The 270,960-nt window shown below is 43.8% G+C and overlaps 6 protein-coding genes, 3 long non-coding RNA genes and 2 pseudogenes across 18 annotated transcripts in view; 7 read left to right on the top strand and 4 right to left on the bottom strand.

The window, feature by feature from the left end:
• The window catches only part of ERGIC1 (endoplasmic reticulum-golgi intermediate compartment 1), a 105,466-nt gene extending 85,170 nt beyond the window's left edge, over positions 1-20,296 (top strand). The window contains exons 6-9 of the mRNA XM_082456642.1: positions 422-544; positions 4,738-4,838; positions 7,358-7,480; positions 18,387-20,296. Coding sequence (XP_082312768.1) covers positions 422-544; positions 4,738-4,838; positions 7,358-7,480; positions 18,387-18,494 — 455 coding nt within the window. The 3' untranslated portion in view covers positions 18,495-20,296. The remainder of the gene's footprint in view (positions 1-421; positions 545-4,737; positions 4,839-7,357; positions 7,481-18,386) is intronic.
• Positions 20,297-27,518: 7,222 nt separating this feature from the next.
• Positions 27,519-35,985, top strand: RPL26L1 (ribosomal protein L26 like 1). Of its 2 annotated transcripts, none has more exons than XM_082456348.1 (4): positions 27,519-27,620; positions 27,950-28,126; positions 34,742-34,882; positions 35,672-35,985. In XM_082456348.1, the coding sequence occupies exons 1-4, from the start codon at positions 27,531-27,533 to the stop codon at positions 35,798-35,800; spliced, it is 537 nt and encodes a 178-aa protein (XP_082312474.1). In that variant the 5' UTR covers positions 27,519-27,530; the 3' UTR covers positions 35,801-35,985. The 2 variants fall into 2 exon arrangements, with proteins under 2 accessions (XP_082312474.1, XP_082312475.1); XM_082456349.1 differs by having other exon boundaries at positions 27,557-27,624.
• Positions 35,986-41,173: 5,188 nt separating this feature from the next.
• On the bottom strand, positions 41,174-256,841 carry LOC309658258. Its single transcript, XR_014262149.1, has 2 exons — positions 256,659-256,841; positions 41,174-41,292 (listed from the first exon to the last, which is right to left on the bottom strand). It is a non-coding gene; the product is annotated as an uncharacterized lncRNA (long non-coding RNA).
• Positions 42,829-78,691, top strand: ATP6V0E1 (ATPase H+ transporting V0 subunit e1). 2 transcript variants are annotated; one of them, XR_014262115.1, is made up of 5 exons: positions 42,829-43,019; positions 47,991-48,038; positions 69,167-69,296; positions 77,598-77,794; positions 78,197-78,691. XR_014262115.1 is itself a non-coding variant. In XM_082456639.1 (4 exons), exons 1-3 carry the CDS (start codon positions 42,916-42,918, stop codon positions 69,258-69,260), a joined length of 246 nt encoding a protein of 81 aa, XP_082312765.1. In that variant the 5' UTR covers positions 42,831-42,915; the 3' UTR covers positions 69,261-69,296; positions 78,197-78,691. The 2 variants fall into 2 exon arrangements, 1 of the variants encoding a protein (XP_082312765.1); XM_082456639.1 differs by lacking the exon at positions 77,598-77,794 and having other exon boundaries at positions 42,831-43,019.
• Positions 72,483-77,591, bottom strand: LOC309658273. The gene is made up of 2 exons (XR_014262164.1): positions 77,260-77,591; positions 72,483-77,198 (listed from the first exon to the last, which is right to left on the bottom strand). It is a non-coding gene; the product is annotated as an uncharacterized lncRNA (long non-coding RNA).
• On the top strand, positions 91,105-154,588 carry CREBRF (CREB3 regulatory factor). 6 transcript variants are annotated; one of them, XM_082456437.1, is made up of 10 exons: positions 91,105-91,231; positions 116,568-116,764; positions 118,792-118,917; positions 120,418-121,504; positions 129,003-129,197; positions 130,845-131,034; positions 132,250-132,323; positions 142,795-142,917; positions 148,903-149,038; positions 154,121-154,588. In XM_082456437.1, the coding sequence occupies exons 2-9, from the start codon at positions 116,756-116,758 to the stop codon at positions 149,016-149,018; spliced, it is 1,920 nt and encodes a 639-aa protein (XP_082312563.1). In that variant the 5' UTR covers positions 91,105-91,231; positions 116,568-116,755; the 3' UTR covers positions 149,019-149,038; positions 154,121-154,588. The 6 variants fall into 6 exon arrangements, with proteins under 6 accessions (XP_082312563.1, XP_082312560.1, XP_082312564.1 ...); XM_082456434.1 differs by having other exon boundaries at positions 148,903-154,588; XM_082456436.1 differs by lacking the exon at positions 91,105-91,231 and adding an exon at positions 92,074-92,427 and having other exon boundaries at positions 148,903-154,588.
• Positions 151,694-161,404, bottom strand: LOC309658250. The gene is made up of 2 exons (XR_014262139.1): positions 159,103-161,404; positions 151,694-158,762 (listed from the first exon to the last, which is right to left on the bottom strand). It is a non-coding gene; the product is annotated as an uncharacterized lncRNA (long non-coding RNA).
• Positions 158,467-177,589, top strand: BNIP1 (BCL2 interacting protein 1; the record flags this gene model as incomplete). The annotated part of the gene is made up of 6 exons (XM_082456540.1): positions 158,467-158,814; positions 161,555-161,647; positions 165,756-165,847; positions 169,344-169,445; positions 170,255-170,373; positions 176,961-177,589. 6 exons carry the CDS (start codon positions 158,467-158,469, stop codon positions 177,155-177,157), a joined length of 951 nt encoding a protein of 316 aa, XP_082312666.1. The 3' UTR covers positions 177,158-177,589.
• On the top strand, positions 202,332-206,274 carry LOC309658229 (small ribosomal subunit protein eS27 pseudogene; annotated as a pseudogene). The gene has a single exon. The product of its transcript is annotated as a small ribosomal subunit protein eS27 pseudogene (transcript).
• Positions 223,739-230,387, bottom strand: NKX2-5 (NK2 homeobox 5). Its single transcript, XM_082455296.1, has 2 exons — positions 228,167-230,387; positions 223,739-226,593 (listed from the first exon to the last, which is right to left on the bottom strand). Exons 1-2 carry the CDS (start codon positions 228,495-228,497, stop codon positions 225,953-225,955), a joined length of 972 nt encoding a protein of 323 aa, XP_082311422.1. The 5' UTR covers positions 228,498-230,387; the 3' UTR covers positions 223,739-225,952.
• Positions 232,198-255,885, top strand: LOC309656990 (annotated as a pseudogene). The gene is made up of 5 exons: positions 232,198-232,427; positions 237,670-237,786; positions 237,976-238,138; positions 246,361-246,377; positions 248,174-255,885. The product of its transcript is annotated as an uncharacterized misc_RNA (transcript).
• Positions 256,842-270,960: the final 14,119 nt, after the last annotated feature.

The raw sequence follows: 270,960 nt of genomic DNA, 5'->3' as shown, positions 1-270,960 counted from the left end.
ATCATGCTGGGACCCAGCTCTGCCTTTGCTTGAGTTTTCTGTGTGCCTTAATGGAAAGAGCCATTCCATGTAGGCTTGAGGTCAGACAAACCTGAATTCAGAGTTCAATTCAGCCACTTACCAGTTGTGGGATGCTGGACAAATTTTGGTGCTTCTCCAAGCTTTGGTTTGCTCTTCTGTAAAATGGGCCCATGGTCCATCATTAGGGGCATTAAATGAGATGACGCTAAGTATCCAGGACTGAGTGTCTCATAGTAAGTGCTCAAGACGGGAAGCAAACTAGTGCCTACCATGTGTCAGGCCTCTGCCGCGTCTGTATCTTGCTCCCCACAACGTCTCTACGAGACAGACCATGCGGTCTCCCCGTTTTACACACGGGTAAGGTCCCTAGACCAGGTTGCACCTGGCCATTCTCCCACAGCCAGGACCAAGCCTAGAGGTGGTAGCGTCCTGGGATCAGTCCCTCACTGTGCTTCTCCACAGGTCCAGAACGTCCACGGAGCTTTCAACGCTCTCGGGGGAGCAGACAGACTCACCTCCAACCGTATGTACCCCATACCCACACTGGGAACAGCTTTCTGCCCCAAGATTCCCAGTGCAGCAGGGAGGGAACGGGGCGGAGAAGGAGGGAACGTTTACCAAGCCCTCGCTGTAAGCCAAGCTGTTAATGCTTCATTCCCACAGCTAGCCTGTGAGGAAGTGGAACTATCCCCACCTCACAGAGGAGGGAAGAAAAGTGACTTGTCGTGGCAGTCCTAGGCACATCATCACTGCTCCATGAATACCGGATGTTATCATTACTATTATCATTACTGCCACATAATTGTAGTCAGTTGAGATAATCACCCTAGATCCCACAGGGAGTGGTGACAGAGCCAGAATTCATCCTGGCTCCAAGTGGCACCGTGAGAACAGGGCTGTGGGTGGCTCAGTCAGATCTGGCCACCTGGGCTGCCCCCCACCCCACCCCCTCCTCCTGCTTCAGCCCCTCCCACCCACGAATGGCCCCTCCCTGAGCCTCCTCCCTGCTGGGCTCCCTGGCACCTTGGCCCAGATTAAAGAGCGTGCCACGTCTTTACAGACCTGCAGAAGAGCACACATACCTACACACCTGTGCAGACGCACGTGGGGCCTTGCACAGAACGGGCCTGGGAGGTCTGTCTGATCAAGCGGATCTACCCACTGGGTCCTGTAGGACAGGTTACCAAGACTTTTCTTATTTCCTCACCTGAGCTCACCTTTTCACCCATATGTCCTTAGTCATTTCTTAAAATACATTCACAGGCAGACCTCGGAGACATTATGGGATCAGTTCCAGGCCACCTCAGTGAAGTGAATATTGCAATAAAACAAATCACATGAATTTTTTGGTTTCCCAGTACATAGGAAATTTATGTTTACACTACACTGAAGTCTATTTAGTGTGCAGTAGCATTATGTCTTTAAAAACAATGTAAATACCTTAATTTAAAAATACTTTATTGCTAAAAAATGCTAACCATCATCTGACAACACAGGGTTACCACAAACCTTCAATTTGTAAAAAAAAAAAAACAAAAACAAAACACAGTGTCTTTGATGGGCAATAAAGTGAAGCAATGAAACGAGGTGTGCCTGTACTCTCTACCAGCCTAAGCATGGAATGGAATTGGGATAATCCAAGCAAAAGAGAACTACCCTCCATGACCTGCCCCAACAAATCAAGCTTCTCATTTCTCCGTGTCCCTGGGAATCCTTGCCTGTGAGCAGAAGTCATTTTTTCCAAGCAGCTTACCTTCTGATTCTTGTGCCTGGTGTTATATCATAACCACAATTCGTGTACAGTTTTTCCACTGGTAATGGAGGCACGGTTGCCCATCTAGCAGCTCTGCTGTGCTTTAAGGCACTGTCTTTTCATGGAAAACGTCTGTGGTTTCTACCTTTTCACCATTGCAGTAACGCCTCTGATATTTACAAGACTTGCTTTACATTTACCGTATTGCTTCCCAGCTGGGACCGTACCCATTCATGCTGCTTCCCACAGCATGTCAGTGTGTAACTGCGCCCCCTGGTTTTCACGCAGATGTCTGATTATACTGGAGGGAGACGATTCTTCGTATGGTGGGGTGTTCATCGTGGTTCTACGTGCGGGCAGCGTGTTGTCCCAAGGGGCCTGTCCCCACCTGCTTGCAGTTTAGCCTGGACCTCTCAGCTGCCTGATATTGGAAGAAAATCAAGCTAGGAAGGCCCCAGGGTGTGCAAGCTGATGGAGGGTGTGGGCAGAAAACCTTTCCTGCTCCCGGACTACTGACGAAAGCCATCTCAGGCTGGCTTCAGTAGAAAGAGAGTTGCATGAGATGCACCAGACAGCCGGGATAGAGTGGGCTCTCATTTCCTCAGCTCTCAAGCCCGGTACCACCCCCCGTCCCCATCCCCGCCGCTTGTCCCTCTGCTTCCAGGTCCCCCATGGGGGGCTGCTTCTTGTCATTCAGGTCTCAGCTCAAATGCCACCACCTCAGAGAGACCCTCCCTGACCACCTTTTGTACAGTAACCCCCATGCCTAGCAACACACCTGTTTTTCTTCCAGGCACAGACCACTCTGTTTGAAGATACTGGCAGTGACTCTATTGTACCAAAGGCCTTAAAATTGGTCATTGCCTTTGAGTCATCAATTCTACTTAGAGGAGAGTAAGCTAAGGAAACAAATAAGAGAGTGTGCAAGGATTTAGGGAAATAATGGTCATTTAGGTCATTGTTTATAAGAGTGAAAATGAGCCACAGCGTCAGTGTCTGGCCCCAGGAGCCTGGTTGAGCACACTGTGCATGGCCTTTCTGGGGGATGAGTGCAGTGACCGTGATGTGTCAGAACCTCACTGGTGTTCAGGCAGCAAGCACCTATTGAGCACCTGCTATGTGCCAGGCGCTGTGCAAGGGGATATGGCGATGGATAAAACCAATGCCGTAGACCTTACACTGTATCTTAGACCTGAAACAGTGTCCGTGGTGTTCAGTTCTCAGAAGAAGGTTCAGTATGATCCAATTTTATATTTATGTTTAGGGAAATAGAAATATAAGTATAAATAGAAGTCTAGCAGTGTATACATGAGAATGCGAATCTCCGATTTTCTGTGGAGGGTGGCTTTGTGGGTGATATTTTTTTTCTTTACGATCATCTGTGTGTTTTACAAATTTGAACAGAACTATTACAGGTGTGATTTTCATAAGGCATTCACTCTCTCGTTCCTTCAGGTTTTTAACGCGGGGCCATGGGCATTTGGAACTCCGTATTTCAAGTGTGGTCTTTGCGCTCCTGGCTTAAAATGCAGATTCTGAGCCCCACCCCAGACCCACTGAGCAGAACCCTTGGGGTGAGGCCCAGGTGTCTGCCTTTTAAATCCTGGGTGGCCCTAGTGCTCCTGACAATCTGAGCACCGGCGGGGTTGAGCGGAGGGATGTTGGGGTCTTCATGGGCTTAGCCCTGAGGCTGCAGGACTTTCCCCAGGTTTTTAGAGGAGTCAGGTCACAAGAGGGTTCAAGAAACACCGCCCTTTCCTTACCAAGACGCAGTGTTGGCAGGAAGAGGCTGTGAACACCATCTACATCCCCTACCCTTTCACAGAAGATGAGTCCAAGGACTCGGGACTGACTCAGCCAGGAGACCGGGATTAGAGCCCACAAGCCTGAATTTCTGTGTTGTTTTAGCTGCGTGGTCCCTGACCCGAGATTCTAGAAGGCAGCAATAGAGGGGTCTGTGAGCTGCTCCCAGCATCCCAGAAGGCCCAAAGGAATATCACCTTTTCCCGGGATGCTATTCAGCAACTTTGGGCCAGCATTCTATCAGCCTAGTGTTTGATTCCGGTTACCTCATGCTTATCAGAAGCTGATTCATCTGTTCTTCTATTCATGCCTCTGTCCAGTCAGCCCTCCATCCATTCATTCATTCAATAAGCATTTGCCACTGTCCACTTTGTACCAGGCCTTGTGCAGGGTTCTAGGGACACAGAGATGAGTAAGGCTCAGTCCCTGCCCTCCGCAGTCTCCCCTATCCAGTGGGGAAGGGGTAAGAGTTACAGTGGAATATGACAGGAGCAGGTGGAGGAAGAACTTATCTCCCATTAATTGAAAATGGGGAAAGAAATTAATCAGTCATTATAGATAGGTGCAGTTTTTCTGGTGGGTGGATTCTTTTTTAAAACTTGAACCCAGTTTTTTTTCCAAAAGTAACAATATTCAAACAGGAGGAGAGGGTGCACAGTAAAATGTGACCTTTATCAAGTCCTGCCTCCTATCCCGCCCCCCACCAGAGGCTAAAGCTGCTAATAGTTTCTTGGGCATCTTTTCAGAAAATTCTTCTCTACATTCTTCACGCATGTAGAGGAGTGAGTCTTCCCTGCCCCCAATACATGGAAACATGTTATTCACCCTGGTCCATAACTTAGTTCTTTTCACTCAGTGATACCCACTTGGAGAGTGGCCTCTTCCACACCCCCTCCTCAACAGCTGCCCTGTTGATGGACATTAGGGTTGTTACTAGAATTTAACATTATATACAGTGCAGGAGTAAAGGTCCTGACCGATGGAGTCTTTCAATTCCTGGTGCCCAAAGGGAGAAATGAAGAGGGGTCGTTTGGTGGTGAAATTGTGCAGACTGAGTACCTCTCCACCCCCCGCAATGGCAAGCAGGTTTAGGGTTGAAACGAGCTGCCGGCCGGGCAGTACCCGTCCCCCTGCCTCATGCTGCTGTGTCCTTCCCACAGCCCTCGCCTCCCACGACTACATCTTGAAGATCGTGCCCACGGTTTACGAGGACAAGAGTGGCAAGCAGCGGTACTCTTATCAGTACACGGTGGCCAACAAGGTACACGGGTGGCAGCTGCGTGCAATCGCGCCCTCTGCTGGCTGAGAGCCGAGGTGACAAGTGTCTGGGCGTGATCTCCTCTGATTCCCTTCAATGGGCCTTTCCTGGAAGGGTGATCTACCCTGGGTAAAGATGGGAGGCCAGTCTCAGAGTCAAGGGGACGAAATCGAACCGGGACATAGGGTGTGATCTGTTGGAGAAAGAGCAGGCAGGTGGCCTGTCCCAAAGGTCTAGGGCTTGCAGACATCTCCACCGCCCTGTATCTGGCCCTGGTCATTCAGGCACGGGACCCTGATTGGTTAGCACACAACAGATGCTCTGGTTCGTGGGGCACAAGCTCGTTATCCAGAATCATGAGGCTCTGGAATTACACCAGATGGCTGTTGGTTAACAGGTATGTCCCAGGACCCCAGTACTCAAATTCACGGAGAAGCAGGCAGGCCTTGGTGGGAAGCAAAGCACAGTCAGAGCCAGCAGAATGGGGTGACCGACAGTGGTTTCAAGCCAAGACAGCCTCAGTCTCCCCGGAGATGACCCTGCCATGGGACATGAATGCTTGAAGCCCATTGGTTGAGGCACCCCCAGTAGACCCCTTTACACCAGGACTCTCCTTCTTTTTCTGTTCCAGGACCGCCCAGACCCCTTAAGGTGATATATTGTTTGGCTCTAATAATAATAATAGTAAGAATAGTAGCTATCATTTATGGGTTACTTACCATGGGCTGCACATTATGCTAAGCTCTCTACCTCCACCATCTTCTTCAGTCATCAAGACAGCTCTGACGTTGGGACTATTATTGTCCGCATTTTACAGATTTGGCCACTGAGGCACTGAGAGGTGGTCCTGGAGCTATAACATGGCTGAATGGGGATTAGAACCAGCTTCTCCTCCAGCTCCAAAACCTGGTCTCTTGATCACATCACCTATTCAGTCTGAACCAGGGGCCTCTGAGTCTGCCAGGCTGGGAGCTACTCTCTCTTGGGTGACTTGGGGTCCCTCTACTCTGCTCCACCTGCACTGATGCTCTGGTGTAACTCTCCGAGGCAGAGGGGTCCTGTTTCTTGGAGGGCATCTCACTGGAACCTCAAGTGCTGACAGCATCTGACAGATGGGAAAAGGCGGAAGCAGTGTGAACAGAAAGAGTGTGGGCTGTGGAGCAAACTTCCGTTTCAAACCTGGCTCGGTCACTCACTAGCTGTGTCACCTGGGACGAGTCACATAACCGCTCTGTGCCTCAGTTTACTCATTTGTAAAACGGGGATGGTGCCCACCTCATAAGGTCGCTGTCAAATGAGGCAGTGTTTTTAAAACCACCGAACCCACAAAGAAGGCTTTGGCAAGTGGTACCTACTGCTGCTATTTTTTTATTATTTTCCTCTGTCCCTCAGCTCTGGGCTGTGACCCAGACAGTCACCCTGCCCCATGAGCTCTCCCTGGAGAAAGCTGATCTTGTTTTGCCCAAGGCTCCTTCCCTTGAGGCTTTGGCAAAGGCCCAGCAGCCAGGACAGCTTGCTCAGCTCTCTCTGCGGCCTCAGCCCCGACCTGCCCTGTGAGCGCGTGAGGCTGCGCCCGTCGGGGTCGGTGGCAATCCAACAGAGGAGGCAAGTTTCAGGGTTGTCCTTAGAGAAGCTGCAGCGCTTGGGCCTTAGTATTTGGGGTTGGGGCTAAAGTTTGGTCTCCAGTTGCTGAGGACAAATGAGACTAACCGAGAGGTTTTCAGCATCCTGACGTGGATGCACTGTTAATTCAGCCCCTTGGCATCCTTGGAGTCCCGGCCGGTGCCTTCTGAGGAAGGCTTGTGGTGGGGCTGTGCCCTCTGACTTTCCAGTTCCGTGTGTTCCTTCTTTGAAGAAGCTTACTCCCCACATCTCTCTCTCTCTCACACACACACCCTCCTCAGGATGTCATGAGGACTGTCCCCTCCTTGCCAAGCTGTCCAGACACCCCTGGGGAGATTGGGCCATTCGTTCATGGTGCTGCAGTATTGCACATATTTTTACATGCCTCCTTCTCCAGACTGTGGGTCCCTCTGGGGATGGGGCGGGGCGTACTCCCCTCAGGGTCCCCAGCAACCAGCAAGGGGCCAGCACACAGGAGAAGTGCTCAGTGAACTATCACTGAGTAAACAAATGGATTCTGCATGGCCCAGGAGTTGAAGGGAGAAATAGGCCTTTACTCAAACTGAGCCCACTCACGCTTGTCCTTTGACAGCTCTGCTCTCCTATTTTGATTCTGGTGCTGCTTCTGAGGTCATGCAGTCCATTTCCAAGCAGCCCAAAGGGTCCAAAATGCTCCCAGTGAATGGTGGCCATCCAGGTGCTGGTGGCAGAGCTACTGGGGGGAAGGGTGTGAGAGGAGGGGTCCGTGGAGCCTGGCTCTGCAGGGGGAGGGAGGGAGAAGAGCCTGTTCTTGTGGGTTTCCGGGGACCCTCTGCCACCCACCCCCCCATCCCCCATGCGACACGGTTTGAGCCTGAGTCTCACATCCCCAACCCCTGTTCGCTCTTCTTCTACCCCAGGAGTACGTCGCCTACAGCCACACTGGCCGCATCATCCCCGCCATCTGGTTCCGCTATGACCTAAGCCCCATCACGGTCAAGTACACGGAGAGACGGCAGCCTCTGTACAGGTTCATCACCACGGTGAGTGGGCGGGGTGCCTGCTGTGAGCTCCTTCTCCTGGCACCCCAACCGGTTCTCCAAGAAGCAGGATGCAGCCCACAGGGCTAGGGGCTCAGCCTGTCCACACAAGGCTGGGACCTCTAGGATGTTTAGAAATGTCATCAGAAGCACATCAATATCGATGGCATTTCATCAAGAAAATCTTTTCCAGAGGGGAATGCCACTCAATCACTTCATTCCTTAAGCAATTCCATCTTTATATGGCTCAGTTAGATGTTCCTGATTTTCTCCAGTTTTTTATTTTTATGGAAATTATTCTTAGCAGGGCTTATCCTTTTCTGTGTAAGTTTTACAGTGAAGATTTCACTCATTTTTTTCCATGTCTATTTTCTAACTCTAGCTGCTGATATTGTCAGGTTTTTTTCTTTCTTTCCTTCCTGTCTGTTCTCTTTTTTCTTTTTTGCCATTGTCTCCACCAAGTCCAATCTTCTGTGAGGCAGCTTCAAGCTGATGTCAGTTTTCTTTGATGCTGACTATTTCTATCAAGTACTATCCTGGCTTCCCATTGAAAATGTCCTTGGGGTCAGAACAGCCAGGTCACAGTGCCCTGCTCCAACCAAGAGGCCTGGAGAAATTCGGTAAGCCAGAGTCAGCGAAGGTGGAAGAGATGAGGTGATTTTCCCTCCCTCTTAGATTTAGAAACTGCTTTTCTACCTCTTCATACTTTTAATAATGATTCAGAATTAGGTGTCCAGTCTTGGCTCTTTCATTTCCTGTTCTGACTAGGTCTGTATTAAGACTCTGTTACAGAAGAGACAGGACCCCATATCAAGCTGGCTTGAAGGATAAGTGGGCTTCAGGTATGGCTAGATCCAGGTACAAATGTCTGGAATAGGTCTCTCTTCATCCTGCTCTCCTCTGTACTGGCTTCATTTTCACATAAAATTTACCAGTAGAAAGTACCTCTTTCTCAGTAATCCTACCCCAAGTTATGGATAGAATGGCACTGTCATTGGCCTGGCTCAGGTCCCAAGCTATCCTTGTGGCCTGTAGAATGAATGGTGTGCTCCAGTTGGCCAGCCCCACCCAGACTGCAAGGACAGAAATTACGAGGGGGTGGGGTTCCCCAAGAGAAAAATCAGAGACCAGTTACCAGAAGAGGAAAGACTGGATGCTAGGCGGCCAAAAGGCCAGATGTCCACTACAAGGTCTCCATCTTATAATTGATGAGATAGGAATAACAGTCCCCACTTTTCCTACCTCCCAGGGCCTCGTGGGACTCAAAGCAGATTACGAAAGGGAAGCTCTGAAATTATAGAAAGCCATGTGGATACAAAGGGTGTCAAAATTTGGTGCTTATATGAGCCTCAAAATGGCCTTTTACTGTTCTCTGACTCCATAAAAATTTGAAACTTCTGATCGACCAAGGGCACCTAACATAAAGCTAAAACACCAGACACAGATTGGGAGAAGATATTTGCCACACATATAAGGAAGAAGTATGCTTCAGAATTTATACATTAAAAAAAAAAAAAATTTTCTACAAATCAGTAAGAAAAAGTGACCAAAAAGAAAATAGGTAAGGACTTGACCATTGACAGAAGAGACCACACTGGCAGTGGAAAGACGCCCAAGTTTACTAGGAATTGGAGGAATGAGATTCAAAACAACCCAATTCAATCCTATCAGATTGGCAGAACTTAAAGACCTGCCACTGTAAAGATTGGGAGGATGCAAAGCAAGGGGACCTGTGTATACTATCTGGTGTAAATGGGGTCAGCCACTTTGGAGGGATACATACTAACCCTTTGGCTCCAAATCAGGGAATCTGTGAGCAAGTGATTCTACCCAAGGCCCCACAGGGTAGCACACTAAGTGGGTCTTGGCGCTGATTCTCAGCCAGTACTCTTACTGCATACCCAAAATTGGACAGAAGCGAAGACACAAGGAGGCACCCCTGTGTGGGCGTGGTCTGCATCTCAGAGGCCCTGGGGTCTGCGGCCTTGATGGTGGCAGAGAAACCCCTGTGCCCACACCTCACTGTAGGGTCGGGAAGGATCTTCATGGCCCCCTTCCTGTTTCCCCTGTGTTCCAGACAGCTGAGGCGCTGAGTGTTGAGATCCCTTGGCAAGTGGCTGAGAAATGAAGCGACTTCATTTATTTGCTAAATGTTTGCTAAACTTTACCATGCGCCAGGCCCTGTGCTTTGCAGCAGGGATAGCAAGTTAGATGCAATCCCTGCTCTTAAGCTGCTCCGCAGCCGGTGGGGGAGATGGGCGAGCACACAGAACTGCAGTCCCATCCAGCAGGGGCTCCGATGGAGCTGTGCACCAGGTACCCCAGTGGCAGACTCCCTTCTGTTTGGAAGGTTCAGAGAAGGAAACCCCAAGGTGGGTCTTGAAGGGTGAGGAGACGTTTTTTAGACTGGTGAGTGAGGGAGAGAGGGTCTTAGCAAAGGGAATAGTACATGCCAGGGTGCCCAACATAGCGTGTCTTGTGAAGGCCATGTGGCTTCTTTCAATGCGGAAAGAATTCTGAGAGCTGGAGGTCCCAAAAATCCCAGGGGAAGAGCCCATCCTGCATCACCCAGAGGCCTTCTCCTCCTCCCTTTGGCCACCAGCCCCTCCTCCACCCCGGCCCTGCCCACCTCCACCTGAGTGGGGGCCATGCTGCAGGGAACCTCCTGACATCATTAGCCTGGTGGTTTTTCTGAAGGCCCCATGCTGCCATTTTGGTTGCCACGACAACCGTGGGGTCAGCCCAGAGTGAGCCAGCCGGCTGTCCCTGGCAGATGGCGTCATTGTGGAGCTTCAGAGGCCTCTGTCACAGGGCGGCAGATGTGGGGATGACGCTTGCACGCAGACACACAAGCACAAAGACCCCCGGGAGCCCTCGCCGGGCAGGGTGGAGGTGGGATGGAAGTGGAGGCACCTGCTGTGACTTCTCTTTCTCTCTTTATGAAATCAAACACTCGTGTGCATTGGGGGCCTCTGCAAATAGCTTCTCAGAGGGGCTGCTGGAGAGGGGGCTTAGGCCAGGATGTCGTCATGTGGCGGCCGCAGGGCTGCGCGGCAGCTGTGGGTGGGCTGGAATGAGGGGTGGGTGCAGCCAGGGGTGGGGGAGTGGGTGTGGAGGGGAGAGGCATTCTAAGTAACAAGCACCTGGCTTAGTCAGGGTTGCCCCTTCCAGGCTCTTATGGTCTGGAAAGGACCTTTTTTTCATGCCCTGCCTGAACAGAGGGGACGCCCTCCTCCTGGAAGCCTCCAGCAGGCTGCCCGGGCTCCTGTCTCTGGATAACCAGGGCACCTTGCTCAGACCTCCACTTTGTGCTGTTCCAGAAAATTCCACCACTGAGAGAATAAAACAGATGGTGTTTAACACCATGAAAGGGATCCCTTTCAAAGTGCCCCCTCCCACACATGCACATTTGTCCCCTACCCCTGCCACTTGCTGAAGCCCCTTTTTGGAGATGGCCTTCAAGTGGGTGGTGGTGACAGATCGGGTGGCTTTAGAGGTGTCACATCACTTTCCTTGTGTGTGTTTTATTCTATTTGTGGGGAGCAACCAGAAGTCACCAAGTACCAAACTGGGTCAGTATGGCCATGACAGTTTTTGTCCACAAAAAAGTAGCACCTGGTTATGATGACATGCCCTCGTTGGATAACAGGGTTAGCTGAGTTAGACATCATCCCTGCCCTCAAGGTGCTCCTTGCCAGTGAAATAATCCCCCAAAGTTTAGATTGCATCTCATAGTTGCCAGGCCTGATTATGATGAGCTCCAGGCCTGACTCACCTCTGTGTCCCTAGCATCTGGCACAGGACTTGGCCTGGATGTAGGTGCTTAGAAATATACAAGGGATAGCTGCTTAAAGAAGTGATCATATAGCTGCACTTATTAAGCATCTACTAGGTGCCAGGTAATTTTACAGTCCTCTCCTTTAACCCTCCCAGGAACCCTCCAAGGTAGATGATATCATTCCTGTTTTAGATATGAATTAACTGAGGCCCAGAGAGGTAAAGAAACTCTTCCAGGATCTCACAGCCAATAAAGTCAAGGCTGGGACTTGACGCCCAGACTTGCCTCTGCCATATCCTCCCATCACCAGCTTGGGAGCCTTCATTTTCCAAAACAAAGGCTCTCAAGGATGTTCCAACAACAGAGCCCCCAGAAGCCATGGAGCCCTTGATAGGACACCAGGATCATTTGATACAGTGACTTCTGTCCTGGGAATCAAGAAGAAATATTATAGCAGGAAACAAGGCAATATTATGAGTATGTGTGATAACATCACAGTCATGCCCATGCAAGCCATAAAAAAAGCAAACTGTCCATCTAAGACTGGTTGGCTGGTGGTGCGCAGGTTTTCCTGCCCTTATCTGATTACCTTTCACTCATCTGTTTGGGACACCTGCAAAGATTTTCCATTGACAAAAGGCAGCAGGTGTGTGGAGTGGGGGGCACATAGGATGGTTAAAAACAAAAACAAAAAACTGAGAGGAGACAAACTTAAAACTGAGAAGGTTTTACGTCTGAGACTGTGTGAGTTGGGAAAAGACCAGCTTGGTAGCCGGACTGATACAACAGCCGCTTCAGACCCTCCATTCTCTCCTACTTGGGCTTTCCTCGGTGTGTCTCTCTTCCCAGGACTGAGAGCTCCAGGAAGGAGAGCTGGCTCTCAGTCACCTCTGCTCTCCAGACCTGGCATAGCCCGGGCAGGTGATAAGTGGGTGTGAAACAGTGAGCAGACACGTGGAGGGTGTACACCTTGGTCCGGTCCCCAAAAGACAATGTCTATTATTATCTGAGGAGCAGAACAGAACCCAAATTAGCAGCCCTGTTATTCAGGCCTGGAAATGTGTATGTAAAAAAAACACTTCTGTTCTGGTCCTTCTGGACGTTTGAGCAAAGCTAGTTCTTTCAGAAGGTTGTGTACCAGGGACTGATTGCTCCAACTGAGTCTGAACACCGATATCACAGTTGGAACAGGAACTCCTGGTACTTGCTTTTCTAGGGCAGGTTCTGAGACGAATAAGGAATATTAGAAAGGCATGGGCTCCATTTTATAAACTACACTTATTTTTGCAGCCACACAGCGTCTTAATTCATAAACTTCCCTGAGGGAGACCCCTTACCTTTAGGACATTTGATATGTAAGACTTAACAGAGCCGAGAAAACAAAGTATAAAGAAGCCCTCCAGGCATGCAGATGGGAACTGAGGGGAGCCTTCAGGTGGGGGAGAAGCAGGGTGAAGGAACAGGAAAAAACAGGCCCTTTGCAGCCTCCCAGACCTGGATGCTCATCACCCTTGCCTACTTGGTAGCTGTGTGACCTTCGACAAGTGGGTCCCTCTCTGAGCCTGTTTTCCTCACCTGTGAAATGGAGCGCACCCCATTTGCCCTACTACTTGCAAAGAATGAATGAGGAGGCAGAAGAAAGTGCCATCTCAGGCCTGGCACGTAGTAGGTGCTGCACTGAGGTGGTTTTTTCAGAGGGAGCGGTGGGTATTTTGCAGCTGCAGCCACTGTAAAAATGGCAGGGAAAAGCCTCCACTCTCCCCACCTCCCAGGCTCCTGGACTAAAGGGTGCAAGTGGGCAGTCTGGCAGGCGTGACAGCACTGACTGGAGACCACCACACCCTCTCCCCCCCACCTCCCCACCTCTCCCAGGCCCAGTCATCAGCTTCCCTTCCATGACAGCCTCCACCTCTGCCCAGCCACAGCCCTGGTGTTCTCATCTGCGGCTCCAGCCTGTCTGCCGCCACCGGCATCTGATGGGACTCCGATTCATTATTTTTTTCCTCACGCTGTGCCTTTTGCACAAGCTTTTCAAGCAAGGCTGACTGGACAAGGAAAGTGAGCGAGCAGCGCCCGGACACTTAACGGTGGTACATCAGGTAGCTAGACAGGGCCTCACAGTGAACCCCATTTCACAGATGAGAGAAACTGAGGCTCTGAGAGGTCAACTGGTTTTCCCAGCCAGGGTTGCAGAGCTGGTATCCGCCCCCAGGAATGTTTACTCCAGAGCCTGGTGGAACACAGAGGGATTCAGCCCTCCAGCTGGTGTGGTTGGAACTTGTCCTCGCCATATTATAAGGAATCAAGAGCCGTGATTAAAATGTCAGGGGAACACACACACACCTTCCTTTCAAGGTAGACGAGCTGACTTCATTCTCCCCACGGTGGAAGGTCGGGAAGCTGGGGGAGCCGCGGGGAGGAAGCCTCGCCGTAAGAACAGAGGGGCATTATTGATGACTTCTGATGAAAGCAAAGTAATGTGCTTAGCCCCGACTCACTGGGGCCCGCATATTGAATGGTCCTTGTCTTCATTTCCGGAGCTGGGGCTGCTGACCAGAGTAGGGTTGCAGGTCCCGGCTGTGGTGGCCCCTCCTGGCTCAGCGGCCATGCTCTCCCGTCCTCCACCCTCTCCGCCGGAAGTTGTCCCCCTGCCTCAAAGCTGAGAGATGCAAGAGCATAGCAGCAGCAAGGGACCAAGGGAACAGGCATTCAAGGATGTATGTGTAACACGGGCAATCCCAGGGCAGTCCTGAGGGGTGAGGATTAGCCTTCCCGTTTGTAAAAGTTAGGAAACTGAGGCTCAGGGAGCCATGGAAGTGGGTCCAACATCCTGAGTCTCCTCCACACCCCCAGCTCCTGGGCTGACACCCCTTGTGTGAGTCACCTTTGCCCCCTGCCTGGGGCATGGAATTCTTCTACTCCTTTTCTAAGACGTTCGTTCATTCATTCACTCCCTCACTCCCTCACCGACTCTTTTATCGGTTCTTTCCCACTCACTCACGCACACACACACTCCTTTACTCAGTGAACATGTCCTGAGCCTGCTGTGGGTCGAGCTCTTCTGCTTTCTTCTCTCCCTGGGGCAGTCGGGAAAGCGAGCTTTAAGCAGTAGGGTTGGGGTAGGGGACTGGGGGTGAGGGGTCGCTCCCTGCCTGGCCGAAGACTGGAAACAACCTCTGGCCTGAGGTGCTTTGCCCCCAGGGATGTTCTTCATGACAAACCCACCTGTCTGGCACTCAGCTACTCCCTCTGTAGAATGGGCCCTCGGAGGGCTTGGGACCTGAGCAGCTGTAAAGAATCTGCCTGTGATGCCTGGGACACCCTTGCCATCCTGTCCTTCCATGAATGGCTTGTCCTCTGCTTAAAGAGCCAGGTAGAGAATGGAAATTGAGACCCAGAGGCCTGCTCTGGGGAATAAGTGATATTTTACCCATTGTTCTTCTTAGAGTGGGTCTCAGAGAGGTTTAGAAAATCTCAGATCTTAGCAAGAAGGTTGGAGCCTTCCAGTCACCTGGAAGATGAGATTAGGTACCATTTACTGAGCACCTACTAAGTGCTAGGCACTCCAGAGGCATTGCCTGCAGTATGACAGTTGGCAAAGTAGGGACAGTTCTCCCATTTTGCAGATCAAATAACTGAGGCCCAGGAAGGCTCTCCCAAGTCCAGAGTTAGAAAGCGACAGCCACGACTCGGCTTCTGAATTCCAAGCTCTTTCTGCTGCCACAGCCTGGAAGGCCACTGTGGGCTCCCCAGTCCTCACACCCGACCTTGGCCGTGTACCCTGAGGAGGTTCACGCCTCCCGGCCTCTGCACACCATGGAGGCCCGGTTCTCCTAGCTCTTCTGCATGCAGAGCAGCACGCAAGGGAAGTAAGTGTCGTGGGTATGATTTGCTTCGTTTTCCTTTTTGTTCATTTATATTCATCTTGGGCCCTATCTTCCCAGGCCAGGGAGATGCCAAGTCACCATCCTCCCTTCCACCAGGCCTCTCTTTATCTCTTCTCAAGATCCCTATCAGCCTCCTAGCATCTGCGGTTGGTCATTTCCCCCCGCCCCCCCCCCCCATCAGCCAAATAATGGTGAAGCCTGTGATCTTGCCACCACCAAGGTAGAGCCTGAGTCCAAAGACAGAGACATACCCTCTGGTGCAACCTCGTGGCTACATTTATTTCCCTGCGTTTCAGAATGTAGAAACCGTGACCTTCTCGGGATAAGGGATGGCCACGACTGACCACGTGGGATGAGTCCAGATGTGGCAGCCTCCTGGTGCTGGGGGTTTCTGTGGCTACCATCTGTCAAAATCCAGGGCACGCCACAGCCTGGGAGCAGCCCAGGACCCTCTCCTCACGAGCCCTGCTTCACCTCACCCCAGTCACCACCTGCGGATGTGAGCAGGTCAGGCAGGCCAAAGGCAAAATAATGAAAGCAGGGGGCCGTGGCAGCATCAGGCGGGCTGCTCGATTTCTCTCAGCTTTTGAGCAGTCCCCCGCTGCCCCACTGAATGTGCCAGAATTCCTCCTCCTCCATGGACCGGTGACCAGCACCTTGAATAGACGTAGAATAATGGGGGACATGCAGCTGCACTGGGTGATGTCAGTAGACACACACAGTAGCTTCCTGAAGAGCCCCTTAGCCTTAGGCACCCTGTAAGTAACTCAGACAGGGTCAGCTGCCTGGCAGCTTGCATGCTCCCAGGGCCTCAGTTTCCCCACAGCTCTGTGTTTTCTCATGTACCTCAATGAATGTGTTGTGTCTCCTTCTGTTCCAGGCGTGCCCGGTGAACGGAGGCTTCAGTTTGGGTGCCAGGTGTATGTGAATCATAGGCACACGCAGGTTCCAAAGCGTGTAGATGAATATAGATATGTGTGTGTGTGGTTATTTTTTATTTTTTTATTATTTGCTCCATTGCACTTAAGTCACATTTTCCTATCCTCTGATCCAAGCTCTAAAAGCATTTTGCGGTATAAAATCGCCCATCATCTGATCCACTCTACCAAAATAACCCGGCTCCCCTGCCGTCATCCTCCTTGAAAAGTGGCCCTGCGTCATGCTCTGAGGCTGGCGGGGAGAGGCCTTGCCCACTGAAAACACTTCATAATAATCCCCCCAGTGCCCCCTATCCTCCTCTCTCCCTGGGGGGTCGCTCCGGTTTCTTGGGCTGTTATTACTGGCATGCCAGCTGCTCTACTTACAGCCTATCTGTACAGACCTGCTCTGTCTGTCTGGGGCCTCACAGGCCTCCGCTTAGCTCATCTCTTGGAAATATAATTTTAAAAATAAACGCCGGTTCGATTCACACTTCCCTCTTGCCTCTGCTGTGTCTCCTGGCCTGTTCCGCTTGGCACCAGAGGACCCAGTATGGCACTGTTGTCTCCCAGAGTCCTCCGATGGGACCTCCAGGGCGGCCTCAGGGGCCCTCCGGGGCTGCCCAGATTGGCTTCTTCTGAGACCTGTGGTCATTTAAGTGCTCCTTAAATGTGGCAAGGGAGAAAGAGTGAGAGCTCTGGGGGCAGACAGACTTGGCTCTGCCCCACACTTGCTGTGTGACCTTGGACAGACTACTTCCCTCTCTGGGCCCATGGGTACATGAGAGAAGAGGTGCCTTCCTCCGGTGGGTGGTATTGGTATTTATGAACGACATAAAGTGTGTCTTTAGGGGAAAAGTACATTTAAAGTTTCCTTGCAAACCTTTTATGCACTTTAGTTCTTTGATGGTACCAGAAAGCAACTCATAGGTAGGCCAGAAAATTTTGAGGAAAACATAGCATTATGTTGACGCATCACAAGTGGAGTGCTGACAACTTCAAAACAAAGTAAATAATTCGTTAGGTGGGCTGTTTCATGCCTGGGAAGCAGCAAAGGGCCCTGCTGAGAGTTTTGAACTCCAGTTCAGCCACTAATTACCGTGGCGTTGGACGAGTGACTGAGTGTCCCTGTGCCTCAGTTTCCCTGGATGTAATATAGTTATAAGAATAGTACCTCCCTCCTAGGGTTGGCCTGGGGATTCAGTGAGGTGGGAGGCATGAGCATTTCAAAGCGTGCCTGGCACAGAAAGGTGCTGTGTAAGTGCTGTCTCTTTTGTTGTAGTTCTTATTTTATTATGTGGCAGGAAGTGAGGAAGTACAGGCATACAGGTGACATTCATGACCATCCCCGTACGACAGCAGTTCTTAATCGGGCAGTTTTGACCTCCAGGGGACATCTGACAGTGTTTGGAGACAATGTGACATTTTGGTTGTCACAGCAGGGAAGAGAAGGTAGTACTGGCATCTCACGGGTGGGGGCCCAGGGTGCTGCTCACCGTCCTTCAAAGTACAGGACAGTCCCGACAACAAAGAATTATCTGGTCCCAAAAGTAAATAGTGCCGTAAGAAACTGTGCCCCGATACAAGATTTCTGGTAGCAACATAGGCCCCTCTCTCCTCTGTAGCACTTGCCTTGGTTGTCATTTTGCATTTATCGGTAAGATGATTTGATTACTACCCGTCCCACCGATATAGTACAAGCTTCTGAGGGTGAGAGGAGATTGGTTTCTCACTCCGGCCCATCCAGGCCAGTGCTGCCTGTTCAGCCCACCCCAGATGTTACTCAGTCACTGGCAGCACTGGGCCTGGACCTGTCAGACCCAGGTTCAAGTCCCCAGTTTTGCCACTTCTTGACTGTATGACCTTGGGCCAGCGGCCCTGCCTTTCTAAACTTCCGTTCCTTCATCTGCAAATGGGATTGTAAATATCTGATAAATTTAGAGTAGAAGTTAAGACCACAGGCTCCAGAATCAAAGACATGCCCAAGTTCAAGTCACAGCTCTGCTACTTATTATGTGAACGTAGTTACCTATTTAAGCCTCAGTTTCCTCACCTCTGAAATGGGTCTAATAATCCCCCTCCTTTCAGAAGGTTAATATGGGAATGAAAGGAGCTGATAATGGTTACTTTTATTATTATTTCATTCATCAACCAACAAGTGGAGTTTTTGAGCCCCGAGTATGTTCCAGCCCCCGTTGGTTACCACGTGGTGGGCCTAATGGGGCAGAGCGTCTGCACTTGCTGAGCTCATCATCTCGTGATTTGGGAGGGCTCTGGCCTGGTGCTCCCTCCAGTGCTGACCTCTGACCTCCCCTCACCCCTTTCAGATCTGTGCCATCATCGGCGGGACCTTCACTGTTGCCGGCATTCTGGACTCGTGTATCTTCACAGCCTCGGAGGCCTGGAAGAAGATCCAGCTGGGCAAGATGCATTGACGACCCGCCCGGCCCGATGGCCGAGGACCCAGGGAGACCGCCAGCCCTGTCTCCAGCGCCCCGTCTCCTGCTGCCTTCTACCTGGCCCAGGATCTGGCTGCGTCCCAAAGTGGGGGTGAGGGGAGGGAGGGGGTGGCTCACGGGTTCGCAGCTACCTCTTTTCCCCATGTTTAACTGTAGACGACTTACACTGCCTGAAGTCTGGGTGCCCCTTCCTTTCCCTGAGGAGCCCCAAGACCAGAGTCAGGCAGGGAAGGTTCGGGGATGCTGGAGACCACTCCCGGGAAAACTGCAGTCCTTTCCCTGTTGGGCGAGCAGCTCAGAATCCATCTTGACCAGTTCTCAGCCAGGCTTTGACAATCTCTCAGAGCTCCCCACCGTTTGGTCCCACTAAGCACTTGGTTTCTCCCCTGGGCAGCCAGCCTGCAGACCTGGGCTCTGGGCTTTGGACCGGGCTGCCCAAAGGTACCTCCCACCTGGTGCCTTCAACAAAGAATGGTACTTCCCAGGCAAGCCCCTGACACGTGGCCCTGTAGATGGAGTCCTTGTTTCTCCATCCCTTCCTGCCCGACCTAGAGCCCGGGCCTCAAGGCCCTCACCCCCACCCCTTTCTTTTCTTCCCCAGAAGCAGATGCCCAGTTGTTGGGCAGCAGCTGTGTAGACTCAAGTCTGCCCACTGGTCCCTGGGTGCGTGGCGAGTTCCCCTTCCTCTCTCTCTTCATTGTTCCTCTGAACCCCCTGCCAATGTGCCTCAGCCCCCGTGCTGTGTGGCCACAGCGTGGCTTGGTGGAGGGGCTGGCTGTGACTGGGAAGTCATCCTTGGAGAGCCAGACATGGTTTGTGCACTTATGTCCAGATGGGAAGCATCCTTTTCCGCGACCCTAAAATAATCATGTCTCAGCCTCTCCCAGGCGGCTTGCTGTCGGTCCCAAGGCCTTAGGTGGGGGAAGCAAAGCAGACCAGCCCTTCTCCCATCTTAGCATGTCCACCCTCGGGGCTCCCAAGGGTGCATAGCGCTTGGACCTCTCTGCAACCCAGTTGTGGCCCACTTGCCCCACCAAGCTCCCCACTGGCTGGCCACACACTAACTCTGTCCTGTTCCTGGGGCGGCTCCACTGTTTCCTCACTTGCTCTTGGGTGGGTCCCTACCCCACTTCTTCCCCCCATCCTTCCCCCTTAGTCCTGAAAGGGAGAGGCAATGGTCCAGGCATGAATTACACCCAGGGAATTTTAGGTATGCTCCCCCCTTTCCAGGGAGAGAGTCGCCCACCTGTTTTCCATTTATATCAAGATTGTTTGCATACTTTTGTAATTAAGGGGAGTGTAATTAAGGGGAGTGGAAGGCGTTTTTAAATTATCTCTGTGGATGGTTCAAGTCTCTGCCGTTTGTAATTTTTGACTCTAGATTCCAATTAGAAAAGCTTCCCCTTTTGCATACGAGTTGAGTGTAAACTGCATTTGGTTATTTCTGGTATCTGTGGCCACTCAGATGGATTTTTTTTTTTTTTTTTGCATTCTCTTCCCCAGTTACAGAAAGGAGCCTCTTGGGTGTGTGAATACGTGTGCCTGTAAAGGGTGGGCAGGGCAGGGTGGGGAAATGTGTGGCATGCAAGTGAATTGAAATCCCACATTTATGCATTTAAAAAAAAACCAACTCTTGAGGACAGAGGGGATGTCAGTTTCCTATGGAAGAGACACCTCTGACCCATTATTCTTATAAACAAAATCTCAAGGGAAAAAAATGTTTTAGTTCTTTCTCCACTCATTGGGTTCAAATAGATTAAAAGGCTGATTTTCAGAAATATTGCTGTGTGTTGCTTTCGACTTGATTGTGTCTGGGTAGCCCGGAGGCTGGGATCACAGAACAGAATTTCATTCTAGAGAAGAGAAACTGGGAAATGTGGAGAAGATCTGTGAGCATGATCAGAAAGTCAGGAGCCCTTGGATTCAGTCCTTCCTTTATTGAATCCCTACAGAATGTCCCCTGATCTGCTACTTGCTTTTTTCTTTTTAATTTAATTTATTTTATTGAAGTATAGTTGATTTACAACCTTGTGTTAACTTGATGTGCTCGCTTTCCAGTTGTGTAGCCTCAGGCCAGGTCCTTAACCTCATGGTGCTGTTGCAGAAATTAAATCTATAATGGGTGCCAGTAAGTTATACTGGATCAGAACAAGCTCATGTATGCAGGAAAGTGGTACGTAGTAAATTTTCAAACATGGTAGTTGTTCCGTATAGGTATTCCCAAATACAATAAGGGAGATCCACCATCAGCTGTGAGAAAGGGACTTCCATGGACATTTGCCCTCCTGCTGCCCAGTCCTCCAAGGCCTTCACTGGAACAGCACGGACGTGGATAAACACGTCAGAGATGAATGTGAGAGCGATCCAGTCTGCGAGAAACTCTTCACTGACCCTCCCCGTTCTCTCTGTAACATTCTGTGCGATACTTGAATTACTGTGACACTCAAAGCTAGAGATCGAGAGCATATGCCCACCGGTAGTCAATGAGGTATGCTCCCAAACCTGTTTGTACCAGCTGTGCTTTATGCTGTAGTGATGTGACGTGACTTAGTTAACCAATGACGTATGACTGAAAAATGGAAGAGTCTAGTAAAACTAAGTTGAATACTTTGGAGAGACCTGATAAAGGTGAGTTGCCACCCCCTCCTCAAAATGCTACCGAATTCAGGGAATTCCCTGGCAGTCCAGTGGTTAGGACTCTGTGCTTCCACTGCAGGGGGTACTCAGCCCGTACCCACCCAAAAAAACCCCCCCACGAATTCAATGTGAATAAGGCAACTGAAAAGAGTTGGGGTGGGGGAGTCCTTGAGGATTCTGCATTCACACTGAAAGTAAGTTCTCACTCCACGTTAAAGAAAACGAAACCTGGAGCCCTGCGGTTGGTTTATGTAAGGACATAGTTTACATAAGGAAAATGAACTCCAGCAGAGGTTTCTCCATGAAAAGCCTTGCTCAGGGTCAAAAGATGGGCTAATGTGGGTTTTTTGGGGGTTTTTTTTTCATTTTCTTTTTTTAAATATTTATTTATTTACATGGCTGCACCAGTCTTCATTGCGGCACGAGGGATCTTTGTTGCTGCATGCGGGATCTTTAGTTGCGGCATGCGGGATCTTTAGTTGCAGCATGCGGGCTCTAGTTCCCTGACCAGGGATAGAACCTGGGCCCCCTGCATTGGTGTTACCGAGTCCAAGCTCGCTCTGCTCCCCGCACGACAGGCCAATAAATAGACAATGTGTTGAGGCAAGGAATACAACTTTATTCAGAAAGCCAGCAGACGGAGAAGATGGTGGACTAGAGTCCCCCAAAAAACCGTCTTATTGGGGTCTGGTTGCCAGTTTCTTTTATAGAATCAGAGAGGGATGTAAAGTAAAAAGGCAGCATAGAGAGGGAGAGGCGAGGAGGAAGTAAAGTAAAAAGGGCCATCAGTCTTGCAAAACATCTCCTGGAGTGGCCAGCCTCCAGGAGGGTATGTGTTAATTTCTTTCTTGCAGCCATTCACAGGTGGGTAGGGTTCCCTGAGGCAGGCCATTATGTATGATTATAATAAAAGCAACGAAAAGCAAAGGCTAAAGTCAAAGAAACAGATCCAACATGGAGTCAAAATTGGCTCTTCCCTGTTACACTGGGAGCGCAGTCTTGACCGCTGGACCACCAGGGAAGTCCCGGGCCAATGTGTTTTAAGTTGATGTAAAACCTTTAAGGTATATGTGTGTCATTTTTATGATTTCTCCCTTGAACCAGTTCTTTCAGTTACCTAACCAAGGGCAGACTATAGTGTTTTCGTGCAAGAGGATTTCTCAATCAGGGCTTATGGTGCAAACCCAGAGAGGTGTAGGTGACGGGTTGGGGGCTGTGGTGGTTCAGGAAGAAAAGGCTTCTCCTGGGGAGGTGTTACAGCTGCAGAAGAGGTGAAGTCGTAGAGGTGCTTCGGTGAGGAGCGACCCTCACATGCTGAGCTCACACTGCTTGGGGTCGAGGTGGGGCTGTGAACCTTGGGAAGAAGTGGGGTGTGGCAGTGCGGCTCATGAGTGGCAGCTGTATAGTTTTTTTTTTTTTTTTTTTTAAGGAAGGCACTTTTTTTTTTTTTTAAGCCATTTTATTTATTTATTTATTCATTTATGGCTGTGTTGGGTCTTCGTTTCTGTGCGAGGGCTTTCTCCAGTTATGGCAAGTGGGGACCACTCTTCATCGCAGTGCGCCGGCCTCTCACTATCGCGGCCTCTCGTTGCGGAGCACAAGCTCCAGATGCGCAGGCTCAGCAATTGTGGCTCACGGGCCTAGCCGCTCCGCGGCATGTGGGATCTTCCCAGACCAGGGCTCGAACCCGCACCCCCTGCATTGGCAGGCAGACTCTCAACCACTGCGCCACCAGGGAAGCCCAGCTGTATAGTTTTTATAACTAAAAGTCACAGATTTGATTTTGGTTCTTGCCCGAAACAAAGGTACACATTTTCTCAATGTGCCAGGGCACTGGCGGTCCTAATCCCTTTTTAGGAAGCTGGTTCCTTAGCTGCTCCAGCAGATAGATGTCGCGGTCCAGGAATGTGTGGGGCCCTGTGTGGAGAACATTCACCCAAGACTCTCCCCTCCCCTGCCCCCCAGCAGTTGTCTTCTGTCAGTTATGTGGTGATGAGGTCATGCACTTTATTCTGACCAAAATAACTTATTTTTATCTCAACTCTCGTAGTAATAGCTACCAATGGTTAGGCATTCTCCACGTGCCAGGCAAGGAGTGCTTGTTCAGGTCTTGTCTTTTTTAATCCTCACAGCAATCCTACAAGGTGGCTGTTACCTCGTTTTTAGGAAGAAGAAAACAGAGATTTAAGTAACTTAGTCACAGAGCTAGCACGTGGTGAAGCTGGAATTCAAACGCACATCCGCCTGACTCCAGGGTTATGAAGAATTGTATGGTTCTGGCTTACTCGCCACAGTCATCTCTGTCAAAAGGCTAAACCGATCCCCCTTACCCCCCCTAAAAAAGGGGGTGGGTGGGAATTGAAAGTAGCGAGGGTACTTTTGGTTTCTGTTTTCTTCCTTTTAAACAGCCTGCAGGACTTCCCTGGTGGTGCTGTGGTTAAGAATCCGCTGGCCAATGCAGGGGACACGGGTTCGAGCCCTGGTCCGGGAAGATCCCACATGCCGTGGAGCAACTAAGGCCGTGCACCACAACTACTGAGCCCGCGAGCCACAACTGCTGAGCCCATGTGCCGCAACTGCTGAAGCCCACGTGCCTAGAACCCGTGCTCCGCAACAAGAGAAGCCACTGCAATGAGAAGCCCGCGCACCGCAATGAACAGTAACCCCCGCTCGCCGCAACTAGAGAAAGCCCGCGCACAGCAACAAAGACCCAACACAGCAAAAAAATAAATAAATTAAATAAAAATAAATAAATAAAATAAACAACCTACAAAGGAAAGCCAAGTTGAACACTGGACATCTTCTTAAGCAAAAAGTTAAAACCCTTACAACATGATTTTAATTACACAAATAATACATGCTCATAGCTCCACTGAAGGAAAAGCAGAAAAGAGCAAAAAGGAAAAAAAGGAAAATTAAAGTCACCCATAATCCCACTAATCAGGGATCATCATGGTTAATGTTTTAGTGATATTCTTCTGTAAACAAAATCGGATCATGCTGTTAACATTATTTTGTAGTTTACTTTTTTCCTCACATAATGGACACCTTCCAATGTTAATAACAGTGGATCTCCTCATTATCTTATTGGCTGCCAGATAACAATAATCATATTGAATATCTCATGGTGGGTTGCATTCAGCCTCTGCTCCCATCTCATTCAGAATCTGTTTTCTCACCTGTAAAAGGGACAATTTAAAGGGTTGTTTACCAGAATAAATAAGGTAATGTTCGTAAAGCTGTTAGCACAATGTGTGACAGTAAAATGCTCAGCCTAATACAACTAGCCATTATTATTCACTCATTTAAGAAATAATAATTTCTGGGAATTCCCTGGTGATCCAGCGGTTAAGACTCCATGCTTTCATTGCCGAGGGCCCGGGGTTCAATCCCTGGTCAGGGAACTGAGATCCCACAAGCCGCGCAGCGTGGCTTAAATAAATAAATAAACTTTTTCTTTTTTAAAGAAATAATTTCTACCATGTATTAAGTGCTTACTTTGTGCCAGACGTTGTGCTGAGGGTTCATTGAATCCTGACACCAAACTGATGGGGTGGGTACTCTCATTATTCCCATTTCACAGATGAGGAAAGTGAGTGACCAAGAGGCTAAATATCCAAAAGCTCCAGAGCCAGGAAGTGGTGAATATCCAAACCCAGGCAGCCAGAATCCAGGGCTCTCACACTTTCCCACCACATCACCCTCTGCCTTGGAGACATAAAAATGTTCTCCTGGCCTATCCTCTGAGCCAGGCACTGTGTTAGGCCCCGGGGCTTCTACACCAGTCCCTGTGCATGTTTCCAAGGTAGGCATGAAGCAGGATAGTAGCCAATTCTACTAAATCCTTATTAAAATGACAGAAACCCTGGCTAAGGTTCTCTCACCATCTTATCTGGCGATGTCCTTGTAGCTCTCTTAATTCTGTTGAGCCACAGTGGGCAGAGAGTGGGGGTAACGAAAAGCCTTGCCGCCCTGGTTGAGAGTGAACACATCTTGATAATCTTGGGTTGTAATGATCTACCCTCACATGGCTGCCCCTCACCAGTGAGGCCCTGCACTCCTTGGGAGCAGGGACAGGACTTCACTCCTCCCCAAATCTCTTTGATCTAGCCCTGTACATGTGGCTCCATGTAGGTACCAAATAAATGGTGAATAAATTAATGAGCAAATGAATGAATGTGTGGGTAAATGACTTAGTGAATGTGATAGGGAAGTAATGAGTGAGCAGAGAAGGAGCCAGTGAGCAGGTGAATGAATGCATGAATGAATGAATTCATCAGGGGGCTTTGGTCTGATGAACACTGTAAGGGCTGCTCTGAGAAGCCCTCTATGACGATCTATGTGCACTCGGTCATAATGGCGTCTGCCCCTGCCATGCCCATGAGAAGTGACTTCCTTTTTCCCCCCCCAGGTTTACTGAGATATAACTGACCTATAATATTCTGTAAGTTTAAGGTGTGCAACGTGTTGATTTGATACACTTACATACTGCATCATGATTACCACAGCATTAGTTATCACTCCCAGCACCTCACATAATTACCATTTCTTTTGTGTGTGTGTGTGTGTGGTGAGGACATTTAAGACCTTTCTTTCTCATGACCCTTCCCCCACATCCTTACTCTTGGAGCCTGTAATGGGTGGTCTTTCAGTTGCTATTGCCTCAACAAATTTCACCCCGCTTACTGCTGCTACCCTGGCTTCTGCAGACAGCCCAGGTGTAGCCATCCTCCCTGAGTCTGAAGGCCAGAGGGCTCCAACACTGACCTCAGGGGATCTGGAATTAAACCTTAAACAGCACCCAGCAAGTCTAGAGATCAAGCCAGATGCCATTGTTGATCATGAGTATGAGTAAATGCTGGTATTTCATAATTTCATCACCATATGTTAGGGAACACCCATAAACTGGGAGAGAACAGGGGACCTGCCTGAGTCGGGCAAGTCTTCTTTCTTTTTTTTTTTTTTTTTTTTTTGGCTCCACCGCGGGCATGCGGGAACTTAGTTCCCCCACCAGGGATCATCGAACCCGTGTCCCCTGCAGTGGAAGCACGGTGTCTTAACCACTGGACCGCCAGAGAAGTCCCATCTCTTCTATCTTTCTATCTGGCGTCTGGCACAAAGTAGGCGCTCAATAGATATGAATTGAATGAATCAATCCATTCAATGAATGAATCAACCAATCACTGAGAGCCTCCCGCACAGCGGAGCCGGAATTGGAGGCCTTTCATTCCCAGAGGCCGCGCAGAGGGACTCTCAGTCTGACGAGAGGGGTGGTGCCCGCGACACTGGGTTGCCTACCCCGGGCGGGAGGCGGAGCTCGGGCACCACCAGGCGGGGCGAGGCGGGGACAAGGTGGGCAGGGCGGGGTGGGCGGGGCCGGAATGAGTGGGGCGGGGCAATGGCTACAAACCCGCAGGCGCGCTAGTCCGCAGAATCCCGGCTGCCCCTAGCCGGCTTTTAAAGAAGACTGTCAACGGATTTAAAAGGGGAGAGAGAGCACAGCTTCAGTTAGCATGGCGCATTGCACGTGTTTACATCAAACACGGAAAGCTTACAGTTTGCGTCATTGGGAGTTAATGGCAAAAGTCTGACTCTGGTGAGGCCTGTCCTTAGGGCTGTCCTGGAGCAAGGCCTCCGCTCTCTTTAGGAATAATAGCTGGCTGTAATTGAGCGCTTTGCGCCAGACACTGTTCTAAACACATAAAACGGGGGAACTCATTTAGTCCTCATAACAACTCTATGAGTCATCTACTTAAGATCATCCCCATTTCACAGATAAGGAGCCAAGGTCCAGCAATGTGAAGAGGCACTTGGGTTCAGGTCTCACTACAACTCCAGCTCTTCTAAAAAGGGCTAAAAGACTGGGGTGAAGTTTTGCAAAGCCAAGTGGTTGGTTTGTAATGACGCTCAAACATGGGTGCGCCTCAAAATCTTTGGTGAGGGGAAGTGCTTGCTCTAAATTCAGAGCCCCTGACCCCGACCTAACGCTGTCTGATTTCGCAGGGCTGTTGGTGGAACACAAAAATCTGCATTTTGAACAGGCTCCTCGGTGATTTTGAAGAAGCAAGTTAGCCGATTGCATTTACAGCAATGTTAAATCATGATGTTAAATCCCCCCTACCATACGCCTAGACGACCTCTGCGGAGGGTAACAGGGCAAAGAGTTTGGGGTAGGAGAGAGACTACTGAAAATGTACCTATTAAAAGAACATCAACAAGCCTTTATTGCTGGCCCCTTCTCCTCAGCGGCACCAAGTCACCGGGTTCCAGGCATGACCCCCGGAGCCGCCTAGCGCTCCCATGGCCCCCGAAAACGAGGCGCTGCGATCCCACCCCAAGCCTGAGGGGGCGCTATTCAGTTTCGTTCCGATAGGAATGGAGCATTGCTTTCTTTCTGCGCTTGCGCGGCAAGGAAGCCTCACTTCCGGCCTTGCGCGCCCAGGGTCTAAACCCTGCGGTCGCCAGGTAGGTGAGTGCAGGGGTTGCATGCCTCCCTAGACATCTCTCTGCGTGACCCCCAACCGTGCAGTCCGAGCCGTCCTCCCTCAGTCAGCCTCAAGATCCCAGTGCCACCTTCGCCCCACATCCGTTTAGTCAAGCATGTGCTCCCCACGTACGCCTTGCTCTGTGTAACACCCAGAGCCCTCATATCCTTCATTTTCCTTCAGTCGCCTTCTTCCGAGGCCACCTCCCTAGAGCCCTTGCGCGGGGATGGGAGAAGTGTCCTGGGTGGAGAGAATGTCCCGGTACCCCATTGAGCGTCCCTTCGCTCTCTCCCTTGCCTTTCTTTGCAGACCGTCACCATGAAGTTCAACCCCTTCGTGACCTCGGACCGCAGCAAAAACCGCAAACGTCACTTCAATGCCCCCTCCCACGTGCGCAGGAAGATCATGTCGTCTCCGCTCTCCAAGGAGCTGCGGCAGAAGTACAACGTTCGCTCCATGCCCATCCGCAAGGACGACGAGGTCCAGGTACGTGTCCTCCGGGCTCTAGTTACCCAGCTGCGTGGCGCTCGGGCGCCGCCTCTGCCTGAGAACGTCGAGTGTGCTTGGACGTGGAGGACTGGCAGGTAATGTGACCCTGCAGATGTGTTAGACCGGAGATGGGGCCCAGAGTCACCAGAGAGGCCCTGTCCAGCCTAATTTAGAGCATTCCAACTCAATTCTTTAATAATAATAATTTGAGAAATATACTGTCCCAGCCAAGCAAAACTCTTTGTTTTCTTACTTTGTCTGCGAGGCTGCTAGTTTGCCAGACATTGCCCAGGGTGGCTATTTGAACCAGACTTTGCAGGGGAATGTTTTGCGATAAGAGTAGGGTTTTGGTATCATGGAGTTTAGTGGAAGCTGGGCATTTGATGGTGCTGGACTTGGCGGGGAGAATGGAGAAGCAGCAGCAAGTCAGAGGCCTGAAATTGTGAGAGTACGGCCCATGTGAGAAAGTATATGCCCTCTGTTCTCTGTGACTGGAGCTTAGGATTAGGATGTATAGTAGGGAGGGGAAGTGAGGGTGAGTAAAATAGACAGGGGCTGTGTTCATTCCTTGAGGGAATATTTATTGAGCACTTCCCAGGCAGTGTTCCCTAGAACACTAACAGTGCACAAGACCTACAGGCCCCTCTTAAAACCTCAGCACTATTGACTTCTCGGGCTGGATTATTCTTTGTTGTGCTGAGCTCTCCTGGGCACTGTAGGATGTTTAGCAGCACCCCTGGTCTCTCCCCACCAGATGCCAGTAGCACCTCCTCACAGTTATGGCAAGCAGCAATTTTTCCAGGTATTGCCCAGTGTCTCTGGGGAGCAAAATCCACCCCTGCCACCCTCCCCCAGTTGAGAACCATTGTTTTAGAGAATGAAGTAAGGGATTTGGTGGATCACCTAAGGCACTGGGACTCTGAAGCTTTGAGGAGGAAAAGAGTGGAAGCAGGGGATAAGTTAGGCTGAGACTGTGACAGGAATAGCGTAGAAAAAATTAATTCAGAAGTATGGTTCAACCTCTTCTCTCCTGGATCCTTCCCATCAGACATGTTCTAGAATGGGGGGATTGCAAATGCCTCTAGGGTCTAGTTAGGCAAATTAAAGGAAGTGGGCTCTTTTAAGAGAGATAGTCATATACCCTCAGCCCATTGCTGCGATAGGCAAATGAAGACTCTTCAGTTACATTCAGTTGTTGTCAGATTCTTCAGTTTTGCAAGAGACCTGGAAAATCTGGATTCTTTACTTTACAGAAACTGCTTTTGGCTGAGATCACCAATAACCTCTTATTTATTTATTTATGTATTTATGTATGTATGTATTTATTTATGGCTGCATTGGGTCTTTGTTGCTGCGCGGGGCTTTCTCTTTGTTGCAGTGTGCGGGCTTCTCATTGCAGGGCACGGGCTCTAGGTGCATGGGCTTCGGTAGTTGTGGCACATGGGCTCACTAGTTGTGGCTCGCGGGTTGTAGAGTGCAGGCTCAGTAGTTGTGGCGCATGGGCTTAGTTGTTCCACAGCATGTGGAATCTTCCCGGACCAGGGCTTGAACCCGTGTCCCCTGAATTGGTAGGCAGATTCTTAACCACTGTGCCACCAGGGAAGTCCCCACCAACCTCTTTATGACTAAATTCAGTGGTCACATCTTGGTCTCACTGTCCTTGACTTTTGTTTTTGTTTTTTTTCTGGCTGCGTTGAGTCCTTGTTGCTGCGCGTGGGCTTTCTCTAGTTGTGGCGAGCGGGGGCTACTCTTCATTGCGGTGCGCGGGCTTCTCATTGCAGTGGCTTCTCTTGTTGCGGAGCACGGGTTCTAGGCACGTGGGCTTCAGCAGTTGCGGCACATGGGCTCAGCAGTTGTGGCTCGCGGGCTCAGTAGTTGTGGCTCATGGGCCCTAGAGCGCAGGCTCAGCAGTTGTGGTGCACGGGCTTAGTTGCTCTGCGGCATGTGGGATCTTCCCAGACCAGGGCTCAAACCCGTGTCCCCTGCATTGGCAGGCAGATTCTTAACCACTGGGCCACCAGGGAAGCCCCGTCCTTGACTTTTTCAGCAGCATTTGGCATAGGTTGCACCACCTTACTTCTTGAAATAGTTTCTCTTTTTAGCTTCTGTGACACTTCAGGTTCACAATTTACTTGCAACTTCTCAGACTCCTTTGCTGGCTATTTCTCCTCTGTCTGGTCCCTAAATGCTGGAGTTTGTCAGGGCCTGCACCTGGTCTTCCATTGGCTGGCCTACGTGGTCTACCTAGGTGGTAATATTTATTCCTAAAGTTTTAAATGTCTGCTCTGTGCTAACACCTTCCTCTTTTACATCCCAGTCCAAACTACTTTTCTGACCACAGAGCTGTAGATCTAACTGCCTGCTGAACATCTGTATTTGGATATCTCACAGACATCTCAAGCTTCTTATGCATGAGATCCTGATATTCCCACTGCCTCTAAGATCGGATTCTCCTCCCATCTTTCACACCTCAATAAGTGACACTTCTATCTCCCCACTTAGGTATACCATAAACCTTTAAATTATTAACTTTCCCTAACCCCTGTCTTCTAATCTATCACTAAGTCTTGTTGATTTTACCTCCAAAATAAGTCTTGAATCTGACCACTTCTTTATATTTCCATTTTAGTTCAAAGCATCTGTAGCTTCCACTGTTACTCTAGTCCATTCTCCACAGAGTGGCATTGTTTGCAAATCAGATCCTGCTTAACACCTATCAGTGGTGCTTGATGTGCTTCCTGTAAAATCTAAGTCATTGACAAGGCCCTGTGTGAGCCAGTCCAGGTCTAATTCTCTGACCTCATCTCATTATCCCCCACATGCTCTGTACTTCAAACACATTGGTCTTTTCAGGTCCTTAGATGCACCTAAATCTTTTCTCCCTCTGCGTCTTTGTCCAGAACGCTCCCTCTGCCTGGAGTGCTCTTCTCCCCTTTACCTGGCTAACTCCTCCTTTTGCAGCTCTTATATTAATGTCAGTTCCTCAGAAAAGCCTTTCCAGATACTACTCAGTATTTTAGTATAGCATCCTTTATTCTTTTTTCATAGCAATGAACACAATTTGAGATCATTTTTTTAAAAAAACTGAGGCATAATTTACATACAGTGAAATGCACAGGTGAGTTTTGGCAGATGTAAAACCATGTAGCATCACCTTAATATGACATAGACCATTTTTTATCATCTCAGTATCTTCCCATGTGCCCTGTTCCAGTTAGGATTATATATTTGCATGTTTACCTGTTAACTGCCTACTACCCATCAGACTAAGCTCCGTGAGGCCAGAGAACTTTTCTTTTTTGTTACCTGACCTCAGTGCAGAGCCTGGCGCACAACAGGGGCACAGTCAATATTTATTGAATGGATGAAAACTGTTGACTGGATGGAATTGGAAGGTGAGATAAAGAAAAGGAGGGCAGGGGCTTCCCTGGTGGTGCAGTGGTTAAGAATCTGTCTGCCAACACAGGGGACATGGGTTCGAGCCCTGGTCCGGGAAGATTCCACATGCCACGGAGCAACTAAGCCCATGCGCCACAACTACTGAGTGTGCGCTCTAGAGCCTGCGAGCCACATCTACTGAAGTCCGTGAGCCTAGAGCCTGTACTCCGAAACAAGAGAGGCCACTACAACGGGAAGCCCGCACACCACAACAAAGAGTAGCTCCCGCTCACCGTAACTAGAGAAAGCCCGTGCGCAGCAACGAAGGCCCAACACAGCCAAAAATAAATAAATAAAATAAATAAATTTTTTTTTAAATGTGTAAAAAAAAAGAAAAGGAGGGCAGGGGAGAAGGAGCTGCCATTTTTTTAATGCCTGTGGGGTTATGAATGGTTTCCTTTTTAGATATGAAGAAAATGAAACTCAGGTAAAGTAATAAAGAATAATATAGAAAATGAGTGTCTGAGCCAGGAATCCAGGTCTCTTAACTCCAAAGGCCATACTGAGTAAGCACTTCCCTGACCAGGAGAATAAAATCGTCCCAATTAGGTTTGTTAAAACTGCCTTTTCTCTCTTGGGATCTTCTAAATCTCACCTACCTCTTTCTCTGAGCAGTTGACTATGCCTCCTATTTTACAGAGGAAATTAGAACTATTGTCCAGGATCTTGCAGAACTCCCGGCTCCACACCCTCTGACTTACCTGCAGTTGCACCCCTCCCGTCTTCATTCTCTCCTGTTACAGTGAAAGAGAAATCCCTGTTTCTGTGTAAGCTATCCTGCTGCCACTGCATGTGACATCCACCACTCTCTTCTCCCCTCTTGAGATCCTTCTATCTGTTATCCCCTTTCTCTACAGTTTCCTTTACCTCTTCCTCCATACTTGTTCCTTCTCATCAGCATTTAAACATATTCATGTTTCCCCCTCTTTAAAAATAGAAAATTATCCTTTAACTTCACATCCACGTTGAACATGTGTCCTCTCTCATCCTCTTCAGATCCAAGCTCCTTGGGTCAGTCTTTTTTCACCTTCGTCTTCTCACCTCCGGTGAACTCATTGCCTTATCGTAACGGTTTCCATCCCACCACTCCATCGAAAGCACTGTAGCCATGACCACCAGTGACCAGCTTGTTGTCAGCTGTTACTTTATCCTTCCAGTAGCTGACCATCCTAGGGCATTTGACCTTCTTGTCTTGGCTACTCTAACACCACACTTCCTGGTTTGCCATTCTTCCTGGCCACTTCAGTCTCTTTTGTAAGCTCTTCCAAAATGTTGGCTTTTCTCAGATTTCTACATTCTTGTACCACCAGCTCCCTAAGTAAAATCAGGCTTTGAGTTGCCATCTCTGTGGATGACTCGCAGGTCTTTGTCACCAGCCCAGTTGGCCTTCCCGCTGTGTATGGAATTTTCATGTTCCATGCCTCCGGGAAAGGCACATCCATCCATCCAGTTGCCCAGCCAGACTCTGGATGTCATCCTCGCCTCTTCTCCCTCACCTTTCCACAGTCGATTGAGTCTTATCCTGTCTCCCTCCTCGCTGGGTCTAGCGTTTGTCCACTTCTCTTTATCACAGGTGTTCCTTTGACTCCTTTTATTAACATCTTTCTTCAATCAGGATGGTAGTTAATAGGGGCTTTTTCACCTACTTTTTCCATGTGAGGGTCTCTGGTCACGTAGACTGTGGTGGATTTTCAGTGAGGCATGCATAGCTGTTGTCTTTTCAACCTGAAAATCACCCTGGTGAGTAAGCTGAACAATGTGGGTAGACATTTTAGGAGTATTGAGATTTGCCAGTTCTTTACATGTAGTATTTCCTCTGTGCTTATATGGCTACTGCTCAATAGGCTCCTGCCTTTAGGGAAACCATAATCTAGTTGGTGTTTGAACAGAATTGGAGTATGAGCTGACTTTTAGTTGCAAAAATAGCCCACAAGATTTTAATTTAACGTTTTATTTTTTTTCTGACTATAAAATATTTGTATTAATTGTAGAAATCTTGAAATTTAGAAGAACATAAATTAAAAAATAGTCATTAGTAATTCTCCTTCCTTCCTAATGGCAACCATTATTGACATCTGGATATGTCTTCATCTCATGTTATATGCCATATATATATATGAAGCATATACACGTAAGATTCAGGCTATATATATAGCCTTGTATTCTTTTTTCTCTAAAGGTCATATCTTGAGCATTTTCCTTGGTCATAAATTGTTTTTTGAAAACATGGGTTTTAGATGGTTGCCTGAGAATCTCAATATAATTTTTTTTTTAATTGAAGTATAGTTGATTTACAATGTTGTGTTAGTTTCTGGTGTACAGCAAAGTGATTCAGTTACTAAGTATAATTTCTTTAACCATTCTCTGTTTAGATCTTGAGAGTGATTATATATATTTTTTATTTTACTTTTTGTAAAAAATTGAGCTATAATTGACATATAACACGTATTAGTTTTATTTATTTTTTAATATTTATTTTTGGCTGCGCTGGATCTTCATAGCTGCGTGTGGGCTTTCTCTAGTTGCGGCGAGCGGGGTCTACTCTTCGTTGCAGTGCACGGGCTTCTCATTGTGTTGGCTTAGTAGAGCTACTTAGTAGAGCTACTTAGTAGTAGTAGCTCTCTTGTTGTGGAGCACGGACTCTAGACGCATGGGCTTCAGTAGTTGCGGCACATGGGCCCTAGAGCGCAGGGACTTCAGCAGTTGTGGCATGTGGGCTTAGTAGTTATGGTGCACGGGCTTAGTTGCTCCACGGCATGTGGGATCTTCCTGGACCAGGGATCGAACCCGTGTCCCCTGCATTGGCAGGTGGATTCTTAACCACTGGACCACCAGGGAAGTCCCTAACATGTATTAGTTTTAGATGTACAGCGATTATATTCTTTTACTCTCAGGACTAGTCATGTGATGACCATCTTAGTTCAAGGAATGTTTTGTTCAGGTAAGAGAAGAAAAAAATACAGGCAAAGAATTTCCACCTGACTAAGAATAATACAAAGCAGATTTATACCAAAAAAAAAAAAAACCCAGCTGATTTTGATTGAATCAAAATTCAAAATTTGCCTGAATACAAAAAGTTCTATTTTTAGCCTGTGTGTTCCTGATAATTTGTTTCCTCACTATGATGTTCAAGCATTAGAAATGGGGAGAATTCTCTTTTGTATTTTCTCTCAGGTGGTTCGAGGACACTATAAAGGTCAGCAAATTGGCAAGGTAGTCCAGGTGTACAGAAAGAAATATGTCATCTACATCGAGCGGGTGCAGCGTGAGAAGGCTAATGGCACAACTGTCCACGTGGGCATTCACCCAAGCAAGGTATGGCCTGGGACTGCGCAGTGGTAGTGGGCGTGTAGTATAGCATTCCTGCTAGAGTTGTTGGCTGTTGGTACTGTCTGCACAGGCGGCCATGGTAAGGACTTCCTTGGGAGGAAGGCTTGGTTGGTTCACTGGTTTAGTGATATCGTAAGAGATCCAGTTCCTTTCCCTATCTGTTTTGTCATCCTTGGTGAAGGCCCCATCTGCAAGCTGGTAGCAAGAGTGTTCCAGGCATTCCAGGCATCACTTTCCCACTAGAGAGTGTCCAGAGGGACAAGAGAGAACACCTCTTCCTTCGGCCCTCACACCCACCTGGTGGAATATGCTGTTCCTCCTTTAACCTCCCATTTTATACGTTGTATTGTAGGGTCTCTCCTCCAGAGTTTCAGATCCTTAAGGGCAGAATGGTTGGGTCTCACTCATCTTTATGATCTCTGTATTGCCCAGTAGCTGGTGGGAATGCAGGTATTTTTAAAACAATGCATTTTGCCAGCCAAGGGCATTTTGCCAGCCAAGGGCAAATTATATTGCCAACATGGATAGACAAGCCATCCATGTCGGTAGTATAATGTTTCACAAGCTAAATGACACTTCGTACCACTAAATTATCTAAATGGTCTTCTAGATCCTCAAGAGTTAGGAGCTGGGCATTGGGTAGCAGAAGAAGGAACCCAAGCTGCTGTTGTCGAGGGAAGATCTGCTATATAAGATTAATTGTGGTTATAAGTCCTTTCTCCTTAAAAAAAAAAAAAAAAATTCAATATCTTGTTTATTCTCTCATGCTAACAGGTGGTTATTACCAGGCTAAAACTGGACAAAGATCGGAAAAAAATTCTTGAACGAAAAGCCAAATCTCGACAAGTTGGAAAAGAGAAAGGCAAATATAAGGAAGAACTTATTGAGAAAATGCAGGAATGAATATTACCTTTTGTGCAACCACGGTTTATCTGTAGATTCTTTTGCCTGGTGTGTATTCCTTTGAAACTTTTCGAGGTGTCTCTGGAACGTTTCATTTCCTTCCTGTTTCGTTATTGATATGTGGCTCTGTATATCTACTTTTGCTGTTTCGATTAATAATTTTATGAATAAAAATTGGACATGTTTTCTTGTTCCAAAACATATTTATTGCCTTTTATGGCTCTCTAGTAACACAGGGTTTATCTGACACTCTGGTGTTTCTTAATAAATGTTGATTGAATCAGTTATTTCCCATTTTGACTGGTGAAGAAAATGAGTTTAGGTTAATTGTCCAAATCCCAGAGAGCATGAGAGAGAGAGCTGGGATTTGAACCCAGGCTTCGGTGCATCAAAGGACATTCACCTCCCACAGCCATCTGCCTCTGGCGTTCCTCCTGCTCTTAGGTCAGCCCTTTCCTGGAGTCTGACAAGAGCCTACACATTTATATGGAACAGAGAAGAATTTACATATTTGTAGCAGTAAAAGCATTAGTGCTTAGTGGGAAAAGCACTGTCACCAGTCGTCAAGCTCCAATCCCAGCTCTACTACTGGACAGTCAAAGGCCTTTGAGCAAACAGCTCTTCTCTGAGCTTCCATTTTCTCAGTAGTAAAAAGATGGTAATACCTTCATTGCCTTCCTGTCTCATGGAAAATGCAGAAATAAAATGCCAGGATCAAATGGGCTATTTCTGAGCACACTTTGAAAGTGTGAGTGTATAAATTCTAATATCGCTATTATTGTTCAATTAACTTCTATTTCAAATTCTGACATTCACTTTGCACTCAAAGAAGGAATGATTTTTCACTGAAGATTGCTAAGATCACACACCACAGAACTCAGTATGCATGCTCTGACTGTGGCATTGATTTAAGAGTAGGCGGAATGATACTGGCTCTGTAGCCAGACGGATCTTGATTCAAGTCCTGCTCTGGTCTTCAGACAGCCGTTTTTATGACCTTCAGTTTCTCTAGTCTAGGTAAGAAGCTGGAAACGCTGATCTTCAAGGCTGAAAATTAAAGTAGCAGTCCACCAGATTCCCCTGATTTTAGGAGTCACATGGGTGGTTGCTAAAATAGTCTCCAACTCTTGTCTGGAGATTCTGTGATACAGTACGTCTGAAGAGAGAACTCGTCAGGTCCCATGTGCATCTGTATTTTTCATATGGCCCTTGTATGATGCTTATGACTAGGTAAATTTGGGAAATTGTGGATTAGGATGTATACACACAGCACATAAAATAGAGCAGGTGCCCAAAACATGGTGGCTATGTTAGCACACTGAACTGTATGTCTAGGGAGCATAACAAGTAGGTCAACCAGAGGGCTGTGCTTTATTTTTCTAATTTGCAGTTTTGTCTTCATTCTCGAACAACACATGTTTCAGGGCCCCAAATTTGCATAAAAGTCAGATTTCAAACTAGATTATTTTTGTAGTAGGATGACATCTTCTGATGGCTGGTCTGGGCCCTAGGCTCCAGCCATTACACTCACCATGAAACCTAAATTATATTTCCTAAGAGTTAGATTTGGTTTCTTTTCAGCAACTTTGTTCAGTACAAGTGTTAGATAGGAGCTCTGAGAGCTGTAATCTCCCCCAAGTCACACCAGGCTTTTTATCATCAGCCATGTGAATAATAGTGCATGATCAAGAGCAGGAATTTGACATCAATTGAGAGCTCTAATCCCAGCTCGGTCAGCTCCTAGCTGTGTGACCCTGGGCAAATGGCCTAACCTCTCTGGGCCTCAGGTTTGTCATTTATAAAATTGAGATGAAAAGAGTACCTACCTCTGGGACTTCCCTGGTGGTGCAGTGGTTAAGAATCTGCCTGCCAACGTAGGGGACACGGGTTTGAGCCCTGGTCTGGGAAGATCCCACATGCCGCGGCGCAACTAAGCCCGTGCGTCACAACTACTGAGCCTGCGCTCTAGAGCCCATGAGCCACAACTACTGAGCCCGTGTGCCACAACTACTGAAGCCTGCGCACCTAGAGCCCGTGCTCCGCAGCAAGAGAAGCCACCGCAATGAGAAGCCCGTGCACCGCAACGTAGAGTAGCCCCCGCTCGCCGCAACTAGAGAAAGAGCACACAGCAACGAAGACCCAATGCAGCCAAAAATAAAGTAAATAAATTTATTAAGAAGAAGGAAGGAAGGAAGGAGAAAGAAAGAAAGAAAAAAAGAAAAAGAGAAAGAAAAGAAAAAAAAAAGAAAAGAGAAGAGTACCTACTTCACAGAGTTGTCAGACTTACTACTTGAGATACTGCATGTAAAGCACAGAGAGCTCAGCAAATGTTAGCTATTGTCTTTCTGAGGAGATTGGCAGTGCGTTTGTCTGCAGGAGCAGAGGGGAAAGTTTTTCTCCAGGGAGTTTGGATAAATGCTGGTTCTTGAACAAAGGGGGAGGGTTTAAAGGCAGCAATGTTTGGGCTGCTGCAGGAAATGGAGACTGCAGAATGCCATCTGGGTGGGCCTGCTTATCAAGGTTTTGGCCTGGGGGTTTTTAGCATGTTTCCTGGAATGAGTTTGAATTAAGCAGTTTCCTACTGACCTTTTCATCAAATTTGCAGATGTCCATTTACTTGAGTGAGTCCCCTTGTGCTATTTTGGGAAGACTCCAAACTTTTAAACTTCACATAACTGCTTCTGAATGTCTGCTTTCATAGTGCACTTGGGTTGAGATGTTCAGCTACAGAGGTTTCCATGTGAGTTGGGTAGGCAAATAAGTAACCAAATCTTCTGGGAACCCGGCAGAACTGTACTAACCAAGAGTCCTTCATACTCTGCTGATGCTAGACTTTGAGCAGTTCCAATCTGGTAATGGCTTGGGTCTTTGTTCATTGTTCTTTTAAATTAGTTTTTTTTTTTTTTTAAGAAGTAATATATATATAGTACAACATAAAAAGGGACAAAAGGTATACAGTGAAAAGTAAGTTTCCTGGGAATTCCCTGGTGGTCCAGTGGTTAGGACTCCACACTTCCATTGCAGGGGCATGGGTTCAATCCTTGGTCGGGGATGGTTGGGGAACTAAGATCCCACAAGCCGCTCAGCATGGCCAAAAAAAAAAAAAAAAAAGGTAAGTTTCCTTGTCACGCTGACTCTCAGTCACTAAGTTCTCCCCACAAGCAGTCACTGTTTCCAGTCTTTTGTATCCTTCTAGAAATATTCTGTGCATATATGATTGGGTTTTTACTCAAAGTTTGATCTGTAAAGAAGTCTTCATGAGAACAGTAGGTCATCCAAATTTAAATAACTATATGAGATTGATGTATAGCCTGAACACCATAATTACAATATAAACATGCACCAGTAATAAATAAAATATTCTTTGTCCATCAGAAATAATTAAATCAACCACATCCTAGCCTATCCCTAGTAGGAGGGCAGCTAATTCTGCAACAGGTTTTTAAAGGTCTCATCTTAGGCCTTAGATGTCTCTATCTTGTTAAGTAGTGTATAATTTAAGGTTTATTTTGCTTTTGTTTTGTTTTGGTTGACTTACTATTTGAAATAGGAGAGGTAGCATGGCTTAGTGGGAAGAACAGGAGCTACAAAGACCTACATTCAGATGCCGGTTTTGTCGCTTAAAACAGCTAGACTTTGGGCAAGTTACGAATCTGAGCCTCTCTTTCTTAATATGTAAAATGGATTTAATAACATCTATATTAGGTGTTGTGAGCACTGACTGAGACAGGTAATTCAAAGTACCTTGTTTAATGACTGGCACGTGGCCATCGAGAAATGGTAGCTGCAATTATCAGTGGTGTCTGCCGGCAGTGCATGTTCCCTACATATGTGCAGAGCAAACAAGTAGTGAATTCTGCTGGAATTTCAGCTTCTCCACTAACTTCCAACGTTCTCAATCAACTTGGAAAGGAGCTTTATGACTCCGTGGCTTTGTAACCCTGCATGCCTGTTTAGGGGTTCCTTGGGGTTTGAGCTGTAGTGTTTTCTGGTCCACTCTTGTTTATTTCATCCTACTGAAGTTGCCTTCGAGAATTTTCCTCTAATTTAAAAATTATTGAGGGCCCAAAGACGTTATTTATGAGGGTTATATCTATCGATATAATTTACCATATTAGACATTAAAATTTTAAGATTTATTTTAAATTCATTAAAAAAATAATAATAAACCCAAAACATGTTAACAGAAATAACATTTTTAAGGAAAATATCTTTTCCAATACAAAACAAAAAAATGTTGCAAAAAGAGTGACATTGTGTTACATTTTTGCAAAATTCCTTCATGTCTGGTTTAGTAGAAGGCAAATGGATTCTTAACAATGCTTCTGCATTCAGTCTGTTGCAGTATGATGTTTTGGAAGAAAAGGAAGCAAAGGAAGAAAATTCAACCTCACACAGATTGGTAGTTAGAAAAGAGAGGACTTGGTGGACCCCCTGGGAGAGTCTCAGGGACTCCCCAGCAGTCCTGGGACCACGCTGCCCAAAGTCTGGTTTATTTCCCGCAGGAGACTTTAAATGCCTTGAAAGCAGATAATATTTCTTCATTCAGAGGGTCACTGAATCCTAGTTCCTGACCTTCTCCACAGTTTTCACTTGGAACATGTGATAAAATGTTTTGGACAGCCTGACTGATAGAGGGAGCTATTGGCCAATACTAGCCCACAAATATAATACCGAGATTAAATACTTTTCTCTCTCACAGAGGCTGAAACAGATTTCGACAGAACTGGTGTCTGAACAGCCACATCCCTGTGCTCCCCAACATCTGCCTCTCAGAGAGGCTGCCAAGAAGGCAAGGCAAAAGTTAGACTTACCAAGATCAACTTAAAAATATCTGCATTTATTTTAAAAAGGAGAAAAAAATTTACAATAGCCAAAAAAGTGGAAGCAACCCAACTATCCAGCCACGGATGAATGGAGAAACAAAATGTGGTACATACATACAGTTGAATATTATTCAGCCTTAAAAAGGATGGAAATTCTGATACATGCTACAACATGGATGAATCTAGAGGACATTATGCTGAGTGAAATAAGCCAGTCACAAAAAGACAAATGTTCTATGATTCCACTTATATCAGGTATCTTGAGTAGTCAAGCTTATAGAAACAGAAAGTAGGATGGTGGTTGCCAGGGGCGGGGGGAGGAGAGAATGGGGATTTGTTTAGTGGGTATGAAAATGTTCTGGAGATCAGGTGTACAACAGTGTGAATATACTTAACACTTTTGGACTGTACACTTAAAAATGATAAAGAAGGTAAGTTTTATGTTATGTATATTTATTTTGCCACGATTAGAAATAAGTTTTTAAAAAAAGAAATGGGAAGAAAGAGCAAACTTTTTTCTCTAATTTAGTTCTGGATGATTTCACCCTTTTTTAAAAAAATTTATTTATTTATTTATGGCTGTGTTGGGTCTTCGTTTCTGTGCGAGGGCTTTCTCTAGTTGCGGCAAGCGGGGGCCACTCTTCATCGCGGTGCGCGGGCCTCTCACTATCGCGGCCTCTCTTGTTGCGGAGCACAGGCTCCAGACGCGCAGGCTCAGTAATTGTGGCTCACGGGCCCAGTTGCTCCGCGGCATGTGGGATCTTCCCGGACCAGGGTTCGAACCCGTGTCCCCTGCATTAGCAGGCAGACTCTCAACCACTGCACCACCAGGGAGGCCCTTCACCCTTTCTTAACTATTCAATTCAGTTGTACAAGTGTTTATTGAGCACATTCTATGTATAAAGTGCTTCTAAGGAACAAAGATCAGTTAAACAGTGTCCATAATCAAGGAGCTTGCCCTCTAGTAGAGGGTTGGTTAATTTATGCACACAAACAAGTAGAAGGCCACAAGACATGCAATAACAGAATGAAAATAGGTCTTGGTGAAGGTGATGCCTGGACTGGAACTTATGGACAATAGAATTTCTGTTGAGACTGAGTTGTTGCGGGGGGCAGGATGAGCACAAAGGAGACCAACTAGTTTCCTGCCTTGTCCTTCAGGTGAAGGCTTGGAATCGTGTTTCAAGAGATATTAAAGATCTTTGGTCCAATTTCCCATTTAATCCAGGAATCCATTCTAGTTGAATGAAGAAAGAAATCAGGAGGCAATTCCAGGGAAGGAAATGTGACTACTGCAGGGAAACCATGGTCCAGGGTAAAGCACATTGGATTGGTTTATAGATTTGCTTTCCATCTTGCTTCTGCCTGAGAGCTCTGTCAACCTCTCTGAGACTGGGTTCCTCTGTTCCAAGGTTGTCACATACTACAACGAACATATGTGAAAATCCTTGGCAAGCATTTGAAACTCCATGTTACCTTCTCCTTACTATTCTGGCTAATTTCTACTCCTCTTTCAAGGCTTAGCTCAGGACTGGCTGGGATGGAAAAGTTGTGCACTATGGTCCACTCTACCTTCACACTGCATTGAGTGGCCTGCTCACAAGTCCATCTCACCAGCCTGTGAACTCCCTGAGGGGAGGCGGTGTCTGTTTGATTTCTGTAACCCCCAAACTTGGCACAGTGCACAAGTCATTCAGTAGGTAAGTAGCTAAGAGCACTGGCCTTGAAAATCACACCGTCAAAGGTTAAATCCTGGCTCTGCCACTTAGTAGCTATGTGACTCTGGCCAAGATCCTTAACGTCCTCCCTGGGCCTCAGTTTCTTCAACGGCAAAGTGGGGATAATAATGAAAACGACTTCATGGGCTGTCGTGAGGTGTTCAAAACAAACTCAAGCACTTAAAGCTCATGGCCCAGTGCCTGAACAGAAACTTACTATTAAGTTCTTTATATGTTTGTTGCATAAGAAGATAAAGCTGTAAATAACTACACTCTTTTCTTAAAAGGGTCACCTTCGTATCAGAAAACTTTGCTGAGCCCCTGGTGACTTACCCCTACCTCTGGGGCTCTGGGGTGACTGACGTCCCTCAAAGGAGCAGGAGTCCCAAGACCGGCCGGGGGAGGGCGGGGCTCTGTCTCCCGGTCCCCGGCGGGGCGGAGTCCGGCGCGAGGTCACGTGGGGTGCGGGAGGCGGGTCTTTGCGCGCGCAGGTCACGCGGCCGGTGTTGACACTTCCGGGTGGGACCGCAGGGAGGCGGCGGGGCAGGGGCTGGCACCTCCCGCAGCAGCCATGGCGTATACCGGCCTCACCGTGCCTCTCATCGTAATGAGCGTGTTCTGGGGCTTCGTCGGCTTCCTGGTGCCCTGGTTCATCCCTAAGGGTCCCAACCGGGGGTAAGTGGGCCAGGCCCGCCTGGGGAGGGACGCGCGGTGAGGACCCGCAGAGCCGGGAGGGGGAGGGGGCGACCCCGCACCGGTCGGAGACCTTGCCTGGGTGATCCTGCCCTCCAATCAGGCCCCGACCCCCGTGCAGCCCCCCGACTTCCTTATCGCAGCAGCCTCAGTGTCTCCCGGCCTGAGCGTGAGGAGGGTGACTTCCGGCGGACCCTCCTTGGGAAGGAGTTGTAGGGGAATTTTTTCTCATCACGTCTCTGTGTGGGGAGACTGCAGTCGGAAATGGGTTTATACCGACTCAAGGAGAAGTTGGGGTTCGTCCCTAGACGGCTGTGGCCCCTTTAGCCCTGCCGTCCACTCAAATGAGGCCTCGTTTGCCTAAACTTTAAAGGAACGGATCAAATAAATAAAACAGAAATTGATCTCTCTGCCTCACAGGCTGTCGCAGTTGCACAGGACAGCTTGTGCAACAACGTTGAGCCCAGGCCTTGCATCTAGTGGGCGCCAGGATCTAGCTGGGGCTTGATCTAGAGCGAGATTAATTACCAAAGAGTCGGAGGTATTGTTTAGAAACCCCTGCGTCATACCTTTCCAAGGGCTCTCCAGCCCTTGTATATGAGTGTAACAAGCTCTTAGAATAATTGGTTAAGAAAGACTTTTTTCCCCCAGACTTCTTTGTTAAATAGAGCTTTATCTGTTTTGTAAGTAAACTTTTTTTTTTATTGTAGTATGAAACAGAGTCTTATCTTCAAAGGGGCTTTGGAACACCCTCTTTCTAGTTCCTCTTTGCCTTTTAGTCATTTTTTCTCAGCGGCAAGATCATGTGGGGTGAAACTTAGACTGAAGTCACAGATTTGGGGGAACACCATCTCTTGTTTTATTCTTTGAAACGAATTGGTGGCTTCACAGTGCTCTGCGTGCATAGTAGGCATTCAATAAAGAGTTACTGAGTGGATAAGTCTATTGCCTTTATTAAAGGAAAGAAAATGCTATTACTTCCTTAATGTTTTGTGACCTGAACCCCTTTTGCTCTCTGGAATAAACTGTGTTAGACCTGTTACTTCCGTCGAGCTTACAAGTAAATCATAATTTGTTTAAAAAGGAAAAATGGTAGATGAATTTCTATTATTTCATTGTATTAGGTTCCTCCTCCCCACCCCACCCCTAGCATCAGTTGTATAGGGTCATCTTTCCAGCCTGTAATAGATGATTTAGAGTGTCAGAATTCTGGGGTTATTAAAACAATTTGTATTAACCAAATTTAATTCCTTGGACTTGTTTCTCCTACTGGAATTAGAGAACAACATAGTACTCCTTTGTTGTGTTTCTGTCTTCAGCTGTTTCATTACCCACTCTCTGCTTTTCCAGCCTTCATACTCAGAAAGCATTTATTAATGTTCTGGTAGTGTTGACCACTCCTTTCTTGAAGACCCCCATTTGGGGTCCACTATGCCCAGCCTTGGGTCTTGATGCCACTGCTGTTACCCAGGGTAATGAAACGCCTCCAGTGGTCCATGGGCTACTCAGTTTCTAGCCTTAGCGTCACTATTCAGGTTTGACCTGCTAGTGATATGTTATCTGGATCTAATTCATAGCCTCCACCTCAGTCCTTGTATTTCCTGCTCTTGGCAGGATTGAGCAGGTCTTAAAACACTAGGTGTCTCCTAGGAGTTACTGTATTACACTTTGAGAAACACTGCTCCCAGCTGGATGATCCCTATGACCTTGGATAGTTTAGTTAACTTTTCCATGTTCCCGTTTCCTCATTGTAAAATGGAAATATTAGTACTAAATTAGTATTAGTTCCCCTTTACCTTCTGAAAAGACTGCAAGTGATTTTTTTTTTTTTAAATACACGAAGGAGCTGAATTGATTCAAGGATTACAGTGAATTTTTAACGCGGGAGAGCATTTCTGATTTGAAGGATTAAAAACATCTTCATTAAGGAGATAAGTAAAGGTGCTGTGTGAGAAGGGAAGAAAGGAGACTTTTCTGTTAAATCCTCTTCTCTGAGACCCCTACACATCAGAATGCAGAAACCTGGGTGATTAGGAGGTTTTCAGGACCTCATGAAGCTGGGGGAAAAAGGGAGCAAAAGGGAAAAAACTCTTCTGAATCTATGTATAACATAAAGCAAGCCTCTTATTCTCATCTTTTCTACAACTGAAAAAGGGCTGGATAAAATGAAGTCTGTACCTGGAGTACTGGTTCCTGACCATTCCTATTTTTCATGATTTCCCATTCTCCTCTTTAGGAATCCACAGATTCTCTAAAAGCTTCAGATTTTTTCACAGTGGCTCCCTTAGCAGTAGTTGTGGGGGAGGGAATGGGGACAGAGTGCAGGGAATAGTGTTACAGTTCAGTCAGCTCCAATTTTTTCAGACATAACATTTTTGAACATTCAGAAAAATAGAGTAGTATAGGTGTTGTATAACACCACCTAGATTCAATAGTGCTAACATATTCATATTTGCTTTATATTTGCTTTGTCTATGAATCCAGGTGTGCATACATAAATACATAATTTTGCTAAATCATTTGAAGGTAAATTGCAGTCACTATGACACTTCACCCCTAAACTCTTCAGCAGGCAATAACTTAGAAGAAGCACATTAGGAACTGACATTTTAATGAAGCACATTAGGAACTGATATCTTAATTAAAATTTTTTTTTTCTTTTCTTTTTGGCTGCATTGCGCCACGCGGCTTGCGGGATCTTAGTTCCCTTACCAGGGATCGAACCCGCACAGTGGAAGCGCGGAGTCCTAGCCACTGGACCACCAGGGAATTCCCATGAGGGAGCTTTTGATATCGAACTATTAATCAAGTAGTACAAAGGGGCCTCAGCTGTTTCCGTTCTCTGAGATGGTCTTTTGGGGAAGAGAAAGACTGAGGGAGGGATTCCAGGTTGGGGCAGGGGAATGGAAGAAGATGAGCAGAAGCTTGGAATGGAGAATAATAAACAATAACCCCCAATACCTATTTATATATGTACTATAAGGTACATGTTTTGAAGAATGTGCCTTCAGGATATATCCAGAGTCTGACCAGTTCTCACTACAGGCACTGCTACCGCACTGGTCCATTGGTGCAATTCCCCACTAACTGGTTTTTCTGCTTTTCCTTTTGCTTTCTCTTCCCTAGTCTATTTCCACCCTGCGGAGAGATCCTATTAGAATTTGGGTCAGATTTTGTCAGTCCTCTCCCCAGATCCCTCCAAAATAGCTTCCCTTTTCCTTTCAGAGGCTACCAGATACCTCTGACCTCACTTCCTACCAGGCTGTCCTTGCTCAGCTCAGCCACACCGGCCTCTGTCCTCTTTGAAGGCCTGATGCCCTCTCACCAGGAACCTTTGCTTTGCTAAACTTCAGGGGTTTTCATCCCTTTTGTTCACTCCTCTCTCCCCAGAGCCTGGTGCATACAAGTCACTCTGAATCTGTTGAATGAATGAATGGACAAGCCAATGTATTAACTACAGAAAATATATGCACACACACAGAATTTCTAAAGGATGAGTTAAACATAATATATATAGGAGTTCAGATATTTGCTCCCTGCCTTCTAGGAAATAGTCTTTCTTACTCTATGGGGTGTGGAGACCCCCTCTTTGGAAATCACGCCTGTGGATGATGGGGGGGGCACTGAAAGGTGATAAGCTGCAGAGTGATGTAATGAAAGGAATATTTTAGAAAGGTTAACCCAAGGTGATGGTAGGAATGAATGAAAGATTGTATGGATAGAATGAAAGGGAAGGAAGAAAGTTTTGAATCTGCCAGCAGTTAGCCAGGCAAACCTGATGAATTTTGATTTTAACGATGGGAATAGAAAGGAAAAAAATCCACATAAGGAGAGCTGCTTCAAAGGAGTAATCCACAGCATTTGGTGACTGTGAAGGTGCAGGGGAGGCATGAGTAAAAAGATGACAGATTGGAGGGGTGGGTCAGATGGGTGGAAATGGCAGAGCTTCTCTGGAGTAGGAGATTTAGATTTGGAAAGAGAAATGGGAAATGAATATCTGAATTCAGTTTTTAAATGTTGAAATTCAGCTGATCAGAGATCCAGTTTTAACTGTTTTTCAGACAGGAATGGAGATGGGGAGAGGTCAAGGCTAGAAAGTCATACTTTTGTAACAGGGAAGAGCTAAGTCGGACTCCACGTTGGATCTGTTTCTTCGACTTTAACCTTTGCTTTTCATTGCTTTTGTTATTATAATCATACATAATGGCCTGCCTCAGGGAACCCTGTCCCTCTGCTAGCCCTGCTCACCTGTGAATGGCTGCAAAAAAGAAGAAACTAACACATCCCCTCACGGAGGCTGGTCATTCCAGGAGATGTTTTGCAAGACTGATGGCCCTTTTACTTTACTTCCTCACCGCCTCTCCCTCTCTGTTCTGCCTTTTTACTTTACTTCCTCACCGCCTCTCCCTCTCTGATTCTATAAAAGAAACTGGCATCCACATCCAGAGAAGATGGCTTTTCGGAGACACCAGTCTGCCATCTTCTCGGTCTGCTGGCTTTCCGAGTAAAGTCGTATCCCTTGCCTCAACACCTCGTCTCTGATTCATTGGCCTGTTGTGCGGCGAGCAGAGCGAGCTTGGACTCAGTAACATTTTTAGCAGTATAGTGTCATTTCATTGCAGAGAATACTACCAAATAGGGCAGTTACTTGGATGTCAAAGCTAATTACCACTGCAGCCTTTTGTGTTCAGCTTCAGATGGGTTTGGATTAGACCCCTAAACTGTGGCATCAGTACACATTCCCTTAAATACAAATGTTAATGACTTCCGTAGAATTCTGCCGTGTGCACCCCAGGGCACCCTGCTGTCTACTGGTGTTTGAACAGATTCAGATGCATTTTCCTGGTGTGCAATCCTTGCCAGGTTTGATCACCTGGGAAGGGAACTTAAACCTCCTGCAAAGTCTGCATAGTTTGCTAGTTATCTAATGCTTGCACTTTTTTTTTTCTCCAGAGTTATCATCACCATGTTGGTGACCTGTTCCGTTTGCTGCTATCTCTTGTAAGTAGTTTTTTCCTAAAACAGTAAGCCGTTATTCCTGGTATTATCATATGTGTGAATAAAAGTTAAATAAGTGGAGCATGATTGTCATGAAACTTAACATTTTTGTTTCACTGGGGCTTGTTCCTGGTGTAACATCTAGAAATAGTATCCTAAGGTTGAAAAGAACACTTTTCCTATGTTCAGTATATTTACCTAAGAACTGTACAGATGCTCAGTTCTTCTGGCAATACAAGTGTAATTTATTTGGTACAAATTTCAATCATACAATTAGCCAGAAATTGTCATTGTACTGCTTTATATTTTACTACTGTGAAGTATTTGAGCGTACTCATTTCACTTAAATATCTCACTATGAAGCCAATAAAGCCATTCTTTATTATTTATTTATTTATTTTTGTCTGCGTTGGGTCTTCATTGCTGTGCGTGGACTTTCTCTAGTTGTGGCGAGTCTAGTTGGGGCTTCTCTTGTTGCAGAGCACGGGCTCTAGGCACGTGGGCTTCCGTAGTTGTGGTACATGGGCTCAGTAGTTGTGGTTCATGGGCTGTAGAGCGCATGCTCAGTAGTTATGGCGCACGGGCTTAGTTGTTCCGCGGCATGTGGGATCTTCCTGGACCGGGGCTCAAACCCGTGTCCCCTGCATTGGCAGGCATATTCTTAACCACTGCGCCACCAGGGAAGTCCTGCCATTCTTTATTATAACTTTTGTTTATCTCATGAATAGACGTTGAGTTAGAATTGTGATTGAGTAGAGTAAGGGTAATTTTTTTAAGCAATTCATTATACACTGTATCAAAGTATGATAATAATTGGCATCTGTTCGAATAGATTATATAAACTTGAATGAAAGCTTTAGGATATGTGAGGTCATTTCTCAACATATATTTTTGGAATACTGTTAAAAATGGCAAAACTGCATTTGAACTATTATTTTTTTAAAATTAATTTATTTATTTTTGGCTGCATTGGGTCTTCATTACTGCACGGGCTTTCTCTAGTTGTGGTGAGCGGGGACTTCTCTTGTTGCAGAGCACGGGCTCTAGGCGTGCAGGCTTCAGTAGTTGTGGCTCGTGGGCTCTAGAGTACAGGCTCAGTAGTTGTGGCGCACAGGCTTAGTTGCTCCGTGGCATGTGGGATCTTCCTTGGATCAGGGCTCGAACCCGTGTCCCCTGCATTGGCAGGTGGATTCTTAACCACTGTGCTACCAAGGAAGTCCCAGTTGAACTATTCTTTCTTTTTTTTTTTAATTGAGATATATTTCACATACCATAGAATCTGTCCTTTTAGGGATTGCTTGTTAAGAGTTTAGAACCAGCAATTCTCTTTTCTTAAAGAGAGCTTGCTGGCTTCCTGAGACTTCCTTATATGGAAAGTATTGGTGATGGCCAGCTCTTGCTTAGTGCCCACATGTGGTAGGAAACAGCATTCTAATCCTGTGATGAAAGGCCGTGGCTCTGAATCTATAAATTTCTTGTATCCTGGGACTTTTGCAGTAAGGTTTTTCAAAGAGGTTTGTGGGTATGAGCCAATTCTGCTTGTTGGCATAGATCAAAATCTGCCCCTGACAAAGAGTTATTACCATGAATTTTGGCTATCTGGCCATTCGGTCACTTGCTTCAGTGCAACTTGAAGTGTTTAAAGCTGAATCATACATATAGCACTATAGAAGTTTAGCTAAATGATGATGATGTTGTTTGACTGCCTCGATACGAGTGCTTATGTGATGAGACTTTATATGCAGTTGGCTTGTTTAGTCTTTTCTTTTTAGTTAGAAAGGTAAAGAGGCTTTTTCAGGTCATAGCTCAGCCCCCAGAATGGAAGTCTGACAGGTAGCGAAGAGAGGGCATTTTTATCCTAGCTGTGTTTAGCTCTAAAGAGTAAATGAGAAGAAGTACATGCATCATCAAGAATTCCTCGTTTAAGTAGGGGTGACTGAGTACCAGCCTATCCTACCAAATCTCCTCTAGAAATTCCAGCAAGGGAGCTCTTAATCAATCCAGGAGCCAAGGAGTGGTCCTGTAATTGAAAAAGCCTTTGTTTTCATTCCTTTGATCTCTGCTGCATGAGCAGTAAGGTTAGTGGTGGGGTCTTAAAAAAAAAAAAGACAGAATTATTGCGCAGAGGAATGACTTGAGATTAAACCAAGATGAGGTTAAAATGTTTTGTGACTTTCTGGTCCTCCATCGTCTTTGAAATCTGGTTAACTTTCCTGTTATTCTCTTTTTTTTAAGTTTTCTTTTTTTTTTAAATAAATTTATTTATTTATTTATTTTTGGCTGTGTTGGGTCTTCGTTGCTGTGTGTGGGCTTTCTCTAGTTGTGGTGAGCGGGGGCCACTCTTCGTTGCGGTGCACGGGCTTCTCGTTGTCATGGCTTCTCTTGTTGCGGAGCACGGGCTCTAGGCACGCGGGCTTCAGTAGTTGTGGCACGTGGGCTCAGTAGTTGTGGCTTGTGGGCTCTAGAGCGCAGACTCAGGAATTGTGGCGCATGGGCTTAGTTGCTCCGCGGCATGTGGGATGTTCCCGGACCAGGGCTCGAACCCGTGTCCCCTGCATTGGCAGGCGGATTCTTAACCACTGCTCCACCAGGGAAACCCCTGATATTGTCTTTAAAACAGGCAGGAGACCTGTCAGCCTCACGCCTCCTATCTTCATTTTCAAGTATAAAATAAAATAATTGGACTTGGTTGGAAATTATGTCACTTTTGAGTCTTAGTAACTTAGTCGAGGACAGTCTGTGAGCCCTTACCTCTTGCTGTCTAGCTTTTTTCCTTTGTCCCAATGTGCTGGTGACTGCTCTATTGACAGTGGGTCAGTACTGTCATCAATGTATTAATAAAGTTAGTTAGTACGCAGTGTTCCAACATTAAATGCTTCTGGAGGCCATTTTATGGGGAAATGAGCTGGGTGGTGTAGACTTTATGCAATTGTTTTTTTCTTTTGTTTCTTTGAAACCTGATCATATATCCTATTTAGCAAAATATCTGCCTGAAGCATACAGGTGGAATTCAAATCCCAAGTATTTCACATACCTTATTCCACAAAGGGGTGGGATTCTGTAATAAATTTAATTTGAAATTCAAAGGACACTTTACTGTTTGGCACTAGTACATATAGTTTTTTGAAAATACCTCATTTGCAATAAGACACCCCCAAAGAAACTAGATTTCCTAAACAAAGTCATGTTTTGAAATACATTCATAGACTTTTGAATTGCCTTCTCTTTGTGGCATTTTTTCCCTCCTTCCAGTTTGTTCTAGTTCAAGGTTAGATTCCGCCAGCCGAACCTTGTTTGAGCTCTGAATAAATCAGGATCTCTGCCAGTACAACCAGCTTGTGTTGCTAGTTCAGCACAGTAAAGTCTGAATGCTCTACATCTGGTTTCCTTTCTAAGGCACAAGATCACTTTTGTTTCTTAAGCATACAGGCCTTTTAGTTACTATTCTATACTTTCTCTTGGTCTTTGGTTAGTTGTTAATGTCGGGTTATGTTGTAGCTTACCCAGAGTTACAAAACTCACATCCTAGGGGTAAATTAGAAATTTAGTGTTGTATTGTGAAGGTACAATTGCTTCTTGGAAAACATGCTGTATCTTTAGCACTTGACTAATTGTAAATCTTACCAGCAGAGTGATATAGGAAAAGAAATGTTGACTAGGAGACCAGGAGACCTTGGTTCTGCTAGGCTGAATAATATTTGGCCTGATTATGTTGTAGTGTGGTTTGGTAAATTTTTAAATAAGATGCTGTGTGTGAAAACTTATAACAAAGGATAAGAAAAATGTAGTATTATCAGTGATTTTTAAAAATAAATTATTTTAATTCAAAGAACTATATGTTACTTGTAAGCACTTTGCTTACATTGCCTTTGTAGCATTTATTTTATTGGGCCTTATTAGAGTTCATTCACTCAACTTATTTATTGTTAATAATAATATATACTAATAATACTATAATGAACCTACTGTGTACCAGGCACTGGATATATAGCAGAAATATTCTGCCTGCCCTCTTTTTTTTTTTTAATAAATTTATTTATATTTTTAATTTATTTTTGGCTGCATTGGATCTTCGCTGCTGCACGTGGGCTTTCTCTAGTTGTGGTGAGCAGGGGGCTACTCTTCTTTGCAGTGCGCAGGCTTCTCATTGCGGTGGTTTCTCTTGTGGCGGAGCACGGGCTCTAGGCACGCGGGCTTCGGTAGTTGCGGCACGCGGGCTCAGTAGTTGTGGCTCGTGGGCTCAGTAGTTGTGGTGCACGGGCTTAGTTGCTCTGCGGCATGTGGGATCTTCCCAGACCAGGGCTCGAACCCATGTCCCCTGCATTGGTAGGCGGATTCTTAACCACTGTGCCACCAGGGAAGTCCCCTCCCTGCCCTCTTTAGGGAGGGGAGACAGACAGCAAACAGAGAGCCAGTGAAGCCGCCAGTCACTTCCCAAAGAGGTTTCCTCATCTACGCATTCCCCCAAACCCCTACTCTGTGGCCCCCAAGCGAGTCCCCCTCACTCACTTCTCCAGCCCCCTAGTACTGCCCATCACACAGGACCTGCACAGCCTTCAGACACTTTCCCCTACGTGTCCAGGAATTTGCAGATCCACAGCTGAGCCCAGCCTTGCTTTGGTCCTGGCTCTAGAGCCAGTTTGGGGACAGGACATGATTACCTCCCAGGGCCAGGGTTCTTCACTTTGGTTTCCCACCAAGTACCCACAGATAGTCAGTTTCTAGAATGTTCTTTACTATAGCATGCTTTGTTTTGTTTTTTAAACTTTCTGTTTTTGGACTTTTAAAACTTACTGTATGCTCTCTACAAAAGTAGAATAATGTAATGAACGAACCTTCACATGCCTGTCATCCGTGTTGAAAAATTATCAACTTGTGGCCAATCTTGTTACATCCCTACACACTTTCCCGTTCCACCCCAGATTTTTTTGAAGCAAATCCCAGACATCAGTTGATCTGTAAATATTTCAATATATGTATATCTCTAAAAGGTAATCATTCTTTTTTCAAGTATAGTCCCAAACCATTATCACACAAAAAAAGTTAATTACTTTATATCATCAAATATCATTTAAATTTCTCTAGTTGTCTCATATACTTTATTTATATATTTATCTTACAGTTTGTTTGAATGAAGATGCTCATAAAGACCTTGCATTGCGATTAGTGGATGTGTCTTTCAAGTCTCTCTTTATTGGTTTCTTCTCCAAATCTCTTTTTTTCCTGGCATATTTTAATAGAAAAAAACCCAGATTGTTTGCCCCATAGTTTTCCAGAGTCTGTTCCTTATTAACTGCATACCCATGGTGTCATTTAACATAATCCTCTTTCTTCTGTATTTCCTGTAAGTTGGTAAGGATACTTAGGGGCTAGATCACATTCAGGTTCAATTTTTTGTTAAGTCTGTTTTGTAAATGGTGTTGATATTTTCATCAGGGGTACATAACGTCTGATTTTTCTTTGTGTTGTTGGCATCACTGATGATGTTCTATTTCTATAACTTCTTATTTATTCATTAGCTAGAATATGTCCATAAAGATTTACTTCATCAACTATTTTGTTATTCAAATAACTGAAAAACAGTTCACAAAGAAAAGCTAGGATATATGTGTGCTGTTCTCTCTGCTTACCTGTTTCAAAATAATAAATTGTTTCCTTAGCATCTTCCAGTGGTGAATAATGATTTTTGTTTTGTGTTAGTATCATTATGATCTGATACAATTAAACGTATTTGATGTATTTCAATCCAGTATAATTAATATCCCTTTGGTGTTCAAATTGTCTCACCTTTGGCCAGTAGAAGCACCTGTATATGACCTTCTGTCAGCTGGTTGGTGGACTCTGTCTTCACCTCCAGCTTTGAAGCTCCTTCAGACAGGAGATGTGTTTGGCATAGGTGAAATGTCTGTCTTGTCTCTCCATAGATTGGTAATTTTTGTGTGTCTCTCTCCTGTCTTGTTTGGTGATGTCTGCTAATAAAAGGAAATAGCGGCATCAGTCCTGGAAAACAGTGGGTAATTAAAATTCAGTTTGTTCCTGAGATATGAAGTCCTCCTGCCCTTGCTCCTTTCAGCTTGGAACTCCCAGGTGGATAGCCAGAGGAAGCCATGTTCTGTTTTAGCTAATTTGCTTGTTGCCTTCGTAGGTTTTTCTGTTTGTATCTCTCATTTATAGTTGTCTGTTTGTTCCACAGCTTTGTTACCCATCTTCCCCTAGAATTCAACCAGTAAGCATTTCGTAGATTACCTACTCTGTGCCAGTTCCTGGGTATATGATAGAGAACCACGTCCCTGCCCTCCTAGAGGTGACAGTCCAGCGAGGGGAGTCAGACAAGCAGGTTAACAACAGCAGCAGCAAAACTGTTCTTGATTTGTAATAGACAAAGTGAGAAGGTGCTTTAAGGAGCCAAACAGGGTGCTGTGATAGAGAACAGTGAAGGGGTGGGAGGGAGGGAGGGTTTATTGAGAGCGGTCACAGAAAGCCTGTTGGAGGAGGAGTCAGCCATGGGGGCAGCTGGAGGCAGGGTCTTCTGCAAACACGAAGGCACTGAGAGGTAAGGAGCTTGGAATGTTCTGGGAGGGTAGTGTGATGGGGTTTAATAGTGAGGCGAGGAGTGGTAGGTTTGGGATTTAGGTGAGGGCCAGGTCATGTAGGATTTTATGGGCTTGGGGTTTAGGTTTTATTTTAAGTGGATAGGAAATCTTTTCAGATTTTAAATAACGGAGTGATTTGGTCGGATGACCACTTTGGCTGCTCTGTGGAGAGCAGACTGCTTGGAGGCCAGAGTGGAAGCAGGGCCACAAGTTAGGAGGTTACGGCATTCATTCAGGTGAGGAATCTTTGTGGTTTGGTCTGAGGTGGTGATAATGAAGATAAAGGGGGTGCACAGATTTGAGAACTAATTTGGGAGTCGAATTTATTGGTCCTGCAGGTGGAGGAGGTGGGAGGAATCAGCGATGGGTCCTTGGTTTCTGGATTGGGCCATTTACCAAGATGGTGAAGACTTGGGACAGGACAAATTTCAAAACAAAACTTCAGTTGAGGACGTGCTAAGATTGAGATGCCTGTGAGCCTTCTAAGAGATACCAAATAGGAAACTGGATATAAGACGAGAGATTGGAGGCCATGCAAGTGCATGTAATTACCTAAGGCAGTGGTTTTCTATGGGGCTGGCATCCAGCAGGTGGAGGCCAGGGATGCTGCTGAACATCCTGCACTGCACAGTGGAGCCCTCCTCCCCCCAGTGCAGAATTATGCAGCCCCACATGTCAGCAGTGCTAAGGTGAGAAACCTGACCAAAGGGACGGGATGGCGAGAGAAGAGAAGAGAGGTTAGGGCCGAACCTGAGGAATGCCAACGTTTAGGTGTTGTAGAGATGAGGAAGAGCCAGCAAAGGGCAAACTCAAGCCTCCTCTGTCAGATAAGGAGGAGTGACTGGGACAAATGAGAGGGTAGTAAAGTCAGTAGGCACGCATACCCAAGCAGAAGGCAGTTCTTCATGAGAGTGGGAGAGAATTGTCTGCAGGCAGCAGAGGGAGCAAAGAAGTTATTGACGCCATTGCCAAAGCCTGAGCTATCTGTTGTAAGAATAAGCAGCCTTCTCAGCTTGAGAGAGCCTCAGGGGGGAGCCCGGCTTCAGTGATGCTGGAGTTGGGGAAGTGCGAGAATAGAAGGTGAGTGGCAGATCACTGACCAAGTTACAGAGAACACAGTGCAAGGATTTGGGAGAAACGAAAGGGAGCGAAGTTGGATCGAGTGTTGAGAAGAGCACAGCAGTCTGGGAATGGGATTTGGGTCATATTAGATGGTCCTGGGAGGTGTGGAAAATTTTTTTCCGGCAAAAATTGAGGTAAACAAAGATATGAGACCTGTTGGAACTTCTTATCATTTATCTTATTAAGCAAGGACTTGGACCTAAAGGCTTTCTGCTATAGCCTGACCTTGGAGAGGGTTTGGCAGTTAGGCAAGACTGCTTCCAAGGGCCACAGGCACTAAAGTGGTGGGGTCAAGCTTTGTTTTTGTTGCTGTTGTTTTCTTTTGTTTTCCCAATACAGATATCTAGTGGTCTGCTCCATTTGTTGAAAAGACTTTCCCTTCTCCATTAAATTGCTTTGGCATCTTTGTTCAAAATGGTTTGACCATATATGTGTGAGCCTATTTACAGACTGTCTCTTCTGTTCATTGATCTGTTTGTCCAGCCTTATGGTAATACCACACTCTTTTGATTACTATAGCTTTATATTGAAATCAGGAAATGTAAGTCCTCTGTTTGTTTTTCAAGTTTATTTTGCCTACTCTAAGATAGCCATATACATTTTAGAATCAACTTGTCAGTTTCAACAACAACAAAAAAGCCTGTTGAGATTTTAATTGGGGTTGTGTTGACTCTATAGATCAGTTTGGAGAGAGCAAACAATATTGAGTCTTCTGATAATGAACATGGTATATCTCTTCATTTATTTCAGTTCTCTTTTCTTTTTTTCCTTCTCCTTACTTTGGGTTTAATTTGCTCTTTTTTCTAGCCTGTTAAAGTGGAAACTAAGAACGTTGATTTAAACTTCCCTTTTTTTAAAAAAAAATTTTATTTATTTGGTTGTGCCTGGTCTTAGTTGTGGCAGGCAGGCTCCTTAGTTGCAGCTCGTGGGCTCCTTAGTTGTGTCATGGTAACACTTAGTTGTGGCATGTGAACTCTTAGTTGTGGCATGCATGTGGGATCTAGTTCCCTGACCAGGGATCGAACCCGGGCCCCCTGCATTGGGAGCGTGGAGTCTTAACCACTGTGCCACTAGGGCAGTCCCTCCTTCTTTTTATTATTTTTATTTTTATTTCATTTTTGTTTTATTTTTATTTTTTTAAAATTAAAGTAATTAATTTAATTTTTTGGCTGCATCGGGTCTTCATTGCAGTGTGTGGGCTTTTCTCTCTAGTTGTGGCAAGCGGGGGCTACTCTTCGTTGCGGTGCGGTGGCTTCTCTTGTTGCGGAGCACAGGCTCTAGGCGTATGGGCTTAAGTAGTTGCAGCACGTGGGCTCAGTAGTTGCGGCACATGGGCCCTAGAGCATGCAGGCTTCAGTAGTTGTGGCGTGTGGGCCCAGTAGTTGTGGCTCACGGGCTCTAGAGCACAGGCACAGTAGTTGTGGCGCATGGGCTTAGTTGCTCCACGTCATGTGAGATCTTCCCAGACCAGGGATTGAACCCATGTCCCCTGCATTGGCACGCAAATTCTTAACCACTGCCGCACCAGGGAAGTCCATCCCTCCTTCTTTTTAAATGTAAGTGTGTAATACCATAAAATTCCCTTTAAGCATCACTTTATCTAGACCCTACAAATTTTGATGATGCTGTATTTTCATTTTCAGAATTGTGGTGTTTAATTTCCACATATTTGGCACCTTTCTAGATATCTTATCAGAAGGTATATTATGTAAGATTTCAGTCTTTTGAAATTGGGACGTATTTTATGGCCCAGCATATGGTCTTATCTTGATAACCATTCCATGTGCACTTGAAAAGAATGTATATTCTCCAGCTGTTGGGTAGAGTGTTCTGTAAACATCAGGTCAAGGTAGTTCAAATCTTCTTTGTCCTTACTGATTTTTCTTGATCTGTTTTTATTAATTACTGAGAGAGTGTGTTAAAATCACCAGCTATGATTGTGGATTTTTCTATTTCTCTTTTTAAAGGAAAGATCCTTTTTTTGCTTCATATGTTTTGAAGCTATGTTATTAGGAGCATGCATATGATATGACTGTCATGTCTTCTTGATGAATTGACATTTCTGTCATTATATTAATAAGATATCAATCTTTATCCTTGGTAATACTCCTTAACTCAGTTTTTACTTTGTCTGATCAATAACCATACCACCTTTCCTATGCTCATTGTGTCTATGTCTTTATATTTAGAATGTGCCTTTTCGAAGACAGTAGGTGGCTTGTCTTTACTTTTTTATCCATTCTGACTGTCTTTGCCTTTTGGCAAATGGATATTCCTTATACAATTAATGTAACTATTGATATAGCTAGGTTTGGGTTCACTATTTTGTTAATTGTTTTCTGTTTGTCTCAACTCATTTTTGTTCCTCTGTCCTTCCTTTTATGCCCTTCTTTAGGTTAATTGACTATTTTGAGTATTCTGTTTTAATTCCTCCAATGGCATTTAGCTATACTTTTGTATTTTTCTTTTTTTTCCTTTATTTTTTGTATTTTTCTTTTTTAATGTTGCTCTAGAGATTACAACATGCATTCTTAACTTTTCACAATCTATTTAGAGTTAATATTGAACCATTTCAGGTAAAATGTAACAATCTTGCAACAATATGATTCCATTTACTCCCCATCCTTGTGCTATTATTATATATTTTACATCTTTATATGTTGTAAAACCCTTACTACAGTGTTACAGTTTTTTTTTTTTTTTTTTTTTAGTGTTACAGTTTTTAAAGAATCATATGTCTTATAAAGAAATTAAGAGAAAAAAGTCTTTTGTATTTGCCCGCATATTTATCATTTTTAAAATTGGTCATTTCTTTTTATAGATTGTAGTTTCTGTCTGGTATGTCTTCAGCCTGAAAAAAAGTCCTGTAGTATTTGTTACAGGACAGGTCTGACTACAGATTCCCTCAGTTTTGTTTATCTGAAAATGTCTTTATTTCACTTTCATTTTTGAAGGACTTTTTTCTGGGCTGAAAAGATTTTTTTTTTCTTTCTTTCAGACAACTTTAAAGGTGCTCTTCCATTATCTTCTGGCCTCCATTGTTTCTGTTGAGGACTCGGCTGTAATTTGCATAATTGTTCTTTATGCATTCTTTGTCCTCTGGATGTTATCAAGATTTTCACTTTATCTTTGCTTTTCAGCATAGTTTTACTGTGATGTGCATAGGTATGGTTTTCTTTGAATTTATTCTGATTGGGTTTGCTGAGCTATTGGATCTTTAAGTTAATGTTTTCCACCAAATTTGAGAAAATTTCAGCCTATAGTCTACTTTTTTTTCTTTTGCTCTATTCATTCTCCTTCTGAGACTGCAATTCCACCTTTGTTAGACTGTTTGATTTTTTTTTTTTTTCCAATATTTTTTCCCTGTTTCTTCAGATTGGATAGGTTCTGTTTTTCTCGTCAGGTTCAGTATTTCTATCATCTCCAATCTTCTGGTAAGCTCATCCAAGTATTTTTCTGTTCATATATTATACTTTTTAGTACTAGAATTTCCATTTGGTTCTTTTTTAAAGTCTTAACTTATTTTCTGAGATTCCCAATCTGTTCATTCTTTATAGCCAATTTTTCTTTTAAGTCCTTAAACATATTTATAATGCTGTTTTGTTTTGAGTTTGTTTTAGATCAATAAACACCTTTATTACATGAGCTAACATCGGAAGGAGGAGGATTTCTTTGCTTCTCTGGGCCTTGATTTTCCTCAGATAGAACTCCAGCTCCTTGCCCTCTAGTACATAGCCATTCTCAGGCCACACCTACTTTAGAGACATTACCTTTTAACTGCATCATCTGTGTCATTTTGGACTCAGCTTCTGTTGATTCCTTTGTCCTTGATTGTTGATTACATTTCTTGCGTTTTTTGCATGTGTGTTTTTTACTAAATGCTAGATATTGTAGATGATAGACATTCTGGATTCAACTTCGTTCCTCTGAAAAACGTTAAATTTTTTCTAACAAACAGTTAAATTAATTGATCACCTTAAACCTGTGGAGGGTTGGTTTTACACTTTGTTGGGGCAGATCTATTTCAGTTTTTGCCCTTAGAGTGAGTTCTCCGTTAAGATGTGGCCCTTCTGAGGTTTCAGTGGAAAGTCTGAGGTGTTTACCAAGTTCTCTTTCGCTGTTGTACGCAGCAGTGGAAATCTCTGCTCTGTTTTTTCGGCCTTCTGGGTGTTTTCCACCAGTCCTTGGCATTTGCATTCATGGTTCAGGGATGAGCCAAGGAGTTATGGGGAATTTATACACAGGTTTTGGAGCTCCCCTTTGTGACACATCTTTTTTTGTGGTTTCCCCTCTTAATTCCTAACTGCTCTGGCAGCTCTGAACTTCATCTGTTGATACCTCAAGCCAGTAAGACTGCAGGGTTTTGCTTGAGCTTCACACGGACTGGACAGTGTCCTCAGGGGAAATGCTGTATAAAGGTTCCTTCCTTCTTTCAAGGATTGAATCCCTTCTAGTCTCTACCTGCTTTGGACACGGTTTAGTACCATCAGTTAGTTGTTTTTCATATTTTGTTCAGAGTTTATAATTACTATCTATATAATGAGTCTGATATAAGCTACTCTGCTATTACCAGAACCAGAACTTTACCTGTTGACTTTTTATTTTCAGGTATTATATTTTTCATTTCTATATAAGTTCTTTTTGCTGCTTTTATAGTTTTGTTTTCCCTCCCTCCCTATCCCCTCCTTCCCCCTCTCCCTCCCTTTCCTCCTTCTTTCTTTCTCCCTGCACGTGTTTTAAGTGTATCTTATTTCTTAAAACATAGTAGACAGTTTATTTATAGTGCATATCTGATCATTCCATTATCTGAAGTCCCTTTAGGTTTGTGTCTGCTCTTTTCTGTCTCTCACTCATGGTGCCTTGTTTCCATATGCATTTAGTTATATTTGACTGCCATCTGTCCATTTTCCCTATAGTGTTTTTTTGGGTTTTTTTTTGACCGTGCCACATGGCTTGCAGGATCTTAGTTCCCTTACCAGGGATTGAAACTGGGCCCTCGGCAATGAAAGTGCAGAGTCCTAACCACCGGACCACCAGGGAATTCTCTGTTTTCCCTATAGTTTTATATGTGTGACTTCTTTGGGGCCTGGTATGAGGGTGGGCTCTTCCAGAAAGTATTTACATTGCTTCTGCCAGGCGCCTAAGGCCATCACGAGTGTAGCATTAAATTAAGTAAAATTCTTGGTATGTTCTTTTTTAAAACCATGTAGTTGGCTACATGAAGTTCATGAAGACCAGTTCTCAGTGACAGTGTTTTTCTCCTTCCTTCTTGGTGTTTGTATTTGAGACAGTTGGTTTTCCTAGCATTCCACTTAAGGGAGTTGTTTGATTTTTCCTTATCTTGAGACAGAACCCTTTGGGATCTTAGCTTTTTTGGGGTGTGTGGGTGAAACTTCCATTAGACTTTCTACCTTCAATGGGCCCTGGGCTTTGTCTGCCATTTTTCATGCCCTGTGATGTCTGAAAATAAAAACTCAAGTTAATCTGGTTTAGTGTACGCTCTCAAAAGTATGGAACGCACCCTGTAGTCACTTTATTTTCCTCTCTGAGTACTTGCCTTCACTTAGTTTTTCGGTCTGAGACTTGCTTACATTTCTCTCACGGATTCATGTAAAATATTTGGGTGTCTTGATTGTTGATAGTGGAAAGGAAATCTAGGTACCTGGCCCGGCATATTATTATCTACTATATTAAAAGGTTTATTTTTCTTACTCTGACCATATAATCTTTTCATTTATAATTTGGCAGATAAGAGAATTTGAACTGAAAGGCCTAGTATAGAAAGTATGGAGAAAAGAAAGGAAAAGATAATTCAAGTTTAGAGCTGCCAAAAATAGGGCATATTCCTATTTTTGTATTGTAGTAATGAAAGGGCCATAGCAGAGATAGAGTTGGCATCAGGTTAATGGAAAGTAAGTTTATGCCTTCTCATCTGGAGCTTGGGGTCCTCTTCCAAACTCCCATGGCTATGGCAGAATTAAGTTCCTTGTGGTTGTAGGACTGAGGTCCCATTTCCTTGGCTTGGGTATTAGTTGGGGGCTGCTCTCAGCTCCTAGATGACACTCACATTCCTTGACATGTAGCTCCTCCATCTTCAAAGCTAGCAAGAGAGACTCTTCCCTTGTGTCAAATCCCCTCATCCTGTAGCAGTCTGGGTCCAGTAAGGAGATAGCAACCACACAGTAGGTTAAACACAGGAAATTTAACATAATTATTCACTAGGGCAGAAGAGTAACTATAAGATAGAAGGAAACTCCATATGGTACCCTAGGGCTCCGGGAGAGTACCCAAGCAAGGACAAACTTGGAAAAAATTCAGACCTTGTTGGAGAAGGTGTAGTTCAGCCCACCAGATAGCAGAGAAGTTCATTAGTTTGGCTAGGCTGGAGTTGGTCTGGAGTTGCTGGGCAAGCAGTTGGCCACCCTCTGAGTACAGGCAGCAGAGCAGGCTGGAGAGATCAGTGGCCTGGGTGTGTAGTGGGAATTCTTGTGCCAGTGTGAGCAGGAGGACTTCAAAGCATGTAGGCCAAGCAGGGGCTCTGGTTTTCATGTCGAGAGGGCTGCAGAAAGGTTATTTCCAGGCCAAGTCTCTAGATCAAAGAGCAACCGTGTTCTGGGCCAGAGCCTGTGCAGATTCCACCAAATGTCCTCATGCCCACTCCCCCAACTTCTAGCCCATGCTATGTCCCTCCAGCTACCTCTACTGAGAAAGCTTAACATCGTGCTCACTTTAAAGGAGAAAAAGGGATTCAGTTTTTTATTACAGAGCACATATTAAAGGGTGCATTGCAAGATGATTGGCAATGAATCAATAAGTGATACATGCACTCTAAATGTCCTTCGTCAGGAAGAGTCCTGTCCCTTTTAGGAGCTCACCTGATTAGGTCATGCTCACTCAGGGTAATTTCTCTTTCTTTTTAATTGAAGTATAGTTGCTTTACAGTGTTTCAGGTGTACAGCAAAGTGATTCAGTTATACATATACATATATATATACACACACATATATATACTTTTTCAGATTCTTTTCCATTATAGGTTATTACAGGATATTGAATATAGTTCCCTGTACTGTACAGTACATCCTTGCTGGTTATCTATTTTATATATAGTAGTGTGTATCTGTTAATCTCAAGCTCCTAATTTATCCCTCCCCTTCCCCCTATGGTAACCATAAGTTTGTTTTCTATGTCTGTGAGTCTGTTTCTGTTTTATAAATAAGTTCCTTTGTATCATTTTTTTTAGGTTCCACATATGAGTGATATCATATGATATTTGTCTTTCTCTGTCTGACTTACTTCGTATGGTAATCTCTGGGTCCATCCATGTTGCTGCAAATGGCATTATTTCATTCTTTTTTATGGCAGAGTAATATTCCATTGTGTGTGTGTGTGTGTGTGTGTGTGTGTGTGTGTGTATGCACATCTTTTTTTTTTTTTAATTATTTAATCTATTTATTTACTTTTGGCTGTGCTGGGTCTTCGTTTCTGTGCGAGGGCTTTCTGTAGTTGCGGCAAGCGGGGGCCACTCTTCATTGTGGTGCGCGGGCCTCTCACTATCGCGGCCTCTTTTGTTGTGGAGCACAGGCTCCAGACACGCAGGCTCAGTAATTGTGGCTCACGGGCCTAGTCGCTCCGCGGCATGTGGGATCTTCCTAGACCAGGGCTCGAACCCGCGTCCCGTGCATTGGCAGGCAGATTCTCAACCACTGCGCCACCAGGGAAGCCCTGCACATCTTCTTTATCCATACGTCTGTTGATGGAAATTTCCCTTAAAGCCAGCTGTATCTTTTTTTTTTTTTTTAATTTATTTATTTATTTATTTTTGGCTGTGTTGTGTCTTCGTTTCTGTGCGAGGGCTTTCTCCAGCTGTGGCGAGCGGGGGCCACTCTTCATCGCGGTGCGCGGGCCTCTCACCATCGCGGCCTCTCCCGTTGCGGAGCACAGGCTCCAGACACGCAGGCTCAGCAGTTGTGGCTCACGGGCCAAGTCGCTCCGCGGCATGTGGGATCCTCCCAGACCAGGGCTCGGACCCGCGTCCCCTGCATTGGCAGGCAGACTCTTAACCACTGCGCCACCAGGGAAGCCCTGCACATCTTCTTTATCCATACATCTGTTGATGGAAATTTCCCTTAAAGCCAGCTGTATCTTTTTTTCTTTTTTTTTTTGAGGTATAGTTGATGTATGATATTATATAAGTTTCAGGTGTACAACATGGTGATTCACAATGTTTAAAGGTTATATTCCATTTATAGTTATTATAAAATATTGGCTATATTCCCTGTGTTGTACAGTACATCCTTGTAGCTAATTTTATACATAATAGTTTGTATCTCTTAATTCCCTACTCTTATATTGCCCCTCCCCCCTTCCTCTCCCCACTGGTAACCACTAGTTTGTTCTCTATATCTGTGAGTCTGTTTCTGTTTTGTTATATTCACTAGTTTGTTTTATTTTTTAAATTCCACATGTAAGCAGTATACAGTATTTGTCTTTCTCTGTCAAGCCAGCTGTATCTTATAATCTAATCACAGCAGTGACTGTCCCTGCATATCCACCATCCCCTGTTTATACAGGGTGTGTACGCAAGGGGATGGGAATTTTGGGCAACATCTTAGAATTTTGCCTACTGCAGAGCAGGTGGGGGCGGGAGAGGAGGTGGAGATGAGCATGACTCAGTGCAGCATGAGAAACTCCTTTGTAAAGTAAAATAGGTTGTATTTCATTCTGTGGCTTGAATGCATTTTTAGCTGTCTCACAGAGAAAGAGAAGGAATAACTAGTATTTATTGAACACCTATTTGTCAGCTACTACACGGAGCACTTTCATATATTATTCCTTTAATTCTTTTTTTTTTAATATAAATTTATTTATTTTTGGCTGTGTTGGGTCTTTGTTGCGGTGTGCAGGCTTTCTCTAGTTGTGGCGAGTGGGGGTACTCTTTGTTGTGGTGCACGGGCTTTTCAGTGTGGTGGCTTCTCTTGTTGCAGAGCATAGGATCTAGGCGCACAGGCTCAGTAGTTGTGGCGCACGGGCTTAGTTGCTCCGCAGCATGTGGGATCTTCCTGGACCAGGGCTCGAACCCGTGTGCCCTGCATTGGCAGGCGGATTCTTAACCACTGCGCCACCAGGGAAGGCCTTTTTTTTAAAAATCTATTTACTTATTTATTTGGCTGTGCCAGGTCTTAGTTGTGGCACGTGGGATCTTTGTTGCCACGTATGGGATCTTAGTTGCAGCATGCGGGATCTAGTTCCCTGACCAAGGATCAAACCCGGACCCCCGGCATTGGGAGTGTGGAGTCTTAACTGCTGGACCACCAGGGAGGTCCCTCCTTTAATTCTTAATATCTTGAGGCAGGGATTATTATCTTCATTTTACAAAAGGGGAAACTGAGGCTCGGGGTTGTAAGCTCACTTGCCTGGAGTCACTCCACTAATATTTGATGTAGTTAAAATTAAAATCCAACCCTATCTAATACTGAATCCCATATTTTCTAATAGTATATAATAACATTGCTGCCCTTGAAAGAATTTGCGTCATTGGATTGGGATAAGGATATTTGACAGAGGTCATCTCGGTAGAGACAGGGCAAGTCACTTCTCTGCTGTTTCTTAAGGAACCCACTGATAGAGGTTACTCCTGTCATGGCCGTCGCTGGAGGGACAGCAGATCAGAAGAGAAGTCCTAGCCGAACTTCCCTATTCCAGCAGGGAAGCTGAGCAGTTATCCGCTTGACCTGTGCATCACTGGGAAGTAACCATGCCTCTGTTCCCTGTTCTCATATCTGAATGTGGAACAAAAGAACAAAGCAGGATTTGAGAGAGCTCGGTATATAGCCTTTTCTGTGGGGAGGACGTATTTTGAGCTTGGAGAATTCTAATAACCAAGAGCTGAGCTCATAAGTGGCCAGGAGTGTTTGTAGATGAAGTACCCTCTGCCTTTCTCTTCCAAAGCATACTCTGCCACCACCCTTGGTTTGTCTCTCACAAGCTCATGAGCCCCTGGGGGCAGGGTGGGGGGGTTGGCCCCTCAGCTGATTCCTCTGGGCATCCTTAGGGCCTGACGTTGGAGCATGGCATTGGTAAATGATTGTGGAATAAAAGAGGAACTCCTAGGCTGCCTGATCTGTTTCATCCTTAATACCCTGTGGAAGCAGCCTGGTATCATGGGACTCAGAGGCCTGGGTTCCCTTTCCAGCTCTATCCCTGATTCGCTGTGGGAGTATTAAGCTCCCTAGGACATAGTTTCTTCGTAGTTAAAATGAGGAACGTGCACTTGACCTCTGGTGCATTCCAGCTCTTCAGTTCTCTGAAAGATGCTACCGTGCCATAGCTGCCTCGGTAGTTTGAATAAGCTCCTCTTATTAGGCTGGACTTCAGGTTGTGGAGACATGTGGAACAGTTTGGGCAAATATGAAGAGTACATTTAGTTCTATTTTCTTGGACACATGAAGTAATAGATTCATTGGAATATGATCTCTTTCTCCACCCACTTCCATCAATTCAGAGTGGATTTATTTTTTTTTCTCCTTCCAGTTCTCCCCGCTGTGTTTATCAGCTTTAAAGAAAAATCTGAAGTCAGGCAGTAATCAGAAGGGCAGACGCAGAGCTCAGCTGGTTAGAGGGGGGAATTTCCTCCAGGAAATTTCAAATGAACTGACCTGGGCTGTTTCCCAAGGAATTTTCTTGAACTTTGGTTTGTTGTTGTTGTTGTTTTAAGTAAGATGTTTTACTTGATTTGAAACATGAAAAATAGTACGTAAAATTAAATTCAAAAGAGTTTCCGAATACTGATCTGAGCAAGCAGAGTGGACTTCGTTCTTGCTTCTGGATATTTCTTCTTTACCTCAGGTACCAGAGGCTCATGATGGACTTCATTTATAGTTAGCAGATGGATTCTTTGTTTCTTTAACTCCCAGACAGTTTAGATTTAGCTAAACTGATTGATGCTTTCTGAACTGTTGTCAGTTAAAATATTTCAGAAGGTAACTTTTGTACAGAAGGTAACTTTTGTAAGAACCTTAGTCTGACCTGATTTGGGGTTCAGGAGCTGCTAACACCTAATTAGTATTGTGACCACAGGCAAATCATTTCACCTCTCGCTTCCTCAATTTCCTTAACCATGTTGTGGGAGAATTAAAAGAAAGATCATTTGTGAAGTATAACATCATTTTTTTTTTTTTTAAAGCTCCCTGGGTGATTATAATGTGAAGTCAGAATTCAGAAGCATCTCTATACCACATCGTACAAAGTACTGGGAGATGGTGTTTTTATTCAGTATTATACATTTTTGGTAAAGAGAGGAGACAGAGGCGAGGCTCTAACGTATTTTTTTATTTAGCATTTCTAAGCACTGGCCAGTATTTCAGTCTGTCCTGAAAGGACGAACCACTGTTTGTACTGTCTGCTTCCCTTGCCTGCTGGGATCGGGAAAGTCCTGGGTCTGTGTGGAATTTTCCATGACTCTCAGCTCTGCACCATCACTGTTCACTGCAGTCACAGCTCTTCAGTGTGTCTGCCTGTGCTACCCTCCTCTTTCTTCTTTTCAGGTAGATGTTAAACCTCAACTACAAGTATGGGTATTTTGTTTGCATCAAATATTGTAGTTCTAAGGACAGATCAGAGAGTCTCATCTGAATTTTTTGTTTATAAAGTGAGTCAACTTGAGGTAGCTGTCTTGGCCGGATGTCCTTAGGTGTCATGTTTCCTGTCACAGAACCACCTTCTGTTGGGCTGGGGTGGGGAGGGCGGGTACACTGTTTCTGGAGGGGAAGCTGCTGGCGCTGGTAGATTCTCCAGCAGTCTGATCATTGGTGATCAGAAGCAGCTTTTTGATCCTTTGATTGGAAGAGTTCTAAAAATTACAGCAAATGGAAGAAAAGAGATCCAGCCAGACAATGGTTGCATTTGGCTAGTTCCCCTCTTCTAGGGGAATTTAAAGCCCTAAAATTGTAGAAGGAGACTACAGGATAGCTGAGGCAGGATAGCTCCTTTCCCTTAGAAAGCAGTTCCCTGTATCCCATGCAGAGAGGACAGCGGTATCAGATTATGATGCTAAAATCCATCCTCCAAGATCAGTAGTGGATGGAGTCTGGGCCTATTTACCAGACCCCCTCCCCCCAGACGAGAGCAAGTCTAATTTCTAATTTAAATAAAAACTCATGTATTTTGAATAGGAATTAAAGGCACTGTGTGTTCTGCTTCATTCTGGGCTCGCCTGAAGCGGTAACTTCTTGGAAAGGCTTTCCTGACCACCCCATTGAAGGAGTACTACCTGCATCATTCTCTATTCCTTCACCTCACTTTATTTCCTTCCTGACATTACATTCCATAAGCTTTGTGAGGGCAGTAGCATTTCATTTTCTCCTTTGTATTGCTGGGGCCTGGAGCCTAGCAGGTGCTCATTAAATATTTGTTTAATAAAGTAAAACATGGAATGGTTTGAATAGCCAGCTGTTTATTTGTTGTCTTTCTGTTGAGTCGTACGAGTTCTTTATATATTTTGGATATTAGCCCCTTATCAGATATATGATTTGCAAATCTTTTGCTGTCTTTCTTTTTGTTCTTTGCTTTGGTCTTAGTTCAGTGATTCTCAAACTTCACGGAGTATATGAATTCCTATATCAGATACAAAACCATTTATTCAGAACTTTGTGAGCAGTAGAAGAAAACTTTAAAGACAGTTTTGGCTATGTGCTGTTTTGCACTTCCAACCCTGAGGTAAATATGTAACACCATCATACTTCCTCCATAATCAGTCTGTGATACAGAGGAATACCTTGTTACTTAGATCTGAAGTAAGCAGGGGGAGTTAGATGCCCATTTGGTCCAGCTCCACTACTGCCCAAAAGATACGTAACACGTTTTAGTGGTGATGGTGATGAGAGAAGGGGTGCTCAAGTGATATAGTCTAATTGGGAGACAGTGGGCTGAAATTTAACCTTGGCCATACCAGTAAAAATGGATGTGTCATATTGGTTGTGGGTCTTAGCATTTGGAGAATGGATAAAGTAAAGTAAACTGATCTTTCCTGAGCCCAGAAGTTGTGATGATGATAAACTGAGATTAGGCAAAAACACTCTGAGGTGACGATATCATATGAATTCAGGAAATCTTGACTGCTTGGAAAGGGAATTAAGAAAATGAGAGAAAAGACAGAGACATACTATGATGAAGCCTCACTGCTTTGTCAATAATGTATCAAATGAAGGGAGGGTGTGTTCTGTGAAGGCTTTTCTTACAAGACATGCTCCCATTAGCACAATGTGTTTTATGAACTTTAAGTGTATTGAAGGTTTGGTCTGAACAGAATAGATTTAAATTCTACTAAAGCACTTTTCTCATCCTAATTTAAAATGGTCCCGTTCCAACATGATTTCACCACTTTCTGTTGTCCTTCCTCCCCCATTATTTTTTTAGTTGGCTGATTGCAATTCTGGCCCAACTCAACCCTCTCTTTGGACCACAGTTGAAAAATGAAACCATCTGGTACCTCAAGCATCATTGGCCTTGAGTAAGAAGACCTGCTCTCCAGTGCTCAGTCATTGAGGTGACTATGCCCTTGACCTTTCACATCAGTGTTGTCAGTCGGTCAGCTAGAGTTTGCCTGGACTTTTCCTCATTTTAACACTTGGCAAGGGCAGGCTGCTGAAAGCAAACACAATCTGAATAGCAGAAATAGATTTGGAACTTAGGCCGTTCACTTTTACCAAAGGATTTATCCATAAGATTCTTTTAAATTGTATTCTTACCCAGCCAGTTAAGTAAATTATGTTTGCATGTGGTCTTTCGGACACAGATCAGGAATGTGACTATTTGTACTTGGTATTTTGAGATTTAGCAACTTTAAGTGGCTGATAGATTTTAGATGAAGGGCATCTGTGAATGCTTTGGACAGTGAGAGACAGATGCTTTTTGAAAATTGGTCTCAAAATTGCAGGTTTCGTTTGCTTCTGAGGATCAGAGAAGTAAGGAGTGGTGTAGTGGAATGATTTATCCACTGGCCAAGAGTCAGAAAGCCTGTCATTTCATTTGTTCTTCAGTCTCCATTATTATGTTAACTGGAGGTTAGCGCTAAACGTTTGACTAGATTCAGGTTCAGCTTTTTTGGCAAGGGTACTTAAGTGGTTCTGTGAACTTCATATTGCCTTATATCAGGAGAGACTTGATGTCTGGCTGTCTGGTCGTTAGTGATGCCAAGGTGATCAGTGGGTTCTGGTCCCTCCAGGTGTAAAGGTCTCTGTCAACCTTTATCCAGTGATTTTATCCATTGATGATCTTAGCCTGAATGAAACATTGCAGTAGAAATTGCAAAAATGGTGATTTTCTAGTTTTTGTTATTACTTCCATATTTGATTAGGTGAAATATTTCTATAAAAATGAACATTTCCTGGACTTCCCTGGTGGCGCAGTGGTTAAGAATCCTCCTGCCAATGCAAGGGACATGGGTTCCAGCCCTGGTCCGGGAAGATCCCACATGCCACGGAGCAGCTAAGCACGTGCTCCACAACTACTGAACCTGTGCTCTAGAGCCTGTGTGCCACAACTACTGAGCCCGTGTGCCGCAACTACTGAAGCCCACATGCCTAGAGCCCGTGCTCTGCAACAAGAGAAGCCATCGCAATGAGAAGCCCATGCACCACAATGAAGAGAGGCCCCCACTTGCCACAACTAGAGAAAGCCCGCACGTAGCAACAAAGACCCAACACAGCCATAAATGAATGAATGAATGAATGAATAAATAAATAAATAAATATTTTTTAAAAAATGAACTTTTCTATCAACTAGAGTTATTTACTAACCTTGAAATGTAGATCATATAAGAAAGGTGGGATACATAGTTTTTTCTTTTAATTTTTTTTCTTTCTTTTTTTCTTTATTTTGGCTGCGTTGGATCTTTGTTGCTGCATGTGGGCTTTCTTTAGTTGCGGCGAGGGGGGGCTACTCTTCGTTGCGGTGTGCGGGCTTCTCATTGCGGTGTCTTCTCTTGTTGCAGAGCATGGGCCCTAGAGCATGTGGGCTTCAGTAGTTGTGGCACATGGGCTCAGTAGTTGTGGTGCACGGGCTTTGTTGCTCCGCGGCATGTGGGATCTTCCCAGACCAGGGCTTGAACCCATGTCCCCTGCATTGGCAGGCGGATTCTTAACTACTGTGCCACCAGGGAAGTCCCTCTTTTAGTTTTCAAAGTGAGTAACTTGGTGCCCAAGTTACTTCTGGGGTATTAAATGAGGTTTTCTTTCTTTCCTTTTCAATTTTAATCAAGTAAATGTTTATTATCCTTTTTATGTTCAGTTGTTCTTTTTTTGGCCCTGTGGGCACCTGTCTAGACTGGCTTCTATGTCCCTTTGATATTAGTCTTTTTTTTTTATTAATTAATTTTTTTTTTTTTTAGTTTTTTTTTTTGGCTGTGTTGGATCTTCGTTTCTGTGCCAGGGCTTCCTCTAGTTGTGGCAGGCAAGGGCCACTCTTCATCGCGGTGCGCGGGCCTCTCACTAACGAGGCCTCTCTTGTTGCGGAGCACAGGCTCCAGACGCGCAGGCTCAGTAGTTGTGACTCACGGGCCTAGCTGCTCCGCGGCATGTGGGATCTTCCCAAACCGGGGCTCAAACCCATGTGCCCTGTATTGGCAGGCAGATTCTCAACCACTGCGCCACCAGGGAAGTCCTGATATTAGTCTTTGATAGTTTTCTTTCTGGCAACATCAAGGTGTCCCAGACCTCTCTTGTATGTTTCTTGACTTGGAATCAGCTGTTCCTCTAATAAATTTCCCACTGAAAGGATTCCCTGCTTCACTAGTCAGTCCTCAGCCCAGTTGGCCCTGTTTTTCTTTCAGTGGAAGTGGTATTTAAAAACCATGATCTGATTACTAGGTGCATTCATTTCTGTTGGGGTGTTGTTGCTTCTAAGCCTTTACAGTGGACAAAGCCAGGAAGTATGGATTTTTAAAAAGAAAAAAAAAATCACAGGTTCATGTCAGTATTTCTAATTCATATTTAACATTACAGGATTTTTATTTGACTTCTTTGGTTTTATACTTGAATATCATTCACATATGCTGAAAATCTTGGCTCCTAAAGAAGTAACTTAATTACTTAATTTGATTATCATATACTATATATTAAAATAGTTTCAAAATTACACCAATGTAACTACTAACCATAAGGTTTTTGAATGCAGTTTAGGATTTCTTTGCTGCTTTATTTGTTCTTAGAACAAATAAAGAACAACATGCTGTTTTCTGTGGTCACTTGAAATTATTTCCTCTGGTGGTTATCAATTTGTTATACAGTTAGATTAAGATGATTTATTTTGTGTTCAATTTATAGTAATTTTTTTTTTGGCTACATTTTTTGGAATATGTAAAACATTTCCAGAGTCAAAATTTATGTAAGATACATTCATAAAAATCTATATTCTTCCAGTGTTTCATTGTGCAAATATAAGCAAATACATTGTGTGTGTGTGTGTTTGTGTGTGTATATCCATCCTTCCCTGACACACACAGCTGTTACAGAAGAGATATCATATTACATATGCTATTCTGTACCTTGCTCTTTTTCGCTGAACAATATATCCTATCAGTGTATAGAGATCTTCCTTAATTCTTTTTATAGCCATTGATATCCTTTTGCATTATTTCCAGTCTTTTGTTCTGTTTTTTATTTTTTATAAATTTATTTATTTATTTTTGGCTGCATTGGGTCTTCATTGCTGCGCACGGGCTTTCTCTTGTTGCGGCGAGCAGGGGCTACTCTTCGTTGCGGTGTGCGGGCTTCTCTTTGCAGTGGCTTCTCTTGTTGCGGAGCACGGGCTCTAGGTGTGCGGGCTTCAGTAGTTGTGGCACTCAGGCTCAGTAGTTGTGGCTCTCGGGGTCTAGAGCGCAGGCTCAGTAGTTGTGGCACACGGGCTTAGTTGCTCCGCGGCATGTGGGATCTTCCCGGAGCAGGGCTCAAACCCCTGTCCCCTGCATTGGCAGGCGGATTCTTAACCACTGTGCCACCAGGAAAGTCCAGTCTTTTGTTATTATTGATAAAGCCACAGTGCCATCCTGTGCGTTGACATTTTGTATTTTTACCAGTTTTCTTTAGATTAGAGTCCTTGAAAAATAGAATCTCTGTGTTAAAGGTATAAATACTTTTTCCAGGTATTACTACATGCCCTTCTATAGGGATTGTACCATTTTTGCATTTCTACCAACAGTGTATGTGAATTTCTATTTCCTCACAGCCTGGATTTTTGCCAGCCTGATAGGTAGGCAGCCTTTTTTTTTCCTTAGAGTTCTGTCTACCTAAAGGGGTTTTGATTCCCTTTTATATAGATTTTTTAAAAAAAATCTGATTCATATATATATATATATATATATATATATATATATATATATATATAAAACCTCCCCCCCCATTTTTTCCCTATCAAGTTCTGTTTTCTGTCCTTCCTCTTAACTATAGTGAATGTTAGGTGGTGGTATTGATTGGGATTTAAAGCTGAGAACCTCAGGCCTCTCAGAGTGAGATCTTCATTCTAGCATTGCCTTTCACTTACCTTCTCTGAGCCTCATTTCCGTCTCTTACCATAAGTAAAGGGGGCCCACAGTGAATAACACTGTGTGTGTGGATCTGGTGTTATTTGCCCGTTCTTTTCAGTTTCATGTGTCTGTAACCTGAATGATGAATGCCTAATGTTTGCACTCTGGTCCACAGCACAAACTAGGACTGCTTGAAACCCTTATGTTAACAGTTGTTCCTTTAAAAGCAGAAGGGCAGGAAATAGAGCACAGCCAGGTGGCCCTAGTTATGAGCATCATGTCACAGTGATTCCATGTTTGAGGTAGTGATTGTGGTAGTACCGTACCTCTAGGCCTATGGAGTTACCACATCAGGAGATCTAATCTAATCTAATCCTAACATTGGAACAAACAGAACTCACTTTCTCTTTTTTTTTTTTTTTTAATTTATTTATTTATTTTTGGCTGTGTAGGGTCTTCGTTGCTGCGTGTGGGCTTTTCTCTAGTTGTGGCGAGTGGGGGCTACTCTTCATTGTGGTGCGCGGGCTTCTCATTGTGGTGGCTTCTCTTGTTGCAGAGCATGGGCTCTAGGCGTGCGGGCATCAGTAGTTGTGGCATGTGGGCGCAGTAGTTGTGGCTTGCGGGCTCTAGAGCGCAGGCTCAGTAGTTGTGGCGCACGGGCTTAGTTGCTCCGCGGCATGTGGGATCTTCCCGGACCAGGGCTCGAACCCATGTCCCCTGCATTGGCAGGCGGATTCTTAACCACTGCACCACCAGGGAAGCCCATAAACAGAACTCTTAAGACAGGACCTCACTTTTCTTGGTGGTAAAATTCAAAGAAGGAGCTAAATTCCCTTAGAACTTTGAACTTGTACACAACTGTGGGATGATAAAGGAGTGCAGAAACCAGATTTAGGCCTGTCCTCAGCTGGTAAGGAAAAGTGTTCAATTCTGTATGTGATTCTTTAAGAGGCCAGATTTGGAAAGTAGGAGGTGTAAGCCAGGCATGGTATTCAGCAGAGAAAAATGAGGAGCAGTCATGAAAGCTTTCAAACAATAATTCTATACAGATGAAATTGAATTGATCCTGAACAACACGGTTAAACAGCTAGCCGGTCCTTTGCTACTTTAAACACTTTAATTGCCATGATTTTCTTTCATATGTTGATAGGCTAAGTTATAGCACGTTATGTTTATTGGCTGGAAATCTTACCCAGTACTTCGAAGAACTATGTTCACTCCATCTCTGCCCCCTGTCAACCTTGGCTGCCTCTAGAGCCTCGATTTCTGAGATGCTTATGGAACTATCACATCAAGGTTGCTGTTTTTCCGATGTCCCATTTTCCTACAACTTTGGGGGTGTGATGCTTGTATAGAATCTCCTTGGAATGGCTTCAGACCAGTGTTCTGTAAATTAGTTGGTTAACCACATCATGGTGATATGTTTAGATAAGCCTGTACGGTTTACCGCAGTCCTAAAAGGGCAGGCATTCCATTTTATTACAAAATCTGGACCGGAGAGGAATAGACTATTGGTAATTAGGCCTCTGCCCTGAGGAAGCTGTTTTTCTATGCATTCCAAAAATATTTGAGTGTCACGAGGTACATAGTACTGAGTGGGGATTTCAGAGGAGGCTGTGGACTCTGAAGGGGTTCGTGATCTGTTGAGAGGTTGGAATTAAGCCATACTTGTGAAAAGTTAAAACAGTGCAAGGTGTTTTATGGTTAAAAAGCCTGTCACAGTGTTCCCTGTCACCTAGAACCCATTCGATCGCTTCTTTCTCCTCTTCCTTGAATCCAGTTGAGCCTGTAATGTCACTTGTGTCTGCCTCTGTACTCTGTTCCTCTGTCGGGGACCCTGCTATCTGACCCAGTCACTGCGGCTCTGAATTACTGCAGTGGCTCCTCATCACGTCTGCCTGCCTCTACACTCAAGGTATCTACAAACCACCACCCTGTTTATCTTCCTGACATAGCACTTCCTGAAACACATCCTGCTTGCCCCAGAAACTTTGAGTAGCTCTCCATGGGCTACAGCAGGGCTTTTTCTTAAACCCAAGGTCCCTGATTTTAATGGGTACATGCCGCTTGGAATGCTGTATGTAACGTGTTGTCAGCACAGCTTGTCAGGGTCACCAAAGGTCCCATGAGCCACAAAAGATAAGAATGACTAGTCTGCAGATTCTGTCCCACTTTCTAACTTGGTGGTCAAGGCCTGCCTTGTCTGCCTTCCAGCCACCTTCGCCGCTCTCTGCACAACTTTCCTCCGTGACCTACTAGTTCCAGCCATACCATTTTCATGCTCTTGACCTAATTAGCTTTACTTAGCTTTTCCTGCCTCACTCCCCTACCGCAGTCGTTAATGTAGAAAGCAGGTTAGTAAACGCACTATTCAGCGAACATTCTGGTTTCTTGTCTCCACTCGCCCATTCTCTCTTAATTCTTTCTGATGTTTTCTCTAAGTGTCCAGCTTGCAAATCCTTGCACTTCCTTTCCTGGCCACTTGGCTTCCCAGAGATCTCTTCTCTCCTAAATGTATTTAGCTCTGCTGTTTTTGCCTTGAATTGTGAAACACTCAGGCCTTTATAGGTTGCTTAAATACCTCTTGTAGTTAATCTCCTACAATAAATACATACCTTACCATGAGAGTAAAGAAGGAATTATTTTGCGAAGTTATCTGAAATGAAAAAATAAAGATAAAGATGAGACCTCTTCTTTTTTGTTTAAAAAGTATATATATTCACTCATCATCCTTCCCTGAACAGATTTCTTGATTCTAGCCTTAATATTTTTATGTTGTCTTCATTCTCAGTTTTATCTGAAAGTAGCCTTGTGATTCCTTTATTTTACAAAATGAGAACATGGACCCTTTGGTTGAGTTCCCCACCTCCACCCCAGAATGGCTCTTTCATATCAGAGAGATGATTAGAATATGTGCTTCTTTAATTCACTCCAGAATCAAACCACAAGTCTATGCCATAGAACATAATGCTCGTTCACATTAATCTTAAACTGGTATCACTGAGCTTGAGGGAAAATTATTCCCTCTTTCTGTGTGGTTTTTCACAAGTGAAGACCTGTTTTCCCCTTCTGTGATTGTTCATTCATCCAGAAAGGCCTAAACAGTGAGGAAGTCTGACCATATGCTGTTTTTTAAAAATTAATTTATTTATTATTTTTGGCTGCGTTGGGTCTTCACTGCTGCGCACAGGCTTTCTCTAGTTGCGACTAGCAGGGGCTACTCTTCAACGCAGTTTGCAGTCTTCTCATTGTGGTAGCTTCTCTTGTTGTGGAGCATGGGCTCTAGGTGCACAGGCTTCAGCAGTTGCAGCAGGTGGGCTCAGTAGTTGTGGCATGCGGGCCCTAGAGCGTTCAGGCTTCAGTAGTTGTGGCGTGCGGGCTCTAGAGCGCAGGCTCAGTAGTTGTGGCGCACGGGCTTAGTTGCTCCGTGACTTGTGGGATCTTCCCGGACCAGGGCTCAAACCCGTGTCCCTTGCATTAGCAGGCGGATTCATAGCCATTGCGCCACCAGGGAAGTCCCCTGACCATATGCTCTTCATAGGAACTTCACACATAAGACATTTGGATTCACTGCTTCACATATTCTCAAGTAAATTAATAATCTGCCTGGAACTCAGGTCTGTGCAGAGGGCTGTTCTGCTGGCCTAAGGAATAGAAGAGAAAATGATCATGAGATTAGAGGAAAGGTTTCATGAAGCCATGGAAGAAACCGGTAGCTCTGGTCATTGCCCCTACCTAGCCTGCTACGGTTATTTTCCTTAGTACGTGGTAAAAATGGTCCTCTAATTACATCTTCAGTTGACTGTTTGCACTGTCCTGCCCTAGTGGGTCCCCAGCAGTCCGGTGCTTTCCACCATGGAGGGCGGCTGGCCTGCCCAGCTTGCTCCAGTAAGATTTACCAGCAGTCTCATGTCTGCTTCTGGGCGGCTGGCCTCCCCAGCTTGCTCCAGTAAGATTTACCAGCAGTCTCATGTCTGCTTCTGGGCACCTTGGCCCCGGAGCCTTGGGAAACCCGCCATTTAATCACCCGGCACTGGGAATTCTCCAGGGTGTGTGCCCACTGGCTTGGGAAATCGCAAGGGCCCGTGTGGTCTCCCTGTGGGCTTTGCGACCTCCAGCCTTCCAGACCTGCCTGCTACAGCCATGCCTCATCCCCACTTAACTAGCCCCTCACTCCACCTGCACCTCCCTCAACACCCTGGCAAATGGTGGGCCACAACCAGCTTGTTTTCTTATCCACTAAATCGAGACTTGTGTGGAAATCACCTCTTAAAGACACTATTTAACTTTTATTTTCTCTTTATTTTTTCTCTTTAACTTCAAAAGTAGCACATGTGGCTTTATTTATAAAGACGTTTTACAGTAAGCTTTGCGTGAAGGAGTTACGCGACCGCTGGTAGCAGTCTGATGTGTGAAGATACCTATTTTAAATGTTTGCCAGCTCTGCAAAGGTGATGTTGCAGCATTAAGCTTCTAGAAGAAGAAATTCTCATTTGTTACCTACACTTGGGGTGGCAAGAACGGTGAGCCATCTCGAGTAGCAAGGGGCCTGCTCTTTAGGAGTCTGATGCAGGGACCGGTTTGCCCGCCTGTGGGAGCGGAAGTGCAAATACAGAGTCTTGAAGCCCAAGGGAACTTGTCAGGTCCCAGTGCAGCAGGTCTCAGTCAGCTCCACTCTTCCTGCTTTCTATGACACCGTCAAACCGGGACTTGGGATCCTCAGTTTAGCATTGTCCTTGGTAACTGGACTTATTGTCACAGCCCTGCAAAACCTGCCCGAACTTGCACGTTAACTGAGCCCACTTTCATTTAGGGAGCATCTGTGTATTTAAAATTATTGGCCTGGTTGACTTTCTCGGTGTTACCCTTTTGCCCTCCTGAGGTTGGTGGAAAGGCCCAGTTACTGGAACGGTTTTGTTTTGCAGGTCACGAAGAGAACTCCTCTAGATGCAAAATCACCTCCATACCCAGACCACCTTCCTTGACTCGCCCACTTTGGCTGTCAGCTGCCTTAAACGTTCCCACCACATTTGAATATCTTATTCTACAATGCAGTATTTTTTCCTGTCACCTTTTTTATACTTTGATGAATGATGTGCCTATTGAAACTAAACTGTGCTGCCCCTATAAAATGTTTATGTACTCTTCGGAGATAGAAAATGCTGTTGTTCTGAGAAATAACATTACTCTCCTTGGAAACTGTGGATTTGAAGATGGCTCCTGCCTGCTCACAACATGAGAATCAGCGAAGTGTTTAAAAACTGTTACATGATAGTAAGACTCCAGTGGGGCAGTCAGTAGGAGAACATGTTCAGAGGGAAAATCTGTCCCACCAGAATTATACCAAAGTATATTTTCGGGATGAATTTCTTATTTCTGCCCTCCTTTGGAATAAATTATTTTTCTGCTCTCTATGGAAATCTGGTTTCGGTGTTTGTTAAGCTCATTTCTGTAAGCTCTTCTGTCTCTGGATAATGCCTTTTTGAAAAATGATTTTGTAGTCCAAACGTAGCTTGGATGGATTAACCTGGCTGTGTAGTTTGAGATACCTGAGGAGTCTGGTAAGTACTGTTCTTAATCATCCGGTAAACACCTGAGTGCTTGCTGTAGCCACTGGAGGAATCAAAGATGTGGAAATTGGGTCCCTGCAAATTCAAGAGCTGGAATGCTATTTGGGGAGGTATATAATTCAAGGCCGCGTTTGACCATTGTCCATAAACACGTGGTCATGATGCTCAGCAGGTAGAGGGGCGGTGCCAGCCACAGGGACGAGCCGGAACCAGCGGTTCCTTGTACCACCTCACTATCAGAAATAGGACTGAAACATCAAGTGGTTAAAAAGCCTGGGACGGGAACAATAATTCTGTTTCAGTAGCAGGCGTCTCAATAATTCACTAACTTGGGGACTTTATTAGTTTTAAGAAATTTAAAATGAAAATGGATCTAAACTTTCACCAGCTCATGGCTCTTTGACAGCCAGCCAAGAATGGGTTTCCTGTTTTGCAGTTTGTACTTTTCTATTCCTCCCAAGCTATCTGAACTCATTGCTTTGCTATTCTTATGACCAAAGAGAGTTTCAAGTTGACCTAACTCTCCCACTTTCATTTCTTTCTTTTCCTTCTTTGCTTTCATTTTGAACTTAAAAGTTTTTCCTGAGAGGCAACTCGCTACTTTACTTTTCCAGCAAACAGGCTTCTTTAGCTAATTTCATGGAATCCAGAAAACACTGAAGATTTGATGTTGAGGGACCATAGTGATACATGCTAACCCCATCATTTTATAGATGAGGAATCTCAGCCCAGACAGGGAGAGTTACTTGCCCAGTTTAACATAGCTGGTCAGAGGCAGATGGGGGGGTAGGATCCATGTTTTCTAATTTCCACTCTAGAGCGCTTCTTCCTTGTACCCTGCCTGTCTCAGAGTTCCACTGGCCAGGAGCCAGCTCTGGGGCTCGGCTGGGAGGAAAGAATTATGCCTTTGTGGATGATCAAGCTCTCTCTCATCGGAGCAACTTACTTGATCCTTAATTGTTATTTGTCATCTAAGAAAGCAATGCTGGTGGTTACTGTGGGTACATGAAAGGATGCCACAGTCTTTGAGTCCTGACCGCGGTCGGGGCAGCGTGACTTGAGTGCAGCTGAGTACCCAGATTCTTCAAGTCAGGCCCTACTGCCCATCATCACTGGCGGTCAGTCTGAAACCTTTCCAACTCCCACCCTGGACTGCTTCCCAGCAGACCACCATGGGTTTGAAGCTGAGCCTCATGTCGTCCCTAGTGTGGTGCTTCCCTTGAGTGTTGCTTTTGCCTGTCCCGAGTTCAGCACGGCATGAGCTGATAGGGAGCCTACCTGGGTTCAGCACAGCAGACCTCGGCTGTGGCATGCTTGCAGCAGTGATGGAGGGCAGCTCTTGGGGGGGCTCTTCTCATTCACGATCATGGTTTGACACATTTCCGATTTAATGGCATGGTTGAAGGCAGAGGTCACAACCCTGGCTGATCCAGGTCCCTGAGTTCTGCCTTATTCTGTCACTTGGTACGGATCCATTTTCGTACTTCTTGTTCGCTCTAAGACATTAGGGGGTAAACTGGATTACATTGCTTTTTACATTCGGGCTTGCCTGCCACTTGGTGGGATCCGATTCTTACAGACGGGTGAGGAAGATTTATGTGTTGGCTGCACTAACAGCAGTGGGAGACACAGGGACATGAGCACTGAAGGGCCTGGTGATGTGCCAGGGAGGGTTTGAAAATCCTGCTCAGTAAACTTTCTAGGGAGATAAAAGGCAGACCAGGGCTGAATCTAGAGGGTTTTCTCCAAACCCTACTAGGACTCACTCCTAATGAGGCCTCAGTATAAAGCCTGTGAAGAAGAAAGGAGCTCATTTCCTAGCCAGATTGGAGATCAAAGACCACCCCTCCCTGCCCAAAGACTGATTGCAAGCTCCTATCGGCCAGGTAAACTCAGATATATGTTTTCTCCTCACCTCCTCCCTAATAATTGAACCATTTTGTTAAAACGACCCAGCATCTGAGATGGATGCCTGTGAGTCCTGTTTCCTTCGACAGTGCCCTTGCTCCAGTGCTTGTCAGGGCCCAGATTGGAAGGAGCACCTTCCAGCGCTTTAAAAGGATACTGGAAGTGTTTCTCTCCTCCAAAGCCCCGGTGAACATGGTGTGTCCTGGATGATCATCAGACTAGGAGAAGCCCTAGCTTTGCAATTACTCCATCACTTGCTAGTTATGTGACTTGGGTAAAATCATTTAATATCTGAGCCTCAGTTTTTTCATCTATAGAATGGGGATAATACCTGACCATTCTGCTATGTGAGGTTGTTACCAAATGTGGTGGTGAAGGTGATTTGTAAATTGTAATAATACACAAAGGGTATTTTTCAAAGAAATGGTAAAATCCCTAGGGCCCACTGACAGTACTTTTCTATGAAGATAGGCCCCAGAGGGGCAGCCAACTGATTTTTTTTTTTTTAAGCATATGGTTTCCCTTTTGTTTTAGTCATTTGTATTTGGGTTACAGAAAAATAAAAGGCACACACCAGGATCCAGGCCTGATCTCTGAGCAGGGAGATGGATCTCTTAGAAACAATCATAGCATAAGTGTCTAGACCACATCCTTCCTGCCCTTCCAGGCTCTACCAGCTCGTATACCAGAACGGGAGTATTTCTGGCATGCTTTTGAAGATGTAGTTCAAGGGTCATTGGTTTCTTTTAACATTGTTTTTGTTGTTTTCTTTAAACATATGATGTCTGTACCCTTATCACTGACCCAACAATTTTTTATTATATCTTCCTTTGGTGTTGCTTCAGAAGTGGCACCTTTTTATTTCTTCAGACCAGTTTTTTTTTTTTTTTAAGCACTGGTAGGTGTTCTGCCATGTGGAGGGAAATTTAGAATTGAGAAATTATTTTAAACTGTTGCTCGGACTCATGGAAGATTTGGCCCTGGATTTCATCTTCCAAAAATTTGAAGTCAGTTGCTCCTTTATCAACTATATTTAAATTACATTAAAAAACATCTATCTGGCATTTTAGAATGGTTTCGTCACCCCACCCCTCTATGCAAGAGCTCTCTTCTGTTTGGAGAACAAATGTATTTAAAATGGAGATGGACTCTGAAGTGAAAATTACGTATTACTTTTTCCCCTGTCCCTTTATTTCAGTTTTCTCTCAGGAATTGAATGTATGAAGTTAATTGTAGAAAATCCATAATTTTCTAAGGAAAAAAGCACAATGTAAAATGCTGTCGTGAAGGATATTTTTTGTAGCAGAATTGATGGAAAGCAGCCTTAATGTTCAACAAAAGGAGATTCTTACATAAGCCATACCGCATCCAAATAAAGGAATATCCTGGTGCATTTAATAATTTTTTCCCCAAAATATATGCCTGGAAAACGAGATTGAAAAGACAAACAGCAGAACTATTAACATTGCCTCTGGATGGTAATTGCAAATGATTTTAATTTTCTTTTTCCTTTTCAGCATTTTCTCCAATGAAGCTGTGATACTTGAGCAAAAAGAAGAAACAATAAGTTTCTTTAATAACAAAAGATAATAGGATATTATGTTAAGAGGGAAAAAAACCCCACAGGATTTCAAACTTACATGCACAGAAAAAAACCTGATAGGAAATGGACCAAAATGTTGATTGTGATTATGTCTTTTACAACTTTGTGTACTTCCAAATTTTCCACAAAGAGCATGTTATTTTATAATCGGGGAAAATGGTGTTTTGCAGGGGAACATTGTCAGAATAGTATTAGTACTTCCTTCAAAGAGTATATAACACACACACACACATTTTTTTTTTATTTTAAGAGTAATTCAGGGCCCAGGGAAATGAAGTCAGCTAGATTTATTAAAACACTGAAGCTATTCTGAATCAATGAAAATCCGCGAGTTCACACAGCAGTTCTGATTAACTGTTTGCACTGCGCAGGATGGAGTGCAGAGCGTTCAGCTTATAAAACGCCAGCCTCCCTCTGTATAGGTGCTCACAGTGACCGCGCGGTGAAATGAAAAGGGAGCATTGATTTTGATTCTGCCCACATAGAAAAGTGGAAGCCTGGGGTATGAATGTTCTGGGGTCCCACACGGGTAGAAAAAGCCCCACTGTTCTTCCACTCCCAACTGCTCCAAGCAAGTCTTTCATTCAGGCTATGTTGCTGTTTCAGTTCAAACCCCCTCCTTGTGAAATGTATTGGCCCTTTTTTCCCCACCTCCCACTACTTCTCCCCGGCCCTGCTTCCCAGGCCAACTCCAAAACAGGAGTATTCTAGCTGAGGATGCTCAACGACGAAGACTGCTACCCACGTGAATCCAGCCAAGCTTCTATTTAAGTTGCCATCAGGGTTTTGACATGGTTTCCATAGTTTCTTTCCACTGTCCAAAGTGTGGTACTGCTGTGGGCGCCACCCAAAAACGGAACGCAAGGAGCAGATGTTTTGTAAAAGTAAGTGCTGTGTCTGGGGAAGTGTCAGTTAAGAAGCTAAGTGTGACTTTGCAAGCCATGTAAGGTTTTCAGCAACATTCAACAAGTATTTCCAGCTCCTGTTCTTTGTCCTGATGTTACCTGCTTGAGACACTAGTAAGCGGAAGAAACTCAGCCTGTGATCTCCTCGAGCTGAGAGTTTAGCAATGGACCTCAGTGTAGGTGCAGTATCTTAGCAAGTACAGGTTGCTGGGTAAGAGCGCTAGGAACCCTCAACGAGTGGTGGAGGAACTCTTTTTAAAGGAAAAGACCTTTAAGGGGAAACCCAAAGGATGAATAAGAGCTAGGCAAACGGGAGTGAGTGAGGTGTTCTAGGCCGATGAGTGATGAAGTTGTGGGAATCTAGGAAAGGGGGAGGTGTCCTGGATTATGGGAATAGGAGTGAAATGAAGTCAGAGAAGTAGCTGCACTGGGGCCATATTTATTAGCACATACAGATGGCTGATGGATGTCACAGGTCGGGGGAGAGGTCAAGGATTACACCCAGGTTTCCTGCTGGCTGGACCATGGAAACTTTCACTGAGATACGGAGCCATGATGAGTTCAGTCATGGACAATGAGAGTTTGCAGGTGCCTGAGATATCCACATGGACATACCTAGTGGGCACTTTTTACATGGGCCTGGAGGTTGGGAAGGAGGACCAGGCTGGAGGTAGGGATGCTAGGCACCGGCATGGATATTACTGAAGCTATGGGTGTGGTTATGGGGGCTGAGAAGCAGTCTAGGCTGGAGACCTGAGAAGCACCCACTCTTAAGGGGTAGGCAGAGGAAGAGGATTCTGTCTATAAATGACATCATTAGTAAACCCTGTGGCTTAGACAATAGCACCACCTTCACCTCCAGCTTACCAAATATTTTCACATATGTTATCCAATGAAGTAAGTGGGACACATTATTCCTATTCCACAGTTGGATAGATTGAGGTCAACAAAGGTTACGTGACTTAGCCAATTCCACCCAGAGGTCTATCTTTATAATACATCAAAGGTCATCTCATTCCAAAGGTTTTTTTTGCCCCTTCAGCGGGTATGGTTACAGGGCCTCCAACCTTCCTACTCACCCACACCCAAGCCTCTTCCCATCTCTGAGATCCGGGAGCCCTTTTGCAACTGCTTTTTTTTTAGTTTGTGTTTTTTCCTTCATTGTTATCAGTCCTATTGCTAATGATAATAGCTAGCACTTATGTAGCAGTTGGGTAAGCAAGACGTTCTAAATGCTTCAAATATATTAACGTATTTAATCCCCATAACAACCCTGTTAGGTAAATACTACGATTATCCCTATTTTACAGATAAAAAAATTGAGGCCCAAGGCCACAAGCTGCTACATAGAGGTAAGAGGATTTAAACCCAGAGGAGTCTGATCGCAAGGTCCCGGGCTGCTGCTGAGCCTCCGTGGCATTTTGTCCCAGGGTAAATTTCCTCACGTGACCCTTCTGGGGTCTTGCAGTCTTGGCTGCTTCCCCATGGTTTGTTTCTATGGTACCTGCGGTAAAGGAGCAGGCCATACCTACACCTGCATGTCTGAGGGAGGGGGCATGCTTCCTGCTCTCCGCCGGCATTTCTGAAAAGCAGAATCACAAGTGGAATTTTCGGGCATAATGTAGCACATGCACAGAAAGTGCAGGTCTGGGCAAAGCATCGTCTCCTCTCTCACCTCCCTTTGCCTAGAACACCTCGCACCCTTCTCATCTTGCTGTGTTGACCCCCGAGTCAGGCCCTGGGGGCGCTTTCCTACCTCCTCCCTTCCTAAATTGTGCCCCCTCTGGATTCCCACAGCAACTGTGGCTGATTCCTGTCATCACAGCTGTGTAATTTACAGGTCTTTCCCCCCAGGCTGCAAAAGCTTTGCTGTGCAGGATCTCTGGCTTGTTCGTTTCAAGTGTTTGATCTCTACAACCTTGCCCTAAGTAGTTGCTCAATAAGAGTCCTATGGGTGGCCAGCTTTCAAATGCACATTTTGTAAATTCCATTCTTGGGATACTGAGTTTGCTTAAAGCAAAGGTACAGTGGTCTGACCTAGAGCTCTAAGGTCTTGGTGAGCCAGCTGCTTGGGTGTGGGACCTGCGCAGTCAAGCAGGACCCCATGCAGAGAAGGGTCCCACACCTGGTTTAATGTTCTGCTTTCGCTGTCATGAAATTCTTAATAATTTTTGAACAAGGGCTCCCTGCATTTTCATTTTGTAGTCGGACCTGCAAATTATGTAGCTGTTCTGTAGGCTGGAGTGTGTCCTGACCGCGGTGGGTCCTAATCAGAGTATTACACAAATATCTGCACATCCCCTGAAATCACCTGCAAAATTAGGTGTGTGTATACTTGTGCGCTTTTTTCTGGGGAGCAAGTCTATGGCTTTTATCAGACCCCCAGGGAAGTTAAGAGCCATTGTTATTAATAATAACAACAATAGCTAACCTTCACTTAGGCTTGTTGTGTGCCAGACTCTAAGGACTTTACCTGTGTTGCCTTACACCTCACCAGAGTGTAATTGGGTTGGGGCAGGGCAACGAGCAGTATTGTACATTTCCCTCCTTTCTAATACTCCCTACTCCTCTGTTCCCCAACCAGAGGAGAGAAGAAAACCACCAGCCTGGTCCTCCCTTCTTTTATGGAGTTGGCAGGAGCCTGAACCTTTGTTTGGAGGAAAGGAGAACCACCCCTTACTTTGTCCTGATTCACCCTTCGGTTCCCTCTGCTACTCCCAAGTTCCCCAAAGGCTACTTCCTCTTTTGCCAGACTGGGAAGAGGTGATTGGGTAAGTGGGCAAGGAGCCTCTTCATGTCAAGCTGACTGGTTATCAGGGCACCAAGAAGGAGCTGTAGCCAGCTCACCAGGACTCCTGCCGCCAGAATCCTGACGTAAGCCTGAGTGGCGGGTGCACCGCCCAGGTTGCAGGGAGCTGGTGCCCTTAGGATATGTATGGAAAGGCCAGCAGCCCTGCAGGAGCCTAGATGGGCACTGACTTATGGGGGTAGATTAATGAGGCTTCCTCCTAGTACTGCCCTCTTAACATAGGATAGAGTCCACAGCTGGCATTCAGGTTTGTTAATGTGCTCTATGTCTCACTGTGACTGGAGTGTGAATTCAGGTACATTGCACCCATTTATTTTATGCATCTCACTCTTGGGCTGGACCTTGTGAAAACAAGCTGAAAACTCAACACTGGTGAGCACCATCCCTGGTTTTGCTGTAGCATGAAGGAAATTTATGACCTTGTGAATTTATGGGGTGGGGGGACCTTGGATACACAGGACCCCCTAACTTCACCCTCAGTTCTCTGAACTTTTTATTATTATTTCTTTCCTTTAGTGACCTTTCTGGACTGTTTACTTCCTGTGTTTAGAAATCCAGCTTCACAGTTTTACACCAGATTGGGCCTTTTGGAATGTGCCTCTATTTGTAGTTCAACAAACTGTTATCTGGCTACAGGTCTTTGTTCCTACTTCTTATCAATCTGTTCCTCCGCTTTCTGTTTTTATTGTCCTATTTCTGGCCTCCCCAACAAGAAGGTCTTATTGTACCTGTCCTTTGGGAGTCTTTCCTACAACAAATACTAGATTGTTCTCACTCCCTGGCTTCCTGGTTAGCTCTCAGAGTGGCTGATACTAACAGTGTATCTTCAGCTCAGCGCTGACAAAAAACCAAAACCAAACCAAAAAACCAAAACCCCACAGGAACTACTAGATGTCCTGGAAATTTTCAGTCTTAGTGAAACAGACAAAACAAATTTTGACAGGAATGCTGCCTTGGAAGATAATGGCATCCCAAAACAGTCTGAGTTGCTTGCTGCCCTCTCTTGCCATGCCACTTTCCCTTCTCTGCTGCTGCTTCTCTTCCAAGAAACTTCCGGTCACATTCGTCCCTGGAAGGTAGAGGAGGGGAAGAGCAACACTGTTGAACACCCATTAGGCATCAGGCCATGCATTTCATCCTCAAAATCAACTTGTGAGGCAGGTGATGACAGAAATCAAGGGATAGACGGATTAGGAACTTGCCCAAGTCAGTTAGCAAGAAAGTGGCCCTGAAACACGTGTCATGTTCTTAACAACCAGGTCAGGGCTTCCCCTCTTATAAACTCTTGTATTGTCAGCTTCCCAAGTCAGTCTCCTTCACCAGGTTCTGAGTTCCTCCAGGGCAGAGGCTGTGTCTTCCTGTATACATTAGGCACTCAACAAATGTCAGTTTCTTTATTGCTTTCTCTTCCCTTATCTGTCACTAAGCAGGCTTGAATCTGCTGTCTAATGATGTGCCTGGCATTCTCCGTAATTCAAGGATGTATTAGTGTTTATGCCCCTTGATTTACTCGAGGAAATAATATCAACACACATGTTACGAATAATACAAAGCAGTAAGTACCTTAAGTGCTCAGTTGGGTGGAAGAAGGAAGGAGATTAATGAGGGCAGAAATAGATATGACAGAAATAAACTTCATAAAAGATATGGGGTCTTCAGCCATGGAGGATGAATAGGATTTGGAGGTTAATCTGTGCCTTCCGTCCACAAGCAGGTAACAAGCTCCTATCCTGTGGCAGACATGGTCTGGGTTTGGAGAACGAGGATTCAGGGGAAATAAGTAAATGATCGACTAGGGAAGTGCACTTGGGGCTGAACTTCGGTGCCTCCGGGGAGAAGTAAGAAACCGAAGCTCAGAGCTGTCACATAAAGAACACTGCATCCTATTGAGAGCTTGAGGCGATGGGAAGAACTGATCTTTTCTCTTCCCCCAAAGAATATTTTTTAGGAGGGATGAATGAGGGATGGGTGCCAAATGCCAAGCATCAATTAGTATCCCTTTTAGATTCACCCTCAGCAACGCTCCAGTTTTCTCAGGAAGAAAATTGGTTTTCAAAAGTGTCAGAAGGACACAGCTTTTCCTGGAGATCTTGATTAATCTTGAGTTAATTAATCTCACTTCTAAAGCTGTGAAATCTTAACATATCACACAGGTCCAGAGGGGTCTGGAAAGAAAACACAGATTCAAAAGGAAAACACTCATTTAGAAGATATGTGCGTGACCAGCAGGCAGGGCTCAGTCTGTGCTCCAATGAAAAACTACACACAGTGCAAACCTTAGGTCAAAAGGAAAGTTAGGACCTGTGGCAATTATTTTAATGCTTTCAGGAGAACTCAAAGTTAGAAGGACCATAGAGAACATCCAGTTCTAGTTCAGTTCCTCCTGGTGAAGAAACTGGAACCCAGAGAGGTCGAGCCCCTCACTCTGGGTCTCATAGTTGGTGGTAGAGCTCCAACTGGGGTCTTGGCGCCAAGAACAGTGTTTCAGATACATCAAGGTTTAAAGTGGGTGAAATGTCTGCATTTCCAATGTCTCTGGAAGGATACAGAGAGTGCGGGTAACCGTGGTTGGTTCTGCGAAGGAGAAATGAGTGGCCAGGGAACAGGGGTGGGAGAGAGATTTAATTTTCACTGAATACTTTTTGTACCTTTTGAATTTTGTACAGTGTAAACGTTACCTAATCAAGCAATAAAAATTATTTTTAAGAGTTCAGTGGAGTCCTAAGTATTACTTTTTTACCCCATTGACTCATATTTGGGTAAAACGTATTTTTCTGACTCAGGCTATCCCAGTATGTAAATGGTTCTGCAGTATCAAGGGTAAGCATTTTGGAAGTGGTCATGGCAGTTGGTTACTGCTTTGTGGCTAGAACAAGAAGAGCCTTCTGAAACTCAAAGCAGTGCTATTCCAGAGTCCTAACTCCCTGCCAACTTTGACTGTGGCACAATCTGGCAGGATAAAGCCCAGAGAAACAGAAATCAATTAGGAGTCAGTGATTTCATTCACTTCAGAGCAGGATATAGTCATTAATAAACCTTGATGGAAAGGTCTCTGTTAGCCAAAAGTCTGTCCTTTCCAAGACAACAGAAGATACAAAGGCGGGAATACAACGTAATTCACTAGTAAGTGCTTTCAATGGGCAGAGTCTTGTGCTGGGAGAAGAATCTGGGTGGTCCTTGAGCCCAAGAAACTGTTGCCCAGTAGAGGAGGTGAAAATACCTATGTTCAAAGGGCAGTAACAGTGGAAAAGCTAACCATCTGCTGGAGTTTTTCCAAATATAGTATTACGAGAGAGGATTATCTGTGACCTGCAGAGATTTAATGCATGAATCTCATGAATGAGTGAGAGGAACCTGGCTCAAACTTCCCAAGCTAGTTTTTCTGTTGGGGTTTCATTTTTAAATTCCAGTTGATGTGGAAAATTAGAAGGTGGTATGTTAGACTTAGGAAAATAATTATAGTCCTGCTACTTCCTGTGCAATAGGGAAAATACTCATTCCTTCATTGGGTATTGAGACCCTAAGGCATTTTGAAGGATACAGAGGTGAGATTTACTGTCCTCTTTGGTATCTACATATACTTATCTATTAATATGGTGTACAAAAGTATTATTTTAGTAGCTGTTTAACTGCTGAAGTCTAGAGTTATCCTTATTTGTATTTAGTCTGCTGTGGATCTTCTAAATAATGTCCTTGAAACAATCTAATCATACTATCATTCATTAAGTGCTCACTGTATTTGAAGCACTATGGTAAGTGCTTTATACGAATTATTTTCACTCAGTTCTCACATCAACCCCATGAGCTACTTACAGTGGAGCCTCACGAGGTTAAATAATTTGTGCTGATTCACACACGGTAGAGCAAGGTTTCAAATCCAGGTTGCTATTCAACCAGTATTTAATGACTATGTGGCAGGCATGAAAGGTAGAGGATAAACAGTAGAAGCTGGTCCTTGTCCTCTTGAAGCTTATGACCTATAAAACTCTCTGATTCAAAAGTCCATGGTTTTGACATTGACATTACTACTTCTCTATATGTGTGCAAAGAGAAGCCACCTTTTCAAAGGCAATTACTCCTAAGAGGAAAGTGGCATCCTAAAGGAATCTAGTCAAGCATTTCTGTTCCCCAATCCTCCTTTCCCTATGCTTACTAAAATTAGATTTCTGTGCTCAGAATATGAATTCTGTGCCCTTAAGGAGAAAAAAGAACAGTCTGCAAGTGCAGGCTGTGATGACGGAACTGGGTTCTCGTCCCAGCTGGGTCATTTACAAACTGCCTGATCTTGAGCAACTAACTTAACCTCTCTGAGCCTTAATTTCCCCGTCTGAAAAATTGGTATATTAGCACTGCGTGTTATTATTAATAGAATTAGGAAACACACACACTCAGGTCCATGTGTTATGAAGGCTTGTTTGTCGAGGCGCTTCTGGTAGCATTGTTTGTACGGTTGTGTACAGATCGCTGTCTGAGAGGTGCACGAAATCTGGTTGATTCCAGCGTCTGGAGCAAACGTGCGCAATAAATATTAGTTGAAAGAATGATCGAACGACTGAAGGCAAGGTCAGTTTCTCAGTGAATTGAGAGGTTCAGATGGGAAGGACATTCATAAAACAGAAAGTGGATGCAATCCCCCTCCTAAGTTAATGCCCTCTGTTTTCGTAGATTCCTTCAAGTTTCAGTGAACTTAAACTGTAAAATGGGCATACGGGCACTTCCGGCCTCACAGCGTAGTTCTAAGATTAGATAGAATGCAAGACGTGAAAGCATTTGTAAACGAACAGCGCCGAGAAACGTGAGGGTAGCTGGCTATCAGAGACGGCCCACGCCCACAATGCAGCTGCAGGCGCCGAGCCCCCGCTCCGCCCCCTCTTCCTGGTTTTTCCCGGCCACCCGCCCCTCCCGCGTCATGTGATAGGGGTGCTTCGCCGGGCCGAGCTCCTGATTGGCCGGGCTGCAGGGCGCCTCGCGATTGGCCCGAGGCCGGCGGGCCCCCGCCTCCCTCCTCCTCCTCGCCGCGGCCCACGTGAGGGGGGCGAGTCACGCGATTTCCGGGAACCCGTCAGGAAGGACATAAACAAAACAAACCCGAGGAAGCATGGAGAGGGGCCGCGGCCCCTGCAGCGGAACCGGACCCAGCCCCTGAGCCACCCCCATACCCGCAGGTGAGCTCCGCTGCCCGCCACCCGGAGCCCGCAGGGGCCAGGACTAGGTGACGAGCCGGGCGGGGGGCGGAGGAGGGCCGCTGGCCTAGGAGGTGGCAGCGCCGGGGCTTTGGGCCGGGCCGGCGCGGGGCGGGGGCCAGGACCAGGGCAGAGTCTAGGGGCGCGCGGGCCGCAGGCTGCCGCCTGCCGGTCACGGGGGTTCTGGCTCCCCTCCCCCACCCCCGGCCCGGGACGGTTATATAAAAGCGCGGGGCGGCGGTAGAGGGAGCTACGGGCGGGAGGCAGGCTAGGCCAGGGGTGGGCAGTGCCGGGCGTCCGCCCTACCAGGCCGCCCGGCCCTTCACCGCTGCCTCGGAGCCCGGGGCCGTGGCTGCCGGCAACCGGCCTGTCAGAGAAGCGAGCGGGTGGGAGGGGCCGGGAAAGGGAGGGGAGGCGAGGCTGGCGGGGGAGGACGAGTGAGAGGGGCGTGTGAGGAAGGGCCGGGGCCACGAAGGTTGGAACCAGGCTGACAGGAGACGAGGAGGCGCGGGCTGGGGGTTGGGGGGGCTCCAGGCAGGGGTGTCTCGAGGGTGGCCGCTCCCCCTTCCCGTCCCCGCCCCAGAGACTGGCGAGAGGGGGCCTCCCTCCCGGGATTTGTTTATATGTCTTCTCAAAGCAGCTTGAGGCGGCTTGGAGGCGGAGCTTTCTGCGCAGAGTGGCAGGCCCTGCTATCCAATGGAGCAGGCGGACGAAGGCTGCCAAGCCAATGAGAGTGGGGGAGGCGGTGCCGCAGGCCCCCAAATATTTAGGCTGTGCCGGGGTGGGCCGGGTGGGGCGGCCATGTTAGATGGGAGGGGACCGGTGGTGGTGGGTCACTGAGAGGGGAGGAGACAGGGCAAAGGGCAAGGGAGCCGGGCCGGGGGCGTTTCGGGTGTCCGAAGGCAAGTCATATCGGACGATGAAGTAGCTCAGGGGAGCCTGACCCCGACCCACCGCTCTCCCCACCTGAGCAGAGGAGGCAGGGAAGTACCGAGGGCAGTCTAGCCGCCCCTTGGGGGTGGTTCCTGGGAGTAGATGGAGCTCAATCTCTGGATTCGCCCTCTTTCTCGGCCTTTCGCTTCCTGACAAACCCGGCCGCCAAACCCTGTAATTGCCCTCCTTTAACCCAAGAAGGCAAACCTTTTTGCTGTTTCTGAGCGAGCTTGAGCTTTAAGAAGGTACTTGGATAACTAGCGGTCTAAATTTCTGCACCAGGCCTCAGATAGAAGCAGTGAGAAGGAAGTTATGTTTTTCTGGATTTTGCACAGAGGAAGCCAGGACTAGAAAAGCCGAGAAAGTTAAGGGCTGGGCGGGGTCTCCGTTTTTTCATCAGGATACCTTCTAAAGATCAGGCCCCTCGTGTTTGCCTTAGCTTAGTAGTAATTTGCCCCTCCTGCTTACATAAATTGGTAGCTCACTTAAATTAGCTTCATGAGAAAACTGAGCCATGAGAAAATTATTTAGGTTTGAAGGTTCTTTAGGACTGTGTCTTGCGAATGAATACCCTGCAGGTGAGAAATAGGATCAAGATCTGACTTATTTCTTTTAAAAAAAGCAAAAAATAAGACTTCTTTGTAAATCTTGTGATTTGTGGTAAACTGTTTGTCACTTGGTTGTACTTTTAAATATTTTTTCCCCATTTTCTTGTAATCCACAATAGCTAGGAGAAACACCAAAGATGAAAGAGGAAATGGTATGAGTGATTAGAAAATCACTTATTTTACTTTATTTGCTTCACGATTATTTTGGCATCTTGTCTGCCGTATTAGATGCTTAATTTAGTATTATGTTAACATCACCTTACAATCTGTGACTGCAGTGGTATTGTCAAGGGTACCAGGCTGTTGATGCATCTTTGGTTAAACACTTATGGTTAGGAACATGCCTTAGGTATATCGTGCAGGGGCTATTCAAGAGTTGACTGTTTTTATTTAGGAATTTGCATTATCTCCTATTTTGTTGATCGATTTCTGTATTAATTTGATATGATTGACTCACAGTTCTGTTAAGAATGATATATAAAAATATAATCCCTGATTATTTGATAGACTTCAGCTATTAAATATAATTTTTATGACAAAAATATCTTATTTTTTCTCTTATTCTAAGAATGGTAAATAGATCCAACAGGACTTATTTGGATGTAATTCTTTTATATGATTGATAAAGCATATTTGGAATTTTTAGACTAGTAAGCATAGAAGAGGCTAAATATATCCAGAAGAAGAGATTTGGGCTCCTCCACTTACTATCCCATTTTCTGTCTGTCATGACAGGGGGAAACAAACTTTTACAAAAACTATGTCTCATCTGGTTTACTAGTTTAACATGTGTGGGTTCTTGGATGCCAGTGTAAGGAATAAAAGAATAATTATGGCTCCTTGTGGTGGTTAACTAAATACAAGTGACAATGAAAATACAGTGAGTTTGCATATTGATTCTATTAATGTAGCACAGTTTTAAAAGATTAAGAGAACTAAATTCACTGTTCGCTTTTAAAGTTTAGTTTTTAGTCAAGATTGACAACTACGTGACTTTCAGTGATTCAGCAGAGGTTTGTTTCCATGTGGGTTTGTACTTGGATGTTTTGGGGACGAATCCTCTTTCACCGTATTCAGTAGTTTGTCTTTCAGGGTAGATAAACTCTTAGACTGGACATAAATTTGTCAGATCATTGGTGCTAATGATTCTAAGATAGGGTAACCTGTACAGACTTCCTGTACAGGGTCAAGTAGTAAATGTTTAGGCTTTGTGGGCCATGTAGTGTCTGTCACAGCTACTGAGGTCTGCAAATTGTAGCATGAAAACAGCCATAGACAATATGTTTGGGGCTATAATCCAGTAAAACGTTATTTATAAGAACAGGCTGTATTTGAAGGCTGTAATTTGTTTGTCAGCCCATGTTCCAAGACATCAGTCTCTGGGTTTTAAGTACTTAGATGTTAACTTATTGCAGCATATATAAACATGAACTTCGGGTAATATTTGAGCACTTGCAGAATGTACATATCTCCTGCCTTGAAGAATTTTTAGAGTAAGAGCACATGGCAACATTGTATTCTATATTTTTATTTTATTTGCAAATAGATGTTTTCCTGAAAAACCATTTAAAGCAAATGTTGGACTATTAAGTCCTATTTATTTTAGAGATGCATTTGATTGAAAAAAATTTTGGCTTTAAGATGTATCTAAGAACCTTAGTATATTCAAGGGTATGGTCCTATTGAGGTTTAAAAGTGCGTTTAACACATCATTCCTAACAAAACTGTACAGCTGTTTGAAGAGAAGTTGGTTAAGTGAATAGATAACACACTTAGCTCTTTTATATATATATATATATATATATATATATATATATATATATATATATATACACACATATATATATATATATACATATATACATACAGTTAATTTGGAAGCCACATTGATTGTGTTGTTGCCTGAGATGTTTCTAGAATTACCTAAATAAGGTGGGGTGCTTTTTCAAACAAGACCCCCAAAATTTTAGGTTGCCGCCCCTCCCCTTCCTTGGAAAATGTCAGGTGGTGCTACGTGCCCAATGAAGCGGAGATGCCGTAACTAAAAATATTACACAGGCAAATACTTTTTCATGTGTAGTTTTTTGTTTTGTTTTTATGTAATATTTCACCAGTCTTGTTGATTTGAACTGGATTTCAAGTGTGAGCATGAAAATTCAGGAAAGAGAATATATTGACCTCTTAAAGCTGAAAAGCGTCATGTGGCCTTCAATCTTGTTTCTAGTTCTAGTTAACCTATGTTTGCCTGGGTGACTATGAGTTATTCAATTTATTAATTTGTTAATAGTGGGGATGTTTTTCTATCTCACAGAGGGATATTGGGAAATTGTTAGTTATTGTGTTCTCAAACTCTTGTACTTTGAATATGCTAATGCTTCAGGCCGCTTGAAACCGCCTCCCAAATCTGGATTCAATTTTCTTTCTCTTAGTGATTGCCTCTCAGTTTCTCTTTATTAGGACTTTCCCCACCCTACAGCATTTCTCTACCCACTTAACAGCGAGCAACTTGAGGTCAGAGTCTGCCTCTTATTTCTGTATCTCCAGTGCCTCACACCTTTTAGTGCTTCTGAACTACTTAAATAAATGAGTGAATCGCTAAACACTGCTTATCTGGAAGGCAATGAAGTCAGTCTGCTATTAGTAGAGATGTTGGGCTTTCTGAGTTGGAAGGGAGTAATTAATCACCATCTGCTCATACAAAAAGTCTTCATGTTAAAATTGACCCTTTTTTGTAAGAAAGTTTATAGAGAAGCTATTTTGATGATGTCTAAAAACCCCTTGAATTCTTCTGTTAATTTTTTTCAGGTACATTCTGTTAGTTAGACTCATTGAATATTCCTTCCAGGTGCGCGCGCGCGCGCACACACACACACACACACACACACACACCAAAAAACAACAAAAAGACCTTGTGCTTTGTCCTTGGATTTGTCATTAGCTCTTGGCACACTTGGTCTTTGGGTGTTTGGCAAATGTGAGTGAAACCTCTTATTTCTTAGCTGTTTGGGATAATTATTCATCTATGTAGCAGGGTCCCTTTGGGGGAGAAGCACTGTAAAATCATTCTGGCTAATAAGTCTGATTTACCCCAATGGGGAAGGCTAGATGTGGAGGGAGTTTGATGCAGGGGACTGCAGTGGTACTTTGTGACTGCAATCCCATTCCATTGCCAACCAAGCCTTGTATGCCTTTTCATGACAGTATGCCCTTTTTTTTTTTTTTTTTTTTACAACTTAGAATTTTTATTAAAACAATCATTTAAATTACAACAATCCCCCAGAATAGAAAATAGCCTTCCCTGGTCTGGCCCTGATAGGAGGCCCCAAAGGAAGAAGGGTGGTTTGACATCTTTGAAAATGGATGGATGGAACTTCCCTTGAAGCCCAGAAGAGCCAGCCTGGCCCCAGGGCGGCTGGGAGAGGCCATCTCCCCGCCAAGGCCACCCCCTCCAGGGGCCTCCAGGCCCCAGCCCTGTCAGCGGGTGAAGCTTAGTCACTGTCGCAGGTTGTCAGTCTCAGGACTTGCGGTTTTGATTTGAAAGAGAAAAGAGAGGGAGGGAGAAAATGGTACTTTGTGACTGCAGTCCCATTCCATTGCCAGCCAAGCCTTGTGTGCCTTTTCATGACAGTATACCTTTTCAATGCCAGTTCCTGACATTCCTTCTAAAATCTATATTGGAACTCTCCTCCCCACTAATTCCCAGCAACTCTAATCATCCTGTCATTCTGTCCTTTTAACGCCAAAACCACTTTTACATTTTTTGTTACAAAGTCATGTTTTCAGTTATTTATCTTTGGGTATCGTTGACGTTGACAAGTTTCTGACAAAAGCGTCATGAGCTTGCTGATTTTTTGTCCTTCTTCAGTTTTCTTCAGATTCTTTGTTGAACACTTATTTTCTTCCGGATAATGTTTTGTCTTGGCGAATTTAAGCTGCCCCTTTTGTTTTGTAGAGGAAGTTCCTTTGACTGCTTGCTACACACCATTCCTGGTACAATTTGCCTTTTTCCCTATTATATGTTTGCCATTCACCAAGAAATTTAAAGCATTATGAAAACAAAACTTAACATGTCCTTGATGTTATAGGGAGAAACAAGGGGAAGGGTGGATGTACTCTTGTTTGAAAGATTCACTGTACTTGAAAAGATTCACTTTTTTTTTTCCTGGCCTCACTGCTCAGCTTGCAGGATCTTAGTTCCCCAACCAAGGATTGAACCTGGACCCTTGACAGTGAAAGCACCGAGTCCTAACCACTGGACCACCAGGGAATTCCCTCACTGTACCCTTTAAACAGCAAGGCTTCAAACATCCTACTTGTGTTGTAAAAGATGAGGTAGACTTTATAGCTTTTTGAACTGCTTTTTAGTAAGGGCTTACATCCTTACTGCTGAATCCTCTGCTGGAGTTGCCCATAGACGAGTAGAGGAGACAGATATTGTAGTTCAACATTATAGTATTTAGAACAACATGTCCTGAGAATATGGAAGCTGGACTACTAACTCTGCCTGGGCAAGTTGGAGAAGCTTCCCAGAAAAGACGGCATTTGAACTGGGTTTGAAGACTAGTGAAGGAAGTCAGGGAAGTCTAAAAGGTGTACAAGATGTGTAGGGTGGGGTTGGGTATGAGAAGGCTTCAACTAAGGCAGAGGTGGAGATGGAAGAGGAAGGGACTACTTTGTGAGATTTAGGAGGAAAGAACATTTTTGCTTTCCCTTGTCCTTTAATTCTCTTGGGCCTGCTTTGCACTGTCAGGTCTCTGTAGCTCTGACTTTGGTCTCTTTCCCCCTAGTTTTTTTTTTTTTTTTAAAGATTTATTGATTGATTGATTGATTGCTGTGTTGGGTCTTCGTTTCTGTGCTAGGGCTTTCTCTAGTTGTGGCAAGCGGGGGCCACTCTTCATCGCGGTGCGCGGGCCTCTCACTGTCGCGGCCTCTCTTGTTGCGGAGCACAGGCTCCAGACGCGCAGGCTCAGTAGTTGTGGCTCACGGGCCTAGTTGCTCCGCGGCATGTGGGATCTTCCCAGACCAGGGCTCGAACCCGTGTCCCCTGCATCGGCAGGCAGACTCTCAACCACTGCGCCACCAGGGAAGCCCCTCCCCCTAGTTTTTAGTTTTTCTTTTAGCCCCTCATCAAGGCCTGACATGCCTCCCTTCTTCTGTCTTCTCATCTGTGGTCACCAGGTACCTTTGATTCTGACCCAGTGTGTCTCTTACCTTTACTTCATCTCCTTGCCGCCATCCCTTCCTTTACTCCCTTTAGGTTTCCTTTCCCTTTTTTGAGTCTTACTTTTCATTTTGCTCTATTTAAAAAGAAAACAAAAATTCTTTCACATTACTGTTTATTTTGCATATGAACAGCAATATATGTCTGAGTTGATTCCCTCTTGGGAAATCTTGTGAGATCAGCTTGTCTTTGATACCTATCTAGGTACTAATTATCCATCTCTATGAATTTCCTTTTTCGAAGCCTTTTCCTTTGTATTCAGAGATGTCACTTCTCATAGGCTACAGTGCAGAATGTTACTAGTTATATCTTGTGTTTTTTACTTCTTATGTGCCTTAAACTTGTTCTGTGATGAGACCCAATTCAAATCTCACCTTTTCCTGAAACTTCCGCGACCTTCCCAGGTAGAGATGGCAGTACTCTTCTCTAGTTTTATAGCATTTTCTGAACACCTCTTTTTAGAACTAGCTTTACTGAGGTATAATTTACATAAATTTACACAATTTTTAGTTTTGACAAATGTATGCAATTATTTAACCTCCTCTGCAGTCATGATATAGAACGTTTTCATCACCACAAAAAGTTCCCTCATGCCCCTCTTCACCCCGGCCCCAATTACTGATTTACTTTCTATCACTGTAGTTTTTTCTTTTCCGGAATTTCATATAAATGCAATCATAGAATGTGTTGTCTTTCAAGTCTGACTGCTATTACTTAACATAATGCTTTTGAGATTCATGTTGTTTCGAGTTATCAATTGAGTACTTGTTATTATACGGATGTACCACGATTTGTCTATCCGTTTACCAATCGATGAATATTTGGGTTGCTTCCAGATTTTAGGCTACTGTGAATTAAGCTGCAATAGACATTCATGTACAGTTCTTTTAAATACCTGTTTTCACATTCCCTTTCATTTGGAGGTCGAGTTGCAAAATGGTTAAGTATGAAAGTCCTGGAGTTAGCTGTGTTCACAAACAAGCTTTTTGCTAGTTCTGTGGTTTTGAGAATGTTTAAGATTCCCTACTTGTAAAATGGGACTGGTTGGAGATTGGAGCAAGCTGGAAAGCACAGGCCCGTTTCAAGCGATAACTCTCACTTCAGTTCAAGTGATCTTCCTGAGAATATGTACCCAATGTTGTCAGGTCTGATTTTTTTCCCCCAAGGGAGTGGCATTTGATAACAGGATACAGAAGTTTTGTATGAAATTTCCAACTTAAGTGCTGGCAGTTAAAATTTAATTTTTTCAAAACACTAACGTGTGGGCTGAACAGAACTCACATGTAGGCATTGATTTGTGGCTGCAATCCAGTTTGAGATCTTTGCTTTAAATCTTCAGTTTTTTGGGAATTCCCTGGCGGTCCAGTGGTTAGGACTCGGTGCTTTCACTGCTGGGGCCAAGGTTCAATCCCTGGTTGGGGAACTAAAATCCTGCAAGCCGTGCAACATGGCCAAAAAAACAAAGCCTTCAGTTTTTTGTCTCTTGTTTTAAAATGTACATACTCTTGGTAGAGTGAACTTATTAGGACCTTGTTACATTCGTTTTATAGCTTAGAATAATAACTTGCTGATTTTCTATATCCCAAGTTAAAAACAAATGAATTACTGTAAATGAATTTTATTCTGTTTTCTGATTGTAGGGGGATATAAGAATTATGAGTGTCTAATGGAAGGGTGGGACCAGATTCTTTTTATTTACTCTTTGTATTTCTCTTCTGAGAGCTGCTGATTCTATTCAAAGCTATGTTTTCCCAGCAGTTGGGATAGTCTGCCTCCTTTGATTTATTCTGAACCCTGTTGAGACAAGTATGGTATAGATTAAACTGTGTTTGTATGTGTGTGTGTTCATTAGAAACTGTGTAAGGTATTATGAGTACAAAGATAAATTTTGTATAAATCCATTCCCTCGAGTTGCTCAGCCTCTTTGGTGAAGCCAGTATAAATACTATAAAAAAGAGATAAATTGTATGTAATTTTTTCAACAATAAGAGCAGTAATTTCTCTGAAGAAGCCTTTTCCCTTGTAATTTATCCACCAATTCTTTACTGTGTATAGAGATGACTAGTTTGCAACTTTATGAATTACTTTGTGACTCCAAAGATTCTTTTGCTGATTAAACCAGCATGTTGAACATTTCACCCTCATAAAGCTGGAGCGAGGGTGTTAAATGACCTGTGTTGCCTGCATATCCTTTATTCACCCTAGTTCCAGGCAGTTGGGTTTTTGTGATAATTAAGTGTGGAATTCAGACAATCTAGGATTCTGAGTTGAGTTTAGGTTTATACATTCAATAGCAGCCACATCCCAGGGACATCTTACACTGACGAAGGAATCAGGAAACAAAAAATAGCCACCATTTATTGTCTGTTTTGTGCCAGGGCTAGATTCCTTACATATTATCATGAATCACAATATCCCTGCAAAGTAAGAGGGGGAATTCTTGTATTTACAAATAAAAGAAGGCAAGTGAGAATCTGGAATGAAATTCCAAATACTCAATTTTAAAGCCGAGCCTTTTATCTTGAATCTAGAGTTTGTTTCTCAAAGAGCAAGTCTTTAGGAGTATTGGAGCCAAAGAGGCAGCCAGCCTTTCTCAGTTTTGAAAGAAATGACCGCAAAACTGTATTCACAACCTCTTTGTAGCCCTGGGCCACAACCTCTGTACCTCTATAGTCCTGAGCTGGTGGTTTATATAGCCCGTTTCACACTAGGAAGGAATTTGAAGGGAATTTCAAAATTGTCTCTAGTATACATTCATGCTACTTGTGAAAAGCATCAACTCTGAGAAGGGAGAGAGGAGACAATAAATTTTGAGGAAGGGTCCAGATCCCTGATAACAAGAGCACTGAAGTTGTTAGGGTATGTCCCCAGTGTCTTCTATGATGGATATTTCCCTGGAATCTTGCTGGACGGCTCAAGTGTGATCTCATGTGCACCGCTGTTTTTATGCTGCTACCTTTAATTGTACTGTTCCCTTTTTACATCTTGTAGATTTTTGCAGAACAGCTCAGAAAACAAAATGATTCTTTAAAACTCCAGTGTTTAACCTGGATAAAGTACTTTGTCTTAGTTAAAAATGTGTGTGTATGAGAGAGAGAGAGAGAGAGAGAGAGAGCGCGCGAAAGAGGAAGAGAATAGTACAACATGTATTAGTCCAGGGGCTTCCCTGGCAGTCCAGTGGTTAAGACTCCGTGCTCCCAATGCAGGGGATGTGGTTTGATCCTTGGTCAGGGAACTAAGATCCCGCATGCTGCGTGGCGTGGCCAAATAAAAAAAAAAAAGAAATGTATTAGTCCAGTGCCTGGATTCAGTTGGTTTAAATAAGTTTTAATCCTACTCTTTCCTCTACCCTCTCCTCCGTAGACAAAAACTATTTCAGGTGTTTAAAATTGACTGAAATTCAAACACTACTGTTCCTGGAAATTTAAAAGAAAATTCAGGAGTACAGTGTTAAATATTTTTACTATACGATACTACAGGGGTTCAAGACTCAAATTAACAAGCCTGTACAAGATACTTTGGAGCACTTAAAAGATACTTAATAAATATGTACTGAATGATTGACTTCTTTGTAATGTACTCTTTCTACATGAAGAACGTCGCACCTCTTGACTCCTTTTCCAGAATGACCTGTGGTCTTAGGAGATTTCCTCTTTGCTGTCAGTCAACTCTTGTCTGCATACCTGTGCTGGGCATAGCATTGCTTTTGGCACTGTAGTGAAACAGACATGAGATGTAATGGTCATTCTCAAAAATTTTACAGTCTCTGGTAGAAGAGGCAAGGGGTTGGGGAGGAGAAAGAGGAAAAATGTTATGGGCAAAGGCATGAAAAGCTGGAGTCTCACTGCTGGACATCTTTAGTAGAGTGAAGTGGGATTGTAAGTACTTCAAGGATTTGGGGGAAAATTGTAAGACCAAATACTAATGTTATATTTATCAAAGAGTAGTGGAAGATGGGGTTGGAAAGATAGTTTCCTTGTGTCTGAGTATTTTGAATATTATCCAAGAGATAACGGGAGTTGCTAAAAACTTATGAACATAGTGCTAATATGATGTGGTAGTTTAGGGAAAATAATTTTATAATGGGGCATAAGAACTGGAGAGAGGGAGAGGCTGGAAGCAAGAAGATATGCAGGGCAAATATTGGGATGGTAAATAGAAAATGATGAGGTCCAAGCAAGGGTTGAGAAGGTGGGAAAGGCAAAGTCAGACAGGTACATGCATGCTCTGTACAAGGTAAGTCGTCAGTGTATTTTTGATAAAGAGACTGGCATGATTTAATAACAAAGCAAGTGGGGAGGAGGAAGGAAAGAGTCAAGGCTGAGATCAGTGTTACATGCCTGGATGTCTGAGAGTGATGATACTATTGGCAGAATAGGAATGTTTGGGTGGGGAGGTGGCATGTTGTGTCCGAGGTCATGGGATGCAAGTGATCCAGGGAAATACCTGGATCTCAGATGGTAGGGATGGTGAACTGGTGTGTTTAGGATGAAGAGGTAGATTCGGGAGTCCTCTAGAGATGACTTTTGAGGCACTGAGAGTAGAGATGGTCTTTGTGATGATAGGTTTGCACAGAGGCATCCATTTACTGGATGACCTTGGACAACTCTCATCCTTGCTGAACTTCTTAAATTAACGTACAAGTGGTTAGACAGAGGGTGGGGGGTGCTAATAATGCTAATGCTAACCCTAATTACTTCACCAGGTTTTGTTAAATGACAAGGTATAGCAGTGTTTCTGTAAACAATTACATCAAATATAAACTGTGACTATTTGTTGCCAGGAGTAATCAAAGGTGGCTGGGGTTAGAAATGCATTCTTTGGTTTTATCTAAAACTGTCTCATGCTCTTATTCTTGTGCTTTGAACAACTTACTTGGCAGGTATCAAGGCTGCAGAAAGACCCTACTAGTATCTTAACCGTCAGTAGTTTTCAGAAATAAAAACTCTTCCCATTCACCTCATGCTGATCTAGAAACGTGCTTTAATGATCTTTCTTATTGGTTCCCAAAGTGGTTTAAATAAGCTCTTGTGTGTTGTCTCTGTAGCCCAAAGATTAACGTTTGGCCAAAGCCTTTGGAAAAGAATGGAATAAAATTCTCTGAGAGGGCTTGTGTCTTTATCTAAGACAGTGTTCCAAGGAGAGATCACTTTTGAGATTTAGTATATTTTCTTAGCTCCTCAGGATCCTCAGAAAAATATGGTTTTAATTATTTAATTAAAATATTGTGGCCAACCTAATTTACCCCCTTATTTTTTAAACTCTGAGTGTGAGGATAAAAGGAGACTATTGGGTTGACCCAGGGATAAAGAGTTCACAAGGTGTTATGGCAGAAGGATCCATATCCCGATTGTATTAACATCTAATTAGGATAACCATCTAGATTGAAATTTACTTGTTTTTCAAATTTTGGAGTCTAGAGAACTGCTGTTGAAGGGCAGAGAGTAGCGATTTGTCTGCAGTCATGTTCACAGGATGTATATTACATGATGAAGGGAGAACGCAGCCCCCGCCTTTTCTCTGATGAGTTCCTTGCATAGTCAGTCTCTTCCTCCTCAATGGTTTGGAGATTTGGGGATCTCTGATTTCTACTGTACCATGAAACAGGTAGTGGCTTGATTTAGTAAGCATCTGAAGGTTTGTTTTGTTCAACTCTTGCTGAGTAGTTTTCAGAAGGAAGGGAATTGTTGAGTGGGACATTTGAAGTATAGCAGTTTGGATGGAGTGTGTGGGGGTCCTTCCTCCTTCCCTCCCCCCTTCCCTTTCTTTCATCTTGGGGATTAAATCTCAGGAGAAATGACTGATTTAAATTAGGGGTCAGGACAATTACCACCTACAGAGAGAGAACCCAAGAATTCTGCCACCTGAAAGAAATGATGAACATGAACCAGCAGAGTTTAGGAAAGATCAAAATAAACCATGATATATAACAGTATAAATGTGTTGGCCTGTCGTACCACAAACTTTTTTTTTTTTTTTTTTTAATTTCCTTGTGGCGAATTCCTTGGTGGTCCAGTGGTTAGGACTCCGTGCTTCCACTGCAGGGGGCACGGGTTCAATTCCTGGTCAGGGAACAAAAACAAAGATCCTGCAAGCCATGCACGGCATAGCCAAAAAAAATAATAATAAAAATTTTCCTTGTGGTAAAATAAACATAAAATTTGCCATTTAAACCATATTGTGTACAATTCAGTGGCATTCAGTGCATTGACAGTTTTGTGTAACCATCACCACTGTTCTGAAATATCCAGAATATTTTCATCACCCCAAACAGAAACTGTACTCTCCCAGCCTCTGGTAACCTCTCTTCTCTTTCTGTTTCCATGAATTTGCCTATTCTGGTACTTCATATAAGTGGAATCGTATAATATTTGTCTTTTCTATCTGATTTATTTCATTTAGCATAATGTTTTCAAGGTTCATCCATGTTGTAGCATGTATCAGAATTTCATTCCTTTTTATTACTGGATAATGTTCCAATGTGTGTATATACCACATTTTGTTTATCTTTTCATCTGTCAGTGACCACTAGGGTTGTTTCCACCTTTTGGCTATTGTGAATAATGCTGCTGTGAACATGGGTGTACACGTATCTGTTTGAGTTCCTGCTTTCAATTCCTTTGGGTATATATCCAGAAGTGGAATTGCTAGATCATGTAGTAATTCTGTGTTTAACTTTTTGAGGAACTACTAAACTGTTTCTCAGCTGTATTGTTTTACATTCCCACCAGCAATGCACAAGGTTTCTGATTTTTCCATATCCTCACCAACACTTGTTATTTTCTCTTATTTGGATGATAGCCATCCTGATGGGTATGTCAAAAAATTTTAACATCTACTCTGATGATTCAGAAGTGCTGCTTACTATTGTGAGAAACCAGTTCCCTCAAGATAGTAAAAGGGAGCAGTGGCCTAAGGCAGTGACGTATAAAAGAGGAGCTTCAGGGATTCTAGCCATCATATGCAGTATCTGCTTTTGCATAGACATTTTTATTTATAAAGCGGTTTATATTTTTCTTGATGTCAACCTTTTTTTTGGTAAAATATGTGGACTCTTAGGGATCAGCTGAAACCCTCAGATTTGGAAGGGGCACAATTTAGGAGCCCTTGGATATGTGTGAGCTGCCTGGGCCACACCAGTCAGCTCTCGGATTTGGCTTTTAAAGTTTGGATTAGTGTTGTGAGCAGTCCCGGGGATGAACCTTTGTAAGAAGTCCTTTGACCTTTCCTATCATTTTACTTGATCTTTTGCCTTGCCTAATGTACATAGTAAGCCTCAACATATTTTCAAACGGAGAACCAAAAAAACATAGGGTAGGACCTGGTGGAAAGGGCTATGAAAGAGATTGAAGCTGTGGCTCTCTTCAGGTGGTACCACCGTTGCTGCTCATAAATAAATCATTTGCCCCATCTCATTGCTTTAGAGAGGTAGTTCTCTGTTACTTCAGTGTCTTCCTGCCCCTAGGAGCTGTTGTTGAATAGTTTTGAATGAGCCCAGGTACAGAAAATCTATTGGTAAATATTGTTTCTGGTGGACCACGGTTTTCTCTCCCTTGAAAGGCTCACAAAACTGTATTGGGACTGGTGAGCCAGAGCTGTGAATAAGAAAGTAGTAACTAGGGGAATTAATTTAGCCTTTCCCCTAGCTGTTGTCGTTGGGTTTTTGTTTTTTCGGAATAACTACCAGTCCTTGAGGTCAGTTTGAGGGCAGGGTGGAGGATTTTTTGATCAAATAAGTTTGAGAAATGAGATCTGCTCTGTTCACCTATTGGGGATTTATAATGCACATTAGCACCTAGCATCTTAAAGTTTCCAAGAAATTCTGCATAAAGGCAGTATAACAGTTTGGTTAACGTGGTGCTTTCCTAACCTCACAACCCTTTTGTTGAATAACCATGTAACATTCCTAGGGACAAGTATTTCTCAGGTCACACATTGGGAAATTAGATCATTAACTTTTTATGTACTTTAATATCAAAAACCTTGAATAAAATATGGATATTCTTGAGCCCACAGAAGTATGAAGGCATCCCCAAAAAGCATGTTGTTACACCTTCCTCCTCAGTGTCACTTGGCCATCTAAGTATTAATGTGCCTTTTGTATATGGCTCCCTGGTATAGGAGGTAGTTTTTTTTGTTTGTTTGTTTTAATTCATTTATTTATTTATTTTTGGCTGCGTTGGGTCTTCATTGCTGCACGCGGGCTTTCTCTGGTTGCGGTGAGCGAGGGCTACTCTTCATTGCGGTGCACGGGCTTCTCATTGCGGTGGCTTCTCTTGTTGCGGAGCACGGGCTCCAGGCGTGCGGGCTTCAGAAGTTGTGCCACGCTGGCTCTAGAGCACAGGCTCAGTAGCTCTGGCGCACGGGCTTAGTTGCTCTGCGGCATGTGGGATCTTCCCGGACCAGGGCTCGAACCCGTGTCCCCTGCATTGGCAGGCATATTCTTAACCACTGCACCACCAGGTAAGCCCTAGGAGGTAGTTTTGGAGCAGTGTGTCATTATGGAAGATTCTGTGTAATGGTAACTGCTGTAGAAGTCCTTATTCTTTTTCCCTTCCACTTTCGGGTGGGGAATTTTGCTCTTCTTGGTTGTTTCACAATAAATGTTTGCAACAGTACCAAGCATTTCTGGAAAATGGGTGCAAAATGTTGAGGATGAGGATAGTTGGTGTTGTGACCTTTAGTCATTAGTTTTAGAGACTGGGAGAGTTTATCACTGAAAGGAGGTTCTACTGCTTGGGGTAGAATTGGCCCTCCCCCATCCTGTTTGCTGCCACCTAAGAGACTAGGAGAAGCAACTAAGGACCTTTATCCCAGGAGAGCGAGCTCAACCCTCTATATGGTGGATACCCTCTTTTTGGGAATTGGTGTCTTTAAAATATACAGCTTTGGGGACTTCCCTGGTGGCTCAGTGGTTAAGAATCTGCCTGCCAATGCAGGGAACACAGGTTCGAGCCCTAGTCCGGGAAGATCCCACATGCCGCAGAGCAACTAAGCCCGTGTGCCACAACTGCTGAGCCCACATGCCACAACTACTGAAGCCCGTGCGCCTAGAGCCCATGCTCTGCAACAAGAGAAGCCACCGCAATGAGAAGACTGTGCACCGCAACGAAGAGTAGCCCCCGCTTGCCACAACTAGAGAAAGCCCGTGGGCAGCAATGAAGACCCAGTGCAGCCAAAAATTAATTAATTAAAAAAATAAAATAAAAAAAATAAAATAAAATATACAGCTTTGTTGCCAACAGCTGTCACAGATGTTGAGTTTTTGAGCTGGAATAGCTGTGGGAGAAAAGAATGTGTTGGCAAAATACACCTATTGATAATAATCACCTTTCAGATTTAGTTCATTGCTACATCCTAATTTAATATTTCATTCAATTCTCATAACACCTCTACTACATAGTTAAGGGATAATAATTGTAATTCCTCAGTCTGGGAGCTAAAGCATACATTTAACTAACTTGCTCTAATTCATAAGGCTGTTTAGTTTTTGGTTTTTTTTTTTTTTATTCAAGTATAGTTAATCTACAGTGTTGTGTTAGTTTCAAGTGTACAGCAGAGTGATTCAGTTATACATGTATATATAATACCCTTTTTCAGATTCTTTTCCCTTATAGGTTATTACAAGATATTGAGTATCGTTCCCTGTGCTATACAGTAGGTCCTTGTTGGTTATCTCCTTTATATATAATAGTGTATATGTTAATCCCAAACTGCTAATTCATCTACCCCACCCCCTGCTATCCCCTTTCATGACCATAAGTTTGTGTTCTATGTCTGAGTTTATTTCTGTTTTGTAAATAAGTTCATTTGTGTCATTTTTTTAGATTCCACAAATAAGTGATTATCATATGGTATTTTTTTTCTCTGTCTGACTTACTTCACTTAATATGATAATCTCTAGGTCCATCCATGATGCTGCAAATGGCATTATTTCATTCTTTTTTATGGCTGAGTAATACTCCATTGTGTGTGTGTGTGTGTGTGTGTGTGTGTGTATATCTATATATCTATATAGATATATATATATACTACATCTTTATCCATTCCTCTGTCAGTGTATATTTAGGTTGCCTTCATGTCTTGGCTACTGTAAATAGTGCTGCAGTGGACATTGGGGTGCATGTATGTTTTCAAATTAGAGTCTTCTCCAGATACATGCCCAGGAGTGGGACTGCTGGATCATATAGTAACTCTATTTTTAGTTTTTTAAGGAACCTCCATGCTGTTCTCCATAGTGGTTGCACCTATTTACACTCCCACCAACAGTGTAGGAGGGTTCCTTTTTCTCCACACCCTCTCCAGCATTTATTATTTGTAGACTTTTTAATGATAGTCATTCTGACTGGTGTGAGGTAACACCTTATTGTAGTTTTGATATGCATTTCTCTAATAATCAGTGATATTGAGCGTCTTTTCGTGTGCCTCTTGGCCATCTGTCTGTCCTCTTTGGAGAAATGTCTGTTTAGATCTTTTGCCTATTTTTTCACTGGGTTGTTTGTTTTTTGGATATTAAGCTGTATGAGCTGTTTGTATATTTTGGAAATTAATCCTTTGTCGATGGCATCATTTGCAAATATTTTCTCCCAGTTCATAGGTTGTCTTTTCGTTTTGTTTATGGTTTTCCTTTGCTGTGCAGAAGCTTCTAAATGTAATTAGGTCCCATTTGTTTATTTTTGTTTTCATTTCCATTACTCTAGGAGACAGATCCAAAAAAATATCACTGAAATTTATGTCAAACAGTGTTCTGCCTATGTTTTCCTCTAGGGGTTTTATAGTATCCAGTCTTACATTTAGGTCCTTAATCCATTTTGAGTTTATTTTTGTGCATGGCTTTTAGAGAATGTTCTAATTTCATTCTTTTACATGTAGCGGTCCAGTTTTCCCAGCACCACTTATTGAAGAGACTGTCTTTTTGTCCATTGTATATTCTTGCCTCCTTTGGCATAGATTAATTGACCATAAGTGCGTGGGTTTATTTCTGGGCTTTCTGTCCTGTTCCATTGATCTATGTACCTGGTTTTTTTTTTTTGCGAATACCAAACTGTTTGATGACTGTAGCTTTGTAGTGTAGTCTGAAGTCAGGGAGCGTGATTCCTCCAGCTCCATTCTTCTTTCTCAAGATTGTTTTGGCTATTTGGGGTATTCTGTGTGTCCATACAAATTAAAAAAAAATTTGTTCCAGTTCTCTGAAAAATGCCATTGGTAATTTGATAGGGACTGCATTGAATTCTGTAGATTGCTTTGGTACTATGGTCATTTTAACAATACTGATGCTTCCGATACAAGAACACTGTATATGTTTTCATCTCTTTGTATCATCTTCAATTTCTTTCATCAGCGTCTTATAGTTTTTGGAGTACAGGTCTTTTGCCTCCTTGGGTAGGTTTATTCCTAGGTATTTTATTCTTTTTGATGTGATGGTAAATGGGATTGTTTCCTTAATTTCTCTGATACTTCTTTGTTAGTGTATAGAAATGCAACAGATTTCTGTATATTAATTTTGTATCCAGCAACTTTTCCAAATTCACTGATGAGCTCTAGTAGTTTTCTGGTAGCATCTTTAGGATTTTCTATGTATCTGCATATGTATCTGTATCTTCATGTCATCTGCAGACAGTGAAAGTTTTACTTCTTTTCAATTTGGATTCCTTTTATTTCTTTTCTTTTTTTTTTTCTTCCTCATTGCTGTGGCTAGGGCTTCCAAAACTATGTTGAATAAAAGTGGTGAGAGTGGGCATCCTTGTCTTGTTCCTGATCTTAGAGGAAATGCTTTCAACTTTTCACCATTGAGTATGATGTTAGATGTGGGTTTGTCATATATGGCCTTTATTATGTTGAGGTTTGTTCCCACTATGCCCACTTTCTGAAGAGTTCTTATCATAAATGGATGTTGAATTTTATTAAAAGCTTTTTCTGCATCTACTGAGATGATCATATGGTTTTTATTCAGTTTGTTAATGTGGTGTATCACACTGAATTAATTTGTGGATATTGAAAAATCCTTGCATCCCTGGGATAAGTCCCACTTGATCATGGTGTATGATCCTTTTAATGTATTGTTGGACTTCGTTTGCTACTATTTTGTTGAGGATTTTTGCGTCTATGTTCATTGGTGATACTGGCCTGTAATTTTCTTTTTTTGTGATATCTTTGTCTGGTTTTGGTATCAGGGTAATAGTGGCCTCATAGAATGAGTTTGGAAGTGTTCCTTCCTCTGCAATTTTTGAATAGTTTCAGAAGGGTAAGTGTTAACTCTTCTCTTAATGTTTGGTAGAATTTGCTTGTGAAGCCATCTGGTCCTGGACTTTTGCTTGTTGGGAGTTTTTTAACTAGTGATTCAATTTCAGTACTGGTGATTAGTCTGTTCATATTTTCTATTTCTGTCTGGTTCAGTTTTAGGAGATTGTACCTTTCTAAGAATTTGTACATTTCTTCTAGGTTGTCCATTCTATTGGTGTACAGTTGCTCATGGTCGTCTCTTATCCTTTGTATTTCTGTGGTGTTGGTTGTAACTTTTCCTTTTTCATTTCTGACTTTATTGATTTGGGCCCTCTCCTTTTTTTCGTTTTCTTTTTAAAAATTAATTAATTTATGGCTGCTTTGGGTCTTTGTTGCTGCGTGTGGACTTGCTCTAGTTGCCTCGAGTGGGGTCTACTCTTTGTTGCAGTGCGTGGGCTTCTCAGTGTGGTAGCTTCTCTTGTTGCGGAGCATGGGGTCTAGGTGCGCGGCTTCAGTAGTTGTGGCACATGGGCTCAGTAGTTGTGGCTTGTGGGCTCTAGAGCACAGGCTCAGTAGTTGTGGCGCACGGGCTTAGTTGCTCCACGGTGTGTGGGATCTTCCCAGACCAGGGCTTGAACCCGTGTCCCCTGCGTTGGCAGGTGGATTCTTAACCACTGCGCTTCCAGGGAAGTCCCTCCCTTTTTTCTTGATGAGTCTGGCCAAAGGTTTATCAATTTTGTTCATCTTTTCAAAGAACCAGCTTTTAGTTTGTTGGTCTTTTCTATTGTTTTCTTAGTCTCTATTTCATTTACTTCTTCTGATCTTTATGCGTTCTTTCCTTCTACTAACTTTGAATTTTGTTTGTTCTTCTTTAGTTGCTTTAGGCATAAAGTTAGGTGGTTTATTTGAGATTTTTCTTGTTTCCTGAGGTAAGCTTTATTGCTATAAACTTCCCTCTTAGTATTACTTTTGCTGCATCTCATAGGTTTTGGATTGTTATGTTTTCATTTTCATTTGTCTCTAGGTATTTTTTTATTTCCTCTTTGATTTCTTCAGTGATCCATTGGTTGTTTAGTAGTGTATTATTTAACCTCCACATGTTTGTGTTTTTTGCAATTTTTTTCATGTAGTTGATTTCTGGCCTCATAGTGTTGTGGTCAGAAAAGATGGTTGATACAGTTTCAGTTTTCTTAAATTTACAGAGGCTTGCTTTTGTTGCCCAGCGTGTGATCTGTCCTGGAGAATGTTCCATGTGCACTTGAGAAGAATGTGTATTCTGCTGCTTTCAGATGGAATGCCCTATAAATATCAGCTAAGTCCATCTGGTCTAATGTGCCATTTAAGGCCTGTGTTTCCTTATTGCTTTTCTGTCTGGATGATCTATCCATTGATGTAAGTGGGGTGTTAAAAGTCCCCCACTGTTGTGTAACACTGTTGTGTAACATTTGCTTTATATATTGAGGTGCTCCTATGTAGGGTGCATATATATTTACAATTGTTATATCTTCTTCTTGGATTGATCCTTTGACCATTATGTAGTGTCCTTTTTTGTCTCTTATAACAGTCTTTATTTTAAAGTCTGTTTTGCCTGATGTAAGTATTGCAACTTTGGCTTTCTTTTGAGTTCCATTAGCATACAATACCTTTTTCCATCCCCTCACTTTCAGTCTGTATGTGTCTCTAGATCTGAAGTGAGTCTCTTGTAGGCAGCAAATATATGGGTCTTGTTTTTGTATCCATTCAGCCAGTATGTGTCTTTTGGTTGGAGCATTTAGTTCATTTACATTTAAGGTAGTTATCGATATGTATGTTCCTATTGCCATTTTGTTAATTGTTTTGGATTTGTTTTTGTAGGTTTTTTCCCCCCATTCTTTGTTTTCTTGTTGTGATTTGGTGACTAACTTTAGTGTTATGTTTGGATTTCTTTTTCTGTTTTGAATGTATATCGATTATGCATTTTTGTTTTGCGGTTACCATGAAGTTTTTGTATAGGAGTCTATATTTATATGTGCTTATTTTAAGTTGCTGATCTCTTAATTTCAAATGCATTTTAGATACCCTGAATTTGTATTCTCCTCCCCTGATGATTACTGTTTTTGATTTTATATTTTACATCTAGTTGTTTTGTGTATCCCTTAACTGCTTATTGTTGGATACAAATGATTTTACTATTTTTTAAAAAATTTGTTTATATATTTATTTATTTTGGGCTGCGTTGGGTCTTCGTTACTGTGCACGGGCTTTCTCTAGTTGTGGCGACCAGGGGCTACTCTTCTTTGCAGTGCACAGCCTTCTCACTGCGGTGGCTTCTCTTGTTGCAGAGCATGGGCTCTAGGTGCACAGGCTTCAGTAGTTGTGGAGCACGGGCTTAGTTGCTCCGCGGCACATGGGATCTTCCTGGACCAGGGCTCGAACCCATGTCCCCTGCATTGGCAGGTGGATTCTTAACCACTGCGCCACCAGGGAAGTCCAGATTTTACTACTTTTATCTTTAAACCTCCCTACTAGCTTTGTGTGTGGATGATTTCCTACCTTTATTGTATGTTTGCCTTTCTCAGTGAGATTTTCTGTTTTGTAATTTTCTTGTTTCTAGTTGTGGTCTTTTCTTTTCCACCTAGAGCAGTCCCTTTAGCATTTGTTGTAAAGCTGGTTTGGTGGTGCTGAAATCTTTTAGCTTTTGCTTGTCTGTAAAGCTTTTGACTTCTCTATCAAAATTGAAAGAGAGCCTTGCTAGGTAGAGTATTCTTGGTTGTAGGTTTTTCTCTTTCATCACTTTAAGTATATTGTGCCACTCCTTTCTGGCCTGCAGAGTTTCTGCTGAAAAATCAGCTGATAGCCTTATGGGAGTTCTCCTGTTTGTTATTTGTTGCTTTTCCCTTGTTGCTTTTAATATTCTCTCTTTATATTTAATTTTTGTCCTTTTGATTACAGTGTGTCGTGGTGTATTCCCCTGTGGGTTAATTCTGTATGGGACTCTGCACTTCCTGGACTTGGGCGACTATTTCCTTTCCCAGGTTAGGGAAGTTTTCAGCTATTATCTCTTGAGATATTTTCTCAGGTTCTTTCTCTCTTTCTTCTCCTTCTGGGACCCCTATAATGTGAATATTAGCATGCTTGACATTGTCCCAGAGGTTTCAAGCTGTCCTCATTTCTTTTCATTCTTTTTTCTTTTTTTGGTTTGGCAGCAGTGATTTCCACTATTCTGTATTCCAGCTCACGGATCCATTCTTCTCCTTCATTTAGTCTACTGTTGGTTCCTTTTAGTGTGTTTTTCATTTCAGTTATTGTATTCTTTAATTTTGTTTGTTTCCCTGGTGGGTGAGATTGGTCCAGGGGCTTGTGCAGGCTTCCTGGTGGGAGGGGCCCATGCCTGCCTCCTGGTAGGTGGAGCTGGGTCTTTGTATTCTGGTGGGCAGGGCCATGTTTAGGGCTGTGTTTAGAGGCAGCTGTGGACAGGAAGTCTTTAGGCAACCTGTCTGCTGACTGGTAGGGCTGTGTCCACACCCAGTTTGTTGCTTGGCCTGAGGTATCCCAGCACTGGAGCCTACAGGCTGTTGGGTGCGACCAGGTCTTGGTGCCAATATATTAGCCTCCCCCATGTATCTGCCACCAGTGTCTACGTCCCCAGGGTGGGCCACAGCTGCGCCCCACCTTCCCAGGAGACCCTGCAAGACCAACAGGTAGGTCTGGCCCAGGCTCCTGTGAAATTACTGCTTTTGTCTTTGGTCCTGGTGTGCGTGAGATTTTGTGTGCCCCCTTTAAGAATGAAGTCTTATTTCATCTTGTGGAGCTTCCGCAATCAAGCCCCGCTGGCCCTCAAAGCTAAATGCTCTAGGGGCTCCTGTTCCTGTTGCCACACCCCCAGACTGGGGGCCTTGATATGGGGCTCAGAACTCTTACTCCTGTGGGGAAACCTCTATAATATAATTATTCTCCAGTTTGGGGTTCACCTACCTGGGAGATATGGGATTTGATTATATTGTAAGTCCACACCTCCTACCAGTCTCATGGTTCTATCTTTATGTCTTTAGCTGTAGAGGATCTTTTCTGGTAGGTTTCAGTCTTTTTCAACAATGATTGTTCTGCAGATTGTTGTGATTTTGGTGTGCTTGTGAGAGTTGATGAGCTTAAGGTCCTTCTACTTTGCCATCTTGGCCACTCTCCTATTCAGTTTTAATTATGGAATCAAAACTGGAATCCAGGTCTCTTGTCCTCCAGACAAGTGCTCTTTTTGCTAACTGCATTGACAAATTTGTTTCGATGCCAAGTGTTTAAAATAATGTTTTACATAAATATTTGTATTTGTATGGAAGTTTTATGGCTTAGGAAATTTGGTAGCCAGGAGTAATATTATTTTCTTTACATAGATGAGAAAAATGAGTTTTAGAAAGATTGACCTACCCAATATTGTCGAGTTTGCAAGTGAGAGCAGTGACTAGAACTTAGCCCTTTTTTTGTCCAGTGTTTTCCTGATAAACCAAGCTGTTGGTACATGGTGTCTATAGTGGTTGCCAATAAATATATGCCAAAGTATATATGTAGAAGAGAACTCAATCTCTTCTTGATTCTTCAGCCCTGTTGCTAGAAAGGATAAGTTTCAGGTTTTAGAGAGTATCAAACTTTTCTCCTAGATCCAAGGTTATAGACCAGGATTATACTAGTCCACTTTGTTGAATGCATCACTTGAATAATTTGGTTTTTGGGGGGGGTCTAAGTAATAGGTCTGGAAAAGGCAACTGACCCTGTTTCTCACAGGAATCATGGGAAGAGTTAGGACTGAGAGTACGTGTCGGCAGTATGTCCAAGGAGGAATTGGGCCAGAACTAGCCTTTGGCACAAGCAGGCATCAGTCCATTTAAACTGTAGCACTGGATTGAGACACATAGTTAATTCTGTTTCTGGGCCCAGGTTGGGCACTTGAGGGTGTTTCCTAGCCTAGAACAGTGCACTGAGAATGACAGCCCACTAGAGGGAAGAGCCCAGCAAAGATCTAGGAAATGCAGATGATAGTCAATTTATTAATCTAATTGAGTAGAACAATTATTGCGTCCTTGTTAACTCTCTCTTATTCGTTCAGCAAGAGGTCTCTGAAATTGATGTAATGTATCACTTCACAGGTCTATGCCAGAGAATGTGTTAACTACAGAGGGCAGCGTAGCTTAAATTGGCTCTTTACATCAGTCTAAGAAATGATACTGCATCTAGAATGAATAAGAGCAAGGAGTTCAGTTTAAAGCAGAGGTTCTTAGATTTTAGAGAGGAGCAGAATCACCCTGAGCGCTTGTTAAAACACATTACTGGGCTCTACTCTCAGAATTTCTGCTTTAGTAGGTCTGGTCTGGAGCCCAAGAATTGCATTAGTAACAGATTTCCAGGTTGATGCTGATGCTGCTGGTCCTGGGATCACACTTTGAGGACCACTTATCTAGGAAGAGATGATGAAGTGGGTATAGCTGTTTAGTTCTTCTTGATTAAAGCCTTCACAGAGGAGGGAAAGGGGAACTAACCTGTCAGTTTCTACCACAGTCAAGACCCTGTGCCAGGTGACTTGCAGTCATTTAATTTAACCCTTGAAACCACTCTGCAAAGTAGTCCTTATCCCTGTTTCCCCTCTCAAGATACACATGTTCAGAGCTTACTGGAATAATTCTTACTTCAAGGACAGATTTCACTTATAACTCGAAGAATAATGTTGCATATACCGTTATGAACGTGATTTTATGTAATGTAGAGGATATGTTAAATTCTGTTATTGGTGATACATATTCATTGCTCTTCTTGTAGATTTATGAGAGATATAAAATGTAGGTTCACTTAGCGGTAATGATTATGCAGTAGATGGAATTGCTGAGACATTATGTTTTCTCATACAAAACATGAAGCGAATGGGAGGTTTATTTTAACATTAAGTAAAATACATTTTTAGATCACAGGAAGATGGGCATGTGTTAATTTTTTTTTTTTCCTTTTGGCTGTGCCACGGGGCATGTGGGATCTTAGTTCCCCAACCAGAGAATCGAACCTGCGCCCCCTGCATTGGAAGCATGGAGTCTTAACCACTGGACTGCCAGGGAAGTCCCAGGCCTATGTTAATTTTGTCAGCTTTTTTTTTTTTTTTTTTTATAGTGCCAGTTGGTTATTGACCAGTCCTATTGTAGAAACAAATAGAGGGAGGGATGGTGAATTTCAGAATAGTTGGTACTAAAAAATGGCCAAATTCTTGATAGTACAATCACAGTACTTATTCCTTTAAAGTGTTCTTTGTTAATGTTATTTTTGAAAGGTAAACTTGTTTTTAGTGGCTTTCAGTGAAGTTACTTTGTGTTGTGGACAGATTCGCACAGAATTATTAAAAAAACAACAACAGTGATCCAAGCAGTTGAATTGAAGGCATTCTGGGAAACCTGCTGTTTATTGTGAAAATCATCTTTGATCTTGAAATTAAAAGTAAAGCTGGAAAGGAATTTACAAACGAGAAAAAAAAGAAGTTTGGGATCGGACTCACAGGATCTGGGCTTGGAAATGCCTCAGGTAAGGTGCAGAGTTTTATATTTTCCCACTGCAGTTGGTTCAGTAAGTTCTCTGAATCTTAACACAACTTGCTATACTATCTTTTAAAGACATTTTGCTTCTGATCTCAACTGGTTTTGAATACATGTCCTTCCTTTGCTATAGCTTTGAAATTTAGTGAGGTTGACACAGGGAACAATGTGAAGAAAAAGGTGGTTAGAAGGTAGCAGAGGTGCTGGCTTTTATGGGGGCTAAACCAACTCCCCTGAAAATTAATCTGCCACAGAAAGCCTATTTCCATCCCCTCTATCTTCTTCTAGTTTCCCAATTGTTCCTTTCCCTTCATGCCCATTGAATTCAGTTAGGAGGAAATGGTGAGGGACTTCAGCCTTTCTCTCTTTCACACGCGTGCGCGCGCGCACACACACACACACACACATATACATATATACCTCTACCTCCCACAAAACGTGTCTAAGGATGACTGTATCTATTTATATTATGGTAACTATTTTGAATTGCTCAGTTCTGGTTTGAGGCAATCACTGGAACAATAAATGAAGTCCTGTTAGTCCCTAGTCTGCATATCCAAACTTCTTCCCTTCCCCATCCAGTGGTTAGGTCTTATCCCTCCCCTTTTTATGCTGCGGAGAAACCTAGAAATAATGAAAGGGCAGGGACTCTAAGGTGGCTTTATGTGGGGCCAGGCAGAACTGTGCCTCGAGCACGAGCACGGGAGATCAGCAACTTGCCGAGATGGTCCAGTGATTTGGAGGCAGGCAGCAGAGGCAAAGAAAGGGGGTTTGCTAGCTGGTAGTAAAAAGACCGGTGGCCTCCCTCCACCCCAACCACTATACCAAGTGGACTGCAGATACCCATTTTGAGTTCTTTCCCATTCAAAGTTTCATTCGCTGTTTATTGAATACTTGAATTTAGGTCTATAAAACACTTACTTTGAGCTTGCAACCTGGCAAGCTTGCAGAAAATTAGAGAAAGAAAAGAATGGGATGGGAAGTACCCATGAAGGAAAACGTGGTGAAAGAGTGTGTGAAAAGGGGTCAGTCTGTGGTAGGTAGAAGGTATATGAATAGAGAAATATAAGCAAGTAGACTAATATAATTTTTAAAGTTTTGCCAGAAACTTGCAAGAGAAGAACAAAAAGGCAAACAGGGAATTTGTATTCTTTCCCATCTTCTTCTTTTATCCAAGTTAGATTTCAAAGTGAGGACTTAGACTTGTTTGGGTCACTTTAGTAGTCCTAGCCCAAACTTCACTCTGAAGTGATTTGTTTAGACCTTGAAATGGTAAAGGGGGGATGAAGAGAAAAGAAGGAGCATCAACTCTGGGTGCCGAGTCTTTTTTTCTCCCTTTCTTATTTATCATAGAAATTGTACCCTTCTCAGGGATCAGGATTAAGGCTACTGAGTTCATGCCCCAGTTACTGGCCTCACTCAGCAGATTTTTTGATATTTGTCTGATCCTGTCTCCATCACGTTCCTGGAGGCATTTGTTGGACTAGAGATGCCCAAATGGTCTTCCACTTGTTTTGGGAAATAAGACATTGAACTCATTTAGGAGTATAGAGACTGTCTTGCTATCTCATTTAGGAGTATAGAGACTGTCTTGCTATACCTCTGCAGACCCCAAGAAATGGAAGGGGATTCTCCACTTTCTGGAGTTAGAACAGCGAGTGTTGTTAGAGATGGATTTGAAGAAATGTTACATAGCTAATAAATAAAAGTACTCATTAGGTACTACATGCTGACTCTGGTGGCTAAATAAGCTTTAGTTTTTAGAAGTTAGGTATAGTTAACAATTTCCAGTCTATTCCTTTTCCAATGTTTGATGCATCTTAGTTATTTTCCTAATATAAGTCCATAGTTTAATGTTAGTTAGATATTTCAAATGTACTAAAATTAAAAAGCAGGAAAAAATACAAAATAGTTTTGAAGATAATTATTTAGTAGGTGTGGGGGTAGGGCTTGTGTGTAATAAACTGGTCTTGAAGCAGTCATTAACTTTCCAAAATTAAAATCACTCTGTTGTAGCCTAGTGTAAGCGGAATGGATCCGCCTTTTGGGGATGCCTTTCGAAGCCACACCTTTTCAGAACAGACTCTGATGAGCACAGATCTCTTAGCAAACAGTTCAGATCCAGATTTCATGTATGAACTGGTAAGTAACATTTTCTTGGATTCTGCTTTAATCGATTTGAGGTAAAGGTGTTGTATACTTTTTTTATTTATAAATGTCTAAAAAGAAAAAATGATGTAATCAGGCCAAATTTTATTCTTGTCACTGTCAGTCTGGTATTTTATTTTATTTTTTTTTGTAGTCTGGTATTTTAGAAGGGTGTGTGAACCCATTGAAAATAGTGAGAGGAAAGGTTATCTAAATATCCTTAAGTTTAGTTTTTGACGATGAAGATAGAAGCCGTCTTTTTAATATGCCTAACTGCTAAAGGACTTTGCAGCTGGGATATTTAGGAATGATAACATTGAGCAAGGCAGATGACACAGAGAATGTGAGACAAAGGTAGCAATTCCAAGCAACATCTGAATATACTAATCATTTATTCTCGAGGTAAATAGACACTTAAGATTCTTAAGGAAAAGACTTTAAGAATAATTTAAATTACATGCAACTTAAGAAACACGGAGGTATATAAAAACTGGAAAACTAACACAAATCTGTTAATTTGCTAAAAATTATTGAGTTGTACACTAAAGAGAGGTGAATTTTGTGGTATGTAAACTATACTTCAATAAAGCTGTTAAAACACACAGAGACATACATGCAACCAAAAAAAAAAACAACCAAAACCCCACAAACAAATGGAGAAATCAAAACAGAACAAAAACAAACTGGAAAACTGAAAATTTCCTCATTTTCTTCCTGAGCCTCCACCCACCAAACCTTTTCCCCAGAGATAATTACCACTAACAGATTTTTTCTATGCATATATAAATATATGAATATTTAAAATTGGATGACATATCATTGATACAGTATTCTGTAACTTAACCCTTTTAAACATAAAAACGTGGTAAGTGGCCTTTCATCCTAGTACATTAGAGCTTAACTGCATTCCTTTTAATGGCTGCATAGTCTTACTGACATTTAAAAAATCATCTCTCTACTCATGAGGAGTATCATACTCATGGGAGTTAAAGTACTTTCCCATGCCCAAGAGTTGTTACCAGGTCTTACCAAAGATCTTATCTTTCTGTGGCTGAGTTGCACCTCTCTTTGGATTGCTCTTCACCTCTATGTTTAAATTCTCACTTAAGAAGACATATTCTGTGATGAAGGTAAGGCCTTCGTTATTTGCTTTATAACTGAAGCTTGTTTCTGAGAAGGTCCCAAAATCCTTCTAAGTTAAAGATCAGGAAATGTAAACTTTTTTTCGGGAAGAGTGTTTACAGTGAAGTTCAAGAGCCCTGAACCATACCTAAGTTTCTCAGGGGACATATTTTCCCTTTTTTTTTTTCCTTGCTCGAGGAAATGATATTAAATGGAATGGTAGAGTGTCATGTAAGTAGTCTTTATCGTAAAAGCAGACCAGAGGTTGAGTACTGATTTATCAATTTGATACATGAAAGTGAGTATGGAGGTAAATAACTCTTTCCTCAATTATGGTATGTGATTTTTTTTTTTTTTTAAAACCTTTCTCAGGATAGAGAGATGAACTACCAGCAAAATCCTAGAGACAACTTCCTTTCTTTGGAGGACTGCAAAGACATTGAAAATCTGGAGTCTTTCACAGATGTCCTGGATAACGAGGGTGCTTTAACCTCAAACTGGGAACAGTGGGATACATACTGTGAAGACTTAACGAAGTATACCAAACTAACCAGCTGTGACATCTGGGGAACAAAAGAAGTGGATTACTTGGGTCTTGATGACTTTTCTAGCCCTTACCAAGATGAAGAGGTCATAAGTAAAACTCCAACTTTGGCCCAGCTTAATAGTGAGGACTCTCAGTCTGTTTCTGATTCCCTTTATTACCCTGATTCACTTTTCAGTGTCAAACAAAATCCCTTGCCCTCATCATTCCCTGGTAAAAAGATCGCAAGCAGAGCAGCTGCTCCTGTGTGTTCTTCTAAGACTCTTCAGGCTGAGGTCCCTTTGTCAGACTGTGTCCAAAAAGCAAGTAAACCCACTTCAAGCACACAAATCATGGTGAAGACCAACATGTATCATAATGAAAAAGTGAACTTTCATGTTGAATGTAAAGACTATGTGAAAAAGGCAAAGGTAAAGATCAACCCAGTGCAGCAGAGCCGGCCTCTATTGAGCCAGGTTCATGCAGATTCAGCAAAGGAGAACACCTGCTACTGTGGAGCCGTAGCCAAAAGACCAGAGAAAAAAGGGACGGAGCCTCTGCAGGGCCATGCCACTCCAGCTTTGCCTTTTAAAGAAACCCAGGAACTATTACTCAGTCCCCTGCCCCAGGAGGGGCCTGTGTCGATTGCAGCAGGAGAGAGTAGCAGCCTTTCTGCCAGCACATCGGTCTCAGATTCATCCCAGAAAAAAGAAGAGCACAATTATTCCCTTTTTGTGTCCGACAACTTGGGTGAACAGCCAACCAAATGCAGTCCTGAAGAAGACGAGGAGGACGAGGAAGATGTTGACGATGAGGACCATGATGAAGGATTTGGCAGCGAGCACGAACTTTCTGAAAACGAGGAAGAGGAAGAAGAGGAAGAGGATTATGAAGATGACAAGGATGATGACATCAGTGACACTTTCTCTGAACCAGGTATTGTAGTGCTTGGAGGCTTACTGAATTGACTTTTTGCTACTCTCTTGAAATAGAAAGTTTTGCTGTGGATGCTTTCTTTGTCTTAGTCTGGGGATTAAATGACTTAGTATCTTGACTTGGATATGTAATTGCTTTTATCTATTCAAACAGCTCTAAAATAATCACTCTTGCTCATGTGTAGTTCATATGCTGATTCCTCGAGGGCTTCTTCTTAATTTATCTTATGTTAAGTGATCTGTCACTCTCTTGAGCAGCTGTGCAAAGATGCCAAAATTGATTGGTTTAAAAAATATTCCTATTTCTGCATGTGTCCCTCTGTTATAATTGAGGTGTGTTTGGAGTCCCTAGAATGGTGAACCAAGCAATGATGGTTTATATTACTCATCCCTAATAACCAACAAAGCCTACTTAATGAATAATGTAAAAGAGAGCTTTTTCTTTGTGTCTGCTGCATCTTTCATTTGCACAGTATTTTTCCACTGAAGAAAAATACATGCTATAATTTAATGAGCATGAAGGAGTCTCTGCTCTATTTATATACAGTGCATATAAAAAAAAGGGAGAAAGAAAATGAAACCTGTGGGGAACTGGTTCACTTCAGCATGTACATGGTTGGGCTCTTGCCACTGTTGGCTTGTGCAGTTTATTTATGAAAATGGTGTTGCCAAGTGGCACACAGTTAAATGCACAAAGAAGTGAAGATCTTCACATTTAAGCGAAAGTTATTTTCTTCAAAAATAATGTTGGTACTATAACTTCTACATAAAAGACCAAGTTATTAAGAAAAATATAAATTGTCAAAGAGAGCCCTTTCATTGTTGGAATTTCGGGCAGTATAAACATTGGTATTTAATTTTCAGAAAGGTTTTTCAGCCATAGTAGCTATATTGTAGCCAGTGAAGCATATTATTGCCCAGAGACTTTCCTCTTAGTGAAATCTTTCTATTGCACAAATGATTTATGCATTTGATACAATTAAGTTGTTTGACTTGAGTGGATTTTCAAGTAAGGAAAAGGTGGAGGAAAAGGGTTTATGCCTTTTCTTTGGTTTACCTTAGCACTCAGTATAGTCTAGACAGAACGATTGTCTTTTCTACTTAGCAGGAAAACTTTTCTCTCAACAAGTTAATGAAATCTGCTTTGAGGCGTTTCAAACTATCTTTGCAGTTAGCAGTAAGTTATATAGCTCCCTCCCATAGGGAGACCAGAGTGCTCTCCATGAGTGGTCCTTAAAACCTGACAGGTCAGTCCTATTGTTTTGAGTCCCATATTTAGAATTAGGGTAGGAGGGAAGGTAAGGGTTGAGACAAGGAGTGATAACTAGGGTGATAACTAGGAAGTGGAAAGTGTGGGGAAGAAAATGCCTTTACCAGCTGGTGCTAAAAGGAATATATAAATCTGAGGGAGTCGGTAAATCCCACTATCACCAAGCAAGGCAGGCAAGGACTATACTGTTTATTCCACTTCTGGTTGTAGTTTTGCTTTTTTTTGACTTTTTTTTTTTGGTGGGATCTTAGTTCCCTGACCATGGATTGAATCTGGGCCTCGACAATGAGAGCGTGGAGTCCTAACCACTGGATTGCCAGGGAATTCCTGCTTTTCCTTGACTTTTAACTCCAGTTTAAGTTCATCCTTGATCTTTTGACTTGATTTCACGTGGATAAATGTGTTGAGAGATGAGTAGGTCCATGAAGAGAAACCACTTGATAAGTTGACCCTCATTTCCATTTTCTCAGCCTTTTGACTCTCGTCGGGGGTGGGGGGGAGAGCCCTGATTTGTGAGTTTGTTGGTGTTAAGCAACCAACAGTGCTTTAAACAGAGATGTGTTAGCTGGCATTTGGCAGGGTGAAGCCCTCCTCTTGGCACTATTTAACAATGCTAAATGTTTGGATGGCATTTAATTCACTCACTTCCAGTTGACTTGAAGTAAAACCTCTTTGGTTAGTATTACTTGGACACTTCTCACAAATGTCAACGAATGACATGCTTTATCCACAAATCAATGATATTTTATGGTATTTTGGGGGCTTATTCACATTTGCTAATGAAAATTTCCCTTCTTCTTGGAAGAAAGAGCTAAACAAGTGACTTTAAGAATACAAATGTGAGTTATTGGTGAGAGGCAAGAAGAAATTCTTTGAAGCAGAAAAGTGGGATAGTTATAGTTTCTTCAGAGTGCTAGTTTTAGAGTGGGTTGATTGGTTTAATTTGCAGCAGTTTACAAAGGCCCTTTTGTGATGACTAGCTCCCTTGATGCTGTTTCTTGGCAGTTGGCTACAACAGTGCCTGAGCCTACAAAGCTCCAGGAAAGGTGTAAAATGGAGTTTCAGTCTCTACTGTGGACTTGCTCCCAAGTTTTAATAGAGCCTATTCTGTGGACAGGCTACAACTGTTTGGGGTCATGGAATTACATGGTTGTAAGGCTAAGAATTAGGCCCCCAGAATGAGAGTTTATTTTGTAATCCCTACTAAGGATTTTCATGATTGACTTTACCAGCTTAATGGTAGTAATCTGCACTAACCAAAGATGTGTGATCAGAATTTTAGGCCTTTTTGACTACGTTTTGGTAACTGTGTCAGGAAGGAATGAGTTAGATCAATACGGTGATCCATCAAATGAAAAGAAAATGGAAAAGGCTCCGTGGGAAATGTTACATTAAACAAATCACTTGTTTAAAAAAAATTGTGGGGAGGTGCCTAATTTTGTGTTAGGCACTGTGTGTACTAGATTTTTGGCTATGCAGAGATGAACAAGATAGACATGATCCTTATCTTCATGCAACTTAGAGTTGAGTGGGTTTATTTACTGTCATGATTTCTCGGTCTTCTGATCTTATGTGTACTGTGACTTGGCAAGAGAAAGATTCAGGACGAGAGTTTCTTAAAATTTATTTGACCACAGAACCCACTTGGGATTGAAGACATATTTTATAGTAATAGTGTTCCTCAGAACACACTTCGAGAAATATTTAATCACCTTAAATGCAAGACCGGTGATCTGGGAATATAATTTTCCTGCATTCTACTTGATCACAGTAGTCTCTGTATTGAAAGGCAGATGATTTTAACAAATCCATTGTGTGTGTGTATGTGTTATTGTGAGTTCATGGTGTATGCTATTAGAAAATACTAAAATATGAGGTCAAAGAAAACTGATAACCCTTAAATACTTTTTTTGGGAAAATGCTGAACATATGTAAGTAAATAAAACTGGTTATTAATTTGGGTGGGAGAGAAGAAATCCAAATCCTAATGACTCTTTGGATTTAACGTGGAATATATGTGGGGAAAAAAATCTGTTTAGACCATTTAACTAGGTAGGCACAGGCAAAGCGGGAAGTCCATTTGGAGCTGGAGTCATGGGGCCTGAGCCAGTCCCAGCTCTGCCAAATCACTTAAACCCTCCATGAGCATGTTTTCTTTTTGTAAATAGGGTTAATAACCTCTTCCTACCCAGTTCTTAGAAGCCTCAAATGAAACATCTGTGAGTGAAATACGTGAGTATGTTAAATGGAGAGAGACAGTGTTTTGCCAGAAATCTAGGCCACCTGAGGGAGCATATCAAATAAAGTGTCAGGGGATGGGTTGCCTGAGGAAGCTGTATGTGAAAATGTTTCCCTTATACTTTGGGCTGGGGTAGACTTAAATGTGGGACGCCAGTTCTTGACATTCATAGGAAGATGGGAGTGTTTTGGTTGGTGCTGCCTGTGTTGAGGTGTTCCCAGCCATACTAGGGTCGTCTTTGTGAGCCAGTAATTTTAGCTTGGCCTCATGGAGCAAAGGCCTTTTTAAAAAGGCCATTTCTGGCAGAAGCATGTAGCCCTTGCACCTTTTCCAAAGCTAGGTTGATAACTGGAATAAGATAAAATCCTTTAATTTAAAGTGATACATTAACACGAGTAAAGAAAAAATTATTTATGTATCTAACAGAATTTTCAAAAATCAGATTTCTGAAAATGATTGTCACTTAAGTTGTGCCTCATTTCTTTTTTATTTATTTATTTATTTAAATTTTATTTTTGGTTGCGTTGGGTCTTTGTTACTGCACGCAGGCTTTTCTTTAGTTGCGGCGAGCAGGGGCTACTCTTCGTTGTGGTGCGCGGGCTTCTCAGGCAGTGGCTTCTCTCGTTGTGGAGCACGGGCTCTAGGTGCGTGGGCTCAGCAGTTGCAGCATGCGGGCTCTAGGGTGCACGGGCTTCAGTAGTTGTGGCACGCAGGCTCAGTAGTTGTGGCTTGTGGGCTTAGTTGCTCCGTGGCATGTGGGATCTTCCTGGACCGGGGGTCAAACCCATGTCCCCTGCATTGGCAGGAGGATTCTCAACCACTGCGCCACCAGGGAAGTCTGTGCCTCATTTCTTAAGAAGAACTAAGGTTTTCTGTCACACTGCTTGCCATGTTGTTGTTTTGTTTGTTTGTGTTTTTTTACTTTGTTTTAAAGTACTACATGAGCATTATAATGCTGTTAAGCCAGCAGTGCTACAAAAGCGTGTCTTTACTGTTGCCTCGAAATCATTCTGCTCTCTGAATTGATTCTTTTTTCAAAGGTCATGTTTATCGAGGCATAACAGTAAAATTCACCCCTCTTTAAGTGTACACTTCTTTGAGTTTTGACGAATGCACATAATCATGAAACCACCACCACCACAATCAAGGTACGGAACAGTTTGATCACCCCCCAGATTTCCCTCCCATTCCTTTATAGTCAGCGTCTCCCTCCACCCCCAACTCCTGGCAACCACTTTGTCCCTGTACTTTTGCCTTTCCCACAATGTCAAATAAATAGAATCATGTTCCTAATTAATTCTTAATGTGAAGAAAACCTGGTAAAATTCTAAAATTCTATTTTATTTCCAAAATGTGCAGATGTCATCACTTTCTTAGTGTCAGTTCCAGAGGAGTCATGTTTTTAGGAGGGAAAGTGGTCATTTTGCTTGGCCATCGCCATCCAGTTTTTCCTTGCTACCTTAGTTTTAGGGCTGTACACACCCCGTGCACAGCCCATCTCCATTGCCCCATGTACCTAGTACTAATTAAGTGGAGTACCTCTAAGATGGGCATGCTCTGAGGGTATTTTAGATGTATAGGTTATTCTGTATTGGTTCTGACCAGTAGTTCTAGCAGCTCAGAATTAAGTATTTACTGAAACTTCCTATTAGTAGGGAAAATAACTTCTTAAAAAGTGAAGTAAATGCAAATTGCTTCCAATAAAATATTAGTTAGAATAGGCATATAAGTTTTTATTTGAATAGCCTGTGTGAGAACTGTCATTTTTGTACTTTTACAAAAAGGGTATTGTGGGAAGTAGGAAGAAGACCACTGCTGCCTTACGGAATTCTGCCTCATAGGATACCATCCCAGAAATGCACACAGCTTTCTGTCTGGGGATGTTTCAGATGCATAAATATTAGACGGAAGACATTAAAAATAATTGTATAGTGTCTAAGTACCGTTAACTAATGGTACTTTTAACATTCCTGTGGCTATATTTCTTTTTTTTTTTAATTGAAATATAGTTGATTTATACAGTGTTGTGTTAGTTTCTGGTGTACAGCAAAGTGATTCAGTTATACATACATATATTCTTTTTCATTATAGGTTATTACAAGATATTGTATATAGTTCCTTGTGCTATACAGTAGGACCTTGATGTTTATCTATTTTATATATAGTAGTTTGTATCTGCTAATCCCAAGCTCCTAATTTATCCCTCCCCCCACGTTCCCCTTTGGTAAGCATAGGTTTGTTTTCTATGTCTGTGAGTCTGTTTCTATTTTATAAATAACTTCATTTGTATCATATTTTAGACTCCACATATAAGTGATATCATATGATACTTATTTTTCTTTCTCTGTCTGATTTCACTTAATATGATAATCTCTAGGTCCATCCATGTTGTTGCAAATGGCATTATTTCATTCTTTTTTATGGCTGAGTAGTATTCTGTTTGTGTGTGTGTGTGTGTGTATGTGTGTTTGTGTGTGTGTGTGTGTATATATATATATATATATATATATATATATATATACACACACATACACATATACACCACATTTTCTTTATCCATTCATCTGTCCATGGACATTTAGGTTGCTTCCAAGTCTTGGCTATTGTAAATAGTGCTGCTGTGAACATTGGGGTGCATGTGTATTTTTGTTTTTGTTTTTGTTTTTTTTTACATCTTTATTGGAGTATAATTGCTTTACAGTGGTGTGTTAGTTTCTGCTTTATAACAAAGTGAATCAGTTATACATATACATATGTTCCCATATCTCTTCCCTCTTGCATCTCCCTCCCTCCCACCCTCCCTATCCCCCCCCAGGTGGTCACAAAGCACCGAGCTGATCTCCCTGTATTATGCGACTGCTTCCCACTAGCTAGCTATTTTACATTTGGTAGTGTATATATGTCCATGGCACTCTCTCACCCTGTCACATCTTACCCTTCCCCCTCCCCATATCCTCAAGTCCATTCACTAGTAGGTCTGTGTCTTTATTCCCGTCTTGCCACTAGGTTCTTCATGACCTTTTTTTTTTTTTTCCTTAGATTCCATATATATGTGTTAGCATACTGTATTTGTTTTTCTCTTTCTGACTTACTTCACTCTGTATGACAGACTCTAACTCCATCCACCTCACTACAAATACCTCCATTTCGTTTCTTTTTATGGCTGAGTAATATTCCATTGTATATATGTGCCACATCTTCTTTATCCATTCATCCGATGATGGACACTTAGGTTGCTTCCATGTCCTGGCTATTGTAAATAGAGCTGTGATGAACATTTTGGTACATGACTCTTTTTGAATTAGCGTTTCCTCCGGGTATATGCCCAGGAGTGGGATTGCTGGATCCTATGGCAACTCTATATTTAGCTTTTTAAGGAACCTCCATACTGTTCTCCATAGTGGCTGCACCAATTTACATTCCCACCAACAGTGTAGGAGGGTTCCCTTTTCTCCACACCCTCTCCAGTATTTATTGTTTGTGGACTTTTTAATGATGGCCATTGTGACCAGTGCGAGGTGATACCTCATTGTGGTTTTGATTTGCATTTCTCTGATAATTAGCGATATTGAGCATCTTTTCATGTGCCTGTTGGCCATCTGTATGTTTTCTTTGGAGAAATGTCTATTTAGGTCTTCTGCCCACTTTTTGATTGGGTTGTTTGTTTTCCTGTGGCTATATTTCATTATTCTCTCAATCTTATGTGAAGATACAAAAAAAGTGTCATATACTAACCAAGGAGAAACCTAAGGAAGATAAACAGTGTAGTTATCTCTGTTTATTAATCTCTAAATATTTTGAATTAGAGATTTCTACATTAAAAGTTATTTTATAGATTTGGTTTATTATCTTTGACATGTTAATACTGTTTTTTGATGAAAGGAAATGTGTCAAGTGGTAAATAGAGGGGATCTTTTTGTTTGTCCTGATTGGTTTATTGAAATTTATGGAACTTAAAAAATTCGGGGGGGGGTGCTTTCTTTTTTTAAGGCTATGAAAATGATTCTGTGGAAGACTTGAAGGAGATGACTTCAATTACCTCTCGGAAGAGAGGTAAAAGAAGGTACTTCTGGGAGTATAGTGAACAACTCACACCATCACAGCAAGAGAGGATGCTAAGGCCTTCTGAATGGAACAGAGATACCTTGCCAAGTAACATGTATCAGAAAAATGGCTTACATCATGGTAAGAGGGGATTGTGATCATATAGGTTCCCTCCCTCCCTCCCTTCCTTTCTCTTGTTATTGAAATATTGTTGATGTACAATATTCTATCAGTTTCAGGTGTATTACATAGTGATCTGACATTTGCATACACCATGATCACCATGATAAGTCTTGGTAACCATCAGTCCTGGATATTTCATGTCACTTTTAAATAGAGATAGTAAACCATAATGCTTAATCATTATACATTATATGTAGGTATTCAACCCTTCCTAGCAAATTGGAGAGTAGAACAGTAGAGCTGCTGTATTTGCTATGACTGCTCTTCTTCACAAATAGCTTTTACCAGTATTGAGAGCCATCACCTAAACAGGGAGGAAAGCTTGTGTAAAAATGATTTCTAGTCACTTCTTGTTCTATATATCCTACCCAGGAAATGACCCAACAGCCTGCTGATTCCTGACCTGTCACAGTTGCCATAAGCAAGAAGGGTTGGGAAAGAAGAGAATGGGCTCTAGCATCTCTGTCTTTCATTTTGTCCAATCTCCAGGCAAATGTAAATGTAAACAGGGAGATTGGAATCAAAACGGTGGTGGAGAGAAAAGAGGAGGGAAAGGAAAAGAAAGGAAGAACAATTGTTGAGAAAAGGAATGGAGCAGGAAGAATTGAATAGTAAGAGTCAGGAGAAGCTTATAATCTTAGGTAGGCCAGATTTTGAACTGTGAACCCAGGAGGATGTAATTGAGTAGAATTTCTTCTGCACAGATGTTTTTACCTTAATCCAAAGTCTGTACTGAGAAGGTGGGGGGCACTAGTAGGCTGGAGCTCAGTAAACAGTTTAGTAGTCGCTCATGCTACAGATGTAAGTTGCTAAGCATTTTTGACACAGAAGTTGTATCAGAAGTATATTTGTGCCTCATTTTCCCTTTCCACTGGCACCCAGGTCTGTACTCTATTATCTTTCAGTGAATAAAGGCCTAATTTTTGACTTCAGATCAATTTTCTACCAGAAATGAAAAGATGAGTCCAACAAATAGGTACAGGTAGCATGTAGTGAGTACTAGGAAAGTTGTTCAGGGTATTGTAGTTCAGAGGACAGAGCCATTCCTCTTGCCTGCAGTGGTAGGGAAAGTCTTCTTGAGTCTAATGTAATGTTATTTATCAAACTAACTGAAGACGTGATTTCTGAAAAGGCAATCATTTGTTGGACTTTTGGGTCCAACACAGGAATATATATGTCTGACAAATTTTCAGTCATAGCAGCCTAAATATCTTGGTTTGGGTAAAATTTCCAAATTCGTTCCTGACCATATACTGTACCCTAGCCCTGATTTTTGTGTGCAGGTGAACTTGGACTCCAGTCCTGAGGTTTGAGATGCTTATTACTTCCATGCAGATAATTAAGAATCCATCATACCAGGGCTAGAAACCTTAAGGTGGAGAAGAGTTGGGAAAAGGCTGGAGTTGTGCTGTATTACCCCCATTTCTTGCCATCACAAAGTGGGAAGGAGAAGAGGCCAGCCCTTCTAGCGTAGGTTGTTCACATGCTTAGGCCTCTGAAAAAAAAGGGGGGAGGGGAGAGATGGGTTTTTAAATATGGCTATATAAAATGTATCTCTTGTTAAATAAAATGATCTCACTTAAACGTCTTTTAAACCATCTATAGGCAAATATGCAGTAAAGAAATCACGGAGAACGGATGTGGAAGACCTGACTCCAAATCCTAAAAAACTACTCCAGATAGGCAATGAACTACGGAAACTGAATAAGGTGATTAGTGATCTGACTCCAGTCAGTGAGCTTCCCTTAACAGCCCGGCCAAGGTCAAGGAAGGAAAAAAATAAGCTGGCTTCCAGGTAAATGGTAATCATGTTTACTCATGTGATTGAAGTCTAGGAGGTGAGATTAGACTTCAGTGAGCTTTCATAGAGGAGATGGCCCTCGGCCCTTTTTTCAGAAATATACTTTTATAAATACTACAATGAGAGTATTATAATTTTTCCTTTGAAAGTAAATGATGGTATTTATGCTTCATGGAAGAAGTTTTTAGAGGGGAGAGGTGAATGAACTCAAGTGCCTTATAGTATAAAAATGAAAAATTTTATCATAGCTCTTTATTTTTTGTTTGTTTTGCAGTAAGGTTTTTTTATTGAGGTATAATTTACTTGATAAATTCTTCACTTTCAGTGTATCCTTCTGTGAGTTTTGACAAACATATCCAATTATGTAAACCACAACCACAGTCAAGATATTGAACATTTTTATCACCTTAAAAAATTTCCTTATGCCTCTTTGTAAAAGTGAACTCCCTCTCTCACCCCTAACTACTCACAACCACCGATCTGTTTTCTGTTCCTACAGTTGTGCCTTTTCTAGAATATAGATGGAATCGTATTATATGCAGCCTTTTGAGTCTGGCTCTGATATCACACAGGATGAACTGGAGATTCATCATGTTGTTGTGTGGAGGAGTATTGATAGTAGTAGTCCTTTGAAGTGATACACTACAGTGTATCTGTTCACCAGTTGAGGGATAGTTGAATGGTTTCTAATTTTGTGCAATTATGAATAAAGTCACCATAAACATTCATCTGCAGTTGTTTATGTGAACAGAAGTTTGCATTTCTCTTGGGTAAATTCCCGAGAGTGTGTGTTTAACTGTATAAGAAACTGCCAAAGTAGCTATTTCAAAAGTAATGAAGTAAATTAAAACAATATTTACTGTTTTCCGAAGTAGTTGTATGTACTGTTTTACATCCCCTCCAGCAACATACGAGGGTTCCACTTATTTCACATCTTCTACACCACTTGGTATTGTCCGTTTTTGTTTGTTTATTTTGGTATACTAACCATAGCTTTATTTTTGAATCTATGCTGAAACTTCAAAAAATCAGTTTGGATAAATGATGATATTGTATGTTTTGGGGTGATGATTGAGGCCCTTGATACAAATATCAGTAGGCAGTGATTTTTGGTTGCTATTAGAAAATGTCTGACAGCAGCAAAAAGAAGTATATTCTGAATGTTCCCTGTAAAAAAAAGAGTGAGCTAATTGCTCCTTCCTTTCACAGGGCTTGTCGGTTAAAGAAAAAAGCGCAGTATGAAGCTAATAAAGTGAAATTATGGGGCCTCAACACAGAATACGGTAAACCAACACTTTTAACAATTTGATTAACTTCCTTTTACCTTGCTGACCACTCTCTTTTTCTTTGGTTTTGTTATCTGCTTTCCCTGTATTCTGCCCAGCTTTAGGCCAGCCTCTTTTTTGTTCGTCCATTCAGTAAGCTATATACTCACTCTTACTCATTCACGTCCTTCTCTTAGTATCTCTACCTGTGGCTCACCAAGCCAAATCTCACCTCTATCCTAAAGAACTCACCTCTTGTGACCATGTTAACCTCTGACTTCCATTTTACAGTTGTGTGCTGGGTTAGCCAATTTTATTAACTAATATATATTTTAACCTTTGAGTGGATAGTTTAGAAACATGTTTTACAAATGTGATTGTTCATTAGAATCGTGTGTGTGTACATGTTAAACTGTAGATTTCTAGGCTTCTCCCAGATACTCTGAACTGTAAATCTATGCAAGTAGAACCCAGGAATCCGTATTTTTAACATTACCCCAGATTACTCTTTTTTTTTTTTTTTAATTTATTTATTTTTGGCTGCGTTTTGGGTCTTCGTTGCTGCACATGGGCTTTCTCTAGTTGCGGCGAGCAGGGGCCACTCTTTGCTGCGGTGTGCGGGCTTCTCATTGTGGTGGCTTCTCTTGTTGCGGAGCACAGGCTCTAGGTACGCAGGCTTCAGTAGCTGTAGCATGCAGGCACAGTAGTTGTGACTCACGGGCTGTAGCCCGCAGGCTCAGTATTTGTGGCGCACGGGCTTAGTTGCTCCACGGCATGTGGGATCTTCCCAGACCAGGGCTCGAACCCGTGTCCCCTGCATTGGCAGGTGGATTCTTAACCACTGCGCCACCGGGAAGCCCCTACCCCAGATTACTCTTATGCAACCATCCTAGTACATATTTGGGAACCGTTGGTTTAGATCAGTGCTTCCCAATCTTTCACATCATGGCACATGCAGAAAACTATCATCTCTAAGGCATCCTGGAGTATAACAGAGTAGGCTTCTGATGGGAGGAGGCCCTTTTGGGCTGAGACGATCATACACCTGGAACCCTTCTACAGCGAACTAGCGGGTTGGAAAGCTCTGCCTTTGATCTTGTTAATAAGATCTCTTAATAAGAAGATCTTCTTAATAAGAACCACCCCTTCTTTCCCCCTTGCTCTGTTACACTTCCTTAAGCCTGGTAGCATAAGAGCTCATATGTTCCTTTGCTTCTAAAATTGTCCTCTTCACTGTGTTGCTCTTGGGCTAAATTGTATCTGAAAGTGGAACAGTGGCTAAATGATCAATTATTATTTGTTTCCAGAGGTTTTCTTAAGTCCAGCATGATGGCTGGCACATAAGTGCTCAATAAATGTTGTGGAGTTTTTTCTTAATCCTTTATCTTGGTTATCTTGTTTCCATTTGTGAGGACAGAAAGAGGATTTCCAACTGTGATGCTTACAACTTGTGAAAGGAACTGATGGTTTTATTTATTAATGACCACACAGGAATTCTAATCAAGGTAGATGAGTTAGGTAAAACAATAGTTGGTTTGTTGGAATGGAGATCTGCCCATTTTCCTATTATTCGTTCTTGCTTATTGAAGCATTTTGACCTTGAGCTCTGTGAGTATATATTTGATTGCAATGTCATGGACATTCATACTTCATTTTAGAACCCAGCTGACTCACACTGCAGGGAAATGTGGTGGGCTCCTGGGAGCCTTCTGGTCTCTTTTTCTCTGGACACATGTAGGCATATATCTGTGTGTTGTTCAGTTAATAAATGTATCCATAATGATGTACATCTGTGTGGCCATGTATTTTTGCATTTGTATGTATGTACGTGCATGTGCACACACACATGCTTTCTGTCTGTGATGTAAATATATTCTGGGGTGTGGAACAATTGGGGAATTGGTAAGGGCCAGGAATATGTGTATTTCTGAATGTGTTGTTCTATCTCAAATTGAGTTTTTGATGGCCTTAAATGTTTCTTGTTTCCAAAGCTAGCTTAAAGCCTCTAGATATTTTCATGTAGGAAAAGGCCTGTCTTTATTTTTTATTTATTTATTTTTTAACATCTTTATTGGAGTATAATTGCTTCACAATGGTGTGTCAGTTTCTGCTTTACAACAAAGTGAATCAGCTATACACATACACACATCCCCATATCTCCTCCTCCCTCTTGCGTCTCCCTCCCACCCTCCCTATCCCACTCCTCTAGGTGGTCACAAAGTACCGAGCTGATCTCCCTGTGCTATGTGGCTGCTTCCCACTAGCTATCTGTTTTACATTTGAAGGCCTGTCTTTTAAAGGTAGCATTTTCTTCTCAATTAGCATGGAGGAAAAGGATCTTCTCATTCATTTATTTCTCTTCCACTTCTGTCTTACTAGCTTCTCTTCTCCAGTCTGGGGAAGAGCGGCTTCGACTATTGGTTTAGAAGACATCTCAGAAGCAATGAGATGCTCCTTTGTAGTTTGCCACATGTAGTTTGAAAGTTCTTCCCGGAGTTTCTGATACATCTCTCAAGGGAATGGTGCCCTTGATTCCTCTAAATATCTGGGAGTCACTCTGTGACTGCTTTGTGGAACACTTTTATCCGTTACCTATCTATTGACCCAATGGTTTCTAGAATTTGTGATTTACAAATCGGTGACATCAGAAAAAGATTTTGGGACTTGGGAACCATAGTGTTGCCAACTTTATATTTTGCCACATGAGGACATTAAAAGGAACATCATCTACAATTGCTGTCATTTCATACAAGGAAGAATATTTTAGCATTAGAAAATTGAGACAGGCATAATTTCAGAGTAAAGTTAGCTTTATGAAAAATGTACTCTGTTGTCCTTATCCTTTTAAATTTGTCATCAGCTAGCACCGTTCCAAGGACTAGCTTCAGGGCCCAGGACTGTGCTACTCATCCCGTCCTATCCTACCGAACCTCCTCCTCCTATTGATTCCTTCTACCAAAGCTCGCAAGAAGCTGCTCCGTGAGTCAAATGTAGATTTCTTGACTCAGAATGAAAAGTAAAGCTACTAAGAGGATTGACGTTCATCCTGATTGACATATTTTATACCTAAGCAAGCTACATGAGAAAATTAAAACTGGAAGATTCTTGGATGAACATGGAATCAAAACAGGAGGGATCTGTTAGAGATTTAAGGTTTGGCCTCACTTTCTGAGCCAGATGCCTCCGCTTCCTCACCCAGAAGTTTTTGATGTTGTTATAACCCTTCACCTCTGCCCTCCCTCCCCACAGTGGCCTGGCATGGACACTGCCCAGGTTGAGAAGAGCTGTTCTGCTCTGTTTCAGTTTTGATTTTACAGTGGGGTTTTTTTTTTTTTCTTTCTTTTTAAAAGTGACCTGATTTACTTTACCTGTTGAAGATGGGGGAACCTCATTGCTTCTCAGAAGTCCAGCCTGCATGTAAATGTCCTTACTTATATTTGAGTAAATGGTGTTCTCTCTCAGTTATTTGAGAAGAAGCATAAATTTCTTGTTTCATGTGATTTAGGGAGTCAGCTGTGCTTTCCTTGTTTAGTGACACGTTTTATATATACTGTCCCTGCATGTAGTTTTAAACTGCCTCCCCACCCCCCCACCCCCAGTTATTTCTGACTTCCCTCTTCAATATTAGTCTAGATTGGTCTCTTCTAAGTGTTACAAGGTTAGGAATAACACATCACTGATTTCAAATCAGTGTCTGAAGTAGTAGAGATTTATTTCAGACCATAGGAATCCTGTGTGTTGAAATTGGAGATGTGTTCCCCCCTGCAACTTTATTGAGGTATAATTGAAGTACAGTAACTCTACATATTTAAAGAGTATTATTTGGTTAGTTTGGACATATGTATATACATGCGAAACCAATCAAGATAATGAACACTTTGATCACCTCCAAAAGTTTCATAGTGCCCCTTTGTAAGCTAACCCTCCCTCCATTCCTATCCCTTAGTAGCCCCGATCTGCTTTCTGTCACTGTAGCTTAGTTTACATTTTCAAAATTTTATATTAATGGAATCCTACCATACATTCTCTTTTTTTGCCTGGCTACTTTCACTCTGAATAATTATTTTAAAATTTCTCCACATCATCTATATCAATAATTAAATCCTTTTCATTGCTGAGTAGTATTCCATTGTGTTAGATATATTGCAGTTTCTTTATCCATTCACCTATTGATGGATACTTGGGTTGTTTGCTTTTGCTGTAACAGAGCTGCTGTGAATATTTCTGTACAAGTGTTTGGGTGGACATATATTTTAATCTCTCTTGGTTAAATACCTACGAGTAACTGTATAGGAAACCGCCAAACTGTTTTCCAAGTAGCTGTACCATTTTACATTCTCAAAAACAGTGTATGAGGGTTCTAGTTGGTCCATATCCTTGCCAACGCTTGGCAAGGTCAATCTTCTTACTTTTAACCAACCTAATGGGTGGTATGTGGCAGTATCTCATTGTGGTCTTAATTTGTATTTCTTTGATTAATGATGTTGAACATCTTTACTGTACTTACTGGCTATTCATACACTTTGTGTGTATATGTGAAGTGTCTATTAAAATATTTTGCCATTTAAAAATTTTGTCTTCTAAAAGTTCTTTATTCTAGATACAGGCTCTTTGTCTGATATATGTATTGCAAATATTTTATACTAGTCTTTGGATTTCCTTTTTGTTTTCTCACTGACGTCTTCCAAAGAGCAAAAATGTTCAATTTTGTTGAAGTCCAATTTGTCAGTCTTTCCTTTTATATTTTACATTTTTGTGTGTTCTAATTAGAAACTTTGCCAACTCCAAAAATTGTATTTTCTTGTATATTTTCTCCTAGGATTTATATAGTTTTAGGTTTTACAGTTAAGTTTATGAGATCTTTTTCAGGTTAATTTTTATGTATGGTGTAGGCTAAGAGTTGAATTTTTCCCCATATGAATATCCAGTTGATCAAGCACCAGTCATTGAAAGAACTTTCCTTTCCCCATTGAATTGTTTTTGCACCTTTATCAGATCAGTTGATCCTATATGTATGGGTCTACTTCTGGACCCTGTATTCTGTTCCATTGATCTATTTGTCTATCTTTATGTGAATATGCAGTGTCTTCCTGTAGTTGTATAGTAGACTATGAAAGTCAGGCAGTGTTAGTCCTTGTTAGTCTTCTAATTTTGTTCTTTCAAAGTTGTTTTGGCTATTCTAGGTCCTTTGCATGACCATATAAATTTTGGAATCAGTTTATCACTTTTTACAAAAAAAGTTTCTTGAAATTTTGATTGGAATTGCTTTGAATCTGTAGATCAATTTGGAGAGAATTATCATCTTAACAAAATGGAGGCTTCCTATCCATGAACTTGGTTTCTCTTTCCATCTAGTTAGGTCTTCTTTAATATCTCTCTGAATTGTTTTATAGTTTTCAATGTAGAGTGCTTGAACATCTTTTGTTAGATTTATTTCTAAGTATTTTATATTTTTTGGTGCTGTTGTAAATGGACTCATTTTTGAAATTTCAAATTCTTTCTTGGTAGTATATAAAATGAATTTTTGTGTATTACTCTTATACCTTATTTTCTTGCTAAATTTATTAGTTCCAGTAGTAGATACTCCATTAGATGCCCTGGAATTTTCTATTTAAGCAGTCATCATCTGCAAATAGAAATGGCTTTATTTATTCCCTTCTGATCTTTATGCCTTTTAACTCTTTTTCTTGCCTTGTTGCAATGTCTAAGACATTTGAATAGAAGTGGTGACTGCCTTGTTTGCAGGGGAAACTTTGACCTTTAAGTTGATATCAGCTGTAGGCTTTTTTGTAGATGAGATGCTCTCTATTATTTTGAGTAAGTTTCCTTCTTTTCCTAGTTTCATTTATCATGAATAGATATTGAATACTGTCATTTTCTTTCCTTTTTTTTTTTTTGCATTTATTGGAACAATCACATTGTTCTCCTTTATTCTGGTAATGTATCACATATTCCCCTGTTAATATGGTGAATTATATTAACTAATTTTTTATTAAACCAACCTTGCATTCTTGGAATAAACTCTATTTGGTTATGATGTATATTCCTTTTTATATTAGAGTCTATTGAAAATATTTTTTTTTTTTCACACACACACACTGTATTTTATTTTTACAAGAGATAAATAGACTGACACCAAGCATTGTACATGGATGACCACAACAAAAGCAACAGTGATTGCCATTACCAAACATGAAACACACTCATACTATGTCATAATATTGACATTCTGTCCAGTAATCCTCCACTGTAACAGCTCCTTTACTTTGCAGTGAAAATTGATTTGTATATTCTTTGCCTCTGAGTCCTTGTGGGATTTTTTTTTTTTTTAATTCAGACAGAAAGTCACAAAAATTATACTCATCCTCATCAGTTCACTCAGTCCCATGTAATTAATTGTTTTTTTTCATCTTGATCTTTTGTTAGCACTTTTATGAGTTCATCAGTTTTTCATCAGAGTTCTGAAAATGCTTATTCATTCAGTTCAGCAGTACAGTCAGTTACCAGAAACCTGTACTTGTCAGAGTCTTTTCCATGAATTTCTTGAAGATGAAACCCTTTTATAGGAACATATTTGCAAAATCATCAGAGTACACTCAGAACTGTCTGTAAATGACAAAAGACTTAAAAATGACCACGGTAAAAGATTTGATGAAAGTTCATAATAATGCAGTTGACAAGAAAATTAGTTATTTCTGAGCTATACATTTTAAAGTAATAACTAGGATTATTACTTATAACATTATACCAGAACATATAAGATTTGTAGAAATTTCATGTAATGTCTGAAACATTTATATTAACATATTTCCATACATATTTCCATACAAATACAAATATAGGATTTTTAGAAATTTCATGTAATGTCTGAAACATTTATATTAACATATTTCCATACATATTTCCATACAAATACAAATATAAGATTTTTAGAAATTTCATGTAATGTCTGAAACATTTATATTAACATATTTCCATACAAATAACCCAATGAAAGTTTAGTATTAGTTGTTTTGTTTGCTTTTTTATACTGCAGGTTCTTATTAGGCATCAATTTTATACACATCAGTGTATACATGTCAATCCCAATCGCCCAATTCAGCACACCACCATCCCCACCTCACCACAGTTTTCCCCCCTTGGTGTCCATATGTCCGTTCTCTACATCTGTGTCTCAACTTCTGCCCTGCAAACTGGCTCATCTGTACCATTTTTCTAGGTTCCACATACATGCATTAATATATGATATTTGTTTTTCTCTTTCTGACTTACTTCACTCTGTATGACAGTCTCTAGATCCATCCACGTCTCAACAAATGACTCAATTTCGTCCCTTTTTATGGCTGAGTAATATTCCATTGTATATATGTACCACAACTTCTTTATCCATTTGTCTGTTGATGGGCATTTAGGTTGCTTCCATGACCTGGCTATTGTAAATAGTGCTGCAATGAACATTCGGGTGCATGTGTCTTTTTGAATTACGGTTTTCTCTGGGTATATGCCCAGTAGTGGGATTGCTGGGTCATATGGTAATTCTATTTTTAGTTTTTTAAGGAACCTCCATATTGTTCTCCAGAGTGGCTGTATCAATTTACATTCCCACCAACAGTGCAAGAGGGTTCCCTTTTCTCCACACCCTTTCCAGCATTTGTTGTTTGTAGATTTTCTGATGATGCCCATTCTAACAGGAGTGAGGTGATACCTCATTGTAGTTTTGATTTGCATTTCTCTAATAATTAGTGATGTTGAGCAGCTTTTCATGTGCTTCGTGGCCGTCTGTATGTCTTCTTTGGAGAAATGTCTATTTAGGTCTTCTGCCCATTTTTGGATTGGGGTGTTTGTTTCTTTGATATTGAGCTGAATGAGCTGTTTATATATTTTGGAGATTAATCCTTTGTCCGTTGATTCATTTGCAAATATTTTCTCCCATTTTGAGGGTTGTCTTTTCGTCTTGTTTATGGTTTCCTTTGTTGTGCAAAAGCTTTGAAGTTTCATTAGGTCCCACTTGTTTATTTTTGTTTTTATTTCCATTACTCTAGGAGGTGGATCAAAAAAGATCTTGCTCTGATTTATGTCAAAGAGTGTTCTTCCTATGTTTTCCTCTAAGAGTTTTATAGTGTCCAGTCTTATATTTAGGTCTCTAATCCATTTTGAGTTTATTTTTGTGTATGGTGTTAGGGAGTATTCTAATTTCATTCTTTTACATGTAGCTGTCCAGTTTTCCCAGCACCACTTATTGAAGAGACTGTCTTTTCTCCATTGTATATCTTTGCCTCCTTTGTCATAGATTAGTTGACCATAGGTGCGTGGGTTAATCTCTGGGCTTTCTATCTTGTTCCATTGATCTATGTTTCTGTTTTTGTGCCAGTACCATATTGTCTTGATTACTGTAGCTTTGTAGTATAGTCTGAAGTCAGGGAGTCTGATTCCTCCAGCTCCATTTTTTTGCCTCAAGACTGCTTTGGCTATTCGGGGTCTTTTGTGTCTCCATACAAATTTTAAGATGATTTGTTCTAGCTCCATAAAAAAATGCCATTGGTAATTTGATAGGGATTGCATTGAATCTGTAGATTGCTTTGGGTAGTATACTCATTTTCACAATGTTGATTCTTCCAATCCAAGAACATGGTATATCTCTCCATCTGTTGGTTATCATCTTTAATTTCTTTCATCAGTGTCTTATAGTTTTCTGCATACAGGTCTTTTGTCTCCCTAGGTAGGTTTATTTTCTTTTTTATTTTCCTTTTTCCTTTTTATATTAGAGTCTATTGAAAATATTTTGTAAGATTCTATTCTGATATTTTAAGTTGGATTCTGTTGTTAATATTTTGTCAAGGATTTTTATATTTATATTCAAGAGGGATATTAGTCTGTGATTTTCTTTTTTTGTAATGTCTTTGTCAGGTTTTGGTATTTGAGGATACTAGCCTTAGAGAATGAATTCAGCCATGATCTTTCTTCCTTTTTTTTGAAAGTTTGATGAAATTAATTTTATTTCTTCATTGTGCATTTGATAGAATTTTCCATTAAAGCCCTCTGTGTTTTCTTTGGGGAATACTTTTTGATAAATTCAATTCCTTTATTAGAAGTGAGCTGTTCAGATTTTCCATTTCTTCTTGTTAAGTGGTATTTTCAATAAATTTGTCCATTTCATCCAAGTTTTTGAATTTGTTAGCATAGCATTTTCTTATTATCCTTTTAATGGCTGTATTCTGAAGTGATAACCCCTTTTTCATTCTAGGTGGAGGTGATCAAGCAGTCTAGCTGGGGATGGGGATGAGGGTGGGAGTGGGTATCAATTTTGTTGATATTTTCAAAGAACCAGCTTTTGGCTTTGTTAACTTTCTCTGTTGTGTGTTTGTGTTCTGTTTTATTGATTTCTGCTCTTTATTATTTCCCTCCTTATTTACTTTTGGTTAACTTTGCTCTTTTTTTTTTAAAGCTTCTTAAGGTGGGGAAATTTGTTGTTGTTGTTTTTTAAATTTATTTATTTTATTTATTTTATTTTTGGCTGCGTTGGGTCTTTGTTGCTGTGCACGGGCTTTCTCTAGTTGCGGTGAGGGGGGCTACACTTCGTTTGCGGTGCGCAGGCTTCTCATTGTGGTGGCTTCTCTTGTTGTGGAGCGCGGGCTCTAGGCACGCGGGCTGTAGAGCGCAGGCTCAGTAGTTGCGGCGCGTGGGCTTAGTTGCTCCGCGGCATGTGGGATCTTCCCGGACCAGGGCTCGAACCCGTGTCCCCTGCATTGGCAGGAGGATTCTTAACCACTGCGCCACTGGGGAAGCCCGGGAAATTTGTTTTTAAAGCTTTGTCTTTGAAGGGCTTTGTTCGATTTATTTAATAAACATTTACTAAGACCCTATGAGTCAATATACCAGGCACTGTCATAGCTGTGAAGACAAGTAGGGCAAATTGCTTACAAGATAGTGGACACTGATACATGTCTACAATCTGTTATCAGAAGTGGCACATCATTTGATTATTAGTCTCTTTGGATAAGAAAGCTTACAACCATCACTGCTTAATGTTTTCTTCTATGTTCTTCATTTTTTTTTTTTTAAATCATCAACAATTTTTATTTTATTTATTTTTTAACAGGCAGTCTTTTTTTTTTTTTTTTTTAATTTATGGCTGTGTTGGGTCTTAGTTTCTGTGCGAGGGCTTTCTCTAGTTGTGGCAAGTGGGGGCCACTCTTCATCGCGGTGCGCGGGCCTCTCACTATCGCAGCCTCTCTTGTTGCGGAGCACAGGCTCCAGACGCACAGGCTCAGTAATTGTGGCTCACGGGCTCAGCTGCTCCGCGGCATGTGGGATCTTCCCAGACCAGGGCTCGAACCCGTGTCCCCTGCATTGGCAGGCAGATTCTTAACCACTGCGCCACCAGGGAAGCCCTGTTCTTCATTTTTAATTGAGTATCTGTTATTACATAATTAAAAGTAAATTCTTCCATGTTAATGACATGCTCCAACTGTCCTGTTCTATCTTACAGATAATTTATTGTTTGTAATCAACTCCATCAAGCAAGAGATTGTAAACCGAGTACAGAATCCAAGAGAGGAGAGAGGACCCAACATGGGACAGAAGCTTGAAATCCTCATTAAAGATACTCTTGGTAAGAAGAATACTGGATAAACTAATAACAAATAATAACGTACAGTGTAAGGTATATGATTCAAGGGAATATTCAAAATTCTTTTAAGAAAAAACTCAAGTGCTCTCATTGTAGTTACCTCCCTTTATGAGAAGATTTGTCTTTTGAGAGTTAACATTCATAAACATGTTCTCCTGGTTACCACGATTGATTGATTGATTGATAGACAAGAAATGATTTATTAGGACGCTTACTAGGCTTACAAGTGGGCAGGTGAGCGTTGTGCTGCCCCCCAATTTATTATTTAGACTTCATCACTGAACTATTTTAACACTTAGGAAAGGTAAACTTTTAGCAACTTTAACCTTCTGTGGGGAAAATAAAGATCCCTGACCTTGTCAAGCCTGCGGTATATACTTCAGTAGAGGTTCTTACCTATTTGTTTTACTCTTTCACAGGATTCTAACAGACTTGATTATCTGGTTTTCCATCCCTGAACAGATTATACCACGTGGGGAGGAAGAGAGAGGCGGGCATCCAGAAGTCAGGCAGAGTGATACCTGACAGGGAGGGTAGAGGTAGCTAATGTAGACAAAGACATGCAAACTCTAGAGGCCCCAGGAGCTTGGCTGCCATAGGAGCAAATCACCCTATGATCAGTAGCATCCCAAGGGTATTACAGCATAACACAAGCCGTGAAAACCCTGAAGCATCATAAAATTGTTTCAGCTATATTATATGTTCTTTGTTTAACAGTTTTTATTCTAGGACTGTCTCTTAAAAACTGGTTCTTACATAGTCGTTGCGTAGAGTAGTAAATTTCACTTACCTGAGAATTTTCTTCCAGTTCATTTTTCCCCAGGATGCTGACTGTATATTGAATCAGGTCACTTAAAAGAATTAGAGCTTACTTTTCAATCATTAATTAGTTATTTACCTGAATTTTAGAGTGCCAAACACTATACTTTAAAAAAATTTTTTAATTGTAAATATCTTAGAATTTGTTAAGACAGTTTTTCTGACTTCCACTTATTATAAATTCATTCATTCCACAAAATTTTTTCAATGCCTACTATGTTGCCAGGTGTTGGGGGATACAGGGGTTAAGTAGAGACTTGGTTACTACTCTTCTTAGATGCTTGTAGTCTAAAAATGGAAAGCAAAGAATAGAAAACCAAAAATAATAATAATAACATTGTGGTAATTGCTATGAAGAAATCAAGATGCTTAGATGCAGTAGAGAGAGCAAGAATATTTTATTTTTACTTATACAGAAATGCGCCTGTATACCAAATCTGCTACCCAAATCATTGCATTTTCTTTAATTGAAAATAAATACACATTTAATGCTTCCATGCACTTAGTAAGTTTCTTATGGTTTTTGAAATGACTTATTAATTTCTCTTGTCAGCGTTGTGTTCATACTGAATGTAAAATATACTAGTGTTTCTGTAGGGCAATTTGGAATCATTAGTAAAATTAGCAATGCATATAGATTTTAACCCAACAATTTCATGAAATTTGACAACTTTCATGTTTAAAGGCCAAAGGAGAAGATCTAAAAGAGAGATTAAGAGATGAGAAAAAAGAATTCCTTAGTCTAGGAAGGGATAAACAGCTGGCATTTATATAGTACTTACTATGATCCAGGATCTGTCTACTCAGGTTGTTTAGTGATTTACTTCCACAGTTCTGTGAAGGAGGTATTATTATCCTGGTTTTACAGATGAGGAATTGGAAGCCCAACAAGGTATTAAGTAACTTGCCACAAGTCCTACAGCCAGCGAGTGGCAGGACTAGGAGCTAGAAGTAAGTTCTCCTAGTTGCAAGTGCTTGCACTATACCCGTGTATCATCACTTGGCCCTGTCATCTGACACTCATCTCTAGATAGTTTCTGAACTGTATAGTTCCCAAGTGGCCCACTAATTGCCTCATCCAGTAGACTTACTTGAGAATTTATTTTTCTTGACATTCTGTGTAACATTTGATTCTTTTGAGCATTTATCTTCATTCTTAAAACATTTTCTTTATCTTAAGGTACTTTAGGTTCCGCATGCCTTGTTTCCTATCTTTTTACATACAAAATGCTAGTGGTTTCTCTGTGGCTCTAGCAATACCCACTGGTCATGTGCAGAAATTAAGATATGTTTTCAAAAAACAAAAGCTCATTTAGCATAATGGTTAAAATCAGAATATTTGAAATCAGTTCTAGATTCAAGTCCTGGCCCTGCCACTTACTACCTGAGGACCCTAGGGGAGTAACTTCACTTCCTCAACCTAATTTTATTCATCTATAATATAAAATGTGGACAGTTGTGTGGATTAAATGGAAAGAGTGCGTGTAAAGCACTTAGCATAGTGCTGAACACAAATGCTCAATACTTAGTAAGTATTAGTTGTTGATGTTACCATATTACGTCGTAAACATTTGAATTTTTTTCCTTAAAAGAATTTTATTTCTACATTGTCTTCCTTTGTTAGGTAGAGAGAGGAATTTAATGTTATAAGAAAGAATTCTTCCTGCCTTTTTATTTTTTAACTTAAAGGTCTTATATATTGGTAAGTTTGTGTTTTCCCTTTGTGCCTGATTGTCAGTTTTACCAGATACAATCCTTGACTCACATTTTCCTGCCTTGAGTATTTTAAATATGTTTCTCCATTTTTATTCTGGCATAAAGTGTTGCTGTTGAAAAGCTAATAATTGCCTAATTTTTTTCCCTTATGCCGTTTGCTATTTTTGCCCAGATGTCAACAGGATTTTTTTCTTTTTCTTTAAATCCTAGTAATTTTACTAGACCATGTCTTGGAGTTGGCCATTTTAGGTTTATATTCTCATATACACTCTGTGCTCTTTCAGTAAGTAGCTTCAGATCTTTTTATTTTATTTTTATTTATTTATTTATTTTTAAAATTTCTTTAATTGATTTATTTCTGGCTGCGTTGGGTCTTTGCTGCTGTGTGCAGGCTTTCTCTAGTTGCAGCGAGCGGGGGCTACTCTTTGTTGCGGTGCACGGGCTTCTCATCGCGGTAGCTTCTCTTGTTGCAGAGCACAGGCTTTAGGCGCCTGGGCTTCAGGAGTTGTGGCTCGCGGGCTCTGGAGTGCAGGCTTAGTAGTTGTGGCGCATGGGCTTAGTTGCTCCGCGGCATGTGGGATCTTCCCGGACCAGGGCTCGAACCCGTGTCCCCTGCATTGGCAGGCAGATTCTTAACCACTGTGCCACCAGGGAAGTCCATATGTTTTTAATATTTGATTTGTTCCCTTGCTTTGGTTTTCTTCTTTGGGGACTCTTACTATTTGTGGGTTGGATCTTCTTTGCCTATCTTCAGTATTTTCTGAAGTATATTCACTTTTTCTCAAATTAAAAAAAAAAATCTCTTAATTTCTTTCTTATTTTAAAATTCTTTCCCTTTTCACTGCTGTTTCTCTTAAATGCGTTATCTGTTGTGTTTATTTGTGGCTCTTATATTCCTTTTAGATTTGTTTTAATTTCAGGAGTTAATTTTTTCATTTTGTTTCTAATTTTTTTTGAGGTGTGATTGACATAACATAACATTATATTAGTTTCAGGTGTATAATGTACTGATTTGATACTGCTATGTATTGCAAAATGATCACCACAATTTAAGTCCAGTTAGCATCTGTCAATATACATAGTTACAAAATATTTTTTTCTTGTGATGAGACCTTTTAAGATCCTCTCTCCTACCTACTTTCAAATATGCAGTGCAGTATTGTTAACTACAGTCGCCATGCTGTACGTTACATGCCCTTCATTATGGATTGTAGTCTTTATCATCAAGAAGTACACTTCTTTTGTCCTGTTTACAGCTTTTTCCCTGAATTCAATCTTGTCTGATCTTACAATTCATGAATGTAGCTTTCTTATTATTTATCTTTGCTTGGTAGCCTTCCCTTCTATTTTCAGTCTTTCTGAATTACTTTATATGAGATGCATCTCTTTTTAAAAGATCTTAATTAGATTAAAATTTAAATTTAATTTAAATTTAATTTCGATTTGCATACCATAAAATTCCTAGATTTTTATATGTAACTTGTAGTTTGATTTTCTTTATTAGTCAGTCTAGGAGTTTTTCTTTAATGGATGAGTTTAGCTCACTTTTATTTTATCTTTTTTTTGGCTGCTTTGGGTCTTCATTGCTGTGTGCAGGCTTTCTCCATTTGCGGTGGCTTCTCTTGCTGCGGAGCATGGGCTCTAGGCTCACGGGCTTCAGTAGTTGTGGTGCACAGGCTCAGTAGTTGTGGCTCGCAGGCTCTAGAGCTCGGGCTCAGTAGTTGTGGTGCACGGGCTCTAGGGCCCGTGGGCTTCAGTAGTTGTGGCTCGCGGGCTTGGTAGGTGTGGCTTGCGGGCTCTAGAGCGCAGGCTCAGTAGTTGTGGCGCACGGGCTTAGTTGCTCTGCAGCATGTGGGATCTTCCCGGACCAGGGCTCGAACCCATGTCCCCTGCATTGGCAGGTGGATTCTCAACCACTGCGCCTCCAGGGAAGCCCGGCAGGTGGCTTCTTAACCACTGTGTCACCAAGGAAGTCCCAGCTCATTTTTATTTATTGATGTATGTTTGGTTTTATTTCTGTTGTCAAAAGAGCTGTTAGGATTTGTTCATATGGCTTTCTTGCCTTTCATGTCATTCACTGTATGATCCATTATTATTATAGTTTCATTTTGTATGTGTCCTCTGATTATTTTCAAGCTCTACATTTTTGTCTTGCAGGTTCACTTTTTAGCTAATAACATGTATACTTAATTTTTTTCTCAACTTTTCATTTAAGATATCAATCCTACAAGAAAAGTAGAAAGAAATAGTCCAGTGAACACCTCCGTGTCATTCCGCTAGATTCACCAGCTGTTAATATTTTGCTGCATTTGCTTTATTTCTGCCTCTATGTACATTTTTTTCCCTAAATATTTGTAGGTAACTTATAAACTTATGATTCTTCATCCATAACTGCTACTTCAGCATGTATTTCTCAAGAACAAGGACACTTTCTTACTTAGACACAATACTGGTATAACTTCCATTGATATGACATCTATATGGAGTCCATATTTAAATTTCCCCAGTTGTCTCAGTAATGTCCTTTATAACCTTTTTGTTTGTTTTTGATCCAATTAAGGATCATGAGTTGCATTTAGTTGTGTCTTTTTTTTTTTTTTTTTTTTGTCTCCTTTAATCTAGATCAGTCTCCCAGGCTTTTTTTCTTCCATAAAAAATCCAGGTAAATGTCCCAACATTTGAATTCATCTGTTAGGGATCTTACTGAACTGTGATTAGATACAGTTAAATTTTCTTGGCAAGAATACATTGTAGGTTATATATCCTTCTCATTATGTCAGTCAAGAAACAGTATCAGTTTGTCCCATTATTGGTCAGGCTGATTTTGATCACATGGTTAAGGTGGTGTCAGTTCTCTGTTTTTTACAGTATCTTTTGACTTCTTATGAGCAATTACTGCATAGTATTTTTCTGCTTCCATCCCCTTTAATTGCTCATTTTTATATTACATTTAAAACACATACATCTCTGTTACGTAAAATCAATATATCAAATATCTTTGACCTCAGCTATAGAGGATGAGGAAGATGAAAAAATCAACATACCTGCAGTGTCTCCCACCTTTCCTTCTTCTCTTCCAAGTTTGCTTATTTATCCACTTTTCTTTAAAATGAAGAAAAAGGAACGTAAAATTGATACAGTCATTATAAAAATGAATGAAAACATGCTTCAGGTATATATTTTCAGTCATGTGGGTGAAGCCCATCCATGGGATGTAGTGAGGTTGGAGCAGTTGGAAGAGACTGGTGGTTTGATCCTTCTAATCTTGTGGGCTCTAATTATGGTGGGTAGAATTATTTTCTGGGCTGCAGTAGCAAACGGCAGAACACTCATCTGGGACCAGTGTCTAGCTGAGAGTCACCCCTGACCCTCAGATTTTCCTACTCCTCACCTTCATATGTGTCTAAGTGTGCCTATTATTCTTTTCTTCAGGTCTCCCAGTTGCTGGGCAAACCTCAGAATTTGTTAACCAAGTGTTAGAGAAAACTGCGGAAGGCAATCCCACTGGAGGCCTTGTAGGACTAAGGATACCAACATCAAAAGTGTAATCAGCCTCATTGGACCACTGGTCAGAAATGTCTGTGTTTGTCACGTTATTCATTGTAAATTTTCATTCTGTTTTGCATGTCAGTTTAGCATTATGTAAACATTTACAATTAGGTTACATTGTTTTAAGAACTAAGTAGCGTAAGTGAAGCATGATCCAAAATACTTGATTATTACATTTTCAGAGCATAAACCGTTGGTTAAAACTGCTACTGGCATCAGAATTGAAACTCATACATTTAAGTAGATGTTTAGATACAGATTGCAAAATCTGTTAAATCAAAACATTTTGAAAGAGTGAAGATAATAGTAAATGCCAAATATTGTGGCAGGTTTATGCTCTGAACCACACAAAAAAATTGAGGAAGCATTTTTTTAAACAGTCAGTTTAGATTGTTTTTAGAATTATTGCTTTTTGTTCTGATTTTCCACAACCATTAATCTCACTTGTACATGGCACAACCCAGCACTCATGCCCATGTGCCATATTAGATGTTCATTTTCCGAGCTCAATATGGTATATATAAATATATATATAAATATATATATATATATAATGTCTGTGCAAGTAAGAAAAAAAAGCATATTCTTTGTGCCTTGTATTTTGGGGAAACTATAAAACTGGTAATATTTTGTATGATGAAAACCCTAATGAGGAAAAACAAGATATATAGATGGAAAAATTATGGGGTTTAAATGTTTTTTTGTTCCAACTCTTTTTCAAATTTTTTGAATGTATATAGGACTATGTTGAAATGTAGATATATGCCACAGAGTCTGTGTATTGTATAAAAAACAAAACAAAAAAACAAACAAAAAAAAGATGGCTCTAGAAAACTCATATTTCGGTACTTGACCGGAAGAAGACAAATACTTGCACATTATTGCGATTGTTTTATTTTTTGTACCAAAGACAAATGCAACTGATATGGCATACTGCCAGTCTAAGTAAAGTTTTGCACAGCTTACATGATACTGTATGAATGTATGAAAAAAAGGAGAAAAAAAAGAAAAACGAAAAGGTCAGGGTTAGGGATCTTACTGAACTGTGAATTTTATTTCTGTTTGGGTCCAATTATCTACAGAAGGAGCATCCACACATACAGATATTATTTTGCTGTTCCTCTAGTTCGCTTCCATAGTAGATAAGTTGGTGGCCATTTAGGTGTCTATAAGTCTTTTTATTTCTGCACTTATTGTAGGAAATTTTAATATATTTCATTTTAGTAAGCTATTGGTAAAATAGTTTTTGACCTTGAAAATTAAAAAGTTTATTTAGCTTATTGTAGTATACTTCCACCAAACAACCAAAATACAGATTATTTTTATTGTATTATGTATATATATATGTAAAGACAGAAAAAAGCTAAATATATCTAATTCTTTAGTTGCCACTTTTCCAGTTGATGTATTATTGTGCATGTAATATTTTCAAAGATCAACACAAGCTTAAAACAAAAACAAAGATTTATAGATTTTTATATTTTTGTACAGGTATTTTCAAACTAGCTTCTTCAAACTTAACATGTGACTTATTCTTCTTCTATAGTTTCTAGAACTGAGAAATATTAACACATTTAGTTTTTAGGTGCTCTTTTTTGTTCACATAAAACAGCTTCATTAGTCAGTGTTTTAACTATGTTAAAGCTTTACCTCTTGATGAGAATTTTCTTATGTCAAGGCAACGTTATAAACCTTCCCTACAGATCTTTCCGTCCTGTCTCTCTTACTGTTTTATTTTCAAATCTTGTGTTTTGAACTCTGAAAACTGGTAGCTTAAAAATTATACCTTAAAAAAAATCCTATTTAGCCAGAAAAAAAAATACCAAAAATTTCCGACCTAGCTGCTGGGAAAGTATCTATTTCTCCAACTATTTCTCCATTACCCCTTGGAGAATTTATTTTTAATTATATTTTGTCTATACAGTGTGTTTCCTTTTCTGTTATTTTCTCCCTCCCCACCACGCTTTCCCATTTGTAAGTGATAGCATATGAAGCTATAGCTTATAAAGGTTTGTTTGATTCTAAAACACACAGTAACAAGTGAGCAATGTTGCTTTCATGCTTCTTTGACATTATGAAAAAGAAACTCCAAGAAGGACTGTCTTAACACCTTAGCTGAACTGTGATGCACAAGATTACCCTGTGTGCTTGGTGGAAATGTACCTGGTTAGTGCATTCACACTAAACAGATAAGCTTAGATCTAATGGTTTAATAGAATGTAAGTTTATTGTTTAAAGTTTTTCATTTTTAGGTGGGAGAAGGCAAAGCACAGGTTTGTAACTTGGAGGTATATGAAGTTTTGACAGAATGTGTCTGGGAAATTGAAACATGTTCCAAAATATGGCAGTTTTGCAATCAGGTGAAAATAATTTCATGATAGAGATTCAGCTGATGAGGTTTATAAAATTGCCCCTTTCTAGCTGCTCTGTTAGGAATTCTGGTTTTTTATACCTTTTTCTTGTCTGCAAACCAGAATTTGATTTTTTGGTCTTGCATTTCAAAAAAAGACTTTGAATCTGTTTAGTAGATTCCATATCCTTGCATTTCAGTGTTTTATATGTACTACTTAAGTTAAATAGGTAAAAGCTTTTAAATAGTTGAGCTTTTTAATGTTGACACTTTATTTTGTACCTATTTATATATGTATGTATATCTTAGAAAAGCACTTTGTTAAAAAAAAATTGCATTTTATATGATTCCTGCCATTTGCTGCTAAATCTGGGCTGGTCAGAATGCTGCAGCGATACTTGATCTAAATAAAAACCTGGCAGTAAAATGTAGAGTGAAAGTTAAATCCTCTTGCTGTTTTAACTTTATCATAAAGATGACATAGGCAAGCTGTGCAGCTTTACATTTTAACCAGGGGACTCTGTGGCATTTAAAACCGTCTAGAAATGGTTGTACTTTAATGCCAGTAATAATCTGCTTCCTCTATTGTCATTAAAATATATACGTTTAGTGTATCACACAAACAAATCTTATAAGGGTAACGTAAAAACCCCAACAATTGTACGTGTTCTGTTTTTGAAAATTGTGGCATGTATTTTTGGGTGAAGATCATTAGAGAAGAGCTCTCTAAAGGTTTTCTGTGTTCATACATGGTATACAGATAGCTCATAATGAAGTCCAGAATCTTACTTTAAGTGAAGGCATTGTGAATTCACCTCAAATAAACCCATTGTTCCCAAAGCAATTATAAACTTTGACTCTAGTACTACTATGATTTAAAAAAACAAAAAACGTTCTTCCTCTTTTCAGATACACTGGATTCTTTATAGAGTTTGTCTCCATATGAAAGCATGCTGTCCAGTTGTTCTTGTTAAGATCTTGTCTGAGTTTTGAATTGGGTGCCACACTTTTTCAGTCAATATGATTGCTTGTTCTACTGTACCATGTACGATTCTTGTCCTCTCCTATATCCTTCATGACAGATTATGATGTGGCTTTATATTGTGCCTTACTTGTACATTTAAAACAAAACATCTTCATTCCCTTTCACTTCCTAAATCTTTCACTTTGACCTTTTTGGTAAGAGAATCAGAGCTATTATAAAAACATCATGAAGGATTTCAGATGGGTATGGTTTCAAATTCCCTCTCTTTATTGTTATTTTATATTTGTATGAAAGACCAGTTTTGAATGGTCTTTGAATATGAGGGGGAGAGATTAGCAGTAATTTCACTACATCCCTTTTTCCTAACTTTCATGAATTTGTCATACATCTTCTTTCTGATGCTTGACTTCATTTGCTCCTTAGCAATAGTCTGCATTTAAAGAAACGTATGTTCAGTTCATCAGCTTGAAATTGACTATTTTCATTTTTCCAGAATTTTTTAGGAGAAGAGTACTCGTTTTGTTTGTTTTATAAAACAGATGACAAGTCTCTTTAAAAGAAACAGAAGTACAGTACTTTTGAAATACAATGCTGTTAGTTTGGATTTCTTTTTTTATATATAATATTCATACAGTTATCTGATGTTTGCCTTCATTAATAAAGCTGTTAGTTTATTCACCAAAATGTCAAGAATGGATGTGCTTTTCTTTATTCCATACATTTAAAAATATTTTAGCTGCTAAGAGTTAGTTAACTTTCTAAGAAACGAAATCAAGTTGCCTTCAGCAGGAATTAACAAAAACTTATGTTCCCTTTCTTTATATAGTCTTCCTAAAATTCTGTTCAAGTATCTTCTAGTTAATTATGTAACAGAATGTTAGCATCTCTCCAAATCTTGAAACTTGAATTTTGAGAACGCATTGAATTATGCTTTCAGTGTTAAAGTTTCAAATTATCCTTCTAGTGAAGTCTATTGTGGAATACCATTTCCCATGGAACTAAGGCCATTTCCACAACTTTGCACAGAACTGCAGTCTTGTTCTTCCCTCGGATCATGACAAATAAGCCTCACACAGTGCCGTAATACTTGTGGATTCTTTTGTAATCTTTGTAATCTTAATAAGGGCATTATGAGAAGATGACTCCGTGTTTTCTTTAATATTTCAAACACATTGGGATGTAACCATGAATGTCAACTGTAGGAATGGTTGTTTCGTTTTAAGGAATAAGCATGTTGGGGGAAGATGATGAAAATGTACTACTGACAGTTTTACACTTCCATAGACAAGTGGGATTATGTGTTGAAGCATAATCCTCGTGCTTAGTAAACTGACTGAAATTGTAGAAATTACACCTAGGAACTGAATTATGCCAAATTGCCATTCCCTTTAGAAAAGAGAGATTTGGGGGTAGTGGTGAGGGAATAGAACCTTAAAACTACTTCCGAATAGTATTTTGGAATTGATGACTTGGTGACTAGTGAGGAACGTCAAAGTTGGGTATTTCAATGTGCCAAGTTCGGGTGAACTAAGTTTGCCTCTTTCATAACAATGTAAACACAATGGTGTAGTTAATTAAATTATGGGTGGATGTGAGCGGGACTGATTACTGTGTCTTGCCCTTCGCCCTTTGTTTTTTTCAGAACCAAATAACAGAAATGTATATGTGTGTACTGTATCTGCCTTTTCACCACATTTTTATGACACTGTATTCCACTGCCTGCTTTTTTTTTTTCTTTTTTTTTTTTTTAAACCTTCTTTTCCTAGGTTTTGTCCTATAACTTAGCATTTGTGGTTAACAGTGATATTAGGGCTGACTGCACATAAGACGTCACAAGAGAAGAGCGGAAGGGCAAGAATTCAAAGTGTTTGTTCATACAATGTGGCGACCTCTTTTGCATAGTTGCGTAGGATCCTGTTTGTAATGCTATCATAAATATTCTGTAGTTTTGTTCCCCCCTCCCCTAACTGGAGCTATGAAACTTTTTAATTGGATTCAGTCTTGTCTATTGTCTAGAAAGAATTTTATCTCGTTGACGCATGAGCTGTTTAAAAATTATTCTATTAAATGTTGGTTAATAGTTGTGCAGTTTTTCTTTTCAGAAGAAAAGGCATTTCAAACGTTGCCTTTGTTTTCTGTCACCTTCCAACCCCTCAGCACTTCTAGTCAGATACAGATTCATCAGTGTATGCAACATCCTTTGTAATTTAAAATAAAAAAAGATGAAAAGAAAAGGTTTTGAATTGTTTGCCTCATGCTTTCGTCCTTCCTTTTTCTGTTGCTTTTCTGTTGCTTTCCAAGGTGATCATCCACCCTTCAGAATAACCCACTGTAACAAAATTCCAAACTAGAGACAGCAGTGAACTCTTGATCACGCTGCCCCTCTCTTGGTGTAGTGTACAAACAGCTAACATTTTTTTTAACACTTTGGGCTGCTTTTTCAATACTTTAGTTAAATTTAGCTATTACGTAGAATTATTCATTGACAAAAACATTTACATTCTTTATAGTTTAGAGCATAGTTTAGTTTATCCTTATTTCTCCTCCTTGATTCTTTGGCGAAGCGATTTCTCTGAGGGAGAGAAGGTATTTTGAGTCTCTCCTGACTTAAGCCTTTGTATGTGTTTGTGTGTTTCATAATTCTAAGTAGGTCCCCAAGCTAGGCTGGGCATACACATAGAACTTTTAAATCAGGGGACCTGAGTAAACACCACTGTAGCAGTGTGTTCCTTCGGCCAACAAACATTTGTTTAGCATTTTCTCTGCCAAGACTTGTGCTACGTACTGGCCAGAAGGAGACTGAAGAGACCGCCACTAACGTTTAGTCTGCTGAGGGAGGCCACGTGTGAACAGGGCCACAAAACAACACAAGAGCTGTTAAACACGCAAAGGGTTCTAGGTACGTTACCGCAGAGGTATTTGCAAGGACACTGGTACCACATCAAGTGGGGTATGTTAAGAGAATTGACAGGCTGTGTGCATGACATCCCTGGTCCCTTGAAGAAGCCCTTTTTGCTTCATTTGAGTGACACTGAGGCTGTCAGGAAGCAAAGTGGGCCTAGCCTCTCATGGACTGGTTCTGCTTCAGGACTTGACCTCACAGGAGCCTCTATCAGAGGCCGGGAACTTTAAGGAGCTGGGTGAACCAGCCCTTCCAGTATAGCTCTTAGGAAACTAAACCTTCTGTTAGGTAGCACCCAGTGAGATGGGTTGTTCAGTTGTCCCTCGTTGCCCACATTGATTTCGGAACCAGGAGAGCACCTTAGAGAGAAAAACATTAGTTGGGAAATACTTTAATATCCCAGCTGTAAGGTTCAGAATAGGAAAAAGGCATTAGAAAGTCCTAGAAGGCTAGGGTGGCATTCATTAAGCCCCTGCTAGGTGCTTTCCTATCAGGGAACTCACCTGCTGCTCTCTGTGGCCCAGTGAGGTGGGTGATCATGTCCATTTTACAAAAGAAACTAGACCCAGATGCAGGGACTCACCCCAGACCCAGCTTAGATGATACAGAACTCCAATTCAAATGGCAATCTGCTTGCAGCACTCAGAGACAATCTATACTCCTCTGTAAGGGACCTGGCCAAGTCACTGGCAATATTTGGATGGATGTTTGTGTAGGAGGGAGATAATGGGCTTAGGGTCTGGAAACCAGAAAGAACTAAAGCCAGAACCTAGTAGATGGAGTAAACAAAAGCTAGCCTCAGGATCAGTAGGTAAAGGTGACGGGAGCAAAACAGCATTGGCAGTAGTCAGTGATGGGGAGTGCGGGTCACCAAATTGTATCTATCCCTCAAAGATGGCCTCTAGCTGAAGGCCTTAGAATTGAGTCTTTTTTGTTAGAATGGAGTACGTTGGAGGGTGGAGAAGAGAGGAACTATGTTTTCTCTCATTGCCTCATGGAGATGCAATTGGCGACTGTTGGTTGCAGAGGAATTTCCAGCAAGAAGCATGATGGGAAAGGGGCTCAAGGTCATGTGGGCCGATCTACTGCGTGCAGAGTTTGGGTTTCTTCAATGTCCTGAACAGGGAGCTTCTACTTGAGGATCCAAAACGTTTGACCTGAAAAATGGCAACCTCAGTTTCTTTAAAAGGTTTTAATCTTAAAATGTCTCCAGGAATGAACTTAACAGAAAATGTACAAGCTCTGAAGAAAACATTAAAATACTATGAAGGATACAGAAGAAGACTTGAACAAGTGGAAAGATAGACCAAGTTCTTGAATAGGAACAGTCAACGGCATAAACCTGTCAGTCCTCCTAATTTAAATGAACAATTCAGTGCCACCCCAATAAGACATACCAATACGATTTCAAAAAACTAAAGTTCACATGGGGAAAAAAATGGGGTGTTCGATCCTAACAGGTATTAAAACACAAAAAACTAATATTAAAACAGTGTCATTTTGGTGAATGAATGAATAGGCCAACAGAATAGAATGGAAAGTATAGAAATAGATTCAGATGTATTTATACATTATAAATAACATAAATTATTAATTTATGTTATTTATATTTAATTTATATGGTAAGTGTGGCATCTGAAACCAGTGAGAAAAAGATGGATTGTTCAGAAAATAGTGTTGGAACAACTGGGTAACCCTCTGGAGAAAGTAAACTTGGCTCTGTATCTCACACCATAAGCCAACACATATTTCAAAATGGGTAAAGATCTAAATGTAAAAATAAAATCTCAAATAAAACTTTTTTAAGGCCCAAAACACCATAAAAGCCAAGTCAAAATTCTATAGACTAAGAGACAAAGCTCATTTCTAGGGGCAAATCCTCCTAATATCTAAAGAACTCTGGGAGCTGATGTGAAAAAGACTGACAACCTACTAGAAAAACAAGCAGATAGTAGAATAAATACAAGTAGTTCTCAACTTCATTCATGATAAGAAATGAAAATTGAAAGATGGCATTTTTCACTTAATCAGATTGGCAAAAATCCCAGTGTTTGTTAACACACCATGTGTACGAGGCCGTGAGAAAGCAGGCATTTGTACCACATTGCTGGTGGGAGTGTAAATTGATATAACTTCTATGAAGAGCAATTCGGTAACATGTATCAGAATTTTAAAATGCATATATCCTTTGACCTAGCAATTCCACTTTTTCTGGGCAAGTCATTATCTCTCTGTGCCTGTTTCCTCATCTGTAAAAAGTGGATAACTCTACCTCACAGGGTTGTTGTGAGAGTTAAGTTAGAATGATACACATAAAGCACTTAGTACAAAGTACCTGGCACAAGGCAAGTGCTCCACAAATGTCAGTAATATAATAATAGCAGTCATGTGCATTGCATTCTTACCATGTACCACATTACTACATTGTGCTTGGTGCTTTTTATGTATTACCTCTTTTAATCTTTCACTCAGTGCTGTGATCACCAGCATTTAGCCTCTGAGGAGACTGAAGCACAGAGATGTGAAGTGGGTTGTCAAGCAGGATTCAAGCCAGGGCAGATGCTCAAGCCTGCAATATACAGCCTGTTTATTAGGTGCAGTGGGGTGATGAACACCTTAAGGGAGGGTGTTCCCTCCAAGGCCACAGGTCCAAAAAGAGCTTGAAGAATCCAGGAAGGAGACAGGGGTGGGTGGGGTACCTGATGCCCTTGAGGTCCAGCTAAGAAACTTGGATTAGTTAATAAGAAAAATACAATGAAAGAGCCTCCATCTGTTGAGGGTCTATTCTTAATTATTTCCATCAAAACTACATTAATCCATCAAAACTACTCCAGCGAGGTAAATTTATTAAATCCAATTGTACACAAAAGGGAACCACCAGGAGCCAGTGAAGGGGTGTAAGCTGGAATGTGACTTGATCAGTTGTGCGTTTTAGAAAGATCCCTTGGACCGTGGGCTGGACTGACAGGAAGTACCCTAGCAAACTGCCTTGAATTCCATACATTTAAAAAAGTAATGATAACAACATTTGTCTTTGTTTTCTTTCACTCCACAATTTATATTCACTGTAGAAAATATGAAAAATACAAGAAAGTTTAAAGAAATATAAAAAACTGTTAATCCCACCTTCCAGAGACATCCCAATTGATACTTTTCCTCCAGTCTTTTTCCCCCCTCTATGCAAAAAATATGCAGTCATTAGAATGACTGATGGGCGGAAGAGAGGCCCCTGTTAAAGCCTTGCTGATAATTCCCTCCTCTCTTTCTCTCCGTCTTACTAGGTCCACACCAAGAGGCCGACTGATTTTTCCCACGGGTCAGGGAAAGTCCACACGACTCGACGCTACCATCCTCGCTCGCCGCAGGCCGGTCTCTAGGGGGCGCTGCCGCAAGACCCGACGGGGAAGAAGGAAGCCGGTGCGAAAACGCGTTGGAACTTGGGCACCGCGGCAGCCCGTAGCCGGCTTTCCCAACATGGCGGTTCCCCAAGACGTCCACGTCAGGATCTGTAACCAAGAGATTGTTAAATTCGATCTGGAGGTGAAGGCGCTTATCCAGGTACTAATGCCCAGGCCCCACGCCGGGGTCCAGAAGCCCTAAACCCAAGCTCCACTGGCCTTCTGTGAGCTCGGCGGTCTCACTCCCGAGCTTTTCCCCCTTGGTCCCGTCCCCTTCGTCCCCTTCGTCCCCTTGACCATTGGCCTTGATACTCCATCTGGCTGCCGTTGGCTCGCCCTATTCCGGGACACCCCCTCCACCTCAGCCCCGACCAGGCTTCCCCTTTGTGGCTTCTCCCTTACACACCTCTGGCCGTCGCCTCGCCCCCCCGACAGCCTCAAAGCTTACCTGTCATCCTGCTTGGCCCCGCCTTCTGATACCGTTCTCTCCATCCTTTGGTAGCGTCCTGGAAGCCATTAGCCTCGCCCCCTGCTGGCCAGCTCCCTGGGTCCGATGCCCCGTGGCACCAAAGGTCACCTGGCATGGGAGGCACCGTTCGTTACGTGAAACGAAGGTCACCTGGACCGTAGTTGAGATTGTTGTAAATGAGGAAATCGAGTCTGCCTGGATCAGAAAGCAGATACTGGCAAAACTGGGACCCGGACAGGGAAAGTCAGTCTGTAGAAAAGACTTAAGAGTCTACTCTTTCGTTTAACAGATGGGGTAATTGAGGTCCTTTGCCTTAAGCCAATTAAGGGTAGAAGGTAGTATTGCAGTAAACCAATTGGCCAAGGCGAGAGTTAGGAATGTAGAAATGGTTCCTTGAGTTTAGCAAAAAGAAACCAAAAGTTTAAAACCTTCCTTTTAGGCAGATCGTTTCCATTTCCAACAAATGTTACTAACCATTCGATGTAGACTTACAGTTTGCAACTAGCTGTCATAAAAGGTGAAGGAAAGTAAGGCTACCCACGGAAATCAGATGCAAAATAAACCAAATTAATAGCTTATTATATGTTGCAAGGACTGTGATTTAACGAGTAATCCAGAGAACAAGTGAGGCAACTTGATGCAAACATTTAAACTTCTTGAACTTCACGTTTCCCATGTGTAAACTACAAAACATCTGGGCCAATTCTAGAAAAATAAATTTAAGATTCAGAACAAATGAAATTGCCTTTTCACATAATCTAAATTGCTTAAGCGCCCTTTTGCACTTTCCAACATTTGCATTCTCGTGATGAGAACAATTGATTATAGCTAGATTTAGCATACTCTTACTGTGTTCCAGCTCCTCTGCTAAACCCTTTACATAGGTACCTGGTCTGTGAAGTGGGTATGTTGTGATGAGGAAACTGAGGCACAGAGGACTCAGTAACTTTCAAGGTTACACAGCTAATAAACTGCTACAACCAGAATTTGAATCCACATAATCTGGCTCTAGGGCCTGCTTTAAAACCTGGCCCTGGGATGAGGTCTCCATAGACCTCTACGAGCTAGAGGAGGAGTATTACTCGTCTAGCTCAAGTCTTTGCAAAGCTAATGGTCTGCCTCTGTGTGAAGCTTACTGGAGGCTGGACCTCAACACAGACTCCGCTGACGGCCTCTCATCCCCTCTGCCGGCGTCCCCAGCGTCCAGTGCTGGCCCCCTGCAGGCTGCAGCCCCTGCCCACTCCCATGCCGGTGGCCCCGGCCCCATGGAGCACGCCTGAGCCTCCCAGGCCTCCCCTCCCCGGGCCTCTAGGGTCTTAGGAATGAAATCCAGTGCTCCCCTCTGGGCCCACCACAGCCTCAACTCCCTTCAGCCTTGGGGAGCCGCCGTGGCCTCTTTGGGAACTGTGTCAGCCCAGGGACAGCCCACCTAGGAGTGTTGGGGGAAGGCAGTGCCCCCAACCATGCTGGGGTGGCCCATCCTTCCTCGAGTCGTCACCTCTTATTTGCTACCTTCCTGGCTGGCTGGATGGAAGGAAGTTTCCAGGATAGTTTGTCCTGTTGAGGACCTAACAGTGGGGCAGGGTTGATGCCCAGCATTGGGAGACCTGATCTGAGCATGGTGTTTACAATGACAGGGAGGATGGAAGTGCTCAGAGTGGACAGTACTAGCCAAGGCCAGGCCCCCATGCAGAGCTCTGCCAGCTACCTTGCCCTGAGGCTCTCTGCGCTAGCTGACTGTCCCTGCAGGGCTGTGGGGAAAAAGGGGCTGCCCACTATTGCAGAAGTCAGGCAGGGTCCTTCCTAATTCCGCTGCTGCACACATTTTGGTTATTTTTGTATTGAGACTGTTGAATAAAACCAGCTCCGCCCTTTTGCAAAAAACCCAAAAAAACAAAAACAAAAAACCTGGCCCCGGTAATTTTGAATGTCCAGAAACAAATTCTAAATCTACCTTCAAACATGTCTATAAACAGTGTGATTTATAATAGATGGTTTGTAAAATTAGATCGAGAAGTTAATCTTGTCATATGATGCCAGGAATTTAGCATCCTGATTTTCAAGTTGGAAAGATCTAAAGTTATAGTATCTCTTTCGGATGTTTATTCTTGTCAGATGTATAAGCTGCTTTAAGTCTTTCATAATGGCTGGGTGGCGTTTTGTTAAACTTCAAGAACTAATAAGTCAAGACAATTTTGTTTCTATCTATGCTTTTATGTTGCTTGCTCAGAATTAACCTAAAGAGGGATGAGAAAATGTAAATTATAATGTTTTTGCTTGTGTTGCAGAGGTAAACAGCAAAGATCAGGATGAATCACAGTCAGTAGGCCAAACTTAGTTGTGCTGTAAGCCAACTCTCTCACTGTACAGCTGGTGTCATTTCATTTCATTGTCTTGAGAAAGACCTCTTCATCTCTTCAATGTCTCCTAGGATATTGGAGATTGTTCAGGACCATTAAGTGCACTTACCGAACTGAATACTAAAGTGAAAGAGAAGTTTCAACAGTTGCGGCACAGAATACAGGTGAGTGTCTGCAGAGCTGGGGTGCTGAAACTGGGTGACGATGAACGGGGCTCGGAACTGGGACTAACCTCTGCTCGAGGGCTGTCCAGGTCCTTCAGTGGATGTTCGGACAGGGGAGTAGTAAACGTTCAGACAGTGGAGGTAACTGTACTAACCTGCTATCCAGGTAAAAATGAGGGACTTTTGAATGCACAGCACTACCAGCTATGTTACAGGTAGATAGTAGGGACACCATTGTCCTGGGAATTTTTCAACTTGAAAACTCTGAGGTCACTTGCATTACTTTCTTTTCTCTACCGCTCTCTCCAACCCATCCACCTCAATCCATTACCAGTGTCCCCTGTTTTTTTTTTTCGTGCTGTCACTTTGCCCAGCCTCTTCCTCTCTATTTCTGTAGTCTCCAATCACATCAGATGCATATGTAACAGTCCTGAATTCGACTAGGGTATATGTGCTGTCTCCAAAAACAATAGAGTGAGAAAAGTAGCAGTCTGAATAGCATAGGTGTTTCTGTGCTGTGCCCTGAGTGAGGGTAAGATGGGTGGCATGGATCTGGCCATTCCTGTCCGGGTCTTGGGGCACCTGGTCTCGCTGCATATGGTTCTTGGATTTAAAGACTTGTGCTTTTTTTATGACATGGCCCCAAATGCCAGCCAATAACCCTGTTTTTGCTTACCAGAAGAAGACAGTCTGTTCCAAAGATGATAGAAAAACTGGCAGTTTGGCCCCTGAAAAACAGTATGTCTGTGTCCTGTGCACTGCTTCCTAAGGGATTTTCAAGGGCAATTTTGGCAATATGCAGTTTTTGTCAAAGGAGTTCACTTTAAGATATCAGCAATGTCACTGAACCTGGCTGATCTCTTTCCACCTCCATCTCTAGTGCTGATTTAATCATTTTAATTTTTTAATTTAGAAAGGCTGTTACTTTCACATGTTTTTTATATATGCGTATATGTGTGTAAATATAGGCAGGCAGGAAAAAGTGCAGTGAAAATCTTAGGTGTGCCTCCTTATTTGTTCTCTGTTCCCCTCCTCCAAATAGGTAACCACTCTTATATGTTACTTATGTATCTTTCCATAGTTTCTCTACTCAGATACTAAAAAAGACAAATGTTTTCTTATTTCTTTCCCATTTCTCATCTAAAAGGTAGCAGACTAAAATACCATTTTTTAAAAAAATTAATTAATTAATTAATTTATTTTTGGCTGTGTTGGGTCTTCATTTCTGTGCGACGGCTTTCTCTAGTTGTGGCAAGTGGGGGCCACTCTTCATCGCGGTGCACGGGCCTCTCACTGTCGCGGCTTCTCTTGTTGCGGAACTCAGGCTCCAGATGCGCAGGCTCAGTAATTGTGGCTCACGGGCCCAATTGCTCCGCGGCATGTGGGATCTTCCCAGACCGGGGCTTGAACCCGTGACCTCTGCATTAGCAGGCAGATTCCCAACCACTGCGCCACCAGGGAAGCCCTAAAATACCATTTTTAAAGTTAATATGTATTGGAAATCTTTCCATGTCAGTATTGGGAAGCTTCCTCATTCTTTTTTTATAGCCATAATTTATTTTTGGCCTGTCCTCCGTCAAAGGGCATTTATTTGGACTGATTTTTGCTTTTTAAAGCAAATTTATTCCATAAAAGACCTTTTTTCAACTCATATGACTTCAGCTCTCCAACAACACTCACCACCTTAAGTATTTCCTTGTTCTTTCTGTTTAAGTTTCTGTGTGCCCACCCAGCGTTTATGTCCTTCACTAAGTAAGATAACCTCAGTACATTTACACATTTGTTATGTCCCTCCCTCCCGATCATCAGCTCTTCAACCACTAGTGTACACCTGGCACCTAGTAAGGCCCTAATAATTTTGCACATGGTCAGTGAATATTGACTCCATCCCAGTTTTAATCTGCATCTCCAAACATTTATTAGTGTATAAACAAGCATATAAATAAATAAATTAGTATATAAATGAGCTAATAGTTTATGTTTTTGCATCAATAGCTTGATTAAAACTGGAACTTGTTTTAATTTGAAAGCCAAAAGTATGACATGACCAGACAGGGAAGGACAAATATCATATGATATCACTTACACGTGGAATCTAAAGAATAATACAAGTGAACTTATTTATAAAAACAGAAATAAACTCACAGACATAGAAAACAAACTTATGGTTAACAAAGGGGAAAGGGTGGTGGAGGGATAAATTAGGAGTTTGGGATTAACAGATACACACCACTATATAGAAAATAGATAAACAACAAGGATTTACTGTATAGCACAGGGAACTATATTCAAATCTTATAATAACCTATAATGGAAAAGAATTGGAATATATATATATATAACTGAATCACTTTGCTATATACCTGAAACTAACACAATATTGTAAATCACCTATACTTCAGTTAAAAAAATATGACATGAGACTCAAGGTATATTGATGTCTTTAATTATAGTCTGTCTGATAGTTCCATCATCTGAAGTTCTTGGGGGTCTCAGACAGCTGGTTGTTAGGTCTGCTGTCCGTCACTGTGGTGGACGGTTGGGTCCTGGTGTTTGGTTATTTTGGGCTCTGAGTACTCCTCTTCAGAAGCCCTTCCTGGTGGGACTTTTGTGTGGCCTGAATTGAAGGCAAGTCTCTTCAAAGGTTTTTGCATTTGCTTTTGCCAGGTCTCCTGGGATTATCACAAGTCTGGGAGCACTTTTATGTTCATTTCTCCTTGTGGAGTTTCTGAAGCCACTCAGGGAGTATGAATTTGAATCCTAGATCAGTGTGAGGGTAGCTCCATGGTTATATATTCTCAGGGAAGATATTTTGTATCCCTCTAGCCAGACCCCACAGCAAAAAAGGACAAGCTTCCACATTTTCTCTGTGCTGGGTGACAGACATTTTCCTAGTTCACTTTTTCACTGAGGGTGTATCCCTTTGTGGTCCTGGCTTTGTGGTGTTCTCAGTTCCAATTCCTGGCCTCAAATGGCCAAGGCTTCATTTTCTGTCCCCACATAGACTTTATTTTTTTTTGTTTTTTTATAACTATTTATTTATTTGGTTGTGCTGGGTCTTAGTTGCAGCAGGTGGGCTCCTTAGTTGTGGCAGGTGGGCTCCTTAGTTGCAGCTCGAGGACTCCTTAGTTGCAGCTCATCTGCTCCTTAGTTGTGGCAGGTGGGTTCCTTAGTTGCTGCTCGCTGGCTCCTTAGTTGTGGCATGTGAACTCTTAGTTGCGGCACGTGTGTGGGATCTAGTTCCCTGGCCAGAGATCGAACCTGGGCCCCCTGCATTGGGAGCGTGGAGTCTTAACCACTGCGCCACCAGGGAAGTCCCCCCACATGGACTTTAAAACCCTCTTTGCAGCCAGTCTAAAATGAAATATGTACAGAGATTGAGAGTAAGCATGTAGCAACAGCAGTGTGGTATTTCCGTCATATTTCAGAGTGGAATCAGTAGGCGCCTATATAGTCGTATTTTTTTCCTTTTCTTTTCAGGTATGCCCTAGATTAGAGAAGTGTATCTCCTGCTCCAGGGCAGCCTCACATCCCTCACAGGAAGACCGCTCTGGCTCTTAGTCCCCTTCTGGTTTTGTGGTCCTGGGGATGCTCCTTACTTTCCTGCAGACTGAGCTATCTATGTAAAAGGATGTTTGTTGTATGTGAACTGGCATTCCTAAGTCTTCCGTTCTAGGAGGGTTTTCTTTTTTCTAATATTTATTTATTTGGCTGCATCAGGTCTTAGTTGTGGCATGTGGGATCTCTCGTTACAGCACGCGGGCCCTTCATTGCGGTGCGCAGGCTCCAGAGGGTGCGGGCTTAGTAGTTGAGGCATGTGGGCTTCTCTCTAGTTGCGGCACGTGGGCTCAGTAGTTGCAGCACGTGGGCTCTCTAGTTGTGGCACGTGGGCTTAGTTGCCCTGTGGCACGTGGGATCTTAGTTCCCCAACCAGGGATCAAACCCGCATCCCCTGCATTGGAAGGCAGATTCTTAACCACTGGACCACCAGGGAAGTCCCTAGGAGGGTTTTCAAGTGCTGTTGCATAACTGGTAGAAATAGAAGTGCTCTCCGGTTTTGTATTAGCTTTTAAAGTCATTTTAATTTAGAGCGGTGTTCCCCCCACAGGAGCTTGAGCAGTCGGCTAAAGAGCAAGACAAAGAATCAGAGAAGCAAGTTCTGCTCCAGGAAGTGGAGAATCACAAAAAGCAGATGCTCAGGTAGGTAGGGCCTGGCCTCCTGCTAGTGGCCTTGGCTGGGTTGCTTGCTCCCTGTGAGGCTTGTGCCAGGGTTTGCCTAATAAACCTAGCTTAATGACTCAGTTGTGCCATTTATACACAGACCGGATGTAATTCTCAAAGCTGGGGGGCAAGCAGGGGCTGCTGGGTAAGTGAGACTGTGCATAGTTTACAAAAGCGTATTTAACATTATATTGTATTTTATATTTTTTAAAAAGCCAAAAAATGGTTGCTTTTGTAATACAAGGTCCGTTTTTTTTTTTTTTTTTAATATTTATTTATTTGGCTGCACCGGGTCTTAGTTGCAGCACGCGGGATCTTCGTTGGTGCGTGCAGGATCTTTAGTTGCAGCATGTGGGCTCTAGTTCCCTGACCAGGGGAATGAGCCTGGGTCCCCTGCATTGGGAGCAGGGAGTCTTAACCACTGGACCACCAGGGAAGTCCCAGTAATACAAGGTTCTTTTTAATCTGAAGAGAATTGATATCTTAAGAAGACAGACCAAAATGCAGAAAGTTTTTTGTTTTTTTTTTAAATTAATTAATTTATTTATTTATTTTTGGCTGTGTTTTGGGTCTTTGTTTCTGTGCGAGGGCTTTCTCTAGTTGCGGCGAGCGGGGGCCACTCTTCATCGTGGTGCACGGGCCTCTCACTGTCACGGCCTCTCTTGTTGCAGAGCACAGACTCCAGACGCGCAGGCTCAGTAGTTGTGGCTCACGGGCCCAGTTGCTCCGTGGCATGTGGGATCCTCCCAGACCAGGGCTCGAACCCGTGTCCCCCGCATTGGCAGGCAGACTCTCAACCACTGCGCCACCAGGGAAGCCCTGTAGAAAGTTTTGAATGGGACTTTATCTTAAAAAATGAAACAAAAATATGTAAATAAGCTTATGTTAAATAAAATTGAGGTTTTCATTGCAGCTATATGCTAATCCTTGATTATATAACTGAAGGTATGTGCTATTTCTTGGTATTGAAATTGGGGGACTTATCCAACAAAATTGTCTGATAGCATGAAACTACCTGACCCTTCACATTTGATGTTTGCACCACAATCAAAAAGAAGGTTGTTATTGCAAAAATATTTGAGGGCCCCATCAACTTTTCCAAGCACCTGGTAGCCAGATCCTTCTCTTTTGAAGTCCCTATCAGTGTCACCATCCTTGTAGGTTTTCTCTTCATCCTTGTTAATTGGACTAACTCTGTCACATCTGTATTTGTCTATGGCTTTGCTTCTGATTTGAGTAATTCTCCAGCATCATCCTTGCTGACAGCAGCTCTGTTTATAACGCCCAGCCGTCAGGAGGATAGGGACTGACAAATACATGGGCATGGTAGAGGCTCCTGTGAGGGGGGAGGGATGTGTGAGTGGGGACCAGTGAGACTTTGTGTCATGATGGCTTTCCTTTCCCTAGGCCACCATGGGGACTCAGATTATAAACACTGAGTAAAGAAGACCCCTTGTGTAAAATCTAGCAAGTTAACACCAGCAAAATCACCTCAGCATGGGTTTAAAGTTGCGAGTGACCATTCAGGATGTGGAATTCCAGGGTAGAGGAGAGAAAGCAGTAAATTAATACTTTGGCGATTTTGTGTTGAAACAGTACTTGTGCTTACCTGGGTTATCGTGCTTGTCACACTATACAGTAAATATTTTTGCTTGTCTTTCTCCCCAGTAAATGTGAGTCCCTGAGGGCAAGCACTATTGTTCATTCTTCTCTGCATTGCAGGGCCCAGCAGAACTCCTTTGTAAACAGTTGAAAATGTAATTGATTCTTTTAAAATATCAGGTGTGAGACGGCATAGCAGATGCTGGTCAGGCATCAGAGAGCTCATTTGAACACTTTCAACATAGAGGTGCTATTCAAAACCACCCTATCAGTTTGTGTACTCTCATTTGCCTCTTTAAATATTCCGGGGGTTAGCACAGTTGATTTGAGCCAGCTGCATAAGAGTTCTAATGCATGAGTTTGATTCTCCAAGGAGCCCAGTTAACTTTTTTATAGTCCATCAAACAAAGGCCTCACTCTAATGTAAATTGGTGCAGCCACTATGGAAAACAGTATGGAGGTTCCTCAGAAAACTAAAAATAGACTTACCATATGATCCAGCAATCCCACTTCTGGGCATGTACCCAGACAAAACTATAATTCGAAAAGATACATGCACCCCTATGTTGATGTAAATAGCAGCACTATTCACAGTAGCCAAGACATGGAAACAACCTAAATGTCCATTGATAGATGAATGGATAAAGAAGATGTGGTACATATATACAATGGAATATTACTCAGCCATAAAAAAGAACAAAATAATGCCATTTGCCACAAACCTAGAGATTATCGTACTAAGCAAAGTAAGTCAGAAAGAGAAGGACAAATACCATATGATATCACTTATAAGTGGAATCTAAAATACGACACAAATGAACGTATCTATGAAACAGATAGACAGACTCACAGACAGAGAGAACAGACTTGTGGTTGCCAAGGGGGAGTGGGGGAGGGAAGGACTGGGACTTTGGGATTAGTAGATGCAAACTAGTATATATAAGATGGATAAACAACAGGGTCCTACTGTATAGCACAGGGAACCATATTCAATATCCTGTGATAAACCATAATGGAAAAGAATATGAAAAAATATATATATATATACGTATAACTGAGTCACTTTGCTATTCAGCAGAAATTAACACATTATATATCAACTATATCAACATTATATATCAACTTCAATAAAATATTTTTTTAAAAAAAGACCCCACTCGAACTCCAGGGAACTGTTCACCAAATTTGAGTTGTTTCTTACAAGGAGATGAGGTAAAAATGTAACTAAATCATGTCAGACTGGACTCTTCTAATACAGTGTGTTTGTGTTGTCCATGATTGGTCTGTGGTTTGTAAAGAACAGCAAATCTTGAAGAAATACTGAAGAAGACTGTCTTGTAATGATTTTTCTACTTCCTATTATTCTATTCCTATCGGCTAATGGGCCGATAACCGTTGTTCTGGGTACTGGTGATACAAAGATGAGCGAGGCATGGTTCTCGAGGAACAGAACCAAGCCGCACACAAGGCAAGGCAGTAATGTGTAAGAGATAACCTTGAACGGGGCCTCGTGTGCCCCGCTGGGAAGTCTGGATGTTACCCTGAAGTCTGGAGCCATTGTGGGCTGTAAACAGAGGCATGCTATGGCCAGGTTGCTCCCTGTGGCTGTCCTGGGGGGAGAGGGACAGTTAATGGGCGGCAGGAAAACAACCCAGAGACAGCCTCCAGGATCCAGACAAGAGGTGTTGGAGCCTGAGCTGGAGCAGTTGCTGGGGCATCCAAGAGGAGGAAGTGGTGGGAGGTGGGGATGGACCCTGGGCCAAACTCGGGTGGCCTTCCCATCACTCCCTGGCTGGAAGGAAGACCTGCTGTGACTTGAACTGACAGCCTGGTGGCATCAACAGAAACTCACACATGACCCTTCTGATTCCAGCAATCAGACCTCATGGAGGAAGGCAAATCTCACTTGCAAAATTGCTATCGACAACCTAGAGAAAGCAGAACTTCTCCAGGGAGGAGACCTCTTCAGGCAAAGGTATCTGTCTTTTTGTCTTTCTGGGCTCTGGTGACAGAATAAAGAGCAATCGGCAAGGTGCAAAACCCACTGTGGGGAACCCCCTCTTGTTTTCAGTATAAAATTAGTATTTAATTTTATAAGTAATATTTTTTTAAGTATGAAAGAAATATATTCTTATTTGTAGTAAATTAGTAATATAAAGAAAAATATGAATAACAAGCTGAAAGTAAGTCATAATTGTACTACTTACAAACGTTTTGATATATTGCCTCCTCTCATTATTTTTTCTTCCATATTTTTTATGAAGTCAATATTATACCGTACATAAAATTTAGTCTCCTACTCTTCTTCACTTAGTATCATTGCACAAAGACTTACATGTTTTTTAAAAAGCTCTTTAAACAAAATGTTAATAGTATATAGTATTCCCTTATATTAACTAATCCCCTGTTTGTGTGTGTTTATATTTCTAGTTTGTCAGTGTTATAAATAACACACCAGGGCACATGTCAGTACATAAGGCTTTGTCCACATTCTGGATGTTTCCTTTGGAGAGATTCCCAGATGAGATTATTGGTTCAAAGGCGTGAACATTTCTAAGGCTCCTAATACATATCGCCAGATGGCTTTCAGAAGGTAGCACCAGTTTACGTTCCTATCAGCTGTCTTTAAGAGCATGCTCTTAGCACGCCTTTGTCACCACTGACTATGATCATTTAAACATATGTACTAATTCGATAGATTAAAAAATGGGATCTCATTTGAATCTGGGGCTTTCCTGCAGCCGGGCTTTTGTTGACATTCCTCCTCCCACTCTGGACTTCTAGGAAAACCGCCAAAGAGAGCCTGGCCCAGACGTCCAGTGCCATCACAGAGAGCCTCATGGGGATCAGCAGGATGATGTCCCAGCAGGTCCAGCAGAGCGAGGAAGCCATGCAGACGCTGGGTAAAGCCGGGCCTGCAGTGGGAAGCTGCTCCCAGAGATACGGGCTCCAGAGCCCTTGCCCCCGGGCTCCTCCACCTCTGCCCCCATCCGCCCCCAAGCTTACTGATCTGTGTGGCTTCTCACTTCTTCGACAGCCTGCTCTTACCCAGAATGGGATACGCTGCTCTCATTTCCCTTTTCGGTTTTTATAGTTGTACTACAAGATCCACACACCCCCATCAAAATGTGCAGAAGCACTCCCAGGGGCTCTCTTGGAGAGTGGGTGCCAGAAAGGCTGGAGGAGGGGCCTGGGAGTCTGTTTCTCATCTAGGGCTCTGGGGACCCCCCTGGCCAGGCAGAGAGATGATCAGTTATTGGCTGCCAGCTAGTCTGCTAGGATTTCATCAGCTTACAGTTGTACTCCCCAATGTTATTTTTACTGTGACCGCCTTTTATTTCTTTATTTTTGGGCTGCACCATGTGACATGCGGGATCCTAATTCCCCGACCAAGGATCGAACCCGTGCCCCATGCAGTGGAAGCATGGAGTCCTAATCACTGGACCGCCAGGGAAGGCCTGTGAGCTCCTTTTAAAAATTGCAGTCAGAGGCCACAGAAGAAGCTTCCGGAGACCATCTGGGTCTCCCCAACAGCTTTTCCATGATGTCTCCCTTATAACACAGAAGAGAATCTGCCCTGCCCAGGATCCTCCGTGTAGGAAAACAGGAAGAGAGTTTACTCTTTGAAATACTTTTGGAAGATTTTACACAGAGACAAAAGTAGAGAGCCTGGTACATGAGTCCCAGGAACCCATCACCCAGCTCCAGCAGTTGTCAACTCCTGGCCAATCTTGTTTCAACTCTGTCCTCACTATGCTCTCATCTGGATTACTTTGAAGCAAATCTCAGACATCACCAATATAAATATTTCAGTATGTATCTCTAAAAGATAAGAGACTCTTGAAACAAAAAACAAACAAAACAAAACCACAATACCATTATCACCCCTAAAAATTATCTGTAATTTTGAACCACTCTTTTTTTTTTCAGTGTACTATCAAAACAGGCAGAAGCAAAAGGAAAGCAAGCAGCTTGTCCCCAAGGTCACTCCCTGTGTTTGAAAATTTTCTGGGCATTTAGGCTCAGAACCAGCTGGTCACCTCCTCTGAGTGTGCACCGGGGTCATGGCCTGAGCCTGGGGAGAGGCCTTGGAGAACGTGAGAGGGAGGAGCTGGCCTGGCCTTGGAATCGAGGGCTTTTCTGCCTCTGGTGCGGGTGACAGGACACCCACACCCAGCACGTATACCAGAAACAGACCATATATTTAAGTGGTGAGAAGGGTGCACAGATCCTGATGGTTTCTGGGGTGTTGAGGGTCGTTCTTGGGGTACATTTTGTAGGAGAGATAGCCATTGAAGAAAGAAGAATGCAGTTTTTTTTGTTTGTTTGTTTTTACTTATTTATTTTTGGCTGTGTTGGGTCTTCGTTGATGCACCAGGCTTTCTCTAGTTGCAGCGAGCAGGGGCTACTCTTCGTTGCGGTACGCAGGCTTCTCGTTGTGGTGGCTTCTCTTTGTTCCGGAGCACGGACTCTAGAGTGCAGGCTCACTAGTTGTGGCGCACGGGCTTAGTTGCTCCACAGCATGTGGGATCTTCCCGGACCAGGGCTCGAACCCGTGTCCCCTGCATTGGCAGGAGGATTCCTAACCACTACGCCACCAGGAAAGTCAAAGAATGCAGTTCTCAATCCTTTCTTTATGACTCACAAATTCAGAAGTCTTTTAGGACCACAATTTTTTTTAAAAAGCCCATTAAGGATATGATGTCTGGTATTTGCTGCAAAATTGTAGGTGGGGGGCATTGAATGGGGGTCGTGAGGGGACAGGACTGCCAGGGAGTTGGTGGTTCATGTGTATGGGTGATGCCACATGGCACTTCATGATACTATTCTATCTACTTTTGTGATGGTTAAAATTCTCTGTGAAGAAAGTTTAAAAAAGAAAGGCCTATTAGGTTTTTACTTAACAGGTTCTTACTTAGGTTTTCAAAATGGCAGCAGCCATGGAGAAAGAGGGCTGAGAGGGATTTTTGTTACATGAGTGTTTGTTTTTACCCCTTCTCTGTTTTTTTTTAAATAGATCTTTATTGGAGTATAATTGCTTCACAATACTGTGTTAGTTTCTGTTGCACAACAAAGCGAATCAGCCATATGCATACACATGTCCTCATATCCCCTCCCTCTTGAGCCTCCCTCCCACCCTCCCTATCCCACCCCTGTAGGTGGTCACAAAGCACTGAGCTGACCTCCCTGTGCCATGCGGCCGCTTCCCACCAGCCAACTATTTTACATTCGGTAGTGTATATATGTCGATGCTACTCTCATTTCACCCCAGCTTCCCCCTCCCACCCCATGTCCTCAAGTCCATTCTCTATGTCTACCTCTTTATTCCTGCCCTGCAACTAGGTTCATCAGTACCAGTTTTTTTTTTTGATTCCATATATATGCGTTAGCATACGGTATTTGTTTTTCTCTTTCTGACTTCACTCTGTATGACAGACTCTAGGTCCATCCACCTCACTACAAATAACTCAATTTCATTTCTTTTTATGGCTGAGTAATATTCCATTGTATATATGTGCCACATCTTCTTTATCCATTCATTTGTCGATGGACATTTAGGCTGGTTCCACATCCTGGCTCTTGTAAATAGTGCTGCAATGAACATTGTGGTACATGTCTCTTTCTGAATTATGGTTTTCTCAGGGTATATGCCCAGTAGTGGGATTGCTAGGTCATAAGGTAGTTCTATTTTTAGTTTTTGAAGGAACCTCCATACTGTTCTCCATAGTGGTTGTATCAATTTACATTCCCACCAACAGTGCAGGAGGGTTCCCTTTTCACCACCCCCTTTCCAGCATTTATTGTTTCTAGATTTTTTTATAATGGCCATTCTGACCGGTGTGAGGTGATACCTCATTGTAGTTTTGAGTTGCATTTCTCTAATAATTAGTGATGTTGAGGATCTTTTCATGTGCTTCTTGGCCATCTGTATGTCTTCCTTGGTGAAATGTCTAGGTCTTCCGCCCATTTTTTTTTTTTTAATTTTTATTTATTTATTTATTTATGTTTTTTTGGCTGCGTTGGGTCTTTGTTGCTGCACGTGGGCTTTCTCTATTTGCAGCAAGCGAGGGCTACTCTTTGTTGTGGTGTGTGGGCTTCTCACTGCGGTGGCTTCTCTTGTTGCGGAGCATGGGCTCTAGGTGCACGGGCTCAGCTGTGGTGCACGGGCTTAGTTGCTCCACGGCATGTGGGATCTTCCCAGACCAGGACTCGAACCCGTGTCCCCTGCATTGGCAGGCGGATTCTTAACCACTGTGCCACCAGGGTAGTCCTATTCCGCCCATTTTTTAACTGGATTGTTTGTTTTTTTGATATTGAGTCCCATGAGCTGTTTGTATATTTTGGCCATAAATCCTTTGTCTGTTGTTTCATTTGCAAATATTTTCTCCCATTCTGAATGTTGTCTTTTTGTCTTGTTTATGGTTTCCTTTACTGTGTGAAAGCTTTGAAGTTTAATTAAGTCCCATTTGTTTATCTTTGTTTTTATTTCCGTTACTCTAAGAGGTGGGTCAAAAAAGATCTTGCTGTGGTTTATGTCAAAGAGTGTTTTTCCTGTGTTTTTCTCTAAGAGCTTTATAGTGTCTGGTCTTACATTTAAATCTTTAATCAATTTGGAGTTTATTTTTGTGTATGGTGTTAAGTAGTGTTCTAATTTCATTCTTTTACATGTAGCTGTCCAGTTTCCCCAGCGCCACTTAATTGAAGAGGCTGTCTTTTCTCCATTGTACGTTCTTGCCTCCTTTGTCCTAAATTACGTGCCCATATGTGTGTGGGTTTATCTCTGGGCATTCTATCCTGTACCATTGATCTATATTTCTGTTTTTGTACCAGTACCATACTGTCTTGATTACTGTAGCTTTGTGGTTTAGTTTGAAGTCAGGGAGCCTGATTCCTCCAACTCCGTTTTTCTTTCTCAAGATTGCTTTGGCTCTTCGGGGGTCTTTTATGTTTCCATACAAATTGTAAAATTTTTTGTTCTAATTCTGTGAAGAATGTCATTGGTAGTTTGATAGGGATTGCATTGAATTTGTAGATTGCTTTGGGTAGTATAGTCATTTTCAGAATATTGATTCTTCCAATCCAAGAACATGGTATATTTCTCCATCTGTTTATGTCATCTTTGATTTCTTTCATAAGTGTTTTATAGTTTTCTGAGTACAAGTCTTTCGCCTCCTTAGGCAGGTTTATTCCTAGGTATTCTATTCTTTTTGTTGCAATGGTAAATGCGAGTGTTTCCTTAATTTCTCTTTCTGATTTTTCGTTGTTGTTGTATAGGAATGCCAGAGATTTCTGTGCATTAATTTTGTATCCTGGAACCTTACCAAAGTCATTGATTAATTCTAGTAGTTTTCTGGTGGCATCTTTAGGATTTTCTATGTATAGTATCATGTCATCGGCAAACAGTGACAGTTTTACTTCTTCTTTTCCGATTTGGATTCCTTTTATTTCTTTTTCTTCTCTGATTGCTGTGGCTAGGACTTCCAAAACTATGTTGAATAAGAGTGGCGAGAGTGGACATCCTTGTCTTGTTCCTGATCTTAGAGGAAATGCTTTCAGTTTTTTACCACTGAGTATGATGCTTGCTGTGGATTTGTCATATATGGCCTTTATTATGTTGAGGTAGGTTCCCTCTGTGCCCATTTTCTGGAGAGTTTTTATCGTAAATGGGTGTTGAATTTTGTCAAAAGCTTTTTCTGCATCTATTGAGATGATCATATGGTTTTTATTCCTTAATTTGTTAATGAGGTGTATCACATTGATTGATTTGCGTATATTGAAGAATCCTTGCATCCCTGGGATAAATCCCACTTGACCATGGTGTATCATCCTTTTAATGTGCTGTTGGATTCTGTTTGCTAGTATTTTGTTGAGGATTTTTACGTCTATATTCATCAGTGATATTGGTCTGTAATATCCTTTTTTTGTAGTATCTTTGTCTGGTTTTGGTATCAGGGTGATGGTGGCTTCGTAGAATGAATTTGGGAGTGTTTCTCCCTCTGCAATTTTTTGGAAGAGTTTGAGAAGGATCGGTTTTAGCTCTTCTCTAACCTGTGTTTTTCAAAACGCTACTCTGTTTCCTCTGGTAATTTCTTTTATTTGTTAATTAACTTGTAATTTTGTGAAAAGGTAATATAAATTACATGGTTAAGGAAAAAAACCTCCAGGACAGCACCGTCCCATGGAAACATAATGGGAGCCACATACATTCACTTAAAATTTTTCATTAGACACATTAAAAAAAGTAAAAACAAACATATGAAATTAATTGTAATCATATATTTAACCATTTCAATATATAATTCATAGTGAAAATTATTGAGATATTTGACATTCCTTTTTTTTTTTTCCACACTAGAGCTCTGAAATCGTGTGGGTATTTTACCCACAGACACATGGCAGTTTGGATTGGACACATTTTACACACTCAGGTGTCACATGTGTCTAGTGGCCGTCATTCCAGGCTGCACAGCCCTGGACAGTACAGGAGGGAAACAGAAAGACTGCTCTCCCTTCTGACCTCCCCCTGCCCGTGACCTCCAGGTCTGGTGCCAGAGGTGCGCACTGTTACCAGTCTCTTTCATAGCCTTCTGAGACCCTCCAGCACGCAGAGCACAAGGAAATTAAATGTTACCTATCCCCTTCTTTCTTACATAAATGGAAACATTTCACATGTCCTTCACGCCTCACCTTCTCACCTGACAACATGTTTCATTCTGTGGATGTTCTGATGATGCCCTGTTATGCTTTGTAGAGGAATCTTGCCAGGGAAACCTTCCTCCTCAAGTGTCAGGTCCAGAAACCCACACTCCAGTTAATTTGACATGTGGGCACAACGAGCCTTAAGGGACACGTGCCTCCTTTTAGGTTTCACACACGGGCTGGAGCACAGGTGTCATGTGTTTAAAGCTACAGCCAGTGTCCCAGGACTGCAGGACTGGCGCGTGTGAGGGCATGTGGCAGGGCCCAGGACATCCTTGCCCCTTCACAATCCTACAAAGAGCAGATCTGACCACCAGACGCCCCAGCGGGTGCACCTCACAGGCGGCAAGTCCTGCCCCCCAGCCCTGCCCCCACAGAGACCTCACAGTGCCTGTCCACGGTCACCTGTGTTAGTTTTGCAGCCGGGGGTTCTTCTCAGCAGCGCCTGCCTCCAGAAAGCGGAGGTTGGTGGTGAGGAAAGGAGCCATCCTCTGCCCTTTTCCCTGGTGATGTCCATGTTGGGAGGACTCCTAGTTATGGCCCTGTGACAGTGTATGTAAACAAACCTTATCCTTCCCTGAGCTGGAAGGGACCCAGGGAACTGCCTCTCCTTGCCCTGTCCTTGTTCTGTGCTCCTCTGCATTGCCTCTGTTCACATCCTTTGCCCTGGCTCAGAGGAACTTGCTTCCGAGCACAGTGTTAATTACGGGGAACCCAGCTGGCAGAGCAGAGTCTTTGGATTCGGTGTTGTACAGTTTCTTAGTCAGGCTCCCTCCCTCTTTTGTTTCAGTTAATTCTTCACGGACTATCCTGGATGCAAATGAAGAATTCAAGTCCATGTCGGGGACCATCCAGTTGGGACGGAAGCTCATCACAAAATATAATCGCCGAGAGCTGACTGACAAGCTTCTCATTTTCCTTGCGCTCGCCCTCTTTCTTGCTACGGTTCTCTATATTGTGAAAAAGCGACTCTTTCCATTTTTGTAAGACCTGAGAGCTGCCAGCTTTTGCCCTTTGAGTTCCAATGTCAGGATCCAGCCACGCTCCTGAGCTCTGGCCCCGGCCGCCAGACTGATCCACGCCCCCCAGTCTGCTCCAGTCACTCAGCAGGTCGGATGGAGACACAGCCCCGCCTTCCGGAGCTTCTGCAGGTGGCTGGCGTGTAAGGGGCGAACAGAGCAAGGGGAGGGAGGCCTGTCATCGGGACACCTGCAGAGACACAGGGACTCCAAGAGCTGTCGCACACTGTGGTGGCTGCCACTTGGGGCACTCAGGCTGGCCTCCAGGATTTGATGTCCCTCTTGGGTACCCCTCCCCCGCTGCAGCCTTAATGCCAGATCTGGAGGAGGGAAGAGAAAAGGGGGAGAAAGAGGAGGATGGAAACTCACGTCCATTCCTTGAATAAAGTTGACTAAATTATTTTTTTATTTTAAAAAATTTATTTATTTTTGGCTGCGTTGGGTCTTCGTTGCTGCATGCAGGCTTTCTCTAGTTGTGGCGAGTGGCGGCTACTCTTCACTGCGGTGGCTCCTCTTGTTGCAGAGCACAGGCTCTAGGCGTGTGGGCTTCAGTAGTTGTGGCTCGCAGGCTCTAGAGTGCAGGCTCAGTAGTTGTGGCGCACGAACTTAGTTGCTCCGCGGCATGTGGGATCTTCTGGGACCAGGGCTCGAACCCCTGTCCCCTACATTGGCAGGCGGATTCTTAACCACTGTGCCACCAGGGAAGTCCCAAGTTGACTATTTAATAGCATGAAATGCATTCGGTTTGCTAAGGTATCCCTCTGGGAATTCATGTGCCTGTCTTGATGTCCAGATTTCTAGAACATGAATTTGGATCATTGATTTGTTCACTCAACAAAGAATGATTAATCAACAGCCACATGCAGGGTGTTACAGACACTGCCGTGGTCCCTCCCTCAAGGAGCAAGACGAACAAGATCCCGCAGACTCTCAGGAAGGAGGGTGCACCCAGCCCCCTCCTGGAGGAGGCTCATGCCAGTGTCTGAAGAGGATGTGGCAGACACCCTCTTTCTACGCACAGTGGCCTGGCCTGGCCTGGGGGTGTGCGCTGTCTCAGGGGCTGGCCCACACCTTTCTCTTTGAGGTCCAGAGCTAAATATAACCAAGAGAGTGAAGCCAGTGATAAGCTGGGGCCTGTCTGGGCCTGAGTTCTGTTGAGTCCTGGGGGATAGCAGGGCCCAGGCTAGGCCAGGCTGGGAGATGTTAGTGTCTCCTTGTGCTAAAGGCCTGGCTGACCTCGCACACAAAATCCCAGCCTCCCCAACTATTTATAGCCCCAGAGGCCCTGGGAGGGTAATGTGGGGGCAGAGGGGAAAGTGGAAAGAACATGTGGGTTTGAACCTTGCTTCAAAGACTTGGTTTTGAGTCTTGGCTCTACCACTAAGGAACCACATGACCCTGGGCAAGTTACCTTATGTCACTAAGCCTCAACTTCCCCACCTGTAAAGTGGGGGTGATAGTCTATATAGATGCTTGTAGAGTCCATTTGAGAATCACACAAGAATGTAAAGTAGCAAGTGCAGCTTCTGTCTGACTGAGCCATGGGCTTCCCAAATCCAGCCACCTTCAGGCCTCTGGGCCCCGAGGTTTCCTGAAGCAAACAGCCGGGTTCTCCAGGGGAAGCTGGCCTGGGCATCAGAAGTTCTGTTTAGATCTGTTTGAGCAGAGGATGTCAACAGTTAAGGCCTCAGTTATGAAATGTCAGATCGTCCTGGGACCAAGTTAGAAGAGACTGGCTGCACACCTCAGACTGACTAGTTTAATGTGTAGGTTCTGAGTTAAAGTATATGTATACACAGTTTATATATATATATATATATATCAATATCATCCTTAAACAACTTGGGGCCCCAAAAGGCACTCAGTGCAAGTTGTGCATGTGTGTCTTATTTATAGTCAAATTAAAGCTGAGACTAAAGCACAGATGGGAAATTCCCACTCAGATTCCAGCTGTAAGTGCAGCAGATGGACGTGATCATGTTAGGATTTTCTTGCTTAACATTTTTCTTTACTACTTCCCACTAACTGTCAACATCCTCCTCACAATATGGAAATGTGTGGGCTCTGTACTCCCTAGAAATTCTCCTTTTGACACTTTATTCCTTGCCTCCGTCTGAAAATAGGGTTGAATTTGACCCATTTTGAAATGTCATCGATAGCATATCTCGCAACCCCACCAGGTTCGTAAGTCGTCCCCAGTGGGGCTGGTGGTGCAGAAAGCCACACCTCCATGTTCAACCAGGAGGGGGCAGTACTCACATTTGCTCTGTGGTCTTGCTATGTGTAGACTATTTCCATCCGTCCGCATGAAATGCTCTTATGGACTTTTTCTTTTTTAAAAGATACCAGATATTTTAAAAACATGCAAATGTACAAAGTTTACCTGTATAGTTTTTGGAAGACATTTCATGAATCACCTTAATGTTCACTGTTAAACAGTAAGGCAAGCTTATATTCTCCATTTTGCTTAGCCGACAGTCAAGGAATTAAAAGTATTAGAACGGTCTTCAAGGGGTCATTCATTCAAGTATTTACTGAACACCTACTTTGTGCCAGGAACTATGTTAGGGATGCTCAGTGAACAAAACAAAGATTCCCTGCCGTCTTGGAACTTGTAGTACGTGGGGGGAGGATGAGCAGATGATAATTAACGGACTAGGAAACAAACTTGTGGTTACCAAAGTGGAGTGGGAAGGGAGGAGGGACAAATTAGGGGTATGGGATTAACAGATACTACTATGTGTAAAATAGATAAACAACAGGATATATTGTATAGCACAGAAAATTATAGCCATTATCTTATAATAACTTAAAATGGAGTATAATCTGCAAAAATACTGAATCACTATGCTGTATACCTGAAACTAATATTATTAATCAATAATACTTGAATATACTTCAGTTAGAAAATTAACATACTAAATAAGTCATTCATTATGTTAGAAAATAAGTGTTTTGGGAAATGTGGCCCCCGCTAATGAAAATTTGGAATGGGAGGAGGGCAGGTTTGCAGTGTTCAGTTGGGAGGTCACAGTTGGCCACATTGAGAGGCAAGATTTGAGCAGAGTGGACAGCAGAGGGAATAGGGTTCCACACAGGGACCAGCTAGAGCAAAGGACTACGGTGGGAGCATCTGTGATATTGTGATTCATAATAAGAAATATATATTTGGTCTTCGTTGTGCTCCTGGCACAGAGGTCCTAAAACCATTGGAATTTCCTACGATAAAGGAGTGATAGATTTATCCTTTGTTATGTTCAGGAGGAGAATTTTGGAAAGCACAAAGGATGGGGGTTGGTTGCCAGGGGAACCAGCCACATGATTAGTGGATTGGAACTTAAGTCCTACCTCCCAACCTCCAGGGAGGGGAAAGGGGATGGAGATTCAGTCTATCGATCATGAGTTCAATCATCGATGGCCAGTGATCTAATCCATCTTGCCTATGTAATGAAGCCTCCATAAAACCCCAAAAGGATGGGGTTCGGAGAGCTTCCACGTTGGTGGACACCTGGAGACTGGGGAGAGTAGTGCACTTTGGGAGAGCATGGAAGCTCCACCCCCTTTCCCCATACTTTGCCCTATGCATCTCTTCCATCTGGGTGTTCCTGAGTTATATCCTTTTATAATAAACTGGTGCTCTAGTAAACTAAATGTTTCTCTGAGTTCTGTGAGCCACTCTAGCAAATTAATTGAATGCAAGGAGGAGGGGTTTGTGGGAACCTTCCATCTATAGCCTGTTGGTCAGAAGCACAGGTGACAACCTGGACTTGTGATTTGAGTCTGAAGTGGGGGGTGGGAGGACGGTCTTGTAGGACTGAGCCCTTACCTGTGGGATCTGATGCTCTCTCCAGGTAGGTGGTGTCAGAATTCACTTGAATTAGAGGACACCCAGCTGGTGTTGGAGAATTGCTTGGTGTGGGGGGAAAAAACCTCAGAATCGGAGCATGACTGGCATATGTGGGGAATAGCAAGGAAGCCAGTGTGGCTAGAACAGAGTGTGAGCAGGAGAGGAATAACAGGTGGTCAGAGAGGGTTTCCCTGGTGGCGCAGTGGTTAAGATCTGCCTGCCAATGCAGGGGACACGGGTTCGAGCCCTGGTCCGGGAAGACCCCACATGTCGCGGAGCAACTAAGCCCGTACATCACAACTACTGAGCCTGTGCTCTAGAGCCCGCGAGCCACAACTACTGAGCCCGCGTGCTGCAACAACGGAAGTCCGCGTGCCTACAGCCCACGCTCCGCAGCAAAAGAAGCCACCGCAATGAGAAGCCGGCACACCGCAACGAAGAGCAGCCCCCGCTCACCGCAACTAGAGAAAGCCCGCGTGCAGCAACGAAGACTCAATGCAGCTAGAAATAAAATAAAATAATAAATAAATTAAAAACAACAACAACAACAACAAAAACAGGTGGTCAGAGAGACAGTGGAGGACAAAATCATGAGTGGCTTTGTAGGTCACTGGAAGGATTGGCCTCTGAGGGACACAGGGAGCCATCGGGGGGCTTAGAGCAGAGGAGTGACTTCATATGACTTATATGTTGATAACAAAGTGAAGGGGACATGGGCAGAGCAGGGAGACCAGTTAGGAGGCCAATGGCAGCCGCCCAGGTGGCAGGTGATGGTGGCTTGCACCTGGCTGATAGCAGTAGAGGTGGTGAGAGGTGGTCATATTCTGGGTGTATTTTGAAGAGAGAACCAATCCAACTGGACAAGGTTTCCTGAAGGAATGGATATCATTCTTGAAGGAAGGAGAGCAAAGAACTGTGAGATTTTTGGCCTAAGTAACTGAAGGAGGAAGGCGATCAGGAGTTTGGTTTTGGACATGTTGAGTCAAGATGACACCCAATTAAGATGACAGGCAGGCGGGTGTCTCCGTAAGTTTGGAGTTCGGGAGAGCAGTTGGGGCTAGAGGTGTACATTTGGAAGTCTCTGGCACGCAGATAGAGTTTAAAGCCGGGAGGTTGGATGAGATCACCCAGAGACCTGAGTATAAACAGAGAAGAAATAAGGATGAAGAGAAAAGAGGAACCAGCAAACAGGACTGAGAGGGATGACCAGAGACAGAAGAGGTGCCCTGACTAGTTAGACTTCTCGGTGAGTCTAACTGTTCTTTTAATCCCCCAAACAGGAGATTTCCTGATATTCAAGAATTTATATTTTCATCATCGTCTCCATTGTTGTTGTCAGTGTCATCCAAAGCATCTGATATCTGTCGAGCTTCCCCTGTGTGTTAGACCCCCAAGGACTGCACAGAAATGGAGGCCCTTGCCCTTCAGTACAATACAGCAGCGGTCCCCAACTTTTCTGGCACCAGGGACCGGTTTTGTGGAAGACAGTTTTTCCTTGGGGTGGGGGGAGCGGTTCAGGCGGTAACGCGAGCGATGGGGAACTACAGATGAAGCTTCGCTTGCTGGTCCGCTGCTCACCTCCTGCTGTGCGGCCCAGTTCCTAACAGGCCACGGACCAGTACTGGGAGTTAGGGACCCTTGCAATACAGAAGGACAGTGGTGTCTGTGCCCCTGGGTGCAGGGAGGTGGGGAGGAGGGGATCTATGCAGGGAGAGGGCGTCCCTCTGGACAGGACACAGAAGAGTGTTTTCCCCCCTTGAGCCACTGCTCCGTCTTTTCTCCTCTTTACTGCCCGACTTCTGTGACACATCTCCCTCTCCTCACCTCCCACTCCCTGGGTCCCTTCAATCTGGCTTCAACTACTATCATTCTCCCAAAGCAAGCTTTGCTAAGGTCATCAGTTACCTCCAGGCTGCTGATCTGAAGGACTTAGCCCCACCCTACCTCCTCAGCGTTGACCAGCTGCTCCTTGCTTCTTCCCAGACACCTCCCACCTCTGTGACACCACCCTCCCTCGGTTTTCCTCTTGCTTCTCTGGCAACTCCTGCCCCCTCTTCTTTCTTCATCTTCCTCTTCTTTTTTTCTGGCCGCACCACGGGGCATGTGGGATCTTAGTTTCCGACCAGGGATCGAACCGCAGCCCCTGCAGTGGAAGCGCAGAGTCTTAACTGCTGGACCGCCATGGAATTCCCTTTCTTCATCTTCTATTCAGCCTTAAATGCTGGCTTAGATCTTCTTCCCTCTCCAGCTCTACATATTCTCAAAGGCAACGTGATCCATCCATGTCCCCAGAGCTGTCACCATCATCTAAAGGACCATCATCAAGAGTTTCAAAGTTAGAATATGAAAAAGAATATGTATATGTATGTATAACTGAATTACTTTTTGTACAGCAGAAATTAACACAACACTGTAAATCAACTCGACTTCAATAAAATAAATTTTAAAAAATTTAAAAAATAGCATTACACAGGAACTATATTTAATATCCTGTAATAAACCATAATGGAAAAGAATATATATGTATAACAGCAGAAATTAACACATCGTAAATCAACTATACTTCAATAAAATAAATTTAAAAAATTGTTTAATAAAAAGATAAAATTCAAAAATAGAAAAAAAATACCAAAGTTTTATCTCCACTCAGGTGAGCTCTGGACCCCCCCCCGTCATCTCCATTCAGGTGTCCCCTAGGTCCCTCCACCTCAGCTCATCCCTGACCTCTCCCACACACAGCCTGGGCTTCTGCAGGCTTCTCTGTCTTCCCTGACATCCTCTCATTTCCCCTTCCTGGGTTCCTTTTCCCTCCACCAAGCCCCTCCCCTTGACTCCTCTTCCCTCCAGCCCAGGAGAAAGGACTTCATTCAACAGGTACAAGTCCTGCCTCCATCCACTGTGTGGGTGAGTTTAAGGGGCCAAAAAGGCCCTGCTGGAGGGGATCTGGCAGGGTGACTCAATTTGAAGATGCTTCTAAGGAAAAAAGATTTTTTAAAAAAAGATAGTCAAATGTAAAATAAGCTCTGTTTTCTTCCTTGGTGAATGGCGGTCTCCCCTGGGGCCCGGCCTGAGGGTTTGCCCAAACTGTATTTCTTCCCTAAGCAAGGGCAGAATAAAAATAGCTGGGGGCTAATCTAAGAGATACCAGGCGGGAGTCTCAGCCATGCTGTCGGGAATGAAGGGCTGCAGGCTGGGGTGAGGGGAGTTGGGTGTTAACAATCCCCTCTCCTCTGTCCCTAACAGCGAAGCCCCAGGGCCTGTGGTATTGGTCAACCGGCCATAGTGCATGGTGGTCAAAATTGCGGCCTTTGGGTGAATTGCACTCTCCCTGGCCCTATGTCCTGGGCAGGGATCGCCCCTCTTTGTTTCCTCCTCTGGAGCACAGGGACAGCCAACACCACTGACCTCTTAGTGACACTGGGAGGATTAAAGAACAAAACTCAGGCCAAGAGCTCACACCATAACCCCAATGGCCACTGCATCCATTCCCCTTTCTCTTTGGGCCCTTATTTTGGGGGAAATGGTGCTTAGGCCAAGGAAAGGATGTAAGGAATCAGCACTAAGGATGGAGTGGAGTTTCGCAAATGGCAAAGGTCTGAGAGTGGGACAGAGCAGGCCGGGGCAAATCGGTCATCTCTCCCAATCCATCCAAAAAACAAAAGGCAATGGGTAGAATTAGCTCAGTGTAAAATGTTCTCTTTTTTATTATTCTTACATCTTCGCTCTTCCCCTCCTCCCCTGACAGTTTTGTTTGCTGGCAGAGTGCTCCTGGATGAAATGAATGAATAAAGTAGCAAAGGCATATGGGCTGAAAAATGAGGAAATGGCCCATCAGTTTTAATCTGACAGCTTAACTGGTATGAAAAACAAGCATGCTTCTGACGGAAATGTCACAGTTTCTCCGAAGGGTGTTCATGGTTTGCACGAGATGGCTCTTCCACGCATTCTCTGCCTCCACCTGAACAAGTTTGTGAATCAGGGGATGAGAGGACGAAGGGGGTGTGAGTTGCTAGACTCTGCAAGCTCCTGGCTGCCTTCCTGAATGACCTCATCCACCTTACTGAGTGTGAACACTGTCTACACACTGTGCTGGGCGCCGAGGACAGAGGGGTAAGATTCCACATGCCTTGTGGAGACTGAATTCTGTTGAAGACAGACCCGGAGCCAGACAGTTAGACTAGAGGGTGATAGGTGTCCTAGAAAGGGCCCCAGAAACCCTGGGAGCCCAAAGTGACTTCTTTAGACTGCTTAGAAACAGCAAATGGTAGTCTAAATAAAATTAATGGTAAGCAATTATAACGAGATCCTAAAGCAATATTTGGTGAGACTTTTATGTTCAGCAGGTGATGGTGATGTTAATAAATTTACTGAGTGCTTACTTATCATTTCATTTAATCCAGGAATTCTCTGAGGTAGGTAGTGTTATCACAGCTGAGGCGATTAAGACCCAGAAAGGATCAGAAAGATGCCCCGGGTCACACAGCTAGGAACTGGGTGATCTAGGGTTCCCATCAGGCAATTGGGCTCCAGAGACTCTGGAATTCTCTCAACAGCAGGAATAAGGGAGGCCAAATAAGCTCTAGGGGCAGAGGGACTAGCTGCTCCCCCTTGATGCAGACCCCACCCAGCAACCAAAATCATTTAAAGGGGAGGATGGAGAGGGAGGGGTTGAGGGGTGTGAAGATGCCTGTTGACCTGGGGTTGGCAAGGGGAGTTCAGGAACGGGGCAGTCACCTAAGCTTTTGCTTACGTGGGAATTCACTGGCTCATAGAACACGGAAAGTGGCTTTAATCACGCTGGATCCAGGTGCTCTAATAACGATGTTAAGAACTGGTCTCCCTTCATCTCCCCTCCCTGTTTCTCTCCATGTTGGCTTAATTCTCAGGCGGATTTGCCCGACATGGCAGGTCTCCCCTTCCTCCACAGGCAGCTTCAGACTAACATCCACTTAGCTTGGAACCCCAGAAGAGAGAGCCTTTTCCCTAAGAGTTCCTGAAAATCCCTGGGTGGTCCTGCCTGCACTAGTTCTTGCAGCCAGGGGCGGGCAGGATGACCTGATTGGTCAGGCCCAGGTCACATGCCCAGCATGGGGGTGGAGTCAGCCCTGCTTCCACCAACCGTAGAGTGGAAGGCGGGAGGGTGTGGTTCCCGCTGGGAAATCAGGGGGCTGTGATCAGAAGGGGTAGCCAGTGCGGGCTGGATCCCAAACCTCAGGGGTAGTGATGGGGTGCATGTGAGTTTCCAGCCACCTTAGGGTCAGCCCTTCACAGACGTCAGCTTGGGGGTTTCACCCCAATTTATGAAGGCTGGGGGATGTTTCCTTTGTAGGAGGGAGCATACATTTGTCAGGAATGGTTTTCCGTATTATGAAGGCAACACAGTATATGCCAATTGCAGGACAGCTAGTAAATATATTTAATCAGAACAAACTCCCCACAAAGATATGAAGAAGTCATAATCCCATCTAGAGAGAATTGCCATTAATGCTTGGGAGTGGATTATGTATCTTTTTTTCTTTCGTTTCCATCTTCTTCAAAAAATACAGGATCACATTGTACGAACTTTTTTTTTTACTTTAAAAATAGTTTTACTGGGATAAAATTGATATATAACAAACTGCACATAATTGAACTGTACAATTTGATGAGTTCTGACATATGTATACAACCATAATCAAGATGATAAGCATATCTATTACCCCCCAAAGTGACCCTTTGTGATCTATTTACCCTCACTGCTCCTCCACTGCTCCCGAAATTTCTCCAGGCAACCACTGATCTGCTTTCTATCACTATTGAATATTTTGCATTTTTCATCATTTTATATAAATGGATCATACAATATATACAATTTTGGGGATGTGGGTCCTTTCACTCAGTGTAATTATTGGCTTCTTTCACTCAGTATAATTATTTTGAGATTCATTTGTGTTGTTGAATGTATCAATAGTCCATTCCTTTTTGTTGCTGAGTAATATTTCATTATATGAATATATCAGTTTGTTTATCAGAACCGAATAATGGTCATTAGAGTTATTTCCAGTTTTTGCTATAACAAGTAAAGTTGATATAAACATTTGTGTAGAAGTCTCTATGAACTTATGCTTTCATTTGTATTAAGTAAAATACCCAGGACTGTACTGGTTGGATCATACAAGTGTATGTTTACATTTTTAAGAAATTGCCAAACCGTTTTCCAAAGCGTTTGCCGCATTTTACATTCCTACCAGCAGTGTGAGTGAGTTCCAGTTATTTTACGTCATCACCAACGCTTGGTATGGTCAACCTTTTAACCTTTTAGATTTGAGCCATTCTGGCCAGTGTATGACAGTATTTATTGTGGTTTTAATTTGTATTTCCCTAATGACTAATGATATTATGTGCTTATATGCCACCTGTATATCTTCTTTGGCAAAGTGTTTATTCAAATATTTTGCCCCCCCCCGCCTTTTTTTTTGGCCGCGCTGCATGGCATGCGGAATCTTAGTTACCTGACCAGGGATCGATCCCTTGCCCCCTGCAGTGGAAGTGTGGAGTCTTAATCATTGGAACGCCAGGGAAGTCCCTATTTTGCCCATTTTTAATTGGATTGTTTGTTTTCTTATTGTTGAATTGTAAGAGATGGGTATGATTTTTTTTTAAACAACTTTATTGGAGTATAACTGCTTTACAGTGGTGTGTTAGTTTCTGCTTTATAACAAAGTGAATCATACATTCCCATATCTCCTCCCTCTTGCGTCTCCCTCCCACCCTCCCTATCCCACCCCTCTAGGTCATCACAAAGCACCGAGCTGATCTCCCTGTGCTATGCGGCTGCTTCCCACTAGCTATCTATTTTACATTTGGTAGTGTATATATGTCCATGCCACTCTCTCATTTCGTTCCAGCTTACCCCTCCCCCTCCCCGTGTCCTCAAGTCCATTCTCTATGTCTGCGTCTTTATTCCTGTCCTGCCCCTAGGTTCTTCAGAACCTTTTTTTTTTTTTTTAGATTCCATATATATGTTTTAGCATACGGTATTTGTTTTTCTCTTTCTGACTTACTTCACTCTGTATGACAGTCTCTAGGTCCATCCACCTCGCTACAAATAACTCAATTTCATTTCTTTTTATGGCTGAGTAATATTCCATTGTATATATATGTGCCACATCTTCTTTATCCATTCATCTGTCGATGGACACTTAGATTGCTTCCATGTCCTAGCTATTGTAAATAGAGCTGCAGTGAACATTGTGGTACATGACTCTTTTTGAATTATGGTTTTCTCAGGGTATATGCCCAGTAGTGGGATTGCTGGGTCATATGATAGTTCTATTTTTAGTTTTTTGAGGAACCTCCATACTGTCCTCCATAGTGGCTGTATCAATTTACATTCCCACCAACAGTGCAAGAGGGTTCCCTTTTCTCCACACCCTCTCCAGCATTTATTGTTTGTAGATTTTTTGATGATGGCCATTCTGACTGGTGTGAGGTGATACCTCATTGTAGTTTTGATTTGCCTATCTCTAATGATTAGTGATGTTGAGTATCCTTTCATGTGTTTGTTGGCAATCTGTATATCTTCTTTGGAGAAATGTCTATTTAGGTCTTCTGCCAATTTTTGGATTGGGTTGTTTTTTGATTTTGAGCCGCATGAGTTGTTTGTATATTTTGGAGATAAATCCTTTGTCAGTTGCTTCGTTTGCAAATATTTTCTCTCATTCTGAGGGTTGTCTTTTCATCTTGTTTATGGTTTCCTTTGCTGTGCAAAAGCTTTTAAGTTTCATTAGGTCCCATTTGTTTATTTTTGTTTTTATTTCCATTTCTCTAGGAGGTGGGTCAAAAAGGATCTTGCTGTGATTTATATCATGGAGTTTTCTGCCTGTGTTTTCCTCTAACAGTTTTAGAGTATCTGGCCTTACATTTAGGTCTTTAATCCATTTTGAGTTTATTTTTGTGTATGGTGTTAGGGAGTGTTCTAATTTCATTCTTTTACATGTAGCTGTCCAGTTTTCCCAGCACCACTTATTGAAGAGGCTGTCCTTTTCTCCATTGTATATTTTTGCCTCCTTTATCAAAGATAAGGTGAGCATATGTGCGTGGGTTTCTCTATGGGCTTTCTATCCTGTTCCATTGATCTATATTTCTGTTTTTGTGCCAGTACCATACTGTCTTGATGACTGTAACTTTGTAGTATAGTCTGAAGTCAGGGAGCCTGATTCCTCCAGCTCCGTTTTTCTTTCTCAAGATTGCTTTGGCTATTCAGGGTCTTTTGTGTTTCCATACAAATTATGAATTTTTTTGTTCTAGTTCTGTGAAAAATGACATTGGTAGTTTGATAGGGATTGCATTGAATCTGTAGATTGCTTTGGGTAGTATAGTCATTTTCACAATGTTGATTCTTCTAATCCAAGAACATGGTATATCTCTCCATCTGTTTGTATCACCTTTAATTTCTTTCATCAGTGTCTTATTGTTTTTTGCATACAGGTCTTTTGTCTCCTTGGGTAGGTTTATTCCTAGGTATTTTATTCTTTTTGTTGCAATGGTAAATGGGAGTGTTTCCTTAATTTCTCTTTCAGATTTTTCATCATTAGTGTATAGGAATGTAGGAGATTTCTGTGTATAAATTTTGTATCCTGCAACTTTACCAAATTCATTTAGCTCTAGTAGTTTTCTGGTAGCATCTTTAGGATTCTCTATGTATCGCATCATGTCATATGCAAACAGTGACAGTTTTACTTCTTCTTTTCTAATTTGGATTGCTTTTATTTCTTTTTCTTCTCTGATTGCTGTGGCTAAAACTTCCAAAACTATGTTGAATAATAGTGGTGAGAGTGGGCAACCTTGTCTTGTTCCTGATCTCAGTGGAAATGGTTTCAATTTTTCACCATTGAGAACGATGTTGGCTGTGGGTTTGTCATATATGGCCTTTATTAAGTTGAGGTAAGTTCCCTCTATGCCTACTTTCTGGAGGGTTCTTTTTTTTTTTTTAATTTACTTATTTATTTATTTTTGGCTGCATTTGGTCATTGTTGCTGTGCACGGGCTTTCTCTAGTTGCGACGAGTGGGGTCTACTCTTCATTGTGGTGCACGGGTTTCTCATTGCAGTGGCTTCTCTTGTTGCAGAGCTCGGGCTCTAGGCACCCGAGCTTCAGTAGTTGTGGCACGTGGGCTCTAGAGCACAGGCTCAGTAGCTGTGGCGCACGGGCTTAGCTGCTCTGTGACATGTGGGATCTTCCCAGACCAGGGCTCAAACCTGTGTCTCCTGCATTGGCAGGCAGATTCTTAAACACTGCGCCACCAAGGAAGCCCTCTGGAGGGTTTTTATCATAAATGGCTGTTGAATTTTCTCAAAAGCTTTTTCTGCATCTATTGGGATGATAATATGGTTTTTCTCCTTCAATTTGTTAATATGGTGTATCACATTGATTGATTTGCATATATAAGAGAATCCTTGCATTCCTGAGATAAACCCCGCTTGATCATGGTGTATGATCCTTTTAATGTGCTGTTGGATTCTGTTTGCTAGTATTTTGTTGAGGATTTTTGCATCTATGTTCATCAGTGATATTGGCCTGTAGTTTTCTTTTCTTGTGGCATCTTTGTCTGGTTTTGGTACCAGGGTGATGGTGGCCTCGTAGAATGAGTTTGGGAGTGTTCCTCCCTCTGCTATATTTTGGAAGAGTTTGAAAAGGATAGGTGTTAGCTCTTCTCTAAATATTTGATAGAATTCGCCAGTGAAGCCCTCTGGTCCTGGGCTTTTGTTTGTTGGAAGATTTTTAATCACAGTTTCAATTTCAGTGCTTGTGATTGGTCTGTTCATATTTTCTATTTCTTCCTGGTTCAGTCTCAGAAGGTTGTGCTTTTCTAAGAATTTGTGCATTTCTTCCAGACTGTCCATTTTATTGGCATATAGTTGTTTGTAGTAATCTCTCATGATCCTTTGTATTTCTGCAGTGTCATTTGTTACTTCTCCTTTTTCATTTCTAATTCTATTGATTTGAGTCTTCTCCCTTTTTTTCTTGATGAGTCTGGCTAATGGTTTATCAATTTTGTTTATCTTCTCAAAGAACCAGCTTTTAGTTTTATTGATCTTTGCTATCATTTCCTTCATTTCTTTTTCACTTATTTCTGATCTGATCTTAATGATTTCTTTCCTTCTGCTAACTTTGGGTTTTTTTGGTTCTTCTTTCTCTAATTGCTTTAGGTGTAAGGTTAGGTTGTTTATTTGAGATGTTTCTTGTTTCTTGAGGTAGGATTGTATTGCTATAAACTTCCCTCTTAGAACTGCTTTTGCTGCATCCCATAGGTTTTGGCTCATCATGTTTTCATTGTCATTTGTTTCTAGGTATTTTTTGATTTCCTCTTTGATTTCTTCAGTGATCTCTTGGTTATTTAGTAGTGTATTGTTTAGCCTCCATGTGTTTGTATTTTTTACAGTTTTTTTCCTGTAATTGATATCTAGTCTCATAGTGTTGTGGTCAGAAAAGACACTTGATATGATTTTAATTTTCTTAAATTTACCAAGGCTTGATTTGTGACCCAAGATATGATCTATCCTGGAGAATGTTCCATGAGCATTTGAGAAGAAAGTGTATTCTGTTGTTTTTGGGTGGAATGTCCTATAAATATCAATTAAGTCCATCTTGTTTAATGTATCATTTAAAGCTTGTGTTTTCTTATTTATTTTCATTTTGGATGATCTATCCATTGGTGAAGGTGGGGTGCTAAAGTCCCCAACTACGATTGTGTTGCTGTCGATTTCCCCTTTTATGGCTGTTAGCATTTGCCTTATGTATTGAGGTGCTCCTATGTTGGGTGCATAAATATTTACAATTGTTATATCTTCTTCTTGGATTGATCACTTGATCATTATGTAGTGTCCTTATTTTTCTCTTGTAATAGTCTTTATTTTAAAGTCTATTTTGTCTGATATGAGAATTGCTACTCCAGCTTTCTCTTGATTTCCATTTGCATGGAATATCTTTTTCCATCGCCTCACTTTCAGTCTGTATGTGTCCCTAGGTCTGAAGTGGGTCTCTTGTAGACAGCATATGTACAGGTCTTGTTTTTGTATCCATTCAGCCAGTCTGTGTCTTTTGGTTGGAGCATTTAATCCATTTACATTTAAGGTAGTTATCAATATGTATGTTCCTATTACCATTTTCTTAATTGTTTTGGGTTTGTTATTGTAAGTCTTTTCCTTCTCTTGTGTTTCCTGCCTAGATAAGTTCCTTTAGCAATGGTTGTAGAGCTGGTTTGGTGGTGCTGAATTCTCTTAGCTTTTGCTTGTCTGTAAAGGTTTTAATTTCTCCATCGAATCTGAATGAGATCCTCGCTGGGTGGAATAATCTTGGTTGTAGGTTTTTCCCTTTCATCACTTTCAGTATGTCCTGCCACTCCCTTCTGCCTTGCAGAGTTTCTGCTGAAAGATCAGCTGTTAAACTTATGGGGATTCCCTTGTATGTTATTTGTTGCTTTTCCCTTGCTGCTTTTAATAATTTTTCTTTGTATTTAATTTTTGATAGTTAGATTAATATGTGTCTTGGCGTGTTTCTCCTTGGATTTATCCTGTATGGGACTCTCTGTGCTTCCTGGACTTGATTGACTATTTCCTTACCCATATTAGGGAAGTTTTCAACTATAATCTCTTCAAATATTTTCTCAGTCCCTTTTTTTTTTCTCTTCTTCTTCTGGGACCCCTATAATTCGAATGCTGGTGCATTTAATGTCCCAGAGGTCTCTGAGACTGTCCTCAATTCTTTTCATTCTTTTTTCTTTATTTTGCTCTGTGGTAGTTATTTCCACTATTTTATCTTCCAGGTCAATTATCCGTTCTTCTGCCTCAGTTATTCTGCTATTGATTCCTTCTAGAGAATTTTAAATTTCATTTGTGTTGTTCATCATTGTTCGTCTCCTGTTTAGTTCTTCTAGGTCCTTGTTAAATGTTTCTTGTATTTTCTCCATTCTATTTCCAAGATTTTGGATCATCTTTACTATCATTACTCTGAATTCGTTTTCAGGTAGACTGCCTATTTCCTCTTCATTTGTTTGGTCTGGTGGGTTTTTACTTTGCTCCTTTGCTGTGTATTTCTCTGTCCTCTCATTTTGTTTAACTTACTGTGTTTGGGGTCTCCTTTTTGCAGGCTGCAGGTTCGTAGTTCCCGTTGTTTTTGGTGTCTGCTTCCAGTGGGTAAGGTTGGTTCAGTGGGTTGTGTAGGCTTCCTGGTGGAGGGGACTGGTTCCTGTGTTCTGGTGGATGAGGCTGGATCTTGTCTTTCTGGTGGACAGGACCGCTTCCAGTGGTGTGTTTTGGGGTGTTTGTGACCTTATTATGATTTTAGGCAGCCTCTCTGCGAATGAGTGGGTTTGTGTTCCTGTCTTGCTAGTTGTTTGGCATAGGGTGTCCAGCACTGTAGCTTGCTGGTCGTTGAGTGGAGCTGAGTCTTATTGTTGAGATGGAGATCTCTGGGAGAGCTTTTGCCGTTTGATATTACGTGGGGCCAGGAGGTCTCTGGTGGACCAATGTCCTGAACTTGGCTCTCCCACCTCAGAGAATCAGGCCTGACACCTGGCCAGAGCACCAAGACCCGGTCAGCCACACGGCTCAGAAGAAAAGGGAGGAAAAGAAAGAAAGAAAGAAAGAAAGAAAGAAAGAAAGAAAGAAAGAAAGAAAGAAAGAAAGAAAGAAAGGAAGAAAGAAAGAAAGAAAAAAGAATAAATAAAATAAAATAAAGTTATTAAAATAGAAAAAATTATTAAAAATAAAAAAGTAATAAAAGAAAGAAAGAAAGAAAGAAGAGAGCAACCAAACCAAAAAAACAAATCCACCAATGATATCGAGTGCTAAAAACTATGTAAAAAAACAAAAAAAAGGACAGTCAGAGCCCTAGTCAAATGGCAAAAGCAAAGCTATACAGACAAAACCACACAAAGAAGCATACACATACACACTCACAAAAAGAGAAAAAGGAAAAAAAAAATATATATATATATATAAAAAAGGGAAGACAGCAACCAAATCAATAAACAAATCTACCACTGATAATAAGCTCTAAATGCTAAACTAAGATAAACATAAAACCAGAAACAAATTAGATGCAGAAAGCAAACCCCAAGTCTGCAGTTGCTCCCAAAGTCCACCCCTCAATTTGGGATGATTTGTTGTCTATTCAGGTATTCCAGAGATGCAGGGTACATCAAATTGGTTGTGGAGATTTAATCCGCTGCTCCTGAGGCTGCTGGGAGAGATTTCCCTTTCTCTTCTTTGTTCGCACAGCTCCTGGGGTTCAGCTTTGGGTTTGGACCCGCCTCTGTGGGTAGGTCGCCCAAGAGGGTGTCTTTTGAGAAGTCTGAGGTCTTCTGCCAGCATTCAGTAGGTGTTCTGTAGGAGTTGTTCCATACGTAGATGTAGTTTTGATGTATTTGTGGAGAGGAAGGTGATCTCTACATCTTATTCCTCTGCCATCTTGAAGGTGCCCCTGGGTATGATCTTATTTTCAGTCAAAAGCTCCCTAGTTAATACACAACCACTGCCTTCAGCTTCTTACATCTCTTTCCAAAAATGTTCTAATGTATCCATTCACAAAATCGGGCTCAGCATTCAGCTGGGATGCAGCAACAGGGCATATCTGCCAGCATCCATGTTAACTGGGTGGTGACCTGCTCTACCAATTGCTAAATATTTGGAATATTACCCCTGTATTCAAGTATATGTGTGTGTGTTTACATATGTATGTACATAATATACGTGCAGATGTGTGTATATATAATTTGTACAAGTGGAAGAATCCTGTGCACACACTTTTGCACCTATATCAGTACATCTTGGGATCTTTCCATTTCATTTTTCACAGAGCTGCCACATTCTTTCAAATGGTTCTGTGCAGTCCACTGTGGGAACACACTGTCAATGATTTACTCTGTTCTCTGTTGATGGACTTTGAGATTATATCTAGTACATCATTTTTTTCATGATTGCATCGTACTCCATGATACTTTTAACCAATCCCATAGTTCAAAGTGCATATCAGTTATTAACTTTACCCCTGCTATTTGAATAATGCTTGGTTAATATCTTTGTGCATATATCTTTCCTCCCAGCCTCCATTAATCCGCCTGTTTGCTACCATTGGTGCTTGTGAACATTTGCCATCCAGTCAAATACCTCTGGGGCTCACGGTCAGGCACCCTATGTGTTGTGCTAATACTTTGGAGGTGCAGCATGTAGAAGGAGGAGATGAAGTTATAATTGAAAGCTCACGTGGTAAGTCTTGGCTGTGACTGGTTTTTAACAGCTTTGTTTAGATATAATTAACATACTGTACAACTCATCTTTTAAAGTGTAAAATCCAGTGGTTTTTACTATATTCACAGATATGTGCAACCATCACCACAGTCAATTTTAGAACATTTCATCACCTCAACAAGAAACTCAGTACCCATTGGCAATCACTCCTCCATCCCCCTATCCCACCCCCAGCCCTAAACACCCCCTGATCTGTTTCTGTCTCTATAGATTTCCCTATTCTAGACATTCATTTGATTGGAATCATATAAAATGTGGTCTTTTAGGACTGGCTTCTTTTACTTAACATAATATTTTCAAGGTTCATCCATGTTGTTGTAGCATGTTATTATCAGAACTTCATTCCTTTCATGGTTGAATAATTTTCTAGTGTATAGATCGACCACATTTTGTTTATCTCTTTGTCTGTTGATGGACATTTGGGTTGTTTCCACTCCTTGGCTGTTATGAATATGTTATGAACATTCATGTAACAGTTTTTTTTCTTCTCATTTTTAAGATTTATTGAACATTGATTATCATGGTTCATACTTTTTAAAAAAATGTTTTATTTTATTTTATTTATTTATTTTTGGCTGAGTTGGATCTTCGTTGCTGTGCGCGGGCTTTCTCTAGTTGCGGCCAGCAGGGGCTGTTCTTCGTTGCAGTGTGCAGGCTTCTCATTGCGGTGGCTTCTCTTGTGGCAGAACATGGGCTCTAGGCGCGCGGGCTTCAGTAGTTGTGGCTCGTGGGCTCTAGAGCACAGGCTCAGTAGTTGTGGCGCACGGGCTTGGTTGCTCCGTGGCACATGGGATCTTCCCGGACCAGGGCTTGAACCCGTGTCCCCTGCATTGGCAGGTGGATTCTTAACCACTGCGCCACCAGGAAAGCCCCGGTTCATACTTAAAAAAAAATTTTTAATATATCTTGAGATTAAAAAAATTTTTTTGTGTGTAACAGTTTTTGTGTGGACACATGCTTTCATTTTTCTTGGGTATATACCTAGGAGTGGAATTGCTGGATCATGGGGTAACTCTAGATTTAACTCTTTGAAGGACTGCCAGACTGTTTTCCAAAGACTGTTTTCACATTCCCCAGCTCTGACATTTCTGATGCTGAGCAAGTTCCTAGACTTCTCTGAGGCTCCACTTCTTTCAGCCATGAAAAGAAACTAAAAACTCAGGATTTGGGGGCGGATAAATGAAAAAAATGGATATGAGGGCACTTTGCAAATTATAAGTGGTTTAGTAAATCTAGGGGAAAGTTGGTTTTGCTTTTTTAAAATTTTGGCTCTGTCGTTAAAGTGTCTGTGTGTGATTGGTTCTGTGGTTTTGGGGACTTGCTCTCATGCCAAAACAGTTAAGGAGTAAGAGACACTGAGGTGTCATTATCTTCTCTGACCTGTTCCTGATCAAGACAGAAGGCCAGAACTGTCTGGAACTCGAGGCCCCTACTCCCAGCCTTTGCTCAGAGCCAACTCACAGGGACCCTGAGTTTACAGATGCTGGTGGTTACTGCCCTTCTGTGATGAAGGTGACGCTAAAGGTCGGGGAACCTGTGGCCGCATGCAGCCACGTGGTCTTAGGGCACATCGAGGACAGTCGGACCATCTGGCTGAATGTGCCTCTCGGCTCCTTTCGGTGTTTCCAAATGACACGTGGCACTGTAGTGTGGAAAACTCTCCCGAAGGCCCAGTGAGTGGCATGCACCCTCGGTCACATGCCTCACATGGTGTCCACTCGGCGTGGCCACACCAGCTGGCGTTTAACTGGGCGCTTCCCCGAGCACGCCCAGAAGGACCCCAAGCTTGGCTGCTGGGGGAGGCAGTGGAGCCCAGAGACGGCCTGGTGCCTGGGTCAGACTTCTTCCCAGGGAGCTGAGACAGCCCTGCTTCTTAGAATGTGGTTGTCTGCTCCGTTCTGGAAGCTGCTTGTGGGAGAGCCTGTTGGGGTCCCTGGGAATCCCTGAAGGTTAGCCTGGTGGGCAGGGCGTGGCTGGGAGTGCGGACCTCAGGCAGGAGATGGGTCTCTCTCTGTACAAGGCAGGATGGTCTGGGGACTGAAAAACCCCAAAGGTGCCTGGGCAGTTGATGGGAGTCAGGAGATACAAACGGCCAATAAAGGATGAAAAGATGCTCTGCCTCAACTGGAAATCCACGATCCGAAACTGAGACGAGATACATACAATGTCTCGCCCACCAGAGTGGCAACAGCGAAGAAGACCTGTGATTACTGGGTGCTGGCGAGGGTGTGGGTAAGTGGGGACAAGCACTGCTCGTTACCCCAATCCTGAAATCTGGATCCTGAGTCGTGGACTTCAGAGAGCAACGGGCTGTGCCATCCTTGATCTGAATGGGAAAGACCGTCCTGCGTCTTCAGTCCATCCAGAAATCCCGACCGATTTCCCCAAGCATCATTGCAAATATGCAGTCTTAGGCACCCATCCTCACAACTCATCAGGCATTTTGGGATCATCAGACATTTCGGCATAATATCTGGCTTTTAAACAACTGTTTCACACATAAAGTGAGCGTTTGTGTTCAACACAAAATAATGCCATACAATATCCAGTACAAATGACCCTTCCTGATTTGTTTTGGTATTCGTTTATTACTCTTTGTCACAACTTCTCTCCTAGGTCTCTTAGGCATACAGTTTCTTCAGAAACGATTCTGCTTTTTAAGAAGTCGTTTCCACTCAGTTGGACGGGGTGTTGGATAGGCTAATGAGCGTGAACTGTGACCCTGAAGCATTAAGACGACTGCCAGGCTCTCCATTCTCTTCCTGGGTCCCTGCAGAGCTTTGATGTCGTTGCTGGTACTGCATGCAGGTTCATCAGAGCCAATTTTGACTCAGCTAGTGAGCTTGGGGTACACATCTTTACACGCCACCACAGCAGATCTTCAGTGAGTGACGGCTGCCATCCTCCTTCTCCTCTAGGCGAGGATAAGCTGACACAGCCTCTGAGAAGGGCACTCTCGGCCCCAGAACCCTGCTCCTGCCGCTTCCCTTCTCTGCACTTCTCTAGAAAGGCTCCGTCTTTCAGCCTCCTCATGGCAGGATACATGCCCACTTGCTGCTCGGGGATTTAAGAGGACAGAGGGAACTCTGTCTTACGTATTTAGTAGGAAAGATACCAGGATTCATGGGACGCCAAAGCTGGAAACTTCAAAGTCACGTTCAAAAATATCCCTGTACCATCACCTCTGAGGGGATGGCCATTCTATTTCCAAAAGAGACTTTCTTTTGGCTGACCCTTTCCTGCCTTTGCCCACTGCCCTGATCTGACCTGGGCTGGTTGATTGCAATAACTTTCTGTATGGTTCCCTCCACCAGGCTCCGAGGGACTGGCTTATTTAAGGTGAAGAAACTGAGCACATTCCAAGAATGTGAAGGAAAAGGGAGAGAAAGAATGGACTAATAGTTTGACTGAGGTCATGGAGGAGGTGAGGGGAGAGGGGTCACCTTGGGAAGGGGGTTCAGATTCAGCCCTAAGAATAGGTATGTGTGGGGACATCTGCTGTCTCTGGTTTCCCTTTCATAAGGGGACCAGGTCTTCTGCTGAGAACAGAGGGTCCAAGGTGGGGTTTAGGGATGCTGAGAAGACAGGTAAGACAGGCTCACGGGGTGGTGGGTAGGATGGCTGCTAGGGTTGGAAGACTGCAGAGGTTCTTGGGAACTGTGGTTCAGGAAAACACTGTGCAATCCCTTCTAAAACTGTTTGCATATTTCTTGACATTCCTCCCACCATAGTGTGGAATCTGAGTCCTCTCCCCTTGAATATGGGCTAACTTTCGTGACTTTTGCTTCTAATAAGACTGCAGTGGAAGTGTCACTGTGTGACATCGGAGGCTAGCTCATAAGGCAATGTAGAATCCATCTGGTTCTTTCTTTCAGGACACTCGCCATTGGAACCCACCACTACGCTGTGAGGAAGCCCAGGCCACACATGAAACCCACTTACTAGCGTTCTAGCCCAGCTGAGGTCCCAGCAACAGCCAGTCTCCAATGCCAGACATGTGAGTGAGGAAGCCTTCAAAATGACTCCAGCACCATCCACCATCTGATTGCAAATGCACGTGAGTCGCTGAGGAGGAAATGCCTGGCTGAGCCCCAACAATCCCCAGAACCACGAGAGAATTTAACAATGAATGAATGTTGTTGGTTTTTGCCACTACATTTGGAGTGATTTGTTACACAGCAGTAGGTAACTGGTGCATGCTGCCAGACTGGTCTCAGAGCATGAGTTCCTTTTGTTGATTTTGTTCTTATTGAATGATCACTGATTTTTTTCTGATGATAAAAGCGATACAGGCTCATTTGAGAAAATCTGGAAAACACTGACGAATTCTACAGAAAAAAAAAAAAAATCACCGGCAAACTTCCTACCCAGAGATACTCGCTGGCACATAAAAGGCACTCAATAAATATTTACTGAATAAGTGAATGAACCTGATGGTTTGACCCACCTCCATTCCTTTTTGGGCATTTAGGTGGGTTGCAGGTTTTTAGACCAGTAGGGTCTTGACTTCTAAAGTTTGCTGTGCTGAACAAGGTGGAAGCAGGTCAAGCCATTCTAAAGTTTGCTCCCTTCACATGTGTCTTTCCCAGGTAGGAAAGCATTTCATGGAAACTTCAGCTCCCTCCCAACTGGGACACTGACTCACCCCCGGTTGGAAAAGAGATTGCAGACATCTTCCTTCTGGAAAATGGATTTACACCGGAAGGTGAGCTTTCAGGGATAATATTTACATCCATCTTTCAGTCCTGCTGCTCATGTTACTCCATATCATGCTAACTTCAAACACTTCTATCCAGCAAGTTATAGGTGTTGCCATCAGCTATTCTCAGGAACAAAGGTGGTTGTGTAATCCCAGGGCCTAGGAGGAATGTGGCAGCAGCTGAAACCAAATTGCTAACCATTTTCTAAACCAAAATCCTGGAAAGCAAATAGCAGAGGTACTTTTGAGCAGATAACATTAGTGATCCAGAATTTTCTCAATCCTCTGACCTAAATACATCCAGTCCCTTCTGACTTGCAAGCCTCCACTCACAAGGTTAATGTTTTTCCTTATGTACTTTAACACACTCAAAATTGCTTTCTTCCCTAGTTTTTTTTTGCAGTGACATAAAATAGGTGTGAGCGGAGTCAAGGGCGGGCGTGCTCCCGGGCTACCCAGAGGTAGAATACTTGCCCCCTTTCTTTAAGGGTAGGGAAAGTGGGTCTAGCTGAGCACAGAGGAGGTTATTTGGTTGTGGTAGGAGATGGTCTGGGAGAAATTCCCACACTCCTTTCCCTTGGGCAGGGAAGGGAGGTCCCCCTTCCTCTGGCCTCAGGGTTGAGAGGCAAATGCCCTGTGGTAGCATCTGCTGTGTCTGCCTTCATCTGGGGATTTTTCTTTGTGGAACCACCCTTGTCCACTCTCAGTCTACCTGGTCAGGACGGAGCTCACCCAACCCCCATGCCAGGGTTGGAGATGTGACCTGGACAATTAGTGTCAGAGTGATTGGCTCACATAACCAGAGCCAGGCCACTGAGCATCAGTCCTGGGATGTTTGCTGGAATTCTCCAGAGAGAAGCATTCTCTTCCTCTGGGATCAATCAGCTTGTAGGAAGGGATCCTGAAACTATAGGGTGACCATCTCCGGGGGGAGCCTGTTCAAGAGGAGAGCTGAAAGACAGCATTCTACTGATATCATTTGAGCCCCTGGATCCAACCAGTCCTGAAACCGGAGGTATCTCTGGTCTTCCTATTTAGGTCAGCCAAAAATTAACTTCTACTCTGGGTTTCTGTCACTTGCAACTCCAAGTGTCCTTAAAGATACAGCCCCTGTGTATTGGAGGTGGCTGAGATTAAGAGGGTGAGACTGGCAGGCCAACCCCCTCCCCAGCAAGGCTTTCAGAGAAGAGCCCTCTGTATCAGTGTGGCTCCAAAGCAAAAAACCTCCCCCTGCAAAGACCCCAGGCCCCAGCGCAGCCCGTTGGCCCTTGCAGCTTACTTTTCCTCTTACCACCGCTTGTTCAGTTGACTGTGAACTGGTCTTACCCAGAGCCGGGATTAACATTGCCCCAAAGCCTGAGATTTGTCTCTTCTTGACATTAAGCCTGATCCTCGGCCTCATCACTGGACCCCACCTGACCACAGAAGGTGGGTGAGGGATGCCTGCTTAAATGGGACCAGTAACCGAGGATAAAAAAGCTGGGTGTCACTCAGCCATAAAAAGGAACGAAATTGAGTCATTTGTTGAGACGTGGATGGATCTAGAGACTGTCATACAGAGTGAAGTAAGTCAGAAAGAGAAAAACAAATATCGCATATTAACCCATGTATGTGGAACCTAGAAAAATGGTACAGATGAGCCGGTTTGCAGGGCAGAAGTTGAGACACAGATGTAGAGAATGGACATATGGACACCAAGGGGGGAAAACCGCGGTGGGGTGGGGATGGTGGTGTGCTGAATTGGGCGATTGGGATTGACATGTATACATTGATGTGTATAAAATTGATGACTGATTAAAAAAACAAAAAACAAAAAACACTGGGTGTCAAAACCTTTACCAACCCCATTGTTGCCCACTTTGGTTGCAACTTAATCCCCACCTGGAAGCCTCCCCCATCCTCCCTGGCCCCCAGTGCCTGGGCCAGAAATTCAACCTGTTTCCTGTCTCTTTCGTCTTCATCTCTTCTCCCTGGTCAGACACCAAGGCCTCCACTTCTACATTCAGCCTCTGCCTGGCTCAGGCCTCCTCATTAAATCAGTGCCACACGTCAGCCCCTCTCTTTCAGAAGCTCATGCCATGCCTTCCTCAAAACCCTCAAAGCCCATGGCAGGGCTCATAACGCAAACGTCTTCAGGCCCAAGGGACCTGGGCCCAGTGATGTCACATTTTTAGGTTTTCCTAGAGAAGCCAGATACTTGAATTTTTTGTAACTCTCTTGATTTATAGATGTTAGCTGCTAATTAAGAAAAAACAAACAAGCAAGCCCAAACCCAAAAGACAGACAAACAAAAACACCCTGTAGGGATCACGGAAGTTGATGCTGTGCTCTGGGTTGCATGCTGCTTGCTAGGGGTGTCGCCTTAGAGATCTGGACAGGCTGGGCTTGAGAAAGGATCAATGTGCCTTTGGCTAGAGATTTACTGCATCCTTCCTTGGAAGAGGAGAAGAAAAAACAAAATGAAACGGCTGGTTCAAAGTCCAAGTTCTTACCTTATGGATGAAAAATGTCCAGGTTGCTGCAAGATTACCACGGTTTTCAGCCATGCTCAGACGGTGGTGCTTTGTGTAGGTTGTTCAACAGTGTTGTGCCAGCCGACAGGAGGAAAGGCCAGACTCACAGTAGGGTGTTCATGTAGAAGAAAGCACCGCCAGTGATCCACACAGCTGCCTGGATTTGTGTTCTGTCACAGAAAGACTTATCAGTTCAATAATTCTAGTTAATCTACCAAGATAATATAATTACGTTTAATTTTTAAGGTATACACAACAACACTCTCCTATTTTGGTGTCAGTTTTTCAAAAAAGTTTTGATTATGGGCAAAACAAAAACAAACAAAAAAACCCCTGCATGGGCCAAACAGAATACATCTCTGCACCAGACTGACACGCAGTCCATCATTTTGCGACTTCTGTGCTCCCAGAATAGAGTCCAAAATGTCCTGGGGCACCTTCCCTGGGGAGGAGGCACCTGAGCTGAGCTCTGAGGGTAGATAGAAGTCACCCAGGTGAGCACGGGGTGCTCCAGGCAGAGGAATGAGCTGTTAACATTCCAGGAGGTGCTTCTTAATTTTTGTATCCTGAATTCCATCAGTTCCAAGATGCACATGGTTTTACCGTGAGCATCTCTGAACTCAGGATGTCTTACAGTCAACCACGTGTTGTAGTTTAAATGGCAGCATGTTTTCTTTCTTTGTGGTACATAAAACAGCAGTGATCTTACAACCTAGGGCATCTTAGATTTGATGTGATATGGTGAGTTGTTTTCTTTTTTAAACGAAACAAGGTCCTCCTATACATTCTGCTCTGGGGCAGGCAGCTTCTGTGAATACGGATGGAATACAGCCAAAGGGATGGGTTACAAAAGATCATGGCTTCCGTCTTGCTAGTTCTTTTTCTCTGGCTGGCATTCTTCCTGGGCCACAGGAGCCCCTGGTCCATGAGTCAACTTAGGGAGCCCAGATGTGTGCGCAGCCCTGATGGTGGCCCTGTGGTGCCCCAGAGGCCACCGTGAGCCTCAATGGCATAGATGAGCTAGATGCTGGTCTGGGCTAGATGCTGGCTGCAGCCAAGGCGGTGCTGCCACCTGGACGCCAGACCATAGCCAGCCGCAAAGTGCCCACTGCATCAGATGGGAAAGGGCCATGGGGCTGGAGGGGCTTATGTTCTGGGTGCACAGAACTAGGGGGTACAGCCACAGTGGGGCCCCCAGGCTTGGGAGGGAAGGAGGGAGGCGGGTGCCTGGCCAGGCTCAGCCCAGGCTGCTGGCTTGAGGCCGTGTCTTTACACAGACACTTCTGCCAGCGTGGCTGATGTGTCCCCTTTAGGGGCAACTGTGCCATTGAACCCATGGGTGGTCCATTAGGACAGTTCAGGGCTGGCAGAATGAAAAACAAAACCACATCAACCACTGGTTTCAATGTCATCATAAGTGGAATGGCAGTACAATGCCTGTCTCTTCTCTACTTTTCAAATTGGTTATGAGAATAGATGATTTTCTCTTGGATAAAAAGAACCCATTAATATTCTTTCATACTCAAATTCTATATAGAAGAAGCCCCATTTACAAAACCCATGTGAGCACAAGATTCTGTCCCTTTAGAAAAATGACTAACTACCCAGTCCTTTAAAACACAGAATCTAAAGCCTTGGCAGATCATAACGCCTTAGCAGACGTGTGCCAGATAACAGAGGAGCTTAAAACTAAACATTGGCTTGGCCGTTTATCTCAGAGAAATGAAAACTTACGTCCACAAAGAAACCTGTAGGCGAATGTTCAAAGCAGTTTTAATAGCCCCAAACTGGAAGCAGCTCAAATGTCCTTCAATGGGCTAAACAAAATCTGGGACATCCTTACAATAGAATACTACTCAGCAATACAAGAGATCAAACTATTGATACATGCAACCGCCTGCATGGACCTCAGGAGAGCAATGCATAGTGAAGAAAGCCAGTTTCAAAAGGTTGCATGCTCCGTCAGTCGCTTATATAACATTCTCAGAATGATGAAATTAGTGAGATGGAGAGCAGATTAGAGACTGTCAGGGGACAGGGGTGTGGGGACCTGTGATTATGAAGGGAACCCGTGAGTCCACGAGGAAGTCCCTATGTGGGGATGGATCTGGTCTGTGCCTTGATTTCGATGGTGGTGACGCCAATCTGTCCCTGGGATAAAATTACATAGAAACACACACAAAAATGAACACATGTAAAAAACTGGCGAGAATGGAATAATGTGGGGGGTCTAGTTCACAGTAGTATACCCAGGTTGGTCTCCTTTAGATGTTGGACTACTGCTCTATAAGATGTCACCACTGGGGGGACGCTGGGTGAAGGGTCCACGAATCCTCTGTACTATTTTTGCGCCTTCCTGTGAGTCTATAATGATTTCCAAATAAAAAGTTTTAAAACGTCTAAACAGTAGGAGTTACCGCAGACGAATATAAATCAAGAAAGAAGACTTCACACTGGTTGCTGGTGTTCATTTTACTCACTCCTGACTCACTAAGTGCTGTTCAGAGGCAGGAGTCCAAGTGCAGAATGTCACTTAGTTTATATACTTGTGAATCTGACTCGTCTGATCCCCCTAGAATTCATTCTTGTCTAGGACACCAAGGACCTTCAAACAACACACCACGGAATGCAGGCAATTCAGGGTGGCGGGTGGCGTGAATAGCCCTTCTTAAAACGTCTAAATGGTGTCAGAATCCGGTCTTGCATCTTTATTTTTCAGAGTCCCACTAAGAAATTCACTGGAGACCAAAAATACGTTCATAGCTGGGCAGGGGAGTGGGGGGCACAGAACAATTAAAAAACAGCCAACATTTCCTGAGCCCCTGCCATGTGCCCTTTTCCCAAATAAGGTCACATTCACAGGTTCTAGGGATTTGATGTGGGCTTATCCTTGAGGGGCCACCGTTCAGCCCACCACACCCAGGGAGACTCGGCTAGCAAGTGGCAGGGCTGGGACATGAACTTAGGCTGGTCTGATGATCTGGAAGCTGGGGCGGGCGGGGTGTCCTGGCCACCTAGTAACCTCCAGTGCTGAGCCCAGCAGGGCCACGTCCACGGTGAGCTCTCAGTGACTATGTGTTCAGTGATGGAAACAACAAATGAATGAGTGAATGAATGAAGGGGGGAGGAAGGGAAGAACTCCCGCTTCCAAAGCGCGAGGGTCCTTTTCCTTCTAGTTTCACTGTCCAGCAGGAAAAGGTCAGGCTGCAGCTTGTCAACTGAAATGAGAAGTGTCTTTGTCCCTAGACTCTCAGCCCCCTTTGACCCCACGGTCATCATTTTGTTGGGGACGAGAGGTCACTGAGAGCGGAAGTACGTTCCTCCTGTCTCTCTTCTCGCCTCCTGCCAGTGGCCATGGGTGCTTCTAACAGAGTGGCCCTTCCAGGTGTGGCCCCGGTGGCCGCTCTCCCCCGTCTCTGGGTGTGGTGGCCACTCGGGGGGCCAGTCAGCTCTCCACTGCCGGCTTCAAAGGCGGCCCTTTCAAGGGCACGGACAGGGCTCAGTTGTCCTGTGAATAGTTATGAATTTGGGCGGGAACTCTAGAGAATCGCAAGCAGCTCCGATTCTCGTGCTTAGGGCCACTCAATCCCCCTGGCTTTGAAGCCCCAGCTGGGGATCTGTGCCGCTTCCAGTGGGGCAGAATTCAGGGAAGGAAGACAGATGGCTGAGTCGTTAGTGGAGGGTGAGGGACATCACCCTCAGGCTGAGGATGCAGAGCTCAGGTGGGTTTCTGTGTCCCCTTGGGGAGCTCGGAGCCTCTGGAAGAATAACCCCAGGAGCCGTGGCCTCGACGGCACCTCTGAGGGTCACGGAGCCACAGGCCCGTGCTGGCCAGTGGGTGGCACCCTTGTGTGAGAGCATTTGGCCAGTTCAGGGAGAGCTCAGAGGGCCAGAGGAAGATGCTAGAATGCAGGCTGGGACAGGCTATGAAGGACCTTGCTTTTCATGCCAAGGGGTTTGGACCTCATCCTGTGCTTGAGGGGAGGGCCAGGAGCTGTCAGTCAAGTAAGGTGTCCCTTGATCTGAGGGAAGTCTGGCTTCCTATCTAGTGGATGTCATTGACTGGTGGTTTTGAAACATGGCGGCAGACTGTCTGACACCTGTCCTCTGCACGAGGGGTCTGTGTCTATGTCCGCAGGCTCCATGTCCTTCCTCTTGATTCTCTGAGGGCTTGGAACTGCTTTGACCGATGGAGTACAGCAGAGGTGATTCTGTATGACTTCTGAGGTTAGGTGATAAAAGAGAGAGAATGAGCGGCCATGTAAGAAGTTCAACCACCCTGAGGCCACCATGCTGTGAGGAAGCCCAATCCACACGGAGAAACCAGTGTAGATGCTTGGGTTGTCAGTTCCAGCTGAGCCCAGCCTTTGAGTCATCCCAGCTCAGCCATTCCAGTCTCCCAGCTGGGGCTCCAGACATCATGGGGCAGAGACAAATCATCCACACTGTGCCTTGTCTGAATTCTTGACCCACAGAAGAGTTAAATGGTGGTTGTTTGATGCCACTGAGCGTGGGGTAGTTTGTTCCACAGCAATAGATAACTGGAACATTATCGATAATCTGAGGAAGCCAGGGATCTTAACCTCAGATGCTTTTACTAGGGCAAGGTATGCAGTTAAAATGTGAGAATAGGGCTTAGTGATGGGACTGAGGCAAACACACTGTGTCTTGCAAACAGAACGCCAACGTGATGGCCTTGGGTGAGCCCTGTGTGACATCTGGGTTAAACTAGTGACATCTTCGTAACTGTGAATGGAGAGTTTTGGGAATGCCCCAAACTCCAACCAATGTCATCTGGGAGCAATCTCAGGGAGGCCTAACTATTGGATGGGACTGTAGTTCTTGAAGCAGAAGCCTCATCTACGGTGTTGTGTCCATTGAGATAAATAACCTGGTGATCACCACAGCCCAGAGGATAGGAAAGGGCTGCCCCAGAAGCCATCTCACAGTCCCCCAGCTTTGCCCATCAGGGAGAATGGGTCCTCACCTCCCCTGCCTCTGGCTCCAGTCTCACCCACAAACACCTTTCCATGACGGTGCCCTGGTCCTGCCACCTCTGCCCCAGGTCGTTCACCAGCTTACCTCCCACCTTGGTCTCCAGGCCTCCTGATGTATCCCTAGTATCTAGCACAGTGTCTGCACATAATAATTGCACAGTAAGGACTTGGTGCATGAGTAGGTGGCTTAAAACAACAGAGAATTATTGTCTCGAAGTTCTGGAGCCTGGAAGTCTGAAATCAAGGTTTCGGCAGGACCACCTCCCTCTAACGGCTCTATGGGAGAATCCTTCCTTGCCTCTTCTGGCCTCTGGTAGTTACCAGCCATCTTTGACATTCCTTGGCTGGTAGACGCATCACTCCAGTCTTGCCTACTTTGCTACATGGCTGTCCTCTCCCTCTGTGTCTTCACATCATTTTCCCTTGTGTATGCCCATCTCTGTGTCCAATTTCCCCTTGTCATAAGGGGAAGATGATAAGGACACCAGTCATACTGGACTGGAGCCCACCCTAATGACTCCATCTTAACTAAATACATCAGAAATGACCCTATTTTCAAACAAGGTCAAATTCCGAGGTACTGGGGGTTAGGACTTTGACATATCTTTATGGGGACACAATTCAACCCATAACAGCTTAGGCAACCTCTGAAATAAGGATCTGCTCCTGGGATGCTGATAAACCAGAATGATCATCATTGAAAACTCTACAAATGGACTTCCCTGGTGGTGCAGTGGTGAAGAATCTGCCTGCCAATGCAGGGGACACGGGTTTGAGCCCTGGTCCAGAAAGATCCCACATGCCGTGGAGCAACTAAGCCCATGCGCCACAACTACTGAGCCTGTGTGCCTAGAGCCCGTGCTCCGCAATTAAAAAAAAAAAAGCCACTGCAGTGAGAAGCCTGCACACCACAATGAAGAGTAGCCCCTGCTTGCTGCAACTAGAGAAAGCCCATGTGCAGCAATGAAGACCCAACACAGCCAAAAATAAAATAATAATAATTAAAAACAAAAAACCCCACAAAACCTCTACAAATAACAAATGCTGGAGAAGGTGTGGAGAAAAGAGAACCCTCTTACACTGTTGGTGGAAATATAAGTTGGTGTAGCCACTATGGAAAACAGTATAGAGGTTCCTCAGAAAACTAAAAATAGACTTACCATATGACCCAACAATCCCACTCCTGGGCTTATATCCGGACAAAACTCTGATTCAAAAAGATACATGCGGGCTTCCCTGGTGGCGCAGTGGTTGAGAGTCTGCCTGCCAATGCAGGGGACACGGGTTCGAGCCCTGGTCTGGGAAGATCCCACATGCCGCGGAGCGACTAGGCCCGTGAGCCACAACTACTGAGCCTGCGCGTCTGGAGCCTGTGCTCCGCAACAAGAGAGGCCGCGATAGTGAGAGGCCCGCGCACCGCGATGAAGAGTGGCCCCCGCTTGCCGCAACTAGAGAAAGCCCTCGCACAGAAACGAAGACCCAACACAGCCATAAATAAATAAATAAATAAAAATTTAAAAAAAAAAAAAAAAAAAAAGATACATGCGCCCCTATGTTCATAGCAGCACTATTCACAATAGCCAAGTCATGGAAACAACCTAAATGTCCATCAGCAGATGAATGGATAAGGATGTGGTACATATATACAATGGAATACTACTCAGCCATAAAGAAGAATGAAATAATGCCATTTGCAGCAACATGGATGCAACTAGAGATGATCATACTAAACGAAGTAAGTTAGAAAGAGAAAGACAAATACCATCTGATATCACTTATGTGTGGAATCTAAAATATGGCACAAATGAACCTAACTATGAAACAGAAACAGACTCACAGACATAGAGAATAGACTTGTGGTTACCAAGGAGGAGGTGGGTAGGGGAGGAAGGACTGGGAGTTTGGGGTCAGCAGATGCAAACTATCATATATAGAGAATGGATAAACAACAAGGTCCTACTGTATAGCACAGGGAACTATATTCAATATCCTGTGATAAACCATAATGGAAAAGAATATAAAAAAGAATGTGTGCATGTGTTAATGAGTCACTTTTGCTGTACAGCAGAAATTAACACAACATTGTAAATCAACTATACTTCAATAAAGAATAAATTTTAAAAAGAACCTCTGAGCCAGCAGGAAGGGGGGTGGAGAACCAAGACTGGGGGGGATCCACCAAGTTACCAGTGGCGCACCCACTCTACTCCCTCGGGGGGGCCTCTGGGGACCCCAATGCATCAGCTACATCGTGAGCTTACCACCCCATACAAAGGCGATCCCCGTTTTAATATTTTTCTGCCGTCTCTTCATAGAGGAGCACTCACTACCCTGTCGTTATTTTTTTCACTGTAAGCTCCAGGAGGGGCAGCGTCCTTATATACCTCTTATTAGCGCTTATATCCCCAGCCCCCAACACAATGTCTCAATAAACATTGATTGAGTACATGGATGAATGAATGAATGAATGCATGCATGAATGAATGAATGATGACTTGTTGGAGGGGTTAAAAATTTCCAAAAGCTCCTTTGAACCACTCTGGAGGGGCAGAGACCAAAGTAGAGGGGACCAGGGAAGTGGCCGCAGCCACAGGCTGTCACATAGAAAGCATTCGATATTGATTTGAGGAGGTTTCAACCTGAAAGCAAATTGCCGCCTGAGCCTTCCAGGAGATAAGGTGTCTGTGTCCAGTGATAACAGTGCCCCTGGGAGCCAGGGAGGCGCTGGGCAGGGATTAGCACACACCCGGTCCCACAGACAGGCCAATGGGGGGTAAATATAGAACAACACCAAAGCAGTGCCCCCAGCCCCTTCCTTTCTAACTGTGTGATTGTCAGATATGACCAAGCGAGGGTTGTTAACTCGCCCCTTTCCAGGCCTATCGTGCCTACTCTGAATGGGGCCAAGGTGACCAGGGACAGTGTGACAGCAGGGTGGATGTGTGCCCTTGGCAATCCCTCTTGCAAGAAACAGTCAGACCAGCTGGTTCCTGGCCAGTGAGCAGACACGGCAAACGCTGTGTCTTTCCGTTCAAACCACATTATAAAAATCCACTTCAAGGATTCCCAAATCCTTTAACAACCACCATTCAGTGAGTGCTTCCGTGTCCCAGTGTCCACTCACAGCATCTCCATGAGGTAGGACAGCATTATCCCAACAATGCAGAAGAACTCAAGGTGCAGCAGGGGTGAAGTGTCTTGGCCAAGGTCATGCAACTGGTAAGCAGTGCTCAGGGCTGTCTGTGGCCAAAGCCTGTGTTCTAACCACACTATACCTCACCTCCAACTCTACTGGCCTGGGATTGTCTGTGGGGAATCTCAGACTGAGACTGCCTTAGGCCCAGCCTCCTGCTTGAGACAGAGACTCATGGACAGTGGGGAAGGAAAGTAACATTTTTTGAGAACCTGCATTATTAGTCCCATATTACAGTCAAGAAAATCGAGGCTCAGCGAGGTGGAGCAATCTGTCCAAGGTTTCATGATGGCAAAGCTGGGATAATAACGTAGGTCAGTGGGTGCTGAAACCAGTGCTTTTTCTACCATCCCATGGCCCCTTCCAGAAAAAGACCTCCCTGCCCTTCCCCCACCCCAGTGCTTCCCCAGACAAATCCTTGTATGTCCCACAGGACTTCTTGTTTCAGTTACATGCTCTGCTTGCCTGTGGCCATAGGATGTGGCTGGTCCTCCCACCCAAGGCTGGGCTCTGTGGCGGTAAGAGGATGGACACTGCTGGGCTGGGCTGGCTGGGCAGCTTTTAGGGAGGGGAATAACCCCCATGCTGGCCAAGCCCAGCTGGAGAGAGACCAGGTGACCACAGTCCTCAGGACATTTCCTATAGGATCAAGGTAAGGCAGCTCTGCAGAAACCAATAAAGATTGACAACACCCTGGGGTGAGACCACCATCACCACCACCACCACAATCACCACCATCACCACTGCCATCACCACCACCTCCACCACCACCACAATCACCACCATCACCATCACCACCACCGCCATCACCACCACCACCACCACCACCATCACCACGACCATCACCAGCATCACCACCAGCATCACCACCACCACCACCACCATCACCACCGCCATCACCATCACCACCACCGCCATCACCACCATCACCACCATCACCACCACCACCACCTGACCACCATCACCACCAGCATCACCACCAGCATCACCACCACCACCACCAACACCACCATCACCACCAGCATCACTACCACCATCACCACCACAATCACTACCACCACCACCACCACCACCACCTGTCCACCACCACCATCACCACGACCATCACCAGCATCACCACCACCACCACCACCACCATCACTACCATCACTGCCACCACCACCACCACTACTATCACCACCATCACCACCACCATCACCACCACCACCACCATCACCATCACCACAACCACCACCATCACCACCACCACCATCGCCACCACCACCATTACCATCACCACCACCACCACCACCACCATCACCACCACCACCACCATCACCACCACTACCACCACCACCATCCTCATCGTCACCAGCACCATCACCACTCCACTGCAGTTATCAAAACCACCATTCCTATAGTAATGAGCAAACAGCAAAATTACCTGGATATGGAAAGAAGTGAATAGATCAAAAGAAAGGGCCTACCTGGAGGAATTAAAGCAAATATCTCCTGGGCTGGCAGTCCAGTGGTTAGGACTCAGCACTTCAGCACTTTCACTGCCATGGCCTGGGTTCAATCCCTGGTTGGGGAACTAAGATTCTGCAAGCTGTGCAACATGACCAAAAAGAAAAAATTAATAAATAAAAGCAACTATCTATCTATCTCCCTTCAAACATAATTAAGAAACGGGTGTGGGGAGCAGGGGAAACAAACTCTCATTTATCTTCTTAGTAAGATTTGAGAGGATACAGCCTCTGGAAAGCAAAGCTAAGCAGTCATGAAAAGGAATCTGAGAATCAGGAAAATATTCCTGGGGGTGAAAATTATGATGATCAGAAATTTAAAATGTCACAGAGGAAGTGACAGGAATTTGGGTCCTACAAAATATTGAATTGGGGGATTAAAGAGAAGTGCTCCCAAAACTCAGAGGAAAAGATTGAAGGAAGGACATGAATGGGAGAGAGCACAGGAAACATGGTGAAGACCCCCAGAGACCCATCATCCACCAGTTTATGTGCAGTGGAAGGAGAAGCAAAAGCATAAAAGAAAAGTTGGAACAGAAGCAGGAATCAAAGAGGTAACAGAACGCTAATTCTCACCTGAAAAATACTTCACTTATCAAAGGTCAAAAACTATGAAAAAAAAAAATGAGGGCAAATCAATCAGTGTCTGAATATACCCTGGTGAAGTTTTTAAATTTAAAGGATCCTGCCCATTAGCCACTGAAAAAATTTGGTTCTCAGAAAGGGGGGAAAGCTAGGGTCGGTGTCAGACTGCTTCCTTAGAAAATAGCAATGTTTACAGAGCATTGAAAGGAAAATATTATAGCCCAAGAATCCCATATTCAATCAAGCAATTTTTCAAATTCAAGGGCAACATAAAGTCACTTTCAGACATGCAGGAACTCAGAAAGTATCCTCTTTGTCTGAGTTGTATATTGATATTCTGTTTGACGTTTCACAAGCTGGCAGAGCTTTTATAATTAAAAACCAAGTTAAGTATACCATCTACATACTCTTCCTGAAACAAAATTACACGAGATATTCCATTTTTAATTCTGTCATTTAATGAGTATATAAAATAGAGGACACAAAAACTAGGAAAATATGGTGTAAAGCAAATGGCAGTCAGCAGTAAAATTGAAATTAAATCTAAATACTTGTTGATAATGTAATCTTGATGTTAAATGCAAATGTCAAATGTAATTCTTGAATAATGAGAAGAAAGGACTAAATAAGAGTACACTCAATTTCTTACCCTTCATAGATTAGAATCAACAAATCTGTTTCATTCTGGGCATTAATAGAGAAAAATAAGTTCGTGTGTCATGTTTGTGAATTTGATATAATGTACCTACTTAGCAAAGTGTGGATATAATGTGTAACTTCCAGATCACCAGAGAGACTGATCAGAATATTAAAAGACAGGAAAACAATTTAAATAAGTTAGATTCTCTAAAGAAAAACAGAGATTCAGATTAGGTTAAAAAACATTTGGGTCATTCTATTTATTTTAGATCAGCCCCTTATAAATAATAAACAGTAGGACAGATCTAAAATCAAATGACGTGGAAAGTTGAAAATAGAGATGGCTGACAAGGTGTATCAGACTTCTCATATGCCTCACCTGTCTTCAGGTCACCCCAGTCACACCTCTGTGAGCTCCACCCAAATTCCTGTGGGCACAGCCCAGCAGTGCAGCCTCATGCCCACGCTGTGCGCCTCTCACCTCCAGTCCTGGGATTTCCCTGTTGCTGCTGAGGTGTGAGATGCTAGAGGACCACTTGGTCCCCATGCAGGCAAAGCTGGAAAAGCAGGGAGCTGATACTCTATGGAGCAAACCCTCCACCAATGAGAGACCAGAGCTGGCAAATCATTCTCTTCCCTTCTTCCCCATGTGGTGTCTGGAGATGCAGTTGTGCTTACAACCTCTGGAAGACAATCCCACGAAGTCCATTGATCAACTGTGCTGGGTACCAGATGGTGACCAGATTGGAAACCACCTTCCCATGACCTCACCCTCCTTCTTGACCTCACCTCCTTTGCCCCACTCCAGCTGGTCTCCTATTGCATTGCAAAGTAGTAAACTTTGACCTCAGCTCTGCTTTCTGAGGAACGAGGCTAAAACCTGAGGGAAATGCAAGGAAAACCAACATCAATATCAGACAAAGTAGATTCAGGCAACGAGGAGTAAATGGTACAAAGTCATTCATGTTGAAAAATTCTACCCATCACAATGAGGAGCAGTAGAGTGTAGTTGTTAAGTGGTAGGCTCTGGAGCCAGAACTGCTTGGGTTCAAATTCCAGCTTTGCTACTTCTCTCCTGTGTGACCATGGTCAGTTACTTAACCTCTCTGTGCACCTTAATTTGTAAATTGGGACATTAATTAAACAATATATTAGAATATTGTGTGGCACATAGGAAGTGAAGATATATGAGTATGTAACATTTATGAATCTTTGTATGCCAAAGAACAAGCCATTAAATATACAACACAAGAACTCTCAAAAATACAAGAATTTGGCAAAAAATCACAATTTTCGTGAAAGACTTTAACAAAAATTTTTTGGGGGTTGTCTAACAAAGTAGACAAAAAATATAGAGGATTTGAGTCATACAATTATCATGCTAAAAATTAATATTACATGCTTCCAATTCAAGGAGAAGAAAAAAAAACTTAAAGCACCTAAGAAGCAGAAATTAATAACAAAAAATACATAAGTTAATCAAAGTTCAAAGGAGGTTATTGGCAGCAACAAAGACAGAGGGAATGGATGAAAAATGTACAGGCACTCCTTTTTTTATTGCATGTGCTTTATTGTGCTTTGCTGATATTGTGTTTTTTCACAAATTGAACATTTGTGGCAACCCCGCATCGTCAGAGGATGGTTAGCATTTTCTAGCAATAAAGTATTTTTGAATTAAGGTATGTAGTTTTTTTAGACATAATGCTATTGCACACTTAATAGACTACAATATAGAGTAAATGTAACTTTTTTTAAAACATCTTTATTGGAGTATAATTGCTTTACAATGGTGTGTTAGTTTCTGCTTTATAACAAAGTGAATCAGCTATACATATACAAATATCCCCATATCTCCTCTCTCTTGCGTCTCCCTCCCACCCTCCCTATTCCACCCCTCTAGGTGGTCACAAAGCACCGAGCTGACCTCCCTGTGCTATGCAGCTGCTTCCCGCTAGCTATCTATTTTACATTTGGTAGTGTATATATGTCCATGCCACTCTCTCACTTCGTCCCAGCTTACCCTTCCCCCTCCCATGTCCTCAAGTACATTCTCTATGTCTGCATCTTTATTCCTCTCCTGCCCCTAGGTTCTTCAGAACCTTTTTTTTTTTTTTATGCATGGGGAAACCAAAACACTCCAATGACTCCCTTCATTGCCATATTCATTTTATTGCAATAGTCTAGAACTAAACCCACAATATCTCTGAGGTCTCTTTACTGTATGTATCAGTTAGCTGTTGCTGCATAACAACTATCCCTCCCCAACCCCATGAATGGCTGTGAACAATAAACATGTATTATTGCTCTTGAATTTACTGGTCAACTGGGCAGTTTTTCTGGTGTGGGTAGGGCCTACTCATGCATATGCAGCCAGCTACATGTCATCTAGACGAGCTCTGCCAATCTTGGTTAGCCTCGCTCATGTGTTTGGGGCCCCGCTGGCTGTGGGATGGTTTGGGATGGCCTCAGCTGGATAACTGGGCTCTCTTCACAGAGTCACTCATCCTCCAGCGGGCTACCTCTGGCTCTCTCTAATGACAGAGACAGGATTCCGACAGAGCAAGCAGATCTCCTGAGGACAAGGTCAAAACTGGCACACTGCCAATTCCACGAGATTCTAAACAAGCCGCAAAGCCAGCCCAGATTCTAGGGATAAAGAAATAGACTCTACTGCTTGACGGGAGGAGCAGCAAAGTCACATTGTAAGGGACATGGATGTGGGGAGAGGTGGATAATTAGGGCTATTTTACAATCACTCTACTACAGACATCAAGGATGTAAACACAGAACTTTGTAACCCTTAATGTGTTCACCGCTGGGGCTGAGGAGGAGGACAATGTCAAGGGTGATCCTGTAGTTCATTTGTTGGGAGGACAATTCTTTCTTTTTGTTTTATTGTGGTAAGATATACATAACATAAACTTTACCATTTTAACCATTTTTAAAGTGGACAGTTCAGAGACATTAAGTACATCCATATTGTTATGCTACCATCAACACCATCTTTCTCCAGAACTTTTTCATCTTCTCCAACTAAAACTCTGTATCCATCAAATACCAACTCCCCAATGACTACTACCCCCAGTCGCTGGAAACCATCATTCTACTTTCTGTCTCCATTAATTTGACTGCTCTAGGGTGCCTCATATGAGTGGAATCAGACAATATTTGTCCTTTTGTGATTGGCTTATTTGACTTAGCATGAAGTCTTCAAAGTTCATTCATGTTCTAGTATATGTCAGAATTTCCTTCCTTTTTAAGGCTGAATAATATTTCATTGTGTGTATATTCCACATTTCATTTATTCATCCATCTATCAATGGACATTTGGGTTGTTTCTACCTTTCGGCTAATGTGAATAACACTGCTATGAACATTGCACAGATATCTATTTGAGTTCCTACTTTCTCTTCTTTTGGATGTATATCCAGATGTGGAATTGCTGATCATATGGTTATTCTATGATTCATTTTTTTTTTAAATTAATAGCTACTCTATTTATTTATTTATTTATTTATTTATTTATTTATTTATTTACTTTTAGCTGTGTTGGGTCTTCGTTTCGTGCGAGGGCTTTCTCTAGTTGCGGCAAGCGGGGGCCACTCCTCATCCTGGTGCGGAGGCCACTCTTCATCGCGGTGCGCGGGCCTCTCACTATCGCGGCCTCTCTCGTTGCAGAGCACAGGCTCCAGATGCGCAGGCTCAGCAGTTGTGGCTCACGGGCCCAGTTGCTCCGCGGCATGTGGGATCTTCCCAGACCAGGGCTCGAACCCGTGTCCCCTGCATTAGCAGGCAGACTCTCAACCACTGCGCCACCAGGGAAGTCCTTGATGGTGCCCTTTGATGCACAAATGTTTTTAATTTGGATGAAGTCCAATTTACCTATTTTTTTCTCTTGTTGCAACAATTCTCTCTTAACCTGTTGTTTAGGAGTCCTCTGTTAACGCCGCCCATTCTGTCTAGTGGTGGTGTTTCTGGAACTTGTTAATTCAGAGTGGGGGCCATTCTCCAAGAGGATCTTGGTGTTGAAAACACCTGACTTCCCAGTGCCCTCTGAAGAGGGTGATGCTCCCAGAACAGCTCAGAACAAAATCCGGAGTGTTTCTGGTAAAAAGATTAAGAACGTAAAAAGGAGTAAGTGTCTGGGCATGGGAGTTAATTGCTGGCGAGGCCTCACCTGCTGCAGCCTCTGCGGCTCACCCTACACTTGACTCCGGACCACAGGCCCCAGAGGCTGCGGATGAAAGAGCAGAGAGGATGAATTCCGGCATCTTCGCGTCAGCCCCCATCTTGGACAGCAGGCCCCTTATTCCACCAGGGGAAGATGGCCCAGCCATCTGGTTGGCGGGAGTCAGGGGCATGATTAGCCTCTTCTAAAGGCAGTGCTTAAACCAGGTTCTCTGGCTTTGAATATGATTCCTGCAGGACCAAAGAGTGCATTTCCTTGAGGGAAAACGCTGTCTGGTTTGAAAGCCATCATTCTCCAGTGAGGCTGGGTGGCTCTCTCCCTGTCTGTAAACACTTTTAAGGAGTGGCTTGGTTTCAGTTCTAACAAGATGAAACTCCTTGAGCTTTACACTTAAAAAAATTTTTTTTTTTTTTTTACTTTTTTTTTTTTATTAGTTATTTCTGAGATATACATTTTAAAGTAATAACTAGGATTATTACTTATAACATTATACCAGAACATATAAGATTTTTAGAAATTTCATGTAATGTCTGAAACATTTATAAAAATATAAAAAAATATAAAAAAAATTTTTTTCATTGAAGTATAGTTGATTTACAATGTTGTGTTAGTTTCTGCTGTACAGCAAAATGATTCAGTTATATGTGTATGTATATGTATATACCTATACATATATATACATATACGTATTCTTTTTTATATTCTTTTCCATTATGGTTTATCTCAGGATTACACCTTTTTAAAAAATTAAAATATAGTTGACTTACAATATTATGTTAGTTTCAGGTATACTACATAGTGATTTGACATTTGTGAGCTTTACACTTAATGGAGACAAGGTGGCACAGGGCATTTGGGCCATAGATGCCTCCAAATAGTTTGGCATTGTCATCTTTTGCTTTTCATCTGTGTGTTTTCTTTTAACCAATGCAGCTGTGTTCTGTCCAGCATTCCTACTCTTTTAATAAGGGCACATACATTCTCAGCCCTGGGATGCACCTCTAGATAACAGGCATTCGTTTGCCACGTATTTATTGGGCACCTACTGTGTGTCAGGTAGTGAGGAATCAAACAGAAGTAGTAGAGTCCAGTGAATTAAAGAATGGGCTGTGGACCAGCCTGTCTGGGTCCTGAGTTCAGTCCTGGCTCTGCCCCTTGCTCATTTCCACTATACTTTATTACAAGATCTTGAATATAGTTCCCTGTGCTATACAGTAGGTCCTTGTTGTTTATCTATTTTATATATAGTAGTGTGCATATGTTAATCCCAAATTCCTAATTTATTTCTCCCTTCCTGCCCCCCAGCTATCCCTTTTGGTGACCATAAGTTTGTTTTCTGTGTCTTTGAGAATATTTCTGTTTTGTAAATAAGTTTATTTGTATCATTTTTTTAGATTCCACATATAAGTGATATCATACGGTATTTGTCTTTCTGTCTGACTTACTTCACTTCGTATGATATTCTCTAGGCCCATCCTTGTTGCTGCAAATGGCATTATTTCATTCTCTTTTATGGCTGAATAATATTCTATTATATATATATGCATTTAGGTTGCTTCCAAGTCTTGGCTATTGTAGATAGTGCTGCTACAAACATTGGGGTGCGTGTATCTTTTCGACTTTTAGAGTTTTTGTCTTTTCTGGATATATGCCCAGGAGTGGGATTGTAGCATCACATGGCAACTTTAGTTTTTTGAGGAACCTCCATACTGTTCTCCATAGTGGCTGCACCAATTTCCATTCCCACCAACGGTGTAGGAGGGTTCCCTTTTCTCCACAGGGGGTGCAATTTTAAATAGGAGCCTCATGATAAGGTGACATTTGAGTAAAGACTTGAAACAGATGAAGCATCAGCTAGGCAGATATCTGGGGAGGTCATTCCAAGAAAAGGGAACAGCCAGTGCAAAGACCCTGAGGCAGGAATGTGCCAGGCTTGTGTGGCAAACCTCCCCTAAGAAGCTGAGGACAAAGGAAACTTCTTTGGGGTGAGTGGCAGAGTTAATGTGAGCCAGAGCAGCAATTGAGATTTCTGTAGGCTGGAGTTTGGGTGGGGTAGGGTTAGTTGGGGTGTGCTGGAAAGAAGAGGGTTTGGTTTTAGAATTCAGCTTGGCTGCTTCTTAAGTGTGGAACAGGGTAAATAACAAAAACCTTTTAAGCCTCCTGTAGACAGAGGGCCAGATGAAAGCTTGGCACCCTGTAAACCCCTATGGAGGCTGGTTCGCCCTTACTCACCTTCCTGTGGGGCTTCACGGGGGAGCTTAGGATCTGGGCAGAACAGACAGACTGTCTCTGAAGAGTCCCCCCAAATTCATCTTCTCTCCTATGCAGTGCTGGCAGGTACTGGGCTGCATAAGCCACAGGGGTGGTTTTGTGGTCTGGGTCAAGACAAGTGTGTCCCAGAGTACCTCTCCTAACCTCCCCCCACTCCTCTTTCCCTCCCTCTGCCCCCCTCCCCCCTCCCAGGGTCCCCAGGCTGCTGGGTTTGTGCTGTAGCCACTGGATCCCAGCAAACACACAGAGACCCTGAGATGGACAAGCAGGGCCTGGAGAGGGGAAATCTGACTCCAGTTTCTCCCAGGCCATCAGGAGAGGAGCCTGAAGGATCTGGGGCCTCTGGGAAAGATGCAGTTCTCCAACTTGCCAGATGATGAGGATCACCTGTTTACAAACGCGGTTTTGCAGGCAACGTCCCCAGGGAGGCCAATTCAAGGGAGCTGGGGCAGGCAGGGGGTTGGTTGGGTTTGTCCCAGCCTCCAGCAGTTTATGTCTTCAGGCAAGTTTGGGAACTGCTGAGAGTGGTTCAAAGAGCCAGGGCTCTAGCAGAGCCAGGGCTCTAGCAGAGCCATCTAGACTCCCGTCTAGGATTCCCTGGGCCACACTACCAGAGTGACCTCTGGTAGTCAATGTCCTTAACTCCTTTGGGTTTCAATTTCCTCCTTGGGAAATGACAGAATGAGATTTGCAGGTTCAGCACTTAGCCTTGTGCCTGGCACAAAGGAAGCAAGAACAGATATTAGGCAATAATCCCCACTGTTATCTTTGGCAGCTGTGGGTTGGAGCAGGGTGGGGAGCACGTGGTGGCTCCGGGTGACCAGCCTACCAGGCCTGCTTACTTCCTACCCGCCTCTGCAGTAAGCTCTCCTGAGAAGCAGCAGAGTGGTGCAAGGAGGACAGATGGGCCCCCTGGAATCCCAGCTGCCCTGCTTCCCCACTGTGAGATCTGGGGTGGGCCACTTCTGTGTGCCTCAGTCTCCTCTTCTGCCCTCAGTGAGAAGTAATCGTGCTTACCTCATATGCTTGATATGCCTGGCACCTAGAAATCTTTGAAGAACTGTTAGCTAATATTATTACTGTACCCTTTAATCAATTGATAGACATTTTTTAACATCTTTATTGGAGTATAATTGCTTTACAATATTGTATTAGGTTCTGCTGTATAACAAAGTGAATCAGCTATATGTATACATATATCCCCATATCCCCTCCCTCTTGCGTCTCCCTCCCACCCTCCCTATCCCACCCCTCTAGGTGGTCACAAAGCACAGAGCTGATCTCCCTTGCTATGCGGCTGCTTCCCACTAGCTATCTGTTTTACATTTGGTAGTGTATATAAGTCCATGCCACTCTCTCACTTCGTCCCAGCTTACCCTTCCCCCTCCCCGTGTCCTCAAGTCCATTCTCTACATCTGCGTCTGCGTCTTTATTCCTGTCCTGCCCCTAGGTTCTTCAGAACCATTTTCTATTTATTTATTTATTTATAGATTCCATATATATGTGTTAGCATACAGTATTCGTTTTTCTCTTTCTGACTTACTTCACTCTGTATGACAGACTCTAGGTCCATCCACCTCACTACAAATAACTCAATTTCGTTTCTTTTTATGGCTGAGTAATATTCCATTGTATATATGTGCCACATCTTCTTTATCCATTCATCTGTCGATGGACACTTAGGGTGCTTCCCTGTCCTGGCTATTGTAAATAGAGCTGCAATGAACATTGGGGTACCTGTCTCTTTTTGAATTATGGTTTTCTCAGGTATACGCCCGGGAGTGGGATTGCTGACAGACATTTTTGTGCCTCCTCTTTGAACTGGGGATGAGATGTTACCTTGCTCTTGGCTCTGGAATCAGACTGCCTGGGTTTGAAACCAAGCTCTGGCATTAATCAGCTGTGCGACCTTGGGCAAGTTACTCTTCCTCTTTGGGCCTAAGATTCATTCTTCATCTATTTCCTCAGCAGAACTCAGAGGTGTAAAATAGGATTAGATGGGTTTATTGTACTTTTTGGGTCTTCGTTGCTGCTCGCGGGCTTGCTCTAGTTGCGACGAGCGGGGGCTACTCTTCGTTGCGGTGCGCGGGCTTCTCATTGCGGTGGCTTCTCTTGTTGCGGAGCAGGGGCTCTAGGCGCGCAGGCTTCAGTAGTTGTGGCCCAGGGGCTTACTTGCTCTGCAGCATGCGGGATCTTCTGGACCAGGGATCCAACCCGCGTCCCCTGCATTGACAGGCAGACTCTTAACCACTGCGCCACCAGGGAAGTCCCGGGTTTATTGTAAAGAGCTAGGACAGTGCTCGTACCGCAGTAAGCTTCATGAGCTATAAATGAAATCTAAGCCACTGGTCCCTTTTTCCATGAGCCCAGTCTAGCGGGGAGGTCAGCAAGACCCGGAGCTGCCGGGCTGTTGGCTCCCGCAGTGGAGCGCGCGCGGCCTGAGCCGGGAATAGCTCCCAGAGGAAGCGAGGGGCAGGCCCATGAAGGGCGTGCCTGCCAAGGAGCAGCCAGGGTTCCCGGCCGCTGTCAAGTCGTAAAGTTCCAGGGAACCCCGCGTGTTCTGCGCGTTCGTTTAAATACAGGTATTGAAATACGCCGCATGACACCGATTTAATGGGGAATCTATACAAAATAAAATGGGCCAAACCTGTGTCTGTTCGCTGGGAATAACGCTAGGAAGCGAGAGGACTTCTGGGCAAGAGCTCGGCGGAAAGGGGAGAGGCGTGGTGGCCCAGCCTCTGTTCTGGGGACCGTCAGCCGGGGCTCTTGTCCGCCGGCTTGTGCAGGGCGGCGCTGCGCTTGAGGGAACCACTCCACCCCAGCCTGCGGAGCCAGCTTCTTTCTTTTTAATGTCACGGTTTATCATCTCATTAATTTTTAACCGCGGCGGGTGGCTGATTTTTTTAAAAAATTATTAAGTATAACTATTTCCCTAGGTGCGCCCCTGGCACTCCGGGCATGCGGAGTCTGCCTGCACCGCACTAATCTCCGCGGGCTTTGCCACCTCGGAGGCCCCCAGCATTTCTCACTTTTCTGTCCTGGTTGAATTTTCTCACTCTGCACGCTTCGTTTATGGAATACTTGAAAAACAAAACAAATACTGCCGATTTGATTTGCGAAGGGATCGCTATGGGAAGGCGGGCGTCATTAGTTTAAGGTAGTAATGACCCTTAGACCCTCGTCCCCCTGGCTCCCGGACCCAACACCCTCGGCTGGCGAGAGCCGTGTGCCGCTTTCCAGGGCTCTGCGCACTACAGTTTACTCCATAATAAGCCTGGGTACCGAGCCTGAGATCCTCACCTCACTGGTGAGAGCGTAGGCTCGCTCGGGGCGGGGAGCAGCGTCCCGCTGCATCTTGAAGAGGGACGTGAACGGGCTCTCGGTTCTTAAACACGCCCACCCCCATCCCCGCCCTTCAGCCTCTGCCCGGTGGGTTTCCCAGTTCCGCGCTTAGGGAATGTATGACCTTGACCATTACCTTAACCTTTGGTCCTCAGCTTCCTGGCTTGCAAATAAAGATGGATTAGATTAGAGAACCCCGGTAAGCATTTATCCCGGAGTCCTGGCTTTCGGTGAGCCCAAAGCCAGCCAGCCATTGTTATCCGTTTGTGAGAGACCTTGGGGTCACTCAGCTGGTCCCTGAAGGATGACAAAGAGGGAGAGGGAGGCATCATAGAAAAACCGTAGCAGTATAACGTTGTGAAAAAATTTTTTTTCTCTCTAATGTTACTGTAGACGAGTGTAAGATGAAAAAGGCCCACGGACATGCAGGACCCCGGGGGTGGGTGGGGGGGCTGGACACTAATTAAGGGTGAGAATGTGGGTGAACTCTAGGTCGAAGGATTCCCTGGTTGTGTGAGTTAGGCCGCCTGCTGGGGCTGCCTGGTAGGAAAGGGCTGTCTGAATTAAGAGCTGGTCTGGTGGTCTGGCACAGCCTCCGGGTGCCCTTCCAGGAGATGGGACCGCGGTGTGCATCTCGGAGAGGCGCAGAGAGCGCTGAAAGCTCGAAGTAGGGTCGTAGGCTCAGGAGGCGGCGTGCAAGTGCTGAGCTGAACACTTCCCCTCCCCGCAGTCCTCGGCTTGGACTTTACAGCAGAGAGATTCAAGTCCGAGGGCCCCGAGCCAAGCTCTGAGGCAGCCTTTCCCACCTCCTTACAGAGCACAGCCCATAACCCTGCAATGGTCGATTGCATACACCCCAGCATCCCTGAATCGCAAGCTGTGTCCAGCTCAGCTCTTAGCACTTAGAATCTCCTGGCATCTTCCCCTATCCCCAAAGGCAGTGGGGAGAGCCTGAGGGATAGAGGACGGTACAGGCACTGGCAGAGCCGCTTGGTCCCTAGCTCGACAGAAGGATGGCCCCAGGCCCGGCTTGGGGACTCTTCCCCAGCCTAAGAGGCGCACTGGATTAGGCTATGCCGGGAGCAATGTTTTGTCTTCCAGCAAGAGCTCTGGGGCCAGGCAGCCAGGCCTGTACTTTTCAGGCAAAATTCAGAAATACCCACATTCCACAGGAACGCAAAGCCCCTGACTCCCTCCCTTTTTCCTCCCTTTTAAAGAATTGAATTAGCTCCTCTTGACTTTGGAGGCTGGCGGTAGATGAGCCGGAGGTAGAGGAGCTTGGAAGTCAGGTCCGAGCCCCTGAGGACTGGCGGGACCTGAGTATTTTTGTTATTTTTATTTTACTGATGAAAAAACAGGGGAAGGCAGCAAGAAACTCCCACAGTGAGCAGGTTTTTAGCTGGATTTCCCTGAGCCTCAATTTTCCCATCTGTAAAATCTGTACAACAGCATTCGTTGGTGAGAACTAGTGCAAAATTCGTTAACTGCTGAGAGGCGGTCAAATGGGGGAGAAGGGTTCCCTGACTATGTGAATTCATGGGGCCTAGCCACAGAAGGAGGTGAGCACGGTCCGCCAGACGCCTCTTTGCGGTCCAGGCTCTGCACTCTGCCCAGCCAAGCAGCTGGTGACACCGGGCCACGGGACCCCAGTGGCACTTCCATTTGGAGTATCTGAGTATAGCTGGGCTGGGGAGTTCTGAGGAGCTTGACAAGGGTTTTGGTTCTGGGCTTTTCCATCTATAAAATGGGCTGCAGCATTCTTCTAAGCAGGATGAGTTCTGGTGCCTTCCAATCTCATAGGGCCTAGGTGCCTTTGCCCTCCATTTAATGCCCAGTACCTGGAACAGTGCCTGGTACATAGTAGGGTTAAGGAGGTGAGGTTGGGACCTCTGGGCCAGTGTCCTCAGTCTCTGAAGTGAGACCCAGAAGCAAACCTCATTTCTACCAGTACTGGCTATTTGCTCACAGGCAAGTCGTTAAACCTCTCCAGGCCTCAGTCTGCTAAACTTTAAAATAGGACCTCCCTTTGTCGGATTATTGAAGGTTACATGAGCAATCCCAGAAAGCACCTAACATGGGGACCCAGCACAGGTTAGTCTTTATCATTATTATCAATTTGCTCAGTGAATACCCGTCCCTACAACTCAAGGCCGGCTGCCTCTGCCCTCCAAAATTCAGTTTCTGAAGCGCCGCAAGCTGAATGAAGCACACAGGAGGATCAGCGCACTCTCTTTAATGGGAAGGAGATTCTCATTTCTTACAGAAACGGGTAAAAACATAAATACGGGGGGTGGGGGCAGCGGCAAGGCAGCAAGGGCCCGGGCGCCCGGCCCAGGTTCGAGGAAAGGCAGCCGGATATTAGGCCTGCCGCGCCCGGGCTCCCAGTCCCAACTGGCCGGTGTTCGGCAGACTGGGGATGCCCGTGGGCTCTCGGAGGGCACTCCCGGGGCAACGGCTGGCTAAGGCACCAGGCTGCGGGATCACTCACCGCAAGCTCCGTAAACCCGACCACAAACTCTCCCTCGCGTGGGGACAAAGGCGCACGGGGCGGGTGAAGCTCCGAGGCCTCCCTGGGAGTGAATGTGACATCCGAGGGACGCAGGATCGTGTCGGGAGCCCTCCCTCTCCTCGAGAGTCAGTGCCCCTCTTTAGAGGTGGGATCGGTCGGGGGCTTCCCAGACCGGTCCCTTCCCTACCAGGCTCGGATACCGTGCAGCGTGGACACTCCTGAGTTGCCCTGCGGAATCCCGGGGCTCTGCACGGCGTTCAAGTCCCCGACGCCGAAGTTCACGAAGTTGTTGTTGGCGGCCGCCGTAGCCGACTGCGCCGGGGGCGGCCCGGCGGGGTAAGCAGCGGTGCAGCTGTAGCCAGGGCTGCAGGCCGCGCCACCGTAACCCGGGTAGGCGGGGTAGGCGTTATAGCCGTAGGCGTTGAGGCCCACGCCGTAGGCTGGCGCGTAGGGCGCCGAGTCCCCGAGGCAAGGCTTGCCATCGCGCACCAACACTGGCACCGCGATCCTGCGCGCTGGCGGCGGCGGTGGCGGGGGCAGCCCCACCAGCTCCAGAGTCTGGTCCTGCCGTTGCCGCTTGCACTTGTAGCGCCGGTTCTGGAACCAGATCTTGACCTGCGTAGACGTCAGCTTCAGCACGCTGGCCAGCTGGTCGCGCTCCGGAGCCGACAGGTACCTCTGCTGCTTGAAGCGCCGCTCCAGCTCGTAGACCTGCGCCTGCGAGAAGAGCACGCGCGGCTTCCTCCGCCGTCGCGCCCGGGGTCGCTCGGCGCTGTCCGCCTCAGGCTTCTCCAGCTCCACCGCTTTCTGCAGCGCGCACAGCTCTGAGGGGGAACAGAGAGGCAGAGAGACGCTGCGTCACGGCGACCCGACCACCCGAGCTCCCGCCGGGTGATGAGCCCCAGTGGGTGCCACCCCGTCCTGCCTGGAGCCCCCAGCTTGACTGCGGCTCACTCTGCCGGCTGCACTGGGCGCCGCGACTGCTCGGTTTCCGCTCGACAGTCAACATTTGTTGATTGCCTACTATGTGCCAGGCACGGCTCTAGGCACAGGAGAACAAAACAAGACAGGTCCCTGCCCTCGGGTTGGTTCACATTCTGATGGACAATGACTTAACGACTTCAGGTTGCAAAGAAAATAAAGCCAAGTGATGCGCTGGGGTGAATTGGATTAGGACTACTTTGGTTTGAGAAGTTAAATGAAGGAGACCTAGGCCTCACCCCAGGGTCGGTCACACTATCTCAAAATTACGGGAACCGAAGAAACAGAAGGCCAAGAGGTGTTGGTTTGATGATCTATCAAAGGCTTCCGTGCAACTGCTGCGGAGATTGTGCAGCGCCCAAAAAGCAGCGGGTGGGCAGGCGGCCTTGGAACCTGCCTTGGATTCCAACTGAATTCGAATCGGTAGCGACCAATTCAAGCTGCCGTGCCCTCGGGCAGCTGTTCCCGGGGCCTCCCCTCTGCAACTAGACAAACTTTTGTAGGATCACAGAAAGCCCCTCTGGGCTCTCGGCGGCCCTTCAGCCAGCGCCCCCGGCCTCCCCGGGTTCTTGCGGACCCCGCGTTGGGCCACCGTCTCCCCGACGCTCCCTTTCCACCGGTGGGCAAGCCTCCCCCTGGACCTCGGGATGCGCGCGGCGATCCGGCCGACTTCCCCAGTCATCTCCTCCATTGCCCCACGCCTTTCGTCGCGCGGCATTTTCTAACTTTTTCCAGGAGAGAACCTCTCGGCCCTGGCCGCGTGGGAAAATTGTTATGGAAAAATAAAGCTGCTAAGTCAGATTCTTGAGAGTCCGGAGTATCCCATTTTAAATTCAAGATCCTTGTTCTCAAACATTCCACTCTCAGGGCACAAAGGAGGAAAGGCCCCAGACACCCCGGGTAACGGGTGGGCTATAGAAGGGCCTGGACCTGCTCCAATTGTGCGCAAAAGTATGTCTGGCGTGCAGCATTTTGATTTCTGTTTAACGGTTTTCGTCAGATCCTCAAAAAGACCCTCAAGAGATTAAAAAAAAAACAAAAAACAACGATATACAGAATCTCTCTCTCTCTCCCTCTGTTCTGTCTACCACAAACGGATCGCTCAACTTCAACTTCATAACAAATCCAGGAGCAGGGCTGCCGCCGCCTGGGGCTTTGTTAGGCCGCAAGAAAGTATATATATATTTCTCTCCTGTCTCTTGTTTCTGATCGTCACGATCCAGCATTTTCTCTAAACCCCGGGGGGTGGGGGGTGGGCCCTGGCGACAACCTCGCTTCTCACAATCGGAGCCCCCTTTGCTCGACCATCCGCCCAGGCACTCGCCTCTCCTCTACCCAAGCCAGAGTTTCTTGGCCGCGAGGTTTGGGGACGAAAGCAACCCCAGAGGGGAGAAGGAGCTTTTGTTTCTTCCTCACCTTTCTTATCGGCTCGAGGGTCCTTGGCAGGGTCAGGGTCGCCATAGGCACGCGGATAGAAGGCGGGGGCGGCTGAGAAGGCAGGCAAGCACTTGGCGGGCGAGGGCGCGGGGCCCAGCTCGGCGCGCAGCTCGGGGAGGCCGGGCGCTGCGGCCTCCGGCCCCGCGTAGGCCTCGGGCTTGAAGGCGGCCAGCATGCAGGAGGCGGGCGCCAGGGTGGCCTCCAGGCGCGCGGAGAGCTCGCCGGCGGCCAGGCTGCGCTGCTGCTGTTCCAGATTCAGGATGTCTTTGACCGAGAACGGCGTGGGCGTGAGCGCGGGGCTGGGGAACATGGTGGCAGCGCGCGTTTCACAGGGCCAGGTGGGCGGCAGAGAGCAGCGCTGCCCACGGCCCCCGGCAGCCTCCCTGCATGGTGCCCGCCGCGCGCCCGCGCACCCGCCTTCCAGCTCGGGATGTGGCCGGGCGGCAGGTAGTGCAGGGCGCAAGGGGCAGGAGAGGCGGGACCAGGCCGGAGGAGGGGGACTCAGCCTGCCATTGGGCCGGGGGCCTCGTTGACAGGAGCGATGAGCACTTTCGGGTCACCTAATATAGTCATACGGCTAAAAAAAAAAAAAAAAAAAAAAAAAAAAAATCCCGCTCAGCTTTTTAAAGGGGCCGCAACGCGTTTGGAAGACTCCTTTCGCTCCTGCAGCCTGAGATTTGTCCAAAACATTAGCCTGAAAATCCTACCAGGATGCATGCACAGGAAAGGACCCGATTATTCTCCGAATCCGACCTTTAGGCCGGGTTGGGTGGATCTGGGATTTGAAGAAATGTTCCTCAGCACCTGAAACAGAATAGGGAAGTGAAGGATTGGGTGAGGGCTGGGGGAACGGAGTTATTTCCAGGAGTCGGAAAGGCTTTATTTATTACTAACGGTATGGTGTGTCCGACTTGGAAGAGTCTGAATAAGAAGAGAAGCATTGCGGAAAGGGTTTGCTCTGGGGCGATGGCAGGAGGGGGCCATTCTGGACAATTTTGGTATTCTGTGTAGTACCCCCTTTACCAGGAGGCCAGGCTCTGGGGGCTCCTGGGTGAGTCAAGCTGAAAAGCAAGGTGGGTGGTTGTAGGACAGAGGGGCACCGCCTACAGTAGTGCAAGTGATACAAACACAACTCCAGGGGGCACCAGTCACTGCCAGTCTCTTCCCAGAGAGATGACCCTCCCCTTAATAATGAAACAAATCCAGAATCCCAGCAGAGAAACTTAGCTTCCTAGAAGAGAGCTGTCTTCTAGGGCATCCTAGCTCCCAGTGGCCTTTTCTCCTATTCTGAGGGCCCGTCATTCCGGCCTCCCTCTTTCCCCTGCCCTGCCTGCCTAGCAGCAAGGCCCCTAGGCCTTTGTCAGCACAAGGGACTCAGGTCCCAGCTCAGGTTTAGGTCTCAGGCAGGCGGGGCTCCTCTGAACCCAACGTGGCCAAGATTTCTCTGGGCCGGCTCCGAGAGGGGCGCCGCGGCGGCGGCTGGGCCAGGCGCATGGGGGGAGAGCCGGGGTGTTAATTTTTAGCCCAGGGTCAGTAAAGTAGGGGTCTTCTGTCAGACAAACATGTAAGTGTTTCCCGGGAGCAAGCTACCCGGTCAGATCCTGCGCTAGCCCGCCTCATCCCTCTGGGTCCCTTGGGAGATCTGATGAAAGCTTGGGGGGGGCCTTCCCATCACCCCCAGAAAACTGTAGAGAGGCGCTCTATTTTGTGTACAATTTCAGGGAGGGTCCGGGCAGACAGAATGACCCCAGGTTATGGTCTCCGCCTTATCCTATCTCTAGCGATGGCGAGGCTTGTCAGGGGAAAAACGTCGACTTCCCACCACCCTAGCTTCTGCGGGAAAGTCCGGGTGGAGCGCGCGGACTTTCTGAGAACGGAGACTTGTAGGGCTCGGCTCCTTGCGGAGGGCGAGTTGGGGACCAGGAAGAAGCGTTTGAACCAGAAGAAAGGCACACAGAGCCAAAGGCAACCTAAGGACAGGGCTCAGGGCCTTAGATTCCAGAATGCGTACTCAAGGCGCCCAGGAAATGTACGAAGCAGGTCCAGAACGTGAATCTTACGGTGCTCAAGCCTGATGGTGAACCGTCGGTTAGGGCCACCGGGAAGGGCGCCAGTGGAGTCAAGCGTAGGCCTAACGTTGGAACTTTGCCAACCCCTCATCAAATCCAAACTCCCGGGACCTGTGACCTCCGGGCTAGGGCGAAGGAGAGCGGAGCCCCGCGCGGCGGTCGCGGAGGCTCGCAGCACTCCGACCCGGCTTCCAGGCGCCAGCCGCCGCTACCAGGCCCCCACCACCGCAGCGGAATCTCGCTTTAAGTCTTCGAGCCAGGGACCACGGCCGGTTCTGGGACTGTTAGCTTGGTCTGCGTAGAGATGCGTTTTTTCAAATGTGGGGAGTTCGCAAGCCCCAGGAACCCTCCGCACCCGCCCACTTCCCAACCTCCCAACGCGGGTTCTCTCTCGACGGATCTGCAGCTCAGTGGCCTCTCTTCGGCTCTACCTCGCCACAGCTTTTGGCCAATGTTACAGTAATTGCCTTCAGCTAACCTAGCATGGGGGCCCGCCTCGCCTTTCAAGAATGTTTTTGGGGAATGGGAGAGGATGCCTATCGCCGAGGCGGTGACGTCTGGCAAACGAGCCACATCCGATTCAATTAAACGTCTCGCTGAAAAGAGCTCGGAGCGAGGGTCCTGGGAGCGCTGTTAAGTGAATGGGCTGGCCGGGCGGCTCGCGATGACAGTTTGAAAGATGAGTGTGAGCCGACGCCTGAAATATTACCGTTTAATGGGGGACATCGAGGCTGCATCCGGGATCTCTGTTTTTAGTGTGTGTGTGTGTGTGTGTGTGTGTGTGTATGTGTGTGTGTGTGTGTGTTTTAAGAGAGTTCTGGAGGAAGAGAAAAATTCAGCATTTCCTCTGCAAATCAAAGCGGTGAAGATTTATCACTTATTTTCGGGTATGGGGGTTCCTAGGCCTGACAGATTTGTGGGTCAGGTGTCATGAAAAGGGGAGGAAAGAAAACCCTCCATATTTGGACAAAGTCAATAAGTTTTCAACCTCCCACACCCTCTGGGAATCCGGTAATAATTTCTCTTGGATCTAAAACAGGCCTAAGCGTTGCCAAAAAGAGGAAAACGGGGCAAAACCGGATAAATACGAGCAAAATCAAAATTGGGGTGACCCATGCTGGTCTCTGCAGAGAAATGTCCAAGAGCAATTTCTAATTTTCTTCGCAGTCCTCACAATTTCTGAGTCAGTAAAAACATTTTTGTTTTCTTTAAGTGAAGTTGCAATGGTTGGGGGTAGGGAGAGAGGAAACTTGATTCTCCAGCCCCACCAGGGATGCATCTTCCTTCCCAAGGGCGACTGACCTAACCTGGCCGCCTCTCTAAGCCGCACTTTGGCCAAACTAGCAGGACAAACAAACAACCTTCAGTCCAGAGAAAGGCAGAGAGAGGGAGAAAGACAAAAGGAGCAGAGAGGAGAGATCGAAAATCTATCTATTTCCTTGCCTTTTAAAGAGTCAGTGCTTTAAGATGAGCCAAATTCCAGGATGACTTGGGAGCATTCTATGCACATAAAATATTATTAATTGAAAGCGATCGGAGCGGCCCGAGCCGGCCCCCACTTTCCTGCAATCAGCAGGGTCGGCCGCAAAAGGTATATATGATTAATTGAAAGATAAGCTGGAACTATCACCGGGAATGTCATTAATGCGCCGGGGAGACGTCCATTGGAGACAGGCGGCGTTATCCTCGGCTTTATCTTCAACAACGCCTCGCTCTCGGCCCGCGCCGGGGAAACAGATGGGGGTTTCTGTCTGGGACGCTCGCCCCGTGTTTATATTTTGGGAAGAATCGCAACTCGTGGGAGTCCCCGGCAGGCCCCCTGATAAATGAACATTAGCACTTTTTCGGACTACTGTATCAACAAAGGGGCTACGGCGCGGCAATAATTGGCGAGAAAGCAAACAGAGGGCCGAGAGCGCGCCTCTGCTCTTCGTCCGGCTGATGGATGAGCAGCGGCGGCTGCGGCCCGGCTCCCGGCCCTCGCCCCGGCTCCCCGGCCCGGCCGCGGGGCCCCTCAGCCGTCTTGCCTTCCTTCCGGGCCGGCGCTTGAGAGTGGGGGGCGACTCTGGGGGCTGCCGCCCTCGCCCTGGGCTCCGGAAGAGCCCGGGCGGCCTCCGTGGCACCGGATTTTTCCTGCCCGGGAATCGCCTTAATTCGGGTTGGCTCAGCAGGTACCAATTTCTTGCACTCCCACGGCGTGAGTCATACACCCTCGAACGTCTTCGCGCACCCGCTTATCTCGACGGCTCCACAGAAGAGAAAGAGGCTCAGGAAGGTGAAGTGACTTGCTCAAGGTCACACAGACGGAAAGTGACAGTTTCAGGATTCGAACACAGGACTGACTACAGGGCTGTGAATGTTTTCTTTTCTTGCATGTCGCTGACTCCTAGAGTCATACCAGCTGGAGAGGAAGCAAGACACTACCCCCTCCCCCAACACACACTGCACGCAGCTAGAGAAGAGGACCAGGTTGTTGCACTGGGGATGCTGGGTTCACCAAAACCTTCATCGACACGGGGGCTTCTGGCATATAGTTCGTCTGAGTGACAGAGAGAAAGAGAGGGAGAAATGTAAGATTCCGCCTCCCCCTCTTCCTCCACTTCCTCCATAATCTCTTCCATTCCGTCCTCTTCCTCCTTCTCCTCTTCCTCTTCCTCCTCCACCCCCTCCTTCATCTCCTCCTTCCCCCCCCCCCCCTTCTTCTTTGGTAACAACTTTATTATTCATCCATTTAAAGTATACAATTCCATGACTTTTAGTATATTCACAGAGTTGCAATCATGACAAGATTAATTCTAGGACATTTTCATCAGCTCCAAAGGAAACCTGTAGGCTTCAGCCATCAACCCCACACCCTCCCCCATCTCCCACCTCCCCATCTTGAGGTAACCACTAGTTAATCTACTTTCTGTCTCTGTAGATTTGCCTATTTTGGACATTTCATACAAATGGAATCATATAATATGTGGCCTTTTGTAACTGGCTTTTTTCACGTAGCATAATGTTTTCAAGGTTCATCCATGTTGCAGCAAGTGTCAGTACTTTGTTCCTTTTTATGGCAGAATGATACCCTATTGTATGGGTATACCATATTTTGTTTCTACATTCAACGGAATGGACATTTGGGTTGTTTCCACCTTTTGGCTGTTATGAGTAATCCCCCAGTCCACTTCTACCCTAAAAGCTGAGCATTTAGAGGTCTGGGGAGGATGCTTCTCCCGCCTCCTGCTATAATTAACCCTATCCTTCCCTGAAGGCTGGCTTCATGGGTATGCCAACTGTGTAGCTTCACAGGGCCTGAGCTTAGAAGGGCCTTGTGTTCTGTTGTTGCTGTCTGGAAATTCTTAATACGTTTTGGACAAGAGGCTCCACATTTCATTCATTTTGCACCGGGCTCCACAAATTATAAAGCTGGTCCTGCTTTCTGGGCAGTTTGAGCAGAGCCCTGGAAATACTATCTTCATGTCCCCAAGGCTCCTGTAATCTGCCAGGCTTGTGGCTTCCTTTGCCCCAGGGTTTAGCCTCCTCTAGCCAGCTGGGACAGGCAGGAAGTCCCCTGGGCTGCTTTAAAGGCTGTCTATCCAAAGTTGCTCAGCCATAAGAAGGGCCTGGAGCCCACATAAGTGGAAAACAGCGGGCAGATCCACCTGGCTGGTGGATTTGTGTGTATGTATGTATGAGTGTGGGGGGGTTGGGGGGGGACTGAGGGGAAAGGTTTAGAAGAGTGGGCCAGAACTTCCCCCCAGCCTCCAGGTGACTCATAGCCTAGTCACTACTGGATACTTGGCCTGATTTCTGCATCTGTTTACCTGCATTGACTGGGTGCCCACCTTGCATCAGGTGCTGGTGTTTCACAGCCCAAGGCACACAGACCCTGAAGGAAGCAGAGCTGTACCAGAATGAGTACTAGACTGTGAGCCAGCACTAGTACTAGTACTACCAGTACTAGTACTGACATCTTGTCTTGCTTCCCACTGATTGGCTGATCTCGAGCACATCCTTTTTCCTCTCTGGTCACTGGTTTCATGTTTGTCTCCCAGGTGGTTTTAGGTGCACCTAAGGTCCCTTCCCAGCTGTGCTATTCTGGGAAACATCCCATGTTGTTACCTGGACTCACCTGGGCAGTGGGGAGGGGTGGAGAGTCATGTTGGTGGTTGTCTAGCCTACAAAATGAAACTGGATAAGATGGGAAATAAGGTCCCTACCAATTGTGATATTATGCTCTTTGGGGGAATGTGGTCCATACAACAACACATATTCCAAATAAAGTGAATATGTGTTACACCACATACATTTAATTCCAGATAGCTTAAAGATTTAAACTTAAGAAATGAAACAGAACAGTACTATAGATGACTAAGACAATAATTTTAGAGTGTTTATATATTTGGAAGCGTGGATAAGGAGAACTACAGACCTAGAAACCATAAAAGATGAATTGTATTACCTGACAGCATAAAAATAATTTGTGTACAGCAAAACAAAACCAGAATAGAATCAAAGAGAAAATGGCACACAGTTTAAGTGCTAGAAATAATGACCAAAAAACCGTCTAATTTCCACAATATGGAAAGAGCTTCCATGAATCAATAAGAAAATGACTCAACAAAACAATTGACAAATTGGCCAAGACTAGCAGAACTTTGCTCATAGGAAGGAAAGAAGGAAGGAAGGAAGGGAGGAAGGAAAAAAAGAAGAAAGAAAGAGAAGGAAAAAAGAAAGGAAGAAAAAAATTTAAAAACCACGAGGCAAGGGTTTTCACTCATCAGACTGACAAAGATCACAAAATTTGATAATTACTCTGCCTAGTCACTCTTTTGCGTTGTTGATTGGAAGTGTAAACTGGGAAACCTCTTCAGCAATTTAGTACTGTCGAAATTAAAAATGCATAAGCCCTTTGAACAAGTATTTCCACTTCTAGGACGATTCTACACACACATGTATGTTTAGTAAAGTATTTTCATTGCAGTTTTAAATATTTTTAAAGAATCAAAACGTTAAAAAAAACCCCAATATATCTATTGTGGAGGACTGGTTAAAAAAATTATATAGCCCATGGAACAGAATACTAGCAGCCATGAGAAAGAATTAGTTACATTTATACGTATTCTTAGGGATACTTTTGAGTCACATTAAATGTCAAATCAAGATGCAGAGTTTGTGTTTTAAATATGGGCATATGTACATATATGTGGGTCTATGAAAAGTTTTTGAAGGGTAAACAAAAGGTAACGGAAACTTCTGGCGAAGAGTACTGGGGGAGGGGGGATCAGGAATAAAACATGACATTTTAGTACATTTTTTAGGACAATTTCCTCCTTTTTATTGCTGTTGTTGTTCTTACCATATGCATGTATATTGCCTTAAAGAGATTTTTTTAAAAAACACAATCAAGATAAACTCCAAATATAGTGAGTCAAGTTATGCCTTTATAGAAGGGGAAGAGAATCCTGGGCTGTGGAAGCATCTAGGCCAGAATTCCCTGGAGTACATGTTAAAAATGCACATTTATGGGCCTCACCCCTCATCTTGGAGTTTACAAATCAATGGTGTATATGGCTTGAAACTTCAATGAAATCTCCAGTCTCCGAGAGGGAACTGGAGCTAAGCCATCAGTGGTAGGAAGACTGAGGAGGGTGGTCAGTGGAGCTTCAGAGAGAGGGGAGTGGGGTGGCCAGCACTCTTCCAGCACTATCCGGGGACAGGACCTCAATGGTCCCGATTACCACTCAGCAAATTTGCTCTCATGATTTCCCCCTGACTTGTGCTTTGGTCCAGGGCTAGAGCCCAGTTTTGGGGTCAATGGGAATGCAGCTCCCCACATTAATCAATGCCTTGGTTTGCTGCTTGAAGGTGCTGTGGGTCTGGTGGCTGTGAGTGGGGCAGTAGATGAGGCTGGTGGGAAGGCCTGGTAACCCCACCCAGGTCCTGTCCCCAGGCCAGCAGAGGAGTCTGGCAGGTCCTAGTTTTCCTGGCCCCTGGCCTTGGACCCACCGTCCCTCTGTCTCTTGAGGGTCAGCCTCCAAAACTCTCTCTGAAATAGCTCTGAGTCGGAACCAGAGCTGGAATCTGTCTTAACAAGGCCAAAGTGACTCTACCCTATCTTGCAGGGTGATAAGTGGAGGTATGTCATATCTGGTTCCCCCAAAACAGAGGTGGGACCCTTGTAGTCACTGGTCTCCATAGGGAGGTGGGCCGGGCTCTGGGGCCTCTCTGGGCTCCAGGGACCCTGTTGGCCTGCTTAGCCTCTGGGAGCCCCTGCTTCCACCTCTGGGAGGGATCTCGGGGTGTCGAGCACTCCAAGTTCTGGCCTTCTCCAGGAGGCACAAGGAGCCATCGCATCTTTGCTCCAAGCGGGATAGTGCTCGTGGGAGCTGGGACACGGCGGCCAGGAAAGCCTCCTGTGGCCTTGCGTGGAATTCTCCTGTGGCTGGCCTGCCCTGGAGTCCTTCAGTCCTCAAGGAGATGACAGCCACCCATACCACACGTAAACACCAGAAAAGTTTTGGGTCCTCATTTTTCGTTGGTGTCTGAAACATAGGCGCAAAAGGACAAATGAAACGAGTCTGAACATTAAAGATATTTCCCCTTCCCAAATATTTTCTGGGCTTGGACAGCGCACACTTTTTCTTGTCCCTACAAGAGGGTGTATAAGCATCTTCTGTTCTTGTTTTTGTTGGTTTCCTTAACGATTGTTTTATATTCACATCACTGAATATCCTAATTATACATTTTGAGTAAGTAATACACCGTAAAAACAAAACAACAATGAAAACTCAAAATAAACACGTAAAAAGGGAAATACAATGTAAAGTATTCCAGGCCTCTCTACAGCCACCCAGTTTCCTTCCCTAAAGACAAAGTTGTTTCCAGGTTTATTTATTTTTAAAATCAACTTTATTGAGGCATAATGTACCTAGAACAAAATGAACACAGTTTAAGTGTACAGTTCAATGAATCTTGACTCATGAATAAACCCGTGCAAGGACCACCACAGTCAAGCTACAAAAACATTAAAAAATATATAAAAACATTTGCATAACCTTAAAAGGTTTCCTTCTGCCCCTTCTCAGTTAATTCCCACCACCATCCAGGTTTAAAAAAAAAAAATCCTTCTGGGGACATTTCCTGCAAATTTAAGTCTTATTTATTATGCATTTGTTTCTGTTTTTGTTTTTCTGAGAGGAACTACCTTCGGCTGACTCCTTTGCATTTTTGACTTGACAGTTTTCGTTAATAGTATCTTTGTGTAAGCCACTTTCTCATGCTTTGTGGGGTATGTTTCTATAACCGAATTTATCCTGGGTCCCTAGATGTCACCCGCTTTAAAACACGTGTTAAGGTTTGCCAGATCGCTTTTAAACTTCCGTTGTCGTTTGGTGTTGATTTCGTGCTTTCTCTTCTGTCCCGCAGTCCGCCCCCGGCTGCAAACCGCTCCAGCGAAAACAGCGAGGGCAGGCGGAGAGAACCAAGACGCTGCAACTTGTCCCTCAGGATCCCGTCGCTGAAGGTCACAGCTGGAAAAGTCAGGTGACATTCGAGTCGGATAGACAACGATTCGGAAAACGGTGAAGAGGAAAATGGATTTTCTAGGGCCGGTGAACACCTGCCCGCTGGTTGTATAGCTCGGGAGCCGCGGCTTTGGCAGAGCCCTTGGCGTGAACAAGAAGCTTTGGGAAAAGCCGAGCTGGGCAAACGGACGCCTGTTTTTGCCCAAAGCGCGGGGGGCTCGCGGGGTCTGCAGTGCTGCAGCTTGGGCTGGGGTCTTCGGCCGCGGCTTTCCGGAGAGAGCTTCAAGAGTCGCGCCCAGATCTGTGCGGCCTCCCTGGCTCGGGCCGACACCGCGGCCCCCGGAGCTTCTACCCTGGATCGCTGCGGCCTGGTCAGTGTCGAATTGAAGCTGGCAATGGGCGATCGAACCTTCCTAGGCCCGCCACCTTTCCTTCTTCCGCAACTTCCTTCCTTGTCTCATCTTCCAGCCTGCTCTGCGAAATGCAGCGACGTTTCCACAGCCCGGCGGAGCGCACTGAGAATGCCTAGGGTGCAAATTGTTGCATAGAAAAAAACCATTCGATTCCGTGCAATTCGGTTCAGTCGATATTTCTTAGGAGCCTCCCCGGGGCATGGCGCAGGGGACCCGGAGGCCAACAAGCTTCGGGATTCCGGAGCAAATTCGGTGTCAGTAGCGGGATATCGCTGATGGCCTTCAGCGCTCCCAACAGATTGGCGAAATGCGGGAATGCAGGCACAAAATGAGCGCACTCTAAAGGGCCGTGTTGACGTCTCCCCACACTTTAAGTGTACACATGACAGTTGCAGACATTCAAGCACTTAAAAGGAGCACAATGGAGCGTTCACTTTTGGGACGTGTGTCTGTGGAATACGTTCACAGAGACCAGTAACCCGCTTTGAATGTGCTTACTGGTAAGCTTTAAGTTTGCTGAAACGACACGGGTACACATACACGTACTTTAAGTGCATAGTCACTTTCTTGGTGTGTGCTTTAAGTGCACACGGTCAAAAAAAAATTCAAAGGGTACAGCAAGTCATCCTGTGAAATTCCCCTTGCCCTCCTCTCCGCTCTTGCCCTCCAGAGCTGTTCTTGGCACACACGCGGGTCTGCCCTCTGCGGTATACATGTGTCCCTGCGCCCTAATTGGGCGTCGCCTGTGCAGACCCTCCGTTGTGTGTGGAGAGCTGTGGCCTTGTATCTCTAGGTAAGGAACATCTTTTGTCTCTCTGCAAGAAGCTTTCCTCCGGGAAAGATAAAGTAATCGATAGGGTCTTTTAAATAGCTCCGCGTTTCCTGTCGGGAGAGGAGTATCAGCGCGCGCACCAAATCTGCTCTGGTATGTCACCTTATCTCCCGTCCCCGCTGTTGTCCCCAAACGCCGCCTGTCAAGGGAGACGCCACCCGCATTAGGACCCAGACTGGGGCCCTTCCGCTCGGGGTCACGCGCAGCGCCCTCGGCTAGGCCCCGCCGCCCCTTCGGGGGTCCCGGAGGGTGGGGCGAAGAGGCGGGGGCCAGGATGAAGGTGCGGGGGGCCTAGAACTCCCACTCGGGCCCAGGAGGAAATTAACAGGCTGAAATCGACCCGTCTGGGGGAAGCCTTGGGGTGCAGATCACTCGCGGGGGAGGGGACGGTTTCTTTTTTCTTTTCTTTTCTTCCAAGGAAATAGTTGTTGAGAGCAGCGCTTTGGCGACTCTGTGGGCAACCTTGCTTGCCGGCGTCCGGAGGAAAATCGGCTTTGTCATTTGGAGAGGGCCGCCAGGGCTTCAGGAAGCGCCTGCCCGGCGCCAGGTTACCTTTCGCACTGCGGTAGAGTGAGGTTTCGCCAGCCTCCGGGTGACCTGTGCGGGGAGAGGAGAGGAGAGAACTCCCAAGCCCTGAGGGTCGGTGGGACCTCCAAATCCGGCCACCGGTCTAGCCTCTGGCGGCGTCACCTGTCCAGCTTGCTGCAAGTTGGAGTCGGAGCTGCCTGCAGCCGGGCCTGAGGACAGGGCGCAGAGGAAAGATGCAACCCAGGCTGGTCTTCCAGCCTTCGCAAAGGCCCTGTGGCCGGCCTCGGCTTTCCCTTCCCGTGGTGAACCCTCAGCAGAGATCTGCAGGCCAGGCTCTGCGCCGAAATGTTTTTAGATGTGGTGATCTGCCGGTAGGCCCTGGGCCTTCCTGGATGTCTAAGCACTGTTACCCTAGTCTCCTCATTTTTCTTTATGTATCAAAGTAGGTTTTATCCAGGATCTTTTTTAAAGAAATATAATCTGATAACAATAACAAATACATTTCAATCCCCTTAAGGATGCGCACAGCCACCAACCATCTAGGAAGGTGGGATTCAGACTCCCTTTATTTCCAGCCTCATAATTCCTTACAGGGTTCCTTTTCTTCTGGGAAGCTGGAGGGGGCGGGGGCGGCGGGGATTTCTTCTTGGCTTCGATACAGACTTGCTCCCTTCCAACCTGCCCAGGATCATCAAGATTACTCCAACTGCTGAGAGAGGACCACCCACCAAACACATACAGAGGAAAATGCAGGCCTTGGGAAAATTTGGGTTCTCATTTATCAGGGTTTATTTATTCAAATACAGATTATTACGGAGAAATTAAGTAGGGGAAAACATCACCTTTCTCCCTCATGGAGAGGAGCAGGCATTTCTGAATCTTCCCATTCTTTAAGAACTCGGTCTAAGTCTTCCTACTCCCTGCGGGCCTTTCCATTTTATTTTACGTGTAATTAAAAAAATACTGAATTTGATTATTATGAAATTGGTTGTGGCAGTGGAGAGGAGACTCTAGCTGTGTGTCTTGCAGGGTGGGTCATATGTACCGTGTGCTATGTTGAAACTAGCAGAATGTGAACTGGATACCGCCATGCCATCTGTTTGAGTTACACTGGTGACCTAGTTATTCAGTCCTGGGTAGATATGGAGATGGCCCACCTGGATGGGGAGAGCTGCTTCCCCCACTCTTCCAGGGCAGTGGCCCTCACAAAAAGCTATTCTGAATGAACACCTCTGTAGAAGTAATTCAGGGTGCTTTGTTTCTTTTCTTCTAACAGAATGTGTGGGGTGAGAGTTGGGGAGTTGGGACATTTAGAACTAGGAGTGGTGAGAACAGCCAAGGGTAGATCAGATGTGGACCCTCAGTACCCTGCTGTCTCCCTAGATGTGGCCATCATCTTCTAGAAGCTCTAGGTACTTTTCTTTAGGGGAAGCTGTACTGCTTGTCCATAAGAAGTGGTGAGAGGGGACTTGGGACCAGGTGGCCCTGGGAGCAGTCCTCGGCCAGTTCCTGGGTCCTGAGCAGTGATCCTGGGCAGTGACTTTGGGAGATTCTCCTTCGGTTAAGGGAGTGAGCTTTGTTTGTTCCTGTGACAAACCCTGGGGTGTCCTACGCCCTGACCCAGTCCAGCAGTGCACTTGCTACCCCCCGCTGAGCACGTATGTGGCTCTGAAGCCTTCCCAGTTTTTGGAAACTTTTCTTTCCAGCATCACACGGAAGTGAACAAAGTAAAAGTGAACAGCCCTGTCAATTTTCACAAACTGAACACGGTTGTGTAATTAGTACCCAATTCAAGAAATGGGACATTACCAGTACCTAGAAGCCCCTTCCCCTTTCCTCCAGGATAATTACTATTCTGACTTCTAACAACATAGATTAGGTTTGTCTATTTTTGAACTTCACATATATCTAATCATATAATATAGACTCTTTGTGTCTGGCAATTTTTACTCAATATATGTTTGTGAGATTCATCTACATTGTTTGTAGTTGTAGTTAGCTCCATTTAATTTGTAACACTTCATTGTATGAAAATACTACTACTGACCCATTCTCTCTCTCTCTCTTTTAATTGAAATATAGTTGGTTTACAATATTGTGTTAGTTTCAGGTGTACAGCAAAGTGATTCAGATATATGTGTATATATATATATGTTTGTGTGTATGTGTGTGTGTGTGTGTGTGTGTGTGTGTATTCTTGTTTTTGGATTATTTTCCATTATAGGTTATTACAAGATATTGAATATAGTTCCCTGTGCTATACAGTAAATCTTGTGGTTGTTTTTTATTTTTATTTATTTATTTTTATTTATTTTTATTGGAGTATAGTTGCTTTACAATGTTGTGTTAGCTCCTACTGTACAGCCAAATGAATCAGCCATACATATACAGATATCCCCTCCCTTTTGGATTTCCTTCCCATTTAGGTCACCACAGAGCATTGAGTAGAGTTCCCTGTGCTATGCAGTAGGTTCTCATTAGTTATCTATTTTATATATAGTAGTATATATACGGCAATGCCCATCTGCCAATTCATCCCACCCCCCCACCTTTTCCCCAAGCAAACCATAAGTTTTTTTTCCACATCTGTGACTCTATTTCTGCAAATAAGTTCATCTGTACCGTTTTTCTAGATTCCACATATAAGCAATATTATATTTGTCTTTCTCTTTTTGACTTCACTCTGTATGACAATCTCTAGGTCCATCCATGTTGTTGCAAATGGCATTATTTCGTTCCTTTTTATGGCTGAGTAATATTCCACTGTGTATATGTACCACATCTTTATCCATTCCTTTGTTGATAGACATTTAGGTTGCTTCCATGTCTTGGCTATTGTAAATAGTGCTTCAGTGAACATTGGGGTGCATAGATCCTTTCGAATTATGGTTTTTCCAGATATATGCCCAGGAGTGGGATTGTTGGATCATATAGTCATTCTATTTTTAGTTTTTTAAGGAACCTCCGTACTGTTCTCCATAGTGGCTGTACCAATTTACATTCCCACCAACAGTGTAGGAGAGTTCCCTTTGCTCCACACCCTCTCCAGCATTTACTGTTTGTAGATTTTTTGATGATGGCCATTGACCGGTGTGAGGTGATACCTCATTGTAGTTTTGATTTGCATTTCTCTAATAATTAGTGATGTTGAGAATCTTTTCATGCGTTTTTTGGCCATCTGTATGCCTTCTTTGGAGAAATGTCTATTTAGGTCTTCTGCCCATTTTTTGATTGGGTTGTTTGTTTTTTTGATATTGAGCTGCATGAGCTGTTTGTATATTTTGGAGATTAATCCTTTGTCAGTTGCTTCATTTGCCAATGTTTTCTCCCATTCGGAGGGTTGTCTTTTCCTTTTGTTTATGGTTTGTTTTTTATTTTCATTACTCTAGGTGGTGGATTGAAAAGATCTTGCTGTGATTTATGTCAAAGAGTGTTCTGCCTATGTTTTCCTCTAAGAGTTTGTTTATCTATTTTATATATGGTAGTGTGTATCTGTTAATCCCATATTCCTAATTTATCCCTACCCGCATCTTCCCTTTGGTAACCATAAGTTTGTTTTCTATGTCTGTAGGTATGTTTCTGTTTAATAAATAAGTTCATTTGTATTATTTTTTAGATTCCACATATAAGTGATGTCATATAATACTTGTCTTTCTCTGTCTGACTTCACTTATTAGTATGATAATCTTTAGGTTCATCCATGTTGCTGCAAATGGCAATATTTCATTCTTTTTTAGACCCTTTCTCTCTTAATGCATTTTTGGGTGGGTTCCAGTTTCTGACTGTTATGAATAGTGAGTGCTGCTATGGACACCCTAGCACATGTCTTTTGTTGAACATATGTGTACATTTCTATTGGGTATATATCTAGGAGTGGAATTGCTGGGCCAGAGGATATTCATAAATTCAATTTTAGTAGATTCTACTCAACAGTTTTCCAATTTACAGTTGTACCAGTTTATACTCATGCTGGCAGTGTTTGAGAATTGCAGTTGCTCCACATCCTTGCCAACACTTGGTATAATCAGTTTTTAATTTTAGGCCATTCTGATGAGAGTGTAGGGCTATCTCAGTGTGGTTTTATTTTGCCTTTCCCTACTGACTAATGAAATTGAGCAACTTTTCAAATGTTCATTGGCTTTTTGAATGTCCTCTTTTGCGAAGGGCCTGTTTAAATCTTTTGTCTTTTTCTTACTGATTTGTGGGAATTCTTTATATATTTGGATACCAGTGTCTTGTTGGATATTTACTTACTGTGAATATCATCTCCCAGTTTGTGATTTGCATTTTTACTCTCTTAATGCCATAGCAAGCATTTTTGGCTCTGGCCTTGTGACATGGTTCTGACCTTGAGGTAGTAGCACTGCTGGTTCATATGTCTGGGGTATCTGTGGCTGAGTAGCTTCTTGGGTTCTGGGCAACCAGCCCTGCCGTCCATGGTAAACTCCTTGAAGACATAACACATGTTTGATTCTGCTTGTTTTCCTCATAGTTGCCAGAGCATTGTTTCTGCTAAGAATATTTTAGTCACTCATTAAATAGGGGAAACTCCAATAAAACCCTTTGGATTTGAAGGAGAGGGCAGAAATCACGATTATGTATCCTTTTTTATGCATTGTGGTGGATCAAATATTTACATAGCAATTTAAGTGGGATAATTTAAACTCCATGGGTTTTTAAAACATAGACAATGTAAATGTAGAGATGTAGATGAGATATCCTACACCCTCTTAAGGTCCCAATCCTAGTCCCGCCTCCTGATTGCTGCAGCCCAGGAAGAGCCCCTCTCTTAGAACATGAGTGAAACATGAGTATAATTGTGTACAATACTTCTGGAAAGCAATTTGGGAATTCTCATTTTATGAATCTTTGCAAATATATGAGGTGAAAACATCAGAGTATAATTATTTTAAATTATTTTGATTATTTTCAAATGTTTGTAATCCATTTGTATTTTTCTTTTTAAAAATGTATCACCTATTTGCATTATCTATTTATCTATTGAGATCTTCATTTTTTCTTATTGATTTTTATGAGCTTTTTATATTAGCTAGTATCCTTTTGTCATTTTAGTGTATGCTACCAGTATTTTTACCATTTGTCTTCCTAAAGCCTTCTTTTTTATTTTAAGGCACCTGATGATAATATATAAAGGAGATACTCAAACACTGGTGGGGTTTTGTTTCCCAGTTAGGACTGGCCATGGGCCAATGGCAGAATGAAGGCTGGGTGCATCAGGGCCCCAGGCCACTGAACCAGCTGCCCTGAGTCAGTGGGGATTCCATAGGACAAAGGCCGTTCCTACTCTGGCCTAAAAGACCATGAAGAACCCACAAGTGGCTGACATTAGAGATTGGTCAAACCTGGAGGGCTGCCTTCCTTGAAATTTCCATCCTGGGCCCCAAAGCTGGTGAAGATGGGATGTGGGATGGAGGTGGAAGTATCATTGGCTACTTCTAGGACAGAAGGGAATTCAGAGCAGGTAAACCAACAGAAAGAGGTGAGGAAAGAAGGGTCCTGGAGTTTGGGCTGGGGGTGGTGTTGGGGAGCATCCAGAACAAAGGAAGGCATCAGAAATGCCAGGCAGTGAGTCTTGTGGGCAGTGATTTGGAGCTCAAGCTTTGGAGTAGGGCTGTTTTCATTGTTTAACCTCCCTGAACCTTGATGTTCCCATCTGTAAAATGGGAATAATACTCATACTTCTTCAAAAGATGACTGTTTGGGAATTAAAGAAGATAGTGTAGTAAAGCAAAGATTCTTTGGCCCTTCTCCCATGGGGGGTGGGGTAGGTGGGTATGTCCTTTCCCTTTGCATGTGGGGCAGGTTTGACACTGCTTCTATCAATATAACCGGTAAAATACTATAGAAGTGGCACCACATGACTTCTGTGGCTAGATCAGAAAAAGCCATGTAACTTCTGTTTTTCTGTTTGCTGGAACATTTGCTCCTGGAGCCATGAGGTACCACATAAGAAGTCTGACTACCCTGAGGCCACCATGCTGTGAGGAAGCTCAAGCCATAGGAAGAGACCACGTGTAAGTCCGCTGACTGACAGTTCCGGATGAACCAGCTTTCTAGTCATTCCAGCTCAGGAGCCAGACCTGTGAGTGATGCAGCTTCCAGATGATTCCAGCACCCAGCTGTTCCAGTTTTCATAGCTGAGGCCCCAGACTTCATAGAGCAGAACAAGCCATCCCTGCTATGTCCTGTCCAAATCCCCGACCCACAGAATCAGCGACTATAATAAAATGGTTGTTTTCATATCACTTAAGTTTTGGGATGGCTTGTTAGGCAGCTGTAGATAACCAGAACACTGTTCAAGCAAAAAGATTTAGCATACTGTTTGCTTGGTAGTAGGTGCTTACTAAACAGGGGCCCTTAATAGTATTATTGGTGACGGAGTTAACCTGGAATGGAGAACACAAGGCTGTTAAGGGAAAAAAAGCAGACAGGCCTGCTGTGGGAAAGTTGATCCAAGATGATTTCAGGCCTTCCACCTGTACTGTGTCTTCATTTTGGCTCCAGTGTTAGACCCCCTTCCTTCCATAGTTCTAAACTGCAAATAACCACAAAAGAAGGTGGCTGGAGGGCCTTAGCATTTTCTTTTTGCACCCCACCTCCTCTTTTAAAAACATTCTAGAGTGGCGTTGGCAAAGGTTGTAAGCTGGAGTGGAGCTTGGGGAATGTAGGGGTGAAGAGCAGAGGTGTGAGAAACCATTTTGTTGCTCCAACTATAAAGCCATAGAACTACAGTAAGCATAAAAATAATTGTGCAGAGTAAGAGTAACCCCTTGCCTCTGGGCGCTGCTTTTCCGTTTAGGAAGTGCCTGTCTTCCCGTGAGTTACCTTGTCTTCAGGTATTTGAGGGCAGAGAATACGTTCTAACACACTTCCGGGCAGGTTGTGGGTGTACAGCAAATGCTTTCGGATTGATCATTTGAAACCCACCCAGCAGTGACTTTGGGCGAAGTCTCTGCGCGTGCGCAGTGCCTCCTGCACAGGAAGGGGGTCTTTCCGTGGCTGTGATTCAGTCTTCCAGTGCGCCCTGATCAGGTTCACCTGCTTATGTCTCCCTCCCCGGGGGGCTCAGAGGTGACAACTAAGGGGTGTTACATCTGGGGGCTCAGACCTGCAGAAGGGAAAGCCTTGGATGAAGCAAACATGGTCAGATTTAGAGCTGCAGCAGAAGTGTCGGAGATGGTGTCCAGGCCCCGGCAACACCCTGGGGCAACATGCTGGGCGGGGTGGGGGTGAGGGGGGGGTGTTCCAGGAGAACTGGGCCTGGGCCTGGGTGCCGAACCTTCTCGGGTTTCCGTGGTGAGCGCCACCCAGCACTCTTTAGATCTAAGAGGCGTCTCCTCCCTCTGAAGAGCGATAAGGCAGAGCAGTACCAAGAGGACATCTGGACAGACTGTCACCGCGGCGCAGTCCACGCCCCGCTCCCGGGCTTCCTCCTCGCGCTCGCTTCTCTTGCACCTCACCTTGACCTTCTCACTTGCCGAGGCTGCCCCAGACACGAGTCCGCCTGCCCGCTCTTCATTCTGCTGGGCTGCCTTAGCTGCTGGTTGCTTTTCCTAGAGGACCGGAAGAGAGGCAGGGAGATTGAACGAGAAAAGAGAGATTGAGAGCGAGGAGAGATGGTGATGGAGGTGGCGATGTGGGGGGGGGGGGGGGCGGGAGGCTCGGGGAGTAACTTCCAGGGAAAGGAGTTTCCAGGTGTGACGGAATGCCCCCAGCCTGGCCTCGGAAGGCTGCTGTGGGTGAGGCGAAGGAAAACTCTCCTCTCTCTCCTCTCCCTCCTCTCCCTCCTCTCCCTCCTCTCTCTCCTCTACAAGGAGACAGACAGCGGCCAGGTGTCAGGGAAGGAGAGTGGGCATCAGATGATTTTTTTTTTTAATATTAGCACTTTAATATCCATGCTTTTCAAGGTGGAAGTGAAAGGTATTACATACTTTGACATTGTGATTACTTTTTTTTTTAATTTTTGAATTTTATTTTATTTATTTTTTTACACAGCAGGTTCTTATTAGTCATCAGTTTTATACACATCAGTGTATACATGTCAATCCCAATCGGAGAGCGGGCATCAGATGATTAAAGGACATTTAGCTTTGATGAAAACGTTCATCTGCTTGTTTAACTATGGTGAGAGCGCCTTTCTTTTAATCGGCTAAATGTGGCTGAGTGGGGGTGAAGTAGGCAGTAAATCATTTTGTGTCAGAGGGAACTCTTCTGTGTGAAGCAGGGGCGCGAGCCCCAGCGGAGGAATCCAGTGGATAATCTGCCTCTCACTAGCTTTGCGAGCCCGCCAACTCCTTCCCTTAGTTGTGAAGATGGGAAGAGTAACTATACCAGCTTCTCCTTGTTGTCGTGAAAATGAACCGTGACCCTCTGTATTCACTACCTAGCACAAGACCAAACAGGGAGGGTAAAAGTTAATTTCTCCCTCCCCACACGCCCCCAACTCGCTGAACCTCCTGTCTTTTTTTTTTTTTTTTTAATGAAGATAATCATACCTGTCAATTTCAGGTTATTGACCAGAATAACCAGAAACCAGGGGAAAGATACTATACACATGTAAGCAATAACTTTTCACTATTGGGAATATGCCTTTGAAGAAATTGCCTCCCCAGGGGGCGGGAGAGGTGGGCCGCTGGACCAAGCTGGTGCGGAAGGTGTGAAAGTTACGTGGATTTACTCTTTCTGAGAGGAGCTGGAAACTGTCCTGAGTGTGGCACTCCACTTAGAAAAAGCAACTTCAGGGTACAACTCTTTGAAGATCCTACTGTTGACAGGAAGTTGAGATTCAGAAAAAAGTGCTAAAGATATACAATAAAAGGGAAGAAGACTTTCCTAGTCTAAGAGAATATAATGATTTCCTGGAAGAAGTGGAAGAAATTGTTTTCAACTTGACCAACAACGTGGATTTGGACAACACCAAAAAGAAAATGGAGATAGACCAAAAGGAAAACAAAGATGTCATTCAGAAAAATAAGTTAAAGCTGACTCGAGAACAGGAGGAATTGGAAGAAGCTTTAGAGGTAGAACGACAGGAAAATGAACAAAGAAGACTATTTATACAAAAAGAAGAACAACTGCAGCAGATTCTAAAAAGGAAGAATAAGAAGGCTTTTTTAGATGAACTGGAGAGTTCTGATCTCTCCATTGCTCTACTTTTGGCTCAGCATAAACACAGATCTACCTAGTTGGAAATGCAACTTGAGAAACCTAAACCTATAAAACCAGTGACATTTTCCACAGACATCAAAATGGGTCAACATATTTCATTAGCACCCATTCAAAAGCTTGAAGAAGCTCTATATGAACACCAACCACTGCAAATAGAGACCTGTGGACCACAAGTTCCTGAGCTTGAGATGCTAGGAAGACTTGGGGCTTCCCTGGTGGCGCGGTGGTTGAGAATCTGGCTGCCAATGCAGGGGACATGGGTTCGAGCCTTGGTCCAGGAAGATCACACATGCCGCGGAGCAACTAAGCCCATGTGCCTGCGCTCTAGAGCCTGCGAGCCACAACTACTGAAGTCCATGTGTATAGAGCCCATGCTCCGCAGCAAGAGAAGCCACCGCAATGAGAAGCCCATGAACCGCAATGAAGAGTAGCCCCCACCCACCACAACTAGAGAAAGCCCACGTGCAGCAACAAAGACCCAACACAGCCAAAAATAAAGAAATAAAATAAATTTATTTAAAAAAATTACATTTGAAAGATTATGGAAATGGCCATGAAAAATAACACAAAAATAAAATGTACAACAGTTAGTACAAAGGATAGGAAGAGGGAAAAAACTTTGCTGTTGTAATGTTCCTACACTATACATGAAGAGGTATAATAGTATTTGGAGATATTTAGTGTAAACCCTAGAGCAACAGCTACAAATGTAAAGCAAAGAGGGATAGTCAGTAAGCCAGTAGCAGAGTAAATAATGAGATCATTAAAAATACTCCATTAATGAAAAGGAGGGCAGGAAAAGAGAGGCAAAAAATAAAGAAATGGTATAATTAGGAAACAAATATCATGGTGGTAGATTTAATCTTAACTGTATCAGTAATAACATTAAATGTAAATGTTCTAAACAAGCACTATCCAATAAAGCTTTTTGAAATGGGGAAAAAAAAAAAAAAGAAATTGCCTCCGCGCGTCCTCCACCCCTTTTAAATAGTGAATTGCATGTTTGGTTTCTTTTAAGAGAAGAAAAAAAAAGGATGTAAAAAACAACAACAAAAACCAAATAGACACAAGGTCTCACCTTAAGGGAAAACCTTCCACCCAGATGTCCCAGTATCCTGGATGGTGGAAGTAGAAAGAAACACCTTTTGCATTCCCACAATAGGAACAGGGGCTGAGGGCAGGCCTTGGTCCACCAGCCTGGGTCTTTGATTTAGAGCGTTAGAAGCAGGGCTAATTCTGGACAAGGCAGTCTTTACCAAGAGATGGCCTGTTTCTAAGTTGCGGAGTCTTTAAGCATCATTCAGTACGTACAGTGAAAGAAGATCATCTTCCTGTAGGGTGGGGCGAGGGAGTTCTGAGTGGACTTCCTATCTTCCACCAGTTTTTGGCAGCACGATTCTAGGTGAAATCAGATTCTAGCCAGGAATCTGGCAGTGGCAAGTTGGCTAGAAGAGAAGGATGTTCCTTTGTATCCTAGTTGGGTTAGGAATCCCCTGGAGTTCTTGTTTATTACAGATTCTTGGGCCCCACCTCAGAAACTCCTATTTTGCAGGGCTCAAGAGTCTGCTTTTTAAACAGGCTCCCCAGGCTATTTTGATGGCACAGGTTTTCCTGTGTGCACATTGACAGAGCTTCAGTCTAAGTATCTGAGAGCAGTGTCCTGTCTCTCTGTTGTGACAGATGCACCGTGGGATGCACCGTGGCTCCCGTTTCTAGGTGGAGAACAAGCAAGGCGGCCCTCAGAAAGCTGTCTTTCAGCGGCTGGGCAGGCTAGTGCAGCCCCATGGCCCTTGAGGCTGGCTGTGGCCAAACTTAACAAAAATGCAGACCCTTTTTGGCTGATTAATTGATTTTATTCTTATTTTTATTTATTTATTTTTTGATGCATTGATTTTAATACTGTGATTCCACAAAGCTCATTCATAGATTTTGTTAGCTTCACATCTCATGTTCTGGCTCCTTATTTTTTAAAATTTCCAGTTCTTGTTGTTTTATAAAATTATGTAAGTAGTGAATATATCCTCTGTAAAAATTTCAAAATCCTAGACAAATCACTCCATTTTCCTAATCCCACTTCCCTCCCCAGAGATAACTTGTTACCTGGTGTGTGTCCTTCTAGCCCTGAGCTGTTGAATAATACCATAGCCATAAGCCACATGCGGCTTTTGAGCCCTTGAAATGTGGGTCCTAAGAATTGAGACTGCTGTAAGTGCAATTTTGAGGATTTAGTACAAAATAAGTAAAATAAGATTAATAATTTTTTATATTGATTTACATCATATTTTGGATACATTGGGTTCTATAAAATAAATTTCACTTTGTAAAAATATGGATCTTGAAAATTTTAAATTACATAGTGGCTCACTTTATATTCCTATTAGACAGTGTTGTTCTAGACCTTTCATACATCTACACTCACAAGTACAAAGAAAAGACAACTGGGATCATTCCTGTTGCATTGATCAACCATTTGCTATTTTTCTCTTGCCAAACTGCCTTGGAGATCTTTCCATGTTAGTACATATAGATCCACCTTTTTCTTTTAAATTGATAGAGAGTATTCCATATTACAAGCCTTGATCGATTAAACCATTTCCTATTGATAGACATTTGGATTGTTTCCATGTTCCCCTGTTACAAACTAACGAACATCGCTGCTCTTTGGCTTTGGCTTTTTAAAATTTATTTTTGAAATATATGTTATCTCTGGCTTTTTTTTTTTTTTTTTTTAATCCCCACATCTCTTGGCTTGCCGGGCTATCTGGGGCTTTCCAGATTCTTATTGAAAAGCATAGGTGGTGACCGGGCCAAAGGTAGAGGGACTGCCTAGTTTATTGTCCAAACAGGGACTTTTGAGAGTGAAAGGCAGTGATATCAGTAACAATTCTGGGACAACAAGAGGAACAAACTGGGGCTGTCCTATGCAGAGTAGGGCATATGGTCACCAAAGCCACAGGAGTCCCTGCGTGTATCTTTACAAGATAAGGATGGGAAGCTCATCTAAACCCTTGTTTCAAACAAATGCTGGACTCTAGTCTCCAATTCCTTCGCCTCTTTCTGATAACGGGTGGGCACTGGCACCATCTTCTGAGGCTGGCGGTGGGGAAAGGATCAAAATTTCCAAAGAGAAAGGCTCAGTGAACGGGGAGGCCCATCCGCTGGAGGCCCCGCCTTAAGGAAGCTCTTTGTACAAAGTAGATGGTGGACAAGTCAGCGGAGGGTTTGCAGAGGTTGATTTCATTCTTGACCACTCGGTGCTAACTCAGGGACAGTCTGAGCTGTTGTGACCTCGAGGTGAAACAGCCCAGATCTTGTTACTGGTTCCTTCAGGAAACCTCCGCTGTCTTCGCTCCCTCCTTTCTGTGACTAATTTCTGAAATCTCTGTAACGGAGAAGGCATTGGATGAAGTTTCCCACTCTGGGAGGGCTGTGGGTGCCAGACTGGGGCGGGGGTGGTGTGGTGTGATGGTGGGTGAGGGGTAAGTCCTGCGCACTCACATGCCATCCCTCAGGAGCGGGAGCGGAGGCCCCCGGATTGGGTGGCGGCAGCTGGTGGGGTGTTGGGATAATCTTGCTGATGACTGGGTAGATATGAACCTCTTGTGTTAGTGGATTCCAGAAAGCAACGTGCTCCTTGATGAAAAGGCCATGGTCATTGTCTTGTGGGATCGGCCTGGCCTGGCTTTGACAGTTCTCAGCTGCTCCATAAATCTCCCATCAGTTCCATCTGGCCAAAAAGATGTCATCACCATTTTCTCATAGCGACAAAGAGTAAAAGGTAAATAATGAAACAGCTCTGCCACCCCTGTTCAAGCCAAGGAGGATGAACTTAACTTTTTCAGTGGAAGGTGAAATCAGTGTCATGTTGGGTTGTTTATGCTGTAGGATAGTTTAGATTCATATATTAGAGATTATTATAAGGAGGTTGATTATGGTTCAGGTATTATCGACTATTCTGGGCACCCAGATACTTAATACTCAGAACAAGGAGTCTGAAAGTTGGAAGGAGCCTTAGCAGTCATCCAGTTCAGTTGTTTTCAAAGTTTTGTTTTAAAGCAATGGAACCTTTATTGAAAATGATCTTTTTATGAAGAATCCCAATTCATACAATAGAAGGACTGAGTGTAGGGAGTCCTCCTGTCTTCATGGTGGCTCCTGTTTGGAAACTGCTGTGTTTAAATTCTCTGTCTGGTTCCTAAATGCCCCAGCAATTGGTTGTTAGTGTCTTGCCTCTTGCCGTCATAACTCCAGCGAGAAGGCCTCGCTACCTTGGGAAGCTGCCTCTGCAGTGCAAAGATCGGGCCAATGATCAGAAAGATTACTTTAATGCCAGTAAAGTCCTCTGACCTCCTCCTCTCCCAAATCCGTGCCCCCGCCCTCCAGTGGCCCATTTAGTCCCTGCCTTGGAGATGGTGAATATCTCAGGCTGCTGAGACATTTTTGTGCTGAACAAAGATGGGTCCTTTTGTTGGATCATGTGGTTTATCTAAGAATCAGGAAAAGTTTACGCTGTCTGGAATTGAGTCTGGCCACTGTCGGGGGTCACACATCTCCCTCCTCCATCAAGAGCTTGAGGACCCATCTGGCCCTGGGCGGGAGGGTTCCTGGAGTGGGAGGTGGGAGAGACCCTGTTCTTGCACTTTCCCCTCCAGCCAGAGGCTCCCTGGTACACAGGGACAGCGCAGACTTCAGTGCTCCCCTGTGTAGCACTCTTGAGGTATTCAGTAATACCAGAGTATATGTCTCAGTAATTTCCAGAATACACAAAAACAAAAAACCAGAGGCATAGTTATCAGATGGGACACAAGGGGAGCTTGGGAACTTGACTGTGTCTTGCCTCTGGTTTTGCCTGAAGGCTGCAGAGCACGGTGTGTGTGTGTGTGTGTGTGTGTGTGTGTGTGTGTGTTTGTGTAGGTGGGGGTGGGTTTGAAAGACAGGGGTTCTTATTGCACTCTACGTGCTTTCTGCTGGCAGTCACCGGTAGCAGTATTGTCCCATTCTGCTTCTTTTAAAAAATTTATTTATTATTTTATTTTATTTTTATTGAAGTAGAGTTGATTTACAGTGTTGTTTCAGGTGTATGGCAAAACTCCTAATTTATCCCTCTCCCCTCCCCCTTCCCCTTTGGTAACCATAAGTTTGTTTTCTATGTCTGTGGGTCTATTTCTGTTTTGTAAATAAGTTCATTTGTATCACTTTTTAAAAAAGATTCCACATATAAACATATCATATGATGTTTACCATTCTGTTTCTTGATCAGTGATGCAAATTTAAGTTCTGGGCTGAGGATAAAAAACTCTAAATGGGCTCTGCTAGTATTTTTTTTAGCCTTAAAAAACCATTTTATTTAATATGAACTTCCCTACCATTTCTTTTTTATTTATTTATTTATTTATTTAATTTATTTTTATGGCTGTGTTGGGTCTTTGTTTCTGTGCGAGGGCTTTCTCTAGTTGCGGCAAGCGGGGACCACTCTTCATCGCGGTGCGCGGGCCTCTCACTATCGCGGCCTCTCTTGTTGTGGAGCACAGGCTCCAGACGTGCAGGCTCAGTAATTGTGGCTCACGGGCCTAGTTGCTCCACGGCATGTGGGATCTTCCCAGACCAGGGCTCGAACCCGTGTCCCCTGCATTGGCAGGCAGATTCTCAACCACTGCGCCACCAGGGAAGCCCCTCTGCTAGTATCTTTAGTAGCAAAAACAAAAATAAAAGAGCCCTCTGGTTCTTCCGGTCCAGCTCCCGAGGAGGGCTGGCTGCCTTCCCAGGTTCCTCCCTGCCTGGCCTGCAGACTCTGTTGTGCAATAAGAGCCGCTCATGTTCCTGTGCCCTTGACAGATGGCACGATTCTGTTGGGAGTAAAAGGACTATTTCTACTAAACTCCGTTATGAAGGAGAGAGTTCTGTGTTCAGGTGAATGACCAGAGACCAGGGAGAGGCGAGGCGGAGTCGTAGAGGGATGCTTTGGCCTCTACCATCTTTCGAGCCAGTGTCCTGGGCATGTACATTTGTCTGATCTGGTTGCTCCCTTTCACCAGGGACTCTTAAACTTGAACGAGCAGCGGGATCATCCAGAGGGCTTGTTACACCACATTGCTGGTTGCCATCACTGTGTTTCTGATTCATTTGGATTGGATAGGACCCAAGAACTTGCCTTTCCAGTGAGTTCTCAGGTGATGTTCATGCTGCAGGTCTGGGGGCCACACTTGGAGAACCACTGGCTTAGATCTGTCCCTTGAGCTGTGGGACTCGAGCTGAAACATATCTAATCTTACTCGTAGTAGATTGTTTAATAGTCATAGATTTCTCCCAGCCCAGTATACGCACCCCCTTGAATGTGACTTTGCTGCTTCTCCCCAGCAGAGGTGGAGTCTCTTCCTCCACTGCCTAGAATCTGGGCTGACCTTGTAACTTGCTTTGGCCAATTGAATGTGATGGAGGCAACCTTGGGTGAGTTCAAGAGCTCAGATCTCAAGAGGCCTTGCAGCTTCCACCCTGGCCCTTTTGGGACTCTGCCCTGAGACCGTGATGGAAGGAGGTTGGGCTGGCCTCCTGGAGGATGAGAGGCCATGTGAGGGAGAGCTGAGGCCCCTAGCCAACTGCCAGCACCAATGCCAGACATGTGAGTGAGGGCATCTTGAATTTCCTGGCTCAGGTGACTCTCTAGTTTGGGTTTCTCAACCTCAGCACTATTGATATTTGGTTCCTGTGTACCATACGATGTTTTGCATTATCTCTGGCCTCTACCTGCTAGATGAAAGTAGCACCCACCAACAATGTCTCCAGACATTCCCAAGTGTCCCCTGGGTGGAGAGATCACCCCTAGTTGAGAACTGCTGCCCTAGCTGAATGCAGCTGCATAAGTGAGTTCGGGGGGAACCAGCAAAGGAACCATCCAGACAACCAACAAAGTCATGAAAAGTAATAAATTGTTGTTGCTTTAAGCCATTACGTTTTGGGTGGTCTGTGTTGCAGGGATAACTGATCTACTTCTCCTCTAGGAGTTTCTCCCGGAGCGCTTTCTCTTTGTAAGCCTTAGCATCACACGCTAAGAATACTAATTCTTTTTGTTGAAGTGTTTGCTCTTTTTTCATTCCACTTTTATATTTATCATTTGACCTTCCCGTAAAGTGGTTGGACAGACATTTAATTAATTAATTTATTTTTAACATCTTTATAGGAGTATAATTGCTTTACAATGGTGTGTTAGTTTCTGCTTTATAACAAAGTGAATCAGCTATACATATACATATATCCCCATATCCCCTCCATCTTGCGTCTCCCTCCCACCCTCCCTCTCCCACACCTCTAGGTGGTCACAAAGCACAGAGCTGATCTCCCTGTGCTATGCGGCTGCTTCCCACTAGCTATCTATTTTACATTTGGTAGTGTATATATGTCCATGCCACTCTCTCACTTCGTCCCAGCTTACCCTTCCCCCTCCCCGTGGACAGACATTTTAAAATCTATCCCTAGCAGAGAAAAATGAGGAGCAAGACATTAAGTAATTGCTCAAGGTCACATAGCTCCTTGGAAAAGCCAGCATCTCCGAGTCCTAGCCCAGTGTAACCCAGACCCTGAGGTCGGGCTCCCTGATAGGAACCTTACAATAAATACCATCTTGGGCAAGTCACTTAACATCTGATGCTACATTTCTTCATCTATAAAATGGGGAAAGTAATATCACTTACCTCATGGGTTTTTAAATTTTTTAAACAATTGTTTTTAACCTCATGGGGTTTTTATGAGGTTTTAACGAGATAGAGTCCAGGTTGGTAAACTTTTTCTCTAAAGGGCCAGATAGTAAATATTTTTTTTTTTTAATTTTATTTATTTATTTATGGCTGTGTTGGGTCTTCGTTTCTGTGCGAGGGCTTTCTCTAGTTGTGGCAAGTGGGGGCCACTCTTCATCGCGGTGTGCGGGCCTTTCACTATTGGCCTCTCTTGTTGTGGAGCACAGGCTCCAGACGCGCAGGCTCAGCAATTGTGGCTCACGGGCCTAGTCGCTCCGCGGCATGTGGGATCTTCCCAGACCAGGGCTCGAACCCGTGTCCCCTGCATTGGCAGGCAGATTCTCAACCACTGCGCCACCAGGGAAGCCCAATATTTTTGGTTTTGTAGACCATAAGGTTTCTGTTACAACTGCTCAGCTGCTGTTGTAGGTGAAAGCAGCCATAGACAGTACATATTCGAATGGGTGTGGCTGAGTTCCATTAAGACTTTCTTCACAAAACCTGTTTGTGGGCCAGATTTGACCCACAGACCATAGTTTGTCAACTGCTGTCATGAAGCATGGAAAGATCTTGGTCTTTGTCCAATATAAGGGGAGCACTCAGTAAACAATAGCTATTATTGTTATTATTATACTATTATTATTACTTTATTCCTTCAGCAGTCCTGTTCTGCTTTTTATTTTTGTACTTTTTCTTCCAGCATTGTTATTTGTTTCCATCTATTGGGAAGTAAGGAAAAATTCAGTTCCATTCTAGCCAGCTGTGGTAGCCAGTTCCCAAGATGGCCCTCAATGATCCTTGCTTCCTGGTATTCTGGAAGGATAAGAGGCCAAGTCGGGAAGAACTGAGGCCCCCAGTCCCTCTCAAAATGAGTAGGGCTGAGCTGGTAACCCATAAGGTATTTAGAAATGACTATATGACCTCTGGTGCTAGGTCATGAAAGACATTGTGACTTTCTCCTTGCTCTCTTTCGGATCACTTGCTCTGAGGGAAACTAGTTGCCATGTTGTGAGGACACTCAAGCAGCCCTGTGGTCTATGTGGCAAGTAACTAAGGCCTCTTGCCAACAGCCATGAACTTGCCAACCAGGTGAAAAGTCTTGAAAGTGAATCTTCCAGCCCCAGTTAAGCCTTCAGATGACTGTAACTGACTTCAACCTCACGAGAGACCCCCAAGCCAGAACGACCCTGCTAAGTTGTTCCTGTATTCCTGACCCACAGAAACTGTATGACATAATAACTGTTCATTGTTTTCTAAGCTGCCAAGATTTGGGATAATTTGTTACGCAGCCATAGACAACTAATACGCCACTGTCATAACTGAGAATTGCCTACATTAGCTGACCGCTGTTTAGCTTGCGTCAGAGCAGAAGAACGCTTTCAGGTGAGAGTTTGCTGATCCCCTAATGCTTTGAGTGACAGAGCAATTTGCAGAGCTGTGGTCACTTGGCCACTGCTGCTACCTGATTTTGAGGGTCCCCTGACCTCAAGTGTTCTGACTCCAACCTGACCATCTAGTCACATCTCCCAGAAACTTCTCATGCACCCCACATTCTAGCCACATCAAATGATTAAAACTGTTACTCATTATACATGTGTAATTATTATTAATTCCTATTAATAACATTACCACTTACGGCATACTCATAGTGTGCTTTGCCCATTCTCATTTAATTCCCTGCACAGTCCTACGAAGAATGTACTAGAATTAATTCCATTTTTCTCAGATCGGGAAACCACTTTTCAAAAGGTTACAGAGCTAGGGGCTGAGCTAGAATTTGAACACAGCATGCCTGACTTCTGGGTCTGGGCCTCTCAGATACTTTGCCCTTTTTATTGCTTCTCTGTCTTTGCTCACACTATTCCCTCTTCCAGGCGTTCCCTTCCTCCTTCTCCAGTAGGTGACACTTATATTTCATGACCCAGCTCAAATATCACCTCCCCGCTGACACCCTCCCTGACATTCTTATCTGGTAACACACATTTATTGAAGACCTGTTCAGTCAGGTCTTCAAGACAGCCACTGTTCCACCATTGAGATGCAGTAGTAAAAATAAACCACACAAAACCCAAAAGAACAGCAAAGTTCCTGCATTTAGGAAGATAACATTAAGATCATTTTAGGGACTTCCGTGGTGGCACAGTGGTTAAGAATCCACCTGCCAATGCAGGGGACACAGGTTTGAGCCCTGGTCTGGGAAGATCCCACATGCTGCAGAGCTACTAAGCTCTAGCGCCACCACTGAGCCTGTGCGCCACAACTTCTGAGCCCGCGTGCCACAGCTATTGATGCCCATGTGCCTAGAGCCCGTGCTCTGCAACAAAGAGAAGCCACGGCAATGAGAAGCCCATGCACCGCAACGAAGAGTAGCCCCCGCTCGCCGCAACTAGAGAAAGCCCACACACAGCAACGAAGATCCAATGCAGCCAAAAAAAAAAAAAAAAAAAAAAAAGATCATTTTAGAAGTAGAGCCCAATACTGTGCCGATGGGATTTTGGGGGAATGAAGGAAAGGGAGAATTGAGGATAACACTTCAGTACTTAAGTGCCTGGCTTAGGTAACTAGCATCATCTCTGGGGGTGGGGAAGACTTGAAGAAAATCAGGCTTGTGTGTGTGTGTGTGTGTGTGTGTGTGTGTGTGTGTGAGTGGAGTGAGGGATATGAAGCAGGAACTCAATAGCTCTCTTATAAATGTGTTAAGTTTTAGATTCTTATAGACATCCAGGTTTCTAATGGACAGTTGTCTTCTGGGTCTGGAGTTTAGTGGACGGCTCATCACTGTACAGATGGTATTTAAAGCCATGGCAGTGGATGAGATCAAGCAGGGAGAAAAACAAGAGGGCTCAGGCCTAGTCTTTTCTTTGCTCAAGTTAGTTTCCCCCTCCTTCTAACTCCATCACGCCTTATTTTGGTACTTGTTGAGATGGTTTGTTCCTCAGTGGACTGGGAGGGTCTTGGGGGTGGGCACCATGTCTTACTTCTGCATCGGCCGTGCTCAATGCAACGCCTGATCTGTGGTAGGTTCTCACTAACTGTTAACTGGTGTCCTACGGTCATGTGATTGAGTGAGGAACTACTGTCTTCCTGGAGCTCTAGGTTTGCTATGGTCAAGTTCATGCTTTTGGTCTTCCAGAATATAGCTACACTCCAACCTTAAGGCAGTCAGGGATCTGATGCATCACTGCAGAAAAGACAAGTGGTCATCAACCTCACATGTGTGGCAGTCAGGAGGTGGGATGGCCAGAGTGATGAGCTCTGCCTTAGAGGGGCTGTAATTGAGTGATCGAGACAGGACAGATAGGGAGAGCTCAAGAAGAAATACCACTCAGGATGGTGAAAGAAAGCTGACCATTCTCTAAGAAATGTTAAATACGTGTAATGGAACTATGGTTCAGCAAATCACAAGGACTTGAACTGTACAAGAAAAAATGAGAGAAGGGGAACAAAATTTATCAATGATGTTTATTTGAGGGGATATCAGAGTCTCAGGGAGAAACAAAAATAAAATGAGGGAGCAGGGATTCAATTTTGTTGAGCTGTTAAGTACCAGATGCTTACACATTTTCTATTAAATTTTTCTCTTCTGTGTTGTACAGAAAGATAGCAGAGGCTTGGCATCAAATGGCTAGCATTTGAACTCAGGTTTGTCTAGCTCTAGAAGCCACTAAGAAATGAAAGCTTGGGTAGCAGCATAGCATAGTAGAAAGAGAACTAGATTTGTAGATGGGGACTTGAATTCTTTTGACCAATTGAAGATGCAGTCTTATTGCCTTCTGGTTTCCATTGTTGCTGATGGAAGGTCAGCTGAATGCCTGATTCCAGCTCCTTTTTTTAGGTAATCCATCTTTTTTTCCCCTCTAGCTGCTTTTAAGATTTTCTCTTCATCTTTGGTTTTCAGCAGTCTTTTAAAAGAAATGTGCCTGAGTGTAGACCTCTTTTTATTTATGCTGCTTGGGATTTGTAAGGCTTCTTGAATTTGTGGTATGATGATGTCTTTGATCACTTTTGGAAAATTCTCAGCTGTTATCTCTTCAAATATTGCTCCTGACATTTTCCCTCTCTCTTCTCCCTGGGCTGTTAATAACACACATGTTAGATCTCACTGTCTTTTACGTCTCTTGCCCTATCTTCTGTATTGTTATCCTTTTGTCTTTCCTACTGTTTTCTGGTAATTTCTTCTGACCTAACATAGTTCACCAGTTTTTTTTTTAAACTAAAACTATCCTTTGTATTGTTAATTTTAGTTATTATGGTTTTCATTTCTAACATATCTGTTTGGTTCTTTTTATAGAGTTCAGTTCTCTGCCAAAATTCTCAGCTTTATGTTTTACTTCTTTTATTTCCTAGAATGTGGTAAGCATAGTTACTTTAATGCGAATATCTAGAGCTTATGTGGGTCTGTTTCTATTGTTTGTTGATTTTCCTATGTTTTTTGTTTTTTAAAATACTGCTTTGTGTCCTTTATGCCTTAGTATTTTTTATTGTGTGTTGGGCATTGTTTTTGCAGAATTGCTTGCAGAATCAGTTTGAGACCTATTATTTTCCTTCTGAGAAGGTTTGTGTTTGCTTCTGCCAGGTTCCTGGGCCACCAACAATCAAGGATTACTTAAATCTAACTTCAGGGCTCTGGAATACTTAAAGCTGAGCTGTAGTCTCTGCAAGGGCCTGTCTACTTCTGGTTCACACTTACTTGTAGAGAGCATCCCTTTGGAGTTCCAATCCAAGGCAAGTCCCAATCTTACTCTTGGTGGGCCTCAGATTCCCTCTCTGCCCCCTTTTCCCTTTGAGGCTGTCAGAAGTGCCACTCAGCCTCTCAGCCGCCACTTGCAGAATTAGCAATTGCCCCCAGGTCTTAAAGCAGCTCAAAGAATGGACTCACTGCTCTGGACGTCCTTCTTCCCTCGTATCCTGGCTGGTAATTCTTCATTATTTTGTTAGCTCTCTGATGTCGTTAAGCAAGTTTTTTGTTTGGCTTTTTGTTTTGCTTTTTACTTTGAATAATCATCAGTTTTATTAAAAACATAATCAAATGTTTATAAACAACAACAACAACTTAAGCTGACAATATATTTCACTGGATTTACCCCTTTTCTTTCTCAAAAGATATTCTGGCAGACAAAATTCTTACAATGAAACCACTTCTAAAAAAAAGCACATATAGATTTTTCTTTCAGTTGATTCTACCTTTGCATGCTTTAGTGATAAATCCTCCCACCTGAGGCAAAGCAGTCACTATATAGGACTAATAGTAATAATAAAAAATAATAATTTGTTTTTATATTTACCAAGAAGAGGGTCAGGGTAATCTTGTTACTGCCTTTGAGTCTATTAATAATCTTCCAATTTTAAATGTGCCAGGGAATGTAACAGACAGAGATTAGCCATATTTCTCTTCTTTATATATTACAAGAAAATTCATAAATTTCTTTCATTTGTTTATTTAAGAATTTGCTTGTTCTGCAGCATTGCTAATTGTCCTCAGTAGAATGGCAGGTGGTCTGAATGACCTAGTTTCCTATAACTGGTAATGGGAGTTCACTCTTCCAGATTTTAGTTCCGGTCTCAGTTCTGTCACAAAATACTTGTAGGACTGTGGGGCCGCTGGTCTTTCCTTTCCTCATTAGTTAAAAGAAGACAATACGGGAATTCCCTGGTGGTCCATTGGTTAGGACTCCGAGCTTTCACTGCGGGGGGCCCAGGTTCAATCCCTGGTCAGGGAACTAAGATCCTGCAAGCCGTGTGGTGTAGCCAAAAAAAAAAAAGAAAAGACAATAACAGTGAGCTTACTTGCCTCACAGATTACCATGGAAGCAAATGAGATAAGCTACATGGAAACATGGGACCCAATGTAAATGAAAAGTGCTAAAGTCCATTTCTCCTTGATCCTCATCCTGAAATTTCCAGAGGCATCTGAAATCTTTGGGAAAATGAGCCCATGCTGACTCCAAGCCCGGGGTGATGGTGTCAAAGCAGTTTGCATCAGACAGTCCCTTTTGTGACTTTCCAAGCATCAGGCCAGTTAATGGTACACAGTTCATTACAGCAGTCAAATCTTAAATCTGGCTCATCAGATGAGCTTTTATTATACTTTTTCTCACTCCTTTAAAAAAAATAATTGCATTTCAGGAATCATGCCTGGATCCTTTCTTTTCTTTCATTTTTATCCCTAATAACTTTCCATGAGCAGATCCACAGTGGGCAGTAGCAAGGAACTTAGTTAAGAGCAAGCCTCCAAGCCTTGACCTCCCTCGGCCAGCCAGGCCTGCCACCCGCAGGGGCCCCTCTGTGTCTCACTCTTATTTTGGCCTTGGTGCACTGTGCAGAACCAGGGCTGACCCTGCCGATCTGTGGATGTGTGGCCAAGACAGGTCCCAGTGTCCTGCCGGGGCTGTGCGTGTGAGGGGAATCTGTGATGCAACGTGATGGCATGTGTGACAGGGTGAGGGAAAGAGATTGCTGGCTGGGGCTCTAAGGGGTGTGATTAGATTACAGCTGGAGTTGCCTGTCTGGCAGAGATGGAAGACCTGGGTCTGTTGATTTCATATGCGGTGAAACCCACATTTACATACTGGCCAGTAGGCAGCGGCCCAACAAGCGCAGAGCCAGGAAGCTAATTCCACAGTGCTTCCCCATGCCTTTGCTTTTGAGCCTTTGCTCCTTTTCCTTCTCTGACTTTCTTTTTCTGGGCTCACGTGTCTCCCCAATGTTGAAACATCTGGGGAGAAATATTGTCAGCTACCGGGAATCTTGTCAACCTCAGCGTATGTTCCCCCTCCTCCTCTTACCTCCTCATTGCCTTCTGTATGTAGGTAAGTCCTTTCAGAGGCAGGGCGCAATGTAGTTTGGTGCAAAGACCTTGGGCTTGGGTGTCAGATTCAGTAGGTCTGAATCTTTGCTTGGCCACTTCTAGCTGGCTAACCTTGGATGAATTATTTAACCTCTCTGAGGCTCAGTTTTCTCATCTGTCAAATGTTTGCTGTGAGATCCATCTCTTAGTTGTTGTGAGGGCTGCATTAAATAAAATGTATCCTGTTTCTAATATAGTTTTCGGCACACCGTATGCATTTAACAAATAGCATTTCCTTTTAGTCTCTTGTTATTTTGGGGTTCATTTCTGTTAAATATCTAAGGAAAACCTTTTATGATGAGGAGGAAGAGACTTAGATATAGTTAGGATGCACCGTAGTTATGATCCCAGATGTCATCTTTGATGTCAGTCTTCTGGGGTCTGTTACCAAGGGTCTGGGGCGGATGAGCAGTATCTAGACCAAGGTTGAAGCCAACTGGACCAGGAAGGAACTCCATCTGGAGCCTCATGGATTCACCCAGGGTTGAAGAGGGAGTTGAGTACTGACCTCTGTTTAGGGGCCTCCAGGCCTTCCACGTGCTCATTGTGGAGCTCTGTCCCTCTCTCTGATTCTTTCTGTGGGTACCCTTTTTGGGGCAGGAATCTCAAGAGTGGAAGTAGATTATCCCTCACCAAGTCAGATATTGGTACATCTTTTAAAAGTTAATACCCTAATGTAGAGTTTCCTAAGCATCAGTTGTTTGCCACAACTAGGCAAAATATTATTTTTATTTAATATTTTAATTTTCTTTTTATCGAATATTTTAATTGGACTCTTTTATATTTTTTAACTTGAAAATTTTTTTCAGCCTTAACCAAAGCAATCATATCCAAGAAATCATGGGTTTCTTTAAGGCACAGGTGATTGTCAGGCCCAATGCTTCTTCTTTAGAAAAGAAACTGGGGAGAAACCCATGGCATGATGAGTTCATGCAATAGAAGAAAAAAAGTTATAGTCTTACTAAGCAACAAAAAGCCAGGAAAGGCGGTCCAGTGGTTAAGACTCCGCGCTTCCAATGCGGGGGGCGTGGGTTTGATCCCTGGTCGGGGAACAAAGATCCCACGTGCTGCGTTGCGTGGCCGAAAAATTAAAAAAAAAAAAAGCCAGGAAAATATTTAGGTGTGTGGCTTTGTTATTTTTTTACATGTATCTTTTACATAATTGAGATCACATAATATGCAATTTTTCCACTTAGTATAAAATTATAAGCATTTCCCCATGTCATCAAATACTCTTTTCGAATTTGATCTTGGTGGCTGAGCTTCCTGTGGTGGCCCTGGTGGCCTTTCAGCCTCACAGCCCTCTCTTTTGACAGGGTCTCCATCTCCCGTGGGCCTGGGGGCTCTGAGGTGGGCAAACCTTCCATCTACTCCATTTGCCACCTTGAGTCAGGGGATCAGATACTCATACAGCTCAGGGTTTGCTTTTCACTGAGACATTTGTGGCTGGTCTTTATGATTATATTACGGGGAGAGAACACAGTGACTTTCTTCTGCAGTGACTATATGAAAGTCTGTGTGATAAAGGGACATGAAACTCCAAACAGAAATAACATTATTCATATTAAGTTGGATTCTCCAATCGAGAGAATCAGAGAACAGCCTCTCAGAATCCAGTCAGGAGGAGTCTTGTTCGCTGCCACCCCTGGTTTGTGCAGAGATGACAAATGATTCCATTTCCTATTCTTTCTGGTTTACTCTGGACTATTCCTCTCCCCTTTTCCTGGATAGACAGAGGATGGTCATGATGCTTCCAGCAGGAATCAAATGTACCCAAACTCACGAAGGACATATCTCTGAGGCCCAGCTGCCACCCTTGTTTCTGAACCCCTCTGTGGCCTCCCCCATCAGCGTCCATCCACTGCGGCCCAGCCTGAGCCGACTCCAGGGTTGCTGGGCTCTGTTTGCAGCCGAGTCTGAGCAAGAGAGCGCCTCACGACCATCAGAAGGGATGAGTGTGCAGGGCCCTTCAGAAACACAACTGGGAAGTCAGGACGAACCACAGAGAATGTGGGGATAGACATGACTGGAGGCTGGGGATTGCTTGTCCGTCAAGCAGAGAATCAAGGAGCACAGTGAACCGGGCAGGGGAGGCCGGAGCTGTTTGCACTATCTCCACCAGCCCTAATTAAATGTGCTGCTTGAACAGAATGGCTGAGAACAGCAAGCCCAGCAGCTGCTCCCAGACGGACGGTGGTCTCTGCAGGAGCAGTGGTGGCATCATTTGGAACCTCAGTGGTAACCACTCGGGGCAACCAGCGTGTCAGAACTGAGTTCAAGAGCCTGTGGTTGGCGGCCACAGACCGACCACCCTGGCACTCAGGACCAGAATGTGGGAGGGACATGGGAGAGGCTCCGACCTCCCAGATTGGAGGACCATAATGACACCAGTGATGGTAATAATACCCAGAAGTTAAAAAAAAAAAAAACAACTACAAATCTAGATGATTCCTTGTATATCATCACATGTCTCAACTAAGACTGGGAGACCAGGTTCTCATTGCTGCAAGCTCAGAATTTTCATGGTGCTTCTAGAAAAATCATCTCTTCCCAGACAGAGTGGCGATTAGAGGTGTTTTTCATCAGGTCTCTGTCCTCCAGTTGCTCCCCGCGCCCCCCCAGCTTTACGCTGGCTTACACTCTCAGCCCGGGCCACCCAGCGGCAGTGGGCTGCTGAAGGGGGCAGACCCCACAGCTGCTCCCTCCAAATTCTCCGGGATTCCAGGCCGGGCGCTGGGTGATTACACTGCTGTTATCTGGGATTAGCTATTTTCACTCCCTGTATTTATATCGTGGAAGCTGCAGCGTGATGCTGCCAGATGCCAACATAGGCAAACTGCGCCTTCCTTCTGGACCCACCTGCTGTTCTACTCACACCCGGCAAGGTGGCAGTTGGTGGGGACCAGACCTGCCAAGCCCTCCGCCCCCTTCCCCAAATGTCTAGAGATGTGAACAGAGACACAGAGAGGCTGGGCCCTGGGGTAGTGGCAAAGGCTGGACCCAGGCTCCGGGAGGCGTGGGCGGGGACGCTGGCAGTGTTCCCTGTAGAAGACGCCTGTCACTGTCCTAATCCCCTGAAGTCTTCGAGTCTAGGAAGCTTGCCTGCCCCCCACCCCTGTTCCACTCCCACCCATGTGTACTCCCCTGCTTGCACGTGAGGAGTGCTGAAGGGCCCTCGTTTTAGGCGGCCCGGAAAAGCGCCAAGTGCCCGAGAGTCCCAAACTTAAGTGCAGGGGGATTAAAAGGCCCTGCTCTATTTAACTTGGTCCATCTTTGTTTCCACCCCTCTTTCTGGCCCCTCTGCCTTGGAGGAGGTGGGGAGATCCTGGCTTGCCAGTTCTTCTTTCAGGAAATGGAGAGATTTTTCAAAAGTATGTTACATCTCACTAGGATTGGGCTGGATGACCTCAGCAAGTGACTTAAAAATGCAGTCTATCATTTAGCAAGTGGGATTTGCCCCCGGCCCCGTGGCATGGTGAAATGGCTTCTTCCACCACCCACGGAATGTTGCTTGCAGACTCATACCTTCTCCTGGGTGAAAGGGGACAATGCCACGCCTAGACTGCCCACCTTGGGTGCTTTCAGACTGGGTCAGGAAGATGCTCTGGATAGAACCTGGTGGAATTCTGCCCCCCTGGGGTTTACCCGGGGTGGGTGGGGAAAACAATATATTCACCGTGGCCTCCCATATACCCCTAGTGGGGCTCCCCCTCTGTCTGTGCTTCTTTGCCCAGGCCTGCCTCTTGGGGTGGGGAATCTCCAGGATGACAATGAATTATCCCTTCCAGGTATGCATTAAAACATTAAAAAAAATTAATACCCTAATGTAGAGTTCCCTAAACCCCATTGTTTGCCATAACCAGGTAAGATAAATCATGTATAAATAAAGGTATATAAATAAAGATAAACATAGTGAGTAAATAATATATTTATTGAAATACTATTTTTATTGAAATGGACCTACATTTTTTTTTACTTGAAAACTTATTTTAGCCTTGCCCCAAGTAATAATGTCCAAGGAATCATGAGTTTGAGACCCTAGTTGTATTTTGTCATAATATACTTTAAAGTCAATACTTATTAATTTTTTAAAAATCCAGGTAATAATGAATCATGCATTGGAAAAATTCTGGCCTAACTCAAATAAAGGTGGGAAAATGTGGGAAATTCATGGAACCATGCTGCGCTGGCATATAGGGTGGACATACCTGGATGGGGGCTTATTGGTGGGTGGGGGCCGATGGGGAAGCCGAGGTGAGTGGTGGCAAAGGAGAAATTTTTTTCTTTTTTTAATTATCAAACTTTAATTGATAGATTAATCTTACAGGATAAACAATAAGACAGCTGTCAAGGTTACACTTATAAAAAGAAAATCCAGCAGTGCAAATCTAATAGACTAAATACTTTCATCTCTTCCCAAACAGGCATTTGATCAAAAACAAAAACCAGAATAGCGTGTACCCCACAAAGAAATCATGGTACTTACATATAAAGGAGAAACTTCTTGATTGACAGGAGAAGATAGAGCAGCATTTTATCTGGGGGATATTCATTCCTTGGGGTGAAAGGAGAGATACAACGAAAGCTCCAACCCACTCATACAAAGACTCTGTCTCTGATGCACCTATCTTAACCTGGAATGGTGATTTCGCAGCTCAGCTATATGGGACCAGAGATCATCTGGGGAGCAAGCTGAACAGAAGCAAAGGAGAAGGTAGCATCAAGGCCTGGGGCTGAGGAGTTCCAAGCGGAGTAAAGGAAAATGCAATCCAGCCATTTCTCTTACCCTCCCAGTTCAGGGTCGCTTTGACATGTGAAGGCACCCAGACACCTTGGAGGTACCTCTGGAAGGAGGTGGGTAGGTATGTGTCTCCCTCCCCTGCCTTATGCCCTCCCCTATTATATAGAAGAACTATAAGCTCATTGCTGTCATTTTGGGAAACAGAGAAGCAGAAGAAGAAATAATTGCGCCGATTGAAAAAAAGCACTGCTGATATTTAGGTGTGGTGCTTTCCTTTCATTTTCTATATGTATTTTTTACATAGCTGAAGACACATTGTATTTCTGATCTGATTATTCCACTTAGTATAAAATCATAAGCATTTTCCCATGCCACGGAATAGTTTTTACAAATTTAATCTTGGTAGCTAAGTTTCTTGTTTGTGTGCATTAAGGGTTTCTCCCTTCCTTCCTTCCTTCTTTCCTCCCTCCCTCCCTCCCTCCCTCTCTCTCCTTTCTTTCTTTCTTTCTTTTTCTTTCTTTCTAGAACTATTATAAATAACGCTGCAATTAATATCTTTGGTCATACAGCAACATTTCTAGTTATTTTCTAAGAATAGATTCCCAGAAGTGGTATCACTGTAGAGAGGTGGGTGTAGAATGTAGAAAACCATTTTGTGTAAATAAGAAGCAAATATAAGCATCTATATTTATATGTGCATAAAGAAATTATTGAAGAATCCACAAGAAACCAATAACAGTAGTTACCTGGGGGCTGAGGGTGGGATGGGATCTGGCCATGTGAACTTAGAATCAAGGGAGACTTGGGAATTCCCTGACTGTCCAGTGGTTAGGACGCTGCGGTTTCACAGCTGAGGGCCCAGGTTAATCCCTGGTTGGAGGAACTAAGATCCCACAAGCCATGAGGCACGGCAAACAAACAAAGAAACAAACCCCCCCAAAAAAGAACAAAAACCAAACCAAAACAAAAAACACAACAGAATCAAGGGAGACTTCTCGTAATATACATTTTTGCATATTTTGAGTTTTGAAGGATGTGTGTGTGTATTACCTATACAAATTGATTAAGGACAAACTTTCCTTGGTGCTTGATTGTAGAACTGAATGAAGCAGGCTCTTGTGTTTTCCTGTCACATCCAGTGCCAGGAGTTCACAGTCAACACTTGAGTAAGACAGGCTGGGGATTCTCAGTAGCTGGGCTGTGGGTCAGGAAGGCAGCTCTGCTCCCCTACGTCATCTGGGGCCTCGGACTCCTTCTGCCTTGTTGGTCATCATGTCCATGAACCAACCATGTGGAGGGTAGGCAGTTTTCTTTTGAGGAAGTGATGTGGAAGTCACACACATCCCATCTTCTCAAGTCATTGTAAGCACTGGGTCAGGGGCCACCCCTGGCTGCAAAGGAGGCTGGGAAATGTAGTCTTTACCTGGGCAGCCAGGGTGGGGTGGGTGTTCTATGATTAAAAGGAAGATGGGGGAAAATGAGACTGGTGGATAATTAGTAGCTTTGGCCACAGGGGCTTTTATTAAAAAAGGATGGCTAGAAATTATTGGCCATACAGGATTATTTTGCAGTCTTTTATTTTATCCAAACCCATAAAACTCTGTTACTGTGGGAGCAATGAAAAGGACTGGGTAGTAATGGTTTATTATAATGATATAGCTCTGTTTTCTCATAATTAACCCTCAATGAAGTACTTTCTCTCAGATGACTGATAAGTCGTAATAGCCAATTATTCAATTTGGCAGTTTTGTCAGATGATATACTTTTCACATACTTTGCTGGGTGCTGGGTGGGTGGGTTATGAAAGAAGCAAGACACAGTCCCTGCCCCCTAGAAGAAACAAGATGCCATTCATGTGAAACAGGAAGAGTGAGAAGGGATCTCTCATTTATTTACCATCTACGAATACATTGTGTCCTTGTTATAGACTAGGTAGGGATTATTAACACAAAAGAAACTGAGGCCAGAGAAGGGAAAGAACTCACTCAAGGTCATCCAGCTTGGAAATGGCAGAACAAGGTCAAATCATGTCTAGACTTCAAAGTCAGTGCACTTAAGATAATTTTAAAAATTGTGTCAAAATACCTTGCCCTCCCCCCCTCCCCCCAGGCCACTCAACAAATGCTGACCCCCTTCTCCCAGAAAGAACATCTTTCAACCCAGTTAACTATTTATTCTGGCATTTGCTTCCATGTTTCTAAATAGTATGTATACTAAGCTATCTCTTGATTCATTAATTTGATGCATGGCAGATGAAGATTTTAGCTCACTTATACCTTCTCTTTCCCTTTCCCTACAATATAATTATTTAAATATTTTATAAAATCCTTATTCAGTATTTACATTTTATGACTTTGTAAGCATTGTTCACTATTGTATCTGATAGTCTACTGTGATTAAATTTCTTTTCTTGTACAATATTTTTGTTTGCTTACCTTTCTTCGAATATTTGACCAATCATGTCCCACCCTTCAACAGACCTGTAAACCTCTCCATATAATTTTTTATGTGGTCAAACCTATTAGGGAATTCATCAGCTCAGTATTTTTCTCGAAGCCTTCTCTCCTCCTGCTTGTTAAGCTTTCTGCACAGCTATTTGTTGTCTCGGTATTTCCCTTCCCTCCTTCCTGGGATATCTGTTTGCCTTTCTTCCTGGATATCTGTTTGCCTTTCTTCCTGGATATCTGTTTGCCTTTCTCTTGTGTTGGTTCCTTTCCCCCTTGATCCTTTGCCTCTCTTGTTTTCTTGGAGAATATCCTTCAATAGTTTTCTCAGAAAGGGTTTACAAGAGGTGAATTCTTCAGATCTCTCATACTTAAAATGTCTTAATTTTAATCTTTTCACGTATAGTCTGGCAGGATACAGAGGTTGAAATTCATGTTCCTAAGATTTTGAAGTCATTCTCCATTTTTT

The sequence above is a fragment of the Balaenoptera physalus genome, assembly GCF_965194825.1.
Source record: "Balaenoptera physalus genome assembly, chromosome: 3".
In the NCBI taxonomy this organism is placed as follows: Eukaryota; Metazoa; Chordata; class Mammalia; order Artiodactyla; family Balaenopteridae; genus Balaenoptera; species Balaenoptera physalus.
The sequence above is the reverse complement of the archived record's forward strand: the minus strand, read 5'-3'. Positions and strand labels throughout refer to the sequence as shown.

What these genes read in the sequence shown, in the direction of transcription:
- RPL26L1 (XM_082456348.1), top strand. Translation starts at nt 27,531, where the DNA reads ATGGAGCATTGCTTTCTTTCTGCGCTTGCGCGGCAAGGAAGCCTCACT. An exon ending in GCAAGGACGACGAGGTCCAG is followed by an intron (nt 28,127 to 34,741) that starts GTACGTGTCCTC and finishes ATTTTCTCTCAG; the next exon opens with GTGGTTCGAGGACACTATAA. An exon ending in TGGGCATTCACCCAAGCAAG is followed by an intron (nt 34,883 to 35,671) that starts GTATGGCCTGGG and finishes TCATGCTAACAG; the next exon opens with GTGGTTATTACCAGGCTAAA.
- CREBRF (XM_082456437.1), top strand. An exon ending in GGGCCTCAACACAGAATACG is followed by an intron (nt 132,324 to 142,794) that starts GTAAACCAACAC and finishes TCTATCTTACAG; the next exon opens with ATAATTTATTGTTTGTAATC. An exon ending in CCTCATTAAAGATACTCTTG is followed by an intron (nt 142,918 to 148,902) that starts GTAAGAAGAATA and finishes TCTTTTCTTCAG; the next exon opens with GTCTCCCAGTTGCTGGGCAA.
- ATP6V0E1 (XM_082456639.1), top strand. Translation starts at nt 42,916, where the DNA reads ATGGCGTATACCGGCCTCACCGTGCCTCTCATCGTAATGAGCGTGTTC. An exon ending in CCTAAGGGTCCCAACCGGGG is followed by an intron (nt 43,020 to 47,990) that starts GTAAGTGGGCCA and finishes TTTTTTCTCCAG; the next exon opens with AGTTATCATCACCATGTTGG. An exon ending in TCCGTTTGCTGCTATCTCTT is followed by an intron (nt 48,039 to 69,166) that starts GTAAGTAGTTTT and finishes TTATTTTTTTAG; the next exon opens with TTGGCTGATTGCAATTCTGG.
- NKX2-5 (XM_082455296.1), bottom strand. Translation starts at nt 228,497, where the DNA reads ATGTTCCCCAGCCCCGCGCTCACGCCCACGCCGTTCTCGGTCAAAGAC. An exon ending in CCCTCGAGCCGATAAGAAAG is followed by an intron (nt 226,594 to 228,166) that starts GTGAGGAAGAAA and finishes GTTCCCCCTCAG; the next exon opens with AGCTGTGCGCGCTGCAGAAA.